Genomic DNA, 288,358 nt, shown 5'->3' on the forward strand with positions numbered 1-288,358 from the left:
GCTCCGGCAGGAGGGAACTTGTTCAAGGGCAAGCAGTGTGGGCTCTTGGACTGGAGCCCGGGCCCTCTATCTGGGGTCCACACTATCAACCTTCAGTCTGTGGCCTTAGGTCCCGCCCCTTCCTGAGCATTCAACCCCCATGGGACCCCCTTCAGGGCCTGGTTTTCACACCAGCCCCTGTCCTCTTAGTACTGGCAGCCAGGTCCCTCCCCTTCCTCAGGCAGTGTCCCCGCCTGGCTCCCTGTTGTGCCTCTGGGCTGGCTCAGGCCAAGAGACCAGACCCCAGACCCCTTTCTATCCCCCCACTCTGAGGGGTAGGGCAGGAGTGGGCCCAGGTTCCGGAGGTGGGCAAGAGGCCCCGCTGCGGAGTGGTGGGACTGGTGTGTACCTTGGCAGGGGAACAGCAAAGTGGGAGGCCCTCCGAGGGCAAGGGAGGCAGGCTCAGACCCAGAGACAACAGCCTTGGGCCTTCCCTGCTCCTTTTCTGGACGTGTGGTGTGTGCACACCCCCCACCCCCACCCCCCTTCTCCTGGCCTCAGTTCCTCTAGACTCCCCCCCTGCACTCACTGCCTCACGTCCATCCCTGTGGCTGGTCCCCTGGCTCCTGCCCCTGCCTCCCTCCAGTCCCTCATGGCCGGTCCCAAAGGACCTCTTCTGTGACCCCTGACCCTGGGGGCCGCCCTGGCCCTAGCAACACCTGCCTCTGTCAACTTCTGGTTCCTTCCCAGCAGCACCTTCTCGGTCTGCTCTGCTGACCTTCTTCCTTTGGATGTTGGTGGTGCCCACCTCCTGGCCTGGGCTTCCTCTTCTCCCTGCGCTCCTTCCCTGGCACTGCCCTCAGGGCATCCGTCGCCATCTTACAGCACGAATTCCTACCTCTAGCCCAGAAGCCTCACTTCCCTCATAGCTACATGCAAGTCCCACAGGGACCTTCAGCTCAACGCATCCTAGCACCCTCCTCCTGGTCCGCCCTTCCCCACTGCCAAGCAGGAGCCTGGGCACTGTCCTCCTGCCTCCCTTTTACTAGGTCCCTCACCCCACACTCCAATCCTGCCCCTTCCCCCTCCTTAACTCCTCTCACACTGGACCCCTCCCTCCGGCCCCGCCTCCCTGGACCCGTCAGGATTATTCCAGCAGCCCCATCTTCTCCCACTCCGAAGTCAGGGGGCTCTTTCTTTTCTTTAAAAAACATATATTTAATAAAATAAAATTAAAAAAAATATTTTCATTGACTTCAGAGAGGGAGAGGGAGATGAAGAGGGAGATAGGAACATCAATGATGAAAGAGAATCATGGATTGGCTGCCTCCTTCCTTCCTTCCTTCCTTCCTTCCTTCCTTCCTTCCTTCCTTCCTTCCTTCCTTCCTTCCTTCCTTTCTTTCTTTCTTTCTTTCTTTCTTTCTTTCTTTCTTTCTAAAAAATATATTTCATTGCGTTTTTACAGAGAAGAAGAGAGAGGGATAGAGAGTTAGAAACATCGATGAGAGAGAATCATCGATCAGCTGCCTCCTGCACACCCCCCATCGGGGATGTGCCCACAACCAAGGTACATGTCCTTGACCGGAATCGAACCCGGGACCCTTCAGTCCGCAGGCCACTAGCCAAACCGGTTTCGGCGGTCCCGGTTCTTGAGGGCACGGGGCCGTGGGCACGGGGTGGGTGATGGGGGGACCAGCTGCCTGGGGTGCGGCTGGGGGTGTCCCAGATGGGTCTCGGGAGGGAGGCTGACGTCGAGGCCGCCGGTGCCGGGCCAGGCGGGCGCGGGCCTTGGCCGCGGCTGTGGAAAGAGGAGGGCGGAGGCCCCGCCCGCCGCCCCTCCCGCCGCCGGCCTCCCCCACCCCGCCGCCCGCCCGCCCACTCCGAGCCGCGGGGCGGCCGCAGAGCGACGCGGAGCCCCGCCGGCGCGGACCCCGACGACGCCCTCCCCGGAGCCGCCCGGCTGCCCTCCGTGCGGAGCGGCGGGCGGCGCTGCAGGTAACGCTGCCGGGCCTGGGGGCCCCCGGGGGAGACCAGCCCGTGCCTCCCCGGGCTGTCCGGCGGCCGGGCTGGCGCCTCCGGGGGCGCTGGTGGGGATGGGTCTGGATGGGGACAGGACCGGAGCCACCCAGGTCCCTGCGCCCCTTCCCCCCGGAGCTGCCCGGCAGGACCCTGATACGGCCCCTCCGCCCCCCTCTCCCAGAAGCGGGGTCACCGCCAGACGCGCCGGTGGGGTCCCCGACTCTGAGCCTGTCACCTCTTCCCACCTGAGACCGGGTGACAAAGCCTCCCTGGCCAGGTGGAGGAGAGGGTGGCGAGGGGCCTTAGCGCGCCCCCCAGTGGGCAGGGAGCCCCTGGCCCTCCCTCCCCTCGCTCTGCCGTGGCCGCCCTGCGGACCACCTCTCCGTTTCCCCATCTTTCAGCTCCTGTCCCCGCGTCCCTCCTGTTCTAGGTGTCCTGGCAGCACCTCCCCCAACAGGAGGCAGCTCCCGCGGGATGTCCCTGCCCCAGGCTCAGCGCCCCCCCAGCCCCAGGCGGACTGCAGGGGTGAGGGGGCCGCTGCCAGCCCAGAGGCGGGGGCCCAGGGCCCCAGAACAGCCCCCCAATGTGTCTGTCTTGGGGCTGGAGACACAGTGGCCCTAGGAGTCCTTGGACGGAGAAATGCTGTTCAGTCCTAGGAGCCCAGGAGTTGTGAGCTGGGGACAGGCAGGCGCCCCGAGTCTGCTTGGTGTGTGTGTGTGTGTGTGTGTGTGTGTGTGTGTGTGTGTTTCCGCCTGTGGGCCTGTCATTGTGTGCACTGAGGGGTGGCGGGACAGTGAGTGTCTGCCAGGATGTTCTCAATGAGGGTGTCGGTAAGTGTGTGAGACCCTCGGTGTGTGTGAGAGCATGCTAGTCTCCTGACACGGAAGTGCTGCTGACCTCCCTCAGGGGGACCCTGGCAATCCTCACCTCCTTCCTGCCGCCTGGCCTGCCGGGGTGCCTGGGGCTCGGCCTGCGCCGTGTTTGGTGGCCACTCGGAGAGCCCCAGCCTCCGGGGAGCTGTGGGCACATGGAAGGTCTGGGGCCGAGGGGCTGAGGCGGCTGGAGGGCAGGAGCCTGGGGTCCCTCTCTGGGAACGGACCCCTCTGTCCTGAGCCCAGGGGAGGAGGTGGGGCTGAGGAGGCACCCTGGGGAGTCGGTGGTCTCTGTTAGGGGGGAGATGTCCCCACTGGCCTCCTACCGGACCCTTGGACACACCATCACCCCTCAACGACAGTGCGGATGCACCAGGCGTACAGACACGCACAGCTACACTCCCTCCCGCTGACAGTCACACACCATCACACACGTGAACATGCTCTACTGAAACACTCCACCAGAGGTGATGAAACAACAACAGGGCACGAGCACATACACGCACACACCCAGACTCCTGCAGACTCACAGCAGCTCGCACAGCCCCGCCAGACACACGCAGACAGGACAACACACGCACACACCCTCGCTCACACTCACACTCAGACACGCTCGCCGGGGGCTCTCTCCAGTTTCACATTGTCCACCACAGAGAAAATAAGTGCTTCCGCTCTTTGGCTCAGAGGAAGGGGAGAGAAAAAACGGAAGCGAATGTATCTGCGAGCAAGAGAGAAGGGAAAGATATCAAGCAGGGCTGTCAGCCTGAGCACCCCCACTCCCGCCCCTGCCCTGGGCCTGAGCCAGACCAGACATGGGCGGAACCCCAGCTGCCTGCCCTGCTGCTCCCCCACCTCAGCCCCCTACCCTCCGGGCAGGCCTAGGGCTTCCCTTGTAGGAAGTGGGGCCTCAGATGAACTGGTCCCGTCTGTGGCCAGAGGCACTTGCTAGTTAGGATGGAAGAACCCGGGGCACAGCGACCGCTCATGTGGGGTGCAGCCGTGTCTCAGGGTGTCCGTCCAGGTGCACCATGCGGGACCGAGAGTGGGAGGGAGGGGTGGTCAGGGAGGCAGCGGCTGGCTAGAGCTTTCGAGAAGGAGAGCTCTGACAGGTGCAGGGGGTGGACGGGGTGAGGGGGCGGGCGTTCCGGTCAGAGGGAACAGCGTGTGCAAAGGCGCGGAGTGGAAGCTGCGGAGTCCTCTCAGGGGCAGTGAGCTGCCGTTGGCTCAGACATGGGGGCGTGAGTGAGAGGGACTGACCACTACTTCGAGGTCAGGTTTCCAGAGGGCGTGTCCAGAGAAAGGATGTGAACCGTAGAGTGGTTCAATCTGGCTATCACCCTGGTTTCTTTGGGAGTCAACGACAAAGGGGGATCTTTTTTTTTTTTAAATATATTTTTATTGATTTTTTACAGAGAGGAAAGGAGAGAGATAGAGAGCTAGAAACGTCGATGAGAGAGAAACATCGACCAGCTGCTTCTTGCACACCCCCTACCAGGGATGTGCCCGTACCCAAGGTACATGCCCCTGACCGGAATTGAACCCGGGACTCTTCAGTCCGCAGATTGACGCTCTACCACTGAGCCAAACCGGTTTCGGCCAAAGGGGGATCTTATAGTCAAGGAGACTGTTGTCCTGGGAGGAAGAGGTGGTTGCCATGGGAATGAGAGGAAGGAAGAGATGGAGAGTAAGAAGAGAGACTAGACAGGCCTCAGTGTCTGGTTGGCGGGGTGAACGGAGGACAGGCCAGGAGCTTTGCCTGGGGTGACTGTGGGCTGTCCCCAGAGGAGGGGGGTGAAGGGGAGACATGGAGGCAGGGGTCTGAGTGTTGAGTGTGGCCATGAGTTGGGGCGGGGAGTAGGGTCTGGGGGGCCTGGGGTGTGTACAGAAGCCCAAGTGGGAGTGAGTGGGAGGTCCCGGGCGTACACATGATTGCCTGGACATCAGCTGGGGAGGTCACACGCCAATAGGGAATCCCAGACTCTGTTCCGGGGGCCTTTGCAGGGTGTGGTGTGTGGACAGTGGGCCTTGAGTGAAGGCGGTACATACTGTGAGGGGAAGAGACGCCGTGGGAGCCAGACAGGCCGGGGTTACTTTTCCTGTGACCCTGGGTAAGAGACTTTTCAGCCCCGTGCCTCAGTTTCCCCACCCACCGAATGGGAATGCTATTACTTGTATGTAGGGTCATTTTGCCTGCCTTGGGGTGAGGAGGGTCCCAGCTCACGCAGTGATGGGGGTGCAGCCCTTTCACCCAGACTTCTGATCGGTGTGTTACACACTCCGGTGCGATCCTGGGGAGGGACTGGGAAAGAGTTTAAGTGGGAGGTGGCTCTCCCCATGTACCCTGGACGGGCGAAGGGTCCTGGCTCTCGGAGGGCAGGAGAAGGGGTGGCAGCGGGCTGGTGCCTCCCGGGAGAGCGGGGCTCATAGAGACTCAGAGAGGAACCTGCCTGAGATCACTCGGCAGCCAGTGGGAGGGCTGAGACCAGAGACCAGGACCCTGGGTTCAGGGCTCCCTTCCTCCCAGAGCCTGCCCCCCCCCACCCCCTCAACACTTGGGGTGGAGGGAACCTTGTCGCCTGAAGTTCCCTAATTTCAGTTCTTCTCCATCCCATTGCGGGAGGGGACCAACAAGAGTTAGTTGGGCCGAAACCGGTTTGGCTCAGTGGATAGAGCGTTGGCCTGCGGACTGAAAGGCCCCAGGTTTGATTCCGGTCAGGGGCATGTACATTGGTTGCGGGCACATCCCCAGTAGGGGGTGTGCAAGAGGCAGCTGGTCAATGTTTCTCTCTCATCGACGTTTCTAGCTCTCAATCCCCCTCCCTTCCTCTCTATAAAAAAATCAATAAAATATATTTTAAAAAAAGTTTGCTGGGCACCGATGGTGTGCCAGGTCCCTGTCTCATGTGGTCCTGGTGACCATGCTGCGGTGACCATGTAGCAGAGAGGGAAGTGGAGGCTTCAGAGGCTGGTCACTGGCCAAGTGGCACCGTGCTGAGGTCTGTGAGCACGCACAGCTCTCGTTCCTCCCCCTGAGCCCCTGCCCCTGCGCCCCGCCCGGTGCGGAAGGCGAGGAAGCCCAGCTGGGGGCGTGCACAGAGCACCGCGCCTTTTCCTCGTGCAGGGGCTGCTCTGGGGAGGAGGACCTGGGGGAACAGCAGGCAAGAGAAGGCCGGGCCCAGAGAGAGCCCGGAACAGTGCGGGTGAGGCCCTGTCCTGCGGGCCCTGGTCTCCTCCGTGTGACCTCAGGTGACTCTGGGTCTCCGTAGCCTGTGCGCTGGGCCAGTGAGGCCATCCTGGCTCTCCATAGAGCCTGGGGTGAGGAGCGGCGGGGACGGTGGGGTGGAGGGGCCATTTCTCCTCCCCTGAAAGGTCTCATGGGGTCTCTCCACCTCTAACATCACCGTCCTCAATACCCAGGGGTTTTCTGTCCTCCCTCCCGGCCGCCCAGCAGCTCTGCGGGAGCCCTTCAGGCCATGTGCCCTCTGACAGGCGACCGCGGCTCAGCTCAGCTCAGCTCAGCTCGTGGCAAACATTCTTCTCATAGTTCCGGGAGCACAGCAAATCCCCCGCTCAGCCAGGAATGCACAGCGCCCTCCTGCAGCGGCAGCAGGGGCGAGGGTGGGGGACCCCCTGAGGGGGAGGCCAGAGGGGCTGAGGGCATGCAGAGGACCCTCACCCTCACCCTCAGCCCCAACCCCAGGCACACTATGTCTCCGCTCTGGGGAGCTGGGGGGCGGTCCCCACTATCCGTGGGTCGTCTGTGGACTCACAGCTGGGGTCCAAACCCTGGGACCGCCCACCACTGGCTAGCTGGGCGAACTTGGGGGTGACTTCTCTCTGAGCCTCGGTTTCTTCGGCGGTACAACAGGGGTTATCATCCGACCGTACAGGGCTGGGGGAGGTGTCACGGGGATACAGTAATGTAATACGAGTGAACGGCTCGTATTTATTTATTAACGGCTCCTTTATGTCAAGCACTGCTTGAAGTTCACCATAGGGAGTCAGCTCCTTTAATCCTCACAAAGGCTCTGAGAAGCTGAGGCCTGGATGAGTGAGGCCACGTGCTGGTTAGAGGTGGGGCTGGAGCAGATGGCTCTTCACCCATCCTGCGATTTGTAAGGCCGGACAGCCCAGGGCCCGCCCCAGGTGGAGGCTCAGAAGGTGGGGACCTCTCCCAGGAGCCCGTCGGCACCTCAGCTTGGAGAGTTGGGAGCAGGAAGTGGGACTGGGGCACTGGCCCTCCGCCCTGGGAGCCCTGCAGCTCTTAGAAGCTGGTGGGGCTGGGGGTGCATGCTGTCCCCCCCGCCTCCATCTGGCCTGGGATTTAGCTGGTGGCAGGCTCTGTGCAAGGAGGAGATATCGCCAGGGGAGAGGCTCACGGAGGAGATTAGGGAAGGCAGCTGGGGGTGGAGGTTAGGAACAGAGTCCCATTGACGCTGGCTCAGGCACGGCCCTGGCCCACTAACCCGCGCCAGCTTCCTGCTGAGTAGGACCGAGGAGGGAACCTTGGTCCCTGGAGCGGCCCCTGAAGCCCTCGATGGAGCTGTGCCCGGCCTGGAGGGCCGTGTGGCCGTCTTCTGAGGCAGTGCCGGTGGGAGTGGAGAACCCTGAGAGGTCTCCGGGAAGCCCGAGGCCATGTTGGGAGCTGGGCAAGCCCCAGTGCCTCCGAGTCCTGTCATCTGCTCCTCGGAAAAGAGGACAGCGACTCCTGCCTCACCCGGGCATGGGAGCGTGCAGTGAGAGGACACCGGAGCGTGCCGAGTGCTGTGTCTGGGACATAGCATGTACTTGGGGTTCAAAGGGCTAACATGGGTGAAGGGTGTGGGCAGCCAGCTATAAGCTGGGCCTTGGCTCTCTCATCTTTAAAAAAAAAAAAATATATATATATATATATATATATATATATATATATATATATATATATATAATTTAAAAATATATATTTTATTGATTTTTTACAGAGAGGAAGGGAGAGAGATAGAGAGTTAGAAACGTCTATGAGAGAGAAACATTGACCAGCTGCCTCTTGCACACCGGGGATGTGCCCACAACCAATATACATGCCCTTGCCCAGAATCGAACCTGGGACCTTTCAGTCCGCAGACCGATGCCCTACCACTGAGCCAAACCGGCTTCGGCTAAAAAATATATATATTTTATTGTTTTTTTTTTATAGAGAGGAAGAGAGAGGGATAGAGAGTTAGAAACATCAATGAGAGAGAATCATCGATCAGCTGCCTCTTACACACACACCCCTGGGGATGTGCCCTCAACCAAGGTACATGCCCTTGACCGGAATCGAACCCAGGATCCTTGAGTCCGCAGGCCGATGCTCTATCCACTGAGCCAAACTGGTTTCCGCTCGGCTCTCTCATCTTGATGTTCAAGGCATTTCTCAGGCCGACCCCAGCCCGCCCTTCTCGTCTCAGATCACCCCTCTAGTGGAGAAGTGAACAACCCAAGCTTTGGGGTCAACAGCCTAAGTTCAGAGCCAGACTCTACCCCTCGTGAGCAGTGTGCCCCTGGGCCAGTGACTTAGCCTCTCTGTGCCGATGCCCGCCTCTGCGGGAAGGGAGAGCAAAGCAGCCGCTGCACCGGACTGTTGCTGAGCTCATCCCTGAGAGATCCCGGGACAGCGCTTGGCATGTAGCAGACGCACAGTCCATGTTAGCTGTGTTTGGTTAGTTCATTTATTTATGTTTTATTTCCAGCCTAAGCTTTCACACCTCCAAACCCTCACGCATGCTGTCTCCACAGCCTGGACTGATTGCCTCTCCTTATCGTCACGCAGTTAAATCCATGTTTATTCCTAAAAAAAAATCCAGACCCAATTTGCCACTTTCCCTCCCCAAGCTTCATGGTGGGGTGGGGGCGGGGGCCAGAGCAGCTGGGGTTCAGTTGGGCGGATGGGGAGGGACCTCCCACCCAGCTCCATCAGCCAGACCGGGCCCTCAGACCTACCTGTGCAGCCACGGTCACGGTGTTCAGGGTGGCAGGGATGGGGGCAGGCTCAGCTGGGCAGGAGGGAAGGCCTTAGCGTCTGGCTGCCTGTGCGGTGAGAGGCGGGGCCAGGATGTCAGAGTTTCCATGGGAGCAGGCAGAGGCGAGCGAGCGGGCAGCTGAGGGAGAGAGTGACGCGGCCGGTAGGTCTTCTGCCAGGTGGGCTGGCTGGGAGTTCCCTCCCCATCCGCCCGAGAGCTACACCTGGCCCTGGCCTGTGGCCTCCGCTCCCCCGTGGACAGCTGAGTGACCTGGACGAGGGCTGGCATCCACCGTGCATCATGGCAGATCGAGGCAGAAATGGGGGCCTGGCTATTCAGGGTCCTGACTGCATCACCTCCCTGCTCAACAGCCCTCCGTGGCTCCCCATCGCCTGCCACAGGACGCAAGCACGGCATTCGAGGCTCCTCACGAGGCTGCCTCACCTTTCTGGGCTCCTGCTTGTCCTTTCAACCCCTCAGCACTTCCGGATCTTCCCCGGAGCAGCCGGGCAGCTTCCTACTGCCAGAAACTCCTTTTCTGAGTTGTCTGCCTTTCAGGCCCCTCCTCACCCCTCAGGCCCCAGCTCCGGTGTCCCTTCCACACGGATCCCGTTGGGGGGACTCAGAGGGGAGGCCACGTTCCCCGCTCTGTGTCCCACAGCCCAGAGACCTTCGCCAGCTGTGTGGTGGCCACTTGTCTGACGCTTCCAGCTAAATCAGGGCAGGACAGGGCCTGGGGCCGGGCCATTTCTGTGTCCCAAAGCCCAGCCGAGGGTCCCACACACAGTAGGAGCTCCTCTAGGCAGGAAACCTAGCTTGTGGAGGGGCACCCCAGCCCAGGGCCCGGTACCTACCGTGTTTCCCCGAAAATAAGACATCCTCCAAAAATAAGACCTAGCGCATGGAAAGATAAGACATCCCCTGAAAATAAGACTTAGCGCAACTTTGGGAGAAAAAAATTAATATAAGACACTGTCTTATTTTCGGGGAAACAGGATAGTAGGGATTTCTCTAGCATGAACGCTGGCACACAGAAGGGGCTTGTTTTTATTTTTATTTTAAAATATATTTTATTGATTTCTTTTTTTACAGAGAGGAAGGGATAGGGATAGAGAGTTAGAAACATCGATGAGAGAGAAGCATCGATCAGCTGCCTCCTGCACACCCCCTACTGGGGATGTGCCTGCAACCAAGGTACATACATGCCCTTGACCGGAATCAAACCTGGGACCCTTCAGTCCCCAGGCCGACGCTCTACCCAGTGAGCCAAACTGGCCGGGGCCAGAAGGGGCTCCTTCAGCCTGGGCCTGGGCCAGGAGGAACTCCGTCAAGTCAAGGCCGGGCTCCCCGTGGACACGGATAAGCATGCCTGACATCAATGAAGGGAGCACTCCTGGCGTCCTGCGGAGAGAGACTGTGGCCGGGGCCTGTGTTCTGGCAGGGGCTGCTGGTGCCAGCCCAGGGCGGGCACCGCGGTGGCTGTGAGTTAGGGCAGGAGGCTTCTGGGCCCTGGCACCTTCCTCACTGTCTCTTTCCTCCGCAGGCCTCGCCTCTGCTGGGACCTCAGAGGCCCGTCCACCTGAAAGGTAAGCCAGAGGGGGCCTCCGGCAGGAACACCCCCGGGGGTGGGGGGAGGCCCCGGCTGGCCCCGCCCAGGCCTGCTCCCCCTGCTGCGCGGGGGCCCCGCCCGGCCCGGCTGTCCGGCAGGCGGCCCCTCGCAGGTGACCTCAGCTCCCTGCGGCCGGGGCTTTAGAACCTCGGCCCAACTCGGAAGCAGCTTTTTCTCATTTGTGAGCTATTTCTCCCGGCTCCTTGGCGGGGGCCTGTGTTTGCTTGGCCTGCCCGGGTGCAGTGGCCTGGCGGTGCTCCCGCGGGCCCCTTCCCTGCCCGGCCTCCGCCGCCGCTGCCGCTGCCGCCGCCGCGCGGGGAAGCCACGGAGGCCCAGGAATCTTGGCAGGCGCGGGAGGCAGCGGGCGGCGGGTGGCGCTCCGGAAAAGGCTGCAAATGTGAACCAGAAGGCGAGGGGTTGGCAGCGAAGAGGCCCGGCCTGGCCTGGCCTGGCCTGGCCTGGGGCCCGGGGGTGGCTGGGCCTGGGGGACCCTTCGATGTCCAGGCCTGGTCAGAGACTCGGGGTCTCTGCGGGGAAGTGAGTGATGGCACCGGCTGAGGCCTGAGCCCGGGCAGGGGAGGGCCAGTCCCCTGGCAGCCTCCTGCGGATACATCGTTGCCCTGGTCCTGCCCACTGCGGTGCCTCTTCTGGGTCATCTGCCTTCGCCCAGGTATTCCCCCCTCCTGGTCACTTATTGCCCTAAGACGCTCCTCCCCAGGGGGTTCGTTGGGTGGCAGTCTCAGGGATTGGTAGAGGCCGGGGACCCACGTGGTGCACCTCGTTGCTTCTGGGGAGGGAGGTCCAGCCCTGCCCCCTCCGGCCCGGAGCTGAGAACTCTGGAAGAGCCACAAAGAACAAGGGGCCCTGTGAGCGCCCACCCTGCAGGCTTGGTTGGATGTGTGTGGGAGGTGGGTGGTTAGAGTCTAAAGCCAGAGCACCTACTGTGTGCACCTACTGTGTTGAGCACCTACTGTGTGCCAAGTCCAGTCAGGGATGAGGCGGGGGGGGGGGGCACGGGGGGGAGAGATGCCTAGGAGGAGAAGGTTTTACCTGAGGGAGGCAGGGAAAGCTGCTTGGAGGAGGAGGCATTCAAACTGGGATCTTAAGTGAAGAATAACATGTTTGCTTGGAGGAGAGGGACAGAAAGGGCAATCAGGGGAGAACATGCAGGCGAAGGCAGGCGGGCGGGCACAGGAAACAGCGACGTTTGGAGTGACTGGCTATCGGGACGCTGGGGCTCGGGTGCAGTGTGTCCCTCTCACCCCCTACACGTGGCTGTTTCCCCCAGGGCAAGTCCACGGCCCTCCTCCAGGCTGCAGGAGCCCTGTCAGCGAAGCCCTCTTTTATCTCCAGCCAAAGTCTCTCTGGAGTCCCTGACCCACAGGTTCTCTGCCTCCTGCACACCCACCCAGACATGCCCCGGCCCCGGGCTCCTTGCCCTGCTGTTTGCTCTGCTCTCAGTTTCAAAGGTTCCACCGTCATCCCTCGGGGCCGGCTGAACTCTGACCTGTCCTTCCTGCCTCCTTCCAATGCTGCTTCCCAAAGCGAGGTCCCCTGGGGTCTGGGAGGCGAGGGCGTCGGGACTCTCGGTGGAACTGAAGCCTGGTGGGGAGGCCCTCCCGTCCCTGCACCTGCCCAGAGCCGAGAACTCTGGGCGATGAGGGCCCGGGCAGCCTGGCCCAGCCTGCCGCCCCCTCCCCGCCCGGCTCCCGGATTCCGGCGGCTCTTTGGCTTGGGAGCAGCCCTCACACCTGCCCACTGAGATCGGAGGGGGTCAGAGCCTCCTATTGATCCTGTGGGGCGGCCCAGGGGTCGTCTGGCGGGTCAGACACAGACCTGAAGAGGCATGAGTGTCGGGGCTGTGAGTGCTGTCTTTCCGAGGCCCCACCAGTGACCAACAGCTCAGGATTCACAGGGCCCGGAACTCAGACAGGGATCTAGGGACAGCATATAGGGGAGGACAGAAGGACAGGCAGGGCCACAGAGGGATGGCACACAGAGGGAGGAGGCAGGACACACCAAGCGATGCCTGATCGCAGGCCGGTGGACCTGGACGTAGGGGCAGAGGCGGGAGGAAGGGACGCAGATGGGCGTGACACACATGGCTTCCTTACCCATTACTCTGAGTGTGTTTCCTCCCCCCACCCCGAGGTGATCTTGCATTAGTCTCTCTCCACCCGTTTCACCCGCCTCCCGTCTTAACTGGTTCACATCCTACAGAGTTTACAGTCTGCCTCCTCCTCCAGGGAGCCACTGGAGAACAACATGGGATTTAAATATATATATATGTTTTATTTATTTATTACAGAGAGGAAGGGAGAGGGATAGAGAGTTAGAAACATCGATGAGAGAGAAACATGGATCAGCTGACCTCCGCACACCCGCTACTGGGGATGTGCCCGCGACCAAGGTACCTGCCCTTGACTGGAATCAAACCTGGGACCCTTCAGTCCACAGGCCCACGCTCTATCCACTGAGCCAAATCAGTCAGAGCACAACATGGGATTCACTGTGTTGGTATCAGGCAGCCACTGGAGGATCCAGAGCAGGCGAGGCCCTGTCAGAGCGGTGCCAGAGTGAGGCCCACAGACAGGCGGCCAGAGCTGTGAGAGATGCAGACCCTGCCCCACACCCACTGAACAGGACCCCTGAGGCTGGTGGCGCTTAAGAACCTGTGTTTCAAAAAACTGTCTGATGCGCCCGGGCCACTGTGCCTCAGTGGGTAGAGCACTGGCCTGCACACTGAAGGGTCACGGGGTTCAATTCCTGGTCAAGGGCATGTGCCTGGGTTGCAGGTTTGATCCCTGGCCCCGGACTGGGCGCATGTGGGAAGCAACCGATGGATGTGTCTCTCTCACATCGATGTTTCTCTCTCTCCCCCTTCCTCCCTCTCTTCCACTCCCTCTAAAAATCGGTGGAAAAAATATCCTGGGGTGAGGATTAACAAAACCAGAAACAGCCAACGGTCTGGTGCACGCTAGAGTTTGAGCAGGGAGGCTGCAGTACCTGCAGGGTGTGTCAGGGAGAACAGCGGCGCTGAGGGCGAGGGGTGGGAGACAGTGCGGGTGAGGACCGAGCCATTTCACTGAACAAAGCTTCATGGCGTGGCGGGGCGTGCCTGGCTCCGGCTGCGTGTTGGGACAGTGTCGGTCTGTATGAAGGCAGACTGCGGGGACGAGGAGAAGGAACGGAAGTGAGAGACGTGGGGGAGACAGGTTGGGTTGGGGGGGAGGGTGAAGGAGCGGGGCTGTCACGTACAAGGACACGCGGGAAAGGCCGCGAGTGGGGCTGAGCTGGCAGGAGGCAGAGCGGCCTTTTCTGAGTGTGCTAAGGGGGTGTGTAGGCAGAGGGACTCCTTACTGCCGGGTAAGGTCAGAAGTGACCCCGTTTCTGGCCTGGGCACCTGTGGTGGCAGCCCAGCCAGAGGGGGTGGGGGTCCCTGGTGGTGGGATGGGCGTGAGCTGCAAGTGCAGGAGGAACGCGGAGATGGGAGAGAGGAGGCCCGAGCCCGGGTCCGCACAGAGGCAGGCAGGCGGGAGTTCCAGAGGAACCTTCCCAGGAAGGAGGCGCAGGGTCCCCGTGAATTCAGTGTTGGAGAGAAGGAAGCACCAGGGTCAGAGGGTGGGGTGAGCCCGAGTGAGACTGAGGCGTAAAGACAGGCCTTTCAAGAAGCTTGGCTGAGAAGGGCTGGGGTAGGAGTTAGGGACAGTGTCGGTCTGTATGAAGGCAGACTGCGGGGACGAGGAGAAGGAACGTGTGTTGAGGCTGGGGTAGGAGTTAGGCCTGTGAGGACATGGGCTGGAGGGGCTGGAGACGGGACGGGAGGTGGGGGGGGGGGCACCCTGGACAGCGAGTGGCCCCTGAGAAAGAGGTTTGGAGGGGCCTGGGCCTTGAGTGGGAGACAGGACCTCCTTCCGCTGAGACTCGGTAAAGGATGGCGGGAAAAGGTCTCCAATTTCCCAAGCTGGGAGGCTCAGGAACCCTGGAGAAGTCTGGAGCGGCCCAGTTAGGCATTTGTGGGCGGGCATCATGCCCAGCGGGCAAGGCGGGCAGTGTCTCTGTTTCTCTCCAAGATCCATAATTCCATCCTGGTCCTGAGCAGGCCATGTGACCCCACTCAGCTTCACCTCAGAAGTAGTCTGAGAAAAGCCTAGAAGGCCTGAAAGCTGGTTTTAGGGAACTTTCACAAGGTCCTGGCCTTGGGCAGCAAGTCCACCGGAGTTTTGTAAGGGCTGGGGAGATGCTGCTTTACAGCAGGAGGGACTGAGGTTAGACTGAAGGTAGAACTTCCCGGCCACCAGGGGAGCAGGACAGGGCAGCCCCTGGGGGTGCTGTCGGCTCAGAGCGCCTGTTAATCCTTTCACAGAGGAGGACACCGAGGTTCGGAGAGCTTAATTCACCTGCCCAGGATCACCCAGCTGCTAAGGAGCTGTGCTTGAGGGGGCGTCCGGGGGCTGCCAGGATCGAGGAGGGCCTCAGGGACTCCCAGGACGGACCCCTGAGAGGAAGAGAGGGAGCAAGAAACGCTGCTCACCTGTGAGGTGGCAGAGACCGGGTCGGAGAGAGACAGGCAGAGACAGAGACGCAGAGAGAAGTTAGTCAGGGCAGAGACCCAGGGGGAGAGCAGAGAACGGGGAGCAGGGAGGCAGGAGGCTCGGGGGAGCAAGTGGGGCCGCCGATCCCGATCCCGCAGAAATGTCTCCACAACAGGAAGCGTCTCATAACATACCTGTGGTTTGGCCGGGCCGGCTGCCTGAGCGCTCCCCGCGGCTCCCTCGGCTGCAGCGCCGGCCCGTCTGGGGTCCCGGGCCTGGAGCCGGAGGACCCGCAAGGGACCAGGTCCCTCCGCCCGCCCGGGAGGGGGCTCCCGGGGCCACCAGCCATGCCTCGGACCGTCCTGGGGGGGCCCCTCCCTCGGGCCCCTTTACCATCCGGACCGCTGAGGGCTCCTCTGAGAAATGGGGTGGGGGGTGTGCGGCCCGAAATTCCATGGGGTCAGCTGGGCCGCTCCGTGAGGGCACAGGACCCTCTGAGGAGACGGGAGGAGAGGGGGCACATGAGCTGGTGCCCGGCCCACTCCTGTGTGTGTGTGTGTGAGTGTACCTGTGCGTGTGTGCGTGTGTGCGTGTGTGTGTGTGTGTGTGTGTACGTGTGCGTGTGTGTGTACGTGTGTGTGTGTGTACGTGTGTGTGTACCTGTGCGTGTGTGTGTGTGTGTACGTGTGCGTGTGTGTGTGTGTACCTGTGTGTGTGTGTGTGTGTGTGTACGTGTGTGTGTGTGTGTACGTGTGCGTGTGTGTAGTTGGGGGGGGGTTGCCTTCATGCCCCCTCTTCCTGCCGGGGCCTGTGCCTCCCCACCTCGGTCTGAAAGACCCCAGAGCCCCGCCCGCGCCCAGCCAGCCTCCTTGGCCGGCCCGAGGAGGCCCAGGCTGCCACAAAACGCTGACTTGGACAAAACGCTGCTTTACGGGGATTTGTTGAAAAGGGGGGAAATCCCCGCTAAGGACTTGCAGCTGTCCAAACAGCGCGTCCACCCTGCCGCCGCCACCGCTCAATCCCCTGAATCAGCGTCTCCTGGTGCACCCCACCTCGTGCCCCTGCCGGCCCGGCCCCTTCCCAGCCGCCCGGCCCCTGCCTTTCCTCCGAAGAGGCGACCAGAGGGGGTGGTGGCTTGCCCAAGGTCACACAGCACAGCCAGGCCTGAGCCTCCAGGCCCCCCCAGCATTCCTCTCGGAGAGAACCAGGGTCTCGGGAGGGAATCCTTCTTCCCTCGCACCTCTGCTCCCTGGGCAGGCTGCTCGCTGCGGAGGCACGGCCTGGCCCCTTCCCCTCTGGCCTGGGGCGAGGGAAGGTGTGTGTGACAGGTGTCTGTGAGGCCGAAGAAAGGACTAAGAGCTGTCGGCGTGATCTTTAAAGTTGATGGCGAATTGAGCTCATCAAACATTTATTGAGCACCACTGTTTGCCAGCCCAGTCCTGTGTCGGGCACAGAGTCGGGGGTATGCGGAGGGTAGAGACAGTAGAGGAGTCAAAAGAGAAATAAGCACTGAGATGGGAGCCCTGATCAGTTTGGCCCAGTGGATAGAGTGTCAGCCTGTGGACTCAAAGGGTCCCAGGTTCGACTCCAGTCAAGGGCATGTACCTTGGTTGCGGGCACATCCCCAGTAGGGGGTGTGCAAGAGGCAGCTGATCGATGTTTCTCTCTCATTGATGTTTTTAACTTTCTATCCCTCTCTCTTCCTCTCTGTAAAAAAAATCAATAATAATAATAATAATAAAAGACTGAGGCCGGGACCCGCAGGCATCAGCGGAGGCCAGGAGGGATCCAGTAGGTTTCCCGATACCCAGGAGTCAGTAAGAGGGAGGCGTGGAGCCACAGGGGCCAGAACCACACAGGAGAGCCTCGGGGAGCCTGGGTGTGTGTGGGGAGGGGTGGCCGTGAGAAGGCGGGGAGGGGGGGGCACTCAGAGGTGCCCAGGCACCCTGGCTCTGATGGTGGCTGGGTGGGGTGGGGGCAGTCTGTCCCCCCTGGCTGCTGTGGTGTGCCATCCCAGGGCATCGTTTCTCTGTGCAGCCCCTGAAACAGGCCCGGCACCCCTTCTTCCGCCATGCACCCGCTCCCGGACTGGCCATGCCAGCCTTGCCTCTGAGAGCCGGAGGGAGCATTCTCCCCCTCTTTCTCTCCTTTGCTTCTCTCTCAGCCTGCTGTGGCTCCCGCAGGCTCCCTCGCACTGTGATGAAGAGCTCAGGTTCCCGCGTCCTCTGTTCAAACCTGGCTCCCACTCTAGACATCACTTCTTCTCCGCGCCTGGGCTCCTCGTGCGCAGAGAGAGGAACAGCCCCCTTGCCCCGGACCTGGTGGAGAGAAACCTTCTCGGGAACACGAGGTGCCTGGGCCGAGCCATGCGGCAGGAGGTCTCCGAGCTCAGTGGGAGCTGCCATTTCCCCAGACACTTGCCCACTTGCCGCTGCTCCAGTGGAAGGAGGGGCCGGGGTCCTGCAGCGACCTGCCCCCTGGAGCAGGTGCAGGAGGTGCTGCTGAGTGTGTGTGTGAGGGCGTGCGGGCCGGGATGCTGCCTGGAGAGCCCTACTGCCCAGGAGGAATGAGAGGCAGGGAACTCGTAGGGGGCCCTGTGCCGACTCAACTGGATTTGGCTCTTCCTTTGGCAAACGTCTGCCTGTGTCCCCCACGGTCCTCCCCGCTGAGCCTGAGGCGGCCTGTCCTCTCCATCACTCCCCACTCCCAGCGAGGCCTTGGCTCCCGTCCCTAGAGCCAGGGCTGTCCTGAGTCCTCCTATGGTGGTGCCAACGACCTGGCCTCTGGCCCACTCAGGCCAGCTGGCTCCCTCCCCTCCCCCTGCCTCCTGCCGCCTGCTCCTCCACCCCGGCCATGCACCAGCAGAACAGTCTGGTCCTGTGAGTGTGAGCACTGCTCCCCCTTCGCCCCTGTGGGCCCCGGCTCAGTGCCCCTGCACGAGGGCCCTTTCCTGGTCAGGAGAGGTGGGATGGTCAGGTGGTCAGGGGCTGGGGCTCAAGGCTCAGACTGCCTGGTTTAGCTCCTGATTGCATCCGTCTTCCTCGCCTCTAAAACGCAGGGATGTAGAATGTTAGGCCGCGCCTGGCCTGGCCAGCCCCTCCATCAGCAGGACCCGAAGGCCAGGCCTGCACCGTCAGCCTCATAGTGCTGGCGACCATCACGTGGCCCTGGACGAGGCCTCAGCTCTCACACCTTCCCAGTCATGGGCCCTGGGCAAGACTCGTGCAGCCTAAGCTTCTGCCTCAGGGTCTGTGAAATGAGGACATGAATGCCTGAGCCCGGGGGTGGGGGTCCCTGAGCGGATCCCATTGCATGAAGCCTGCTTGGTCTGGCTTGTGGGAGCCCTGCCAGGGGTAGGTATGCCTGTCGGGCTGAGGCTCGGGGTGGTGTGCCATGCCCAAGGTTACAGAAAAGGTTGATGGCAGAGCTGGCATTTGAACCCAGAGCTGGGTTGGCAGCTCCCCCAGCCGTCTCCAGAGCCCCGCACTCATGCCTGCAGAGCTCTGTATGAGGCTGGGTTTGAGGAACATGGGATGCAGGCCCAGACACACCCCAGTTACGAGGGAGGTTCTGCTCCCGAAAGGCACCCCAGTGTGCACACCCTTCCCCTGAGCCCCTGAGGCCAGACATTGGTGCCCAGAGACCCCTGGGTGCGGGGAGAGGAGCCCAGAATGCTACACAGTGCCCCATTCAAATATTGGTGAGTGTGTGCTGTGCGGCAGACAGTATCTTTATTAGCACAGCAGCCTAGAAGCAGGTTGCTAGCCTGTTTAAATAAATCTTTATTGGGATATGATTCATGTATTATATAACTGACCCATTTAATGTGTATGATTCAATGGCTTTTACAAATATTCATGCCCTAGCCGGTTTGGCTCAGTGGATAGATCATCGGCCTGCGGACTGAAGGGTCCCAGGTTTGACTCCAATCAAGGGCACATGCCTGGGTTGCAAGCTCAATCCCCAGGGTGGGGCATTCGGGAGGAAGTCAATGAATGATTCTCCTTCATCACTGATGTTTCTATCTCTCTCTCCCTCTTCCTTCCTCTCTGAACTCAATATATACATTCAGAGCTGTACAACCATAACTACAATCCATCCTAGAAGGTTGTTATCATCCCTAATAGAAGCCCTGTATCCATTAGTAGTCTCTCCCCATAACTCTCTACCCCTGCCTTAGGCAACCACTAGTCTACGTTGCAGGTGGAGAAACAGCAGGTGCAAAGGCCTAGAGGTGTCGGCTGCCTGGTGTCTGGGAGCCGAAAGGAGTTCTGTGCTGTGAGAGCAGAGGGCTGGGGGGGTGGGGGAGAGGCAGAGAAAGGCACAGGAGGTGGCAGGGCTGGACACAGGCACAGGTCAGGTTTGTATTCTACTTTCTTGAGGAAACTAAGCCATAAATATACATTTTTAATTAAATATATATTAGTGTAAGTAGATTTATTTCAAAACTATTTCTAGCCGAAGAGTTATATTTTCATCTGCTTCATCTATAAAGACAGTACCACATTACATGGTTCCATAAATATGGTCATTTTCATTTCAGTGATTGTAACACAGGAAAGCTAGATGGTTTCTGAGTTTCTCCCTTAAAGGACTTGTGCATTGGTTTGTGTGTGTCTCTGTAGTAGGAATGATATTGATACACTAGGAGCTCAGTGCACAAATGTGTGCACCTTGAAAGGAACTATGGGCTGCAAGGCTGCAGTGGGCACATCCTCCACGCCCCCACCTGGCCCCTCCCGCCGGGGCCCCCCATCCTGCCTAGTCTGTTCCCTGTCTGCCAGCAGCCCTGCTCCTGCCACCATTGCTCCCACACGCTGACAGCACTGGCCCCCGCTCGCACCCGCCAATGGCACGAAGTGATTGGGGCCGGTGCCGGCAGCAGGTGCAAGTGCCTGGTGGGACCATGGCACAGCACGGGAGCAAAGAATTTCAGTAACCACCAGAGGCTCGCCCCATGACAATGACTGGCGACCAGCCTTGATCTGGTGCCCCTGCTCACCTGCTCCACCATCCCGCTGTGGCTGACACCCACCATGTTCTGTGCATGCCCCCTGGTGGTCAGCACATGTCATAGCAAATGGGTTTTCAGTTGTTTTGCTATTTGCATATTAGGGTTTTATATATAGAGATGCGTTGCTACCTATTTAAGAATAAATCTGCCTGGCCAGTGTGGCTCAGTGGTTGAGCATCAACCTATGAACCAGGAGGTCACACAGTGGTTCAGGTCCCAGTCAGGGCACATGTCTGGGATTCTGGACTCCATCCTCAGTTTGGGGTATGCAGGAGGTAGCTGATCTGTGATTCTCTCTCATCATTGAGGTTTCTAGCTACCTGTCCCACTCTTTTTCTGTCTTAAATTATATATATATATATATATATATATATATATATATATATATATATGCCTAAGTGACCATTATGACAGAATGACAAGAAGGACCAGTCACTATGATGCACACTCAACACAGGAGCTGCCCCCAGCCCACAGGCTCGATTGCCAATGTGGCCTGCCAGCCAATCTCCTTGTCCCTCCCCCCAGCCAGCACGTCCTGATCACCCAATCAGGGCTGGGCCCCCAGGCTGGGATGGGGAACTGGGGGTAGGTGGTGGTGAAAGCAGGCGGCAAGGGAAGGAGGGCGGGAGGTGGGGAACCTGATCAGCCTTGATCACTGGCCAGGCCTACGGGCCCCACCCATGCATGGATTTCATGCACTAGGCCTCTAGTATATATATGTATATATATCCATTTCATGTTGACACTAGGCCACCAATTACCATTCTGCCCAGTGCATTGAGTTAGTGGTAGGGGGTCATGTTCCCTGTAGCTCTTCGGGAGCTTCAGTAGGATGTGGCTCTACCAGGTCCTTTAAGGTTTGGATTTTCAGTAGGTGCAGCTGATGTGGAGGTCCATTTCTTTACACACAGGAAGCTTTATGAAATGTTAGTCACAAATGCCCTATTTTGAGAAACTGTTTTGCATATGAGAAGAATACTGTTGAAATAAAAACATTATTTTCCCAGAAACTTAAGCTTTGTATATTGATCAGGGTGATTCTGAAAGTTAAAAGTATAAATGTTAGAATGTTATGTTATTGTTTTTTTTTTAATTTTTAAAAATATATTTTATTGATTTTTTTTTTTTTTTTTTTTTACAGAGAGGAAGGGAGAGGGATAGAAAGTTAGAAACATCAATCCATCAATCAGCTGCCTCCTGCACACTCCTCTACTGGGAATGTGTCCATGACCAAGGCACATGCCCTTGACCGGAATCGAACCTGGGACCCTTGTGTCCACAGGCCGATGCTCTATCCACTGAGCCAAACCGGCTAGGACTGTTATTGTTAATTGTACTACTACATTGTGTATTCAATAGTAAATCATGGCCTAGACTGGTTTGGCTGCAGGAGGCAGCAGATCGATGTCTCCCTTTCATCAGTGTTTCTAACTCTCTATCCCTCTACTTTCCTCTCTGTAAAAAATCAATAAAATATATTTTAAAAAATAGTAAATCATGGCTTAGCAATAAAAATTCCCCCCTTGGGGAGGGCAAAGGCCTTGAATGCCTTCGGAGCACATGGACTTGATCCTCAGGGCAGGGGAGCCCCAGATGTAAGGGGCTCCTGTGAGGTCAGACAGATCTAAGGCAAATCCCAGTTCTGCTTGCAAGAGGCCTTAGTTTTGCTGTCTGGAAAATGCAGATGACAAGGGTAATGCCTGTGTAAAGTGTTGGGGGATTGCGCTCCCATCTCTGGAGAGCTCATCCCAGTGCCTGGCAGAGCCCAGCAAATGGCAGTGGGTGCTCTCATCATCAAAGGGGCCTGAGCCAGGGGAGCTGCCGCGGTCCGAGCTGGGCTGTAAGGGGTCTGCTGCAGACTGACCGGTCGGGGCAGGCTGTTAGTTGTCCAGGGGATGGAGAACCAGGGCTGGCTTAGGAGGGTTAGGAGATAACCGTGCAGACTCGGAGACTTTGGGCATTGCTTGTGAATAATATCTAACTTCTGAGCGTTTGGTGAGTCCCTGGGTTGGCTCCGGGGCTGGCTTGACGGTCCCTCTCGTCCTCCCTGCAGCCCGCTCGCGGACGCCATGCGGGGGGCTCCTTCGCCCTGGTCGGTGCGGCCGCCGCTGCTGCTGCTGCTGGTGCTGGGCTGCGGGCCGCGGGCGGCCGCCGGCGGCGGGGCCGGAGCGGCGGCGGGATACGCGCCGGTGAAGTACGTGCAGCCCATGCACAAGGGACCCGTGGGGCCGCCCTTCCGCGAGGGCAAGGGCCAGTACCTGGGTGAGTACTCCCCACCCTGCACTGGCCCCCGACGGCTGCGACCCCCCGCTGCCTGCCTGCCACCTCCACCTCAGGTCACAGCCGTTCATCACCGCCAAAGAGCCCACACCCACGTTCTTTCTGCTGCGGCCCCGGGCCTCCCACCCTCCAGGGCCTGGAGCCTGGCGGGCAGCGGGGTCTGTGGTGGAGGGGAGGAGGGCGGGGGTTGTGGGGTGAGGATGGAGTGGGGGGGTCTGCTCCACCGGCTCTGCGGCGGGGCTGCTGGCGCCACCTGGCGGCCGTTCCTCTCTAGCGCATGCAAGAATGAGAGGCTCCCAACCGGGATAGGTAGGATGCTAGGAGAGCTCTGGGTGAAGAAACCCTGACACCCCAAGATTGCCACTGGCCCCCCCGAAACTCCACCTTCTGTCAGAGCAGGCCGTGGTCTTCACGAACAGAGACAGAGCCTTGTCTTCTCCCAGTGCTCTCCATGCTGGTGGGGGAGTGGGTCGGAGAGTCCTCGGTCCCCACTGACCAGGCCCCTGACTGCGCCTTCTCCCTCTCTCTTTCTCTCAGAAATGCCTCTGCCGCTGCTGCCGATGGATCTGAAAGGAGAGCCTGGCCCCCCTGGGAAGCCCGGGCCTCGGGGGCCCCCCGGCCCTCCCGGCTTCCCAGGCAAACCAGGCACTGGGAAGCCCGGGCTCCACGGGCAGCCTGGCCCCGCCGGCCCCCCTGGCTTCTCCCGGATGGGCAAGGCCGGGCCCCCGGGGCTCCCGGGCAAGGCTGGGCCGCCAGGGCAGCCAGGGCTCCGGGGGGAGCCAGGCATCCGCGGGGACCAGGGCCTCCGAGGCCCCCCAGGGCCCCCTGGCCTCCCTGGGCCCACAGGCATTGCTGTTCCTGGGAAGCCAGGCCCTCAGGGGGTGCCAGGGCCCCCGGGATTTGGGGGGGAGCCAGGGCCCCAGGGGGAGCCTGGGCCCCCAGGTGATCGGGGCCTGAAAGGGGATAATGGGGTGGGCCAACCAGGGTCGCCTGGGGCCCCGGGGCAGGGGGGTGCCCCTGGACCCCCCGGCCTCCCCGGTCCAGCTGGCTTGGGCAAACCAGGTTTGGACGGGCTCCCTGGGGCCCCTGGAGATAAGGGCGCGTCTGGCCCTCCCGGGGTGCCAGGGCCCAGGGGGGAGCCAGGGGCATTGGGCCCCAAAGGGCCCCCCGGGGTGGATGGGGTGGGGATTCCAGGGTCAGCGGGAGTGCCAGGCCTACAGGGCCCAGCGGGGGCCAAAGGGGAACCGGGGACCCGGGGCCCCCCTGGCCTGATCGGCCCCACTGGCTACGGGATGCCAGGACTGCCAGGCCTCAAGGGGGACAAGGGCCAGGCTGGGGCCCCGGGGCTCTTGGGGGACAGGGGTGAGCCGGGCGAGGATGGGGAACCAGGGGAGCAGGGCCCACAAGGCCTTGGGGGCCCCCCCGGCCTTCCGGGGTCTGCAGGGCTCCCTGGAAGACGTGGGCTCCCTGGGCCTAAGGGGGAGGCAGGGCCCGGAGGCCCCCCGGGGTTGCCTGGCATTCGGGGTGACCAGGGGCCCAATGGCCTGGCTGGGAGACCCGGGCTCCCAGGGGAGAGGGGGCTTCCAGGGGGCCATGGACCCCCTGGGCCGACTGGGCCCAAGGGCGCGCAGGGCCTCCCGGGCCGCCCCGGGGGGCCGGGGGTGGCAGGAGCCCCGGGGCAGAAGGGTGACTTGGGGCTCCCCGGGCAGCCCGGCCTGAGAGGCCCCTCAGGAATCCCAGGACTGCAGGGCCCCGCCGGCCCCGTCGGGCCCCAGGGCCTGCCAGGCCTCAAGGGCGAGCCGGGCCTGCCAGGGGCCCCGGGAGAGGGCAGCGTCGGGGAGCCTGGCGTGGCCGGGCCCACGGGGCCCCCCGGGGTGCCGGGGTCCCCAGGACTCACAGGCCCCCCAGGGCCTCCGGGGCCTCCGGGCCCCCCGGGCCCTCCGGGCGCCTTCGACGAGACGGGCATCGCGGGCCTGCACCTGCCCGGCGGCGGCGTGGAGGGCGCCGTGCTGGGCAAGGGCGGCCGGCCGCAGCTCGGGCTGGGCGAGCTGGCGGCCCCGGCCACGCCGGCCTTCACCGCGGTGCTCACCTCGCCCTTCCCGGCCTCCGGCATGCCCGTGAGGTTCGACCGGACCCTGTACAACGGCCACCGCGGCTACAACCCGGCCACCGGCATCTTCACCTGCCCCGTGGGCGGCGTCTACTACTTCGCCTACCACGTGCACGTCAAGGGCACCGGCGTGTGGGTGGCGCTCTACAAGAACAACGTGCCCGCCACCTACACCTACGACGAGTACAAGAAGGGCTCCCTGGACCAGGCGTCCGGCGGCGCCGTGCTGCAGCTGCGGCCCAACGACCAGGTGTGGGTGCAGATGCCCTCGGACCAGGCCAACGGCCTCTACTCCACCGAGTACATCCACTCCTCCTTTTCAGGGTTCCTGCTCTGCCCCACATAACCCACGGGCCCCGCCGCCCTGGCCGCCGCCTCCTCCTCCGTAGTGGTAGAGAGACCTTCTCACGTACAAGGAACCTGCATGTAAAGAAAGAAAACCAAAGGCCGAACAGAGGTGGGGACGGAGGCGGCCAGGCCTCGGCCGTGGCCTTGGCCTCGGCCCCGGGGGGCGGACCTGGTTTCTCCCTCCACGCAGGCGGAGGTGCTTCTGGAAGAGGCCGGCCTGAGTGCTCCCCTCCCCGCGGTGTCTGTGCAGTGTGTGTGTGGGGGGCCCATATCCGCCCTGCCTGGCCTGCAGGCAAGGCCCCGGGGCACTTGGTCCAGCTGTGGGAGACCCTGCCCCCCCCCCCCCCCCCCGCATCCGGGGCTGCCCTGGGGGTGAAACGCTGCTTCTCTGTGCGTCAGAGCTGAGGGGACGGAGCTCCCTGTCCATCCCCTTGGGGCAGGGGTCTTCAAACTACGGCCCGCGGGCCACATGCGGCCCGCAGAGGAGTCTGATCCGGCCCGCCAGGTTTTTTGGGCAGTGAGTGCAGCCGAGGTGTTACAGTAGGAATTAGTAGTTCATATAGCCCGGCCCTCCAGCTCTCTGAGGGACCATGATCTGGCCCCCACTTTAAAAAGTTTGAGGACCCCTGCCTTGGGGGCACATGTGCCCAAGCCCTGCCCTTCCTACTGGCCCCCAGGTGGCATCTGCTCAAGGCACGGGGCACGGCCTCGCTGTTATTGGCCGGGGCTCTCTCAGCTCCCTGGGACCGCCAGCATAAGCAGTGGGCCCCCTGAAGGGTTTATTTCCTTCCAGGGGGAAGGGAAGGAGGGGGCCATGTGGACCGCCTGCCAGGCCTGCAGTCCCAGGGGTGAGGCGGTGGCATCAGGCATGTGGAGGGGTGTGGCCCCTGCTGCAGGCTCCTGGGAAGGGCCACCCCCTCTCCTGGTGCCAGCCGCAGCCCCGGGGAATGGTGGTTTGTGAGGGGTGGGGCGTGGGCTGGGGCAGGATGGCCAGCCTTCGCATGCCTTTCCATCTCCTCGGCTGCCCCCACCAGCTCTGGCTCTGCTCAGCAAGAGGGCCGCTGCCCAGGCCCGGCGGGAGGGGCACAGGCAGTCCTTTCACCCCCTGGGGGGAGGGCTGATTTTCTCACAGAATGTTAAGGGATCCTTGCCACCCCCCAACCTAAGTGACCCCAAAACACAGCCTCTCGTGGAGCCCTCAGAACAAGGTGCACACAAGCTCAGGCATGAGACTCCGCCTGCTTTTTCCTAATGAAAACCACATGTGTGTGTGTGTGTGTGTCTACTAAAGGGGTTAGCCTGGGGGGCCTCCTCTCCTCCCACCTCTGGTTCCAATTTCCTGTTCTGAGCAGGATTAGGGCCCAGGAGGCTGAGGCTCTGGGAGCGGAGGTGCCAGCAGGCCCCTTTGGAATGAGCTGGCTCTGGATGTTCTGCCCTTTCCCAGCCGGAGCTCCCCTGCAGGAAACAGGCCGGTCTCCCTTCCCTTCTCCCCTCCCTCAGCGCCTAGTCTGAGCTGAGTGGATGAAGCTGGGATTCGGGCTGGGGCAGGGAAGGTGGACACTTGCCCATGAAGGACAGCCACTCTCCCGGTGGCTTGGGGCCGCCCCGTCAGCCCTCCGAAGCCAGCCCCCCTCTCTGGACCAAGTGTGAGCCTGGTTGGTCATCGGTGCCTGGTTGCACTGCTCGGCCTGGCGGGGCCAGAACGTCCAGTTGAGAACGGAGGGTGGAGGGTGACTGCCGATTCTGACTCGCTGAGCTGTGGCTCCCCCAGGCCCCTCGCCCGTCCTCTTCCCACCAACTTCTCCCAACAAAGCAGACCGTTTGACTGCTCATGCTGATGTTCAAGAGGAAAAATGAAAACCAATCTGCCCGAGTGACACACTAAGAGCAGGCTTTGGTAGGGGTGCACAGTGGGGTTCTCACTCCCCAACACCCAGGAGAGCTGTCTCACACCGCACCTGCAGGCCTGTGCTCAGCCCCCTCCCGGGCCACGGCCCCGCCACCTGACCCGCTGGGGAGGGCTTCCCATGGGCAGAAACTCACCAGCTCCCAGCGAGAACCGGGGCTCGGAGGAGGATGGGGGGAGCCACAGAGGCTGTTTCACAGTTTCTGCTGAGTCACTCCGGCAGCCTTTGGAAGGGGGGGCCGGTGCTTCGAAATCTCACATCCCAGGTGCTAGCTTTGGTAAACGATGTCCGGTTTTAACCATGAAAACTACATTGTGCATTTTTATATTCTGATTCCTCACTTTTTTTTTTTTTTTTTTTTTAAGGTTAAGGTTTTAATATTTCCCATTTAGTGATTTCATTTCTAACCTGGTAGAAGCAGCTTAGTTCTCTGCATACCTATGAAGTGCCCTGTGTCACAGAAGATTCAGGACAATTGCACTGGGGAAGCAGAGAAAATGGGGCTTCTTTTTGAAAAGAAAAACAACAGCATGGACTGTTGACACGGCCTCAATAAAACCTGTTGTGTAAAACCGCGCGTGCGGAGACTGGCATTGACGCAGAGGGCGCTCAGGCGGGCTCTCCTCGGGCACCCAGGGAGCTCGCTGTGCCCTCAGGGAGCTGCCAGCCTGGTTTCTGTCGCCACATCAGAAACACTCCACACCCTGAGGCTGCCAAGCAGCATTTTCAGAAACCAAAGCAAGCAGGGGCTGGGGCTGGGGGAGGGGAGCCAGCTGCCCTGGAACGTTCCTGCAAGCGCTCAGGGGTAGTGGAGCATGACAGCTGGCTCAGGACCCCAAGGGCCAAGTTTCAGCATCTGATACAAATTATGAATGAAATCTTGACTCTTCGCTCTTGGGGGCGGGGCTAGTGCCAGGCCCAGTGCTCTAGCAGGGCCCACAGAGCTGTGCCCAGCTGTGGGGATTGGGATGGCGTATCTGAGAAGCCCTGTGGTTTGCCCAGCCTGGCAGGACACTCTTGGCTGAGCAGACCCGCCCAGCTGTGCTGAGACCTCGGGCTAGCTGCAGAGGGCATGCTCCTCTCCCCGGGCTGGAAGGAAGCCCCCGATGTTGGATGGAGGTGTCTCCTCCCTCTCAACTTTCCTTTCTTTGAAAAGAAGAGGCGCAGAACTTCCTAACCCGCCAGGCCTGTGCCTGGGGCCCAGGAGGCAGGGGAGCACCTGGGACGACGCCCCTCCCCCACCACAGGCTGGCAGTCCAGCGGGAGGAGGTACCCTCCGCCCGCCCCCTCAGGGCTCGTTCTCGGCCTGGCTGGGGCTGGGCCTATCTGGGAGTGAAGTCAGGCTGTGAGAGCAAGAACATCTGCCTGTTTCTGCCCTGGCCTGGGTCACTCTGCGATCTCCAACAGGAAACGGCCCCAAACCATGACTTCTGCCCTTCCCGGGCGAACGACCCTGCGGGGATTTGCCCTGACAGCCCAGCGGCTCGTCGCCCTGGGGTCCCAGCGCTGAGGAGAGCACAGCCCACGGAGGCACTGGACAGGAAAGGTCAAGGGGGAGCGTGCACTCGGGGCAGAGGAGAAACGGGAAACTGGTGGGATTTCCAGAAAACGGTTTATTGCTGTGGCTTCCGCTGGAAGCGGGAACAAGCCCGAGACGGCCCCGGCCAGGTGTGTGAGATCGGATAGAGTCAGGCGCCCGTCCCCTGGACCATGGAAACCTGCTGCTCTCAGTCCTGCCCAACTAAGGACAGGTGCTCGGGCACACGGACTAAATCCCAACAGGGAGAAAGGATGCCATGCAGGCCATTTTCTCCCCACCCCATGTCCTAGGTCAGTAGTCGGCAAACTGTGGCTGGCGAGCCACATGTGGCTCTTGGGTCCCTTGAGTTTTTAGCAAAGGCCAGCTTAGGAGTACCCTAATTAATAACAATGTACCCACCTATATAGTTTAAGTTTAAAAAATTTGGCTCTCAAAAGAAATTTCAATCGTTGTACTGTTGATATCTGGCTCTGTTGACTAATGAGTTTGCCGACCGCTGGGCTAGATAAAAGGAAAATGCCACACGTACCCACCAATAAACCTGCCCGGCTTCCTCGTGTCTGAGGAGCCGGGGTGCCAGAAACCCAGCACGAGGGAGCCCCCAGCCCTCACTCCCTGCTCCGGGGACCTCCCGGACCCCAGCCCCGGAGGCAAGGAAGACTGAGGCCAGGGGCAAAGCCCAAAGCAACGCAGGGTGTCCACCCGAGCTGCCGCTGGCCCCACTGGACACGGCGGAGCCCCGGCAGCTGGGCCCTCACAGGCTCTTCTGGAAGACCCGGTGCAGGCTCTGGGCCAGGGTGTCGGTCTCCTCGTAGCCCTCACAGCTTTGCTGCCAGCTCTCTGGCACCTGTTCCATCCCATAGTAGGCGCCGGCAATGGCCCCAGCCATGGTGGCAATGGTGTCTGTGTCCCCACCAAGTGAGATGGAATAGATGAGAGTCCTTTGGAGGCTGTTGAAGGTGGAGGGGATCTCGGGGTCCGGCTCCATGCAGCGCAGGAAGCAGTAGATGGCGGTGGGCACAGATTCAAAGGCGGCAATGCCATTCCCTGTGGGGACACCAGATTATGGGGACTCCACACCCCCACATGTCCCTGGGGTTCCTGCCACTTGCCACAAGTCTAAGGTGACCAGATGTCCCGATTTTTAACAATTTGTCCCGTGTCCCAAGGCGTTTCAAAAAAGTCCAAGAGATTTAAAAGAATCTTTCCAAAATTCGGGACTTTTTAAAAACGCCGTGGGACACGGGACAAATTGTTAAAAATCGGACTGTCCTGCCAAAAATGGGACTTCTGGTCTCCTTACCCAAGTCAACACTCTGAGCTACAAGTTGAGCTGTGACTCAGGTCACAGGCTCTATAGGTGCACTACCTGGGTTCAAATCCTGCTCCCCGCCCCCGGCTGCGTGGCTGGGAAAGTTCCCTAATGACCTCGGTTCCTGCACCTTGGGTGTGACGCCTACAGAGGGAATCAGGAATTCCCGGGATTCGCGTGAGGGTGGAGGAGACCAAACAGATACAGCGCTCCGCAGAGTGCCCAGAGCACAGGGGACATGCCATTAACCCACCAATGCTGTGAGAACGGTGGCCGGCGGCCACTGCTGGGAATCGTTATCTGTGAGGCCGAAGGAGCTGCAGCCCCAGAGCAAGAAGACGCTACACTCCCTCAAAACCTGCCAAGGACCCTGCAGAGCTGGCTCTGCTGTCACAGCAGCCCCGGCAAACAGGTGATGGCAGGTCTGCCTCCTCGCTCCCCTCCCGTCCTGAGCCCAAGCCTGCCCTAGAGGATGACGGTGTGGGTGTGGGTGTGGGGACCACTCACCCAGCTCAGACACCACCTCCTCTCTGGTCACTGCGTCCTGCTCTAGAAGCTCTCCGATCTTCTTCAGTCGGCTGGAGTACGGATGCTCCTCCATGCCCAACCTGTGAGGTGGGGGGGAGAGTGGTAAGATTGCAGGAAGAAGGTTGTGTGAGAGGTGAGAGGGTCGTGAGGGAGGGGGAGGAGGGATGCAGTCAGGCTGACACCCAGGCCCAGGTGTCCTCACTAGAAGGAGGGGACTGGGTGTGAGCCTGAGCCTTGCGTGAAGCCCAGCCCCGGCCAAGGGCCTCTCCCCCTCCCAGGTGGGCAGTCACAGAAGGAGGGCTCCGGTGTGGGAACGCCAGAGGCGCCCACGCCACAGGCAGGCACACTCACACGCACGCCCCCAGCCGTCTCCGCGCCACATACTCACTCCCTGGCATCCGAGACGGACTGGACGTCGCTCTCCAGCTCTTCCATGTGGCCCAGGAGTTGCTTGAGAAAGCGCTCACTGGACGACTCCCCCTGCAGAGCCAGGTGCACGGCCAGGGCCTGCAGGATGGCGCCGTTGTAGCCCAGGGAGCTGGCGTGTGTCAGCTGGGCCGAGAGCCGGGCGAACTAGGGCAAAGGCAGAGGAGGCTGAGACCTGCCGTCGCAGAGCCCGGGGTGGGGCTGGAGGAGGGGACAGCCCAGAAGCCCGGCTGCCCAGGCTACCTTCTGCACGTCCTGGATGCTGCTGTAGGCCAGGGAGATGCCAGCCACCCGCATGGCACCCCCGTTGCCATAGGAGCCTTTCCCGTTGAACTGGGCCCGGGCAGGCTCGTAGACGTCTCGGCACTTGGGGCTCAGGAGCTTCTTGAAGACGGTGATCACTCCGGCACCGTAGCCCCGGTCAGGGTCTTTCTTGTACTCCTGAGCGAACCTAGGGATGGAAGGGACACGGGCTGAGGCTTCGCGGACGCCTGTCAGGGCTGGAGAGAAACCCGCTGGTGTGGGAGCTGAGGAAGTCCCGGGACCCGGGGAGCCCGCGGCGGCAGGGAGGACCATTCTAGCTCCCGAAGCTCAGAGGCCCTACAAAGTTTCCTGCTGAGGGTGGGGGTCCCAGCATGCGTGACATCGCTGCTCTGGTCAAGGGGTGCAGGAACGCGGCCCCCCTGGTCTGCCTCGCCCCAGGACCCTTCCCCGCACCTGTGAGCCATGTCCACCTCGTCGAAAGCCTCCTTGGACAGCAGGGACTGCACGAGGGCCCTGGACATGGCGGTGTCATCTGTGTAGTACAGAGCTTCTGCGGGGACAGGCGGGGAGGGAGGGAGCTCAGAGTGGCAGCTCTGGCCTCGCTCGCGCACCACTTCCAGAATGCCACGTCCGCCTCGCCCTCCCACCGTCTCCTGGGCTCTGGGTCTCGGGATTTTCAGCAATTCTTTGTTCTGAGACAGTGACCATGTCCTGCTCATTTCTGAAAGAAATCCTTCCGCCCCCTTCTGGCTGCCATCCCTGCAGCCTACTCTTAAAAGAAAAAAATTGTATTTTTATTGATTTCAGAGAAGAAGGGAGAGGGAGAGAGAGATATAGAAACATCAATGATGAGAGAGAATCATTGACTGGCTGCCTCCCGCACACCCCTCACTGGGGATTAAGCCCGCAACCCGAGCACGTGCCCTTGACCAGAATCAAACCTGGACCTTTCAGTCTGCAGGCTGATGCTCTAGCCCACATGTGTCAAACACAAGGCCCGCGGGCCAAATCCAGCCCGCCAGGCCTTGCAATGTGGCCCGCACCGCGCTGTCATCACTGCACTCCGCTGTCAGTTTATGATATTGTCAGTTTATGACTGTTCAGTAAACCATTCGGCCCGCGATTTAGGCTGGATTTTAGATTTTGGCCCCTTCTCTGATTGAGTTCAACACCCCTACTCTAGCCACTGAGCCAAACTGGCTAGGGCAGTGCTTCTCTTTTCCCCCTATTAATTTATTTCAATTTTATTTTTTATTGATTTGAGAGAGGGGGAGAGCAATTTGTTGTTCCACTTATTTATGCATCCATTAGTTGATTCTTGTATGTGCCCTGACGGGGGATCGAACTGCAACCTTCGTGTATCAGGATGACACTGGGCTGCCCAGCCAGGGCCTGCAGCTCTAGTCTCAAATTTCCTGCACATTTCCTACCCTGCAGCCCATCCTCCACGTACAGCCAGATAATTTTTCTTTAGACTAGACCAGAGGTTCCCAAACTTGTTTGTGCCGTAGACCCCTTGCCATGTTTTTCGGTTTTGGGTAGACCCCCTACTTGCCTGATATTGATTTTTTTGTAAATTTCTAACTGTAGTGAAGTTTAGTGTTAAAAACTTGAAATAAAAACACATGTTAAGTTTTATACATTTATTTATTGAATTTAAATTAAAACTACTCAAAATAAAATTTTGTATCTGTTATATAAAATATATGTAACATAAAATAAACAAATGTTTTTAGTGGGAAGGATGAACCTGATGCTTTAATACTAAATTATCAACATTTGGTGTCAATTTTGTAAGGTTTAATCTTAAATCTCCTCGGCTAATGATGTCCAGTCTGTTTCTTTTTTTCGTTAGGAGATTGGTAACAGCGCTAAACCCCCTTTCCACAAGGTATGACGATGGAAAGGAAATAAAAAATTTCCTCACTATATTCCATAATACGGGATAAGTAACGGGTATGTTTTTTTGCAGCCAGAATTGCTGATATCCGTTTTTAAACTGAACCTTAAGTTCTTCGTTTGTACTTATTTCAGTCAGTTCCTCTTGTATTATGACATTCGTTTCTTCTATTTCACCATATGGGTTAATTATCCACGGTGGTATTACCATAGTCAAAACATCATCAAACCTAGTTTCAAAATAATGTACCTACTTTTCTCCGCATTCTCAAACAAAATAACACTGATTCACTATAATTTGTATGATAAACTACCAGTTTATATTTTTAAAAATATTTTCTCAGCACTTTCCTATTCAAGATTCAGGAAACGAATGAACGTATTTTTCTCACATTCATATTTATAGAGTGACAAATTGAACAAGTCGGTGCAAGTTCGAAAAGCTTTGAGACAAAAATTGGCAAGAATGTTTACTGCGCGTATGCTTGTAACAAGATGATACTGGTATATCATTATGTGCAGGTTTTTATCCTACAACTTACACAATTTTATAAACATATATAATAAATTTTTTACTTCATAGGTACTTTTATAAATAATGTATATGTTTTTATATTATAAGATAATATGATGTAAGTAAATAGATACTATCAGTGTATGTTGAGATCTACTATCGTGGACCCCCATTTTCATTTCATGGACCCCCAAATTTTTTTTTCGCTGACGTAGACCCCTTGAAGGTTGTCATAGACCCCTGGGGGTCGATATAGACCACTTTGGGAATCACTGGACTAGACCATCACTTTCCTTATCTCACTCTCCTGCTCAAAATGGCTACTGGTTTGCCTTCAGGATGAGGCCCAAATTCACTGCTGTGGTATCCAGAGCCCTCCCTCCTCACTCATCTCAGGTTCCACCATTCCTCTACATGTTCCCAGGATCAGCCTTGGAGCCTGGGTCAAGTCCTTTCCAGCTGGGACTGCTCCCCTCCCTCCTCCACCCTCACTCCCTCCTCTGGGTGCCCAGGAGTACTGCTCTGGCATTTTCAACGCAGCACCATTGTGTAGGTGGTGACTTAGCCAATAGGCCAAAAGTGGGCTAAGGCCAGGGACTGGGTTTTATTTGAGGAATCGGTTACAGCCCGGCAGTGTGGCTCAGTGGTTGAGCATCAATCTAAGAACCAGGAGGTCGAGGTTCAATTCCCAGTCAGGGCAAATGCCCAGGTTTCGGGCTCAATCCTCAGTATGGGGCGTGCAGGAGGCAGCCGATCAATGATTCTCTCTCATCACTGATGTTTCTCTCTCTCCCTTCCTCTCTGAAATCAATAAAAAACAAAAAACAAACAAACGAAAAACAACAACAACAAAAAAAACCGGTCCTTACATCTGGTCTTCACCTCATCTCTTCCCTCTTTGTACCAAATCATACTCGATTTTCTCATTTCCCATTTCCTCCTAAACCCACTGGAATCTAGCTTCCAGGCTTCAACCTTCTCCGAAAATGCTTTTCTAGATCCAGACTTCTCTCTTCTTCCCGGCTCTGTAGCATCCCAGTGACCAGAATCTTCACCTTGAAATGTTCTCAGGTTCTGTTGATACCCATGCCGCCTACTTCTGCTATCAAACTGCTTCTCTAGCCCCTCTTCCTTACTGTACCACATCTTCTCCAGGAAGCAGCACCCACTGCCCGACCTCAGACGGGATCCTGAGCTAGGATCTGGGTGAGGAGTTGGTTGCACAGGGGGGTCGGGGGGTGCCTTCACCAGCATAAGCAAGGGCCGCCGCCGCAGGGCCTGGTCTAAGGGAGGCGGGATGTGCGCGGGGCCGGCGGCGGAGAGGAAGCCGGAGAGGAGCGGGCCTGGCAGAGAACTTAGCTCTCCCTCCGGGAACGGAAAACCACTGCGGAGCCTCCTGCGAGGGGCGCCGCCGGCAGGTCTCCGTGTTGGAAGAGCACTCGCTGCCGTGTGGAGAGGACTGGGGCCACTGATTTGAGACAACTGGGCGGAGACGGGCAAACCCAGAGGGTGTGATGCCGGACCGGCGCGACTTCGGGTTCCGCCGGTGCGTCCCGGAGGACGGGGTCGCCACGCCCGAGGCGGGAAAGGTTCGGGCGAGACGCGCGAGGACGGAGCTCGGATGTGGACACGCTGAGCCCGAGGTGCCCGCGCGGGCCGTGCAGGCCCCGGAGCCGCCCCTCCCCACACCCCCGTCCCGACCGCGCCCCGGCCGCCCGGTCCCCCCGGGAGCCCCGCCGCCCCGGCCCCGGGCGCGGCCCCGCCCACCTGTCCGCGCGCTGCCCGCCGCGCCGGGCTCGGGCTCCAGGCTCTGGACGTGACGCAGCACTGACGTCAGGCTGACGGTGTCGTGCGCCTCGTAGATGGCGCCCACGCAGTCCCCGAGCAGCGCGCCCGCCAGGCAGCCGCGGAAGCGGGAGAGGGAGCGGGCCGCCCCAGCCCCTCCGCAGCTCGCCGCCGCCATCGCCGCCGCCGCCGCCATCCGCGCGGGCCCGCCACTACTTCCGGTGCGACCTGCACGCGCCTCCCCGCGCCTCCCCCACCCCGGCGGCCTCGCGCCCCAGCCCCACAGCGCCCCCTCGTGGCTCTGAGTCGCGGCGCCGCTTGCGACCCACAGCGCCACCCAGCGGCCCGGAGGCGCAGCTCCGCGTGCGTGGGACCGGGGTAGGTCCCGCACCGCTGGTTGGCTTCCACCAGGCCTTTGCTTGTAGGCCTCCTTCTCCCCACCTGTAACCGGTGTCACGCCGGACAAACGGCCACTGGAGAGTCCAGGAGGGGCTATCGGAGCGCGGTAGCTCTGCCCTTCAGGTCACTGCCACCCGGGTCCTGCCTTTATGAAAGTCTCTTTCTTTGTCCCCTCACCCCAGCCCCAGTTCTTGGTCCCCGACTCCCACTGGGATCATAGCCTTCTTTGGGCCTGCCTTAGGCATCAAGAGGGCAGGTAAGGGTCCTGCTGAGGCTTGGCTGGTTCGAAATCATGCCACTGGAGCCCAGGGGGTGCTGGCCTACACCTGAGAGGTCCCTCAAGAGGGAGAAGGAGTCAGATTTGGAACCTGGCGCTTGGGGGATGATGGTCCCTGTTTATGCCTCTCCATTCACAGGAGGGCCAACAGCCTTCTCACGCTCCGCTGGCTGCATGCAGGGGTAGCAGAAAACCTTCTAGACTGAGAAAGCCGACATTTATTAGATTCATTCTATCTCCTTCCTCTTCCATTTCCCTCCTAACCTCTATCTCCTTCATTCTCTCCTCCCTCCCCCCTCCCCCCCACCTCCTCAGCCTCCAAGGCTAGGCTAGCTGCAGCTGGCAGCTTTTGAGTGGACTCAGGGTACGGTTTGTGGTGCGGTTGAAGGTGTCCACCTCAGGCACAAACTTCTCGGCTGGCACCGTCAGCTTCCGGCGAGTGTCCATGCACTTGGTGTCCAACAGCATGGAGCTGGCCTTGCAGGCGATGTCAGCCTGCAGCCGGGCCAGGTGCTTGAACAGGGCATCCAGAGCATCCCTGAGGGGGGAGGCAGCAACACCACACCACCCCGCGTGAGGCTGGAAGGTGAAGGAAGCCAGCGGGGAAGCCAGCAGGCAGCAAGAGGCCCCATGGGTGAGGGTGTCTCCCTGCCCCTCCGGCCCACTCCCCACACCTACTGTGCTTGTGCCAACTTCTGCCTCAGGGCAGCGATGGTTGCCTCTAACTGGTGAACCTCGTCGGTGAGGCCATACTGTGCCTGCAGAGGTGAGGGTTGGGGGTCAGCCATGCTAGCCATTAGCCCACAGGCCCGGGCACCCCCGCTCCACCAGGAATGTGTGCTGGGGAGTGAGTGGTCCTGAGGAGACGTTAGCGGGGCGGGGCAGTGCCCACTGGGGTCCCCTCGCACCTGGTCCCGGCAGAGTTCCACGTTGGGCCGGTAGGTTCTGTACTCGAGCCGCGTATGGCACAGCTTCAGGTTCAGGAACTTCCTGCGCAGATCTTCCTCCAGGTGCCGGATGTCCTCCTGCAGGTCCGCGATCTCCTGCAAGGTCTGCAGGGGGCGGAGGGGGTGGTCTCTCCAGTGGCCACACCCACCACGGCGCACCCAGGGCTTGCTGGACGGACACTGGCCATCTCCTCCCACCGCGGGAAGTCCCAGCCCCAGGAGACGAGTGGAGAAGGCTCACATTCTTCTCTTGCCACTTGAGCTCACTGTAAAGTTTCTCCATCTCCCGCAGCCGCTTTCTGAAGGCAAATTCCGTGGCAACCCTCTGGGCTTCAAGTTCATTGTTGGTCTGAAGGACGAGATGTAGGCCGGGCAAGACAGGGTCTAAGTTCATGACCATCTTGAGGATGTTGCTCAAGTGAAGGGTTGGGGTGTCCCACGGCCAACAGGGGACAGAAGCTAAAGGCCTGAGGGCATCCTCGGGCCACCCATGAGCCATGGGAGGGCAGGGTCAGGGGAGTGGCCAGTTACCTCAGCAATAGTGAGGGCGATGTCCTCCCTCAGGTCTGCGGCCTCTTTCATCTCAGCCTCTGCCCGGTTCTTGTTGAACCGACTAAATTCGTCCCACTCCTGAAGCGCGGTGGAGCTGCGGGCGGCGAGAGATGGGGGGGTCATAAGAGTATGGCCACTGTGGGGGTGCGGGGAGGAGAGACTGAAACACTTCTTACCCGTCAGGGACACGTGTGGGGTTAATCTTCAGAGAGATGTTTGGGGACTTGAGATTGAGAGAGAGGCAACCTCTGTCAATGTCCAGTGTCTCCATTTTGCCCCGATGGTCAGAATTGAGCTGCTGTCGGACGTCCTGCAGGACGCTGGGGCAGGAACAGCCTAGCTCAAGACCCATCCCGAGAGGCCCCAAGGACTTAGCCCCCATTGTGCTCGAGGGCCTGGGGGGGGGGGGGGTTGGGGAGGCTGGAGTGACAATGGAGCTGCTGCCACTGCAGCCGAGACAAAGACCAGCATAGTTGGATAAGCTCCTCACAGACAAAATTATGACACTCACGTGCTTACAACCACAGGCGTTGGTTGCACTCACCAAGGCTCACACACACAATGGGGTGCTCGGTCAGGTTGGTGGCAGATGGGCTTCATCTCCCACGCTTCCTGTCAATCGACAGTGGCTCCCTAGAGCCGTATTCTGAGACCGTGTCCAGGCAGGGGAGGAAGTGGCATCATCGGCTAGTGGTGTTTGCCCCGGGCACCGCAGGGACCGAAGGCCCCCCACAGTGCGAACGCTCTGCTCCCGGACACAGCCCGGCGTGCAGGGAGCTCGAGGAGGACGCCGCCCCCTTACCACAGCTTCTCGAACGTCTGGCCGATCTTCTGCTGCAAGGCCCTCCTGGCGGCCTCGATGGTCTCCACCTCCTTGTGCAGCTCCTCCTCCACAGGGTCCTTCACCACGTCGATGTCCCGCCGGCTGTCCCGCAGGGTCAGGCACTGGATCGCCACATCCAGGGGCAGGTTCTTGGCCTGCAGGTTCTGCTCTGCCAACTCTTTCATCTAGAACAGAAAGGCACTGGAGGCTGCTGGGCCCTTCCCCGAGGAGCAACTCTCATTCCCACTTCATTTATTTTATTTTTTTAAAATATATTTTTATTGGTTTTTCACAGAGAGGAAGAGAGAGGGATAGAGAGTTAGGAACATCGATGAGAGAGAATCATCGATCAGCTGCCTCTTGCACACACACCCCTGGGGATGTGCCCCCGCAACCAAGGTACATGCCCTTGACTGGAATCGAACCTGGGACCTTTCAGTCCACAGGCCAACGCTCTATCCAATGAGCCAAACCGGTCCTGGCTATTTTTTTTTTATTTAAAAAAAATATGTTTTATTGACTTTTTACAGAGAGGAAGAGAGAGAGAGAGTTAGAAACATCAATGAGAGAGAATCCTCTATCAGCTGCCTCTTGCACACACACCCCTGGGGATGTGCCTGCAACCAAGGTACATGCCCTGGACCGGAATCGAACCTCGGACCTTTCAGTCCATAGGCCAACCCTCTATCCACTGAGCCAAACCGGTTTCGGTTCCCACTTTAACAGAGGGGCCAGGGAGTGGCTCAGGTGCCCGTGTCACTCACTGCCCCAGGAAGGGTTCCCTGACCTCCAGGTGGGGAGGGAGGGGAGGTCCTGGCCGCCCGCGGGGTCTCCTGGCACCCCGCCCTAGCTCCCTGCCTGTGTCAGGGCGTCGATCTCCGCATCTAAATCCGTCAGACACTTGTCCAGCATCTCCTTCCACCGGTTGACTGTATCAACCCTCTCCGCCAGCCGAGTCCTGTTGTCACGTTCATCCCAGATGGTCTGGAAGAGACGGAGCCGGGTGAAGAGGGAGTGCGGGGGCGGGGCCGGCCCTTCGCCCACCCGAGCTCCTGTTCTCCACCTGGTTGTTGGTCTCATTGCGGAGGACGCGGGCCTCCTGGCGGATCTGGTGAGACGCATCTCGCTGCCGCTCCGCGTTGGTGGACAGCAGGTAGCTGTTGGTGTGCCATTCCTGCAACTGGAAGCGCTGGCTGGGCTTGACGCTCAGCGTGGCCATGGCGCTGAGGCCCGAGGCCTGTTCCAAGACACCCACCGCCTCTGCGGGAGAGGAGAAGCAAGGTCTAGTCCGTCCTCTCCTAGATCCAAAGCTCCCTCCAGGGACCAGGCCACGTGGGAGTCTGTACTTGTTCTTTAATAAATTTCCGCCTTCGCTATAAAATAAAAATAAAACAACTCCCCCCCAAAGGACCTGCTCCTGTCCCTTTTGCTCCCAAACCCTCGCTGCAGGAAGCCTGCTTGGGAACAGCTCTCCCATTTGCTCACCTGTGAGGCTTTCACTGTTTCCTCCCACCCATCCATCCACAGACACACACGCCTGGACCCTGCAGGTCCCCGACTCCGAGCAGGGTGTGTGTGCTGCCGAGTGCTGAGTGGGGCTGGTGGTGGGTGGGGGTTAGCAGGAATAATAGCCCTTAATCCAGTTTCCAACCCCTACTTCCAGCAGTCAGGTCCTGGGGAGCTCTCTTTTCTTTCTCCGCCCCAGCTCTGCTCAGGACCTGCGCGGGTTCTAAGAAAACCGGCCCTGTTCTCCATCCAGAGAGGGGGCTCGTTTTGCAGGGAGTCTGGGCTGGCACAGGGGAGTGTTGTTTTTTTGGAGGGGGGATGCGCTTGTCCCCTCCCCACCTGTCACCATACTCCCTCAGCCCCTGTTGGAGGAGGAGCAGCCGGGCTCTGTCCGGTTCCCAGGCGCACCCCACCACTCCCTCCCCCAGGGTAATCCTTTTTGGTTTAAATTAATACCCCGGTGGCGGCGCAGAGAACGAAGGAGGAGGGAGAAAGGGAGGGAGCGCGGGCCTGGGTGTGAGTCCTCACAGCGTCCCAGATCCCCTAGCCTCTCGCCTCCTTCCCAGCTCAGACTGCCGCCAGCTCCTCTGTTGCGCACCCGGTTGCTAGGCACCCGCCTATCAGCGCGCTGGTAACCAGCACCCCCGTGTTTACCTTGGCAACCGCGGGGCTGGGGCGACGCCGGCAGCTGCGGCTGCAGGAGGGCCGCGAGGAGGAGGAGCAGGAGGGGGAGGAGGGGGAGGGGGAAGAAGAGAGCAGTAGGATATGGCATTCATTTCATTTACAAGATAAACGTTTTAATTTTGATCAAAGTTATGTATGCATCAACATGATAAAACATATGTACACAGAAAAAGCAATCCCCCGCTCAGGCGCATTCCCCAGTAGGCATCCTTCCAGAATGTAAATGTATTTACACGCATTCCTTTGGTCCTGTCTTGTCCAACATTTTCATTCACCTGCTTGATGGCACAGAGGGAGAGATTATCGTATTTGGAAAGGCACACGCCTGGACTATTAGAAGGAATGATCAAAATCCAACCATTCAAAAGAGAGAAGGAAAAATAATTCAACCGTGCCAGTGTTGCTCTCTAGGCCTTGGGAAATGTTAACGTTTAATGTTCATAACTATTACATAAGCGTTATCTCCGTTGCCACAGGTATCTGAGGACTGGCCCTGCTAGAAGGCAGGAGTGTCCTCGCCGGTGTGTCTGGTCCCCAGGTCCACGTCCTCTGCGTCACGACTCCACACTGCCTCTAGTGGCGGCGCGGGAAATCGAGAGGAAGGCCGGGATGAGATTTCCAGCACATCCTTGGTTCTCCTCTGGGGGCAGTGCGGAGCAACCTTAGGAATGGCGTGCTGTTACCTTGTCCGTCTTACAGGCAGGAAAGTTGAGGCATAGAGAAATGAGGAACGCTCCCAACGTCACATAACCAAGTGGAGAGTCTGTCTCAGAGGCCAAGTTCAGGTTTGATGGATGAGGGAAAGAGAGGCGTCCAAGAAGAGTCCTCAGTTTTGAAACCTCAGTGATTGATGGGATTATGTTATTCTTCCACAAAAGGAGGCGGGCTTGGTAGGCCAGGGGAGGATAAAGTTGGCTTCTGGGAAGTGTGAGATGCTTGTGGTAAATCCAGGCGCTGTCCAGAAATGCGAGTCTGCAGAAAGACTGAGGCTAGAACACTTTCCAAACCTCTTTGACCACAGAATTTTCCCCCCATAGGATATTCTCTAAATTCTAATATATGACTCATCAACCAGACACACATGAAATTTGTGATATAGCTCGTTTATTAGGATTATTATTATTTATTTTATTTTATTTTTTAATATTTTATTGATTTTGTACAGAGAGGAAGGGAGAGAGAGAGAGTTAGAAACATCGATGAGAGTCATCGATCAGCTGCCTCTTGCACACCCCCTACTGGGAATATGCCCGCGACCAAGGTACATGCCCTTGACCGGAATCGAATCCAGGACCCTTCAGTCCCCAAGCCGGTGCTCTTTCCATTGAGCCAGACCGGTTTTGGCTCGTTTAGGATTAAAGAAGACAGGGGGGGAAAAACCCTACCATCTTGGAGATTATTTGCTGGGAGAATGATCAAATTTTGGCTTATATGGTTTGAAACAACAGAAAGAAGGAAACAAATATGGCAGAATGGCGATGGCTTTGGTGTATGTCTCTGACTGTGGTGTCGCCCTTGGTATTCAGCCTCACGAGGTTCCACACATCCTGGCCAAGGGAAGAAGATATTAGCAGAAAAGGTCAGGCGGCTGATGAATTGGAGCAAGAGAAACAGTGATAAAAACAAGTAAATGGGGGTGGGGGTGGGGGATTGGAATGGGGGGTTGAGGACAAATATGTGATACCTTAATCAATAAATAAAAAAAACGAGTAAAGCTGTGCTCTATTATTTTGCAAGAAGCTATTTTTGTGATGTTTGCTGCTGTCCAGAGGTTAGATCATGTGTAATATGCAAGCACGCTGCTGAAGAAGTTTAGATCTTAGCTATAACTGGCCACACGCACTCCAGTGCGTTCACTAGGAAGGTATATTTTGCTATGGGGATTATGATAGAAACCCCGAAGCCCTTCAAACACTCCAGTTGTTATCAGTTTCAAGTTCCCACTATTTTTCTGCTAAAAGGAAATTTATTTATTTTTATTTTTTAAAAAAAATATATTTTATTGATTTTGTACAGAGAGGAAGAGAAAGGGATAGAGAGTTAGAAACATCGATGAGAGAGAGTCATCGATCAGCTGCCTCTTGCACACCCCCTACTGGGGATATGCCCACAACCAAGGTACATGCCCTTGACCGGAATCGAACTCGGGTCACTTCAGTCCCCAAGCCGACGCTCTATCCATTGAGCCAAACCGGTCCCGGCTAAAAGGAAATTTAGATGACATTTACCATTTGGAAGAAAGGGGGCCCTAGCTGAGCAAATGGCCAAATTGGTAGCTGAGAGCAGAGGGGAGGAAGGTCAACATCAGAATTAGACGACCTACAAATTACCCCAATCCCTTCCCGCTGGGGATTTGTTTTGGTTCTTATTGGTGGACATGTGTATTTATTGAACTGGAATGGGAAATTTATTTTTAACAATTTGTGGGCAGTTTTAGCTCCGTGTTTTGTGATCATGATGACATCTGGTCAAATGTGTCTCAGTGGTTGAGCATCAACCCAGGAACCAAGAGATCATGGTTTGATTCCCAGTCAGGCCACATGCCTGGGCTGTAGGTTCAATCCCCAGTAAAGGGAGTGGGGGGGGGGGGTGTGTGTGTGCAGGAGGCAGCCGATCAATGATTCTCTCTCATCTTTGATGTTACATATACCCAAAGGAGGAATCCTCACACAGGAGAGGAGTGAGTTACCCTCAGTTTGTAGCAGAAATAGACATAATTTCTCTGTTTAATATATGCAGTACCCTAGGAGAGGTGCTCTTAGATAAAAAAGTCATATCTCATATGACTATTAAGGAGTTGTGCTGAAACCGGTTTGGCTCAGTGGATAGAGCATCGGCTTGCGGACTGAAAGGTCCCAAGTTTGATTCTTGTCAAGGGCATGTACCTTGGTTGCGGGCACATGCCCAGTAGTGGGTGTGCAAGAGGCAGCTGATGGATGATTCTCTCTCATCGATGTTTCTAACTCTCTATCTCTCTCTCTTTTTCCCTGTAAAAAAATCAATAAAATATATTTAAAAAAAAAGAGTTGCAATATCCTGCAGTTGGCTGTTCCCCCTCTTCATATTTGAAGTACCTGAGTATTCATTCAGAATCCTCATGGACTAAAAAGGATCCTAGAGATATAGACCAAGAAGCAAGAAAAAAAAATTAAAATGCAAAAAAAAGTGAAACAGAAAAATGTGAACTTATAATTTTTTTATGATTGAGATTCAAAGAATTCATGAAATGCCTTTGTAGAAAGTCATTTTCTCTCAAAGTCTGTGCAGTCTTATGGTATATATCTTCTCTGTTCTTCTCAATTTTCTCCTCCCAGTAAATGTCATACATTACCTAATATAGTGAATGCCACTGATTAAAATAATCAGAATGCAACTTTTATTGAATTAGAACAATGTTTTAAAGTACTTTAGCTCTGGCTAATGTGGCTCAGTTGGTTGGGCATTATCCTGTGTACCAAAAAGTTTGATTCCCAGTCAGAGCACATGCCTGGGTTTTGGGCTCGATCTCTGGTAGTAGGCATGCAGAAGGCAGCCAATTGATGTTATGCTCTCACATCCATGTTTTTTCCTCTCTCTCCCTTTCTCCCTCTCTCTTCCTCTCTCTCTCTATATATAAAAATCAATAAACTAGCCCTAGCCAGTTTGGCTCGGTGGATAGAGTATTGCCAGTGGACTGAAAGGTCCCAGGTTCGATTCAGGTCAAGGGTACATGCCAGGGTTGCAGGCTTGGTACTCAGTAGGGGGCATGCAGGAGGCAGCCAACCCATGATTCTCTCTCATCATCGATATTTCTCTCTCTCTCTCTGAAATCAGTAAAAATATATTAAAAAATTAAAATAAAAAGAGATCATCCTATATAACAAAGAGGTAACATGCAAATTGACCATCATTCTAACACACAAGATGGCCACCCCCATGTGGTCAAAGATGGCTGCCCCCATGTAGACACAAGATGGTCACCATAAGATGGCCTGTAGGGGATGGCAGTTAGGGGTGACCAGTCATGCAAGGGAGGGAAGTTGGGAGCAACCAGGCCTTCAGGGGAGGGCAGTTAGGGGTGACCAAGCCTACAGGGGAGGGCAGTTGGGAGCAACCAGCCCAGCAGGGGAGAACACATTTAGGGGTGACTGGGCCAGCAGGGAAGGGTAGTTAGGGGCAATCAGGCCTACAGGAAAGGGCAGTTAGGGGTGCCTGGGCTGGCAGGGGAGGGCAGTTGGAGGTGACCAGGACTGCAAGGGAGGGCAGTTAGGGGTGACTGGGCTGGCAGGGGAGGGCCATTTGGGGCAATCAGACTGACAGGGAAGGGCAGTTAGGGGTGACTGGGGTCAGCAGGAGAGGGCAGTTGAGGGTGACCAGGCCTGCAGGGGAGGGCAGTTAGGGATGACCAGGCCAGCAGGGGAGGGCAGTTAGGGGCAATTGGGCCAGCAGGGGAGCAGTTAGGTGTTGATCAGGTTGGCAGAGAATGGTTAGGGGGTGATCAGACTGGCAGGCAGAAGCAGTTAGGGCAATCAGGCAGTCCTGGATTGTGAGAGGGATCCCAGATTAGAGAGGGTGCTGGATGGGCTGAAGGACACCCCCCCTCCTGTGCACGAATTTATGCACTGGGCCTCTAGTTAAAAAAAAACAAACCCAAAACCTATTTTTAAAAGCACTTTACTTAAAACTTGGTCAGCTGATTTTATTCTAATATGAAAAATAATATCTTGTTAAGGTATCTCCACATCTAGCTACTGAAGATAACCTTTCCTGGAGGTGTATATTTGCACAGCCTACTTTGCGTGTTTTCCTCTGAAATTTATGTATCTTTCTTTGGGTTGCACTTCCAATGCCTAGCGGCAAATACAGTACTTAGTACTCCATCTCCCAAGTCTTTCCTACTGAAATGTGCTACTATGCTTCTTAATCATTACAGATATTATAAACTAAGTAGTGAATTGTGATTTCTACATGATTGTTAACTACCTTTTATCTGGATTCATTTCAGATAAGTTATCTTTTTGTCTTTCAAGTGGCCAATCTCTAACAAATAGTTCCTATTTTGATGTTGATTTGAGGTCATTTTTATTTTATTTATTTTTACTTTTATTTATTATTATTTTATTAAATGTATTGGGGTGACATTGGTCAACACAAATAATTTTCTATTTAATTTAAACTAAGAGAAAAATAGACATAAAGACAATTCAGAAGATGAGTAATCATTTTATTCATCCTTTTCTGTTTAGAAGCTTGTTAAAATATCAAGTTATTTCCAATATGTAGAAATGCAACACTGAATATCTTTTAAAAAAATATATTTTATTGATTTTTTACAGAGAGGAAGAGAGGAGGATAGAGAGCTAGAAATATCGATGAGAGAATCATCCATCAGCCGCCCCCTGCACACCCCCCACCAGGGATGTGCCCGCAACCAAGGCTCATGCCCTTGGCCAGAATTGAACCTGGGACCCCCCAGTCCGCAGACCTACGCTCTATCCACTGAGCTAAACCGGTTTTGGCAACACTGAACATCTTAAAAGCTGTTCTTTTCAGCCCTTCTTCCCTCTTAAGTGGAAAAATAATGTATAAAATTGAAGATTTTTTTCTCCTTTATCTTCCTTCTGGCATATGTAGATCATTGCAGTTAAGTCCTAAACAGCTTACTAACGTGCTTGGCAAATGACAGCAAAGATTTAAGTTGTGGTTTACTATTAAAGCACATTTTGGGCTTTCCTCTGGAAATTGCTATTTTACAAATGTGCAAACTGTGACTGTGAAAACGGTTTTCAAGCAACAATAGTGTCACATTAGAAGATTTCTGGTTTAAATTGGGACTGGCTTGAGCTATTTACAGTCAAGTAACCCCCTGCCCCGCAAGGTAGAGTGGAAGATCTTGAGGTTTTGTTTTTAAAATATATTTGATTGATTTTTTTTTTTTTTTCCACAGAGAGTAAGGGAAAGGGATATAGAGTCAGAAACATTGATCAGCTGCCTCCGGCACACACCCCACTGGGGATGTGCCCGCAACCAAGGTACATGCCCTTGACCAGAATCGAACCTGGGAACCCCGGGAACCCCCCCACCCCCACCCCCCCTCCAGTCTGCAGGCTGACGCTCTATCCACAGAGCCAAACCAGTCAGGGCATCTTGAGGTTTTATATGAGTTGTTTGCCAAAGGAGGTTGGGCGTCATTTCCATCGAGTAAATTACATTTTTTAAAACATGGAGTGGGAGAAGAGTTGGCCTCTCCTACTTTTAGACATTTTTGTTTGTTTGTACATCATTCCAGAGGAAATTACTTGACTCTGGCCTTGTTTCCAGCTTAGTACTTTTCTGCTGATCCTGCACTTGCCTCAGGCCAAATAAATGCAGGTTGTGATCCTCAAGGTTGAGGCTTAGGCGAGGCTAAGTGCTTAGTCTTGCATAGCACATTTATTAAAAATACTATAGTAGCAGAAGCCGGTTTGGCTCAGTGTAGAGCGTCGGTCTGTGGACTGAAAGGTCCCAGGTTCGATTCCGGTCAAGGGCATGTACATTGGTTGCGGGCACATCCCCGGTAGGGGTTGTGCAAGAGGCAGCTGGTCGATGTTTCTCTCTCATCGATGTTTCTAGCTCTCTATCTCTCTCCCTTCCACTCTGTAAAAAATCAATAAAATATATTAAAAAAAATACTATAGTAACTGCTGCTTTAGCTACACAGTCCACTTGGTTTGCTTATGTTATCTTCAAAACCCACTCCTGCCCAAGAATGGTCTCTCAGTTAAAACGAATGAAAAGTAGCTTTATTAAATTCAAAGTTATAATTTTGTGATTTTCAAATTAATATCTAAAGGGCTTTAATGTAAATAATAGTACTATTTTTTCATTAAAGGTTTAGATAGCACTTCTGAATATTTTAAAAAAATACTTTCAGCCGAAACTGGTTTGGCTCAATGGACAGAGCGTTGGCTTGGGGACTGAAAGGTCCCGGGTTCGATTCCGGTCAAGGGCCTGTACCTTGGTTGCAGGCATATCCCCAGTAGGGGGTGTGCAAGAGGCAGCTGATCGATGACTCTCTCTCATGGATGTTTCTAACTCTCTATCTCTCTCCCTTCCTCTCTGTACAAAATCAATAAAATATATTAAAAAAAAAAAACTTTCGAAAGGATACCACAGATGGCAAATGTTTATAATCTAAAATCTTAATAGAAGTAATACAAAAATAAATTGGAAAAAATAAACACATATTAATTAAAATTAAACTTTCAGTGCAAGGGACAATGGCCAACCAATTGAACTACATCAGCCAGAGTAGGTAAATATATATATTTTTACATATTTAAAATACATTTTTATTGATTTCAGAGAGGAATGGAGAGGGAGAGCGAGATAGAAACATCAGCGATGAGAGAATCATTGATTGGCTGCTTCCTGCAGGCCCCACACTGGGGATCAAGCCTGCAAGCCAGGCATATGCCCTTGACCAGAATTGAACCCAGGACCATTCAGTCCCCAGGCTGATGAACCAAACCAGTTAGGGACAGGAAATTATTTTAATAGAGCTAAGTGCTGCTCTATAAAAACTGCAAAAATCTTTATAGACGGGAAATTGTAGAAGTAAACAGAATGGAAAACAATCATGTTTCTTCTAAGATAAAACTAAGTATTTCAGGCCCCTTTTTAATAAAAACATTGTATTAAACATTACAAGAATGATCACATCCTTTCCTGCCATTGGTGGATTAACCTAATTAACTTTCCTGAAAACATCTGAAAGGTATGCAAGCCTCAGCAACCAAGAGAAATTTGTCAAATAATAAAGCAACTGACACATGAAGATTATGGCAACATGTATAGCCACTCTTCTAACCTCCACCCCCCAAACCCACTTTAGAACTTCACCTTCATCTGTCATCCCATTTCTGTATGTTTACGCGCAGTGCTCTGAGCACCCTTTTCTGAAGATGTTTCAACACCCTGGTTGGGTAGCTCAGTTGGTTAGAACATCGTCCTGATACACCAAGGGTATGGGTTCAGTCTCTGGTCAGGGCACATACAAGAGTCAACCAATGAATGCATACATAAGTGAAACAATAAATCGATGTGTCTCTCTCTCAAATCAACCAATAATTTTTTTTTTTTAAAAGAAGAGTTTCAAGCAGTTCAGCTCTAATATAATTGGTGATTTATCCTGGCCAGTCCAGCACATCTTAATCAAATCAATTAGAGGAATGGGTTGAATACGGTCTGCCCAGATAATTGTAGTAATTTCTGGTACTACTCTCTTCTGGCACTACATTTTTCAGAGCATAGTCTTAGGTTAACACCACACATATTTCTCCCACGTAGCTGTATGAATTTGGGCATAATTATTGACTTGTTTGAATTTTTCTATATAGTGTAGTTTATCTGGGCAGTCTGGCAGTAGAGTGATCCTCTTCAATTTGTCACTTATCAACTCAACACATATAGTTTAAAACACACACATTAGCATTTGTTAGTAAGCTAACTAGTGCTTCTTTAGCATTAGTCAGAAGAACACAACTATGTTGTTAACTTTATACAGAGTCTGGGGACGTTGGGAGAAGCCTGGGATGGGGAATACATAACAGCAAGAAGGGATGAGACTGAATTCTCTGATGTTCTGGAGAACATGAATAGGGTAAATAGAAATTATGAAAGAATTAAAAAAAAAATTTTTTTAACCTCACCCATTATGTTTACTGATGTTAGAGAGAGAGGAAGAGAGAACATTGATGTGAAAAACATGGATCAGTTGCCTCCTGTATGGGTCCCAACCGGGGAACGAACCTGCAACCTATGTATGTACCCTCACTGGAAATTGAACTCTCAACCTTTTGGTGTAAGGGACGACACTCCAACAACTGAGCCACCTGGCCAGGGCGGGAACAAGTTTTTAACATTTAGGCTGGACTCCTTCAAAGTAGTTAGTTACCCCTGGGCAAGGGGCACATCCTCAGAGGTATTCTTGCATTGGTTGGAGGCCATAACTCACACTTTGAGTCCAGTTATGGCAAAGGAAAAATGGCAGTGCAGGCTGTGCAAAGAGTCATGGGGGCTGTGGACAGTCTGCCCCATCCAGAGGGGGCAACTATCACTGAGCAACTTCCCGACGGCAGCCACGAAGGAAGGAAGAACGTGAAGTTGCCGAGTCTCCTCACTTTTCGAGGAAAGACATCTGGACTTTTATGAGGTCTCCTGATTTTTAAAATGTTAGCAACTAGTAAAAATATTTTAAACACCAAACATTTTTCACAGGCCAAAATTGGCCTGCTAACTTGACACCTCTGATTTTAGTCCAGTAACTTCAATTGTACAATGAAATGATACAATTTCACCTAAAATTATACAGTTATGAAAGTTGAGAGCTGGTTCCCAAAATTTTAGTCCGGTGTTTTCTTGCTTGTTATACCTGAACTATCCACTTCTGAGCCTGTGAAGAGTCCCCCAGGTCATATCATTTTTTCCCTAACTGTTCTTAAATTTTTACTGCCTGACTTCTTGCCTTCCCTTCTTTTCACTCCACCAAGTGTTTTTTAAGGACAAATGGAGTGGGGAAGAACCTCTTTTTAAAAAAACATATTTTATTGATTTTTTATAGAGAGGGATAGAGAATCAGAAACATCAATGAGAGAGAAACACCTATCAGCTGCCTCCTGCACACCTCCCGCTGGGATGTGCCCGCAACCAAGGTACATGCCCTTGACTGGGACCTTTTAGTCTGCAGGCCGATGCTCTATCCACTGAGCCAAACCGGTTAGGGTGGGGGTGGGGAACCTCTTTAAAACCTGCACTCGGTCCACATGCCAGTGCCCTGTATATGATCTCATTTAAAGTCCCAACAGCCCTACTGTTATCTTCTTACAGATAGCTTCCGGGAACCTGCCCTGAGTGTCATAGAATCCAGGTTGGAACCCAGGACTTCATGACCCGTAAAGCCTGAATCCTTCCCATTGTGCCACGCAGTTCCCTTTACCTCAGAGCTGTAATGATGACCACACAACGGAAAGCTTGGAGCAAAGCTTTTCTTTTTATTGCAGGTATTAGTGAAAGTTACACTTCAAACGGAAGCTAAGCAACATTAAAACCAGTATTTCTTTTTAAAATCAAGGATTAGAAACAAATACAACATAGAAATTTTCCAATAGCAGAATGGCAGAAAAAGAGGGGTGGGGCTGTCACAGGACATTTTAGTGACAGTTTGGCTCGGAAAGAATTATGATAATTTAACACAATGTTGTAAGTGACTGCACCACTTAAAAAGTGGCCTTTTTAAGCTTCTCAATCTCAACTCTAAGTTTCTTGTTGTAATTTTTTTGGAGGAAGATATATTAAATGAAAGTAGAAAATTTACTACCAAACTTTAAATAGCAAAAAAGCACTTTTGTTTAAAAACTTTATTTGCCTTCTGCTCATCATAATTACATATAGTCTTCAAGGAATTAAAATAACAATCAAATCCAAAGCCTGGCCCCCAAGTGCACAGTGATAGGATTCAGCATTTGGTGTTTCTAATTATACAGTGATTACATATATATGTCATAGCTTGCTCCCACCCCCACCATAGTCCCTTTTAATAAATGTGCTAGTCAAGTTTAGTATAATTCAACATCTTATCTGGTCCTATAGCAAAATACAAACTCAGATTCACTCCATTGCTTTAACTGATGCTTCTGCGTAACCAAACACGAACAAAGGAATTATAAACATTTTGAAATTCTGAAGTCTTTATGTTACTACAGTAAATTGTTCTCGTGAAAAGCCAACAAAATATATAAGGCCAGGCCGGGTGTAAGACAGGGTATGAAAGATGAAGAAGGAGGTTGGAGAATCCCATCATTTAACCACGCTGAAACTTAGTATCAATAGAAATATTTGGCAAGAACACTTAGTGTGGAAAAGGAGGATGGAAAAAGAAGTTACTCTGATTTTATATAATAATTCAGTTTCAAAACATACTCATATCGACCCCCAAAAATAGTTCACATCTGCACTACAAATAGGCACACACGGTCAAGATGGTTAAAAAGGAAAATTTGAAAAGGCTATTTGTCCATCTGCAGGAGGCCCCACCCTTCCCACATGTCCTATATATTTACATTTCATTTTCAGAAGAGCCCCTTTAAAAAGTGTACTATTTCCTCCTCCATTACCTGGGTTTTAAAAAAGCAGCAGTATCTACAGTGGGAGCAGTGAGCAATGCTTTAGGGGTGTGCATTTGTGTGCAACATAAATGTTCTCTAGAGCAGCGTTTTTCAACCGCTGTTCCGTGGCACACTAGATGTTGCCTGGTGTGCCGTAGGTGCAGACAAGACAAGAATTTTATAATTTTTCACTATTTTGTTTACTTAATATTTCATAATAAAGTAATTATAAAATACTTTCTTTGTGTTTATTTGATTCCTATTCAAGAGAATTACTTTATATATAGTCAATATAGGCAGAGTTAAATTTTTTAACATTTTCTAATGGTGGTGTGCCTCGTGATTTTTTTCATGAAACAAGTGTGCCTTTGCCCAAAAAAGGTTGAAAAACACTGCTCTAGAGTGAGTGGTCAGATTACACTGGAATGGTTATATTACAATGTTAGTCCCCCAAACACTAAAGAAACGTTATTTTTTCTATATAAACTTATACAATACATAGTGTTATAAACATAGAATATTTACACACACACACACACACACACACACACACACACACACACCACTGCTTCCCACAGACTAGCAAAATACCCATATACTAGTCCATAAGAATGATCTTTATTCACAAGGTACAGTAATACTTTTATGGGTCTCTCTGGAACTGAAGAGAGACATTAAAGTTACAAATTACAGCAAAAATCATTTAAAAGTATTCCTGATATGTCAATGTTTTTAGCTGTCTCACTCAACAAGATGGATTTATTATTTTCCAAGCATGAATCTCTCCAACTGTTTACTTCTAGTACTTGCAGTTCCCATTATTCTATAAAACTAAGACAGATACCACCAACTGCCTACAACAAGGGGATTCCAGCATAGAGATAAAAAAATAAATGTTGACTGTTTCCATACCCTGTGTACCTAAAATGCATACTTTTTTCTTTTTTTTTTTTTTTTTTTTTTTTTTTTTTTAAATAAGTTTTTATTTTTCATATTATTACAAATGTTCCTCCTCCCCCCCCCCACCATTGCTCTCCTCCACCAGGTTCCCACCCCACCCTCTGCCCTTTCCCCTCTCCCTATTGTCCTCATCCATAGGTGCACAGTTTATGTTCAGTCTCTTCCCACGCCCCCCTCTCCCCTTTTCCCCAAGAATCATCAGTTCACTCCCCTTCCATATCTCTGATTCTATTATATTCAACAGTTAATATTGTTCATCAGATTTTTTTAATTTCCTTGGTTTTTAGATTCACTTGTTGATAATTACGTATTTGTTGTTCATAATTTTTATCTTTGTTTACTTTCTCTTCGGAAAGAACCCCCTTCAGCAATTCATATAATTCTGGTTTGGTGGTGATGAACTCCTTTAGCTTTTTTTTATTAGTGAAGCTCTTTATCTGGCCTTCGATTCTGAGTGATAGCTTCGCCGGGTAGCTTATTTTTGGCTGTAGGTTCTTGCTATTCATCACCTTGTATATTTCTTGCCATTCCCTTCTGGCCTGCATGGTTTCTGTTGAGAAGTCAGCTGACAATCGTATAGGTGCTCCTTTATAAGTTACTACCTTCTTTGCTCTTGCTTCTTTTAATATTCTCTCTTTATCTTTTGCTCTTGGAATTTTAATAATGATGTGTCTCGGTGTGGTCCTCTTTGGATTCCTTTTGTTTGGAGTTCTGTGCACTTCCTGGACTTGTAAGTCAAATTCTTTCACCAGGTGGGGGAAGTTTTCTGTCACTATTTCTTTCAGTATGTTTTCGATATCTTGCTCTCTCTCATCTTCTGGAACCCCCATAATTCTGATGTTGGTTCGCTTGAAGTTGTCCCAGAGGTTTCTTACATTATCTTCAATTTTCTGGATTCTCTTGCCTTCTAGCTTCTGTGGAGGAGTGTCTTCTGGCTCTTTATGTTCCAAATCTTTGACTTGATTCTTGCGATCTTCCCTTCTGTTTTTAGGACTCTGTAGAATATTTTTTATTTCAGACAATGTATTTTTTATTTCTTGTTGTTCCCTTATCATTTCTTGATGGTCTCTTTTCATATCCTCATAGGCCTTATCCATCTTTTCTAGGAAATTCTTGAAAAACCTTATAAGCGTAGATTTGAACTCTATATCCAGACGCTTTTTGTCCTCCATTTCTTTCGTTTGTGATCTATTTTGTTGTCGCATTTCGCAGTTACAGGTGGGACGGGGTTTCAGGGTGGAGCCTGCAGCTTTGGCTTCCGTCAGCCCCGCCCTATGCGGGTCCTTCAGTGCTCGCTGCCGGCGCCTCTGAGAGAAAGGTGCCCTCGATTTTCGCCTGCTGCCAAACAGTCTATGCTCTCCCACAATGAGCCCGGTATTGGGGTTCAGTTCAGTTGGAAGTGGAGTTGGAGGTGGCGTTCACAGCAGTCTGGAGCCCCAGTCTCCTTCCCGTCAGGGCAATCCCGCGGCACAGCCGACCGTCCCTTCTCTGGGGGCAGTGTGCGCGCCTCCGGGACCTCCTTTCTCCGCTACCCCAGGGTTCCGACTTACAGCCCAGCTCCCTATGGCTGAGCCTGAGTCCCCGGGGTCTGGCCCAGAACGGGGGTTCAGAGCAGTCAGGGGCCCAGCACAGTCGGAGTTTTATCTCCTTTCCGCTAGGGAACGCCCGCCAGGCACTCGGCCTCCCTCCTCTCCAGCTCCGTCCTCTTCTCGCGCGCCGCGTGTCTCCGTACCTTGGGCTTTTACAGCTCCTCCGTGCTTCCTTCTGGTTTTCTCCTTGCTTCTTGTTGTAGGATTTCCAGTCAGTCGACTTTCCTGTAGTTCTGGGTAATGTCCATTTTATATTTTAGTTGTATTTTATTAAAATTGTTGTGTGCGGCTGCGGCTAGTTGCCTACCCGAGCAGCCATCTTGGATTCTCCTCTGCATACTTTTTTCTTAAAAAAACAAAAACAAAAGCAAAAACTTGTTTGTTGCAACAAGGAATTGCTTACACAGCCTGTGGTGATGTGCCCTTTGTTAGTTCCTAGAAACAAGACATTGTCCTGGAAATGGGTAAGATTATCAAAATGTAAGGTTCTGCTCTCAATCCATAAAGATCACTGGGTCAGACACAACAGGTTGCCTGGTATCACCTGCAGAAGTTTAGAATTGAACTAAAATGAAGAAAAAAAACCTTTCACTCTTTTTCAACTTTTACAGATACATTGAGATTGGAAAGCAAGGTTCAATTCTGCAAACTGATGAGTGAAATAAGCAGACTTTCCTTCTTAGAACTAACGCCCTACTCAAAATCAAGGTACCAAAAACTTGCCCAGAAACAAAGGGATAAATAACTATGTGGTTGTACAGCAGCCTCTGATGGCAATATGCAGCAAACATGCCTAAGGGAAAAGGCAAAGTTAATTTCTGACTATCTAATGGTTTCACCACATTAACCTACCTCACAATGTAATTGCAGTTGCCATAGCACCGCTACAAGGAGTTTGGTTTCTGAAGCTCTACTTTTGCCAAGGATTATTGTAAGGAAAATTCAGCCTGTGTGCCGAGTATCTGGCAGGGGAGAAAACAGGATAAGCATACCATGATAAGGCCCAAGTTTTACCTGTTTGATGACCTACTCTCATAGAGGCAAACTATAGGATTATATTATCTTGAAACTTCTGACTAGCTTTTCTTTTGGAGAATTCAAGCGCTGTCACAAACATCCTAGTCTTACAGCAACTGTGTGAGGTAGGTGAGGGCGGTTACTATCACTACCATTTTACAAGGAGAAACTAGACAGGGAGATTACGGAAATTGCCTAATGACACAGAGCAAATCAGTGACAGAGCTTTGACTAAACTCCAAGTCTCTGGCTCCAGGTTTAGAGCTCTTTCTAAATTCTCAAAGCAACAAGTTCTCAACAGTCTTTTTCCACTTGTGATCTTTTAGAAGTTCCTGCAATTTGAAAATACTTTAAAATGCCTTCTCCTTTACAGCTCAGGTTTGACTAGAAAATGAGTTGAAATGTTTTAATATGGAATTTTGCACACACCAAGAGGGATATGTGAAAGACATATCTATTTAACTGAAGTCTAAATAAAACAATATGTAAATTAAGAGGAAAGACTAGTCTAATTGTTGTCCTGGCCAGTTGGCTCAGTCAGTTGGAGTGCCGTCCCATACACCAAACAGTTGGAGGTTCAATTCCTAATTAGGGCACATACCTGGGTTGTGGGTTTGATCCCCAGTTGGGGTGTATACGTGGTGGGGGGGGAGCAACTGATCAATGTTTCTCTCTCATATCAATGTTTCTCTCCCTCTTCTCGCTCTAAAAAATTAATAAAAACATATCCTTGGGTGAGGAGCAAAAAAAAAAAAAAAAAAAAAAAAAGTCTAAGTTTAAAGTTTAATTCATTAAAACCAGAGGCTATATTAAATTTTCCTTAATCTCTGCTGCAGGTTGAAGTATTACTTCCAAGAATAATTATCACTTTCCTATCACATCATATTTCATATATATATTCGGTCCACACTATCACTTGAAAAAAACTCTATGGCTAGAGATCATACCTGCAGCATTAACACTTCAATCTTTATTCCTACTTAACCAAGTTTGTTTTTTTGCCATCTATATTAACCACAGTTACATTATAATGATTCTCATGATACCTTTTTGTTTTATCCTTCCCCTTATTAACAGTGTGTGTGGTGGGGGGTGGGAACTGCACAATTCAGAAATGGCATAAAACACTGATTACCTTACAAAACAGAATGGCCCTCAAGTAAATAAAAGAATGATGTGTCAAAGAAAAAACTTTAGAACCCAAACGTAGAAAAGTGCTGTGTTACAATCACGCTGTAACTTGTGGCATATAATCCTCCGTCCCCAGTTAAAAGATCATTTTCTCATAGTAGAATCCTATATAAACTGCCTTTAAATCACTTTTCTTTTCTTTATTTTTTTTAAAAAGGAGAAAGGAGTTGTACCCTAGGCTAAGAAATGAGAAAGCTCATTTAAAACTTTTAAAGAATCTAATAGAGACAAACTATGAAACGTGTCAGTTAGTGCTTGCTAGTCCTGGCTTTTGATTTAGAAAGAGCATACACGTCCTCGTTGGTGCGGCTCCATTGGGTGGGTGTGGTCCTGTGCACAGAAAGGCTGTCTGTTCTATTCCTGTCAGGTCACATGCCAGGGTTGCAGGCTCGAGCCCCAGTGGGGGATATGTGGGAGGCAGCAGATCGCTCTCTCTCTTCCTTCCTCTATCTCTAAAAATCAATAAAAATATATTTTAAAAAAAAGAAAAAGAAAAAGAGCAGATGCACATTTGTAGGGTCATCATCAATACTCCGAGATCAATCACTTTCTGTGAAACAGGGAGATATTTGCAATGAATTACCATTGGAGAGCCATGTCTATTGCTCCTAAAACCAAAGCTTCCTCTTGTTATGCTCCCTGGCCTGGAACTGAGTCCATTAACCTGGTCGGACTGTGTACGTGAGGCAAAACTCCTCCTCCTACAGCCTACCAGTGTTTTTCCTAAACCTTCCACCCAAAGCATTTGTTACAGGAAAGACTACCTTGTCTGGAAGGGCCATGTTGATAGCAATGTCATGGCTCTAGTTAAGGATAAATACTTCATTTAATTTTTAATTATAATTCAGAAGCAACTGTGAGACATCTCAAATTTAACGAGGGTAGATGCAGTTTTACATCTGAGGCAACATGAAATAAACAGGTTACAGAGGCACTCACTCTTCTTAGGTCTCTTCTGTAGGTTCAAATAACAACTTTTACAATGTGATTTGAGAATACACAAATATTAAGTAACTGTAAGGTGTCTATTCAAGGATCCTAGCAAAGAAATCTTTCCCTCACTCCCCCTCCCCGACTACATACTCTCACAATCCCATTAGTTCATTTCTTTACAAAGGCCTCCTGCTTCCATAGGTTCTTATAATAAAGATTAGAGGCCCGGAGCATGAAATTCATGCACAGGTAGGATCGCTAGGCCTAGCCAATGATCAGGGCTGATTAGGGTCCCCACCTCCTCCTTCCCTTGCTCCCTCAGCGCCTGGCTACCACTGCTGGTCGCCCATCATGTTTCGTGACACCCCCTGGTGGTCAGCACATGACATAGTGAGCGAATGAACTCCTGGTTCCTGGCTGAACTCCCAGGGCACACTTTGCTTATTAGCCTTTTATATATAGAGAAGATAGTCACACCTGCAACATCTTTATATATAGAGAGTCTTTCCTTTGGTTCTAAAAATGTTATCAAAGGGCCAAATTAATGGATTTCTCTGTCTATCCTTCCAATTTAAGCCATCCTATGTAATAAAAGGGTAATAGGCAAATTAACCATCACCAAGATGGTGGAGCCCAGTCCTCTCAATCCCGCTGGAGTCCCCCAGGGGGCGCGGCCGCAGAGAGCGGCAGCGTGAGCAGCCTGGCAGAATGCTTGCCTCATTGCCACAGCGACGAGGCAAGCATTCCATGCCTGGCACAGATGGGCCTCAGGGCTGCAGAGAGCCTCTGGGCAGCGGGAGCGGAATGGCCCGGCCCCGCAGACAGCTACTGGTGCACGGATTTGTGCAAAGGACTACTAGTAAAATATAAAGATGGAAAGATTTAGGCATTAAAGACTAGAGTAATCTCCCTCTCTGGCACAGCCTCTGAAACTGAAAACATAAAATAATAGACAGTCAATTTTTGGAAATAATGGAAAAAACAAAACAAAACAACCCCATAAAGTTCTAATGACCAACACTCCATCTGTTTTCTATTCATATAAGACTGTCCATGACAGTTCTTTTTGGGATGAACTATTACTTAATGCACAAATATTTCTTTCTGAGGAAGCAGACTGTAAACACGAACAAGTCACCTAGTACTTCACCGTGGTAACTCAGTACTGATGCCAGGTACCTTCAGTTATGGAGCCAAACAGTTAAAAGAGCAAAATAAGCTCTATGTGTGAGGTTCCCATAAGCTTTTAGGAGGAAGGAAAAAAGAAAAAGAAAAAAAGAAAGAACTGTTCTACTCCAGGCTGCCTTAAAAATGTTGATCTACAATTATATGCCTGCCAACCTCAGGCAATGCTGAAACATAATGAATACAACTACTAAAGTTACAAGCACAGTAAATATTCTTAAGAGGGGGGCATAATGAAGTCTTTTAATAATAAAGTATTTTCTAACTGCTTGAAACATATTTAACTTTTATTTAATAGCAACAAACTGCTAATATAATCAGAGTGCCAATCTTCAACTGTGGGAGTGGGGGGTGAAGGAAGTAGCTCAGATTAATATAGAAAATGCAAAAAGAAACATGGCAAATGTGTATATGAAATCTCATGCTGACTCACTTTAAATTATAAAATTTTAGGTAATATAAAAATAACATTTTCCAAATTATAATTACTTGAAACTTTCTCATTTACCCCCCCTCAATAGAAGAATAGGCTATAGTTTATCAAAATGCCATACACTGAGCCCTGAGGATGGGGTAATATTTACCTTCTAATCTCTTATAAAATAAAATAAAAAAAGGCTCCCAAGCAAAATCACAGTGTAAAAATACTATGGAGCCTGGCTGAGTGTCAACCTTTAAACAGTTTGATTTCTGGTCAGGGTACATGCCAGGGTTGTGGGCTGTATCCTCAGAGGGATCGTAGGAGGCAGCCAATCCACGATTCTCTCTCATTATTGATGTTTCTCTCTCTCCCTCTCTCTCCTTCTCTGATATAAATAAAAATATATTTAAAAAAATACAGTGGAGCCCTAGCTGGTTTGGCTCAGTGGATAGAGCGTCAGCCTGAGGACTCAAGGGTCCCAGGTTTGATTCCGGTCAAGGGCATGTACCGTTGTTGCGTGCACATCTCCAGGAGGGAGTATGCAGGAGGCAGCTGATAGATGTTTCTCTCTCATTGATGTTTCAAACTATCTATCCCTCTCCCTTCTTCTCTGTAAGACAATCAATAAAAATATATTTTAAAAAGTACAGTGGAAATATTTTACCTGCTTTTCAACTGATTCATCCATAAATTATTTTAAAAATTTTAATTAACTGAAATACTACATTAATTAGTGTTTATCCCTACCTCTACCTAGCCACTTAAACTATTTCTTCATTGATGCTTAGTGTTGAATATACCTTAAAACATGCTAGAGAAAATATCAGGGTAGCAAATTTTCCATAAAATATAACTGGGGGGGGGGGGGGAGAGGAAGAATAGGGGATAATCTTATTTCCAAAGTCACTTATCAATGACTTCTGGCCTATAAAAATGGTATCATAATCCTAATGCTGGATGATATGACCATTTTAAGCAGTTTCAATGCAGCTGAAGTTAAAAAAGGAAATACAACACTTGTTTTTTTGACAAGTTGCTCCAAAACTGCAGATCAGATCAAGTAAGTCCCATCTGTTAGTGTTAGTTTGCTACTTAAGGTAAAGACATCTAACTTATAGAAAAGTCCCACCTTCCCTCCACATTTAGAAATCTGTCTAAAGACTGTCTTCAATGCCCATTATATAAACAACATTGAATAATTCTAAGTTAGAAAACAGTGTTAATGGTTTATTGGAAGAAGTCCAAATTCTAGACTTTATAGAATTAGTAGTTTGGTTAGTATATTAACATTCCATCTTAATCTTTGCTAATAATATTACAAAGAAAGAGGAAAAGCTAGACATATCTATAAAAATAAAATACTTTAACATCTAAGCAAAATATAAAAGTTGCACACAAATTGCCAATAAATATAAACATTAGAATAATTAATATTAAAAAAATAAACTCATAATTGCTATTAAGACATTATAAAAATGAAAAAGTTTAATGTGCATGCATATTTGCAAACAGACAGAACACTCCAAACAAACAATATAATTTTACTATAATTATTACATAATGCAGCATTGAAGTTTACTGAGTTGTGGGGTTTTTTGTTTTTAGCCTACTCCTTTTTGGAGAAATGCTCACCAAATTCACAAGCAAGAACTGGTTAGGGATCATTTACTGCTGCTTACTGTTTCCTAGTCTGGGGGAAAATTGCTTTCTGGTAGATTACCAAATTTCTAATAAGTGTGAATGGCCAGGTTATTATCCTTCCTTTTACTTATTTTCCCGAAAACCCAATTTTGCATGTTCTATATCTAATAAACTGATCATATGCTTTTAGATGCACTATCATCATTTTTCTTAGTTCCCTCATGCTAGAAAAAAGAGAGCAATTTAAAATATTTCTTGATTCCTAAAACAGAAAACTTCCCTAAATATAGAGACATAATCATTTTACTTTTTTTCTTATATTGATTTCCATGACCTGGCTGTCCCTTTATAAGCAGTCTTTAATGAAAACTATTTAGAAATGGTAGCCAATAGATATTTACAAAAGGGTCAGGCTCTGCTGGGGGGAAAAAAGGAAAGGTAGCCTATGACATATAATTCCTTTCCCTTTGGGCACTTGCTACTTCACCCATACTCTTGTTAAAAAAGTTAAGCAGGCCGAAACCGGTTTGGCTCAATGGATAGAGCGTCGGCTTGGGGACTGAAAGGTCCCGGGTTCGATTCCGGTCAAGGGCATGTACCTTGGTTGCGGGCATATCCCCATTAGGGGGTGTGCAAAGAGACAGCTGATCGATGACTCTCTCTCATCGATGTTTCTAACTCTCTATCTCTCTTCCTTCCTCTCTGTACAAAATCAATAAAATATATTAAAAAAAAAAAAGTTAAGCAGATTTCTGTTTTATGTGCCTTACGGATTACCTTCAACACAGCTGAGAACTGAAAGCATTTAAAGTTTGTTTTCAAACTTACAAAATATATTTGGTGAGCATTTACCTAGATACTTTACTGAATACACGTTTTACTTCATTCCCTTGGACCAGATTCAGGACAACAAATAACATTATTTATATGAAACTGTCTATGCTCTTGTAGTTCTAAAATAACTTATTTTTAAAAGTTTTAGCCTCATGCTAGTTGGAAAACAAAAATCTATAGCACCATCTTCTGAAAAGGCACTTTCTAAGAACCGCCTTGCTTTAAGAAAATGATTAAAAAATTTAATACAGTGTTCACCCCAAAGAATAACTTTGTCTTACCCTAGATAAAATATTAGATTTTGGTTACTTCAGACATTGATTACAGAAAGAAAAAAAGACCAATGGCTGGATATATGATAAGATAGGATTTTAATTTTGTCACCCTGTTTGTGATCTAATATTTCAACAGGTTTCTCATTGTTAAATCTCAATTATCCATATTATATGTATTATCTATCCTTAATTCAATTAGAACCTTTAACTTATATACTTTAAGAGCAAAAGATTCTTGAGGCTTAATCAACAATGTAAAAATCTAGAGTATTATCTTTGATGGTTAAATAAAAATAAAATTCAACCAGTAGTAGACAGTATTAGTACAAGCCTTGACCATAATATCTTAGCTAAAAAGAAATTATTTTGACTGACATGGTAACTTGTAAACTGAAATGTACCGTTTTTAAAAGCAGGAAAATGTAAAAGTATTTTTTCTTTGTGGTATTTATAGATATATGAAAAAGAGGAGGAGGAGAGCAGATATTATTCTTCCTGGAAGTCAGCTTAGGTTTTACTAATCACAGTATAATTTCTATCAGTGCCACTGATCAAGAATTTTCTTAGTATAAGCAACAAGATTTTTCTGGAGAAAATTCTGACTTTCACATTTCCTAATACTGACTTTACCCATTTTTCTTGGCTTATTTTTTTTTGACTCCTATAGAATCACAAAAGTGTTTTATATGATTAAATGGGAGGGAAACAGGAAAATAAAGACAAGAGTCTAGAGTCAAGGTTAGACTGCCTCATTTGATATAGTCTCCCACTATTATGATTGTAGCTTTAAAACATCCATGAATTCTCAAAAAGAATGGAAGGATTAAAACTTCATAGTAATAAAAATCCAAAATAAAGATGCTAGGCCAATGAATCTCGACTGATAACTCATAAAAGGTAATTTAAGTAGCAAGTTATTGTTCAGGCAACCTGTCTTTAAAAAGTATTTGATAGGAAAACATCTACGATACTGAATAAAAATTATGCAGAGCTGTGTTAAACTTCTTGGCAAAACATTACTATCAAGTTTGACATAGCAAGCAAGACTACAAAATATTCTAGCTAAATCCAAGTGGCTGGCTTCATTGCTTTCATAAAAATCACCACCCCTGGTAAATTCATGTCAGCATGTGAAACTCACCACATTCCTTGAATGACAGTCTCTGATTCCTAATTTATAATCTATTAAATTACTTCAGATATATTACTGGCACTCTTGAGTGTTCACCTTTTCTTAAAACAACAAGATTCTCTGTCAGCCACTTCTACTAAATGACAACTCAGCTTTTATTTCCCTAGACATACCTTAGGTCTGTCATGAAGTCTAGCATACTAAAATCCATTTTAGGATAAACATAAAAGTAAATATTAGGCAGTGGTGGGTCATCAGAGAACCTAGTTTGGAAAACTAGTACAGGACTTTACTAGTAGAAGGCCAGGAGTCCCTATGCTAGAAGGAAGAGATGAATCTTTATCATGTGCCTTCCAGAATACCCAGTACATTCCTACTAGAATTCCTTCTAGACGCTCTTAAATAAATAGGTTACAAACAGGAAGATTTCCATAGAAGAAAATGTGTTTGTTTGTTTTTCTTTCTGAGAACCATGTTAAAAGGTAAAATATTAAGAAAAAATAAAGGGCATCTTTACTTCTGTGAAAATATGCCAAAACCAGTACCCAGGAGGTTGAGGTATCCTTTTTCCAAACTGCTAAAGTAAAAATCCATGTTTCGGTTAGATGGGATTAGTGGGGGAAAAAGGAGACATCTGTAATACTTTCAACAAATAAAGATAAGTTAAAAAAGAAGTAGTGCCCTGATATTAAATTGAAATTAAAATGGCAGCACCCTTTGTTACCATGATATTTCATGTTCTTAATCTTATTTAGGAAAAAAGAAAAAAGAGTGGGGAGGGGGTCTAATGCTACCCTTGAAACTTGCTCATCTCCTTATTGTTTAGTGCAGTAACTGTCAGACTCTACTTAAATAAATATAGCAGCTACAGTATTATAAATGTATGGTCATCAATGTCAGTAACTTGCTACTGTAATGTAATAACATGTATCAGCAATTTACAGACTCATTTGCTATCCAGAGTATAATTAAACTCCCAACTTTTTTTCACATGAAAATCAAATATACCAGTTGCTGGCACTGACATTTTGAAGTCATTCCTACATCACAGAAAACAGCATTCATCATACAGTTAGTGAGCAAAGGCAGGAACAGAAGGTCACTGTTCAGTTTCATGGCCATTGAATTCGAACAACCTTCTTTAAAAAATGAAAACGATCAGGAATTCTACACCACAAGTGCCATAATTAAAACAAAATTCAAAAAGGTATTTGTCTCTTAGTTTTTTTTTTATCTTAAAACTCTTAAATACAAGGTTTCTTATAATTAAGTTTGACATACTAATTTATTAGTAAGCAAAGTAAAAATATACTATACATACTCTTTCAAGTTAACCAACCTTAAACTACTAATGTTGAAAGTGCAAGAAACCCTAAAAAAGAACTCACTTCAAAGTAAAGGTTTATATTTAAAAAAAAAATTTCCCTTTGTAAAAGTCCTTCCAAATAGATATAAATTATGGGCTTCACTCTAGAGCAAGTAAAATTAAGTAACTGAAAATTAGGTAAAGCAGGAAATAGAATAGAGTGTCTACAGTTCTTCCCTGGGCCCTAAAGTTTCCCATATGAATCTGTGTAACTCCCACTGGTAAATGAAGATGTTTTCTCATACTGAGCAAGCATACAACAATCAAGTTTTTACCATCTAGAAAACACTATTTTCTTCTCTTGCCCATGTTTCTGACTAGTATATTTAGTAAAATTTCAACGTAAAACCCCCAAATACCTTGCTTTATAAGAATTTTTTGGAAGAGAGCAGGGAGGATTGGGAGAAAAAATGTATAAACTATACAAATATTACCTCGTGTAAAGAACTTTGAAACAGTGTTGTAAATTGCATTTCAGACACTTCAATATAATAAACATACAAAATACAGTACTTTCTTAGTTTTCTGGTAGAGGGTCAAAAGATTTCATAACTGCTGGAGGACATGGGCTCAGATTTTAGGCTCACAATACAGTAAATTGGCAATAAGAGTTTACAGGTAAGAGAGAAACTATAGAGCTAATCCATTTGTTTTCATAAACAGATGGAATTTTTGAAAGGTTAACAACAATGCCCATTGGAAAGAATCTGCAATATTTATACTCTAAACCAGTGCAAAAAAAAAAAATTAAAATGCAGATTTCATGTGTTATAAAGTGCAAAGTTCCCCTGAAACCAAAGTTACTGGTGAACTTGGTTTTGACAGCTTAATGGTACTTTTTAATATCTTAAAGTAAAATCAATAAAACAAAAGTTTTGCAAGACTTTCCCCCACATTTCAGTGATTTAACTCATTTAAAATAATCCAAGCCCTAACTTCCTTTGTCACCATAACCCTAATTTTAAAAGGAAAGTTACATGTAATAAAATAGCAAATTTAAGAAAAGTATCATTTTCCTAATTCATTTTAATAAATGAAAATGGACACCTAACCAGTATGATTCTTCAATAAACATGATTTATTTCCAAAGAATTTAAATACCTTCTAAATCCTAATCTATTGATGATCATTTCTTAAAGTTCAATTTTATTTTTGATATTTAAGGTCAGGCTCAATTAGGATGTTAATTTCCTTCATTTTCATTATGATTTTTAAAGACATGCTTTAGATTTAAAATTATAAAACTTTCCTTCTGAAATTAAGGCTGTATTACTTTGCTCTTTTAAAATCATGTATGTGCCTGCTTCTCCCACTGTCTGTGGTAAAGATGTCAAACAGACACAGCTTTTCTTTAAAACTGCTTATTGCACTATAAGATAGCAAAAACAAGTTATCAGTTCTTAAAATAAACATGATTATATTTCTATAAAAGATGTTAATACAGTTCTATAATTATTAAAGCACTATTCTAATAAATATAAAAGAAAAGGAAGCTATGCTTCAAAATACATACATATATGTTTATATATATATATATACAGACATATATATAAAAATATATATATGGAAATCACATTAATGTATGAGAGGCAAGTAAAATAGCAAAAAAAATTATTTTTTAAAAAAACCTCAACCCCTTCTTTTATCCATCCAGTTTCAAATGCCTCATCCTACAGAGTTCCAATCATTTAAAATATTTACTCTTTATATTTATAAAAGCTTCAAAGGATTTCTATGTATAACCCATATAAACAGAAGGCTTTAGAATACATATCACTATAGAGAGAAAGAGTTGTAACTTCTGACAAGGTTTTTTTTATATTTATAGCAGCTTGAACAAACTCACTAGAGAAGAAAGAATAGTCAGGTTGCTACTGCTTATTGTATACATTGCACAATGGCAAATATAAGTTCAGAGCAGGAGGGGGACAGACACAGACTCTCATAAACACACACACACACACACACACACACTAATTTTGCTTAAGAAAGCAATATCAAGAGTTGAGGACTCAGAATTGTGTGTGAGACAAGAGACAGGAGAAGGTGTGCAAAATAAAAATAAAAGTCTAGTTTTCCATGCTTCATATTCAAATGAACCAGATACATGAACATTTGAATATCACTGGTAGCATTAAGGAAAAAATGTGTAAGTGATGAGGCAAGGGAGGTGGAGCAGGAATAAAAGTGGTGGTGAGAGGATAATAAAAGGGAAAGAAATTTCCCAATGGAATGAACTATAAAATATATACAAAGAACATATATATCATTTATCAATGCAGATCCAGATATATATGCATATGAAGTATACACTTAAAGTATACACAGATACTTAACAAGAATACACGAATGCACATTAATTTTGTTGCACACATAATTGTGAACAATCACTGATTATTCATGTAGGTGTGTTTTTTAAAAAATCATTATTTACCTTTTCTTTCTTTCTTTCTTTCTTTCTTTCTTTTTTTTTTTGCAAAGATAGTTGTGCTGCCAAGCAACTTGAGGTAAAGACATTAAAAGGGTTAGACTACAAGAAAGTGAAAACAAAACAATGGCGATACTTCCTACAGGAGACCGCACAAAAAAGCAGTTGGCTGGTTTCATATTGCATAATGGTGCTGTGTCCCTTGATAAAGTAAACAATCTTCCTGTATCAACATAAAAATCAGACCCTGGTCCCCACAGTGTTGGTTTCTGTATGGCTGGAGGCATCCCCACTCAACGGACTCCACTGGAAACGTACGTTGTATGTCAATTCATCTTTCAATTGTTCCTCTCAGCGAATATTCTCAGACTTTTTAAGCAAAGTACATTGTGCGTAAGGTATCTTGGTGAATCTGTACAGCCTTGGCAAGAGCTTGTGGGTCTCGCCCATTGCTCTGTCCTGAAACGTGACTTCCTTCAGCACTGTAAGAGAATTGGCAATGAACACACAAACAAACCTTATCCTGATGTAATAATTTTGAATATTATTTGTTGTAGAAAATTTCACAAATATTTTTAGAAATAAAGGCTTGTATAATCTTACATCTATCACCCAGCTTCAATAATTAACTCATGGCAAATTTTACTTCTCTCACTTGCTCAGGATTATTTAGAAGCAAATCCAAGACACACTATGATTTTGTTGGTATATATTATTTTTATCATCAACAATCTTTCTCTTGAGTTAATTTGATAAAGCAAGTAAGTCACTATATCATTCTATTACTAATAAGCCTAGACTGCTCATTTTAATGGGAACCCTTATCTCGGGCAGGCAGTTCTGACTATCACTGCTTTTTATATGGATCACTGACTCCTCTAGTAGGTCATGGAACTTTAATTCTAAATGGCAGTTCTTTGTGGCACATAGAGAGCCACATACTTATATGGAGCCACATACTTACATGGAAATAAAGAAATGTCCCAAGAAAATCCTAATATGCAGGCCTTGTGTGAATTTGGGTGAAAATCTGTATTTGTTACACTTTTATATTACCTGTCATGTTCTTTGTCTACGAGGTGATATCTGGCTCTGAATGCCACCAGGTGAGCATAATACGCTGGTGCAGGTATAGAAACAGATCGTGTACAGCGCACATAAGTGTGGCAGAGCTGGTAAGTTAGCAGCTGAAGTTCATCTGCAGTAAAGCAGTTATCATCCCATAAAACATGATAGTGTGAAGGACGGCTGGTACCCTAGAGAGAAGGCAATGACATATTCTGTTGATTTCTAAACTTTTAAATAAATATTTAGTATAGAAGAAGTTATACAAAAAGTCAGCTTTCTACAATAGTAAAAAATACGGTATTCTAATTTAATAATGGATTTAAAAAAATATTCAGTTGGTTCTGGGTATACATCCAAAAAAAGTGAAAGCAGGACCTGAATAGTTATTATACACGTATGTTCAAAAGCAGCATTAGCCCAAAGATGGAAGCAACCCAGTGTCCATTGATAGATGAATGGATAAACAATATATGGTATATATTTAATGGAATATAATTATTCAGCCTTAAAAAGGAAGAAAAGTCTGACCCAGCCGAAACCGGTTTGGCTTGGTGGATAGAGCGTCAGTCTGCGGACTGAAAGGTCCCAAGTTCGATTCCGGTCAAAAGCATGTACATTGGTTGCAGGCACATCCCCGGTAGGGGGTGTGCAAGAGGCAGCTGGTCGACGTTTCTCTCTCATCAACGTTTCTAGCTCTCTATCCCTTTTCCTTCCTCTCTGTGGAAAATCAATAAAATATATTAAAAAAAAAAAAGTCTGACACATACTACATGGATGAACATTAATTACATTTTGCTAAATGAAATACACCAGTTACAAAAAGATAAATATTATATGATTCATTTATATAAAGTACCTGGAGTACCTTATATCATGGAGATAGAAAGTAGAATGGTGAGGCTAGGGGAAGGGGGATGAGAAGTTAGTGTTTAATAGGGACACAGTGTCAGGAAAGATGAAAAAATTCTTCAGATAGATGGTGATAGGGCTGCATAACAATGTGAATATACTTAGAATTGTATACTTAAATATGATTAAAATGCTAAGTTGTATGTTATGTATATTTTACCACAGTAAAAACACCAGAACATTTTACTTGAGTTACTATGTTAGGTAATACGGACTCAAAGAAAAACAAAGTAAAATATTTCCTGTCTTTTGGAAAACATAATTTGTAAAGGACTAGAGGAGACAGAGCATCTACAATTATAAAACAACTGATAAGTGGCTATAAGACGTGGCAATTAATCCTGTAAGAGAATCCCAAGGCAAACAGTTGTGGAAGTAAGCCTTGGTTCTTCATCATGTGGGGAATGAGTGAGATTTTGCCTTTTTGTTGAGGTTAGTGAGGAGACACTAGAATGAACCACTTAACATGTGGTCGGCAAACTGTGGCTTGTGAGTCATATGCGGCTCTTTGGCCCCTTGAGTGTGGCTCTTCCACAAAATACCACGGCCTGGGCGAGTCTATTTTGAAGAAGTAGCATTAGAAGAAGTTTATGTTTAAAAAATTTGGGTCTCAAAAGAAATTTCAATCGTTGTACTGTTGATATTTGGCTCTGATGACTAATGGGTTTGCCAACCACTGGATTAGTGTATGTGAGATGTATATATATAAAGCTTTAAGATACAGCTATATAGTAAGGTACATCTTCCTGAAATTTCTACTTCATTCAATGGCAAGCAGCCTAAAACAGTTTTGTGCTAAGAATACAGAATCACTCTCTGCTGCAGGGATGTTTAAAAGTACTGAATTAAATAGACATGAAGCTTACCTGTATTCCAGCATGACTACAGAGGTAAAAATCAAACTCATATGGGTGTGTAATGTCTGTATCAACAGTTGTTCCAGCTGGGATATTGCCACTTCTTCCAACCTGGGTTTGGTCAAAGTTTAAACAAAAAAAGACAAATGTAAACAATGTGTCTGAAGGCACTTTTAAAAATGTATAAATATGCCGGGACTGGTTTGGCTCAGTGGATAGAGCGTCGGCCTGCGGACTGAAAGGTCCCGGGTTCGATTCCGGGCAAGGGCATGTACCTTGGTTGCGGGCATGTCCCCAGTGGGGGCTGTGCAGGAGGCAGCTGATCGATGATTCTCTCTCACCGATGTTTCTAACTCTCTATCCCTCTCTCTTCCTCTCTGTGAAAAATCAATTAAAAAAAAAAAAAAGTATAAACATATATAGGGTGATTCCATGATTCACTACTTTCAGCTTGATATATTACTTAAGCAGGCATTAAGAGCAGACCTTATTCTAGTCCTGGTTCCTATTCTTAAATGTTGCTGAAAGTGAGAGATGATAAACAAGAAAGAGTCTCTACTATATGTTTAGCTGGTAGTGGATCCCAGTATGGGTGAAAAACCTAAAAAAATTTTTTTTCAAGTTACATTAAGTGCTCTAATTTATGATACCTATGATTAGCTGGTACTCTTTAATGTGTAATTTATGAAAATTAGCCCTTTCCTTGTTAAACTCTATATTTTTAGAGAGAAAGAATGCTAAAAACAACATATCAAATCACCATTAGTTAACCATTTTTATGTCGGGTACTTTACATACATTATTTCTAAGCCTGGTACCTGCCGGTTAGGCATTATTCCCCTTTGGGGACACTAAGGCTCGGGAATATGAAATAATTTGCCCACTAGCATACAATAAAGGGTAGATTTGGGAGTCAAATACAGAAATGAGTGCAAAGGCCCTACTCCTTTTATACTAGCAGTTTCAATATTTTGTAAGGAAACATGATTCTCCCTAAGTAGATATGTGAATGAAATGGTTCAAAATAATAAAAGGCTCCTAAGAAAACCCTTTCAAATACACACACACACACACAGACACACACACTCATCTCCACCTCCTTATACCTAACACATTTGAGATCATTAACATTATTTCTGCCATGTGAGGTAGTGGCTTGAGCCACAGCCAAGCAGACCAGCACAAAACAAACAGTTCATAATCTACTAAATTATGCTGATTCATTAAACATAAATCTAGTACCTATAATTTTTTTTTTTTTTTTTTTTTTTTTTTAGTACCTATAAAATTTTTTACTCTATTTAGAGAGGTAGCAGAATGCTGTGTTCACATCACTGCTCTACCAGTATCTAGTTGTGCGATCATGGTATTTTACTTAATTGTGGTTCTGTTTCCTCATTTATATCTAGAGGTCTAGTACACGAAATTCGTGCATAGGCAGGGTCCCTAGGCCTGGCAGGTGATCAGAACCAATTAGGTTCCCCGCCTTCCTGCTCCTCCTTCCCTCATCACCCATGCGCTGCCGCCTTGTGGTTCCTTCCACCTCCCAATCTCCTCCTTCCCTCACTACCCACTTGCCGCAGCATGGGTTCCCCTGCCTCCTCCTTTCCTCGCTCCCTCAGCACCCCACCACGCTGGTAGCCTGCCATGCTCTGCACTGCCCCCTGGTTGTCAACGCATGTCAGAGTGAGCAATTGAACTCCCGGTCTCCCAAACTCCCGAGGGGACACTTAGCATACTAGCCTTTTATATATATAGATGTTCTCTAATCTTCAAGGTGTCCCAAAAAATGTATACATGTTTTAACAGCTGATCTTTATTAAATGAAAATAAAATGTATCTAAATAAACACTGCTTTTATTATTATTCGAAGTGTGTGTATGTGTGTGTGTGTGGGTGTGTGTGTATATATTGTGTGTGTGTGTGTGTGTATATATATATATATATATATATATATATATATATATATAATTTTTTTTTTTTTTGTCACCCTACATTATCAGTAGTATTTAGAGCAAAACTAAAAGAGAAGCAAACAAATGGAAGACTGGCATAAACTAAACATCAGGTACCAATAATCATTAAATTTAACTTAGTTTTCCCCTATTCCTACTTTTAAAGAAACATTTGATTTTTCTTTCTTTTTTAAAAAAAATATATTTTATTGATTTTTTACAGAGAGGAAGGGAAAGAGATAGAGAGCTAGAAACGTCGATGAGAGAGAAACATTGACCAGCTGCCTCTTGTACACTCCCTACTGGGGATGTGCCCGCAACCAATGTACATGCCCTTGACCAGAATCGAACCTGGGATCTTTCAGTCCGCAGACCAACGCTCTATCCACTGAGTCAAACCAGTTTTGGCAACATTTGATTTTCTTTTTTTTTTTTAAATATATATTTTATTGATTTTTGTACAGAGAGGAAGGGAGAGAGATAGAGAGTTAGAAACATCAATGAGAGAGAGTCATTGATCAGCTGCCTCTTGCACACCCCCTACTGGGGATTTGCCCGCAACCAAGGTACATGCCCTTGACCGGAATCGAACCCGGGGCCCTTCAGTCCCCAAGCCGACGCTCTATCCCACATGTGTCAAACACAAGGCCCGCGGGCCAAATCCAGCCCGCCAGGCCTTGCAATGTGGCCTGCACCACGCTGTCAAAACTGCACTCCGCTGTCAGTTTATGACATTGTCAGTTTATGACTGTTCAATAAACCATTCGGCCCGCGATTTAGGCTGGATTTTAGATTTTGGCCCCTTCTCTGATTGAGTTCGACACCCCTATTTGAGCCAAACCGGTCCCGGCAACATTTGATTTTCTAAGGTGCAGAAATATATTAGTAATTTGGGGTCAAAGGTCTTTAACAATCTGGCCATAATAAAACTATCACTACTGCTATTAGAAAGGTGGTATTCCACTGTGAAAGGAGTATATCACTCTGGAGACAGATTGCCTGATTTGAATCCTAGCTCTACTAATTACCAGCTTTATAACCATGGGAAGTTATTTAACCACCATGTGACAGTTCCTCCTGTAGAAAATGGGGATAATAGTAAGTATTTCATAGTGTTGTTTATGAAGATCAAATGAGTACAATTTATTTAAAAAACCTCAAATAATACCGACTATTCTGCTTTTTCTCTATTATTACCAGCATTACCACCACATATAACTAGCTAACCTTTATTGAGTGCTAATTATGTGTCACGCACCGTTCTTAGTGCATCACATATTTAAAGTTATTTAATCCTCTCAACAACCTAAATAAGGTAAATATTAATATGACCCAAACCTTGTTGAAAAAGATACAGGCACAGCAGTGTTGAAGCTACTTGCCCAAACCTACATAGTGAGAGTAACCAAAGAACAAATATACACCGAAGATAAGATACACTCCTCTCTCTTTCAGTCTTTTCTACTGAACCTTTTCCCAAGGCAACACAGACACTAGCAATCTTAGATTTCTCTGTTCCAAGGTTACCAGGATAGGGGGCGGAGCACTGGAAATGACAGTAAGACTGCTACTTCCCTAAACTACACACAGACAAGAAGACCTATTTCTCCCCAGGTATTTATACCTCCCCTTACTAATTATAAAAATAAATCTACATAATGGAATTCTACACTGCTGTAAAAGGAAGGAATTCTTACTATTACAATAGCATGGATGGAACTAGAGAGCATTATGCTAAGCGAAATAAGCCAATCAGATAAAGATAAGTATCACATGATTTCACTCATTTGTGGAATACAAGGAACAACATAAAATGATGAACAAAAATAGAACCAGAGACATAGAAGCATCAAACAGACTGTACAATCTATGAGGGAAGGCAGGGACTCAGGGGGTAAGAGATCAACCAAAGGACTTGTATGCATGCATATGAGCAAAACCAATGGACACAAACAGTGGTGGTGGTGGTGGGGCGGTGAGGGCTTGTGCTTGGGAGAGGGGAGAGGTCAATTGGGGAAAAAAAGGAGACTCAATACCTTAAACAAAAAGGATTAAAAAAATTAAAAAGAAAGAAATCACCTTACCATTCCTTACATAGCTATTTTGAAAAATTAGGAATGAGTATTGAATATGATCAAATTCTTTTATAATGCCTATGAAATAATAGTGCTTTTTAATACTTTACCTTTGCTGTGATACATTTCACTCATTTTCAGAAATAAAGGTAATTTGTTCATCAAAAAAATACATATTCACATTATAAAATACAGAAAATAATTCTGTGAATTTTAAAGGAAGCACTGTTTAAAAGTTAGTTGCAAGAATTTCCGCTAATCACTCTAGACAGTCCCTCGCTTTCAAAAAAGTTAATTTTTACAAGGTATTTTAAAAGAGAATATACCTTTTTTTTTTTTTTTTTTTTTTAACATTTAAGGGACATGCAAATAGGAAGGAAAAAATTTGAAATTGAGTTTCTTCACAACAACAAAAAAAGTATTAATGGAATTTTGAACATTTGGAATGTTACTAGAATTTCTAAGTTAAAAATTTTAAACAATTAACCTAATTTTGATGCTTCTATACTCATAATCTGCTTTGCTGAAATCTGCTACTATATATTAGAATCTTTGCTGTTGGCAGAGAGTCTTTGTTAAGTGCTCTATGAACTATGTTAGGTAAGCCTGGCTTATGTTAGTATTACAAAAGATGTGATTACCCTTTCTGTCCGATCAGCACAAAATAACCGAGTGTGATGTCTCTTCTGAACTACAATATAGGTTATGCCAGGTTGATAGTCTTTCTCCAAACTGATGCAGGCTTCTCGAATTGCTAGTAGTTCAAAATATAATACCTAGAAATGATGAAATGACATAGCCATTCTCTTATATAGACTTCAAAGTAAGATAATTATTTAGTCTCAGTATTTCTCAATGTCATCAGTTACAGCTAAATATACCTCTCTATTTCATCTTACTTATAATCAGAGCACGGTCTTAACAATCAAGGCTTCTACATCCATAGTAAATATTTTAAAAGGGAAATCTAAGGAAGCATCAACTTTTGACTTTGAGAGCTCTCAACTTAATTAAGGTTTCTAACTTCAGAACTAGACACCATATTATAAACACAGTATCTGATTTAACCATAGTATGATGAGATCCCAGGCAACCAACCTGCCTAAACTGTCCCTCTGAAACACCATCCCGATAAAAGATGATACGAGTAGGTTTGAACCGAGTTGACTTATAAAATTGAATGAGAAGTTCTCGGACCATGGAGGCCAAGTCCTGGATGATCTCCTGTCGGGGTCTCTGAACTCGTACTGTAGCACAATATCTGCTTGGATGGGCATCCATACTACCTACAACCTAAGTTGGAAAAGTAAAGAAAAATGAAAATTAAGATAATTAAGACTACATGAGTATGAATTTACTGCAATTAAAAAAATGAAAGTACATAGGTTTCATTTAAATTTGTATTTTACTATTTAACCTTACTATTTACTACTGTTCATTTGGAGAGTAACAAAAAAAAGATCGCCCTAGCCAGTTTGGCTCGGTGGATAGAACGCCCGCCTGCGGACTCAGGTTCGATTCCGGTCAAGGGCATGTATCTTGGTTGCAGACGCATCCCCAGTGGGGGATGTGCGGGAGGCAGCTGATCGATGTTTCTCTCATATCGATGTTTCAAACTATCCTTCTTCGCTTCCTCTCTGTAAAAAATAAATTAATTATATTTAACAACAAGCAAGCAAACAAACAAACAAAACCCCAGATCATTCCCAGTGAAAAACAGAATAAAAGACCCAGTATAGGGTCAAAAATTATTTTCCTATAAGAAGACTGTACTTTGCATTTAACAATTAGATTCCAATTTTTAGATGTCACTGGGAAATGACATCTAATGATTAGCAAGGGGAAAAAGACAAAAAGACATACCTAACGAGAATAAGAGAAAGAAGATAAGTAAAAAAGAGGGCCTATGAAAACCCTTAATTTCTCTTTATATCTTTTACACTTTAGCAAACCACCCCAGAAGCCATAGAGAAGACTCTGGTATCATCTTAGAACTGCTATGCTTTATAAGTTTTAGAAGAACTTTACTTCTATTACTGCAATGTCCTAGGACCAGAAGGCTTGAATCCATGGTCAAGTATTCCTGCATTGCATTTGTTTTCTCTATCTGGTCTTGAGAGAAGCTAATCTTGGTTTTGAGAGCAGCAATCTGAATTTTCTCTTTTGTGTTTTGTTTAATACTATTATGTGTTTGGAGCAGAGGGAATTTTGAAGCATGAACTTATAAGTGCACCATGACTATAGTCACTTACAGACTTACTGAAGCATGACCTCTGGAACCTGAATATTTAAAAAAAAAGTCTAAACATCATTCTAAGTTGAGAACCAGCTTATGGTAACTGTGCCTCCAGCTTCTCTCTCTTCCAGGGTAGAATTTATACCAAAGTCATGCTTCAAAGCATAACTCTGTAGTGCACTCAATGTTCAATGCAGTATTTACAGTAGCCAGACATGGAAATATGTCCGTCAATGGATTAATTTTTCATTTTCAAAGACAAGGTTTATCAGATTGTTAAAACTTAAAATTTATGTAAGATTATACTAGATAATAAAAAATATAAAATCTTACAGCTTAATTTCTAAAATTCATTAAATACACCTAAATATGTTGACATTTTCAAAACATTTTTTTTCTTTCTTTCAATGTTCTAATGTAAGAATTTTCATTCACTCAAAATGTTGGTAGTTGTTAAAATCAAGTAATGTGCCCTAATCAAGTAATGTGCCTGCGGACTGAAGGGTCCCAGTTTGATTCCCATCAAGGGCATGTACTTTGGTTGTGGGCACATCCCCAGCAGGTGGGGTGCAAGAGGCAGCTTATCGATGTTTCTCTCTCATCAATGTTTCTAACTCTCTATCCCTCTCTCTTCCTCTCTGTAAAAAAATCAATAAAAAATATTTTAAAAAAAATCAAGTAATGTTCAAGCTGGGTAAAATATCATATGGCTTTCTATAGTTTAAGAAATACACTTAAAAGAATGGACACAGAAGGTTATAAGTACAGAAGTGGGCAAACCTATGGTAGGCAGAAGTTAAAAGTAGGAGTAAAACAAAGAATTTAGGTCAAAATATTACAATGGACAAAGGTAGGAGATATTTTATATTGAAGAAAGTGCAACCCACCAATCTTATATGTAATGTATCTTTCTATATCAAAGATAGTACTGAAATATGTAAACAAACTTTTTGAAGTACAAACGAACTGAAATATATACTCATGGAGAGGTCAAATAGACAAATTAGAAAACAAATTAAAGATCTGAGCAATACCATTAATAAACTTGATTTAATAGCTATATATGGAACTTGTAGCCCTCAAATCAGAGCAAAATTATTCTTCTCCAAAAATCCAAAGAACATATGAAAGTTGACTTTTTCTCTATCCTATATAATCCTATATAATAAAAGAATAATATGCAAATCAACTGAACGGTGGAACGACTGGTTGCTATGATGCACACTGATCACCAGGGGCAAACACTCAATGCAGGAGCTGCCCCCTGGTGGTCAGTGCACTTTCACAGGGGGAGCACCAATCAGCAGAAGCTGCTCACAGCTGGCCAGCACAGTGGCGGTAGCGGGAGCCTCTCCCACCTCTGCGGCAGCACTAAGAATGTCCACCTTCAGGGAGCAGGCCTAAGTCCTCAGTCAGAGATCCCCCTTGGGCTCCTGGGCTAACAGAGGGATGTCTGACTGCCACCTTAAGGGAGTAGGCCTAAGCCAACAGTTGGACATCCTCTGAAGGGTCCCAGACTGCGAGAGGGCATAGGCCAGGCTGACGAATGCCCCCTGAGTGCACAACTTTTCGTGCACTGGGCCTCTAGTGTGTGTGTGTGTGTGTGTGTGTGTGTGTGTGTGTATGTAAATAAGTAAGTAAGTAAGTAAATAAATAAATAAAAGTGATTTCAAAGAAAATATCATTAAAATTAAAAAAACTTGAAATCAAAATGGTGATCTTTTAAGCTTTAGATAAATCTGCCTAATGACACTCACAGCAGCAATAGAAGGTTTCTTCCCATCACCAGCTGGTGGATGAGTGACATCTGCTCCCAAAAAGATCACTGGTTGCTGGAACACAGAGGGTCTTAAACACATTTTTAAAAAGAGTTAGATAATTCATTTTTTAAATTATCCATTTATCTGTTTCACACTACTGTAACAAAACTGCACAGAGAAGGTCCTATACAGACAGCTCCATAGGCCTGTAATACTGACAGCTTTATTCTCTTAATTCATGAATCCCTGGCCAATGAAGTAAAAGCTGTCCCAGGGTCTATCCAATGTCTTATTCAGAGCAGTTTTCTGCCTTAAGTAGTGGTGATGGTGGTTGCAAAGGGAAACTGCTGCCAGCATTTTTCATAATAGGCATTACATGCTAGACTTCCTCATATTAATCCACCATTTTGTATCAATGTTTCTTTAATGTACTTATATTGTAAGCTTATGTAATCTCTCAAGGCAAAAAAAAGATAAAGTATACACTGACAGGGATTATGGGAGTCTACTACTCTCTCGCCGATGGCCAAAAATATGAATTTGAGTAACGTATAGTTAACAGTTATAAAGTAGCTAGTTCATTTTTTCTCCGCAACTATATCCTTCAAGTGATTATTTCTTAGTTCTTGGGCTTGCTGATAACATTCTATATTCATCTCACTATAAATCTCTTATATTTAATAGGAACAGGAAGTAGAGGCAGCAAGGAAAAATAGGGAAAAAAGTGCTTTATGTCAAACACACATCCTTATTGTAATGCTTATCTGTGTGCATACTGGTCAAGATATTTAAAAAAGCCTTAGCCACTTCAACTATTAAAAGAAATCTGCTGTTCAATTCTCCAAATAACAGCCTCTTCCCCAGCACCTGTTTCTACGTCATTAGTCTTATACTTTCTAAGAGTTTAGAAATGATGGTGATCCAACAGTAACATTCATTGTTGCACTGACTGCAGCAGTGGTTGATAGGCTTTCTTAACTGATAAAATGAATTGACATCCTCTTTCCCATCCCCCACCATCCATTCTTCCCTTGCTTCCTCAGTAAGTAGGCTTATAACTTAAGTTGTAGATGACTAGCAAATAATGAGAAAATTCTGGGCTCTCCAGTAAGAAATAAAGCTCTCTATACTTTCCAGCTAGGCAAGAAGTATTTTGCATACTAAATGAAAATGGAAGTGGGGGTGGGGGAATTTTCAAAAGGGAATTTTTAAATCTTGCCAATTCAAACTCTTTTAATTTTTTATTTTATTTTTTTTGCCAAAATGTCTCCTTATCTCCCATGGCAGGATTCATCAAAGCTGTTTCTAAACAGATTTTAGATATGACAATATATAAAAAAATTAAGCTAAAAAATAATATTTTATCAAGCAATTGGCTTTACTTACCTTTGATGGGGTACAAGAATATTATTGATCCCTCCGAGTTTAACATTTATCTTTAGGCACAGATTTGAGAGAGTTTGAGGGGATGTTTTTATGACATTCTTGACTTGAACACACTGGGTAGCCATACCCAAAAGTGTATCTCCTACACGTTTCACCTCCGCTATGGAACAAATGCAGATACCTCTAGTTACAAAAAAGGTTGAAATTCACTGAAAATATAGCTACTGTGTGCTTCTCCCCTTTAAATACATTACTGTATTACAGGGCACCACAAATTCCACCAATACTAAAACAATGCTATTAAAACTTAATGTATATTGCTTTGAAGATCAGCTTAACCATTTAGTGATAATTTTTCAACTGTTTATTTTTATTTGTGCAAAAAATGTTTATTTTTATAATCCTGAAAACACTATAAACACAATAACTGAAATACCATACAGAGAAAATATATAATCCCTTGTTAGCATTTTACTGTATTTTCTTCCAGTAATTTTCTCATTTATATGATTTTAATGCAGTTATAATCCTGATATATTTACAGTTTTTAATCCTATTCTCCAAGCTTTAATTTAAAAAATACAGAGGGACTACAGTGTAAAGAATAAAAGGGCTATTCATTTCCCTCTCTCTGCCATTACAACTACCACAAAGAGTTCAGTGTACTTAACTTCTTACACAAAACACATGGGAAGCATTTTGAAATAAAAATTGAGAACACACTATATATTCTATTTTACAACTTGTTATTTTCACTTAATAATATAGTATGTTCTGAATCTCAATATATAGATTGCAGTTATCCTTTTTTAAATGCCACAAGGTACCTGACCAGTCACACACTGATATATTTTTAACTTATTTTGGTTCTCATTATTTCAAATGATGCTGTGAATAGTATTCTTGTATATTTATTTTTGTTTGGTTGTGTAACTATAGCCTCAGAATAAATTTCTACAAGTAGAGTTGAGAGTTAAAGATATACATATTTAACATTTTAAAACATGCTAACAAATTGCCCTCCTTAAACACTTATTAATTCATTCAACAAATATTTAATGTGCACCTAATCCAGGCTAGTACTATGCAAGACTCTGGATATATATAATAGTGAGTTAACAGAGACTCTGTTCCTGTCTTCACAAAACTTATAGCACAGTCAAGAGAAATTGGGATTAATTAATTGAAACCCATAAACCTGTACAATACAAACAATGAACCTTAACAAACTGTGGACGATCTATACTAATAAAAGCCTAGGTGGCCCTCACACCCTCATGTGACTGCCTCATGTCATCACAAGATGGCTGCCACAAGATGGCTTGCAGGGGAGGACAGTTGGGGGCGAACAGGTCAGCAGGGGAGGGCAGTTGGGGGTGACAGGGTCAGCAGGGGAGGGCAGTTGGGGACCATCCAGCCAGCAGGCAGAAGTGGTTAGGGGCAATCAGGCAGGCGATTAATTAGGAGTCAACAGTCCCGGATTGTGAGAGGGATCCCAGATTGGAGAGGGTACAGGCTGGGCTGAGGGACACCCGCCCTCCATTCGAATTTCATGCACCGGGCCTCTAGTATTTTAATAATAATTTATCAATATTGGTTCATTAAAAGTACCACACCAAGATAGTATTAATTATAGGGAAAACTATGTGCAGGGGTGGGGAGGTATATAGGAACTTTATATTATCTACTCAATTTTTCTCTAAATCTAAAACTGTTCTAGAAAATAAAATCTACCCTGTTTCCCCGAAAATAAGACAGTGTCTTATATTAATTTTTGCTCCCAAAGATGCGCTAGGTCTTATTTTCAGGGATGTCTTATTTTTCCATGAAGAATATGGTACACATTTATTGTTAAATGAAAATAAAGGAAATTTATTATCTGTATATGGTACAGTAGTACGGTAGATGTCAACACAAACCAGACAAACTGTGAATCCTACAGTATCAAGAATTTACTCATTTATTCAATGACAATCATGTCATCATCTTCTGGAACATCATCATAACAATCCAATTTCTGAATTTCCTGGTGAATTTCTTGTGACTCTATTTCTTTCAGAATCAGTGGACCAAATCTCTCATGTTTAGCCTAGGGGGGGCTTATTTTCGGGGGGATGCCTTATATTTCACTCAGAAGGAAACCTGTAAGTAGGTCTTATTTTTGGAGGATGTCTTATTTTCGGGGAAATACGGTAGTTCTTTTCCTCCCTGGCTCCTTGAAGATCAGCCACCATCATATATGATACAGTTAACTATTTGGACTAGGAAGTTCACGACAAACAAACTATTTCAGCGGAAACAAATGGTCATTGACATCCTTCAACCTGGGAAGGCAACAGCATCTAAGACAGATATTCAGGAAAAACTAGACAAAATGTATAAGACTACACCAGATGCCATTTTTATGTTTGGATTCAGAGTTGATTTTGGAGGTGGCAAGACAACTGGCATTGGCATGATTTATGATTCAATAGATTTACAGGACATGACCTATATGAGGAGAAGAGCTCAAGAAAACAGACAAAGGAACATAAGAATAGAATGAAGAAAGTCAGCGGGACGGCAAAGGACAATGGTGGTGCTGGGAAAAGTGAGCTGAGAATTGGACAGTAGAAGGAGTAAGGATTCTTCAATAGCATCCCAATTTACAGATTGTGCAGATATTTCATGACAAGATTAATAAACTAATAACTTAAAAAAAAAGGTGGCTCTCTCTGCAACTTCCCCTATTCCCTTCCCCCAGGCATTTTCCTTGCCTCTCTCTTTTTTCCCCTAAGCTCCAATAGCCCTTCTGTAACTGCTTTCCTGAACCTCTTTCTTTTAGGCTCACTTATTCTACCTCTGTGACTTTCTAAATAAAATTTATCCTAAAAATTTAAATTAAATAAAATCTATTAATTAAAAAAAATCACTCTGGAAGCAGTGTAGAGAATGGACTAAAAGGGAACTAGAGGGAAAGCAGCGAACAGTTTGGAGGCTGGTAATACCAACTTTCCTTAAAATCAAGAGTGTATGAGAGGGTTAAAATTCAAACAGCAGGAGAATCCAAGATGGCTGCCCAGTAAACACCTAGCCGCAGCCGCACACAACAATTTCAATAAAATATAACTAAAATATAAAATGGACATTACCCAGAACTATAGGAAAGTTGACTGACTGGAAATTCTACAACGAGAAGCAAGGAGAAAACCAGAAGGAAGAGCAGAGGAGCTGTAAAAGCCTAAGGTACGGAGACACGCGGTGCGCGCAGAGAGGACGGAGCCGGAGAGGAGAAGGCTGGATGCCTGCCTGGTGTTCCCTAGCAGGAAGGAAATAAAAGCCCCGGACTGGGCTGAACCCCAGAACCGGCAGCGCTGAGCCCCAGTTCTGGGCCAGATCCTCGGGACCCAGGCTCAGGCAGGGGGAGACAGGGCTGTGAGGCAGAATCCCAGGGGAGCGGCGAAAAGCGGAGCCCCCGGAGTCGTGCACATTGCGCGCAGAGGACGGAATGTTGACTCTGATGCTGGATTGCCCTGGCAGGAAGGAAACCAAACCTCCGGCTGTGCTGAGCCCCAGTTCCGACTGCTCTGAACCCCAGTTCTAGGCCAATCCCTGGGGACCCAGGCTCAAGCAGAGGGAGACGGGGCTGTGAGGCAGAATCCCAGGGAAGCAGAGAGGGGCAGAGCCCCCAGAGTCATGCACATTGCGCGCAGAGGACAGTCTGTTGACTCTGATGCTAGACTCCCTGAGCGGGAAGGAGAAAAAAGCTCCAGACTGGGAGGAACGCTATGAGGAGCAGGAGCTGCTGCCGGACACCAGCCAGCCGGGCGCCGGCAAGAAGCCAGGCGACAAGGTCCGCCTGGGGGGGGGGGGGGGGGGGGTGTGCCGCTGGGCCCTCGACCGCTGATCGCGGGCCACGGAGCCGAGGTTGGGGGCTTCTTCCTGGGTGGTGCCGGAGCCAAGGCCGGGGGCTGCTTCCTGGGCAGCGCTGACCCCGGCAACAGGCTGAAGCCGCGCAGGAGGCTGCGGAGAACAAAGGGGTGCCGCAGGCCAGCCTGCTGAGCTTCCAGGATGAGGAGGAAGAAACCGAAGAAGTTTTCAATGTGAAGAAATCAAGTTATAGCAAAAGATAGTAAAATTACTTAAGAAAGAATACAAAGAAGATCTTAAAAAATCGAAGACTAAGACAGAACTCAACTCAGCAGCCAACATTGCAACATAAATGCGTTAAAAAAAAAAAAAAAAAAAAGGACAGAATGTTGGACTGGCGGCAGCCAGGCCCAGAGTGGCCAGGCCCAAGGCAGTGGCAGCCAGGCCCGGAGCAGCAGCAGCCAGGCCCCAGAGCAGCAGCAGCCAGGCCCGGAGCAGCCAGACCTGGGGCAGTGGCAGCCAGGCCTGGGACGGAGGCGGCCAAGCCCAGGGCAGCTGGGTTGGGAGTAGCCAGGCAGAGAATAGCAGCAGCCAAGCCTGAAGCAGCCAGGTCGGGAGCGGCCGGGCCCGGAGCAGCCGGGCCCAGAGCAGCCGGGTCGGGAACAGCCAGGCCCGGAGCAGCAGCATCCAGGCTGGGAGCGGCTGGGCCCAGAGCAGCAGCAGCCAGGCCTGGAGCAGCCGGGCCCAGAGCAGACGAGCCTGGAGCAGCAGCAACCAAGGCCGGAGCAGCCAGGTCGGGAGCAACCAGGCCCGGAGCAGCAGCAGCCAGGCGGGGAGCGGCGGGGCCCATAGCAGCAGGGCCTAGAGCAGCCGGGTCGGGAGCAACCAGGCCCAGAGCAGCAGCAGCCAAGCCTGGAGCAGCCAGGTCGGAAGCTGCCAGGCCTGGAGCAGCCGGGTCGGGAACAGCCAGGTCCAGAGCAGCAGCAGCAGCCAGGCTGGGAGGGGGCCAGGCCCGGAGCGGCTGGGCCTGGAGCAGCAGCAGCCAGGCCAGGAGTGGCAGTGGCCAGACCTGGAGCAGCAGGTTGTGGAGCGGACCAGAGCAACAGAGGCCAGGCCTGGAGCAGCCAGGCCCGGAACAGCTCCCTCCTTGCCTGCCCATGCCCCAGGGCTGCCTCTCAGACAGGGCTGGAAACTTTTGGGGGAACTTGAGGGTCTACTGAATCAAATGATGAAGGCTTAGATCTGGATGTGTTGAGTTATTATAGCGCTGGGGTGTTGATCTGTGAGTGCCTTGTGTGGGGTCTGGATGAGGTTGGTTGATCTATTTGGAAATGTCTTTTGTGTGAAGTGTATCCTTGGGCATGTGGAGGTATTATTGATTTGAGAAAATGCTAAGTAACTGATTTACTATCTGAAAAATTTAAAGTTCTGAAAGTTTAAGGTCTCTTGCCAAAAAGAGGTTTTAAAGCTAACACCTTAATTTTAATGGAGAAAGGGGAGGACAAGCCCTTCCCACCCAGAACAGATAATCCAATTCTAACCAGCAGCTATCTTTAAACAATGTGTTCATTTACATTTGAATGGCTACACCTTTTGATAGCCTAAGGGCAAGTTTACATGTAAACAAGTTTGCTTCTCAATTCCCAGGGCAGAAAAAACAAGGTTTAAAATTATTAGATTTTAAAATTTATTCTTAGAAGTGTAAAAGTTTATTAATTAAAAACAACAACAACAACAACAAAAAAAGGAGATTGAAAAACCTGATGAACAATATTAGCTGTTGATTGTAGTAGAGTCAGAGATACGGGAGGGGAGTGGACTGACAGTTATTGGGGAAAGGGGGAGTGGTGGATGCGGGAAGAGACTGAACATAAACTGTGCACATATGGATGAGGACAATGGGAGATGGGGAGGGGGTGGAGGGTGGGGTGGGAACCTGGTGGAGGGGGGAAGAAATGAGGAACCTTTGTAATAATATGAACAATAAAGATTGATTTAAATAAAAAACAAAACACACACACAAAAAACAAAAAAATAAAAAAAAAGTCTGATGAACAATATTAACTGGTGAATATAACAGAATCAGAGGTATGGAAGGGTAGTGAACTGAGGATTCTTGGGGGAAAGGGGAGAGGGGGATGTGGAAAGAGACTGAACATAAACTGTGCACCTATGGATGAGGACAATGGGGAGTGGGGAAAGGACAGAGGGTGGGGTGGGAACCTGGTGGAGGAGAGCAATGGGGGGGGGGGGGAAGGAACATTTGTAATAATATGAACAATAAAAATTTATTTAAAATAAATAAATAAGAGTGTATGAGAGTGTACATTTCTTCTATCTTTGCTAAAAAAACTTATTCTAGTTCATATTTATTTTTTATTTATATTTTTATTGATTTCAGAAAGGGATATATATATATATATATATATATATATATATATATATATACACATACATATATATGATGGAAGAGGTATGTGCCCTTGACTAGAATCAAGCCTCAGACCTTTCAGTCCGCAGGCCAGTGCTCTATCCACTGAACCAAACTGGCGAGGGCTCATATTTCTTTAATGACTAATGAAAACCATTTGTTTTTTCTGTTTTATGTCTCGGGTCTTTTTTTTAGTTTATTAAGTTTTTTCCTTACTGATTTTATAAATTATTTTAGTTTAAAGCCTTCTGTATTTTGTCACAAAATATCTTTTTAATTTTATAACCATCATTTTAAATCATTGTATAATATTTCATCAACATACTATAACTTACTCATTTAAAACCAATCCTTAATAGTTTTTATTTTTTATTTTTATTTTAAAAAATATATATTTTATTGATTTTCCACAGAGAGGAAGGGAGAGGGACAGAGAGCCAGAAACGTTGATGAGAGAGAAACATCGACCAGCTGCCTCCTGCACATCCCCTACTCGGGATGTGCCCACAACCAATGCACATGCCCTCGACTGGAATCGAACCCGGGACCCCTCAGTCCGCAGGCCGACGCTCTATCCACTAAGCCAAACCGGTTTTCGGCCCTTAATAGTTTTTAAATATCATTACAAAAGTTTTGTGCATGGAGATTTTTCTTTCCTTTGAACACATTTTGGAATTAGAGATACTGAACTATAGACTAAAAACACGTTTTATACTTTTTTGATGGGAATGATGCTATCAATTTCTATATTCCCTGCATATTCACAAGCACTATTATAATATTTAAATACTAGAGGCCTGGTGCATAACATCTGTGCCTGAGGGGGGAGTCTCTCAGCCTGTCCTAAGCCCTCTTGTAGTCTGGGACTTCTTAGGGAGTGTCTGCCTGCCAGCTTAAGCCCAACCCCTCCTTACTCCTGGCAGCTGTGAGCCTGGCTTCTGGCTAAGCGAAGCTCCCCTAGTGGGAGTGCACTGACCATCAGAGGGCGGTTCCTGCATTGAGCGCCTGCCCCCTGGTGGTCAGTGCATGTCATAGGTAACTGGTTGTTCCACCGTTTGGTTGATTTGCACATTATGCTTTTATGATAAAGGATATTTGCTAATTTAGTAGCATACAATTTTTCTTTAACTTTTACGTACTGATTTTAGTGGGAGGAGAAAGAAATGTCAATTTATTGTTCCACTTATTTATGCATTCATTGCTTCTTTTTTTTTAAATTAATATATTTTATTGAATTTTTACAGAGAGGAAGAGAGAGAAGTAGAGAGTTAGAAATATCGATGAGAGAGAATGATCAATCAGCTGCCTTTTGCACACCCCCTACTGGGGAAGTGCCAGCAACCAAGGTACATGCCCTTGACTGGAATCGGACCTGGGACCTTTCAGTCCGCAGACCAACGCTCTATTCACTGAGCCAAACCGGTTTCGGCCATTGCTTGATTCTTGCATGTGCCCTGACCAGGGATCAAATCTGCAACCTTAACATATCAGGACAATGTTCTAACTCAGTGGTCAGCAAACTCATTAGTCAAGAGAGTCAAATATCAACAGTACAACGATTGAAATTTCTTTTGAGACCCAAATTTTTAAATTTAAACTTCTTCTAACACCACTTTTTCAAAATAGACTCGTCCAGGCCGTGGTATTTTGTGGAAGAGCCATACTCATGGGACCAAAGAGCAGCATGTGGTTCGAGAGCCAGTTTGCCAACCATGGTCTAGGTCATTTATCTAATGAACATTTATCTAATCCTTACAACTACCTTGTAGGGATTAGTTATAGTATCCCAATTTACAGATAAGAAAACTAAGGCTTAAGTAATTTACCCAGATCATACATAGGTACTATATTATCTGGCAGTACCTGGTACTAAACAGCACAGTCTAACTCCAGAACCATACTTTGACTCCATAACCACTATATTATACTGATAATCAAGTTATCAATAGCATTTAAAATTCTTTTTTTGCTGAAACAGGTTTGGCTCAGTGGATAGAGCACTGGTCTGTGGACTGAAAGGTCCCAGATTCGATTCTGGTCAAGGGCATGTACGTTGGTTGCAGGCACATCCCCAGTGCGGGGTGTGCAGAAGGCAGCTGGTCGATTCCTCTCTCTCATCGATGTTTCTCCTCTCTGTAAAAAAATCAATAAAATATATAAATAAATAAAAATAAAATTCTGGTTTTTGTTTGTTTGTTTTTTAGAAAGAGAAAGGAAGGGAGAGGGAAATCAATAGCATTTTTTTAATAATAATTCTTTCCTTAACCATTGTTTTTGTTTTTGTTTTTGTTGAACTGAACATAGCCTCAAGATTTTACTGTCATACTAGAAGCCTGGTGCACAAAATTCGAGTCCCTCAGCCTGGCCTGCACTGTCCTAATCCAGGACCCCTGGGGGGATGCCCTGGATATCCGACTGGCAATCCAGTACCGCTGTCTCCTAACAGCTCACCTGCCTGCCTGCCTAAACACCCCAAACTGCCTTTGCCTGCCTGATTGCCCCTAACCGCCCTCCCCTGTCGGCCTAATCACCCTTAGCCGCCTTGCCCTGTTGGCCTGATCACCCCTACCTGCCTCTGCCGTGGCCCCTGCCACTGTGGCTTTGTCCTGAAGGAGGACAGGATGACTGGAAGATATCCGGTCTGTCTGGTATAATTAGCATATTACCTTTTATTAGTATAGATAATAAAACAAAATATGAAGTTTAGAATTGGATCACTTAACCCTTTCTCTTGCTATCTCCTTCCAGTTCAAAATGCTTGCATCTTCTGATAGCCAGCATTCTCTTAGATCTGCAGTTGGGCTCAATGCATTAAAGCCTCAGCATAATCTTCTTGCATTTTAGCCTTTTTTTGCAGAAAATTGGTTTAGTCTGCTCACCATAGCCACTCTGCTTCCCATCATAATGCCGCTTTCCCTGCATATACTAACAAAGAACCCTTGCCCTTCTTGTACTGTGTGGTAACCTTGTGGGGTTAATGCTTGCCACACTTCTTATAGAATTCCTGGTGGTTTTAGGAATGTTCACCCTGTCTGTTAAAGCATTATTGGCTGGAAAAGCTTAACCATTGTTTTATAATGGCTACTTTAAGTACCAAAATTCTTTTTACCATGTCTCTTCATAGACCATTTAGTTTGCTCTACTGATTTGTCTTTTAAAAATAACAATAGCTGAGACCGGTTTGGCTCAGTGGATGGAGCGTTGGTCTGTGGACTGAAGGATCCCAGGTTTGATTCCGGTCAAGGGCATGTACATTGGTTGAGGGCACATCCCCGGTGGGGGGTGTGCTGGAGGCAGCTGGTCAATGTTTCTCTCTCATCGATTTTTCTGGCTCTCTATCCTTCTCCCTTCCTCTCTGTGAAAAATCAATTAAAAAAAAAAAAAAAATATATATATATATATATAAGAAAAGTTAAAAATTAACAATATATGGTTTTGAACACTTGTAAGCTATAACATTTTTGCAAGTTTTAGGATATGTTTTTAGCATCATTCTAAAAGGAACATCACATACTTGAGGAAAAATGCAATCTTAAGGTATTCTTACCATACACCGGCGTCTTCCCTGGCAGGATGACAATAATGAGCTGTAGTCCAGAGTATGTGTTCTTGAGATGCCGGAACATGGGCTCCACGCTGTCTGCCCCCTGCGCATATTTGCAGAAGCAAGGCTGGCCCTGGATGGGCATTCCTGCATCTTTAGAAATCTTACGCAACTGGTCCGTGAAACCCCTAGAAGGAGTAATCACTAAATATAAAACATTTGTCTAATCATCAGTACCTACAAAGTAGTAATAGAAAGTTTGGGAAGGGAATGGAGAATGAAGCAAACAATGTGCTCCATAAATGAAGAGGTCACCAGACTACCGAGGTTTAGCACAATGTAGGTCAGTCATCTATTTTGCAAACTAACACTAATATACAGTTGTGTAGCATTTTGTAGTTTACAAAAGGCATTAGTAATAAAGTGTGCTGATTAAGAAAGAGCTCAGCTCTAGAGTTACCAGTTCTGTTACTTACTAGCTTTGAAATTTTAGGCAATTTTCTTCAGTTTCTTTCATTTGTAAAATGATTACTTGCAGGATAGAGTTCGTGTGCAAATAAAATGAGATAATACATGCAAAGCACTTAGCACACTGTCCAAGACATGGTAAGACCTTGATAAATTTAAGTTACTGTATATTTTCTAAATTGATCAAAATTCATAAGAAAGTGGTAGGTCAAAAAAAAAAAGTGGCAGGCCAGGTATTATTCCCATTTTATAGGTCAGGAAAGAGTTTCAGAAACATTAAGTATTTGGCCAACGTCAAATGGTTAGATAAATGGCAGAGTCAAGTGAATTAGTTAATTTATGATGACTAACAAATTTAGGAATCTTCATCAAAATATAGAGAAGAAACATTTTTAAAGGCTCAGTGATTAAGTACACGTCATACTGAGACAGCATTGGTTAGAACATTAGCTGAATAATTTAAAATTGAAATATAAAATTTAAAAACAAAACGGTTCCAAAGCCAAACTAATGACAAGACTTACTTCAGTATTTCTTCTCTGCACTGCCTCTGTGTGGCAAAACAAGCTATAGCCCACATTTTGATTTCAACGCCTGTGTGGAACTGTTTTCCTCGCATGTCCCATACTCCATGGCTTGGTGTTGCTACTGTCCGATTCTACAGAAAAAGGAGAAATAGAAATACAGCAAAAAAGAACAAACAGTTAATATAGTTTATTTCAATAGCTGATATATATATCTATCTAATATTCTACATAGAATAGGTTATTCTAAATCAATATTACGTTTTTAACATAGAAAAACAAAAATTCTGCTAAACCCATGCAAAGACACCTTGAAACAAAAAAAAAGCTGAATAAAACATTTTCAAATTCCAGACTTAGACATCTCCATACATAGAAAATATTATATTTATAATTAAAAACTACCAAGAGGTTTACCCGTCCTCCATACTGGAGCATAGGTGCTGGAAGTACGCGTCCAGTTACATGGGCCATTTCATCCCGAACTTTAAATTGAAACTCTTGAACAAACGGATCTGTTTCATAATTTGCACTTCTTACCTAAGAACAGAAAGTTAGTAGTTACTTAAAAAAAAAAAGCCTCCAAATCTCCTGCTTTACATATTAGAATTCTCTATTTTTAAAAAATATATATTTTATTGATTTTTTACAGAGAGGAAGGTAGAGAGACAGACAGCTAGAAACGTCGATGAGAGAGAAACAACCACCAGCTGCCTCTTGCACACCCCCCACCAGGGATGTGCCCACAACCAACGTACATGCCCTTGACCAGAATCGAACCTGGGACTTTTCAGTCTGCAGACCGATGCTCTACTGCTGAGCCAAAACTGTTTCGGCTAGAATTCTCCAATTTTTTTTTTTTTTGCTTTCACTGTGTCAATATGTTTTACAATAGGTCTCATTAATGGTACCCTAAGCTATAGAGCAGAGAATCATAACCTGGGGTTCACAGATCATAAATGACTGCAGGAAGTCTGTGAACCTAATGTATTAAATGTATTAGGTTGAATAGTAAGAAATTTCAACTATTTATGGCACACAAAAATGGTAATTTTATATAATTAAACATAATATATTTTAGAGAGGGTGGTGTAGAAATTGCAAGAGAAGTAATACCTAGCCTAAAATATACTATTAAAATTATGTAGAATAGTAAATATTGATAATTATTTTTCCTCTAATTACTATGGCTTTCTCCCAATTATTTGATTTATAATTTATATAAAATTTACTTTAATCCCAGCTGATATGACTCCGTAGTTGACTGTGGGCCCATGAACCAGGATGTCACAGTTTGATTCCCGGTCAGGGCACATGCCTGGGTTTCTGGCCCAATCCCTAGTAGGGTTGTGCAGAAGGCAGCCAATCAATGTTTTGCTCTCATCAATGTTTCTATCTCTCTACCCCTTTCTCTTTTCTCTCTAAAATCAATAAAAAATGTATTCGAAAATTTTACTTCAATTTTTTCAGATAAAAAGTACCATGTTGCAAAATTTACTTAATGGGATACACTTGAGACAGATAAGAAAGCCAGCACGAAATACAGATTATAATTTTTATTTATTTATTTTTACTTTTTTTTGTAATTAAATTATCTGTGTACATATTTTAACATTGCCCCCCCCAGATTATAATTTTTATGTATATTCATGAATACAAAGAATCTCATAATTCAGTATAGACTGGGATCTCAAAGTGCAATTCATGTTTATAGCATCACACACACACACACACACACACACACACACACACTCACACGAGGTCTGGTGCATGAAATTGGTACATGGTGAGGGGGCGGGGGGAGAAAGAAAGGGTCCTCAGCCTGGCCTGCACCCTTTCCCAATCCGGAATCCCTAGGGGGATGTCTGACTGCTGCTTTAGGCCCGATCCCACAGGGATCTCTGTAGGATTGGGCCTAAAACAACAGTCAGACATCCCTCTCACAATTTGGGACTGCTGGCTCCTAATGCTCACCTGCCTGCCTGATTACCCCTAAACGCTTGCCTGCCTGCCTCATTGACCCTAACCACCTCTGCCTGCCTGCCTGCCTGCCTGCCTCATCACCCCTAAACACTTGCCTTCCTGCCTGATTGTCCCTAACTGTTCGCCTGCCTGATTGATCACCTCTAACCACCTCTGTCTGCCTGCCTGATCACCCCTAACCACTCTACCTGCCTGCCTCATTGCCCCTAACTGCTCACTTGCCTGTCTGATCACCCCTAATCACTTCTGCCTTTGCTCCTGCTGCTGTGGTTTTGTCAGAAAGAAAGTCTGGAATGATACCAGGAATGATGTCCAGAAGGTCGTTGGGCTGTCCCGCCTAATTAGCATATTATGCTTTTACTATTGTTAATATGTACATAACTATATATATATATATAACTATATATATAACTATATATATATATATATATAAAAACTATATATAGTATACACACACACACACACACACACACACAGTTTTTCAAAACATTTAGTCTCGGTAAAGATCAAACAAGGCCAATTTTTAAGTCTTTAAGTAATAATCCATTCAAATAACCTATATAATCTAAATATGTAAAAAGAATCTCCTCAATGATTCTCTCATCAATGATGTTTCTATTTCTCTCCCTCTTCCTTTCTCTTGGTAACCACTAAAAATGTATTTTTTTAAAAATTGCGTTTGAAAGTGCTTTTAAGTTATTTTAGGTAATATTCATATTGCCAGACTTTTTCTCTTCACTTGGACAATTTAAATGATGCTAAAGAAGAACATAAGATAGCCTTGGCTAGGTAGCTCAGTTGGTTAGAGCATCGTCCCAATACAACAAGGTTGTGGGTTTGATCCCTGTCAGAACACATATAAGAATCAATCAATTGCTGAACACATAAATGAATGGAACACAAATCTCTCTAATAAAAAACAAGAAGAAGAAGAAATCTTATGTTCTTTTTTCTTATTTCAAGAAAAAAGAACATAAGATCCAGGTGCCTTTTATTTTTCATTTTGCCTTATTACGTCAGTCTTATAAAGTGGCATTGATAGCTCTTCTTTCCTCCGTATTTAGAACAATGGGAGAGCTTAGAAACCCTACGTGGTGAGAGCTATCTGATAATCCTTGAAAAAAATTATTTATTTATTCAATTGGTCAACATGAATGTGTAAGTTTCAGATGTGGGTTTCTATTGTATAAGACCTGTACATCGTACTGTGTGACCACCACCCAAAGTCAAATCTTCTGTCACTTTATATTAGGACCTTCTTCTCTTCCTACCCATCTTCCCTGTCAATCACCACACTGCTATTTGTGTACATGAGTTTGTTTTATATTGCACATATGAGTGAAATCAAATCGTTCTTAGCTTTTTCTGACTTATTTCACTTAGCATAATGTTCTCAAAGTCTATCTACGTTGTTGCAAATGGTGCCATTTCATCCTTTCTTATGACTGAGTAGTATTCCACTGTGTAGATGTACATTTTTATCCAGTCTTTTATTATAGGAAACTTTAGTATTTGTTCATCTTGTAGTTGTCAGTCTGATACTGGGGGATAAGCGATCCTACGCTGAGTGTTAAACTTCTCACTCTCGCTAATCTTCACTTTTCTTCCTGTTCCCCTCCTCTTTTAGGTGGGAGGCGATAAAGTTCCAGTTCACTAAATTGAAACATTAGTTCTGAATCTGTTCAGTATCTAATTAAAGAGTTTGGGATTAAATTAGAAGGGTCTAACCTTTCTCATAGATCCCACTAAGGTTTACCCCCAGAACACCACTATATTACTACCATAATCCCTTGTAATTCTGATAGTTCATAAAATGGTAAGTTGGTATAAACTGATAAGGACGTGGTTCTTTAGTAGCTTACCCTAATATATTTTTAATTCCCATTTCTAAGGTTAAGTACTAACCAATCTGCTAATTTCATCTTGTCTATCTGGTGCAGATCTTGCTGTTGCTTTGATCATAGTGGAAGTCTGATTGTCCGTTAGCTTCTTGATACATCGTTGCCCTGCCACAATATTACAGACCTATAAATAAAAAAAAGCTTTGTACTAGATGTATATGTCTTTTTAAAAAAAATCTGTGTCAATTACATAGAAAATTATATTTTTAATATACTTCATTGAAGTATTCTTTTTAATATAATATTAAGTAAAATAGTAAACAATACCGCTTTACCATATGATAAGAGGTAAAATTCATAAACTTGAAGTGTACCAAAATGCTAACAGTGTTGACATTTAGATTATGGATAAATTTTTTCCATATTATTTTATTATAAAAAATTTAGAATAAAATAAATGTGAGCATATAAAGTATAGGCCATAAAAGACCACAAAAGAATGGTAAATAAGAAGAAATTAATAAGCAGCCTAAACACATTACTTCTAGTGGCAGATATGTATGCTTTTGCTCTTGCCCCACTTGCAGACAGGGAAGGTGTGGGTACTTCAGCTGAAGAGTATACTTTTCTCTGAAATACTGTGCTACTGTTCTCTCCACAGTTTGGCCATTTTCTAACTGCAAAGGAAAGCTGGGGGGAAAAAAGTACACATTAACAACTCTTATCTCATTATGAGCCAGCAAAATTCCCAATCCTTTAACTAGAGCAAGCCGCCTCACATCACCAGCTTTTCTTACGTTTGATGACTGGCAGGCCTTCTTGTTACATTACAAACACGGTATTTCCGTCTCATTGTTCCACAATGAGTCACTTCAACCTTCAGACCTGTTCCCAACAAGAAAAACAAGATTACAGAACTGTCAAATGTGGAATATTTATAGTTATCAAATCTGTTCACTACTATAAAAACTCAAAATTCTAAACAGAAAATTTGTGATATAAGCAATGTGATATTAACAAAGGATTTTATATAAAACATTGCAAATAATGGTTATAATCAAAATACTTAACTCCAAACACCTTCTCTATCATGTCAAGCTCTACACATTAAAAAATAATATCATATAATCTGCAAAGCTTTTGGATCATGGGACAAAGTTCTCCATTCATGAAAACCTTGTTCACTAAGTGAAGATCAGAATTTCGTAAAGCTCAAGAAGGAAGTCCTTCAGAGCTTTTTAAAGAAGGAAGGAAAAAAAAAAAAATCCTGGCCCTTTTAACCTAAGTGGAGTGACAATTTTGTTGAAGTATAATATATAGTGACACAGCTTTTACTACTATTAGAATTCAAATACAACCAAAAGAATTCCTAGATCAGGTGATCCCTACTTTCTTATGTAATCACTGACTCCTTTGAGAATCTGATGAAAGCAATAAATTCAAGAAAAGGCACATAATTTAACATGCAATTTTATATGTTCTTAGATTCTTGTAGCCCATTTGTGGACTCTAGGGGAAAGAAGGACTTTTAAATCATTGGCTGAAATTCTGTGGGATAGATTTTCTTAAGCAGAGCTGTCCAACAGTTTTCTGAAATGATGGAATATTTGATATCTGTGCTAATATGGTAATCACTAGCAATGTGCTACTGAGTACATGAAGTGTAGCTACTTTGAATGAGAAACTGAAAATTTAATTTTAACAAGTTTAAATTCAAATAGCTATGTTTGTTAATGGTTAAGATATTGGCCAATGGTTTTAGAGCTACCTAAAGGAGTTAAATACATACAACGGTTACTGCTCACAGGTAAGCAACTCCACTTCTATGGCTTACACTCCAAAGGTGGGAATCTAAAAATGGGTAGATTGAGGGCAACTTTTAGTTCCCTGGTAGTACTCATAGCTACTTTTGTATTATTTCCCTTTTATATCTGTGATTCCTATAGTGCAGTGCTTCTTAACCAGAGGTAATTTTGCCCTCCAGGAAACATTTGGAATGTTTGGAGACTTAAAAAAAATTATTTTTAAATTACAGTTTATGTTCAGTATTACATTTAGTTTCAGGTATAGTGTTTAAACAATTATATATATTTCAAGTACCCACCTGGCATCATACATAGTTATTACAATATTATTAATTATATTCCCTATGCTGTACTTTACAGACATTTTTATTGTCACAACTGCGGGTGCTATGGCAACGAGTGGATGCTAGATTTAGGGACACTTAGATGCAGGGATGCTTCTAAATATCCTACAAGGCACAAGGCAGCACTAACTCCCACCCTCTTAAGACAATAAAAAATCATCCTATCCAAACATCAACAGTGCCAAAGTTGAGAAACCCTACTATAATATAACTTATTTTCCTAGCTATTATAATTACTAATTATAGAACCAAACATAAAGTTCACTCATAGTATTATTTTCTTCTGATATATCACCAAAAATTAAGATGTTAAACGAGCCCAGTGTCACTGTACCAGGTTGGTATGGGTTTTGAGTAAATTATTAAATCAGTGATAGATAGTTTTTTTAAATAATTACCTTTATAAAACTAAAATTTCAGATCAATTAGAGCATTTACTATGCCTCTATATTATTAATGAGTAGAAAATAAAATATTATCAAGTAATGCCTTAAAAGAAGGAAATATCAATAATTTAAAGTGTGTAAGATGTAAAAAATTATGTTCAGGGGAAAAACACAATAGAAAATTTAAAACCAATTTCTGTTATCTCACATCACTTAGCAATTTATTTATAATTCTTTCCCTTGAATTAAAAAATCCTATATGGGGGGGGCAATGTTAAAATATGTACACAGATAATAATTTAATTTAAAAATTAATTTAAAAATCCTATATAATAAAGAGGTAATATGCAAATTAACCCTCACAAGATGGCTGCCTATGACCAGGTCGGCAAGGGGGTTTAGTGAGGGACGACCAAACAACTGAACAAGCAGGCTGCGTGGGGCGACCAGGCCGGTGGAGGGGGGGGGAGAGAGAGGGATTAGGGGTGACCAAGCCAGCGAGGGGGGGGGGCGCAGTAAGAGGCAACCAGGCTGGCAGGGGGGACAGTTAGGGGTGACCAGGCCAGTGGGGAAGGGTGTAGTTGGGAGTTGGGAGCGATTAGGCTGGCAGAGGGAGCAGTTAGGGGTGACCAGGCTGGGGGTGGTGGTGCAGTTGGGGGCGGCCAGGCTGGCAGGGGGAGCCGTTAGGAGCAATTAGGCTGGCAGGAAGGGCAGTGAGGAGTGACTGGGCCAGTGGGATAACCAGGCCGGCGCGGGTAGGGGTGCAGCTGGGGGTGACCAGGCTGGCAGCGGGGGGCAGTAAGGGATGACCAGGCTGGTGAGGGGGACAGTTAGGAGTAACCAGGCAAACAAAGAGGAGGTAGCTGGGAGTGACCTGGCTGGCAGCTAGGGGCGACCGGGCTGACGGGGGAAGGGGCAGTTAGGAGCAATCAGGCCAGCAGTGGAGGACAATTAGGGGCGAACAGGCAGGCAGGCAAGCAATTAGGAGCCAGCGGTCCACGATTGTGAGAGGGATGTCTGACACATCCCCCAAGGGGTCCAGATTGGAGAGGCTGCAAGCTGGGCTGAGGGGACTCCCCTCTCTCACTCCCCTTGCATGAATTTGTACACTGGGCCTCTAGTTTATTAATAAGGTTCTATAAACCTACTATTTAAGTTTGGACAAAAAATAAACTGGTACTCGTACGTATACATGGTACTTTTACCAAACACTTTCCCCAATATTTTGCTGTTTAACTATGAATTATTGCACAAAGAAACCACCTTAATATTTAGGAAAAAGTTCAAATGGAACCAAAGGAATATACTAAGGAAATTTATTCATTATATCATACTTTGTATCACTGTTTAGGTTTTCATCAAATTCCTCTTGCCAACTAAAAATTAAATCCAAATATATAGCACAAAACACCTAACTTTGATTTTTAAAAATATTTTTTTTAAATATATATTTTTTTAATTTCAGACGAGATCGGGCGCGTTCAGGGTGGTATGGCCGTAGACTATTTTTTTGATTTCAGAGAGGAAGGGAAAGGGAGAGCGAGATAGAAACATTAATAATGAGAGAGAATCACTGATTGGCTGCCTCCTGCACATCCCTACTGGGGATTGGGCCCACAACCCAGGCATGTGCCCTTGAGCAGAATCGAATCTAGGACCCTTCAGTCCTCAGGCTGAAGCTCTATTCACTAAGCCAAACCAGCCAGGGCATAACTTTGATTTTTTTGAGTTACTGTGGTAGTAATACTTGATGTACTTTGAAGAGCCATCTTAAAAAAAAAAAAAAAAAAAAAAGACTTCTTGACTTTGGAGGGAAAAAAAAATCATTAGTTAATTAGATTTAATTCAGATTTTTCTACCTCAAATCTAGGGATACAGGTTCTTATGGATTAGACCAAAACCCAGGATTAGGAGAAAATCAAAATTTAAAAAATGGATTACATAATTCTCTGCCCAGGTCCCCCCACCCCAAACCCTCCATCCAACAATAAAAAATTGGCTTTAATAAGTCAAATATTTAACCTATAAACTTGGCTTTACCTTCACTATAACATCAACTTTATAATGCTTTCTAGTCATTTTTTCAGTCATTTCTTTAGGCCCCTGAGCAGTTGAAGTTAAGATCGAATCCATGCTCTTCGGGCAGCAGTTGAATCCTTGTTCTGTACATCTTGTATTTTCTGTGATAAAGTGGTGATATGAGTTGATAGCATAGTTACCGTAAAATAATCTAAGTGACTTCATTATATCAGAGGTGGTAACTAAGCAGCAACTCCATTGGAAACCATGGCATTTAGATGATCACATATTAATGGCGGGTAATGCACTATCTCCCAACAATGCTAACTGTGCAGTTAATACAAATTATGAAAGGATAATGGTATGATTGCAGTAGAGTACATTTTCTTATTTTGGTACTTCAATTACTTGAGGTAAATGGATGCTTATTTTCAAAGCAGGAAAGATTTCCCTCGTAATGCTTTATTACAATGATTACCTCTTTCCTGGTTACTAAATGGCAAACAATGATTGACTACTGGAACAAGCAGATGCACTCAGCTACTACTTTTAATCAAAACTGCTCTTGAAAATTCCCTTAAATTGCTGGAAAAATTAATGTATGTAGGTCTGCATATAAAATTATATATGTATTTTTAAATGTATACAGGGATGTACATACATATGAAAAGTTAAATATATATAAAACATATACTTTAGAGCAATATTAAAATGATTTTTTATATTTTTGGGGAAGACCATGTAGAGATGAATTAAATTAGTAAACCATATATATGATGCAAGATCACTCTACCAATTTTAGCTAATTAAAAGAGGCAAGATCAATGATCCACTGTATAATGCACATAAAATAACTAAATTCCAACTCTAGAACACATGAAATAGACTAGCCCCTTATCCATAAATTTTCAAAGGAATATAATATTCTGCTACCATTTCATAAAAATAAGGAAGTCATTGTATTAGAATTCATTCAATTCTGTTACTTCCAATTCTGAAGTAACGTTTTTGAAATAACCTTTATATTTTTAACAGTATTATAGAAGCATTTCCCTATGAGACTCATACCTTCAGCTAATAAAGGAAAGTATTAACCAAAAATTAGCTGATATTGGTATTAATCCCATTTCTTGGTACTTCTGTCACTGAAACACTATCTAAGCTGTTATTATAATGAATATTTTATAACTGATCTTTATTTTACTGGTAATGTTACATGAATAAACTATAATTTAAAAAAAAACTTTCAATAAGTTTGTCATACTCATGAATTTTATAGTTAAGTTGTTCCAAATGCTAATTAATTCACCTTTTATCTCTTTGGTGAATTTTACCCGATGAGAATCAGTCAGAGGTCTTGGTTGCTCATCAATATTATGAATGTCAAGAACTTCACACATGAACTGAATTACAGGTTGTGCTTTGTAGAAGGCAGTGGCAGAAACTAGGAAGAAAAACAAAATAGTACAAATTAATGCTTCCTTCAAAAAATTCAGATTCAATCTCAGCTCCATGATAATGAACTAATTATAGAATTAAAATCATCCTTTATGTATACTTATAAAAATATTTCCAAAATTAAGCAGTTTCAATTTAACCTCTGTTTGACTAAAAGACAAGCACAAGAACAGAAAAGCTAAAAATTAGAGTTTTTATAATCTCTTTCTTTCACCATGGTAACTGAATCATTCCATTCTCTACTACATGTACAGAGAAGTGTTCAGGGTATGAAACAAGGCCTGGAAAGGGACAAAGAAGGCCTGAGACCCTTAGCAAATGAGAAAGTTATGATTTATTTCTTAAAGCTTTCTGTGCCACTCAGACTGTTTTATCTATTCTAGTGAGAGCTTTCTATTTTGTACAGATTTGAGTAGACAGCGGTGTTAAATGTTATTAGTGCTAATGAAAGCTATAGGTAGTTAACAATTGTAAGGAGTATCTGCCTAATGTTATCTAGCTACAGTTGCAGTTTTCTAACAGTCAACCAGCATGATTTCTTAATCTTTGCTTTTGGTACTGGAAGAGCTTCACTAATGGCTAGTAGATCATCTTCACACATTTCTTTTCTTTTTTTTTTCTTCCTTTTTCTTTTTTTAGTCTGTTCTCGTTTCTCTGGGAGAGAATGACTTTTTAAAATAATATACATTTTATTGATATTTTACAGAGAGGAAGGTAGAGGGATAGAGACCTAGAAACATCGAGAGAGAAACATCAGCTGCCCCACTGGGTGCCTGCAACCAAGGTACATGCCCCTAACCGGAATCGAACCTGGGATCTTTCAGTCCACAGGCAGACACTCTATCCACTGAGCCAAACTGGTTTAGGCTTCACACGTTTCTTAAACACATATTTACTGACTGCTATTATGTGCTACACTAGGAGTTAAAAAACATGCTCACTGTGTACTGGTGAGAGTGGAAGGAGTAAAAGAGGGGGACATATGTATTAGGTCTAGTAATAATTAATGACGTTTTCTAATACTTTTTTAAATCGAATTTATTTAAACAATACAACAAAATTTAATCAACAATATAGTTGCCGTTGTTTTCTACTACTTGTGCCCAATGCTCAGGAAGTATTTTAATCCCTCTGTTGTAAAATTCTTGTGATTTTGATGCAAAAAATTCGGTCAATGCATTTTTGAGGCATTCTTCATTATTAAATTTTTTTCCAAGAAGAAAGTTTTGCAAAGAACGAAACAAATGGTAATCGGAAGGGGCAATATCAGGAGAATATGCAGGTTGAGGGAGAACTTCCCATTCCAACTGGCGCAGTTTTTCAGCAGTGATTCTTGCAGTATGCGGTCGTGCGTTATCGTGGTGAAGAATTACGCCCTTCCGATTAATCAGTGCGGGTTCTTTTTCTCTTAAAGCTTGGGCTAACCTTTCCAATTGGGCACTATACACTGCACTTGTAATGGTTTGGTTAGATGGTAAAAGTTCATAATGAAGAATTCCTTTAAAATTCCACCAAACACACATCACTTTTTTCGCATGCAAGTCAGGTTTTGGCGTGGGCTGCAGAGCCTCATTTTTGTCCAACCATTGAGGCCGCCTTTTCAAATTAACATACAGCACCCATTTTTCATTTCTGGTAACAATTTGCTCTAAAAACGGCAAACGGTTTTGATGAGAGAGGAGCGAACTGCAAATTGTGACTCTTTGATTACGGTTGTTGTCGGTCAACTCATGAGGAACCCATTTTCCAAACTTTTGGACTTTGCCAAGTGCACGCAATTGATTGGAAATTGTTTTTTGTGAACAATTTAAAGTTGTCGCAAGCTCTTGTTGGGTAATTTGAGGATTTTGCACCAAAAGAGCTTGAAGAGCTTCTTGATCAAAATTGGACACACGGCCTCGACCACTCTTGTCATCTAACAAAAAATTTCCCTCGCGAAATTTCTCAAACCAACGCTGGCATTTTCTGGCGCTAACTGCATCTTGACCAAGAGCACTACAGATGTTTTTTGCAGCCTCACTTGCTTTTCTTCCTAATTGGAACTCGTAAAGCATGCAGTGCCGAATATGCTCTTCATCCGCCATCTTCTTAGCCCTAGTTCTGCAACAAAAACCAAACCAAACAAACTTTTTCAAGCAAAACTTGTTAATTGCACTTCACACGTTCTGTAGATACCACGTGTTTGAAGGTTATGTCAATACAAGTCAACGCCAAGCAAGATTTTAAACGAATGTTTAAAAACGACATTAATTATTACTAGACCTGATAATACCTTGAACAATAAAGATAAATTTTAAAAAAAGAAAGATATGCACTCCTATGTTCATAGTAGCATTATTTACAATAACTAAGATCTGGAAACAGCCCAAATACCCAGCAGTAGATAAGCAGATAAAAAAGATGTGGTACATTACACAATGGAATACTATGAGGATATAATAAAGAAGGATCTCTTACCCTTTGTGACAGCATAGATGGAACTGGAGATTATTATGCTAAGTGTAATAAGCCAGTCAGAGAAAGACAAATATCACATTATCTCACTTAAATGTTGAATCTAATGAACAAAATAGGTTCAGAGACATGGGTGCATGGAACAGCCTGACAGATCTCAGAGAGAAGCGGGAGAGGGATGTGGGAGGGCAGGAAGAGGTTAATCAAATAATTTATATGCATAGCCCATGGACAGAGACAATAGTGCAGTGAAGGCCTGGGGTGGGGTAGGGGCAGGATGGAGGGGAGGCAAAGGACGGGAAATAGAGGACATCTGTAATATGTTAATAGTAAAAATACATTTTTAAAAAGTTCTACCAAAAATTGATGGCAAATTTCAAATTCAACTTCAGTTAATAGAAAGTCCTAACTAGCACAGTAATTTAAGTTAAAAAAAGAAAGAAGGAAGGAAGGAAGGAAGGAAGGAAGGAAAGAAAGAAAGAAAGAAAAAGTAGCCCTAGAAAGAAAGAAAGAAAGAAAGAAAGAAAGAAAGAAAGAAAGAAAGAAAGAAAGAAAGAAGGAAAGAAAGAAAGAAAGAAAAAATAGCCCTAACTGGTTTGGCTCAGTGGATAGAGTGCTGGACTGTGGATTCAAGGGTCCCAGGTTTGATTCTGGTCAAGGGCATGTACCTTGATTGTGGGCACATACCCAGTAGGGAGTGTGCAGGAGGCAGCTGATTGATGTTTCTCTCTCATCGATGTTTCTAACTCTCTCTATAAAAAAACCAATAAAATATATATTTTTAAAAAGTAAAGAGAATGAAAAGGAAGAAACAAAATTATTCTCTACAATATGACTATCTACACAGAAAACCCAATATTCTATAAATTACAGAATTAATAAGAGAGTTCAGCAAGGTTGCTAGATTTAAAATCAACATCCTATATAATAAAAGGGTAATACGCAAATCGACTGAACTGCAGAACAACCGGTCACTATGACACGCACTGACCACCAGAGGGCAGATGCTCAACGCAGGAGCTGCCCCCTGGTGGTTAGTGCACTCCCACAGGGGAAGCACCACTCAGCCAGAAGCCAGGCTCACAGCTCACGGCTGGTGAACGCAGCAGCATGGAGGAAGCCTCTCCTGCCTCCACAGCAGCCCTAAGGATGTTCGACTGACATGCCCAGAGGGTTCCTGGACTGCTAGAGGGCACAGGCCAGGCTGAGTCACCAGAATGTCGTGTACAGGGTCTCTAGTATGAAAATAAATTATATTCTTATATATTACACTAACCAACTTAAAATTTAATAAAAAAACACTTAAAACCACAACATAAAATATAAGGTACTTGAAATGAAATCCGAACAAAAGATGTATAAGACCTATAGAGGGAATAGATATCTTTACTATTGAAAGATATTACAGAAGATGTAAATATATGCAGTAATATATCCAATTCATGTAAATTATCCCCAAATTAATCTGTAAATTCAAAGCAATTTCAATCAAAATACCAACAGGATACAACCCCCACAACTTTAAGAAGCTGAGATGAAAATTAATACGAAAAAGCAATAAAACATGAATAGCCAAAACAATTTTTAAGAATAAGGTCAGTGCCTGGCCAGCATGGCTCAGTGGTTGAATGTTAACTTATGTACCAGGAGGTCATGGTTTGATTCCAATCAGGGCAGATGCCTAGGTTGTGGGCTAGATCCCCAGTGTGAGATGTGCATGAGGCAGCTGATCAATGATTCTCTCTCATCCATTGATGTTTCCATCTCTCTCACTCTCTCCCTTCCTCTCTGAAATCAATACAAATATATTAAAAAAATAAAAGAATAAGGTCAGTCTTGTCATTCATCATGATTTTAATAATCCTATTCAAGTCAAGAGACTGTGGAGACAGATACATTGACCAGCAGAATGGACTTGAAAACCTACCTCATACTCTACACAAAAACAAATTCCTACTCAGAGAACTTAATATGAAAAAATTAAGTTTAGAGTAAAATATAGAATATGTTGATCTTGGAGGTAAGAATTCCCAGAACAATATATAAAACTATAAACCATAAAAAAAGTTTGAAGATGTGCATAATTACCAACTCAGCAACTCCACTATATTGGAATGTATACAAGAGAAAATCCCTTATCTGCAAAAGGAGATGAATAAGAATGCTTATTATAGCATTGTTTTTACTTTTAAAAATATTTTTTTATTGATTTCAGGGAGGGAGAGGGAAACATCAATGATGAATGAGAATCATTGATCGCCTGCCTCCTGCATGCCCCATTCTGGGATCAAGCCCAAAACTGGGAATGCGCCTTGACCAGGAATCGAACCTGCTGGTTCATAGGTTAATGTAGCACTGGCCAAACTGTAGCATTGTTTTTAATAGTAGAAAGAATGGAAACAACTTAAATATCCATCAATTGAATAGATAACTGTGTAGTATATTCATTCAGTTAAAATTTATAGGCAGGTGCTAGATTTCAGATAAAAAATTGAGAAGTAAAATACAGATATTACTTGAGAGGAATTTGGTGGAAATGAATTATCAACAATTTGATTGCAAGAATCTATACATGTATAAATACAACTAAGGAAATTTTTTATTATTGCTTAGCAAAATATTCACATCATAACACTCCAGAGATATTTAAAAATTACGAACTTAATCAAAAATTTTAAAATATAAAAGATCACATATTTACTACTGTCTAAAACATGAATGTGCTACATAAATAATGTCAATACCACATAACAAGCATCCAGATCACGATTCAAATAATGCCAATATCCTAGAATTTCTTCCCTAGCCCCTTCCCAACCCTGACTTCCTTTCTCTCCTTTAAAAGTAACCAAAATCCCTCAGATAATTAGCGACTTTGAGTATGTTTTCATGTGCCTCTTGGCCTTCCTTCTGTCTTCTTTTGAAAAGATTTTATTTAGGTCCTTTACTAATTATCCAAGAGATGCAAATCAAAATGACAATGCGGTACCATCTCACACCTGTCAGAATGGCTATCGTCAATAAATCAGCAAACAACAAATGCTGGCAAGGATGCAGAGAAAAAGGAACCCTCATGCACTGCTGGTGGGAATGCAGACGGGTGCAACCACTGTGGAGAACAGTATGGAGTTTCCTCAAAAACTGAAAATGGAACTCCCATTTGACCAGTAATCCCACTCCTAGGAATATATCCTAAGAAACTAGAAACACCAGTTAGAAAAGATTGTTCATAGCAGCACAATCTACAATAGCTAGGATTTGGAATCAGCCTAGGTGCCCATCAGCAGATGATTGGATCAAAAACTATGGTACATCTACACAATGGAATACTATGCTGCCATAAAAAAGAAGGAATTCTCATCATTTGCAGTAACCTGGATGGAATTGGAGAACATTATGCTGAGTGAAATAAGCCAGTCAATGAAAGAAAAACACCACATGATCTCACTCATTTATGGATAATAAGGAACATTATAAACTGATGAACAAAAAAATACAGAGACAGTAAAGAAACAAACAGATTGTCAAATCACAGCAGGTAGGGTAGGGAGAGATAAGAGATCAACCGAAAGACTTGTATTGCCGAAACTGGTTTGTCTCAGTGGATAGAGTGTCGGCCTGTGGACTGAAGGGTTCCAGGTTCGATTCCGATCAGGGCATGTACCTTGGTTGCGGGCACATCCCCAGTAGGGGGTGTACAAGAGGCAGCTAATCAATGATTCTCTCTCATCGATGTTTCTAGCTCTCTGTCCCTCTCTCTTCCTCTCTGTGAAAAATAAATAAAATATATTAAAAAAAAGAAAGAAAGACTTGTATGCATGCATATAAGCATAACCAATGGAGGAAAAACTATGGGGAGGGAGGGCATGTTTGGGAGTATGTGTGTGGGGGGTGGGGATTGGTAAGGTATGTACACATATAATATCTTAATAATAAAAATTAAAAATAAAATAAAATAAAAGTAACCAAAATCCTGGCTTTAATGGCATCACTTCATCCCTAAATAACAGTTTAATTTTCCTAGTTCCTGAACTTTATATAACTGGAAACAAAGCATGTATTTATTTTGAGACTTGTTAAAAGTCTAAATCATCTATATTTTAATTAAATGTAATTACTTTATTTTCACTGCTCTACATTCTTATTGAAGAAATATACAATTTACCATTCTAATATTGGTAGGTATTTGTCTTGGTATTTTGGTTATTAGAATAATGTCATGAACATTCTCACTGATGGTCTTTTTGTGGCATATAAATTACATACAAATTTCCCTAGTAGAAAAGGCTGTATCTAGGAGAATTGTTGAGTCATACTGGATGTGTGTCTCTAACTTTTCTAGATGACGCTAAACACTTGCAAAGTAGTTTTAACAACTGACCCACAGCAGTTTGTAATAATCACTCTTGTGCCAAATTCTCAATAACTGTCAATATTGTCAGACTTTTAGCATTTCTGGTGGGTGTGTAGTGATATCTCATTTTTAAAAAGCAATTTTAAAGTCTAGTTTACATACAATAAAATACATCTTAAGTGTAAAGTTCAATTATTTTGAAAAATGTATAATTTATACATTTATACCACCCCGATTAAGACAGAACATTTACACCACCCCAGAAAGTGCTTTCCTGCCCCAATGTAATCATTTCTTCCTCCATCTGCCCCAGATAACTTTTCTGATTCTTTTTAGAATAGATTAACTGGTTCCAAAATTTCATATAAATGCATTTTTTATATAAATGCAATTTATACTGTATGTACTACTACTATGTGTCTGACTTCTTTTGAACATTTTAGCGGAGATTCATCCATACCACTATATAAATTATTGAGTGGATCTATTTCTATAGCTATTCTAATTGCTTCTCAGCCTTCTGGCCAAGTATTGTATCTGTAGCTATTCTATAACTTAATTTATATGTCCTTCTTTTACCCCCCTTTTCATACTTAAAAAAAATTAATTGCTGTAGCTTTAAAACATGTCTTGAAATCAGGTCGTATAAATCTTCTGTTTTTCAAGATGGTTTTGGCTATTCTAGGTTCTCTGCCATTTGCATGCAAATTTTAATCAGCCTGCCGATTAATATTTTTTAAAAGCCTTATGAGATTTGAGATTGTGTTAAATCTATAGATCAACTTGGGGAGAATGGACATCTTAACTATTTGAGTCTTCTGGTCTAAAAACATGATATTTATCTTTTCTAGGAATACCTTAGAGTAGTGTTTCCCAAACTTTTGACATATGTGTACCCCTTCTACAATTTTCGTATCACCGAGTACCCCTCGTACTCATGAGAATGAAGAATTAGGTGCAGCTAAGCACGATGCAGTGCATATCCCAACCAAACTCTTCCCGTACCCCTGGGGGTATGCGTACCACACTTTGGGAAACACTGCCTTAGAGCTTTTGGTGTAGAGGCTTTCCACACATCTCTTTAAACCTATTTCTAAACATATTTTTTTCATATTCTTATAAATGGTACATACATTTTTTTCATTTTTCCCAATTGTTGAATACTGACATTATTTCTTGTTATATTGCTAGTGTTAATTTTTGTTTATGCAAACTGTATCTTATGACTTTGCTAATAAGTTCATAATAGTTTTTTTTGGAGGGTAGATTCCTTAAGATTTTATATATAGACAATTATGACTTCTGTAAAAAGAAATATTTCTGCCCTGACGGGTTTGGCTCAGTGGCTAGAGCATCAGCCTGCGGACTGAAGGGTCCTGGGTTCGAACTTGGTTTCGGGCACATCCCCAGTAGGGGGTGTGCAGGAGGCAGCTGATTGATGTTTCTCTCATCAATGTTTTTAACTCTCTATACCTTAATTCAAGACAAACATATTGCCAAAAACGGTTTGGCTCAGTGGAGAGAGCGTCAGCCTGTGGACTGAAAGGTCCCAGGTTTGATTCCGGTTAAGGGCATGTACCTTGGTTGTAGGCACGTCCCCAGTAGGGGGTGTGCAAGAGGCAGCTGATTGATGTTTCTAACCCTCTATCCCTCTCTCTTCCTCTCTGTAAAAAAATCAATAAAATATAATAAATAAATAAATAAATAAATAAATAAATAAACAAACACATGAAGCAAGCAACACTAATATTATGATTAATAAATTATTAAAAATTTGTTTTCCTTACAAAAAACTTTTGACTCTTAAGCAGAATAAATTACAATTTAATAATTTATTATCCAATTATATTTTACAATAATTTTACAACCACTTATATCTTCTGATTACTTTCTTCTAGGAGCAAAATACAGTGAATGTGTTATAGAAAGCTACTTTTTACTGAAAAGCACAGAAAAAAGTAAATAAAGATAAAATAACACTCTTCAGTTTAGCTGTCCTGGGTCTGACATTTGTCTGCCAGAAAATTGCTTCTTAAAGGAATACAGCAGAGAACTGTGAATATTGAGAGCATAAGCTTTGGAGTCAGAACAGTGGACCTCAATCTTTTAAATGTCAACTACATGACCATGAGCCTTAAATGTAAACTTTACTTATATTCAAGTATAGGTTTAATAGGTTATATCATATGTAAACTATTTAAATATAAAATACAAACTATGTGACCTTAGAGAAAGCCATTTTAGAGAAAGTTTAGAGATTTTTAACTCTCTAAACTTTAACGGGAGTATCACTTAACTCCTACAACTGTGGTGGAGTTTGTATGAGATAATTCATGTAAAACCCTTAGCATTCTACCTGTTATATAATAAGAGGTAAATAAAAATAACTTAAGGGAGAAAGCACTAATAAACACCAGATTTATTGTGATGCTCTTAAAATGTGTGAATTACAATAATAACATGAAAGTTGAAAATGAATTTGGCCTAAAACAGGCTAACTTAAAAATAAATTCCACATTTCATTGAATCTAAGATGCTAATGAAGGTAGGGCATATAGTGATTCTATGTAACCTGATAAAGAAACTTGACAATTATTAGTAAACTGACAAACCATCAACTGTAAGACATCTCTCAATTACAGAGGTAAAAAAAAAACTTTTTTGAGTCTTAGATAAAATTAAGTAAGCTTAATTTTAATTATGCAGTTGAGAGAATATTAAGTACCATGAGAACAATCATTGTGAAGATTAAGTTACACAATTAGAATTAAATTGCTCTATTTCTCAGAGTACTCTTCCATGCTTATCTTCATCACCAATTTCACCTAGCTCTCATCTGACATTCCCTCAAAGAAATGTTCCTGAGACTAGAATGGATTAATGTGTTATATTCTCCCACTGCACTCAGTACTTCTTCATAGCACTCATTATATTGCTAAATACCAGACTTCTCCAGCAGATTTCATGTTCAATAAAAACTGTTTTAGCCGAAACCGGTTTGGCTCAGTGGTAGAGCATCGGTCTGCGGACTGAAAGGTCCCTGGTTCGATTCCGGTCGAGGGCATGTACCTTGGTTGCGGGCACATCCCTGATAGGGGATGTGCAAGAGGCAACTGGTCGATGTTTCTCTCTCATCGACGTTTCTAGCTCTCTATATCTCTCCCTTCCTCTCTGTAAAAAATCAATAAAATATATTTAAAAAAAAAAACTGTTTTAAACTCAGTGCAATATACCAAATGTAAGGGTTCCAAAATCAGTATTACACAGAAACAAAAAAGGAAATATAAGCAAGCAAGGTGGTCAGTGCAGTATTTCCACTAATTTTTCATAGCATTACATATTACTACAATTAAAAAATAAACTCATTTACAATTTTAGGCTTCATTTTCATTTCATTAAAATTTCATATAGGTCTTAAAAAAAATACTTTTTCCTTGAAATATGCAGCCTTTCAGGTCTATCTCTTCTCCCTACCCCAAACCAACCTATTCCATTCCTCTTTGTACTTTCTATTTAAAGGGAACTAACCACTATCCAAAAATCGGGATGTATCTGTCTCATCTAGGTATTGATCATTTCACTGCATTTGCATGTACCCAGTATATACTTTTTTTTTCTGATTTGAATTTACATAAGTAATATATCCTTTTGCTATTTGCTCTGCCCCAACTTTTTTTTTTTTTTAAATTTATTTTTTTACAGAGAGGAAGTGAAGGAAAGAGGGACAGAGAGCTAGAAACATCGATGAGAGAGAAACATTGACTAGCTGCCTCCTGCACACCCCCAACTGGGGATGTACCTGCAACCAATGTACATGCCCTTGACTGGAATCGAACCTGGGACCTTTCAGTCCGCAGACCGACACTATCCACTGAGCCAAACCGGTTTCAGCCCAACTTTGTTTTTAACATTGATGGATTAATGTAGCCAAGTTTATCTGTATTTTCTATTATGATTTATAAATTTATATTTTAATGTTAGGGATAGACTTTACAAAGTTTCCATATAAACACATGTGGTTTATTTTTAGGCTCTATATTCTTCTTTATTAATTTATCTGTCCCTACACTTAAAAGCAATATGCTGGAATTGTTATAGTTTTAAAATAAGGAGGGCAATTCCTTCCTCTTTATTCTTTTTAGAAATTATACTGGCTTTTAATTCAATGTTTTTTAAAAATATATATTTTATTGATTTTGTACAGAGAGGAAGGGAGAGAGAGAGTTAGAAACATCGATGAGAGAGAGTCATCGATCAGCTGCCTCTTGCACACCCCCTACTGGGGATATGCCAGCAATCAAGGTACAAGCCCTTGACCGGAATCGAATCCAGGACCCTTCAGTCCCCAAGCCAACGCTCTATCCATTGAGTCAAACCGGTCTCAGCTTAATTCAATCTTGATCGTATTTTTCGTAAGTATAATATAAAGATTCTCACAAATGCTTTAAATATCATTAAGGAAAGATAAATGGGGTAATGTGATTATCACATTGGTTTCCTTATATTAAACTGGTCACAAAAGTAAAATAAAATTATACTGGCTTTTCCTGGTCATTAATTTTTTCATATATATCCTCCCCTCTCTCCCCTACCACAAATTATGCAGTTGAGTTTCCCACTTTTGGGGAAATCGCAGGGGGTCAACACATCCGGAGTACAATGGATAAGCCTCGCCCTGGGAAAACTACCTTCATGATCATGGTATCTCCCCTGCCAGGTAAGTATCCTATAAATCTTAACATAAACTTTTCAAGAAATCCCTATTGGGATTTTAATTAAAATTGTATTTATAGATTAATTGTGGGAGAACTAACATATCAAATTGAGTCTTCTCAATAAGCTACTACATTCCATTCATTTAGTATTTCTCTTATGTCTTTGAATAAAATTTTTTATTTCTGTGTACCTCCTTTTCAATCCAAATTCTTGATCTCATCATATTTGTTAGAGCTCAGTTAAGACATCATTTACTTCTACAAACTTTTTTTTCCCTAATTTTCCAGGTTTATTTGGATGCTCCTCCTCTATGCTCTTGGTTTTATTTACTCTTTGCTTAATATGACCAAAAGCTGTGCTAGGCCTGGAGGGTATATACATTGCTGAAAAACGCTTTAATTCTCATAGGAGACACAGAACAATAAAACTCGTCATTCAGGGTGACACATGCTATTATTACAGGGCAAGCACACTGTGCTTATGGGAATACATAAGAGAAATACCTAACTCAGACTTGGGGGGTGAAGGGTGTCAAATACTGCTTCTCAAGGAAGTAACATGTAGACTGAAACCTGTAAGAAGAACAGAAGTTAGCAAACAATAGTTACTAAATATCATAGTACTGACATCCTTGTCTTACTCTTGATTTTGTTGGAAAAGCTCCCACTGCTTAACTGTGAATTCATCTACTCCGAATGTTTCTTCTCTTGAAACCACTTTTTTGGCTCTCATACTGCCTGTGGGAAATGTTAATTGGTCACTGGTCCTTCTTCCTTCCTTAAATGCTAGTATTCTCCATAGCATTATCCTTCTCATATGTTTTTAATCTAAATACTATCCTTAAGAAGTTTTTCCATTTCTATAATTCAAGTATGTATTTATATACTGAGGAGTCCCAAAATTTTATAATATTTTTAACTCCTACCACTACAGATTTTCATATCTGCATTTCCAACTACATACTAAATTTCTTTAAACATATGTCTCAAAGAATCCTCAAGCTTTAGATATATAAACAATTTATCTATCTTTATACATGGTGTACAGTGCCAACTAACCAGCAATAGCAGATTTATTTCCCATATTCAGTTGACAGAATAACTGATACCTGGTATGAATGAGTCACTATTCTGAATGTATGTTGGCGAGTATGCCCTTCTTAGAAGCTAGTTTATAACATAGCACAGACACTGAGCCTGAGATTTGGGAAGATAGAACCTGTTTAAAAGATTGAATAATCACGGGATTTTGCAGGCAAAGCATGTTTCCCCCCAATGTGTCATTTTGGCTAAACTAGTTGCCAGTTACTCAAACACTAACCTAGCTGTTGCTATGAAGATATATTACAGATGTAATTAAAGTCCATAAACAGCTGACATTAAGGAGATTATTCTGGATAATATAGGTGGGCCTTATTCAGTCAGTTGAAAGGCCTGAGAAGCAGGTTTGAGGTTTCTCCCAGAGAGAAAAGAAATTCTACCTATGAACAGCAGCTTCAGCCCATGCCCATGAGATGCTGCCTGCTCTTTCTGACAGCTTACCCTAGGGATTTCAGACTTAACTAGTGTAAGCCAAATCTCTCTCCATCTATATCTCCTACTGGTTCTGCTTCTCTAGTTGAACCTAACTAATAAACCAGGCTTGAGGTTTATTTCCAAAAACAATTCCTTAAAGAAGCTAGTAAACCCTCTGGTCTTTTCATTTCCAATCAGTTCCATGTGCCAGTAACTATACCCAAGTTTTTTTTTTCTGGACATGGTTCTTAAATCTCTCTCTCTTTTTTTAAACTTAATTCTTATAATATGTTCCTTCCTCTCCATCCCACATTAGACCATCACCATCTCTTACCTGAACTAGTGATTGAAAAAGCCTCCTAACTGGCTTCTCAGATTAGTTTTTTCTCCTCTATCTATTCTCCACACTGCTGCCAGAGGTCTCTTTCTGGAAAACAAATATGATCATGTCACTATCCTTCTTAAATACCTTTGAAGTCTTCCTACCTACAGGATAGAGGTAATTTGTTTACTAATTCATTAATTCTATGTTTAACTCTTATTTCCTTATATTTTTCTTTGCATTTATTTTTCTGTTATTTTTCTAACTTGTTGAGATGAATGCGTATGCCACTGATACTTTTCATCTTTTCTAATAACATTTAAGGTTTTAAATTCTCTCTAAGCATTGCTTTAGCTAATCATACCAGTATGTACATTTTCATTACTCTTCAGCTCCAAATATTTAAATATTTCATTGTGATTTCTTTGACAATGGGTTATCTGAAGATTATTAATAATATCCAAAGTTGGACTTTAAGTTTCAGTAGGAAAATAACATAAATTTATTTCCAGAATTCAACACAGAGCTAAAAAGAGAATGTTAAAAAAAAAAAAAAAAAAAGAAAGAAAAGAAAAAAATTCTATCGATACATCTTCAGTGAACTTTAAAGACAATAAAAACCACGCCGAAACCGGTTTGGCTCAGTGGTAGAGCATTGGTCTGCGGACTGAAAAGTCCCAGGTTCGATTCCGGCCAAGGGCATGTACATTGGTTGCGGGCACATCCCCGGCAGGGGGTGTGCAAGAGGTAGCTGGTCGATGTTTCTCTCTCATCGACATTTCTAGCTCTCTAGCTCTCTCCCTTCCTCTCTGTAAAAAATCAATAAAATATATTAAAAATAAATAAATAAATAAATACAATAAAAACCTGAAAATGCCAAATTACAAGTAAATATGGCCCCAAGTGCTTGCAAATATGGCTCCAAGAACCTATGCAAGAAAGGACAGAAATTATAAAAGGAGTCTAGAGGGCAACCTGTAAGTTTTCATTCCCAGAGAGTCCCATCCTAAGTGGGAATTGTAATGTTTAGAACTGAAATTGAATGGGGGAAATCTCAGAAGGAAGTAGAGAAAGGAGGTGTAGAAAATGTCATGAAACTAAGTGACAGATCTCACACAGGATTACCCTTCTAATTGTTAACATTTGGGCAGGTACTTTAAAAAGCAGAAGTTATATTAGTAGAAGCTAGTAAGGACCTAATGGAACTCATGGCTGGTAAGTCCCATCTTTTAAATGTCTAAATTACTGAGAGGCAAAGAAAATGTGGTTATATTTTGAAGAAAGAATCCATCACAGCAACAGGACAGAGGTCTTGAGCAGAGAAACCTGGAAAATTACCCTGCTCCTGCACATGCCTGGGTTGCGGGCTTGCTCCCCAGTGGGGTGCATGCAGGAGACAGCCAATCAATGATTCTCTCTCATCATTGATGTTTCTATCTCTCCCTCCCTCTCCCTTCCCGTCTAAAATCAATGAAATATATATGTTTTTTAAATCAAGCTGACATCATACTTCTCTACTGAACATTCACTGTCAGAAGACAGTAGAAAAATACCTATAAGGTAACTCAAGAAAGAGTCAATAATTTTATGGCTAGCCATGCAGTCCTTTAGGAATAGGCTATAGACAAAACGCAAAAACTCAGCTTTTATTCGTATTAGCCCTTCTTGAAGAAACAACTTGAGGACACACTGCAACTAAGAGATGACAGGAAAAATGTCAGGAAAAGACCAGTAGTGACCAATATATTTAATTGTAGATTTAAGATTAAAACAAATGGAAATACTTATGACAGAATAGAATGTAATGGTTATACAATATAACAATAAAGAAATCATAATACATACAAAAAAAATGAATGACAGGAGTAGAAAACATAAAAGTAGATAAACTCACTGACTGTACCTTATAGTAATAAATAGTCAAAGTTGAGAATCAAGCAGTAAAAATGTAAAAAAAATTAATAGGTCCAGGGGCATGGATGCTTGGAACAGACTGACAGATCTCAGAAGGGTGGGTATGGGTGTGGGTGACAGAAAGAGATTAATCAAAGAATTGATATGCATATATTCATAGTCCATGGACTTATACAATAGTGTGATGAAGGCCTGGGGTAGGGAGGGGATGGTTGAAGGGAGACAAAGAGGGAGAGGGATATTGGGGACACCTGCAATACTGTCAACAATAAAAAAAAAATTAAGCAAAATTATAATGAATAAAACAATGCTATAATGGCTAAAATTAGTTTGTAAAGGAGAGGGAGGAAAGAAAGAGAAGAGAATAAAGCTAATATAATTGTTACTCAATAAGGAAAACAAAAGACACTGCTTTAAAAAAGGAAGTTGAAGACGAGTTGGTGTGGCACCAAGGTTGAGTGTTGACCTATGAACCAGGTCACGGTTTGATTCCCCGCCAGCGCACATGCCCGGGTTGTGGGCTCAATTCCCAGAAGGGAGGTGTGCAGGAGGCAGCTGATAGATGATTCTCTTTCATCATTGTTGTTTCTAACTCTTCCTCTCTCTCCCTTTCTTTCTGAGATAAATAAAAAACATATTAAAACAAAGGAAGTTGAATATTATATGAAGTTGTAAGTATAAAGATAACCACTTGTGGGGGGAAAAACCTTCTTAATTAAAAACTATAATTAAAAAAGCACAAAAGAGACCACTTAGTTTAGAAAACATATATAATCAGGAAATATAAAATAATTTGATACAACTAATAAGAAATATGTATGTTATTCCTATCTATCTGGCTCAACTGATCCATTAACAGAAAAAAAGCAAAAAACCCCTGCACGCTATTGTCAAGATGTATTTGTGATTCAAAAAAATATTTAAAAATTTAAAAGAAATGAAAATTTAGGGCCCTGACTAGTAGCTCAATTGATTAGACTCTAAAGTGTGGTACGTGTACCCCCAGGGGTATGGGAAGAGTTTGGTGGGGGTACGCATTGCACCGGAGTTTGGTGGGGATATGCACTGCACCGTGCTTAGCTGTGCCTAATTCTACGTTCTCATGAGTATGAGGGGTACTCAGCGTTACGAAAATTATAGAAGGGGTACACATATGTCAAAAGTTTGGGAAACACTGGATTAGAGCATCATCCTGATAGGCTAAGTTTTTGGGTTCAATCTCTGGTCAGGGCACATACAAGAAGCAACCAATGAATGCATAAATAAGTGAAACAACAAATCTCTCTTTTTCTCTCTCTCCCCTCACTTCTTTCCCCCTACCTAATCAATAAATAAAATAAATGAATAGAATATGGTTCACAAAAACACAGATTATAATTCTTTATTTAGATAATGAAGACAGACTTTGACCAAAAAGTACTAAAACAAGTCATTTTACCATTGTAAAAAACACAATTCACAATGAAGAAAACAGGTATTTAAAAAATATATATTTTATTGATTTTTTACAGAGAGGAGGGAGAGAGATAGAGAGCTAGAAATGTCGATGAGAGAGAAACATCGACCAGCTGCCTCTTGCACACCCCCTACCCGGGATGTGCCCGCAACCAACATACATGCCCTGACCAGAATTGAACCCGGGACCCTTCAGTCCGCAGACCGACGCAAATTTGATGTGAGAAAAACTTTAATACAATCCTAAAGAAAACAAAAGTAATCTTGAACAAATGCAATGACATACTATTTTCTTTGACAGAAAGATTCAATATTTTAAAGACACCAATTTATCCTAACTTAATTTATAAATATAAGATCTCAATAAAAATAATAGCCATCCTTCATTCTATTGGATATAGACATGGTGTTTCTAAAGCTTATATGGTAGTAAATAAAAATGGCCTAGAAAAACCTGAAAAAAAATGAGACTAGTGCTATTAGATATTAAAACTCATAAAAGAAATTAATGATCACCACTTTTAAGTGTTTGTGTACACACACACATGCACAAGAGGGATAAATTTCTATGTGGCAAATAGCAAACAAAAACCAAGACTGTAGCAAAGGCCAAAAGACAAGTAACAACAAAGGATATCATTTGTAATTCACATCTCAATGGAGAAAGCTCAGTAAATGAGGAGACCAAACATCTAACAGAATGGGCGAAGGATACGAAGAGTTAACAGAAAAAGAAAGGTACCCTTACATATGTGAAAATGTTCAAATGGAAAACAAAAGCACACAGTGAAACTATGTCTTGTAAATCTGATTGACAAAAATCTAGTTTGACACTTGTAGAGGCAAAGGCATAAGGAAATAGTCTCAATCACTGGTGCAAAATAAGTATTTACAATCTTGGTAGAGGGCAATCTGTCAATAACAATGAAAATTACAAATACATTTGCCCTTGACTCATCAATCTCACTCCTGGAATCTATCTTAACAAATAAACAAATATATATATATATGAAATGATGTTCTGAAATGGCATATAATTAAAAGGAACTATATCCTCTCAATGACATATCTCCACAATGGTAAATGCAGCTGAAAATAATGAGGAAACTATGTACTGATCTAGAAAGAACCACGATTCCTTGAAGGAATGGCTGATTCAGGTACAAGGTAAGAAATATAAGATGAGCCTCGAACATCCTGCTGTGCCGGAAAGCTATCAAAGACTAATGAATTAGCAATAGGACGTTATGATTTTCCACATAAGAATTCCACCTAATACAAAATTAGAAAAAATATCAGTTGGCAGTGCCTAGTGAAATAAATAGTTCAGGTAACAATGATCAATAAGTGGAATATTAGATAATGAAAGGCTGATTGGGAAATTTTAATGGAGAGATCAGGCCCATTATATCATTTTAAAAAATGGGACCATTAAATACTGATACAACATAAAGCACTTATAAATTTATAAAGTATTTTGAACCAGAATTTAATCAAGCCTCAAGGGCCAACTTTCATTTTAAGGAAATATAAAGGACAGAGGAACAAAGTAATCACACCACAAGAAAACAAAAGACAAATCCAGGTTTTTGGATATTCTATAGGACACCTGACAACAAGCCAATAGGAAAAAACACACCAAAAAAACCAACAGATAAAACAAAAGGGAAGAAATGGGACTATTACATTTTTAAAAGGCATAGAAGAACATCGATGGAAGAGAATCATTGATCGGCTGCCTCCTGCACGCCCCTTACTGGGCATCCGGCCCGAAACTCAGGCATATGCCCTTGACTGGAATTGAACTATGACCTCCTGGTTCATAGGTCCAAGCTCAACCACTAAGCCATGCTGGCCAGGCTAGAAATTGTATATTTAATAATGAAAAATTAAAACATTGAGAAGATAGATAAAAAAATTAGCTCAGTCACCGTAGCTGGTTTGGCTCAGTTGACAGAGCATCAGCCTGTGGACTGAAGGGTCCCGGGTTCAATTCAGCCCAGATTGTGGGCGGGATCCCCAGTGTGGGGCATGCAGGCGGCAGCTGATCAGTGATTCCTTTTCATCATTGATGTTTCTATCTCTTTCTCCCTCTCCCTTCCTCTCTGAAATCAATAAAAATATGCTTTTAAATAAATAAACAAATAAATAAAATAGATAAAAAAGTCATGTGTGAATCTTATTTGAATCCTGATTAGAATCAACTAACTATAAAAATATATTTGAAACAATCAGGGAAATCTGAGTATAGACAGTGTATTAGAGGCTACAAATAAATTATTATTTTCAATTTTCTTTTTTTTCCTAAATATATTTTATTGATTTTTTTTTCAGAGAGGAAGAGAGAGGGACAGAGAGTCAGAAACATTGATGAGAGAGAATCATTGATCAGCTGCCTCCTGCATACCCCCCACTGGGGATGTGCCCGCAAGCAAGGTACATGCCCTTGACCGGAATCGAACCTGGGACCTTTTAGTCCACAGGCCGACACTCTATCCACTGAGCCAAACTGGTTTCAGCTTCAATTTTCTTATATATGATAACGGCATTGTGACTGTATAAGAAAACATCCATGTTTTTAGAGATACATACTGAATTAGTAGGGACAAAATAAGAGTCTGTCTGGGATTTTACTTAAAAATACTACAGTAGCCGAAACCGGTTTGGCTCAATGGATAGAGCTTCGGCTTGGGGACTGAAGGGTCCCGGGTTCGATTCCGGTCAAGGGCATGTACCTTGGTTGCGGGCATATCCCCAGTAGGGGGTGTGCAAGAGGCAGCTGATCGATGACTCTCTCTCATCGATGTTTCTAACTCTCTATCTCTCTCCCTTCCTCTCTGTACAAAATCAATAAAATATATTTTACAAAAAAAAAAAAAAAATACTACAGTAGAGGAAGAAATGGAGATAGTTTAAGCAAAGGTAGAAAAATACCGACAATTTGGATAATGACTATATAGGTGTCAGTTTCTCATACTATTCTTTTTTTTATATAAGTTCAAATATAGATTAAAAAAACTAAAATTAATGCAATTAGCACCACATTAAGCATCAGTAGTAGGCATAATGCCAGGGGTCACCATGACCAATATATTTCTCTTCCTGTAAAATATGTATTTCATAATGAAATATTGATTTAGATTTAAAAGGACAAGTGATTTATAATGGAAGATTGCTCAGATGATCATGTCAAAGCTTTTAAACTTGCTTTAGTAGCAAACCAGGACAAGTTATGTGTAAAGGATTTCTGAATGAAATGTAATATAAATATAAAGGTTTTCTATTTTGTCTTACTGCAAGTCCAGATATTATTAGTACATATACATATGTACTAGTAATACATAAAATGCACATAGACACATTAAACACACAAACAGGCCATACAGAAATCAATTATCCAATACAGAATATTGTTTTATTCTCTTACCATCAATATTAAGCATCATTTTCCACATGGCAGGACGAACAGATTGATGGAATCCAAACCATACCTCCCTGCCCCCTCCCAGAGGGTGGTCATATCCTTCTGGAGCCGAGAAAAATGAACGCCCCACAGGTGTATATCTACAAAAATTAAAATGGCATTTTCAATCCTTTCCTTTCTATATAAGTATTTAAATATGCAGAACAGTTGAGTCTAGAGCACATAACTTAAATGATCATGCTTATCTTTATGGATATATGAAACTAAACACTTTCCAAATTTGTAAAAGCAAAAAGCAGCTATTCTAATGGAAAAAAAAAAAAATCTGTATCCTTCACTGCAATCCTATATTCTTACAACTAATTTTAGTATGAATAAGAATGAATTTTATTTATAGTACTTTCTTAAAAATAAATTTTAAAAGTTAACAGCTCCAATATTAGAAAATGCTAAATTACTGATCAAAAAGCTATTTCTATAAACGTGTTTGTAAGACATAATATTTTTCTTTAAAAAAGACACAAGCCTGCCCTAGCTGGTGGGGCTCAATGGATAGAGTATCAGTCTACGAACCAAAGGGCCCAGGGTTTGATTCTCATCAAGGGCACATTCCTGGGTTGTGGGCTCGATCCACAGTAGGGGGCATGCAAGAGACAACCAATCAATGATTCTCTCATTGATGTTTCTCTCTCTCTCTTCCTCCTCTTTGAAATCAATAAAAATTAAAAAAACACTAAAAAAAAAAAAAAGACACAGCCTATCTGAACCTATATAAGCACAGACACACACATACCTATGTGAGATGCTAGTGTGATTAAAATAGCAATTTCAACACAATTGATACTATTGTATAAACAATGAAATTACCTTTAAAATAAGATGATTTAACTATAGTATTATATCTGAAAATACATCAGTTGCTCAAGATTTATAGCTCTTAGGAGAAAGGGTTAGACACTTTTCTTAAAAAAAAAAAAATCCATTAGAATAGCTAAATGAATAAGGTGCATTTACTATCAAATGTCGGAAAATTTTTTGTAACTTACATCTATCAATGAACTTGTATGCATGCTATTTAAAAAAATATATATTCTTATTAATTTTAGAGAGGAAGGAAGAGGAAGAGAGAGAAATATCAATAATGAGAATCATTGATCAGCTGCCTTCTGCACGCCCCCTACTGGGGATCGAGACCACAACCCAGGCATGTGCCCTTGACCAGAATCGAACTCAGTACCCTTCCTGCCTGCAGACCAACATTCTATCCACTGAGCCAAACCAGGTAGGGCTGCATGCTATTTTTCAACTGAAATATTCAAAATATACAACATCTGAACATTAACCAAAGGAGGCCTGCACAACTTTGGGAGGAAAGCCTTCATACTTTAAATTTAAAGATGAAAAAAGCCAGAAGCACCCACTTCATGGAGGGCAGATGTCGTAGCACCACATCAACGGCATGGACAGGATTAGTGCTGATTGGCTTGTCTAATTCCAGTGGCTCAGGCAAGGTCCGTCCTGTCAGTACTTCATGTAGAAGGTGCCAACTCACCCGAGAGATAAACTTGATTGACACCTTGAAAGGTCGATCTTTTCCACCTTCCCCAGGAAGAGTAACATCTAAATCTACCTGTTAATGAGAAAAGAAAGTCATCTGGTAAAAGTTGAGAAAGATAAATACAATTATTTTAAAGTTTAACTTGTATAAATATTTAAGATAAAACAAGACAACTATAAAAAACACACCAATCTCAATGTTAAATAGTTTAACATTTAAATGATTGTTATTTCTGCCAGCATTATTTGTCATTAAAAAATACTGAAAATTGCCTTAAATGCTATTAAAAAAAGATGAAGAATATCTCTTGGAATTGTTATGAAATAATTTCCAAGCTACTATACTGTTAAGTGTTGGGGGGGAAAGGCAAAGTACAGAAGATAACAAATAGTATGCCGACTTTTATGTGAGAAAAAGGGGGAAAATGGAAAAATCTTTTTGTATTTGCTTACTTATGCAAAAAGAAACACAGTAAGCATTAACCAGAAACAAAGAAAATTGGTTACTTCATAAGGATGGAAAGAAAGAAATTGGAAAAATAAAAGGGATTAACAATTCAGAGTGTATTTTTCAGTATGTTTTACCTTTTGGAAGCATGTTAAATAAAGTTCTATATATTAAAATTTAAATTAAATCAAATCAATTAAATTTTAACTAAAAATTAAATCAATAAGGCTGGAGGGAAAAAACTAAACTAAATATAAATAAAACCAAATGCACTTCAAATGAATAATATTGCCATACCAAAAGAAGAAAAAAACAAGAATGAAAACACTAATGCAAATAATTCTTGAATACAGTATACTGACTATACTCTCAGTTGGGAGTGGGAAGGAGGGGTGAGTAGGAAAGAAATACATACAAAATAAAACCATAAACTCTTATTAGTAGGCTTGTTTTCTGTAGTGGTATGGTATAGTAATTCTGAAACTATTTTACATGTACTGTAGAACGGAACAGATAAGTAAAAGTTGTGTTTTGGGGAGCCAGGAGTTTAAAAACGAAGGAAGATTCAAATATGCGGTGTGGGGATTAAAGGAAGATTTCTGTAAGGGTAAAGTGGAATTGGAAAAATCAGTTTGATCATATGAGTTCCTATATACAGAATGTATGTATAAAAGAAGTGGGACTTGCAGGGTACCTAAGTTAGGTTTACTGTATGACATAGTATTGTCATTTTATTTATATACTAGAGGCCCGGTGCATGACATTTGTGCATGGTTAGGGTGGGGGAGGTGTGTATCTCTCAGTCTAGCCTCACCCTCTCCAATCTGGGACCCCTGGAAGCATGTCTGACTGCACATTTAGGCCCTATCACCCCCTAACCACTCCCCTGTCACCCTGATTGATGCCTAACTGCCCTCCCCTGCTGGCCTGGTCACCCTTAATTGCCCTCCCTTGCCAGCTTGGTCCCCCCAACTACCCTCCCCTGCAGGCCTGGTCCCCCGCAATTTTCCTCCCCTGTAGGCCTGGTTGCCCCCAACTGCCCTGCTCTGCCAGCCCGGTCATCCCTAACTGCCCTTGGGCTGCCCGCAGGCACCTGGGACCCAGACTGGCTTTCCTTACCCTGGCTTTGTCAGGAAGGACATCTGGTCTAATTAGCATATTACCCTTTTATTACTATAGAAATCTAACGAGAAACAAGATCCTTAAAAGTATCACCCAAATCAATATTAAAAACTGTGCATCAAAGGAAGAAAGCAATAAAGTCAAAAGGTAACCTATAGAATATTAAGAAATATTTGCAAATCATCTATCTGTTAAGAACATATAAAGAATAGCTATGCCGAAACCGGTTTGGCTCAGTGGATAGAGCGTCGGCCTGCAGAATGAAGGGTCCCGGGTTCGATTCCGGTCAAGGGCATGTACCTTGGTTGCAGGCACATCCCCAGTAGGGGGTGTGCAAGAGGCAGCTGATCGATGATTCTTTCTCATCGATGTTTCTAACTCTCTATCCCTCTCTCTTCTTCTCTGTAAAAAATCAATTATATATATATATATATATATATATATATATATATATATATATATATATATATATATATATATATATTTTTAAATAGCTAAAGCCTGGTCAGTGTGGCTCAGTGGTTGAGTGTCAACCTATGCACCAGAAACTTACAGCTCAATTCCCAGTCAGGGCACATACCAGGGTTGCAGGTTTGATCCCCAGTGGGGGGCATGCAGGAGGCAGCCAGTCACTGATTCTTTCTCAATCTCTCTATCCCTTCCTCTCTGAAACAAAAAAAAAATATATATAAATGAAAAAAATAGCTAAAATTCAACAACAAACAACCCACTTTAAAAATGGGCAAAGAACTTTCTCCAAAGATATAAAAAAAGATCCATAAGCACATGAAAAGATGCTCAATTTCACTAATAATTAGGGATATACAAATCAAAACCACAATCAGATATGACTTCATACACATAAGGATGGCTATTATCAACACAATAGAAAGTAAGTGTTGAGAAGGGTGTAGATGATTTAGAACCCTTGTAAGTTCTGTTGGTGGGAATGTAAAATGGTACCGTTGCTATGGAAAACAGTATGGTGGTTTCTCAAAACATTAAAAATATAATTACCATTTATATGATCCAGCAACTCCACTTTTGGGTATATGCACAATAGAACTGAAAGCAGGGATTAGAATAGATATTTGTACCCATATTTATAGCAGCATTATTTGCAATAGCCCAAAGGTGTCCATCAGTAGATGGACAAACAATAAAATGTATACATACATACAAACACATGGAAATATTATTCAGCTTTAAAAAGAAAGGAAAATCCCTATACACGTGACAACGAAGATGAACCTTAGTGACATTATGATAAATGAAATAAGCCAGTAACAAAAAAAACAATGTACAATATAAGGTGCTGGGAATAGTCTAATTCATAGAGACACAAAGTAGAATGGTTGTTGCCAAGGGTTCAGGAGAGGAGGGTTTGGGGAATTAATGTTTAATGAGCACAGAGTTTCAGTTTTATAAGATGAAAAAAGTTATGTAAATGGATGGTGGTAACAGTTGTTGAATGTATTTAATTCCGTAGAATAATCCTTAAAAAATAGCTCAGATGGTAAATTTTATGCTATGTGTATTTTACTAGAATTAAAAAAAAAAAACTATTTCGCCCTGGCTGGATAGAATGGCTTAGTTGTTCCATGCACCAAAAGGTCATCAGTTCCATTCCTGGTGAGGGAACACATCTAAGTTGTGGGTTTGATCCCAAGTCAGGGTGCATATGGGAGCCAACTGATCGATGTTTTCTCTCACATCGATGTTTCTCTCTCTAAAATAAAAAAAAAACACACTTAAAACAAAGTTATCTCCCAAGAGCAAAGAGAAAAAGAATAACTTGACAAGAGAAGCATGGAAGATAACAACATAACCAAGTAGTCAAAATTAGCATCACCATTAATGGAACAAATACTATGTGCTTCATGATATGATACACTGATAAGGAAAAAGCAGATATTAATTCCTGCCAAGAATGCTTAATCAGAATTGAATAAAAAGGAGGTATCAGACAAACTCAGACTGAGGGACAGTCTAAAAAATAACTTGCCTGCAACCTTCAACCATGTTAATGCCATTAAAGAAAGAAGGCAAGGATGAGGAATTGTTCCAAAATAAAGAGAACTAGAGAGACATGATATCTAATCTAAATATAAACATGAACCTGGACTGGATTCTATATGAAAGGGAAAAAAAATACTAAAGGACATTATTGGAACAAATGAAAAATCTGAAATATGGGTTGTTGATTAGACAAAATTATCACATATCAATGTAGAGCTTAGTGAATTTGGTAACTGTACTATTTTAAAAAAAATTTTTTAAGTCCTCACTTCAGAATATTTTTTCATTGGTTTTTAGAGAGAGTGGAAGGAAGAGAGAGAGAGAGAGAGAGAGACAGAGAGAAAAACATCGGGGAAGAGAGAGAGAGAGAGAGAAACAGAGAGAAAACAGGGATTAGAATAGATATTTGTACCCATATTTATAGCAGCATTATTTGCAATAGCCCATGGTGTCCATCAGTAGATGGACAAACAATAAAATGTATACACACATACAATCGATGAGAGAGACACATCGATTGATTGCCTTTGCACACTGCCCAACCAGGGCAAGGGGATCAAGCCTGCAAACTAGGTATGCCCTTGACAGAAATCAAACCTGGGACCCTTCAGTCCCCAGGCTGATGCTCTTTCTGCTAAGCCAAACTGGTTAGGGCCATTATGCTTTTTAGTAGTACAGTTATCACCCTAGCTGGTTTGGCTCAGTGGATAGAATGGCAGCCTGGGGACTTGAAGGATCCTGGGTTCTATTCCAATCAAGGGCACATACCCAGGTTTCAGGCTCGATCCCCAGTAGGTAGCGTGTAGGAGGCAGCCACTTGATGATTCTCTCTCATTATTGATGTTTCTATCACTCTCTCCCTCTCCTTTCCTCTCTGAAATAAATAAAAATATAATAAAAAGAAAAAAGCATAATATATGCAACCTACTCTTAGATGGTTCAGAAAAAAATAAGATAGATGATAGATAGATAGATAGATAGATAGATAGATATAGCAGTATCTGTAGATAGAGACAGCAAAGGAGAAAAAGAAAGAATGCTAAAACAAATGTGGCAAATGTTAAAGAACACTGGTGAGTCTTGGTAAAGGGTACATGAGTTCTTTACATGATTCTTACAACTTTTCTGTAAGTTTGAAATTATTTCAAAAAAGTTAAAAAAGATAAATGATACACATACATATATAGACTGAAATAAAATAAAAAGGTAACAAATGCATTTAAAATGAGAAATTTGCAAAAAGTATAGCTTCCCAAAAAAGGAACACATATCTTACCCCAGTAGTTGCCACAGGAAGTGGATTGGCTGTGTAAAGGCTTCTTTTTCCATCATAAACTGGCCTACGGTCCCCAAATATAGTTACTTTAAAATGCTGAACCATTGAGTCAACCACCTCCCTACAAAAGGGAAAAAATACATTCACATAACCCTCTACATGATACTTTAATAACTTAACTAATTTCTTAACATTATTTAAAGCTGTCAAAATTCTATCTACCCTGCCATCCTTTATTTTTGAGAGAAAGGAAGGGAGAGAAAGAAACATCAATGTATGAAATATTGATCAGCTGCCTCTCATACGTGCCCACCAGGGATCAAACATGCAACCTATGCATGTGCCCTGACTGGGAATCAAACCAGCAACCTTTCGATGCACAGGAAGACGTTTCGACCAAACTGAGTCACACCCAACCAGTAAAGCTGCCAACATTCTAAAAGACAATCACATGTGATAAAAGTTTTACTTTCAGGCCGAGACCGGTTTGGCTCAATGGATAGAGCGTCGGCTTGGGGACTGAAGGGTCCCGGGTTCGATTCCGGTCAAGGGCATGTACCTTGGTTGCGGGCATATCCCCAGTAGGGGGTGTGCAAGAGGCAGCTGATTGATGACTCTCTCTCATCGATGTTTCTAACTCTCTATCTCTCTCCATTCCTCTCTGTAAAAATTCAATAAAATATATTAAAAAAAAAAAAAAAAAGTTTTACTTTCAGGACCTGGCTTAGGATACCAGAAAGGGATGATAGGAATTTCACACAAAAATAAAGAATGAATTCAGTGTATTACTTAATCATTCTGGGCCACAGATGACCTGCAAAATATTAATCCTAGAACCTTATCTAAAAATCCCTTTTACCGTCTCTAAGCACCATCTGACACATTCACCTTTCTTTGTCTAAGAGTTTGACATTCATTCCTCTGTGCTCAAATAGCACCTAATAAATATATCCATTAGAACACTTATTCCATTGTATTATCCTATATAATAAAAGGCTAATATGAAAATAGATCAAATGGTGGAACAACCAGTTGCTATGATGTGTGCTGACCACCAGGGAGAGCACATGGAACATGGTGAGCTTTGGCAGCACGAACATGGTGGAACAGGTGAGCGAGGGTGACGATTATTGTCATCTGGGCAAGCTTTTGGTAGTTACTGAAATTCTTTGCTTGGTGCCGGCCCAGATCATCCCCGTGGGCTTCTCCACCTCCTCCTGCTCCTAAGGGGTGATCAGGGCAGCAGCTGCCATTGGCACCCATTGACCGTGCTGGCCCTGCTCGCACACACTGTTGGTGCCAGCCCCAATTGCTCCGTGCCACCAGTGTGTGTGAGCGGTGGTGGCTGTGGGCTGTTGGCAGACAGGAGACTGGGGGCTGCGGCAGAAGGGGCTAGGCAGGGGTGTGGAGGATGGGCCGAGACCCACCCTATGCCACTGCAGCTTCGCAGCCCATAGTTCCTTTCAATGGTGGTGCACAAATTCTTGCACTCGAACCCTAGTAGTCACTGTATGCTTCACTTCTACTAGACTGAGATTCTTGATGGCAATAAACACCTTGTACCACCCCTATCCTTTGACATACACCCCCCATCTTTACTAAAGTACTCAGGCAATAAGAATATTTTAAATATATATTTAAATATATATTTATAAATATATATAATAAAGATATTTTATCCAGCAAACATTTTAAAAGTGGCTATTTCATGCCATTTTAAGTTTACATCTGTGGCTATTTTTATCCCATTTACTTATATGGAAAGATATTCAAGACATTTTTTTTAAGTACAGACTACAGAGAGAACAATACCAAATATAAAAAAAAAATCAATATTTATTTTTGGACACACATCCTTAGTAAAAGCAGGGGAAAGATAGCTAGAAGGATGGTACCAAAATACATTTAGTGGTTACCCCTGGGGAGAGAAGCAGAGAGAAAAATGATTTTTAAATTTTGTTTATATAAATCTAAATATATTATGATAAGACTATGCTCACATAATTCTGGTATAATATATAATAGATATGAAAGAATTAAAAAAATTCAATTCTAGCACAGTCAAGTGAGTAGGTGATAGGAAAAAGGGAAAAAAGCATTTTCTGGAACAAAGTAATTAAGCTGACTTGATACACAGAGTAATTTTCTACGTACTCAAAGTTTCTACTTCTCCCCTTTTCAATTTTATTTTGCTGAAATTATTTAAGTTAATTTCATCTATTCTAGTGTAAATTTTACAACAAAGATTTGAATCACTGCTCAGTGTTTAGGTATAAAACAAATTTCAAAGATTTCATGCCATTTTAAGTTTACATCTGTGGCTATTATCATTAATTCCAGTTTCTCAGGTGAAATTTTCACAGATCTAATTCATCAGGATGTTTTGATTATTTTTTTCACTTTTTACTTAACAGTAAATTGGTGTTGTTTTAATCTAACCAAATCTTGGCAAACCAGCCTAAAGGATCAAAATGGCGGAGGAGATTTAAAATAGCAGGGCCAAAACATTTTAGGGCTAAAAAATATTTTGTTTTGATGCCTAGCAGTCAGTATATACCTGGCTCATCTCTTTGTCCAATTAGTTGCTGACTCTACCTTTCTGCAGTATTTCTTCTTCTTTCCTTTTCCTTTTTTTTTTTTTTTAAATTGAATTCAGAGAGGGAGGAAGAGGGAGAGACAGACAGAAACATCACTGATGAGAGAGAATCATTGACTGGCTGCCTCCTGCACATCCCACACTGGGGATTGAGCCTGAAACCTGGGCATGTGCCCTGACCAGGAATTGAACTGTGACCTCCTGGTTCATAGGTCAACTCTCATCTACTAAACAACAATGTCCAGGCTTTTTTTATTCCTTCCTCATCATATATTATACAGGTCATTTCACATTCTGGAGTATTCTGTTCAATTTGTAAAAATTTAAGATTCTAAAATATGAAACATAATCAGAAGGTGATCCTGATAGAAACTTATGTAATATGAGTAAAACTAAATAAAACTAAAGCTTTTGGTTTGGAATAGAAAACACTCAAAGGAAATTATAGAAGGTTTGGCTATTTTGATGGATTGTCATGAAAAACTGAGCAGAAAACCTACCTTCTATGGGTCAATAGAACTAGAACAAATACTTGGAAAAATATAAGCAGCTTGATATTTGGAACAAAAATTTCTAACACTTTTAAACACCAGAATTACTCACAAGTGGGTTATATTAACTTTTAAGTTACTTAAGTTTGTCCTTGTTAGAACTGTTTAAAGAGCAAACTAGAAAGATACAAACTAGAAAACTAAAATAATATATACAATCCCCTCTAATAGCAAAATTTTATGAGAATATCAAATAATAAAGCACTGAACATTTTATCATGGTATCAGATATAGAAACTTCTTTATCATATAATTGCACTAAATTGAACTTAAGGCTTTAGAGCAAGCATGTCAAACTTGGGGTCACCAGGCCGCATGCCTGGAGTTTGAGATGCTTGCCTAGAGCCTTAACGGAATCAAACTGGTGACCTCTTGGTTCATTGGTTAACACTCAAAAACTGAGACACTCTGGGCGGGCATGATATTATTTTTATATAAAAATTTAAGCATAATTATCTCAAAAATTATACCTCAAAAATTACATGGAAGTACAGTACTAAATTTTCCCAATCGATACACTGCAATACATTAGCATTAAATGTTGTAAATTAATACAAAAAATGAATTCTGATAATTAACAGACACTATGACTGAATTTTTTCTATATTTTAGTTGTGGAGCACTAGTCTTTTATTATAACAGTGGGTGAGGATGGGGGCTCTTTGATCTTTTGCTCAAATGTAGAAATTATAGTATAATATGTGTGTACTAGAGGCTGGGTGCACAGATTCGTGCACCGGTAGAGTCCTTTGGCCTGGCCCACACCCTCTCACAATCTGGGACCCTTTGGGGGATGTTGGATTGATGGTTTCGACACAATTCCTGCGAACAGGCCGAGGGACCCCACTGGTGCACGAATCTATGTACCAGGCCTTTACTATGCATAAGATCTTTGGTTAATCTCTTCCCACCCTCCCGTTCCCTCTGAGATTCATCAGTCTGTTCCATGTTTCCATGCTTGTGCGCTGAACATCTGCCCCCTGGTGGTCAGTGCACATCATAGCTACCAGTCAAATGGTCACTTAGGCGTGTGTGTGTGTGTGTGTGTGTGTGTGTGTGTGTATAGATATATATATATATAGTTAAGCCAGCTTCCTAGCTTATAATAAAAAGTAAAACCACAATAACCAAAATACATAAAATTACAACTTCTAAAGCAATAGTTAGGAAAGTAATTCAGAAAAAATATGTGAATACATAAGGATAAGAACTTCTAAACAGGAGAAGAACCAAGATGGCGGCATAGGGCAGATACCCGAATGCAGCCTACCACAAGTTTGAATTTAGAACTGAAAAACAGGGGAAACATCACCCTGAAGCGCCGGACGGCTGGCTGAGGGGAGGCTCTAATATCTGGGAAGGAGAGAGAAGGCGCACTGAACCTCAGGAACTGTGAAGGTACGGAAAACTGTGCGTGTGAAAAAGCGGCCACAGAGTTTGCTGCCGGCTTGCTCGCAGAGCGGAGAGGGCGGGCCGAGATTGCTACCAGCTTACTCCCTGTGTGCGGAGAAAGCGGACAGCTGGCTTTCTTGTTCGGGAGGAAAACAGAACCACCCTACTGCGCTGATAGACGGCCCCAGACAGGGAGAGGCCAGACTGTGGGCGGGGATCTCTCTGAGGTGTGTGAAGCCAGCGGCCATTACTGCGGGACTCAGAAACCAGACCCTGGTAGGGAGAGGCTGAATAAAGCTTCTCTGCACCACCCCGAGACTACGCCCCATCCAAGCAGAGCACAGAGGCCCTTCCAGTGGCTAGCTTCCTCGTTCGCTGCCAATAGGACTCTCCTAGGAGGAGCAGACAGGAATCTAAAGCTTGTCTGCGCCTACGCGAGCCTGCAACCAATTGTGCTGGATTCAACAAAGCTTGTCTGTGCCACCCCGAGACTTCGCCCATCCAAGCGGAAAACAGAAACCCTCCTAGCTGAGACACTTCTGATCCTCATAGCCAATTGGCTTGGAGATCAATGCTTCCTAGTGATACCAACAAGCAAGGCTTAACAACAAAACTGCACACACATTCCACAAAGGGCTATACCAAGACTGTCCACCTCAGGTGACTGGGAGGCTGACTCACTGAACTATATAGGACACCTTAGCACACAAAGCCACCTTACCAACTCAGGGAAGCTGTGAAAATGCCAAGACAAGGAAATATATAACAAACAAAAGAAATGGAGGAAAAGAAGAGACAGGATATAGAGTTCAAAACCATACTTATAAGGTTTTTCAAGAATTTCCTAAAAAAAAGGTTGATAAGACCTATGAGGAGATGAAAAGGGATCAACAGCCGAAACCGGTTTGGCTCAATGGATAGAGCATTGGCTTGGGGACTGAAGGGTCCCGGGTTCGATTCCGGTCAAAGGCATGTACCTTGGTTGCAGGCACATCTCCAGTAGGGGGTGTGCAAGAGGCAGCTGATCGATGACTCTCTCTCGTCGATGTTTCTAACTCGCTATCTCTCTCCCTTCCTCTCTGTACAAAATCAATAAAATATATTTTTTTTTAAAAAGAAAAGGGATCAACAAGAACTAATAAGGGATCAACAAGAAATAAAGAATACATTGTCTGAAATAAAAAATATTATACAGAGTCCTAAAAACAAAATGGAAGATCACAAGAATCAAGTCAAAGATTTGGAACATACAGAGCCAGAAGACACTCCTCCGCAGAAGCAAGAAGACAAGAGAATCCAGAAAGTTGAAGATAATGTAAGAAACCTCTGGGACAACTTCAAGCGAACCAACATCAGAATTATGGAGGTCCCAGAAGATGAGAGAGAGCAAGATATCAAAAACATACTGAAAGAAATAGTGACAGAAAACTTCCCCCACCTGGTGAAAGAATTAGACTTACAAGTCCAGGAAGTGCACAGAACTCCAAACAAAAGGAATCCAAAGAGGACCACACCAAGACACATCATAATTAAAATTCCAAGAGCAAAAGACAAAGAGAGAATACTAAAAGCAGCAAGAGAAAAGCAGGTAGTTACCTATAGAGGAGCACCCATATGATTGTCAGCTGATTTCTCAACAGAAACCATGCAGGCCAGACAGGAATGGCAAGAAATATTCAAGGTGATGAATAGCAAGAACCTACAGCCAAAAATACTCTACCCAGCAAAGCTATCACTCAGAATCGAAGGCCAGATAAAGAGCTTCACTAATAAAAAAAAGCTAAAGGAGTTCATCACCGCCAAACCAGAATTATATGAATTGCTGAAGGAAGAGAAAGTAAATAAAGATAAAAACTATGAACAACAAATACCTAACTATCAACAAGTGAATCTAAAAACCAAGGGAATTAAAAAAAAATCTGATGAACAATATTAACAGGTGAATATAATAGAATCAGAGGTATGGAAGGGGAGTGGACTGATGATTCTCGGGGAAAAGGGGAGAGGGGGGTGTGGGAAGAGACTGAACATAAACTGTGCACCTATGGATGAGGACAATGGGGGGGTGGGGAAATGGCAGGGAATGGGGTGGGAACCTGGTGGAGGGGAGCAATTGAGGGGAAAAAATGAGGAAAATTTGTAATAATATGAACAATAAAGATTTATTTAAAAAAAAAAAAAGAACTTCTAAACAATCTTTAGTGGTTTCCTTTTACTAATAATCTTAGTCTGAGGCGGAATGAATTTTTGCAGAGTGTTATATGATGCATTTTTAGAACATGAGGTATAATTTAAAAATCCATATGAACAGCCCTCACTGGTTTGGCTGAATGGATAGAGCGTCAGCCTGTGGATTGAAGGGTCCCAGGTTCAATTCTAGTCAAGGGCACATGCCCAGGTTATGGGCTTGATCCCCAGTAGGGGGCGTGCAGGAGGCAGCCAATCAATGATCCTTTCTCATCATTGATGTTTCTATCTCTCCCCCTCTCTGAAATCAATAAAAATATATTTTTTTAAAAAAGAAAGAAAAATCCATAAGAACATTTGGTGATTACTACACAAATGGAACCTGCCTGAGTATGTTAGGTTTTACAAAGGGCTACAGCCTATCTCATCTACTTCCTACATTCTGGTGCCATTTATTTTTATTTTTTACTATGTCATTCTCTGTGCACAGACTGTAGCACAAAATTGATTCTGTTTTTGTATGCCTTGATTCTGTTTTTGTTGTTCCTCCATTATTGCCTTCTTTCGTGATTTTTTTTCTAGTGTACTCCCTTAGGTTCTCTTCCCATTTTATTTTCTTTATATTTTGTTTATGGATTTTATTGGGGTGACATTGATTAAAACCATGCAGGTTTCAAGTGTACAACTCCATAACACATCATCTGCACACTGCATTGCACAATGATCACCCAAAGTCAAGTCTCTTTCTGCCACCATTTATCCCCCATTTCACCTCTCCTTATCCCCCTTTCCCTCTGGCCATCACCATACTGTTGTTTTGTGTCTCTTTTTTCTTCTTAATCCCTTTACCTTTTTCAGCCAGCCTTACAACCTCCCTCCTCTGACAAATGTCACTGACTGTACAATAAAATTTAATATTGGTTTCAGTAATTTCTACTTTACCACTTGACTCTGAGCAGAAAAATGGTAGAAGAGGGTAACTTTATTGTAAAAAAAGAAATTATTTTTCTGTTAATTGTTATTATCCTAATACTTAAAAAACCAGGGGCCATCACAACTGAAACAACTGGCCGGATGACCGAACAGCAGGTTGTGTGGGGCAACAAGGCTGGCAAGGGGGTTAGTGAAGGAGGACCAAGAGACTTGAACAGCAGCTGTGTGGGGCAACCAGATCACCAGGGGGGTTAGTGAGGGACGACCAAATGACTGAACAGTAGGCTGTGTGGAGTGACCAGGCCAATAGGGGGAGCAGTTGGGGATGATCAGGCCAGCAGGGGGCAGTTGGGGGCGACCAGGTCAGCAGGGGAGGCTGTAAGGGGCAACCAGGCTGGTGTGGTGGAGGAGTTTGGGGAGGCCAGGCCTGCAGAGGGGGGCAGTTAGGACTGACCAGGCCAATCGGGGGTAGAAAGGGGTAACCAGGTAGTGGTGGGGGACAGTTAGGGGCGATCAGGCCGGCAGAGGAGGGGCAGTTGGGGGCAACCAGGCAGGCAGTGGGGGCAGTAAGGGGCGATCGGGCCACCAGGCAAACAGTTAGGAGTCAGCGGTTCCAGATTGTGAGAGGGATGTCTGACTGTCGGTGTAGGCCTAATCCAGCCAGTCAGACATGCCCTGAGAGGTCCCGGATTGGAGAGGGTGCAGGCTGGGCTGAAGGGACCCCTCCTCACATGCACAAATTTCGTGCGCCGGACCTTTAGAAAGGTCATAAAGAACCATCTTCATCTCATTTTAATTTCTCTGCTCCCATAGGCAGAATGGGAATTATTCTAGTCTATAAGAGAAGACATGAAATAATATTTTCCCCTCAAAGTGACTATACAAATTTGTTTAATATTCACAGCTACAACAAATTAATTTGTCATTATACATACAGAAAAAAGGAAGATTGCTAAGGTATAGATGCTAAATTAACCCAGAGGTTTATAAAACACAACTAAAACAGCTGGCTGGCTGTCCTTGTATCATTCCAACCTCTAATTCAGCGTTTTTCAACCGCTGTTCCGCGGCACACTAGTGTGCCGCGAGATGTTGCCTGGTGTGCCGTAGGTGCAGACAAGACAAGAATTTTATAATTTTTCACTATTTTGTTTACTTAATATTTCATAATAAAGTAATTATAAAATACTTTCTTTGTGTTTATTTGATTCCTATTCAAGAGAATTACTTTATATATAGTCAATGTAGGCACAGAGTTAAATTTTTTAACATTTTCTAATGGTGGTGTGCCTCGTGATTTTTTTCATGAAACAAGTGTGCCTTTGCCCAAAAAAGGTTGAAAAACACTGCTCTAATTTATCTTCATAATTCTATAGTAAGTAGCAGGGAAGGTAGCCAATGAATATTTTGCATCATAACTTTTTTTTTTCTAAATATATATTTTATTGATTTTTCACAGAGAGGAAGAGAGAGGGATAGAGAGAAACGTCGGTGAGAGAGAATCATCGACCAGCTGCCTCCTGCACACCCCCCACTGGAGATGTGCCCACAACCAAGGTACATGCCCTTGACCGGAATCGAACCCGGGACCTTTCAGTCCACAGGCCAACGCTCTATCCACTGAGCCAAACTGGTGCCGGCTGCATCATAACTTTTAAAAGATAGATTATATTTTAGATAAAATTTTTATTTATTATTATTATTATTAATTATTATTATTATTTTAATCTTGGAGCTCTCCAAATCTTTTTTTTTTAAAATATATTTTATTGATTTTTTTTACAGAGAGGAAGGGAGAGAGATAGAGAGCTAGAAATGTCGCTGAGAGAAACATCAGCTGCCTCCTGCACACCCCCTACCAGGGATGTGCCCACAACCAATGTACATACCCTTGACCGGAATCGAACCTGGGACCTTTCAGTCTGCAGACCATCGCTCTACCACTGAGCCAAACCGGCTTTGGCTAGATAAAATTTTTAATATAACACCTGCAGTATAGCAAAGCATTTCATTATTATGTATCTTCATAGTCATTTCATATGGGTGAATGAATTCTTTCACAATCTTATATAACTACAATAGCTAACCCAGTAAACATTTTTAGTATTCACAAATAACTGACAGATTAGACTACAAAATATATTTTTAACTCAATCTGGTTTACACTAACAACTCTTCTCTAAAACACTTCTCCCTCTGACCACTACTGACTCTTAATAGATATGGTTTCTTTCAGCCTTTTCATTTGGCTCTTTAGCATTTGCCACTGTGATCAATCCTTGAATATAAAATCAAGATCCTTCTTTTACCTTCTCTGAAACACCTTCTACTTTGTCCTGGTCCTCCTACCTTTTCAGTCTCTTAAATGTCTTCACTGGCAAACCCCGAAACAATAGTATCCCCAGAGATCTATTTTCAGTCCTTTTTATCTCGACTCTACTCATTTTCCCTATTAACTATCACTACCTATATACTGACGTCTCAAATCTCAATCTCCATCTTGACTTATCTCCTGAGCTTTAGGCCTTTATTTCCGATAATCTACTGAACTCCATTTTGATGCTTCTGACACATCAACACCCAAATATCCAAAACAGAAAATAAAATACTTGGTCCTTTCACAACTTGTATTTCTGTCAAAACCAACACTATTATCATCACCATTATACAATTTAGGGACTATGAAGCCATTCTTATCTCTGCCCTTTCCTTACACACCTAAATTATTCATTCTTCTAAATCAACTAAGCCTTGTCTTTATCACTGCTGTTACTTAAGTCTTAGAACACACAACCTCTCATCTAAAAAAGTAGATTCCAAAGCGCCAGGTATGCTGAAGTATGAGAAAAGAAAGTTTTTATATTTTAATTTTCATCTAATAATCTGAATATAGATTGAAAATGGTGCCCTCACTTAGCCCAGGTTAAATGGTCAGGTGTAACACATGATACACCAGGAATCCTAACAGAACAATGGGAGATCTGCAACATATAAGAGTTAGCATTGAACTCTTATTTATTCATTTTCAGCATGTTGCAACTTATTTCAGTTCAAGTGTGTGGCACATATTCAGTCAGGTTTTTGGTACATTAATCTGAAAATTTTAAATTAATAAATATATTCTTAAAGAGTTTATTTCAAAACAATGTTAGAACATTGTTAGTACAAGTCTATAAATTAAAAAATTTTAAACATGTATGTATATATACTTATCTATTAAGTGCATGGTCAAACATTTTAACTAATGGGCATGTGTGATCAAAATTTTGAAGACCACTGATCTAGACTACTGCAACAGCCTTCCAAATATTCTCCAGGACTGGTCTTTCTCTTCTCTCATTCATTCTACACTATGCCATTGGTTATGCTTTTAAATATAGATGTTCCTCATTTGCTCAAAAGCCTCCAATGGCTCTCTACTATTTCTGAATTCACAGGCCCTAGCTAACTTTTCAAACTCTAGCTACTCTATACTGGCCTACTTTTGTTACATAACATGTCTTCCCTTTGTCCATGCTCTCTCTATATGGATTATTCTTTCACCTGGCCCATTGGGCAACTATCCAGCTCAGTTACCATCTTCTTCCCTAACCAAAGGCAGAGAGAAAGGGAGAGGGAAAGAGGGATAGAATCATAAATGATGAAAGAGAATCATTTATCAGCTACCTTCTGCACGCCCCCTATTGGGGATGGAGCAGGAAACCTGGGCATACGCCCTTGATCAAAATTAAACCTGGGACCCTTCAGTCTGCAGGCCAATGCTCTATCCACTGAGCAAAGGCGGCTAGGGCAGTAATCATTACTTTAAAAAATAATTTATTGAATTTATTGGGGTGACATTGGTCAATAAAATTATCATTACTCTTTTTTTTTTTTTTTTCCTTATTGATTTTTTACAGAGAGGAAGGGAGAGAGATAGAGAGCTAGAAATGTCGATGAGAGAGCAACATCAACCAGCTGCCTCCTGCACACCCCCCACCGGGGATGTACCTGCAACCAATGTACATGCCCTTGACTGGAATCGAACCTGGGACCTTTCAGTCCGCAGACCGATGCTCTACCACTGAGCCAAACCAGTTTCGGCTCATTACTTTTTTATCAAAGCACATAATACTCATCTCACAAAACTTGTCACTCCATATAGACTATGAAATCCTTATCAGGGATCAGTTCTTTATTTAACTTATTATTTCCAGAACATAGCACAATTTGTGCCTGACATAAAACAGTGGCACAATAAATTAAATAGTTAAATGAAAACATAGAAAATACCCAAAAAGTAATCTTTAAGTTTTAAAAGTTACTGCAGGATTTAGAATTATAATTCCAGTTAGGGTCCATATATTTTTATTGATTTTAGAGAGAGGTATGAAAAGGGCTAGAGAGAGAGAAAAACATCGATGAGAAAGAAACATCAATCGGCTGCCTCCTGTACACGCCCCCTCTCCCCGGATGTCCTGGAATCAAGGCACATGCCACTGACCAGAATCAAATTGGGACCCTTGAGTCTGCAGGCCGATGCTCTAGCCACTGAGCCAAACCAGCCAAGGCCACAGAAGGGACTTTTAACTAGAAGGTATAAGGAACTCCAACAACTCAATGAAAAGATAAAAGATCTTGCTGAAGCCGGTTTGGCTCAGTGGTAGAGCGTCGGTCTGCGGACTGAAAGGTCCCAGGTTCGATTCCGGTCAAGGGCATGTACATTGGTTGTGGGCACATCCCCGGTGGGGGGTGTGCAAGAAGCAGCTGGTCGATGTTTCTCTCTCATTGACGTTTCTAGCTCTCTATCTCTCTCCCTTCCTCTCTGTAAAAAAATCAATAAAATATATTTAAAAAGAAAAAAGAAAAGATAAAAGATCCAACTTAAAAATGGGCAAAGGATCTAAACAGACATTTATCTGAAAATATAAATGACTAAAGATGTTCAGCATCAGCCATCAGGGAAATGAAAATCAAAATGATAATGAGATACTACTAAACAGACACTAAGATGGCTATAAAAAATAAGAGGATGTGGAGAAATTGGAATCACTGCACCCTGCTAGTAGGAATATAAAATAATGTAGCCACTTTGGAAAAGAGACTGGCAGTTCCTCAAAAGAGTAAACATAGTTACCATATGATTTGACTCTTAGGTATACACCCAAGAGAAATTAAAACATATGTCCACACAAATCCTGTTCATGAATGTTCATTAATTATTCATAGGAGCCAAGAAATACAAACAACTCCCATGTGCATTAACTGATAAATCAATAAAATACCCATGCAATGAAATATTATTGATATACTAGAGGCACAGTGCACAAATTCGTATACAGGTGTGATCTGGCTGGCCTAGCCCCAATGGGGTGGATCGGGGCCAGGCCTGTCGGGAGGAGACAGCTGGCGGTTGGCCAGCCGGCCCACCCCCGATCAGAGCCTGATCAGGGCCAGGCTGGCTTGGGGGAGGAGCTGAGGGCGATTGGCTGGTGGGCCCTGCCTCCGATTGGAGTGGGGCCAGCTGTGGGGAGGGGCTGTGGGCTGGTCAGCCCCCACTCCAAATGGGGCCGAGGGGCCAATCGGGGGTTGGCGGCCAGGGGAAAGGCTGCGGGAGGTTGGCTGGCCAGCCCTGCCCCCTACTGGGATGGGGGGCAATCAGGGGCGGGGCCGGCAAAGGGGGAAGGGGCTATGTGCCCATCGAGGTGGTGGGCTGGCCAAGGGGAGGATGCTGCAGGAGGGTGGCTGCCAGCCCTGGCCCTTATTGGGTTGTTGTTGGGGGGGGGGTGATCAGAGGTGGGGCCGGCTGGGGCAAGGGGTCATGGGAACTTGGCTGGCAGGCTCCACCCCCCCACTTGGGCTGGTTTACTTAGATATAAAAGCCTAAGTGACCGTCCGACTGGTAGCTATGATGAACACTGACCACCAGGGGGCAGACACTCAATGCAAAAGATGCTGAGCTGCGGTGAGTTGGCAGCAACGGTTCTCAGGTGATGCACCCCGGAACTAGAGAGGAGGGAGCCTGATTCTGGACCCCTCGGGGATGTCAGAGAGCTGGTTTTGGCCTGATCCCTGCAGGGCAGGCCGAGGAGCTCCACCTGCCGGAAGGACCCCAGTCACTCAGGTGACCAGGGGTGGGGCCAGCCTTGGATGAGAAACTTACTGAGAGCAGATTGAAAATCATTTACATACTATATGTATTTGTTCCTATCTAAGATTAAGAAACAGAAGTTGAGGATCAGAACAGAAAGCAGGAAGCCATGACAACTACCATCTCTACCACTATCATCATCTTAAAGGACACAACAGAAAAGGGTAAATAAGGTGGGATGGGGAGATGAGAGAACATATGAGTTCATGTTATAATGGAAAAATTACAAGGCTATTTGAAGTTTTTACCTACTTACACATCTCTGAAGTGCAATCAATTTGAAAACAAATTACCATGTGTTCTTAGTCAAACTGCTAGACATTATCATTGCTATTTGGATATACAAGATAAACAATTATTATGGCAAAGACAAATACCAACAGCAAAAAAAATCTCCATGCTTCATGATTCTTACCTGTTCACTCTCCTAGGACACTTGTCTGGTTTAATGTCTACCTCATAGAGGTAGACGTCAATCTTTGGGATTTCAACTTGAAAACAGTTAGCCAGCAATTTAATGGGTTTTCCCATGGTGCCATAGCCAGGTCTTCTGGGCACCAAGAGTAGGGGCTGGGCCCCAACGGGTCCTGCAATAGATGAGGGAAATAACACTATTACAGACTGCATTGGATAATCTTGTCAATCAGACTATGCTAGACTTTAAGTAAATCAGGTAATTGGGTTGAAACCTATTGCTAAAACATGACAATTTCTAACATCTCTACTTCTTTCCTCCCAATTTATTCTCCTTATTAAAACAAACATATAAACAAACAAAACCCTGGGTTTTCCTGGAAAATTGTTTTGGAAGGGATAGAAAGAAGGGAGAACAATCACACAAACTCAGGAGAGCATGTGCAAACCCAAATCAGACCCAAAGAGTGTAATACCTAGAGCAAAACACAGAAAGTAGGATAATAAATGAACAAAATAAAAAAATATATATACAATAAAAGGTATCAGCAAAGCACAATTATTTGAAAAGATAAATCTATAAATCCCAGGCAACACTGATTTTTAAAATAGGAGAATTGCCATAAATAATCAATGTAAGTGTGTTGGGATCATGTAACTACAGATATTGAAGACGTTATAAACACTGTGTCAATAAATTTAAAGGTTTACTGAAAAAGATAAATACCTTACTTACACACAAAAATATGTAAAATATGAAAAGTCCTCTGTTGGCAGAAATGTAAAATGGTATAGTTGCTTTGGAAAACCATATGGTGGTTCCTCAAAATATTAAAAATAGAATAACCATAAGATCAAACAATTCTATTTCTGGGTATCTACCCAAAAACAATGAAAGAAGGGTGTTGAAGAGATCATTATACACTTACTAGAGGCAGTGCACAAAATTTGTGCACTGGGGGCGGGGGGGGGCCCTCAGCCTACCCTGCACCCTCTCCAATCTGGGACTGCTGGTTCCTAACCACTTGCCTGCCTGCCTGCCAGCCTGATCACCCTCTAACAGCTCCCCTGCTGGCATGACTGGCTCCTAACTGCTCTTTTGCCAGCCTGATCGCTCCCAAGTACCCTCCCCTGCCAGCCATCTTATGACAATATGAGGGCAGCCATCTTGTGACAGCATGGGGATGGCCATCTTGTGATGCTAGGCCGTGAGGGTCAATTTGCATATTACCTTTTTATTATATAGGATTATTATATAGGATGCTCACAGCAGCATTAGTCACAATAGCCAAAAGATGGAATTCACCTCAATGTCCACTGATGGATAAGTAGATAAACAAAATGTGGTATATATATACAATGGAATATTATTGTAGTTAGCCTTAAAAAGAAATGAAATTCTGACACATGCTAAACATAGATAAACCTTGTAGATGCTATACTAAGTGAAATAAGTCACAGAAACACACTGTATTATTCCTATTATTGATACTACAAAGTGGAAGGATGGTTGCCAGAGACTGGGAAAAAGAAGAATGGGGAATTGATGCTTAATGGGTATAGTTTCAGTTTTGCAAACTGAAAACAGAACCGGAGACTGGTTATTATACAATGTGAATGCAGTACTTATATACTATGAACTGTATACTTAAAAACTGCTAAGATGGGTCCTGGCTGGTGTGCTCAGTTGTTAGAGCTTTGGCCTACATATTGAAGAGAGAAGGATTCGATTCCCAGTTAGGGACACATACTTGGGTTGCAAATTCAAGCCCCAGTTGGGATGTGTGCAGGTTGCAACCAATCAATTGATGTGATCTTTTACATAAATCTCCCTCTTACACATAAATCTCTATCTCTCCTTCCCTCCCTCTCTTCCATTCTAAGAATCAATGGAAAAAAATATCCTTGGATGAGGATTAACAACAAAAAAACCCCTGCTAAAATGGTAAATTTAATGTTTTGTATATTTTATCAGTTAAAAAACAAACACTAAGTGATACCTAACATTAAATTTTTGATTTTTAAAAAATATTTTTTATTGACTTTTTATAGAGAGGAAGGGAGAGGGAGAGAGAGTTAAAAACGTCGATGAGAGAGAAACATCAATCAGCTGCCTCCTGCACACCCCCTACCAGGGGGGTGCCTGCAACCAAGGTACATGCCCTTGACCAGAATCGAACCTGGGACCCTCAGTCCGCAGGCCAACACTATCCACGGAGCCAAACTGGTTAGGGCTAACATTGAGTTTTTGAAGCTCAAAATGTTGTAGCTTTGTTAAACGATAAATTCAGTTAATAAATTAATAACTATTATCTCTTTTTTTTTTTTAAATATATTTTATTGATTTTGTACAGAGAGGAAGGGAGAGGGATAGAGAGTTAGAAACATCGATGAGAGAGAGTCATCGATCAGCTGCCTCTTGCACACCCCCTACTGGGGATATGCCCGCAACCAAGGTACATGCCTTTGACCAGAATCGAACCCGGGACCCTTCAGTCCCCAAGCCGACGCTCTATCCATTGAGCCAAACCGGTCCCGGCAATAACTATTATCTCTTAATGAACTTACATTTAAATATCTGAGAAGGCCTATAACTATTTGAAAAAAAATTAAACCCACAATTTAAAATATCTAGCAATTCCACTTCTGGGTATTTAGCTGAAGAAACTAAAAACACTAACTTGATGCCCAGCCAGCATGGCTCAGTGGTTATCAATTAATGAACCAGGAGGTCATGGTTCGATTCCTGGTCAGGGCACATGCCTGAGTTTCGGGCTTAATCCCCAGTATGGGACTGTGCGAAAGGCAGCTGATTTTCTATCTCATCATTGATGTTTTTGTCCTTCCCTCCGTCTCCTTTCCTCTCTGAGATCAACAAAAACATTAACAACAACAAAAATAAGAGAAAGCATTGGTTGTGTGACATAGTTTTGCTAAATCTCAAGTATTTATTTTAAGCAATGGGTAGCCAAAGAAAGTCATTAATATTAACAGACAATGGCCGAAACCGGTTTGGCTCAGTGGTGGAGTGTCGGTCTTCGGACTGAAGGGTCCCAGTTTTGATTCTTGTCAAGGGCATATACCTTGGTTGCAGGTACATCCCCAGTGTGGGGGTGTGTGCAAGAGGCAACTGATCGATGTTTCTCTATCATCCATGTTTCTAACTCTCTATCCCTCTCTCTTCCTCTCTGTAAAAAATCAATAAAATATTTTTAAAATCACTTAACAGGTTTCATGCAAAGGTAAGAACAAATATTAACTTTTTGGTGAGAAACGATTCACCAAGAAACAATTACATAGTTTTTGTATTCAAAGGCTCTAATGTGAAAATAAATTTAAGTTTTCTATGTATCCACTTAACAATTAGAAATTAAAACATCTTGTCATAAGAGGTCTGAGAATATTCACACATAATAAATATTTAGAAAAGAATGGGAGAGCCAAGATTCAACATTGATTTCATAGATAATTAAAGAACATTTACATTTAAAATTATTATAAAGATTTTAGATGCAAAATCCACTGGGGTACAAAATACACAATACAATATATAGATGATGTATCATAGAATTGTAATACAACCTACAGATAATGTACTGTAGAATTGTATACTTATTAACCAACTAGAGGCCTGGTGCGCGAATTCGTGCACAGGCAGGGTCCCTCAGCCTGGCTGGCAATAGAGGCCTATAAGGAGCCCTCACCGCGGGCCAGGCAGGGGAGGGGCAGGGGAGGTTGGCTGTAGGAGTGCACTGACCACCAGGGGGCAGATCCTGTGTTGAGCGTCTATCACAGTTGCTTAGGCTTTTATATATATGTAGAAGATAGGTGTCACCCAATAAAGTCAATAAAAAGTAAGTGCTAAGTTAAAATAAAAAATGTTTAAATCAAACAATATATCTGTCAAATTCTTGATTTAAAACTTAGTTGCACAATTCCCCCCAATATATAGTTTTAATTTCATGTGCAGCAAAAACAATTGTATGTAAATTTTGGGAAGAATGAAAATTTTGTTTTTGATTATGACAACCTTAAGACAATGATACCTTATCTTCATTTGAGATTATAGTCAATCATGTATAAACTACACTTAAAATAAAGTTTGCATTTCAAGATGTCTAATTCTTAGCTCAAGAATTCACAGGAGCATTTACTGAATCATACTTGGCTAGTTGGACCAGTTGAATAGGTGGTTTGACTTTAGAAGGATTTTCTAAGATGTTGTCCGTATATTGGGCATAATTTCATATAAAAAAAAAACCCCAAGGAGAAAAAAAAATCTTTGAAAATTTTTTTGAAATATTTTAAAAATTTTAGGATGATTAACAAAGTTTTTTTTAAGTTTTATGTTTTGTTTTCCAGGCTTGACAACAGGATAGTTATGTAAAAATCACCTATATCCACAAATCATCACATTCTCTAAAAAGTATAGTAGAAAGTTAAAAATGGCAGGAAAAAGTATAGCAGAAAGTTAAAAATGGCAGGAAAGTTAAAAATAGAAAGTTAAAAATGGAAAAACACAAACCAATGATAAACAAATGAGAGTCTAAAACTTTTCACAATCTAGACAAACTTTCCCTTTTTAAGAAGATATCGCCGGAACCAGTTTGGCTCAGTGGATAGAGCGTCGGCCTGCGGACTGAAGGGTCCCGGGTTCCATTCCGGGCAAGGGCATGTACCTTGGTTGCGGGCACATCCCCAGTATGGGGTGTGCAGGAAGCAGCTGATCGATGATTCTCTCTCATCGATGTTTCTAACTCTCTAACCCTCTCTCTTCCACTCTGTGATATTTAAAAAAAAAAAAAAAAAAAGAAGATATGAAGCCCAGTTAGTGTGGCTCAATAGTTGAGTGAAGATCCATGAACTAGGAGGTATGGATTCCCAGTCAGAGCACATGCTGGGTTTCCAGCTCCATCCCCATTGTGGGGCATGCAGGAGACAGCTGATCAATGATTCTCTCTCCTCATAGATGTTTCTGTTTCTTTCTCCCTCCCCCTTTCTCTCTGAAATCAATAATATATATATATTAAAAAGAGTAGACACTTAAAAAAGGAATATATAAAGATAAAAAAATATATTTTTAATGGAGTATGCAAAAGAGAAATGGCACAAATTGATTAGAGAAAACTCCATATAATAAAATTGTAATAAAGTCTTCCCCATCCACCTTTACCATTGGAATGTTTTTGCACCTACTTTAAAATTATACTTTTTAACCTAATCAATAAATTATTTAACATTAAACCAACAGTTTCTTTTATATAAGCTTTTCTTTTAAAAATATATATATTTTATTGATTTTTTATTTTTTTGAGGGAGAGATATAGAGAGTTAGAAACATCAATTAGAGAGAAACATTGATCAGCTCTCTCCGGCACACCCCCTGCTGGGGATGTGCCCGCAACCAAGGTACAGTACATGCCCCTGACCGGAATTGAACCTGGAACCTTTCAGTCCGCAGGCTGACGCTCTATCCTCTGAACCAAACCGGTTTCGGCTATATAAAGCTTTTCTTATCTCATATTCAGGTACCTCCCAAATTGACAAAGTGAGATTTGAAATTCAGGGGCTTATGATACCTTTAGTAACAAGATACCCTCTGCCCACCAATATTTTGAAAATTAATTTATAAGTCTGTGACAATCTGGATGAAGCAAACTTTCAAATTTAGCATGTCAAGTATGAATGATCCTTTGGAAAGCAAACTGTTATGTAATGTCTACTTTATGTTCCTCAATTACTTAAGAACCATAAAGATTGCTTTTTTCTTTTAAGATAAGTACTGCCCAAATTGCATTTTTTCCTCAAGACTATCGTTTTTCCCAAGGAGAGAAAGCGGTTTTCTTAAGTGCCAAATTTCCAGGAATATGACAACTCTCCTCTAGGGAACAGAGAATGAAAAATAAAATACTGTCAGCAATTTTAAGAATCACCTCCTCACGCCAGCAATGATCCAGCCTGATATGACATTCCCAAGAGCCTCAAGAACTACAAGGTAGGGCAAAAGTAGGCGTACAGTTGTGAGAACTCGAAAAACAGTTTATTCATGTATTATTGCTTAAACAGCTGTAAAACCTACTTTTGCCCCACCCTGTATATACCTGGCTGCCACAAATATCAGAAGGAAATTCGGGGATGATAGAAATGCCATCTTGCATTTGACGCTGCCCTAAAACCAAACTTAATTACCATCTGTTACCTACTCTATCTACATAACTACCTCAAGAAGTCCAAGTAGTAAGTGCCCAGCGCCCCTACGGGAACACACACCGTTACATCCCAAACCCGAACACGAAAGCGATGGCAAGTCCATCTAGACTCCGGGAGGCACACCGCCCGGAGAGCCCCAAACTTCAATCCTGTGAGCGGTGTCCCCTCCCCGCGGATTCGCCCACTCGGCTCCGGAGAACTGCGGCGGGGCTGCGCGGAGGCGGAGGAGGGGCCGACGGGGAGGAGGAGACGCCCGGACCTCGCACCTCGCACACCGAGGCCGGGGCTGAGGGAGCGGCGATGCTCTAGGGACACCCCCGCTGACCCGGCCAGCAGCTGACACTCACCTGCGGTGCCGATTTCCATTCATGGAGCTGGGGGGAGTGCTTCGAGCGAGAAGGGCGCCCGCCACTGGGGGCAAGGAGGCGGCGCAGGGGGCGACGCGGTGCGACAGGCACTCTCACTTGGCCACGGGGCGGGGTGGCGACAGTCCCTCCTCAGCAACCGCGGCGAAAGCTCTCCTCGGAGGAGCCGCCGGCGGGAGGCAGCACGCGACTAGGAGAGAAGCGCGAGACGAGGTGAGCTCGGTGAGGAACTTGCGTCGCCCGTGGCCGCTCACGCTCCCACTGCCTCTCCACGACTGCGGCGCCGCCGCCGACCTCCCCGGGGGCCGGCCCCGGAAGTCCGCTTACGTCAGTTCCGCTGCTCCGACTAGCCCGACGCCCAGGCCTCGCGGAACCTAGCCGCGCGGGCTCGACGTCCGTGCGAGCTACGTAGCGGCATCGGGGAGCTGGCGCCGAATCTGGGCGGGGCCTGGGGCTCAAGCGGCGGGGCGCGGGCGGAGCCGGCCCTCCTACGGTCTACCGCTGGTTTGTGCCAGCCGGGGACCATCCGCAAGGACTGCACTCCTAGCTCCACCCGGTGCGGAGCCCGGTCTGCCTGAGGCGACGTAGCTTCTCTGGGGAGGAGCCTGCCTGGGGCGGTTCTGGTCCGGGGTGCAGGGCCCGAACCGAAGCTGAGGGCCCCAGCAGAGCTAGGCTTGGGCTGGGCCGCTCTCATCGTCGAGTCCCTCCTCCACGCCTTTTGGGGCGCCTCCTCCTCAGCAGGCGATCAAGTAACCGCCACTGCTGATCACCCTTCTAAATTCTATAGAGTAGATTTGTGGACCATTTTTTGGGGGGGAGGCGAGGATGTACAATTTAGGTTGGGAAAAGATGATTAAGAAACAGGACATTACACAAGGATGAGATCGAATAATTTCCACGTTTAAAACTCTTTTAATGGCGCTTCGTCACACTGAGAAGACCCAAACTCCTTTCCAGGATCCAAACGCTCCGATTAACGGGACCCCTGCCTTTCTCAAGCAAAACTTCACTATCTCTGCTTCTATTTCCCCCAAAGGCAAAGCGCTTATTTCCTGCTTGGGGTCCTCTGCTTCGGGTTCCCTTGGCCAGGAATCCTCTTTCCACTCTTTCCTTTTTATACCTCAACTTAAGATTTACCCGTCAGCAACAGGCAGACTGTCAAATTACAGTGGGGAGGGGAGGAAGATCTGGGGGAGATAATAGATCAACCGAAGGACTTGTGTACATGCATATAAGTACAACCAATGGACATAAAACTCTGGGGAGGGAGGGTATGTATTGGAGGGAGGGAGGGGGGAAAAATCAATAAAATATATTTAAAAAAAGAAATACATTAATGTACTGACTACAAAAAAAAAAAAAAAGATTTACCTGTCAGAGGGCTTTTCTGGTAGGGTGGGACACCTGTTTTTCTATTACAGTAATCCTGTCCTAATCTGTAATTTCTTTTTACTACTCCCTCTCCCACTAGAATGTAAACGTAAATGGTGATACTATTTTATTCAGGCTGATGAATCATTCATGACTTTTCCCTATGTCTTTAAGCATCAGTAATGATTAGACTTTTTAAAATCAAAGTTCATTTTTTAATTAAATCTTGGGACAAAGAAGAAGAAAAAGTACCCTATCTTAAGTATCCTCCCACACCCCAATCACTGTAGGACTTTGGATCAGACACTTGAGTCTCTGGGCACCAGTTTCCTAATCTAAAAAATGGAGAGAATAACATGTACCTTTGAGTTGTGAAGTTAGGAAATGTACCTAAAGCACAAAGAAAACTCTCCCTAAATGTTAGTGAAATTTAAAATTAGTTATTGTTTTGGTTACTCTTTTAGCATTTACTAAAATAGTTACTATTAACTATTTTAAAGCATTTATTAGATGCACCTACCTGTAAACACTTTATATAAGTGGGATTCAAATCCACATCACATCTGATTCCAATTTCTTCCTTTCCATCTTTACACCTTTTAGTGAAAATGCCCTCCCAAATTAAAAAATGTCAAATTAAGTGTCACCAGATGAAACACTGTATCGTCAAAATTATTTTCAATACTTGACCATACACAATCCAAGTCTATGGGAGCATCAAACAGAGTAAATACCAACTGTTGTGCAAGAGTTTCTCACACCATCAACCTTAATTCTGGAACTGTTTTCCTAATGATGCAGGCTTCTTCAGTGTCTCCCAGAGTAGGCATGGTGATGGTGATGAACTCTGGAAGTGGGCCACTGTCGTCTTTGTTGACACTGACAGGATTTGGACCTTCCAATTGGATCCAATTTAGTAAATGTCAATGATGCCTTACCCTCTACTTCTGCAATCCAGGGACCCCACCTCTTTATAGTGAGCCCATATGAAGGTCCCATGAACTGTAATATCAGGAAATGAGAAAGCAAAAAAGTTTGAATGATTCTGCCAAAAGCAAAGTTGTGTGAGGCTTACTCCTGACCGCACACACACACTATTTTTTGATAACCTCATTCCCAAATGAGTCTGTTCTTAAGGGCATACAGGAGTCTTTGTGCATCTTGGTAACTTACAGCCCCAATGCCTAGAACAGTGCCAGAGCCTGGCACATAACAGCATTCTGTAAATAGCCGTGGGAGGGATGGATGAGTGAGTGGGCTCAGGAAGTACCGTATTTTTCCGGCGTATAAGACGACCCCCTAATTTTTACAGTTAAAACATAGGTTTAGGCCTATATTTGCTGTATAAGACTACCCCCCACTTCCGAGGCAACACCAGTTCTTTTTTTAATAGACCGCCTCTCTGACTCTGGCCAATCTGAGCAGGCTTTTTACTAGAACACAGTGTAGCTTTGGGTACAGAGTTAGAGAGGCAGTCCAAGCAGCCTTGCAGTGATTGCTGTGGGATCGAGTTGGAAAATTCGTTTAGTGGCATATTGAGACGTTTTTTCGGGATATACTCGGCGTATAAGACGACCCCTGATTTTCGGTTGACTTTTTTTTTTTAAATATATTTTATTGATTTTTGTACAGAGAGGAAGGGAGAGAGATAGAGAGCTAGAAACATCGATGAGAGAGAGTCATCGATCAGCTACCTCCTGCACACCCCCTACTGGGGATATGCCCGCAACCAAGGTACATGCCCTTGACCGGAATCGAACCCGGGACCGAGCGTCCCCAAGCCGACGCTCTATCCATTGAGCCAAACCGGACTCGGCGACTTTTTTTTTTTTTCATTTCAAAAGTCGTCTTATACGCCGGAAAATACGTTAGGCAAAAACTCTGCTCTTATCTCTTGTGTCACTGGCTGCTCTCAGAAAGGGGTATGAAATAGTAATAGAAATCTCAGAGGCAGCAAAATCACTGCCTGCTGAATGTTGCATTCCTAGGCTTCCCTTGCTAGATAAACACCGTCACTGGATAAGGGGAACAACTGGATGGAATCCTCTCCTCTCTCATAAGCTCAAGTTAGATGATGTGGCACTTAAGCTTAAAATCTCTTGTAGACCAGAAGTTTTTAAACAGCAGAAATCAAGCTACAGGTGACTCCTGAATAACACAGGTGTTAGGAGTGCCAATCCCCACACAGTTGAAAACCAGCATATAACTTTAGACTCTCCCAAGACTTAACTATGATCCTCCTTCGAGGATTAGTTCCAGCACCCCCTGCATATACCAAAATCCAAGAATGCTCAAATCCCTTATATAAAATGATGTAGCCTTAATTAAAAAAAAAAAAAAAAGAAAGAAAATGATGTAGAACAATGCATACAGTCAGCTCTCAACATCTATTCAATTCCAATAGGGGATTGAAAATACAGTTTTCAACCCCCAACTGGTTGCCTCTACATATGGGAAACCTGAAAAACACAGAAGGCTGACTAAATATTTATTGGGGAAAAATCCGCATATATATAAAAAACAAAACAAAAAACACCTGTGCAGTTTAAGCTTGTGTTGTTCAAGGGTCAGATGTACTTGACTGCAGCAGGTACTGTAGCAGGACACAATATAAAACATACTGGCTTTCACCCAGCAAGTGTGTTCAGGGGTTGAGCACCGACATATGAACCAGGAGGTCATGGATTCAGGCTTGATTGCACACAGGAAGCAGGCAATTGATGATTCTCTCATTGATATTTCTATCTCACTCCTTCACCCTTCCTCTCTTGGAAATCAATAAAAACATATTTTTCAAAGAATATATTAAAAATAAAAACATACTGGCTTTAGGGACAGTCAGAGCTGAAATTGAAGGCTCTCACCTACTATCTGTTGTCCTAGAAAAGTCACTCTCTCTTAGCCTCACATTCCTGATCCTTAAAAACCTAAAGACACTGCTGGCTAGATACCTACTCAAACTCTTATCCCCTTCTTTCTCACCTAACAGACATGACTTGTCTTTCTAATCCACATGATTTAGACCGGATAACCCCTAATTAACCTCAGCAACTCACAATGATCTCATTTGCTCTGCCAATGACAGGAGTGGGAGACGACCCATTTCTAGTAAATGAGACATGAGGCCAGATCTGCTGGGCTTCCAAGGATTTTCTCACTTTAAATGAAACACTGGAAAAAATTAGTCCCTCTTCTGTAAGATATTGTTCTGTCAGCATTTCCTTCTAGGATTATGGCAGTCATCTTGGGACTCCGAGGTGAACTAGCATGAGCGTAAACCAAACACAGAGGTCAGCAGAGTAAAAAGATTTTAAGAACCTGGTTTGTTGGTATTATCAAGCCAATGAATTAACCAAACTCGGTGCCATAGTAAATGACCTCTTGTCATGTGAGTTTCCTTATTTAAGCCAACTTAATTGGGGTTTTGTTATACACAATAGAAGTTAACCGAAAAGCTCCTTCACATGAAGGCTGTGAAGATGCAATTAAAAAAGATAGATACTGTACAAGACACCTAGACAAGCACTTCAAAGTACCCAAGCCCCTCCTTTTTCCCCCAGTGTACTTCCATTAACAATCCACAGGCCTTTTTCAAAAAACTGGCTGGGAGCTCTCACTGATCTCTTAAGAGGAAAGTTTCTTGCCTTCAGAAGGTAGGGAAGAGTGATGGAGTGCTCCCTACCAAGTCCCTCAAGATTTCTTTGTCCCCAAAAGACACTGTCAAGAGGGATAGTAGTGAAACTGTTTCAGCCCAGAGCAAGAGGGCAGTGTGTAAGCCACGCTGGCCTAAAAAACTAAACATGCTCTGCTAAGAAGGCAGTATTGGTGCTTAGGTGGAGAACTTCTAAAATGTACCTCACCCCAGCAAGTCCACTTTTCCAGATCCTTCTCCTTGACACAGCTGGTGGACAGGAGTGCTTCTGTCATGCTCTCTGCACCTTCTAAGCTTGCCAGGTTTCCTCGGCCTATAGCTAGAGGAATAAATGTCTTCAAAGCTAGAAACAAATAGGGAGAGCTATTTGCTATAATTCAATGTTATTTGCCATTCAACAGTACAGACAACAGTCTGAGGATGGCCCAGACTCAGCACACAGATAGTCTTCTCTTTGCACTATAACTAAACCCTATTGCCATGAGATTCCGCTGTCTGCTAAGCCAAGAGATTCCCAACAAATACCCAGCCTCACTCTGCCTCAAGCCACTTGTAGACAAGAATGCCCTACAAAAATACAAGGCCAAGTAATAGGGCAGAGCAAAGGCTCAACCAATACTAAAAAAGGGGTTCTATGGGTGTAAGAAGCCTTAACTGAAACCCTTGAGCTCCAAAACTAGACAAATCAGTCCTTGGAATCACACTATATTTTTCACTTTAGTAACAACCAAGAGTCATTCCGAAACCTTTTTGAAAACATCAATCATTTTTTTAATGTTTTAAATTTTATTTTATTGAGTTTAGAGAGACAGAGGGAGGGAAGAGAGAGATATTGATGTAAGAGAGCAACATTGATCGGTTGCCTCCTGCATATGCCCCAATAGGAAATCGTACCTGTAATCTGGGTATGTGCCCTGACTGGAAATTGAACCATTGACTTTGACCTTTCAGTGCAGGGGACAATGCTCCAATCAACTAAGTCACGAGGGCCAGGGCTAACATCAGTAATTTTTAAAACTGAAATTTATGGCAAAGTGCCATAATGATCATCCTCCCACTTGCTCTAATAAATATTTCACTTCTGTTTTATGAAGGGTCATAAATAGCCTTATTTCATTTGGGAAATATCTCCTCCATCTTTCAATCTGCTCTTTAAGTTCAACCAACCTAACCCTTGCTGCTGAAAAACAACATGTGTCAGGCTGGCTTGCACTCAACAAACTCTGGTAGGTGGTGGCCACAGGTTAGTTCTGCAATTTGAAAAGTCACACTTGGCATCCAGTGAAATACTGGGTCCACTTACACACACTAGGTGCCACTGAACATTTCTCAATGGCTCTGTGCCAGAATCTTCTGTGAGCAATCTTCAGTCAGAGTAACAATGTTTTAGCAGTACCCAGGAGCTTAATACTTGACAATCGTGCCATCAGCTGAAGGTACGAAACCATAGAATCTCCACGTTGAGAGAAAAGATTACGATAATTTGGTTAAGTTTCTGCTTACCTGAAGATTCAGAAATGCTGACTCCATCCTGTACACTCAACTCAGTATCATCTTGATTCCCCACTGTCCCCACCCCCCTGTATTCATAAACCACATTATTTCTAGCTCATTTTAATTCTATTCATAGATGTTATGGCTCTAAGATGACTAAAATGAATAGAATGTAATTTCTGCTCCTAGTTCACAGGCTCTGGGGAAAACAAGTCATGAAAATAAATAGAACAAGCTGCTAAGTGCTATAGAGGGCACTGGAACATCATCTATGACACTGGTTAAGAACAAATTTAAGTTTGTTTATTTTATTCTCTTACAAGTATCTCCCAAGAACAGGAGGAAGCTGGAAGTGGTGGTGATGGTTTTGGTGAATAACTTGGAAGACCTAATCTTAGCCTTATTCAAAATAGTTTTCTCCAATGCTCATTTTCAAGAAATACTGGAGAATGACCATAAAGTTCTATAATCCCAGAGAAGATGGGGTAGAGGATGGTAAATTAAGTTGAAAAAAATATCCCCTTCTCACTGCAGCAGTCATGTTGTTAATCATAACTTTGTTGGATTCTATTCCACTGTCTTGATTTTTTCCCCAACTCATTAAATAAGCCAAAAAATACAATAGTAGTAATATGACAATCATCTTAGATTCTGCTTCCTCTCTTCATCATTTAAATTGTGTTTCCTAGAGTTGTATACAATGTTTTTCTCACTCTATTCTTGTTCTAAACCATCTTGTTCATTCCTATGGCTTTAACTATCAACTATATAAGTATGAATCCCATATCTGTAATTGCAATTTTGTAGTTTTCCCTGAGTAACAAAACATAAATGTTTACTGGAAAGCTTAACCTCATTTCCCCATGGAAATCTCAAAACTCAGTCTCTACAAGGCTAATGATCTTTCTTCACAAAATTCATTAGCTTCCTTCTATAGTCTCCGCTCTTCCCATCTTGGCTAGAAGAATGCCCCAATACACTCGCTCACTCAGAAACTATTCCTCTCTTTCCCTTCCTTCATCCATTCAGTCCTATTAATTCTATCTCCTGAGTGTTTCTCAAATCTGCCCTTTCCTATCTTCATGGCCAACACCTGACAGCATTGTTCCAGTTCCTCATCGTCTCTCTTATGTACCAGGGTCACCATTTGACTACTCATATCCTCAGCCAAACTCTAAGCTCCTTGTTTTTTATTGTGCCTACCCTTCCCTCAAAAGTACTGCTTGGTCACAGTTCTTGTTGAAGAATAAATGGAGGCCCTGTGAAGTATGATTACATACAATATGCAGTTTCAACACTGTAATTTGTTCTATCCACTTTCCTCCTTTAGAAGTAATGGTTCTGCTCTTATAAAAATCTATTTTTCTAACCTAAAATCTATCAGAGATGTAATTAATTCCAACAATTTGCTTTGCTAATAGGAAAAAAGAGAGAGAGACCGCATTTTAGAAACAGAAGCCATTGTTGTTTTTATAAAACACAGAATTGTGCTGCTGCTGTTGCTTGGTTTAGAAGGAACTGTACATTACAGCTGCTGGGATAATTTTACAATAGACTGGACAAGGTACAGCTCAAAGCAGGACACAACACAAGTCTCAAAGGGAAACAAATGCAAACAAGTACACAGCTGTGGGGCTCCAGGGATATTTCCCTATCCATGCTGGACTTGAGAAGAATAAAAGTTCAGAAACTAAAATGGAACCCAGAGTAGTCACACATGCCCACCAGATGGCTGCTAAGTGCCAACATCACATACCATTCAGGTTGGACTTTGTGCATAGGAAAGTCAATTCATTTTTCCTTATTGCTACTACACCAGGGGACATGGTGCATTCGATATATTGTCTTTACTTGCACAATCCTTGGAGAGTTTATTTTCCTTTTTAAAGTAGGAAATTTGCCTTCCCCACCTTATTCTAATTTTTGTTTGTTTGAGCCATTCCCTCCGCTCCCTTTCTTGGGCCCCCAAATAGCAGCCAGAGGTTCTTAGTCAGTAGGAGTAGAGTAAGAAGAGAGCACCAATCTAGCCTCTCCCTGCTCAGGGAGAAGGCAAGTCCTAATAAATGGGGGAAAGAGAAAACCAGAGCATCCCTTCTCCCCAATCTGCTTAGAAGGCCAAATAGAAAAGAGTGCCCTGCACATCCCTGCCATGAACAGACTTTAAAAAGGAAGGCATCCCAGCTACCATCCTGGATTGGCCTAGGCCCAATAAATATAAATAAAAACAGCTTCCTCCAATGTAGTCTCCAAAATTGCATTTTGGCTAGTTTGAGATGACTTTCTGCCCTGAAGGAGAAAGAACTTCCATCTTTCGTTACACATGATGCAAGGTCTACAACACTACCCTACCTGCCTTGCAGATATTCCAGGGGGCAGCTAAGAAGTATTTCCTTGGCTACCCATCTTGAGTACTTACTGAGTCTCATTTACAGAATTCTGGATAAGAAAACTCCAAGAACACTGTTGCTTAGCCAAAGAGGAACTAACTACTAAGTGGGAACCAGGAGTTTTTTAGGGGAGGTTTTACGACTTTACGTACCTTCTTCTTCAGCATTATTCTAAGCCTAAATACCCAGCAACAAGAGCCCAGGCTTATCTCCAAACACCAGTAATGGCACCCCAATTCTCAATCAGTCAGGCTGGACTGGAAAAACGATAAATGAGCAGTGCTCTTCTTTCCCACCTTTTAACAAAATTTCTCCATTCTTTTCCCATCACTCTCTTCTTCCTCTATGTCCATCCCCTGACCCTCAACCCTAGATACCCAAGTAGCTCAATCCTAACAAGTCCTTAGAATAGGGAAGCCCCAGTTAGAGAAAAATGAAATATTAGGATAAGCAATGAGAGAAACCAACTCCAAAGAGTGGACAGCTGTGGAAGTTGCCAGAAGCCTCTGATTTCATATTTGGGCAGGTCTGCTGCTCAGACCTAGTGTAAGCTTGAGGGCAGTCCAGCCCAAAGAAGACATCACTGGGCTTGAGGAATAGATTCTTGGTCTTCTGTAGCCAAGGAGCGAATAAGCCTGACCTTGTCAGCTAACAGAGGGGTCACTATAGCCATGCAGAGAATTCATCATCAGGCAAGCAGATCAGCAAGCAAGCTGACTAAATAGAAGAAAAAAGAAGGGGGGGAAAAAAAAAAAGAAAAAAAAAAAGGAAGCCAGGGAAAGAGAGAATAGGAAAAGCAAAGCAAAAGATTGGAATAAAGGGAGCAAGAGACTTGTCTAAAAAGATGAGGCTGGGGTCATCCCACGCTTCCTCAGAGCTTAAGTGAGTCACACTACCTAAACGAAATCCAAGAAAGCCAAAGCTTGTTGCCAACACCAGTTCCCAATCTGCATGCACTATCTTTCAAACAGGAATAACCCTCAAGGTCAATGGTATTTGTCAAGTCTCAAAGATTTTTTAAAAAGTCAAAGCAAGAAGTCATTATCTTGCCATTGCCCAAGCTGCTGCTCTTGTTTTTATTTCTTGAGTGGTATGTGCAATGCCAAAGGGCTAAAAAATGCATTTCAAGCCCCATCTTCAAACCCAACTGGAAAGAGTGAGGCAAAAAGAAAAAGGAAAGAACACAAACTTGTGGCCGAGAGTAGGTGGCTATCACCAGCTCCCTATGGATATTTGCAAATGCTGGTGAATGACTGGAACCTCCAGGAATAGTGCCCTGATCCTAGCCCCAAATGCACCCAAGAAGAGAACATGCAGAGCCCAATGTTCAAAGAGAGCTCCCCTCCTCTAAGGGTGACTGAACATGAAGTAGACAGTATATGAAGGTGATGGACAGGGCAGATGGAGTGTTGGCATCACTCTCTTTAGGCACTTGTGTAAGGAATGTAGGCTGTCTAGTGAGCTAACTCCTCCCAGAGCCCTCCATTCTGTTCTTCAGTTGGGTTGTGCCCATGGGGCACCCAATGCCATAGCCAGTAGGAAAGTAAAGGAGGAGTTACTCAACAGTCCTGATGCCTTCCTCTATAATCAATGTTTGTGCTACGTTTTGTGAAGTCATTGAACAAAGTAGCCAACTAGAACAGAACCTTCGAGAGACTGTTTTGCATAGGAAAACTGGGTCTGTATTAGTGTTGTTGGGGAGGGTAAGTGGTAGCTCTCACTGCACAGGCCCGGATTCAGACTGGCCTTCCTCCGGCTGGCCTCCAAGCCTGAGCTAAAGTGTCATGACTTTATCACCAGATTGGGGCAAACCCAAGCCCAAGCCCAAGCTCCTTAAAGGAATTTCCACACTAAAGCTGTAAGATCTCATCCCAAGCAGTGGGAAATGAGAAAATGAACAGTCAAGGAAAGAGGGGGCCTTACCTCAAGGCCAGCAAGCACCAAGCTACAACCCCCCACTTTTCTAGTTTTACAAGCCAGCCAAACCCCATCTCTATGCAGAGAGAAAGAAAGAAAAAAAGTCCATGCCACCCACTCACATGCCCTAGTGGGAAACCAGGAAAAATTCATTTGTGTAAACAGAAGCAAAAGGGAGCAGCAAAATCCCCCAGCCTATTCACAGGACACACTAGAATGTGGGATGAGCCAAAGTGTCAGAGGACAGACCAGAGGGAGAGGAAGATGCATTGCAGGAGAGTGCAGGGCAGAGGGCAGTGCAGAGGAGGAAGCCTGTAGCAAAGGTATTTTCTGCACAGAGGAAAGATGGAGCCTGAGCCCCACATTGGGGAGATAACCATCCATACTTAGCCAGGCCAAAGAACAAGTCAGGTACACTGTTCTTTTTAATGGCTCGATGTTTCTGGGATGTAAACTCACCGGGCACTGGAAGGATATCAAGATTTTGGCAATAAACTCAAGTTATGGTATAAAAATAGCATTTAGTTTTTGCTTTTTTTCCTTATTTTAGACCTAAGGATCGTTTGTTATAAGACACCCCAATTTAAAAATATTGAAACATAAGAGACTTGACCATTGGGGAAAAAGAAGCCAAGAGTGAGAAAAACTATGAAAGTAACTCCAGACCCAGGCAGGTGGGAGGGTAAGGGTAGGACAGGAAGAAAGGAGGCATAGCCAGTCATCTCAGCAGCTCCACAGACTTGTCAGGTCTGAAAGTGCAAATGTCAATGGACTTGAACCATCTTGAGGTTATAATATTTTTAAAAGCTCAATGAATATGGAAGTCAATTGCTTTAAATGCAAAATAGTTGGCGTTCTGGCTGGAGGCTTATTGGGTTAGGAGTATTTCTTCCCCATTCACCTCCTCTGCCACCCCTACCCCATCTCCCCAAAGAAAGGTACAAAAGGTTGCAGTTCTGCAGCATTACCGTTACAGGGAAGGCACTGGTTACCCACCAGCAGGCGGAAGGAAGACAGGGTCGTGTCATTTCAGAGCTAAGTGCCATAGTGCCTTAAGTCTTATTAGGGGCTGGATGTCTGTCAGGGAGGTGTAAGGTAGGGTAGGAAAAGGTGGAAAGAAAGGAATAAGGGAAAGGGGGGTGGCAGCAGGGGGAGGAGCAACCAAAATCATTAGCATTAAAATATCTTCCTACAAACTGGATTCTTAACCCATTAAAACATCTTGTATCCTAAAATATTGATCTGGGTCTGGTTTCGTTTTTCTTCTTAAACAAATCTAGACCTTTTCTGATTAAGGCTCCTAAAAAATCCTTCCCTCCTCCACCCACTTTTTCAAGCCCCTCACTTTCCCATTTGAAGTATCAAACCCAAACCTACCAGCTCTTGTCCACAGGAATGTAGAGCCAAGCCAACCTTATCAAGCTGTCAGGCATGAGTCTTTAGCACTGTGAGTCACATGAGACACCTGTGTGTATGGTGGGCACTGGTGCTGCCCGTCTTGGTCCAGTGGGGTCAGGGTCAGATGTGACAAGATGGGGTGAAGGGTATGAGGTGAATATCAGAAATTTCTGGCTGGTGGTCTGGCTTCCTGGCCCTGTTCCCCACCCTTTATGTCCCATCTGTAGAAGGAAACAAGGTCTTCTGCACTCCTCCCTACCCTACCTCCCTCCTCCCTGATTCCTCTGGATTTGGGTGGCATAGCTCTTGGGGCTTGGAAAACTTTCTTCTATCCAGTGAGGTAACAGCGTTCTGCCTTCAAGCGAAGTACATGGTGCGCAGAGTATCCTGGTGAACCTGCACGGCTTTGGCCAGGGCCTGGGGGTCCCGCCCATTGCTCTGCCCTGATATGTGGCTCCCCTCTCCACTGAAAAGGAAAAATGAAAGAAGTCCTTCCTGGTAAACTGAGCTGCTATTAATCCCTTCCCCATCCCTAGAATGCCAATTCCCATACCAGCTTAAGAAAAAAAAAAAAAAGAAATCCAACCCAGTTTTGGCAAATGAATCCAGAGACACCAAATTTAACAATATCCATTTTGTTCTACCCAAGGAAAGTTGGGAAGGTCTGGTACCCAAAGGATGAGGTAAAAAGGAAGCCAGCCTGATCCCAGGCCTTACCTGTCATGCTCCTTGTCCACTAGGTGATATCGTGCCCGGAAAGCCACCAGGCGGGCATAGTAGGCAGGTGCTGGGATAGAGACGGAGCGTGTGCATCGTACATAAGTGTGGCATAGCTGGTATGTCAAGATCTGGAGCTCATCTGCTGTGAAACGGTTGTCATCCCAAAGGACGTAGTAATGGGATGGTCGGCTGGTGCCCTGGGAAGATAGGAAAGTAAAGGGTGCCAGACTGGGCGAAGGGAATGGCTGATGATAAGGAACAGGATCACTGTTAAGATTATGGCTAGGTTGGAAGACCCACCCATGAATAGACAAACACAAAGTCATCTATAATTTGCCTAAGATATTCAAAGTGTACTTCTGGTCAAGTACATGGAGGGCTTATTAAGAGAACAATCATGATTTGAATGTCACTTAGTGATGACATATATTATAGAGGCAGTAATCAACTAATTTTTTGACTCATTGGAAACCCCAGCACATAGCCCAGCTACCTGGATGCCTGCGTGGCTGCACAGATAGAAGTCAAACTCAAATGGGTGCGTGATGTTGGTATCCACAGTGGTTCCAGCTGGGATGTTACCACTCTTTCCAATCTGCATAGAGACAAAGACAACCAAGATCCCAAGACCTGCCTAGCCTTAACTAGGGCCCCAATTCAATTCTACTCTGACTCCACCAGAATCCCAAGAGTAAAGCAGAAGTTGTGGTTCCCAGAGGGTTTTGGGTCTTGAAATAATGGGTTCTAAAATCACACAGAAATGTGTTTAACAACTAGTTTCATCATTTATTACTGTGTGATCTTATCAAGTCATTTAACCTTTCTGAGGTTAAATTGGAGATAATAATAGTACCTACCTCACAGGGCTGCTGTGAGGAAGACGCCTTGTACAGTGTCTGGCACATAGGAGAAGTTCAATAAATGGTAGTTCCCTTCCCCTTCTCTGGGAGCTGGTCTATATATGGGGTCTATAGGCCAGGGAGCTAGGAGGAGGGAGAGGAAGTATAAGGGAAGGAGGGGGAAAAGGGGAAACAAAGGGAAGGAGGTGGTAGAGGAAGGACCACAAGAGCTCGATGGAGGAAAAGGGCCAAAGAGGATGAAAAGGCCAAGGGTTAAATCCCCAGATTTTATCTCAAGGGCTTCTTCCATATTAAGAGAAGGCAGACAGGATGGATGAGGGTAAGGGTGGCTTCCTCAATCCCTCACTCACTCGCTCATTCTTGTCAGCACAAAAAAGTCGGGTGTGATGGCGTTTCTGCACCACAATATAAGTGATCCCAGGCTGGTAGTCCTTTTCCAGTTTTATGCAGGCATCACGAATGGCCAGCAGCTCATAGTGGAGGATCTAGACATAGGGTGTGGAGATAAAGAACATACATTCCTCTTGAGTTTACACATCTTTGTGAACTAAGGGTTGACACTTATAATATGGCTTTTGCTCAGTCTCCCTTTATAAGCTGATACCCAACCATTAGAGCTGATGGGTCCTTCCTGCCAAAATCAGCCTTATATGGAATTCCACATATTTGTCACCATAAAACCTTGGCTGGGAAGCTTGGCATTAGTAGAGAGCACATATCTGATTCCTATGTAAAAAGAGACCTAAAATCAAGACACAGAATCAAGGTTCACAGAGAAATCACTAAAATTATAATGCCCAAAGTAAGGTCAATTTCAGGATCAGAAGAATAATGAGAGTACCCGTGTACCACCAGAGATGAGCAGACACAGAGTTCAGACACCAGTGCAGAGGGAGGGGATGAATTCTGGCCTACAAAGAAGCTGGATCCTAATACATAAAAACCCTGAGTCATAACGATCAATAAGTACTGAGGCTCGACCAACTGGAAGTCAGTTTTGCAATTAATGCTACATTTTGTGAAGTCATGGTAGCTCTCACTGCACAGGCCCCAGCACTGACTGCTGAGGGGGCTGCGAATCAGGGCCAGAGAGAAGCAGGGACTGATCCATTGCCGCTGAGGCAGCTTTTGATCAGCACTTGCCTCTCTCTCTCTCCCAGTTTGGCCAGCAGCCTCGCCTTCATTTTTCTCCAGGCATTCACTGGGGCTACTGATCAGCTCCGCCTTTCTGATCAGGCCCCATTGATAGGCCCAGAGATGCTGACTGGCATAGGAACCAACCAATCAAAACCAAATGTGGGTGCTGTGAAGAACCAATGGTTGCCTAGAAGGCAGAGCATTTGACATTGATTGATATAAGAATTGACCAATCAGAACCAAATGTGGGTGCTGTGAAAACCAATGGCTGTCTAGGAGGCAGAGCTTCTGACACTGACTGGCATAGAAACTGACCAATCAGAACCAAACTGGCCAACAGAGGAGGGCAGTTGGGGGCAAGATCAGGCCTGCAGGGGAGGGCAGATGGGGGTGATCAGGCAGGCAAGCAGTTATAAACCGGGCCTATAGTTATAAAATAATGAACTAGCTAAAGAAGTAGCCACAGGTAAATAACCATAGATAATAGTTGCCTTATGGTCTTGGATATCAGGTATAGGGAGTCAAAACTGTATGGTAGAAGTACATAGAATTTACAAATAATTAGAATTAGATTTAAAACCAAGTTTTAGCCCTAGCTGGTTTGGCTCTGTGGACAGAGCATTGGACCTCGGACCAAAGGGTCCCGGGTTCAATTTCAGCCAAGGGCACATGCCCGGGTTGTGGGCACAATCCCCTGTTGGGGGCACACAGGAGGCAGCTGATCAATGATTCTCATCATTGATGTTTCTATCTCTCCCTCTCCCTTCCTCTCTGAAATCAATAAAAAAATATATTAAAAAAAATTTTTTTAAAGGGCAGTTTAAAAATAAATAAAAACAAGTTTTATCTTGTTATATTTCCTTGAGCAAGTTACTTAATCCCTCTTAGACTCATTTTCTCCACACCTACTACTAAAATTACTAATAAGACCAGCCTTACAGAGCTGTTGTGAAGACTAAAACAGATAATTACGTAATTGCCTAGAAAACCTAATTGGAGCTTAATAACTGCTGATTGCTTTGCTAAGAAGTTTGAGTTTTAACCCAAGGCTATATGAACTAGACATTTCTGAACAGAAGTGACATGATAAATATATCTGGTATTTTAGGAAACACTAGATGCCTTGGAAGAAATTGAGCACAATGGTTAATAACATGGACTTTGGAATCAGATCAATTTGTCTAAGTCCCAGTTCCACCACTTAGTAGCTTGGGTGACAATGAAGAAATCATTTAACATTTCCAAGCCCCAGTTTTCTCATCTGTCAAATGGAATAATTATTATTTTATAGGACTACTGTAATTATAGCATTAAACAGAACACATATGAAGTGCTTGGTATAGTTTAGGGCACATAGAAAGTACCAGGTAAATGGCAGTTATATATTACTATTAAATTGTAGTCAAGGAGACTAGTTCAGTATACAAGTTTAAACAACAGAATATGAAAGCTTGGCAGGCAGAAAGAATAAGAGGAACATTATGAAGAAAGGTCAACATGTAGCACCATCTACAGACTTACCAGTATCACAAATTTTATGGCTCCATCTTAGACTCAACTGGAAATTCTTTTTTTTGTTAATCCTCACCTGAGGATATTTTTCCCATTGATTTTTTTTTTTTTTTTTTTTTTTTTAAGAGAGAGTGAAAGGAAGGGGGAGAGACAGAGAAAAACATCGATTGGTTGCCTCCCCTATGTGCCCCAGCAAGGATCATTGATCAAGCCTCCAATTGAGGAACTAAGGTACATGCCCTTGCTGGAATTGAACCCGAGACCCTTCAGTCTGGGGGCTGACATTCTAACCATTAAGCGAAACCAGTTAGGGCTCTAGATCAGAAATTCTAAGGGTAAGTCCTGTTAAATGTTTTAACAAGTCCTCCCAATGATCTTGACTCATGTTTGAGAACCACTGGTCTAAAGCATCAGTCTTCCACATGAACCAACTACTAATTGGTTCTTCTGTTACAAGAAAACAGGTCAACAGAGGCTTGTACTTGCCACTTCTCAGTTGTGATATCTGCTCTGAAGCTTTTCCATTTAGCAACCTTCCAAGTGCCAATGCTTAGAAAAGCTAGCAGTACTCTCTGCCACCATTAGGCCCTCTGGCCTCAATATGAAGTTTTTCTAACTACTGTGGGCCTTACCTGAGGGAGCTGGCCTTCAGGAACCCCATCTCGGTAGAAGATGATACGGGTAGGCTTGAAGCGGGTGGACTTGTAGAACTGGATCAGCAGCTCACGCACCATGTAAGATAAGTCTTCAATGATCTCCTGCCGAGGTCGCTGCACCCGCACAGTGGCACAATAACGGCTGGGGTGGGCATCCATACTGCCTACCACCTGTTAATCAAAGAGACAAGATAAGCCCCTAGAACCTCCACCCACGCAATACTGTCAAGCTGTGGGTTAGGGCAAAGGCTTCTCAGCAAAAAAATCATGCTATCAAAACAAGTAGGGTTTTAGAGTCAATGAGCCCTGGTTTCAATCTCTGTTCTATCACACATGAAGAAGTTACTTAATCCACCTGATCTTTTCTTTCCTCCTCTCAAATAAAGATAAGTATAGAACTCCAGCTGTTTGCAGTGCTGTTATTGTACATATAAAGCACCTTGGACAGGGCCTAGCTCTCAGAAAGTGCTTGGTAAGTTTGATTTCCCTACCCCTTGAAGAGGGGAGTGTGAAGGTTTGGCATTACTAACTTAAAGAATAACCTCATCTAGCCACAAGTTTATCCTTTTTCCATTCAAGTGCAAATCTATCCCAGAACAATTGTGAAAAGTATTATTGCAGATGGTGAGAGTAACATAATTTTCAAAGGGGACAGTGGCCAAAGCCTAGGATAGATGTCTACAAGGAAAATAGGGAAAAATATAGCATAGGGTTTCCCTGCATTTATTGAGATAAGCCTAGTCTGCCTAGAGAAATATAAGGGTTGAGGAAAGAGAAGTGGGAAAAAAGAGCTGATCTCTCTAACAATTCAGAAACCCCTAGGGAACAGGGAGCAGAGAAGTCAGGAGAGGGATTAGAGACAACTAATCTACTTATGTGGATCAGGGGGTAGGGATGGGAAGAGGAAGTGACAGTCTCAGCAAGTAAATAACTCCCTTAAAAGGGATTTCTGAGAAGAGATATGGCCACCACCATATCCCAAAAGTAGGCATGGAGAGAGAAGAACTCGAACATAGGGCAGGATTGATGGACACTGGGCCAAGTCTCTGACCACAACCTACATTCTCATTATTCTCACTGGAAAACACACACACATTATACAATCAATTTTATGAAGACACCAAGGGAATGGTTAATGGGGATGATGAGCTGGAAGGAAAAAAAATTTATGAAGGTCTAAAGCCCGAGCTAAGGAAAGGAAATCACAGGTAGCCTTGGAAACTCAAAGCTAAGAGGAAAACCTTATGAGGAAGCTGGAGTGTCACTCACTGCTGTGATAGATGGTTTTTTCCCATCCCCTGCTGGGGGGTGTGTAACATCTGCTCCCAGGAATATCACTGGCTGTTGAAAGACTGCAGAGCTGAACAAGGAAGAGAAAACAAATGGTGAGGAGACAGATCATTTCTTCCTGGCACCACCTTGCACCCACTTTGGGTCCTTTCTTCCTTATGCTTGACTCACTCTGCCTGGTGAGGACCCTATATTTTCATCAATTTCCAGAATGGTACCTTGCATGACCAGGGCAGATGGACAACAGAGTTCATACCGCTGGTGTGGGACTAGGATGTTGTTTATGCCACCAAGTTTGACATTGATCTTCAGGCAGAGGTTGGACAGAGTTTGAGGTGAGGTCTTCACCACGTTCTTCACTTGCACACACTGTGTAGCCATTCCCAAAAGTGTATCTCCAACACGTTTCACCTCAGCTATGAGCCGGGAGAGAGAATTGATTAGTGCATTCACAAATACTTAATGAATGCCTACTAAATCCAGGCAGGAACCACAATGGTGACCAGAAACAAACAGGATCCCTACTCTAATAGTGCTTACTACCTAGTGATCACTTTTAAAAATCATGAAAAGTACAACAGTAATAAATGCTACAACAAAAAACTTCATGGAGCTACGACAGTATACAATAGGGGGTAATAACCTAGCCACGAAACGCCTAAATATTGATTGAACTGAAAGGTACAAAAGGGGAGTGGTGGAGAGAGCAACCCAGGCAGAGGAAACGGGATCCCAAAATGCACTCTGATAGGAGATAGCATTATATGTCTGTGAAACGAAAAGGTCAAAGTAACTATAAAGGAGAATAAAGAGACTGACATAGGGAAGAAATGAGAGTAGCTTATATTAAGAAGACAATTCTTAAGACTGAGAGAAGCAAATAAATTCAAGAGAGACTATATATGTGAATAAGAAAAAAGAATATTTATGGATAACTTCTGTGTTTCTAGCTTTTGTATTAGAATAGATATATCATAAGCTCTTTTTTAAACATTTTGAGTTTGAAGTGCTTTTTGGTCATCCCAGTAAGGATACAAACTAGGCAACTGGGTATAGTAGTTAAAAGCTGAAGAGTAGTCAAACGGAGATGAAAATCTATGAGATACTTAGATAAAGACAATAAGCAAAGGCATGATCTTGATGGGATTGTCAAAGAAAAGAATAAAAAGAGAGCTTAGACCTAAATCTTCAGGAACACCCAATATTTGCAGAAGATGAGTCTGCAAAAGACTTTTTTTCTATAAAGGAGGAAAATCCAAGAACAAGGAGGACGATCAAGATAATTGTATAATGAATGCCAAGAGAAGTGATAGCATTTCAAGCAGAAGCAAGTGTTCAATGAAGCCAAATACTGCTAAGAGATCAGGTAAAATGAGGACCAGAAATGTCCTTTGGATTTAGTGTAATAAAGACAAAAAATTAATGTACAGAGAAAGAAAACTATTTTAGTGATCTGAAGTACTAAGAAGGAGATATAGGATCAATGAAGGGTCTGGTGTATTTTCAATGGAAGAGACTTGAGCATATTTAAAAGCTAATGGGATTATTTCCACTTACAAGAGAGATGGAGTTAGTGGTAAACCGGTGCTTCAACAGCAAACATTCAGAAAAGCCAAATAAAATATAGAAATCATCTTTTTAAAGGCAGCAGAAAAGTACCAATAAAAACTGGAGGGACTAAAACTCCAGAGAGAAAATGTTACAGAGGTGAGCTATCTTCTTATATCCTGGGTATATTTGCTGATTCTAGGTATGAGCAGGAAGCTGAGATTCCAGGCTTTGTACCAGTAGAGGAACAACTGACAGGGACAGAGAAAGCAATAGAGATAGACCAGTTCTAAATATGAAAGGTTAAAAAAAATTAAAGAAAACATCAAATTAGTATCTTCATGACCTTGGGATTTCTTAAATATGTCACAGAGAGGACTAGACATAAAGGAAAAATATTGGTAAATTAGATTACATTAAAAATTAAAATTTCTATTCAATAAAAAGACACCTTAAAAAAGTAAAAAGGAGCCCTGGACGTGTGGCTCAGTTTCTTGGAGTGTCATTCTGTGCATCGAAGGGTGATGAGTTCCATTCCCAGTGAGGGCACATACCCAGACTGCAGGTTCCATCATGATTATGGTGGGTATCTGAGGCAACTGATCAATGTTTCTCTCTCCCTCCCCCTTTCTTTTCCCCTCTCTCTAAAGGGAAAAAAAAAAGAATAAGTAAAAAGGCAAGCAATGTAGCAGAGAAGATGTGCATATTCAAGAAAAGAATTATAACACTTAAAATCAGTAAGAAAAAGGTAGTTAAGTCAATTTAAAAAAGGAAAAATCTTGAGCAGGCTTTATAAAAGATGCTAGTGAAAATAGCCAATAGACATCTAAAAAGATACTCAACCTTACCACCCACTCATCAGATAAACCAAATTAAAAGCACAACACATTATCATCAAATACCCACAAGAATGGCTAAAATGAAAAAGCCAATACCAAAACCCTACTAGTCAGTTTGGCTCAGTGAATAGAGCATCAGTCTGCGGACTGAAGGGTCCCAGGTTCAATTTCGGTCAAGGGCACATGCCCAGGTTGCAGGCTTGATCCCCAGTGGGGGCGTGCAGGAGGCAGCCAATCAATGATTCTCATCATTGATGTTTCAATCTCTCTCTCTCCGTCTCCCTTCCTCTCTCTGAAATCAATAAAAATGTATTTTTTTAAAAAAGCCAATACCAAGTTTGGAAAAGAAGTATCTAGAACTCTCATACACTCCTGGTGGAAAAGTGTAAATTTATATACTTAAAATCCCTCCTAAACAGATCCAATAGAAATGGGTATATATCTCCAAAGGAAATGTACAAGAATGTTCACTGAAACATTATTTATAATAGTAAAAACTGGAAACCCAAATATGTTCATTAACAGTATATTAGATAAATATATGTAAACTAGAGGCCCAGTGCAAGGATTCGTGCACTGGTGGGGGGCATGGTCTACAGGGATCAGCCCACTGCAGGAGCAGCCACTCATCCCAGTCAGCCAAGCAGCGCTCCCATTGTGTGAGTGCACTGACCACCAGGGAGCAGCTCCTGCATTGAGTGTCTGCCTCCTGGTGATCAGTGCGCATCATAGCGACTAGTCAACCAGTTGTCCCGCTGTTTGGTCACTGGACTTTTATATAGATAGATTGTGTTATATTCATATGATGGAAAATTTTAATAAACATTTATGAATCTCACAAACATGTTGATTGAAAAAACCTGACACAAATAAATGTGATTCCATTTATATAAAGCTCAAAGACAGGCAAAACTAATCCATAGTGTTAGAAACCAAAACAATAGTGGTTACCATTGATGAGGAGTTGTAGTAACTGGATGCCTGGGATTGTGACAATGCTCTGCTGCTAGACCAAATTAGCTACTATTTACATTGTTATAACACTTTGTGAAAATAAAATTTCTATAAATATATATATTTCAATAAAAAGCTTACATTAAAAAATTACAATAGTATTAATTTAGTGAGGAGAAAAGAGTTAAAAATATTAAGGGTAGGACAAAGTATGGTAGATCAAAATTGAACAAATATCACACAGTCCTTCTATACTCTCAGGGCAACTACAATGCAAATGGGCTTCCACTGACCATCACAAAAAGAATTCTATTCACTTGGCCTCCAGGAAGGAAGGTGAAGGGTCTTTAGAGCAATCTCTCTGCTTCTCTTATCTGCTGGCTGAATTCCTAGGCAGATAGCACCACTGACTAAGGAACAGCATTTAAGTGGAAGAAACCCAAAGCCCTAATAAAGGTATGAGACTGTAGAGAGGTATAACATTACTGACCCCAGAGATGGAAAATTATCTGAGTAAGCATTGCTTTCTTCAATCATGCTGACTATATAATCAGACAAGCCATTGGATTCTCCTTTTATGGAGTGAACCAGAAACAAGGATAAACTACTCAAGGCAGTTCTCTTAAAAGGTATCTTTATTTTCCACCCAAGGACCACCAATTTAAGGCCCAAAAGGGACATGGTCAATCAATTTCCCTCCACAAATAATTACTGAGTATTTTATCACTGGAAAGCTCTACCTTAGGTATACATATTCAGAAGGAAGGTTTCAGAACAGAATCAAACTTAATCCATGCTCAAAATAATAGTAGTAATTGATCAACAACCTGATCATCTGCCAGGTGGGATGACAAGAGAAGGCTTCAAGAAATAAGTACATTTAAACTGGGACTTGAAGGATGGAAGAATTTTAAGGGTAAGGTGGAGGATAAAAAAGTAGATATTTTAGGCAGAGGCAAATGATGTGAGCAAAACCAGATATTGGAAGTGCAGAAAAGGAATGAGAATTTAGAGTATCTACTACAAGCATGTCAAAATTAAAGGCTAACACGGGCCAAATAAACAAGGTTTGAGTTTATCTAGGCCACAAAAAAAACAAAAGCTTCAATTTTCATAGAAATGTATGTTTATTTCGATAGAGACATGCTGAATACAAAAGGCTGAAGTAAATGATTAATCGTTGACGTAGTATAAATAGAACTTTTTAATAAAAACTAATGTTTTTTGAACATTAATATACCAGACACTGAATAACTGCACAAATTAATAAGTGTAACGCAAATAAACCTATTTTTCTTGTTCGCCGAAAGCAAAATATTTCCTATTTCGCACACCAAACAAGTCAGTCCAAGACTAATGACATGGCAATCAGCTGATAAAATATTCGCTGGTAGTATTAGTAGAGAGAAATGGTGTCCCTGTGTGTAAGGCAAGTAAGGGAAATGAATGCAGCACAATTATAGTAATCAGTCATTAGTGAACGTTGTAGTTTATTATTATTTATAAGAGGATATTGTGAAAATTAAGCTACGAAATTTTTATTAAAACATTTCTATATTGGCGGGGGCTGCAAAAATATTTGTTGTGGGCTGCAAATTTGACATGTTTGATCTACTATGTGCAAGGCGTTGTGTTAGAGGCTGCTTTTTATATAATTAATTCATGAGACTTAGAAAAGTTAATTAATTTGCTTAAGCCAGTAAAGTGGCATAGCCAGGATTAAAATCCAGTTCTATCTAACTCCAGGATATGTGGTCTTTCTGTATGTGTGGCAATGAGAAAAGTACAAGATAAAGCTGAAAAGGTTAAACTAAGATCAGGGCTTTGAAAATCTTTTACTTTGTGAATAGGGAACAATTAAGGTTTTCTTGGAAGTAGGGCTACAAAATGTCTCATCTGATAACATAATCTGGAAAGATTTAAGAAGAAATGTTAGAACTAAGTTGAAAAGTATGGGTAGAGAGCAGGAAATTTATCTTAAAACTGTGAAAAAAAGAACAAGTGGAGCTGAAGCAAGAAGACAGGCTGCCTCCAAAGTCTGGAGAAAGATTCAGAGCAATTGTGATGCCAAACACAGAAGAGAAAGGTAAAGAAAAGGCTTACTTGTAGACAGAGAAGACAGGCTACTAAAAAGATGGTCCACCAAAACACTTTGTACAGGCAGAGACTGCATTTGCTTTCATCGCCAAAGTGTTCAGGATCTAGGAGTGTTTCATACAGGAAGTCATAAATAAAATCTTGATAAAATAACGGAGAGAGGTCAAAGGGACAGATGGGAGAGGCAGAGAGATCCAGATTTCAATAGTACATTATCTCTCTATATAAAACCCTAATATGCTAATAGACCTTAGAGTGAAACAACTAAACAACCGGTTGCTAGGCTATGCACTGGCCAACAGGGGGCACACATGAAACATGGCAGGCATTGGCAGCAGGCGGCAGAGCGAGGAACATGGAGGGCATCCACCATGGCAGGATGATGGAGTAGGTGAGCAGGAGTGCCAAAGGCGGGGTGCTGTTCACTGTCATTGGGCCAAGCCTCTGGTGGTTACTGAAAATTCTTTGCTCCCACACACCAAAGTCCCAAACAGTGCTTGCACCCGCTGCTGTGCTGAAGCCACTGCTCGCACTTGCTGCCAGCACCCGACACCAGCACCAATCATTCCGCGCCTTCAGCAGGTGAGAGTGGCGGCTGCCAGCCCTGATTACTCCTCACCTCCCCCTGCTCCTGATGGGGGATCTGGGCCAGCAACGCAAATCCCACCCACTGCCAACAAAGGCCCCACTCACACCTGCAGTCACCGCTCGCACCTGCTGCCATCCCCATCACTCCTGAGGGCTTCTCTACTTCCCCCTGTTCCCAAGGGGCAGTTGGGGCAGCAGCCACCACTCGCACCAGCTGATGGCGCTGGCCCTGCTCACACCCATTGCTGGTGCCAGCCCTAATCTACACATGGTCAGAAGGTGAGAGCAGGGTCAGTGCTGTCAGCACATGGGAGCGATGGCAGTAGGAGCAGGACTGCCGACAGACAGGGGACCAGGGGTCACAGTGGGAGGGGCCAGGCAGGGGCACAGAGGATGGGCTGAGACCTGCCCCTGTGCCCACTGCAGCCTCTCAGCCCACAGTTCCTTTCAAAGTGCACAAATTTGTGCACTGGGCCCCTAGTAACATAATAAGCGATGACTAAAGCAATTGAATGCATGAGAATTTCACTAGAACGTAAACAGAAAGGGAAGGTAGAGTACAAAAATCTGGAAAATAACCAGGCACTCCTGGTAATGACAAAAATAAATAAGAAGAGACAGGAGAAATTATCAAGGAAAAAAAAAAAAAAAAGAACTGAGAAAGATTACAGGCGATCCTCTGCAGAGGTTTAAGAGAAAGATAGAAGTAAAACAGATGAAAGAGGCAAAGGATAAATGGCTGATGAAGAATTAGATGTACTCATTCAATAGTATGATTAAGACAGTATGGAGTTTCCTCAAAAAACTAAAAATGGAACTCCCATTTGACCCAGTAATCCCACTGCAAGGAATATATCCTAAGAATCTGGAAACACCAATAAGAAAGGAAATATGCACCCCTATGTTCCTAGCAACACAATTTACAATTTGTGTTACAAGCTAATATTTGGAAACAACTTAGGTGCCCGTCAGCAGAAGACTGGATCAGAAAACTATGGTATATATACATAATGAAATACTACGTTGCCATAAAAAAGAAGGAATTCTTACCATTTGCAGCCCTAATTCTTACCATTTGCAGCAACCTGGATGGAATTGCAGAACATTATGCTAAGTTAAATAAGCCAGTCAATGAAAGAAAAATACCACATGAACTCACTCATTTATGGATAATAAAGAACATTATAAACTGTTGAACAGAAAGATAGATACGGATACAGTAAAGCATCAAACAGAATGCCAAATTATAGCAAGAAGTTTAGGGAGAGGTGGGGGAGATAAGAGATCAACCGAAGGACTTGTATGCATGTATATAAGCATAACCAATGGATGCAAAACTCGGGTGTGAGGGCATTTATGGAAGTTGTGTGTGTGTGTGTCAGGGGGGGAGGGCCCAAAATGGTAAGATATGTACACATATAATACCTTAATAAAAAAAAAAAAAGTAAAAATAAAATAAAATAAAAAAGACTAATACTGACTTAAAAAAATTGTTTTTAAAGTATGATTAAGCCCTTGCCAGTGTGGCTCATGATATAGTGTCCACCCATGCTCCAAAAAGCCACAGGTGCAATTCCCAGTCAAGGGCATGAACCTGGGTTGCAGGTTCAATCCCCAGTCCTAGTTGGGTTTTGTATGAGAGGCAACCAACCGATGCATCTCTTTCACATTGATATTTCTCTCTCTCTCTCTCTCTCTCTCTCTCTCTCTCTCTCTCTCTCTCTCTCTCTCTCTCTCTCCCCCTCCCTCCCTCCCTCCCTCCCTCCCTCCTTCCCTCTTTCCTCCCTTCCTACCACTCTCTCTCTCTCAAAAAAAAAAAAAAAAAAAAAAAAAGCCTCAGGAGAGGATTAACACAAGTTTGATTATGAAAATAGGATGACAGCCCTAACTGGTTTGGCTCAGTGGATAGAGCGTCGGCCTGTGGACTCAAGGGTGCCAGGTTGGATTCCAGTCAAAGGCATATACTTTGATTGCAGGCACATACCCAGTAGGGAGTGTGCAGAAGGCAGCTGATAGATGTTTCTCTCTTATCAACGTTTCTAGTTCTCTATCCCTCTCCCTTCCTTCCTGTAAAAAAATCAATAAAATATATTTTGAAAAATAGGAAGACAAAAGTTATACAAAATAGTGGATTGTGGTAAAGTGCTCTAGGATGGGAAATCTGAAGATGTTAGAGGCTTAAAGGGTATGAGGTCCCAGAGGTAGCAGAATGGCATAGGAACAAAAGCACACACAAGTTAAGCCAGGCAAGAAAAGACACCTCTTCCTTTGAAGCAGAAGAAGTACAAAGAGAAAAATGGTGTAAGAGAAAAGTACTGAGCCAAAGATGTATATAATCATTCCTATTCTTAAAAGAGAAGAAAAGGAAGAAAGAAAAAATTTTCCAAAAGTTCAAGTCATTCCCAAGCAATAACAGAACCACCACACATTCTGCTTGGGTGTGCTGCACTATATCCTAACAGACAACACTCTTCTAAGGACAGGAATCTGGACCCACCCAACTCTGTATCTGGCCCAGCTAGCCTGGCATAAAAACCAACACACAGAGGACTCCAATAAATGTTATTGGAAAGGAGTGTGAGCAGGTAAAAGCTGATATTTCTCCTATAAGGGGAGCAGTGACATTAAGGAACCGATCAGCTCTGGCTAGAGCCAAGAATCCACACTGAATCCTGCCTTGGAGCTTCCAGGGAACTACCATGAGAAGAGGTCTATCATCGTTATCACAATTCCAAGAGAACTCTACCATACACCGGCGTCTTCCCTGGCAGGATGACAATAATGAGCTGTAGTCCAGAGTACGTGTTCTTGAGATGCCGGAACATGGGCTCCACGCTGTCTGCCCCCTGAGCATATTTGCAGAAGCAAGGCTGGCCCTGGATGGGCATCCCTGCATCCTTGGAAATTTTCCGTAGCTGGTCTGTGAAGTTTCTGCAGGACAAATAGGAGGCAGTAAGTCCCATTTTAAAATCTTAGACCAAATGTTTCCATCTTAGGTTACTATTACTATGACAGGCACTGAGAGATTCTGAGATAAATGAGACATGATCACAGTTAGTATCTAAAACATTTATATTTAAATAGGACAAGATAGAGCCTGTTATGTGTTCAATGGTACAAGCAGAAAGTTGACAGAGCCCAAAGAAAGAACTTGTGGGAATTCTCAGTATCCTCACCAAATCCCACTAAAGCAGTTATTCCTGTGCTATTATAAGTGCATAGTAATAGCCAGGTGTTTTCTTTGCTCAAATTAAAATAAGGTTCCAACAGCTCTGGCCTGTGTGGCTCAGTTGGTTGGGTGTCATCCCATACACCAAAAGGCTGTCAGTTTGATTCCCAGTCAGAGTACATGCCCAAGTTGCAGTTGATCCCTGGTAGGGGGCGTGCAGGAGGCAGCCAATTGATGTTTCACTCACACATCAATGTTTATCTCCCCTCTCCTTTCTTCTCTCTGTAAAGATCAATATACACACACACATACATACATACATATATATATATACATACACACACACACACACACACACACACACACACATATATATATATATATATATATATATGTATGTATAAAAGGCTAATATGCTAAGTGTCCAACGAGCTGACCAGTCACTATGATGTACACCGACACCGGGGGGCAGACACTCAACGCAGGAGCTGCTGAGCTGCAGTGACTTGGCAGCAGCAGTTCTCAGGTGATGCACCCTGAAAACAGAGAGGAGGGAGCCCGATTCCTCGCAGGGCCGTGTGATTCCACCTGCGGTAGTGGGTTATGTTGTTTCTAGGGCACTGTTGGCTCCGAATCTGGTTTACTACACACTTGCATTTGCGTTCCACGCTCTATATCACAGCAACTTTGCAGAGTGCCCTCTTGCACACTGGAGGAAGTTGGAGAGCTGGTTTTGACCCAATCCCTGCAGGCCAGGCTGAGGGACCCCACCTGCTGGAAGAACCCCGCCCACTACACAGATGCTAGGGAGGGACCATGGGAGGTTGGCTCCAGGTTTTGTCTGGCCCAGCTTGCCCAGTCCCGCCCCACCAGCCACCTTCTAATTAATTTTCTTTCACTAGTTAAAATACATTTTAAAAAATACATAATAAGGTTTTAATAGTGATTGGAATATAGGAGGATGCTCAGTACAAACGAGCTATCTCTTTTCCTCCTGTTCTTTGTGGTTGAGAAAGATTAAACAAACCTCTTTCCTTTGGTTTTAGGGCTTTACTCTGGGAAAGGAAGACAAAGCTGGAAGAAAGGTTACATGTGCAATATAGATTTAAAAAATTAAGCTACGAACAAGGCAGCAAAGCAGCCTCCGCAGCAGATGCAGAGATGCAGCTCTTTGTGAAGACCCTGACTGGCAAGTCCGTCACCCCAGAGGTTGAGCCCAGTGACACCATTGAGAATGTCAAAGCGAAAATGCAAGACAAAGATGGCATCCCGTCTAATTTTTGTGGGCAAACAGCTAGAGAATGGCAGCACTCTCTCAGACTGCAATATTCAGAAAGAGTCCACCCTGCACTTGGTGCTTCGTCTGAGGGGTGGCATCATCAAACCCGCCCTCTGCCAGCTCGTACAAAAGTAAAACTGCAACAAGATGATCTGCCGAAAGTGTTACGCCCAACTGCACCCACGTGCTGTCAACTGCCCCAAGAAGAAGTACAGTCACACCAACAACCTGTGCTCCAAGAAGAAAGTTAAACAAGGCGCCTCTACCAACTTCTTGGGTCCACAGGGCAGCCTTCTTCCTGAGCCCTGTGATGCTGGGGCCTCAACAAAGTTTCTTTGTTGACTTGAGCAATGAAAAAAAAAATTAAGCTACATAAATATAATTACAGACTGAAATGAATGGCAGGAAATTTAATTTGTAAGATTCCTGCATTTAGATAAAAAGTAATAATATACAAATAGAGCAAAAAGCAAATTGTTTAGAGCAGGGGTGGGCCATATAAGGCCTGTGAAATAATTTGGTGTGGCTCTATCAAGGCATTAGGGATGAGGTGTTTGACCAAACATAGCAGGCTAATTTTTTTAAGTTGCTAATTTTAAGTAGCTACCTTTCGGTGTACAGGACAATGCCCAATCAACTGAGCCACACTGGCGAGGGCTGTTGGAACCTTATTGTAATTTGAACAAAGAGGGCTAATTTTTAAGTTGCTAAACGTCAATTGGCTGGACCGTGATTATAAATTTCCAAATGGCTCTTCGCAGAAAAAGATTCTCCACCCCTCGTTTAGAGAATGCTATTATATAATGTATAAATATCAATATGATTAAAAAAACCTATATAGTAAGAAAATAAGTATTTTTCACATATTTAGTTAAAAGGAAAAAAATAAATACTGTATAATACTGCTATGCAAAACTTAAAATCATTTATATCATATAGGTATTTAAAATGCATAAATTGGATAGAAAGATTACAGTAATTCATGAGAGTAGTTGCATCAGAAGGGAAGAATGGAACCAGGTTGGAGGATATAAAGGAAATCTAAAATTTACTTATATTTTATCTACTTAAAAAAAAAAAAAAAAAAAAAGATAGCTGTAACTGGTTTGGCTCAGTGGATAGAGCATTGGCCTGCGGACTGAAAGGTCCCAGGTTTGATTCTGGTCAAGGGCATGTACCTTGGTTGCAGGCACATCCCCAGTAGGAGGTATGCAGGAGGCAACTGATTAATGTTTCTCTCTCATCTATGTTTCTAACTCTCTATCCCTCTTCCTTCCTCTCTGTAAAAAAATCAATAAAATATATATATATATTTTTTAAAAAGATAAAACTTGGGATGATGAATACATGGGTGTATGCCATATAATGAGTGACTTTTGTGATATTTGAAATATATCCCAATAAAGTTGCCTTTAAAAAGAGATGGCAGGGGAAGTTATTTATTTCTTCCACTTTACTCATTCACTACTCAAGACTGTTACTCCCCTAACTTGTTCCTTTAAACCATTTCGCTGTATCATTTTTGTCATTGCTGTCTATTCATGCAGAGATCTTTACAGCTCATGTTCACCTAATTCAGGTTACTTGGACCTGACTAGTACATTTTGTACAAAGGTGAGGATCAGATGATTAAGCTACTCTTTTTTGTTTCCAATTAGGAGTGTAAGCTTTGAAGCCTCAGATCTGATTTGATGTGAATTCTGACACTTTTCTTGATATGCAAACTTTGTACAAGTTACTTAATGATGGAAATACCATCATTTCACCATGAAGATGAAATTAAAAACGTAAAATGTTGGCATAAACATTATAGTCATTACTATTATTTATTATCATGTTAATAATTACAACAATAAATTAATTCAGATCTGTCTTAGGAGGATCATGCCTTGAAATCATCTCTGAGCAGATCGGGCTCCTTACCAAAACTTCTGACCACAGATTGGTAGAAAAGGAACAGGCAGAAGTTTGAGCCAGACAGCACAAAGAAGCAGAGTCAAGAACCAGCAAGAGCATACTATAGATCAAATCTTGGCCTCATAAGGATAAGGGAAAGTAGGCAATTGAAGGGTCCTTTCCCCACCCTTCTATCCATACACCAGCCCTCCTTACTTGAGCACCTCTTCTCGACACTGCTTTTGGGGTGCGAAGCAGGCGATGGCCCAGACTTTGATCTCAATCCCATTGTAGAACTGTTTCCCTCGCATGTCCCAGACACCCTGATTGGGTGTGGCAATGGCTCGGTTCTGGAGATAGGCAAAGGGGGCGCCCAGGTGAGCCTCAGTAAAGCCAGGTGGGCAGGGGAACAAAAGCCCCTGGCTATACAACCCAACCTCCTCCCAAAATGCCCCAGAGATGTTGTCTGGCCCTGACCCTGCTCACCCGGCCGCCATACTGCAAGATGGGCGCCGGCAGCACTCGTCCTGTGACCTCCGTCATGTCATCCTTCACTTTGATCCCAAATTCCTGGATGTAGGGATCTAGGTTGTAGCTGGCATTCTTCATCTATAAAACAAAAGAAGGGGATCTCAGGAGACTAGCAGCTTGACAATAATGCTCACCCTCTGGGTCCCAAGTATTGTAGAATGCCCTGGGGAGCTGAGACTGGCGAGAAATAGCCCTAAAAGGGGAGGGAAAGTGGAAGGTGATGAAAGTGGGAGGGGTAACAGGGAAGTAAGATAAAAGGGAAAGAGAAATAGGAAACAAAGTAGCTACAGGGTCAAGAAGCAAGAGCAGAGTCCCTATGAAGTCCCAGGCAACAAATCTAGACGTGTGTCCTCCCGAGAGTCCTTCCAAGGCAGAAAAGCATCTATGCTACCAGGGGTCCCACTGATTGAGCAATTAAGCACATGTTTCTCTGCAGCCCACTGACCAGGCGGCTGATCTCCTCCTGTCTGTCTGGGGCCGACCTAGCTGTAGCCTTTATCATGGTCGAAGTCTGATTGTCAGTCAGCTTCTTAATGCAGCGCTGCCCAGCCACAATGTTACAGACCTGAGGAAACAAGGAAGACAGTTAGTTCTGGCTTGAGTTCAGCTCATCCTAAACTGAGTCCCACAGTAAGAGAAGAGAGCTTGGCTGTCAGCCTTGGGAAGAGGAATGCAAAATTCTTTGGGCAAACAGGTAAGTTGGAAAATATCCATGTGCAATACCAAAGACAAAATAGCCATTTTGTGATTAAGAGCGAAGGATACAACCTGGTATTGCTCAGTGAATGAGTGTTGACCTATGAAGCTGGACATTATGGTTCAATTCCCAGTCAGGGCATATGCCCAGATTGTGGACTCCATCCCCAGTAGGAGGCCCCGGAGGCAGCCAATCAATAAGTCTCTCTCATCACTGGTGGGTTTTTTTTAACTCTCTCCTTTCTTCTCTGAAATCAATAAAAGTATATTTAAAAGAACAAACAAACAAACAAACAAAAACAAGAGCTGAAACCGGTTTGGCTCAGTGGATTGTGGAGGGAAGGGTCCAGGTTCGATTCCGGCCAAGGGCATGTACCTTGGTTGTGGGCACATCCCCAGTAGGGGGTGTGAATGAGGCAGCTGATCGATATTTCTCTCTCATCGATGTTTCTAACTCTCTATCCCTTTCTCTTCCTCTCTGTAAAAAATCAATAAAATATATTTTTTTTTAAAAAGAAGAAGAAGAGCTAAGGATCCAGCACCAAATCTGGGCTCGGTCTCGTATGTTAAATGGGGAGAACAGTAACAACCTCATAGGGTTGTTTGGAAATTAAGTAAAATAAAGCACTTAAAGGACTGAGTATCATTCCAGAACACTATAAACTCAATAAATTGCAGGATAACTTATTATTTACCAACGGTCCCAGTATAGAGCTCTACTAAACACTAAAAAACTCAATATGCACAAACTGGATTTGTAAGGTACAGTAGTAAATAAAGCGGCTCTCCAATGGTGGCAAGCAGGCCAGGAGTGCGAGTGGTGCTGTGCACCTGGCCCTGGCTTAGGCTCCTGCTGATTGACGCACTGCTACATCCCTTGGGGGATGTCTGACTGCCAACCCGATCCCCACAGGTCAGGCAGGGGTCCCAGATTGCGAGAGAGTGCTGGCCAGGCTAAGGGACTTCCCTTCTCCCACTCTGCACAAATCCATGCACCAGGCCTCTAGTATTATAATTTAATTTATATGAAAGATCCAAAATAGACAAATTCAGAGACAGAACAGATTAGTGATTACTAGGGGTGGAAGGGAAAGTGTGAAGGCGAAGGAATAGTGACTATAATTGTTATGGGCTTTCTTCTGGGGGGTGATGAAAATGTTTTAGTATCAGTTAGTGGTGATAGTTGCATAACTGAAAATACTAAAAAACCACTGACTTGTACATTTTAAGAGAGTAAATTTTATGGTATGTGAATTATATCTTGATAAAACTATTCTTAAAAAAAAAAAAATTCCACCATGCTATATAGCCTACATAATTTGACCCTGAAACTCTCCCCAAAATCATCTCCTACTACTTTTTCCCTCATATATTGCATGCCAACCACTATGGCCTCTGTCTACCTCTTAAAAAGATCCAAGCTTTCTGCTGTTTTAGATAGAGCCTTTGTACTTGCTATTTACCTAATGTATGGAAGGCTCTTTCCTCACGTTGTTACAAGGTTGACTCTATCTCATCACTTGGGACTCAAATCAAATATCTCCTAAAAGAGGCCTTCCCTGACCACAATAACTAAAGTGGCTCTCCAAACTCCTCCACCTGTACTTCTATTCCCTTAATCTGTTTTATAATTCTTATAGCACTTACCACTATCTGAAACTGTCTTATTTATCAATTATTATCTATCTCCTGCTTCTAGAATGTAAGCTCCATGACAGCAGGGACCTTGTCTTATTAACCTCTACATTCTGGCACCTAAAAGAGTTATGACACATAGTAGAGGCCCAAAAAATATTTGTTAAATAAACAATAATAAAAATCAAAATATAAGCCATTATATAAATTATTCACCTTGGAAAGTATTGTTTAAACAGAAGTAATATTGCCCAGCTGGGTGGCTCAGTAAGTTGCAGCATCGTTCTCATACACCAAAAAGGTTGTGGGTGTGATTCCAGGTCAAGGCACATACCTAGGCTGCAGGTTTGATCCCTGGTTTGGGGTGTATGGGAGACAACTGAGAAATGTTTCTCTCTTTACTTCCTCTCTCTCATCAATAAACATATCCTCAGGTGAGGATTTACAAACAAAACAAAACAAAACAGAAGTAATGTCAATTTGCTAACAAATCTCAACTGGTAGTAGATATTATCTAAAGCCCATATACTTTGCTGAGATCATCCCTAAAGACTTCTGTTTATATCTCAGAGAAAATAGTGCCTTCATCCCACTTTCTGTGCACCACTACCTATTAACTAAGTCAAAGTTCTTGGGTTTTGGGATCTCTTCTTTTTTCAGCCCAATTCCCTCTAGTTAGCTCTGAAATCCCAGAAGCTCACAGAAGGCTTGAGCTTTGGTCCTATTTGGCTCCTGCTGCTGGAACAAACTAAAACAATAGCCTACATTAGTACTTTTCCAACTTTAATGTTCATATGAATCCTCTTTGGATTCTGTTAAAAGACAGATTCCGATTCAATAGGTCTGGCGGTACCTGGGAATCTGTATTTCAAATAAGCTCCTGTATAGTACCCATGTTGTTGGTCTACTGACCACACTTTGAGTAGCAATGGACCAGTGTTTCCCAAAGTGTGGTACGTGTACCCCCCAGGGGTACGGGAAGAGTTTGGTGGGGGTACACGTTGCACCGGAGTTTGGTGGGGATATGCACTGCACCGTGCTTAGCTGCGCCTAATTCTATGTTCTCATGAATACGAGGGGTACTCAGCGTTACAAAAATTATAGAAGGGGTACACATATGTCAAAAGTTTGGGAAACACTGGTAGACAATGAAGCAGTCAGCAGTAGTTTCTCATGATTAGACATTTTGTCTGGTGTCTGTCTAACCAAATGCAACCTGATAGTTCTATATTTATATTCTATAACTTAAGAAATATTACTACTGTCTTTAATTGCAGAATTTTAAACACCTGTTGAAACGTAAAAATATAACAAATCTTGGTCTAAAACTTTTTTAAAAAGAACACATTGATCATTAGGAAAATAGGATTCATGTTATACTAGTGGGTAACATTCATCTTCATTTTCTTTAAAATAAGGTACACTTGTATCTCTAGATTTTTTCACATCCTGAACTTCAGAAGACAGGGAAAGAGAAATTAAGAGAACATGAATGTGGATATTTGAAATCTCTGCCCTGAACAAACTAATCACTTATTAGACAGTAAATACAGCTTTCACCTCTGCCTGGCAGCCCTAAAAACACATGAAAGCAGGACTGGAAATAAGAAAACAATTTAGCAGGTAAGAATGAGGCCTATATTTCACATAATAACCTCATATCTCTCAGAATGTCAATTTCCCAAACTTCAAAATGAAGATGAGAGATTACAAATGGAAAGCAGATCTCTGATGATCAATGTACAGATACAATGCTTGTTTCCCTGCCCAACCATTACTTGGCAGCCTCACCTCTAGGGGCAGGTAGGTATGCTTTTGTTCCTGGCCAACTTGCAAGCAGGGCAGGTGGGGATACTTGAGCTGAAGGTTATATTTCTGCTTGAAATACTGTGCCACTGTACACTCCACAGTTTGTCCACTCTCCAACTGCAAGGGAAACCTGTTTGGAGGAAAGAAAGGAGGTGTCAAGCAGAAACCGGTTTGGCTCAGTGGTAGAGCGTCAGTCTGCAGACTGAAAGGTCCTGGGTTCGATTCCAGTCAAGGGCATGTACATTGGTTGCGGGCACATCCCCGGTAGGGGGTGTGCAGGAGGCAGCTGGTCGATGTTTCTCTCTCATTGATGTTTCTGACTCTCTATCTCTCTCTCCTCCTCTCTGTAAAAAATCAATAAAATATATTTTTTTTAAAAAATAAGGAGGTGTCAAGAGCTCAGGACTGATTCCCACTTCTCTAGACCTACAACCATGAAAGCCCGACTTGGCTTTATCCCTATCCAGTCTCTTTAGAGTACTCCTACTCTTGGGAAAGCAGGCAATACAGGGCTCCAAAACAGAAGCCAAAGATTTGAGTGGCAAGTTCCACAACCAACAGGACCTGACCTTATTCTTCTGTATTTCTAATGTTGGGCATAAAGCCTGACACACAGTAGGTGCTCATAGTCCAGTACAGTATAAGGTCAAGAAGGTAGATGAAATCAGTGAGAGCTTTCCCAAGGACTAGCCCAGGAGCTTCTTTTTCAGGAGGAAATATAAGTTGAAAGAGATGCTAACATTTACAAACTGATAGAGTCAGAGGAAGATGCTTGATCTATGTAAAGGCCGATGGAGGAAAGGTAGAAACCAAGAAGGCACAAATGGTAGGGAGAGTATCAATGAATCTGGGAAGGTTGGCAGAGGGTGACAAATACCCACAGCTTATTCAAAAACAGGGCTAGTCCAAGACTTATTCACAAGGTCAGTGGTGGAACAGGAGGGAGTGAAGAGTGTTGAAATATCTGCCCTCTTCCACTAATGGTATGGCTTAGCAGCCCTGTCAACTTACGTCTGATGGCTGGCAGGACGGCGTGTAACATTACACACACGGTATTTCCTCTTCATCTGTCCACAGTGGGTCACTTCTACCTTCAGGCCTAGAATATACACACTGCTTGTCAGGATTGAAATGGGTTGCTCATGTTCCCAGGCTTGGCCTCTCCCCTTAACATATCCCCAGGGGATTTTCTTTTAGGGCTAAAGAGAAAGTAAGGGTGTTTCTCTTCCCTTCCTGCTTCGGTCCTCACCCTTGATCTCCTTGGTAAAGCGCACACGCTGAGAGTCCGTGAGCGGCTTGGGCTGCTCATCTATGTTCCTGATGTCCAGCACCTCACACATGAACTCAATCACCGGCTGTGCCTTGTAGAAGGCAGTGGCTGAGACTGTGGGGACAGAGTAGGTATAGCTCAGCTCAGGTTCTGTCTTCCGTAATAAATGGAAGTACTGCTCTTTACACCCTCTTCCTTACAGGGTTATGGGATGGGGGAGGGGTACCAGGGCCATAGGAGTGTGGTTGCAGAGCTGGGAGGGATAAGGCTGGGAGTGTGGTCAATGGACTCAGGGTGCCCCTGGCTCCATAGCTCTCCCCACTCACCATCAATGTTGAGCATCATCTTCCACATGGCAGGGCGCACAGACTGGTGAAAGCCGAACCAGACCTCGCGCCCACCCCCCAGCGGGTGGTAGTAGCCCTCAGGCGGTGAGAAGAAGGAGCGGCCCACAGGGGTGTACCTGGCAGGGACAGGCAGAGAACTGGTCCCTCGGGCACAGGTCCCCACCCTGTGAGGCATCCTGGGCACGGAGGAGCCCTGGCCTGGAAGGCAGGACACCAGGGCTTTAATTCCAGCTCTGATCCTTTACTAGTTGTGTAACTGACCTTGTGAAGTCTCTACCCTTTCTCTGCCCCACAGGGACAGATGGGGTGCAGCTCAAAGGTATCTAAAAGGGATACGACCAATGATTTAACCCATCTAAATGTATATACACACTTGCTTGGTATATGATACGGTTTCAAAGAATATTTTGTTTGAAAAGAACACTATAGGACATTAATATGTGCTCATTCCCCTCCGCCCCCCATAGCAGTTTTGACACCACTAGTCGTCCGGATACTAACTACACCCAGTACCTCATGGATGCCAGATGTCTCATGGCTACATCAAGGGCCTGCACAGACTCCAGGGGAACAGGGATCTGGCCACTGACCAGCGCCTCATGCAGCATACGCCAGCTCACAATGGCTAGCCACTTGATGGAGACCTTGAATATTCGATCCTTCCCTTCCCCGGGGATTGTCACCTCAAAGTCAACCTTCAATAGAGAGAAAGGAGAGAAGGATTATCAATGCTTTCTCACAGTCAACATTCCCTGCCCTGCCCAATTGTTTCCTACCCCATGGATTTGCTAAGAATCTGTCTCTTGAGCTGATAGGAGCTCACAATGAAAACTTCACAGTAAATGCAGCTACTTAGTCTCCAGCCACCTTGGCTCATTCTCCTGGGTTCAGTGCTTCTGTCTCTCTCAACCACACCTAGTAGAAAGTCCTTAAGGTATAGATCTATTTTAAGTCTACTCTCAATCTGCCTAGAACAGGAATCGACATATAGTAGGCAAAACAAACATCAGCACCTATCCATCCCTCACCCTAGAACACACTTTCTCAGAACAAAAGAATGAAAGGGATCTCTAGACTGCCAGACTGGAAACAGGCTTACATGAGCTCTGCCCCACCCCAGACCCCATGACTCAGGTCTAGCCTGACTCCCACCTTACCCGTTCATTGCCAATGGGCAGTGCTGTGACAGTGTAAATGTTCTTCTTTCCATCATACACGGGCTTGCGATCACCAAAGATCTGAGGCTTGAAATGCTGGACCATGTATTCCACCACTTCCCTGTGGGTGATAGGAACAGCCTGTGGAAGCTGAGAGACTACCACTTCAAGCTTTTAGAAGCAATTAAAAGTTCAGGGAATGTCCCATCTACTACATTCTCTCCTAGCAGCTCCTCTTTTCTTTTTCCATTCTCACACAAGAACATGTTTTTATTGGGGGTGGGAGATAAGAGAGAGAGAGAGAGAGAGAGAAACATCTATGTCAGAGAGATAAACATCAATCGACCACCTTTCACATGCTCCGCGACCAGGGATCAAACCCACAACCTAGGTATGTGCCCTGACCAGGTATCAAACGCCAACATTTTGGTGTATGTGACGATGCTCCAACCAACTGAGCCACCCAGCCAGGGCCTAGCAGCTTTAATCTCATCTGCTCTGTCACTGTGCTTCTCAAACTTCAATATACACACGAATCATCTGGAGATCTTATTAAAATGCAGATTCTGATTAAAATGTGGATTCTAACTCAATAGGTCTAAAGCAAAGCCTAAAGTTCTACATTTCTAACATGCTCCCAGGTGATGCTTCTGGTCTTCACTTCACTAAGGTCCTAAAGGACCTAAAAGAGTGAATGCCTTCTTAACAGAGAGGAAGGCTAAGGGGAGAAAGGCTTTATCTTAGGGTCTATCCAGAATCAGGAATAGAATTGAGGCTCCTCCAATTCTGAAACTGATAATAAAAATATATGGGTGGGAAAGATATCTAAATTGGGAAAAGAATAAAAATTGGGAGAAGAACCTCATCTCCTCTATCTCTGAAGCCCCTCGGTCCCACCACCTATTGTCATCTCTTTCTAGATTTCACTTTCTACACTCAGCCACTTAGATACCAGAGTATCCATCGATCCTTCAAAATCCAACCAATCCAACCATTTGATATCTTCACTTTCTAAACCAAACCTTTTGAATAGTACTGGATAAAAACATTCAAAATGTATATTGGAAGCAACTGTAACCAGTTAGACTTCAGTGCTACCCAACAATCGTTTTCATGTCCTAATCACTTCCATTCCTCACAGACTATGTCAAAACTTCTCAACTACCTCCTAACACCAGAACCTATTTCTATCTCCTAACAAAAAGCAACCCTAGAAGATGGTGGTAAACAAGGTACTCGCATCCTCCCACAACATCAAGATTACAACTAAAATACAGAACAACCATCATTCAGAACCACCTGAAATCTGGCCTAATGGAAGCCCTACCACTAAAGAATTAAAGAAGAAACCATATTGAGACTGAAAATGATAAAAAGCAAGGACCTACAACTAAAGTTACTCTATCCAGCAAAGCTATCAAGAATTGAAGGTCATGCATGCCCTAGCTGGTTTGGCTCAGTGGATAGAGCATCAACCTGTATAGACTGAAGGGTCCTGGGTTCGATTCAGATAAAGGGAAAATACCCAGGTTGCAGGCTCAATCCCCAGTAGGGGGTGTGCAGGAGGCAGCCAATCAATGATTCTCTCTCATCACTGATGTTTCTCTCTCCCCTACCCACTCCCTACCTCTCTGAAATTAATAAAATGTATTTTTTTTAAAAATTAAAAAAAACTGAAGGTCAGATAAAGAATTTCACCAACAAGAAAAAGCTAAAGGAGTATATCACCACCAAACCAGTATTATGAAATATTGAAGGATCTTCTTTAAGAAAAAAAGATAAAAAAATATGAATAACAAAATGGCAATAAATACACATTTATAAAAAATTGAATCTAAAAAAATCAAAATAAACTGATGAATAAAATAGAACCAGAGGAATGGAAACATGGAACAGAATGATAAATCTCAGAGGGAAGTGGGGAGAGGCGGGGTGGGAAGATATTAACCAAAGAATTTATATGTATATATGCATTAACCATGGACACATACAATAGGGTAGTGAAGGCCTAGGAGCAGCTCGCAGGATCTGGGTGGAGGAGGGCAATGGAGGGAGTAAGGGAGAGACATCTGTAATATTCCCAACAATAAAGACTAAAAAAAAAGAGGCAACTTTATAAGTCTGAACAATTATAGTAAACCATATTATGCAAAGTCCTCTCCACCAAGTTCCCAGGCATACAATCATATTTATATATGCAAGGCTCTTCATTTTCTTTCCTCAGATTTTAAACATCCTTCCATATATGATTTTTAAACATCTGAAAAATATGTTAAACTTTACTCATTAGACCAAAATACAGAAAAACAGACACACATCAATGGAACAGAATTGAGAGCCCAGAAATAAACTCCCACATACAATGAACAACTAATTTACAACAAAGAAGCCAAGATTATACAATGGAAAAAGTCTCTTCAATAAATGGTGTTGAGAAAACTGGATATTATTATGCAAAAGAATGAAACTGGACAATTATCTTACACCATACACCAAAATTAACTAAAAACGGATCAAAGACTTGAATTTACAACCTGAAACAATAAAATACATCAAGAAAATATAGGCAGTAAGCTTCTGAAAATTGGTCTTAGTGGTCTTTTTCACTTCAAAGGCAAGAGAAACAAAAATAAACAAATTGGACTATATCAAACTAAAAAGCTTCAGCACAGCAAAGGAAACCATCAATGAAACAAAAAAGAAACCGCCAAAACCGGTTTGGCTCAATGGATAGATCGTGGGCCTGCGGACTGAAAGGTCCCGGGTTCGATTCGGGTCAGGGGCATGTACCTGGGTTGCGGGCACATCCCCAGTAGGGGGTGTGCAAGAGGCAGCTGATCGATGATTCTCTCTCATCAATGTTTCTAACTCTCTATCCCTCTCTCTTCCTCTCTGTAAAAAATCAATAAAATATATTAAAAAAAAAGAAACAAAAAAGAAACCAACTAAATGGGATCAGATATTTACAAATGATGTTGCCAATAAGGGTTAACATCCAAAATATATAAAAAATTTATAAAACTCAACAACAAAAAAACAAACTGAATTTAAAAATGGACAGAGGATCTGAATCGTCATGTTTCAAAGGAAAACATACAAATGACCAATAGGCACATGAAAAAATGTTCAACATCAATAATTATTAGGGGGCATATGAGCCTAATCAGTGGTCACGGACAACATGGGGGTGGAGACATATGTGGGGAGAGGTTTGGGATAGAAATGAGTGGATGAGGACAAATATGTGATAATTTAATCAATAAAGAAATTAAAAGTAAATAAATAAATAACCCCCCAAAAATTATTAGGGGAATGCAAATCAAAATCATGGGACATCAATTAGCACATACCTAAATGTGCTATTTTCATTTTTTTTTTTAATATATATTTTATTGATTTTGTACAGAGAAGGGAGAGAGATAGAGAGTTAGAAACATCGATGAGAGAGAGTCATCAATCAGCTGCCTCTTGCACACCCCCTACTGGGGATATGCCCACATCAAGGTACATGCCCTTGACCGGAATCGAACCCGGGACCCTTCAGTCCCCAAGCCGATGCTCTATCCATTGAGCCAAACCAGTCTCGGCAGAATGGCTATTTTCAAAAAGGAAATAATTGCAAGTGTTGGCAAGATGTATAGAAAAGGGAATTATAAATCAATACAGCCACTAAATTATGGAGGTTTCTCAAAAAATTAAGAACTACCATCTGATCCAGCAATTCCTCTTATGGATACTTATCCAAAAATATGAAAACTAATTTTAAAAATCTATGTACCTTATGTATACTGCAGCATTATTTACAGCAGCCAAGATTTAAAAAAAAAAACAGTTAGTGTCTATCAATGAATGAATATATAAAGGAGGTGTGATGTATATAGATATAGACATGTAATGGGATACTACTCAAGCATAAAAAGATGAAATATTGCCCTTTGCGAGAATATGGAGGGATCCTGAGAGTATTATGCTAAGTGAAATAAGTCAGAAGAAAAAAGATAAAAACCTTATGATTTCACTCATACATAGAATATAAATCAAAAAGTAACAAATGAACAAACAAAACCAAATTCATAGATTCAGACAACATATTGGTAGTTACCAGAGAGAAGGGGTTGGGAGAAGAGTGAAATGGATAAAGAGATCAAACATATGGTGATGGATGGAAACAAGGCTTTTGGTGGTGAGCACCCAGTAGCATATACAAACACCAAATTACAAAGTTGTAAACCTGAAATTTATGTTATTGTTAATTGATGTTACCTCATTAAAAAAAAAAAAGAAGCCATCTCAGCTGGTGTTGCTCAGTACTTGAGCATCAACCTATGAACCAGGGGATCACAGTTCAATTCCAGGTCAGGCCCTGGCTGGTTTGGTTCAGTGGATAGAATGAAGCCTTCAGACTGAAGGATCCCAGGTTTGATTCCGGTCAAGGGCACAAGCCTGGGTTGCTGGCTCAATCCCTAGTAGGGGGCAGCCAATCAATGAGTCTCATCATTAATGTTTCTATCTCTCTCTCGTCCCTTCCTCCCTGAAATCAATAAAAATATATTTTAGAAAGAAAAAAATTAAAAAAAAAAAAAAAAAAAAAGCCAAACCCTGGTGGTTAGAAAATAGGCCTGAAGACCGAAGGGTTGCAGGTTCTTCAATTCCTTGTCAGGGGCACATACCTCAGTTGCAGGTTCAATCCTCAGCCCTGGTTGATGGTGTAAGCAGGAGGCAGCCAATCGATGTTTGTCTCTCTCTATCCCTTTCTCTTTTTCCTCCCTTCCCCTTCTCTTTCACTCTCTCTAAAATTCAATGGAAAAATATCCTAACTCCTTGGGTGAGAATTAAAAAAAAACAAGGAAGCCAAACCCTGAATGAACTTATGAGATAAATATTTTTAATATGAATTAAAATTCTATAGTAACCCTAACTGGTCTGGCTCAGTGGATAGAGTGTTGGCCTGTGGACTGAAGGGTCCCAGGTTTGATTTCATTCAAGGGCATGTATCTTGGTTGCAGGCACATCGCCAGTAGGGGGTGTGCAGGAGGCAGCTGATCGATGTTTCTCTCTCATTAATATTTCTAATTTTATCACACTCTCTTTCTCTCTGTAAAAAAATCAGTAAAATAAAAAATTATATAAAAAATAGAAAAGTAATAAAAAATTAAATTTAAGTATAATTTCTACTAATCAAAATGTCAAAGATAAAAAATACAATATTAATATTGATTGGTGCAGATATGGGGAAGAGGCACTTTAAAAAAAAAATTATTTCAGAGAGGAAGGGAGAGAAAGAGAAACATCAATGATGAGAGAGAATAATTGATTGGCTGCCTCCTACATGCCCCCCACTAGGGATTGAACCTGCAACTTGGGCATGTGCCCTAAATGGAATCAAACCTGGGACTCTTCAGTCCACTGGCCAACACTCCATCCACTGAGCCAAGTCAGCTAGGGCAAGAGGCACTCTTAATACCTTGTAAAAGGAAGTAAATGTTGTTACAGTTTACTTTAAAAAAAACTAGCATTGTCTCAGAATTTTTAAATGGTCTATGCCAGCAAATCCACTCCTAGAAATTTATCCTATACACATGCTCATCCTTGAGTGGAAAATGTATATATATTTAATAATATTCGATACAGTTTCATTTTTGTAGCAAAAGTTTACTCAGCCTAAATGTTCAATAAAGTTACTAAGTTATAATAACATCACATTCAATGAAATACCTATTGAGCAAAAGAATGAGGCAGATATGCATGTACTGGTATGTATTATTTTCCAAAATATATTATTTAGTAGGAAAAAAACAAGGTGTAGAACAAGGTATATAGGATTCTATATTATATACATATGTGTATGTTCTATATACATATATGCTTGTATATACAAACAAAAATATCTGGAAGCATATTCAAGAATGGTAATAATCATACTCAAAAAATGGTAACAATAAATGCCTCTAGGGGAAAGGACTAGGACACTGGAGATGAGGGCAATAAGAAAAATCTTTCACTGCTACTCTTTTTGTAATATTTTAAATTTATTTACATTGTAAGTATATAATTTTCAAATATTAATAAAATGTAATTTAAAAAGAAATATTGCTTCTTCTCTCTAAGGATAATCCCTCCAACTATGTATCCTATAATGTCCTCCTGCCTCAGCAAGGACATCCCACTCATTCCTCCCCTCTCTGTCATGTACCTTTAACCTCTCCTCCACTAGCTCCTTCCCTTCAGTTTATAAACATATCCATGTCTCATTCTTAAAAACTTTTCTTTCATTCATTTCAACAAACATTGAAATGTACTAGGCTAGGCACTGTACTTGACCCCTATAATCCACTCTAGCCAACATATTCCTTCTCTCCCTAAGTTTCACTGCTAAACTATCTGGGGAAAGTTTTCTGGTCATCATCCCTACCATATTACCTTTCATATATTCCTTAATTCACTATAGATTACTAGCCCAACTACTTTAATAAAACTGCTCTGACAAAAGGTATTAATTAAATCCTAATTGCCAAATCAAATGATATTTTCCTTACTTGAAATCTTCCCCTCAAAGCTTTCATGTTAGATTTGGTAATATCACCCTTTAGTAGTTTGTTTACATCTCTGGATCCTCTTTCGAGGTTCTGAGACTCAGAAAAGTAAAAACTCCTGTATTTGGCCGAAACCGGTTTGGCTCAGTGGTAGAGCGTCGGTCTGCGAACTGAAAGGTCCCAGGTTCGATTCCGGTCAAGGGCATGTACCAGGGTTGCGGGCACATTCCCAGTAGGGGGTGTGCAAGAGGCAGCTGGTGGATGTTTCTCTCTCATCGACGTTTCTAGCTCTCTATATCTCTCCCTTCCTCTCTGTAAAAAAATCAATATATTTAAAAACAAACAAACAACAACAAAAAAAAACCTCCTGTATTTGGTGTCAAAGATGTGCATCACTTACCGGTTGACTCTGCGAGGACACTTATCTGGTTTAATATCCACCTCGTAGTGGTAGACATCAATCTTAGGGATGTCCACCTCAAAGTAATTGGCCAGGAGCTTGATTGGTTTCCCCACTGTGCCAATGCCAGGCCTTCGGGGTGCCTGGAACACCTGCTGCAGAGGGGGCAGGTATGCGCCTGCAGCTACAAGACAAAAAGGTTGGTAAGGGTTAAGTCTGGTCATCTCCTTACACTCCTATCAAGAGAAGGCACAAGGTCCCCTAAAACAGGAGCTGGAGAGTGCAAGGGGCTCCTTTCCTGCCTACCCAAGTCAACTGAGGGTTTCCATGAGCTCAGAATCACAGGCTAATTTTTTTTTTAAAGTTCTCTCCAATTAGGAAAACTACCCTTAAGTTCCTACTGCATGTTAAGTAGAGGGGATAAATCTGGCTCCTGGTAACAAAATCCTTCCTTCAATAAGATTGAAGAATGCCCTATTCTCTGGAGCAGGTGCTCACTTCATTCATCACCACCCCAAAGACAAAACAGCATCATCTTTTTTATTTATTTATTTTTATTTTATTGATTTTTCACAGAGGGGAAGAGAGAGAGAGAGAGAGTCAGAAACATCGATGAGAGAGAATCATCGATCAGCTGCCCCCTGCACACCTTCCACTGGGGATGTGCCAGCAACCATGGTACATGCCCTTGACCGGAATCGAACCCGGGACCTTTCAGTCCGCAGACCGATGCTCTATCCACTGAGCCAAACCGGTTTCGGCAACAGCATCATCTTAATGCTCCTCTGTAGGCAGGAGGAACATTTTTAAAAAGGCCAGGTTGGGGGTTGGGGCAGTGTTTGTTTGTGAAATGATTAAGGCAACTAAATGGCTAAGGCTGGAGGCAGAAAAGGCGAAAGGGCTAAAAGGATAGAGTTTGGAAACTAAGGAAAGGAGAGAGGCTGAAGTTGGGAGCTGGCCAAGAAACCAGACTAAACCAGAGGTTAGCAGAAAAAGGCCTGAATTGGGAGCCAAGGAAGAAGGAAGGAAGGCTAGAGTTAGGAGCTTGGGTAAGAAGCAAGGCTGCAACTGGGGAAATAATGAAGAAAAAAGTTCAAAAAAAGAAAAGGCTAGGGAATGAAGACAGGCTGCATATATGAGACTGAAGCTAGAGTAGAGGCCTTGGGAAAGAGAAGCAGCCATTAGAATGCTGAAGAAGGGAGAGATACTGGCTCTGGGAAGGAGAATACAAGATTGTCTCCACGGTTCACAGCTCCTTCCATATAGAGAGCCCAGAGAGTAGCAGGAGGGATCAATTTCAAGACAGATAGGGCCCTGGGGAAAGGGCTAGGGCAAGGCCACTACTTTCTCCTCTCTGGCCACAAGCATGATTGCTGCCTCTAGTTTTATTTTCTAACTTGAGGGGGAAGGGAGGGAAAAACAGCCTGAGAGAAGCCTTTGTCTAGAGTTACTATTGTCCTAGCTGGTAAAGGACCAGCTCAGGTGGGAGATGAGATGAATAAGCCAGTCCAGTGCCTCCCATCACTAGAGCTCTGCTTTCAGTCTGTCTATAGGTGTGTGTGTGTGTGGGGGGAATAAAAAGGGGGAGGGGCATATCCTCATCTGGGGGGTCAGGAAGAGGTCAGAACCATTCAAGGGAGGGGCATGCTTCCCAGAGTTAAACTGCAGTCTCCTTCTAACCACTAGTCAAGCCCAGTCCCACAATGCAGACTGGAAATGCAGGCCCAGCCTGGGGGCAAAAGGCCTTTAGGGCTCAGCTATAATACATGGGGAAGTGAAAGCTAACTACTAGCACCTGGCCACTTACCCCCAAAAAGAGGTGAACAGAAATTACACACAAGGCATAGACAGACACACAAACATAATGTGACACATTCTAGTCATACACATCCAAACACTCAGACCTAGACAAAATCTTTACACACATACCCCTCACTACCCTAGATTGAAAGTTCTTCAAAGGCAGGGACCATCTGCCGTGGTCACTGCTGAATCTCCTTCGTGAAAGCCTGGCACACGGGAGGTGTTCAATATACAGATAGTAAATGAATGAACAAACTGATCTGCAGACTCACCACAAAGAACACACGCAACACACAAACACCTGCAAATTGCTCAGAAACAATTATAAATCCTGCACACGACAAACGTGTACCCTGGTAGATGCATCTGGTATAAAACACCCTTCCCCTCCCCAAGTTCTTACTTTCCATTCACCTCCTAAGTCGCCCCCAGGCGGAATAACCGTTTGGAGCCCTGAAAAGAGACATCCCTAGAGCTGGGCTAGGTAGAACTGATGGGGGATGAGATAAACACTCTAGCCTCAAAGCCTTCTTTCCCCCAGAAACAGGACTACAGACTAGACAGCCTTAGGCACCAGGCACACTCCACTCCAAGGAGGCTTTGGGAAAACAGGAAAGCCCCCAAGCTCTCCCTCATCCCCAAACTAGGGAAGGCAGAAGGAGTAAGCTCTCTCCTATCCCATCCCCCTGCAAGCCTCACAGCTGTAGAAAGTTCACTCCTCGACCCCCCCCCCCCCCTTGCCTCACCCTGCTCCCAGCTTTTAGTCTGAGAAAGGGAGACACTTCGCTTCAGACCCAGACAGGGACAGACGGCCACTTTGTGATGCAGATGAGGGCCCCAGCAGAGAGGACAAAGCTTGGGCCTTGGGGGAAAGGGGTGGGGTCCTTCCTTGCAGACAAAAGCAAGGAGGGAGGGGCTGTGAAAAGGACACTCCCCCTCCCCCATCACCAACCAGCCCTGAGAAGAAAAAGTAACAGAGCTGAAAGGCTTGGCTCAGGGATTGCTTCCCTGCAGTTCAGAGGCCCACAACCTCCCAAGAAGCAGACTGCCTATTCAAAAGACAAATTCAAGGCTAGGTTAGCTACCAGGAAGCAAATACTAAGAGGCCAATCTCTCCAAAAAGAATTTGTCCACACATGAATATATACAGAGTACCTGTATTAAGTAACCAACTATGTGCTTAACAATTTATGTCACACTGGAATGTGATTCAAGTTAATTAATAAACATATACTTTGTGTCAGGGCCTAAACACTTGCTGGTTCCACAGATAAATCAGTCCAGTTTGTGTGCTTGGAACACACCTGAGCACAGAAGGCACTCTTGAACATAAATAAGCCCAGTGAAGCCAACAACAATACTTCAGTTTTGAGTATTGTATCCTCCAACTTCCATGAGAGTTGACAGGGCTTAGCAAGGGGGAGTAATGAGGTACCTCCATTCACAGCTTCCAGAATGAATTTCAATTACACCCTCTAATGAGGCAAAGCCTGTCCCACTAGGCTACAGCCAACTCCAGATACCAAGCTCTGGTCCCTTCCCTAAAAGCTTATTTCTCATATCAAACAAGTCCGTTTTTTCATCACTCTAGCGCCCATTCGGAATTCATCAGAATAAAATCATTAGCAGTCTGGTATGGGTGTCAGCTCCTGGCAATCTATCTAAACCTTTGTGACCTACTCTTACTCTAGTCCACAGGTTGTTGCAAATAGTCTCCAAGAGAGTTCCTGGAATGGAGAGATGAGCTTGAGAGAAGGAGGAAGTAATTTTTTGAAGTCTGTTGCTCGCTGCACTTCACCTTAAGACCTATACAGACTTTATAAGGTTATTTTTGCTTGGGGGAAAGTACTTACAGATCACTGAATGAGTGACTTGAATGAGTTGGTAAAAGCTATTCCCTTGAGATTAGATCTAGTATAAAAGAAAAAGATTCTTCCACCAGAAATAAAATTCATGTCCCAAATGAAAATCCTATTACCATTCCAGATCAAATGGAAGAAAGACGTGAGATATAACCTAAAGGATTCCCAGGTCTAGACTGCTCCTTCCACCAAAGTGCCACTAACCCACAACCTGTCCTGGGGACTCCAGTCTTCTTGGGGATGCCCAGCTTCAGTTTCTCTTCTATTCTTTTATCTCCTTTATTCCTGATTGCTCATGAACAAGGAGATATTAAGACTAACACCCGGGACTCACCAGGTCCATCCCCCAAACAACTTATTTGTGACAAAAGGCTAGCTTGGCAACATCGGGTCTACAGTATTTTGGACCAGGTGCAAACCAGGCAGACAACCTCTTCCAGGTAAACCTGGCCCTGGCCTTCATCTTTCAGTAACAAACACCTTTACTAAGACCTATCTTTAGTGAAAACCCGCCATTGAATCGGTCCAAGTCTTTCCACATTCAAGTGGCAAAATAAGGCAAGGCACTTTAGAAGTTTCCTTCAACCCATTCTTGGCAAATTGTGACTTTTTCTGAGCCAAGTTTAAGAACCCTCAAGATGGGGAAGGGGACCACTTCTATTTGCGCCCAGCCTGCATAACCTTAGAGAGAATACACCCCACCAGCGCGCTCCTTTTCCCAAGCCAAACCGCGCGGGATGGAGAGTGGGGGTAATTTGGGCAGCCACGCCCCCACTACCTAGGGCAGCCCCTTCTAGCGGCCACCTCTGCGCATGCTCGAGTGCTTCTGCTCAGGCTCCCGGGACTCGCGGGGGGCGAGAGGGGGGGGAGGTGAGGGGGAATCCTGGGGCAGGATCCCCACCCACAGCCCCCTGACCCTCGCCCCCGCGTCAAGCCCGGCTGGGCGGAGCTCACAGTCCAGATCTGGCGCCTTCTCCCATGGGACACTAGCCCAGCCCAGACTGGCTGAACCCCCTCCCGGCATGCTACAGCTAGGGCCCATCTGTATGGACCTCCTCCTCTCCAGGACACCTGGAGTCCGCCTCCTGCCACCTGCCGGGACTCTCCTTAGGCCTCCAGGCATCTCCGGGAGTCCTTACGTGTGCAGGCCCTTCTCCAGATTACTTCCCACCTCCAGGGGTGCATAGAGCCTCCTTTGATAAACGGCCCCCGTCTCAGAACCCCCTTCACAAGGTTTTCCCCGGAACTACACACAGCCCCCTTCAAACTGGGCCCCCATCCCATAAGAGCCCCTCTCCTCACTCAGGAAACCCTTCCTCACTCGAAAATTCAGCTCCTTAGGCGGGAGTCCCCTGGTCCTTTGGAGCACGCACCGTTCCCCCCTCCCGCGGACCCTTACCTGCTCCCGAGGGTCCCGCTTCCATCCCATATACCCGTGCGGAGGTCAGGCGGCCCGGAGACTGTGGAATCCAGTGTGAGGGGCCTAGGTACCCTGCACTCTAGCTGCTAGGATTCGGGCCGGGCTCGGCTCCCCCCCAAGCCCGGCCGCTCGCACCGCCACCCCCGCAGCCTCCGTTGCCGCCGCCGCCGCCGCGGAGCCTGCAGCAGCTCCCCCAGTGAGCGCCCGGCCAGCTGCCAGTGCGCAGGCGCAACCGCCAGGCCCAGGGGGCGGACGGGAACGAGTCAAGCGGGGCGCTCCGAAGGCAACAAAGGCCAATGGAGAGAGGCGGGGGCACCGGGGACCCGAGGCAGCGGCCCCTGGCGGTCAGCCGTCGCCCTGCAGCCCGGAGGAAGGGCTTCGGTAGAGGCGCAGCGTTACCGCGCAGTGGCGTAAGTGGGGCGGGGCGGGGTTGGGGTGGGGACACACCCCCATCCCCTGAAGCAGCCACAGGCCCCGTCTTTTTACCCAAATAGGTCCCTCCAATCCTACACATAGCCTCCCCTCTTCTCACAGAGCCACGCGCACATTACAGGAACCCCACCTCATTCCCTGGTCCCCCTCAACACTCCGAGCACCCCATCACCGAGGGGCCCTGCCTCCCACCTTTCCTCCTAATCTCTCTCATCCTTCACGTGTTGGCTGCGAAGGGACTACCTTCCCGAAGCCTTTCTCTGTCCCTGACTCACTGAACTCCCTAACGCCACCCTCTTTTCCAAGCTGAGTGCTGGGCGTTGAGACCACAGATATGAGAGACCCTACCTACCCTGAAAGGTGTCACAGTTTCAATCTAAGTGTGGCTACAGACCTCTGTGGATGGGACATGGAAGCACCTGTCTCCACTTTCTCACTGCTGCTGGCTCACTCAAATCTGTTTCTGTCCTCACCACTTCTCTTAGGACTTTTTGTGTAGAAAGTAAAAGAATAATTTCTGCAACATGTGACACTCTGCCTCTCCTTCCTTTTTTAGCCTTCTCCTTGACTTCAGCATTTTCTGGGATCTAGTGCTAAGTTCTTGTCAGTAGTGTTCACCATGGTTTCAAACCCAGCTCTCTTCTAACTCTACTCTTCGTTTTCCATTTGAAGGCTTCATCCATTCTTATGGCTCAACTATCTTTCCAAATCTCCATTTCCATACAAGTCTCACACTCATATTTCCAAGTGTCTGCTGGACAGCTCCACCTGGATATCCTACCATCACTTCAAATTTAAAGAGTCCAAAATCAAACTCTTTATATTTACCCCACAAACGTGTGCTTGTCCTATGCATCCTGTCTCTGCAAATGGCATCTTCATCCCAGAAATGAAGTTTCTCTCTCTCCCTTCCTTCTTTCCCCACCCCCACTCCCAATGCAGCTGTTCACCAAATCCTGACATGTTTACTTCCTTAACTACTCTCACATGATCCTCCTGCCATTCTGATGTTTTCCAATATTCTTAGACCAGTGTTTCCCAACCTTCTCTCATGATGAGAATCACCTGGTGGAGTTGTTAAAACACAGATTCCTGAATCCCAACTAAGAAGTGCTAAACTAGAATTTTTGAGAACATATAGGTAAAATTGCATACCTAACTTAGTGCTCTGTATATAACATCTGTGTTAGAGCACTAGTTAAGTATACAATTTTACCTATATGTTCCCAAAAATTCTAGTTTAGCACTTCTTAGTTGGGATTCAGGAATCTGTGTTTTAACAACTCCACCAGGTGATTCTCATCAGGAGAGAAGGTTGGGAAACACTGTCTTAGACGACCCTGCTAGTGGTTCTCAATTTGTGGGTCGCTGCTATAGGGCCTAAGACTATCAGAAAACACAGATATTTTCATTACGATTCATTAACGGTAACAAAATTACAGTTATGAAGTAGCAATGAAAATAATGTTATGGTTGGGGGTCACCACAATATGAGGAACTGTATTAAAGGGTCACAGCATTAGAAAGGTTGAGAACCACTGATATGAAGTATACAATATAATCAATTCTAACGTATGTATCGACCTGTGAAACATCACAAGACAATGAACAAATCTATCACTCCCAAATTTTAAAATTCATCACAGAAATTTAATAAACATTAGGGAATTTTTATATAACTATAATGAATTTGGAACGCTGTGTAAAATTATTTTTTTTAAATATGTTTTATTGATATTTCACGGAGAGGAGGAAGAAAGAGAGATAGTGAGATAGAAACGTCGATGAGAGAGAAACATCGACCAGCTGCCTCTTGCACACCCCCTATAGGGGATGAGCCCGCAACCGACGTACATGCCCTTGACCAGAATCGAACCTGGGACCTTTCAGTCCTCAGACCGAAGCTCTACCACTGAGCCAAACCGGCTTCGGCTAAAATTACTTTTTTATTTAAAAAATTCAAAAGAAAAAAATGCAAAACAAAGATTAAGCAACAATTAAGGACATTGAGAAAGTTATCAAAAATGACCAAAGAACACCGACCCAGAATATTTACTGTTTAATATTTCCAACCATTCCTGAAAGAGATAATTCTGTTCCATGTTATATGAATGGTTTTAGAATATAAGAAAGATGCTGGCATGATAACTCAGTTGCTTAGAGCATCATCTCATTTCACCAAGGTTATGGGTTTGATCCTTAGTCAGGACACATATAAGAATCAACCAATGAATGCATAAGTAGAACAACAAAAATTGGTGTCTCTCTCTTTCTTCTTTCTTTCTCTCTAAAGTCAATCAATAAAAAGTTTTTAAAAAGAGATCAATTTGTTATTCCATTTATTTATGCATTCATTGGTTGAGTCTTATACGTGCCCTGACTGGGGATTAAACCTGCAACTTTGGCATATAGGGACAATGCTCTAACCAACTAGTTACCCAGCCAGGGCTCTCTCTAAAAAAAAAATAATAATAAAATAAATCAATAAATATAGAAAAAAAGGGGAATTTTTATAATCTGTTCATAATAGCAGCTAAAGAGCCTCATCTCTTATTAAATTATGGTATTACAAAAAGAAATCTCAGAAATACGGATGCAAAATTCACAAGTCCAACACTAGCATATAGAATTCTATTACAGATTAAGATTAATTAAAATTATTATAATAGCTAACATTAGCCAAAACTGGTCTGGCTCAATGGATAGAGCGTCGGCTGGGGACTGAAAGGTCCCGGGTTCGATTCCGGTCAAGGGCATGTACCTTGGTTGCGGGCACATCCCCAGTAGGAGGGGTGCAAGAGGCAATTGATCGATGACTTTCTCTCATCGATGTTTCTAACTCTCTATCTCTCTCCCTTCCTCTCTGTACAAAATCAATAAAATATATTTTTTAAAAAAAATAGCTAACATTATTAAGTGTTTACTTAATATTAAGTGCCAGACACTGTTCTAAACTTTACATATGTTAACTCAAACCTCACAAAATTCTTCGAGGATCATAGAATAGATAGGTAGGCCTCAGCTGAGAGCAATAGATAAGTAACCAGAACAGGCAGGGACTGTTATTTTAAAACCTGTAGCATTTAATCAGTAATAACCAATTATACACTATAATAATAAAATACCCAATTCAAAATACTTAGAAATAAATTTTATGAGATATTTGTGATCTATGAGAAAATCTATAAGAATTAATAAGACATATTTAAAAAGCCTGAGTTAAGACTGCACTCATATGTGGAATCTAAGTAACAAAATAAACGGAAGAACAGAGTGAATCCAAAGACATAGATGCATGGAACAGAGTGGGAAATCTCAGAGGGAAGGCAGGGGAGGGTGGATGGGTGAGAGGTAATCAACCAAAGACCTTGTATGCATGCATACATGCATAATCTGGACACAGACAATAAAGTGCTGAAGGCCTGGGGGCGGGCAGGGGCAGTATAAAGGGGGTAAATGAGGGGGGGAGGGGAACATAGGTAATAATTTCAACAATAAATATATTTTTTTAAAGCCTGAGTTAAGTAAAGAGAGAGGCCAAGTTCCTAGATGAAAAAACCAATTAATGTAATATTGTCTGTTGGACCTTTGAAACTCTAGCCCCAAGTTCTGAGAACTAGCATCAGCTATTCCCACCCATCACAAGTATTATGCTCAAGAAATACAAAGAGACAAGAATGGATGAGAGCCAAACTCTACCAACTAAGAAGAGACAAATATATATATATATATATATCAGTGCTATCCAATAGAAATATCATGCAGGATAGATAGATAATTTTATTTTTATTTATTTATTTTTTAAATTTAATGTTTCTTTCCTTTACTTTAAATATATATATATATATATATTATTGATTTTTTACAGGGGAAGAGAGAGGGATAGAGAGAAACATCGATGTGAGAGAAACATCGATCAGCTGCCTCTTGCACACCCCTCACCGGGGATGTGCCCGCAACTAAGATACATGCCCTTGACCAGAATCGAACCCAGGACCTTTCAGTCCACAGGCTGACGCTCTATCCACTGAGCCAAACCGGTTTCGGCTAGATATGTAATTTTAGATATTTTAGTAGCCACATTATAAAAAGGAAAAAGGGAAACAGGAAATTAAATAATTTATTACTAAACCTCAAAACATTATCATTTCAACATGTCATCAATATAAAAATTATGAATATTTTACATTCTTTGTATATAGTCTTTGAAATATGGTGTATAGACAAGGCCGGTTTGGCTCAGTGGATGGAGCGTCGGCCTGCGGACTGAAAGGTCCGGGGTTCGACTCCGGTCAAGGGCATGTACCTTGGTTGCGGGCGCATCCCCAGTAGGGGGTGTGCAAGAGGCAGCTGATCGATGATTCTCTCTCATCAATGTTTCTAACTCTCTATCCCTCTCTCTTCCTCTCTGTAAAAATTCAATAAAATATATTAAAAAAAGAAAAGAAAAGAAATATGGTTTATATTTTACATTCATGGTACATCTCAATTCACACTAGCAACATTTCAAGTGCCTATTGTACTGGAGAGCACAGATGCTCATTTCAGTGTAATTTTGAATATAATAATAGAGGCAAGCCCAGCCCGTGTGCTCAGTGGTTGGGCAACAACCTATGAACCTGTAGGTCACGGTTCAATTCTCAGTCAGGATTGTGGGCTCAATCCAGGATTATGTATACCTTGTCAGAATTGTGGGCTCAATCCCCAAGTAGGGGGCATGCAGGAGGATGTCAGTCAATGATTTATCTCTCATCATTGATGTTTCTATCTCTCTCTCTCCTGCTTCCTTCCTCTTTGAAATCAATTAAAAAATATTTAAAAAAAAATAACAGAGGCAAGCATGGGAACTAAAAGGAGGTATGTCTAACCAGTCTGGAGTAATCAGGGTAGTTTCCTAGAAGAGATACCAACTAAAAAAGGCCTGAGAGGATGAACAGGAATCGGCCAGGCAAAAGATGGGAACAAGGCATACCAAGCAGCGTTAGCAGAGATTATGAAGGTGAATAACCCCACATATGCCAGGAACTATAAATTGTTATATTCTAGCATAAAGAAGGAAGCAAGAAACAGTGAGAAGATGCTAGAAGAAGTACACCATGCCCAAATCTGCCCACTCTCACCCCGGGCCCAAACTAGCCAAGGGTCAGCAGGGGGAGGGACAGGAGGAGCTGTCCCTGGTTCTGACACCCAAAGCTAGTTCACAAGTGTTGTTCCACCCAGGCTAGAACTGAACTGACCCAAATCAAGCCTATTTCCCGGGTCTTCTGCAACATACATGGAGGACCCAAAACCCTAAACTTGGCCAGGCTCCATTATTTTTAAAAAATTGTATTACATGCTCAATGATCAAGATACTATAATGGAACTATACACTGGCAATTTATATCAGTATATTCCTTTGGAAAGCAATTTGGCAATATTTTTTTTCTTTCATTTTTTATTAAGGTATTATATGTGTACATATCTTACCAATCCCCCCCACTCCCATAAATGCCCTTCCTCCCCAGAGTTTTGCATCCATTGGTTATGCTTATATGCATGCATACAAGACCTTCAGTTGATCTCTTAACTCCCCCATATCTCCCTACCCTCCCCGCAGTAATTTGACAATCTGTTTGTTGCTTTACTGTTTCTGTATCCATCTTTTTGTTCATCAGTTTATAATATTCCTTATTATCCATAAATGAGTGAGATCATGTGGTGTTTCTCTTTCATTGACTGGCTTATTTCACTCAGTATAATGTTCTCCAATTCCATCCAGGTTACTGCAAATTATGAGAATTCCTTCTTTTTTATGGCAGCATAGTATTCCATTGTATAGATCAGGGGTCTTCAAACTACGGCCCGTGGGCCACATGCAGCCCGCAGAGGAGTCTGATCCGGCCCGCCAGGTTTTTTGGGCAGTGAGCGCAGCTGAGGTGTTACAGTAGGAATTAGTAGTTCATATAGTCCGGCCCTCCAGCTCTCTAAGGGACCATGATCTGGCCCCCACTTTAAAAAGTTTGAGGACCCCTGGGTAGATGTACCATAGTTTTTGATCCAATCATCTGCTGACAGGCATCTAGGCTGTTTCCAAATCCTAGCTATTATAAATTGTGCTGCTATGAACATAGGGGTGCATATATCCTTTTTGATTGGTGTTTCTAGTTTCTTAGGATATATTCCTAAGAGTAGGATTTACTGGGTCAAATGGGAGTTCCATTTTCAGTTTTTTGAGGAAACTCCATACTATTCTCCACAGTGGTTGCACCCGTCTGCATTCCCACCAGCAGTGCACGAGGGTTCCTTTTTCTCCACATCCTCGCCAGAACTTGTCTTTTGTTGATTTGTTGATGATAGCCATTCTGACAGGTGTGAGATGGTACCGCATTGTTGTTTTGATTTGCATGTCTCGGATAATTAGTGACTTTGAGCATGTTTTCATGTGCCTCTTGGCCTTCCTTCTGTCTTCTTTTGAAAAGATTCTATTTAGGTCCATTGCTTATTTTTTAATTGGATCATTTATCTTCATTTTATTAAGTAGTATAAGCTGTCTATAGATGTTGGTGATTAAACCTTTACCAGTGATAACATCTGCAAATATGTTCTCCCATACAGTGGGCTTTCTTGTTGTTTTGTTGATGGTTTCTTTTGCTGTAAAAAAAAAGCTTTTTATTTTTATGTAGTCCCATTTGTTTATTTTCTCTTTAGCTTCCATTGCCCTAGGGGCAGTATCAGTGAAAAAGTTTTTTTGGCATATGTCTGAGATTTTGCTGCCTGTGGATGCCTCTAGTATTTTTATGGTTACCCATCTTATGTTTAAGTCCTGAATCCATTTTGAGTTTATTTTTGTGTATGGGGTAAGTTGGTGGTCTAGTTTCATTCTTTTGCATATATCTGTCCAATTTTCCCAACACCATTTATTGAAGAGACTGTCTTGACTCCATTGTATGTTCGCGCCTCCTTTGTCAAATATTAATTGAGCATAATGATTTGTGTTGATATCTGGATTCTCTATTCTATTCCATTGATCTGTATGCCTGTTCTTGTGCCAGTACCATGCTATTTTGAGAACAGTGGCTTTGTAATAGAGCTTGAAATCTGGTATTGAGATCCCTCCTACTTTACTCTTCTTTCTCAGGATTGCTGTGGCTATTTGGGATCTTTTTTTGTTCCAGATGGATTTTTGGAGAGTTCTTTCTAGGTCTGTGAAATATGCTGTTGGTCAATTTGGCAATATTTAACAATAGCCATATTGTGTTCCTGTGCTTTGATTTATAATTCTACCTAGTTTCATACTGAAATAAATAAATATTTTAAAAAAAACAAAAAACAAAAAAAAACAAAATATATTCCAAGATAAGTGCTTTGGGGGGAAAAAGAACGGGACACTGTACGACAGAATAAGAGGATAATTGGAAATGGTGACTATATTAGTGGTGAAAAAAAATGAAGGTCAAGTCCAGGCAGATCAAGTGTGGCAGGTAACAGACTTCAGCACATTAATCATTTCCACAAGAATCATTTGTTGATGAGAAGGGACAGCCCTCACCTGCTATGATGGTGGTTAGCAACAGAAACAAAGAGATGCAGATGAGAGCAGCAATTAATCAAGAGTTAATAGACAATGCAGGAAGAGAATGCCTCAAAGAGTTGCTAAGAGCTAAATTAATTCAATGTGGCTGAAAGGATCAACTGAAGGCACACTGTAAAGAGGTAATTAAAGAGAAAGAACTAGGAAACATTACTGTTGATGACTTGGTGGCTAAAATCACACCATAAGGAAGAGTCTTGATACCTGATAGTGTAAAGAAGGAACTTCTGCCCAGCCAGCATGGCTCAGTGGTTGAGCATCGACTTGTGGACTTGTGAAGCAGGAGGTCACGGTTTGATTCCCAGTCAGGGCATATGTTTGGGTTGTAGGCTTGATCCAAGGTGCAGGAGGCAGCTGATTGATAACACTCTTTCCTCATGGATGTTTCTCTTTCTGTGTCCCTCTCTGAAATAAGTAAGTAAGTAAGTAAGTAAGTAAATAAATAAGAAGGCGCCTCTACAAAAAACAAGAACATCCCTAGCCAGAGCTCAGTGGTTAGAGTGCTAGCCCATGGACTGAAAGGTCACATATTTGATTCTGGTCAAGGGCACATTGATATCTCTCTCTCTCTCACTTTCTCCCCACTCCTTTCCATTTTCTCTAAAAATCAATGGAAAAAATACCCTCGGGTAAGGATTAACAACAACAAAAATAAAAACATTCCTTGCTCAGCATTCCAGCCTTTAAGATTGAATTAGATTGTATTGTTTTGTGGTTTTATTTCTGAAAGTATAATCTGCCATAAATTAGAAATCGATTTCCCAATAAAATCCACCCCCCCCCCTTTCTTTTTTGAGAAAAGTGGTGGTTAATAGTCACCTGAGGATATTTTTTCCATTGCTTTTTAAGAAAGAGTGGGAGGGAGGGAGAGAGAGAGTAAAGGAGAGAGAGAAACATCAATGGGAGAGAGTCAATGATGGCCTCCCCCATGAGCCCCAATCAGGGGTGTGGAGTGAACCAAAACCCAGATATATGCCCTTGACCAGGAATGAAATCCAGATAAACTTCAGTGTGCAAATGGATGCTCTAACCACTTGGCAACACTGGCCAGGGCCAAAATGAATTCCTTTTTTGCATGATGGTACACAGTTTTCAGTAATGATGTTCATTGTATTGTTGTCCCCCCCCCCAACATTTTTTAAAAAGCTAAAATACTGATTATCATCATGTAAGTTAGGAGGTGAGGTGATAAGACTTAAAGTGTTCTAAAGGTTCTTGTACTGTTTAGGACAAGGATAAAGGTATTGATTCACATAGACTTTGGTAAGCAAAAATAATAAAACTTAAAAAAAAAAAAAAAAGCTATTAAATGAATAGAAAAGGTCTCTGGCCATCATGGCTCATTGGTTGAGTGTCAACCCATGAACCAGGAAGTCAGGGTTCAATTCCTAGCCAGGGCACATGCCCAGGTTGCAGGCTCAATCCCCAGTAGAGGGCATGCAGGAAGCAGCTGATCAATGATTCTCTCCCATCGCTGAAGTTTCTCCCTGTCCCTTCCTCTCTCTGAAATCAATTTTAAAAAAAAACACACAAGGTAAGGAATTTGTCCTATTGAGTTTTATTATAAAAATGTGGTGATTAAGACAGTGAGGTAAGTGGCCTAGAGTTAAATCAATTGGCTAGTAAAACAGAACATAGAGTCTGGAAATAATATAGAGTCTGGGAACAATGACAAACATGGTGTTGCAGACCACTAGGCAAAGGACAAACTAATTAATAATGGAACTGGGAAAACAGATGATCTATGTGGAAAATATAAAAGCGGAGTCCGTCTTTTTCCGCCGGCCGTTCTCTTTCGGAGAAGGTGGGCCCGTAGGCAGCAGCCATGGCGCCCAGCCGAAATGGCATGATCCTAAAGCCCCACTTCCACAAGGACTGGCAGCGGCGCGTTGCCACGTGGTATAACCAGCCGGCGCGGAAAATCCGCAGGCGCAAGGCCCGGCAAGCCAAGGCGCGCCACATCGCCCCTCGCCCCCGCGTCCGGACCCATCAGACCCATAGTGAGATGCCCCACCATGAGGTACCACACCAAAGTGCGAGCCGGCAGGGGCTTCAGCTTGGAAGAGTTACGGGTGGCTGGCATCCACAAAAAGGTGGCCCGGACCATTGGGATCTCGGTGGATCCGAGGCGGCGGAACAAGTCCACCAAGTCCCTGCAGGCCAACGTGCAGCGGCTGAAGGAGTACCGCTCCAAGCTCATCCTCTTCCCCAGGAAGCCTTCGGCCCCCAAGAAGGGAGACAGTTCTGCTGAAGAACTCAAATTGGCAACACAGCTGACCGGACCAGTCATGCCCATACGGAATGTCTACAAGAAGGAGAAGGCCAGGGCCATCACAGAGGAGAAGAACTTCAAGGCTTTTGCCAGTCTTCGAATGGCCAGTGCCAACGCCCGGCTCTTTGGCATCCGGGCAAAAAGAGCCAAAGAAGCTGCAGAACAGGATGTTGAAAAGAAAAAATAGAGTGCTGTTGGCAACTTGTGATAAAGAAAATAAAAATAAAATAAAATAAAATAAAAGCGGAGTCCTATCTCACCTCATACACAAAAATCAATTCTGGTGCAATGCAAGTCTTGAAAAACATTAAAAAATAAATAAATAAAATAAAATAAAATTATATATATATATATATATATATATATATATATATATGCAACTTGAGATGGGAAAGAACCATGATCATAACATACTAACAAAAAACATACTAAGCATTAAAAAATTTTTTAAAATCATTTCAACTAGGTTAAAATTAAGGATTTAAATTTGCCCTAGCTGGTTTGGCTCATGGGTAGAACGTTGGCCTGTGGATTGAAAGGTCTTGGGTTCCATTCCATATACCCGGGTTGTGGGCTTGATCCCAGTGGGAATCATCTCTCTCATTATTGATATTTTTATCTCTCCCTCTCCCTTCCTCTCTGAAATCAATTTAAAAAATACATATTTTTAAAAAAGAATTTAAATTCATCAAAAGATATTACAAAGAAAGTGAAGACAAAGCAAAAATCGGTATTTACAATACAAATAACCATCAAATAATAAGTATTTATTAAGTATACTTAAAAATTTAAGAAAAACAGATAATTACATATTTTTTTAAACTAGAGGCCTGGTGCATGAAATTCGTGCACTGTGTGTGTGTGTGTGTGTGTGTGTGTGTGTGTGTCCGTCCCTCAGCCCAGTCTGCACCCTCTCCAATCTGGAACCCCTCGAGGGTCCTGCAGGGGAGGGTAGTTGGGGGGGACTAAGCCTGCAGGGGAGGGCAATTGTGGGGGGACCAGGCCTGCAGAGGAGGAAAGTTCAGAGGGACCAGACCTGCAAGGGAGGCAGTTGTGGGCGATCAGGCCAGCAGGGGAGGGCAGTTGGGAGGGACTGGCCAGTGTTGCAGTTGGGGGGGACTGGGCCGATATCAGTGAGATCAGGCCTAAATGGGCAGTCGGACATCCCTCTTATAATCCAGGACTGCTGGCTCCTAACCACTCCCCTGCCAGCCTGATCACCCCCTAATCACTCCCCTGCCAGCCTATTTGTCCCTCAACTGCCCTCCCCTGCAGGCCCGGTCCCCCCCAACTGCCCTCCCCTGCTGGCCTGATCGCCTACAACCGCCCTCCCCTGCAGGTCTGGTCCCTCTCAACTGCCTTCCCCTGCAGGCTTGGTTCCCCCGCAACTGCCTTCCCTTGCAGGCCTGGTCCCTCCCTACCTCCTTCCCTGCTGGCCTGATAGACCACAACTGCCCTCCCAAGCCGACCATCTTGTGGTGGCCATCTTGTGTGCTGAAGTGATGATCAATTTCCATAGTACCTCTTTATTATAAAGGATAGGATAGCTTTTTAGAAACCAGAAAAAAAGTGCTCAGCACAGTGAGAAAGAAAAAGAAACAAAGGGGAAAAAAAACCCACCAACTCATATAAGAGCACATTCTGATAAAACTCCAAATTTTGAGGGGGAGAGGGGGAGCTCTTAGAAGCTTCCTATCAGAGCACTTAGCAAACATTTTTGTTTTTGATTCTTTTGTTTTATGTGAGGGCAGGGAAAATGTCCACCTTCCTCACGAATATCACCCAGCGCCAAAGTGCCTGGAAAAGAGAAGGTGCATAGTATTTGTTGAACCAATGTCATGTAATTTTTGAAACTATACCCCCATCTATACCCTCGGAAATCCCTCCTTATTGATGGCGGGCATTTTAGGGCTGACAAAGTCACTGCATCGATTAAAGGGATGAATCTGAAAATGAATACCAATATTTTTGTTGTTAACCCTCACCTGAGGATATTTTTTCCATAATTTTTAGAGAATGAAAGGGGGGAGGGGAGAAAGGAGGGACGGAGGGAAGGAAGGAGAGAAAGAGAAAGAGAAAGAGGAAGAGAAAGAGGAAGAGAAAGAGGAAGAGGAAGAGAAAGAGGAAGAGAAAGAGGAAGAGAAAGAGAGAGAAAGATTGATGTGAGAGACACATCGATCGATGGGTTGCCGCCTCTATGTGCGCGTCAGGGGCCGGGATGGAACCTGAAACCCAGGAATCGAACCCGCGACGCTTCACTGCGCGGGCTGAGGAGGCTCTAGCAACCGAAGCACACCGGCTAGGGCCTACCAAATGTCTTTAGATTTCTATTACGCTTTCCAAGCAAGTCCTCAGGATTTGAAGTCGAAAAGGCGCGAATCTGAACCCCGGTCTGACTTACAAGAGGCGTGACAGATTTCTCAACCCCCTCAACCAAAGTTCACCGACCAGAGGCCAGTCTTGAGGCAAGGGTGCTTGCAGGGAAGGGACACTTGGGCATTAAGTACGAAATAGTCCTTTCCCTCCTGAGCTCGTGACTGAACGGACAAGGGAACAAAAATTACCACAGCTTCCCCACGGGTGGTTCCCTACCCTTTTGCGCCATTTTTTCCACAGCTTCAAAATATTGTTTCAAAGAGAACACCGCTGCAACTTACTTGCTTCGTTCCAGAGTCGTTCGGTGCTTCCCTGTGCCCTCGGGAGAAATGGCAGTGGAGTTCTGTGAGAGTCTCTCGGAGGGAGCGATGAGCGAGCGCGCCTCGCGCCCTCCCTCTCACTATGGCGGTGACCCGGCTACACCTGCCTCAGCCACGCCTCCCACCAGCGATCTGATTGGGCAGCGTGGAGGACGGACTGAGCATGCGCGACTTAGCTCCTCCCCCACCCCTGATTCCACAGCCTCAGGCCCACAGGGAGCTTTGCATTCGTGCTTCGCCTCAACCCTCCAATTCAACTGAGGTTTAAATGACATTCAAAAAATTTCACATATTTAAAGTGAGCAATCTGATAAGTTTTGACATAGATATACACGTGTGAACCCATCACTACAATCAAGATAAGCCCTGGCAGGGAGGGGGCCAATGGGGGGAACGGGACCTGGGGGGGAGGGGGGTGCTCAGTGGTTGGAACGCTGTCCAGGTAAGCCAAAAGGTTCATACCCCATCTGGGCACTATCTAGGCTGCGGGTTTGATCCCCAGTTGGGTACATAGGGGAGGCAACTGATGGATATTTCTCTATCATATGGATGTTTCTCTCCCTTCTCCTCTCTCTGAAAATCAATAAAAACATATCTTCAGGTGATGATTAATATATGTGTGTGTGTGTGCATGTGATAATGAACATATCCATCACCCTCAAAGTTTCCTCCTGTTCCTTTGTAGTTCTGCCTCTTTTCTGTCACCATAGACCAGTTTTTATTTTCTAGTATTTTATATATCCGGAATAATTTCATTTTTTGGCTGCTTCTCTCACCAAAATTATTTTGAGATTCGCCCATGTTGTGTGTATCAATAGTTCATTAAATTATGGTAAGTTATACACTTACCATATGTGTGTGTGTGTGTGTGTGTGTGTGTGTGTGTGGTTTTGTTTTTAGGAAGGAAAGGAGAAAGAGAGAGAGATAGACACATTAATGATGAGAGATTCAATGATCAGTTACCTTCTACACCTTCCCTACTGGGGATAGAGGTCACACATACTCTGACCGGTAATCCAACCATGACCTCCTGGTTCATGGGTTGACACTCAATCACTGAGCCACACCAGAGGGGCAGTTCATTGATTTTTAATGTTGAATGTCTTTACATTAAATGAATATGTAACTATTTTATTCATTCATTCACATGTCAATAAGCATTTGAGTTTTCAGTTTGAGGCCACTGCAAATAAAACTACTAGTGTGAACATTTGGACATTTTCTTAGGTAAACATCTAGGAGTGGAATGAGTGGGTTTTATGGTAAGTGTATAACTTTTATTTATTTATCCATATTATTGATTGAATTTTGAGAGAGGAGAGAGAGACATCCTCAATTTGATGTTCCACTTTTTTATACATTCATTGGTTGCTTCTTGTATGTGGCCTGGCCGGAAATTGAATCTGTAACCTTCCCATATTGGGAGAATGCTCTAACCAATGGAGCTACCCAGTCAGGGCCAACTGCCTTCCTGATAGGTTTACACTCTCACAGAAGAGTATGAGAATTATAGCTGCTCCACATCCTTCCAAATACTTGGTATGCTCGGTCTTTTTTTTTTTTTTTTTAATATATATATTTTATTGATTTTTTACAGAGAGGAAGAGAGAGGGATAGAGAGTTAGAAACATCGATGAGAGAGAATCATCGATCAGCTGCCTCTTGCACACCCCCTTCTGGGGATGTGCCCTTGACCGGAATCAAACCTGGAACCTTTCAGTCCGCAGGTCGACGCTCTATCCACTGAGCCAAACCAGTTTCGGCAGTATGCTCGGTCTTTTTAATTTTAGTCTTCCAATGGAAGTATGATGGTATCTCATTTTAGTTTCAATTTACAGTTCCTAAATGACAAATTATGTTTTGCTTGTGTTCAAATGCTTATTTTGCCTTTTGTATATTTTCTTAGATGAAGTGTCTGTTCAAATATTTAACCATTTTTTACATTGGATTGTCTTATTAAATTGTATGAATTCTTTATATATTCTAGATATGAGTTGTTGTTTTTTATTAGATATATGTTTTGTAAATATTTTCTTTCAGGTATGGCTTGCCTCTTCATTTTCATAGCAGTATCTTTTGAGAAGTAAAACATTTTATTTTAATGAAATCCAATTTATTAACATTTTTAATTTATAGTCAATGCTTTTTGTATTATATTTTTAAAATATTTTTTTAAATATACTTATTGGTTTTTAGAGAGAAAGGAAGGAATAGGGAGAAATAGAAACATCAATGATGAGAGAGAATCATTGATTGGCTGCCTCCTGCACACCCGTTACTGGGAATCGAGCCCACAACCAGAAATGTGCCCTTGACCAGAAATGAATCCAGGACATTTCAGTCCGTAGACCGATGCTCTATCCACTGAACTAAACCAGATAGGGCACTATTTTTATTTTTATTTTTTAAAATATATTTTATTGATTTTTTTTTTACAGAGAAGAAGGGAGAGGGATAGAGAGTTAGAAACGTTGATCAGCTGCCTCCTGCAAACTCCCCACTGGGGATGTGCCTACAACCAAGGTACGTGCCCTTGACAGGAATCAAACCTGGGACCCTTGAGTCAGCAGGCTGTTGCTCTATCCACTGAGCCAAACTGGTTTCGGCTATTTTTAAAATCTTTATCAAACTCAAATCATTAAGATTTTCTTCTATGTTTTCATATAGAAGTGTTATAAATTTTGCTTGTACGTTTAGGTTTATGATCCATTTTGAGCTATTTTTTTTATTGATTATGGTAACTTGAGCTATTAATATATATTTTTTAATTTTAATTAATTTCAGAGGGGAAGGGAATGGGAGAGAGAGAGAGAGACAGAAAAATCAATGATGAGAGAGAATCATTGACCGGCTCCCTCACTGGGAATCAAGCCCACAACCCAGGCACGTGCCCTGACCTGAAATTGAACCATGTCCTCCTGGTTCATAGGTCAACCTTCAACCACTGAGTCTCTCTGACTGGGCACATTTTGAGCTATTTTTGTACAGTAAAGGTCTAGGTTGTTGTTGTGGTGGTGGTTGTGTATTGTTGTTGTTTTTTGTTTGTTTGTTTACAAAGCTGTCCATTGTCCCCATTAAATTGCCTTGGCACTTGTGTTGAAAATTACTAGCCGTATTTGTATGGGTATATTTCTGGACTCTCTTCTGTTCCATATACCTTATCTGTCTCTAGCTTTATGCCCATATCACACATTCTTGATTATGGTAGCTTTATAATAAGTCATGAAATCAGGTACTGGAGTTGTTATCTATTTATTGCTAAATAACAAATGACCACAAATTTGAAGGTTTAAAACAATGCACATTTATTGTCTCACAGTATCTGCAGGTCAAGAGTTCAGACATAGTCCTGGCCCGTGTTACTCAGTCGTTAAAGTGTTGGCCCATGCACTGAAGGGTCATGGGTTTGATTCCCAGTCAAGGACACGTACCTGAGTTGCAAGTTTGGTCCCCAGACACAATAGGATACGTGTGGGAGGCAACCATAATAGATGTGTCTCTCTTATGATATTCTCTTTCTCCCTTCCTCCCTCCCACACTCTAAAAGTTAAAGGAAAAATATCCTCAGGTGAAGATTAACACACATACAAACACACACACATACATACACACACACACACACACACACACACACACACACACACACACACCAAAGAGTCTGGGCATAGCTTAGATAGAGCCTCTGCTTATCATCTCACTGGCTATAATCAGTGTAGGCCAGAGCTGGCTTCTTATCTGGAGGCTTGACTAGGAAAAAAATCCCTTTTTGTTAGTACCGTTCAGATCACTGCAGCTATGCAGCTATATAACTGAGAGCTTCTGTTTTTTGTTGGCTGGCAACTAGAAACTGCTCTCAACTCCTAGTTCTGAACCTGTAGGCCCACATGTAGGCACCGAGCTACTGGGGTGGTGTAGGAACAGCCCTGGGACCCAAGTGCTCTGAGCCGGCAATTGGTGGGCGATGCTGCAGGAATGTCCCTTGCAGAGAGCAAGCAGTCAGCAGGGCCCTCCTTGCCCCTGGCCATGGCAGAGAAGGGCAAGCAGTCCCCTGTAGGGCCTACACAGAGAGCAGAGAACCACGGGGAATAGGCCTAAACTGTTCATATGACATTCCCTGTGAGCTCCCAAATTGGAGAAGATGCAGGTTGGGCTGAGGGCCACATCCCCCCTCCCATGCACAAATTTCATGCACTGGGCCCCAAGTGTTAAATAAGGAGGGATGTTAGCACTACCATTTGTCTTCTAATCAAGTCCTCTTATCCAAATCTTATCAGCAATAAAGTTGACATCATGCTTTTCATCTAACTATTACTCTCTGTCAATTTTTCAGTTGGTTCTGAACTGGTGTAGGGAAGAGGGTATGATTTATTACCCCCTAAAACCTCAACATCTTCAACTAACTGGTGAAACCTACTCGTATTTCAAAACTCAGCTCAAAGCTTCCTGCCTTATGACAACTTCCTGACATTCCCTCCCATGTGTCTTTGCTTGCACTTCCTGTGGTACATGTAGCAACACTTAGCTATTCTCCTTTGTCAATATAGATTTCCCCTTCCCCCTTCTCCTCTCTCTAAATATGTAAAAGTCTTAAAGCATAAAATAAAACCAAATATTTTTGACTTACCAAAATCAGAACATACTATAAGGCCACTGAAATCAATAGGTAAAGGGGGGAAAATTCATCAGTAGAATAAAACAGAAATTCAAACACAAAACAAACAAAAAAAGAAAAAAAACATCATATTTTCATTTTATCTTTGTAGCTCTGATGCCTAACACAATGCCAGCCAGGTATTCAGTAAATGCTTGTCAAATTAATTATTATGATGACAAAATGATAAGACTTCAGTCTTTAAAAAAAATAAATTTTCATTATGTAATAGTTAATAAAATAACACAGCATATTAAGATTATAACTATATAAAAATTTGCGTACAGCCCTGGTCAGGTGCCTCAACTGGTTGGAGTGTTGTCCCATACAAGGTTGTAGATTCAATTCCCAGTCAGGTCACATATGTAGGTTGCAGTTTCCATACTCAGGGTGTGTAAGGGAGTCAACAGATTGATGTTTCTCTCTCACTCACTCTTCCTCTCTAAATATATCCTACGGTGAGGATTTTTAAAAATTGTGTGTATGTTGAAAGGTAATATGTAAAATAAATAAATTTCCATTGTGTTTGGTATCTTTTTTAACAAAAATTGTAAAACTCTTTTTCATTATTTCTAATGTCTGAATTGCCCTCCCTCCCCCCCCCCCCACCTCCACACACACACACAAACACTGGGTTGGGAATAGGGGATTAATGTCACATGGGACACTGAGATTCAGAGGGCAGCCAAATAAAGGAAAGGCAGTTGGAGAAAGAAGGACTAACTAAACATATGAAAAACCACGTCTAAATGCAACTAAGTCCAGGGGCCAGGAAGAGGGTCAAAGGAAAAAAAAAAATCACAGAGACTGGAATTCAGAATAGGATCATTGGACGAACAAAGTGTAGGGTGGAAGGGAATGCAAGGGTTGCTTCCTTAAATATCCGTGGGAAGCTATGGATTTCTGTTTAGCACAGATTAAAGAACACCTACTACATGTCAGATGTGCGCTGGTTTTACAAAGATTAATAAGACACAAAGTCCTAAGGAGGACAAATACAAAGATACTTAGGCCTATTACAGTAAAAGTGTTGGAAATAAAAAACAAAGAGAAGATCCTAAAAGCAGCCAGAGAGAAAAGGGAAATTACCTTCTATTTTAGTAAAATGTTCTCTGGAGAAACAGAATCAATGGGATATAGAGAGAAGGAGAAAAAGAGAAAAGAAGATTTATTATAGGATTGGGCTCATGAAATTATGGAGGCCAAAAAGTAGTACACTATGTTATCTGTAAGCTAGAGAACCAGACTGAGTCCAAAGTCCTAAGAATAGGAAGCTGCTAATGTTAAGTACTGGCATCTGAAGGCCTGAGAGTCAAAACTTCTAATGTCTGAAGAATGTCCTAGCTCCATAGTCGGCAAACTGCGGCTCACGAGCTATATGCGGCTCTTTGGCCTCTTGAGTGTGGCTCTTCCACAAAATACCACGTCCTGGACGAGTCTATTTTGAAGAAGTGGCGTTAGAAAAAGTTTGTTTTAAAATTTGGCTCTCAAAAGAAATTTCAATCGATGTACTGTTGATATTTGGCTCTGTTGACTAATGAGTTTGCCAACTACTGTCGTAGCTCATGAAGAGAGGAAATTAGCTCTTCCTTTGTCTTTTTGTTCCTTTTGGGCCTTCTATGGATTGATTGGGTGATGCCTGCTCACCCAATGATCTCTTTATTTAGCCTACTGATTCAAATAAAAATGCTAATCTCTTTCAGAAACACCTCCAAGACACATTTAGAAGTAATGTTTTATCAGCAATCTACCCAGTAAAAGAACTGATAGGTGAATTCCCAATAGAATAATGCAAGCTGAGCCGAGACCGGTTTGGCTCAATGGATAGAGCGTCGGCTTGGGGACTGAAGGGTCCCAGGTTCGATTCCGGTCAAGGGCATGTACCTTGGTTGCGGGCATATCCCCGGTAGGGGGTGTGCAAGAGGCAGCTGATCGATGACTCTCTCTCATCGATGTTTCTAACTCTCTATCTCTCTCCCTTCTTCTCTGTACAAAATCAATAAAATATATTAAAAAAAGAATAATGCAAGCTGAAAGGCAATCTGCACAGCTGAAAGAAAAAAGAAATCTAACTACATTACCTATCAAAATTGTCCTTCAAAAATTAAAGGACCCAACTGAAAAAAATGGGCAAACTAGAATAGATATTTCTTCAGAGAAAATATATAAATGACCAATGAGTACATGAAAAAATGCTCTACATCACTAATCATCACTAATGCAAGTCAAAATCACAATGAGATACTACTTCATATCCATTAGGATGGCTATTATTAAAAAAAATGGAAAATAACAAGTGTCTCCAGTGAGGATATTGAGAAATTAGAACACTTGTGCACTGTTGGTGGAAATGTAAAATGGTGCAGCCACTATGGAAAACAGTATAGTGGTTCCTCAAAAAATTAAACACAGAATTAACATATTTTCCAGCAATTCTATCTCTGGGTATATAGCCAGAAGAATTGAAAGCAGACTCTTAAAAAAGATATTTTTATGTTCATTTCACAGCAACATTATTCACAATAGTTATCCATACATTGGAATGATTTTTAAAAATATATTTTATTGATTTTTTACAGAGAGGAAGGGAGAAGGATGGAGAGTTAGAAGCACCGATGAGAGAGAAACATCGATCAGCTGCCTTCTGCACACCTCCTACTGGGGATGTGCCCGCAACCAAGGTACATACCCTTGACCAGAATCAAACCTGGGACCTTTCAGTCTGCAGACCCTCTATCCACTGAGCCAAACCGTTTAGGGCCATTGGAATGATTTTAATCACTACCAGCATATTGATGTCTTCCAATCTCTCACCAGTCCACACGTAGCACCCTCAAATTCAGTTTGTTCAAAACTAAACTTATGTTCTTTCCATTCTTCCTCCTTCCCACAAATCACTAATCTTCCTTCCTTCCTTCTTTCTTCCTTTCTTTTTTCTCCTTCTCCTCCTCCTCCCTCTCCCTCCCCTCCCTCTCCCTCTTCCTCTCCCTCTCCTCCCTCCCCCTCTCCCTTTCCTACTTCTCCTCTCCCGCTCCCTCTTTTCCCTCTCCCTCTCCCTCTCCCTCTCCTTCTCTGTGGTTTCCTACTGCTGGTCTTGAGGTGAGACTTGGTGTCCCTGATCTGGTTTTCCTGCTTTTCTGGGCTGGCCCATCACCATTTCTCTGCTCATGTCTGTCTAACTGCTGACCACATCCCTGCTATGTTGTATACCTTTAGCAGAACCTGGCCTCTGCGGATTTATTTTTCTCTGGAAGAAATGTTAATTTTTTTAAACTTCCCAGTGCTATGGATTATTGTTTATTCCCAGAGCTGTGGGTGTTCTCCTTCAGCCAACTGTTTACAGAAAATCTGTATCTGAGACCATAGGAGAACTGGGAATCCCATGGGCATAAAGCCCACTCTGGAGGACACGCTGACCCAGGAACTCGATGCTCCGATTGTGGCTTATCTACACTGAATAAATAACTAGGCTATTTTAATAAAACTCTTTTCAGCAGAATTTCAGCTTCAACCCACCCATCACTACTGCCAGCATAACTAACATGAATCAGATGGCGATTCCCCTGCATCTACAGAATAAACTCTAAACTCCTTGGAATGCCATTCAAGTCCTATCCTGTCAGGAACTAGTGCTTGCCTCTGTAGTCCAACCTTATCACCTTCAAAGCCTTTCTCATTCCTCAAAATCTAATAGTACTGAAATTACTTGTAATTCGTCCAAACAAGTCATGTTTTTTGTTTTTTTCCTTTCATGCCTTTGCCCATGATGGGAATTCATGGAATACCTTCTTTTACCTTGTTCATTTATGAAACTCTTATTTATTCTTTATGAGACAGCTCTTCATCACTTCCCCTAAGTAGTCCTCCTTGATCCTAGGCTGGGTGAGGAAACTCTCTAAGTGGCCCCCATGTTTCTGTGTATACATCCTCATAGAACTTAAACTTCAAAGCTACATTGCTACATGTGTGGTCCCCAATTTTAAAAGTGAACTTCTCAATGGGCAGAACTTGGGTCTTTCATTTTATATTTCCTAGCACAAAATAGTAAATGAAATGTCTGTTAAACTTGTACAAACAATTGGTAATACATTTGTTAGCTTTTCTGATTTTGTCCCTCTCCTCCTTAATGATTTACCACTAGCTTCTGGAGAATAGAGTCAACATAGAGGAAATCAGAGTCAAGAGATGGAGAAAAATAGAGGAGGCACATGCCTTGTAATGGTATTGATCAGTCTCACTTTCCATCTTGCTGGTCATACTCCCCACCCTCCAGGAGTGGGCACATGAACCATTTTTGGCTGGTGTAACACATCCCCAGTGACTGATTCAAGGAGGGACATGAACATGACAGAAATGGTGAGGAATAAAGGAGGAAGGTCATATGTACTCACCTGAAACACACAAAATAATGGAGTTTCCATAAGAAAGGAATTCCATCACTCAAAGGAATAATGGAAAACATTTGGGTAAACAAAAATTATAGCTAACATAATCTACTGCAAGGAAAGTGTGTCTAGTATCCTGTTGTCCATCTGGCAAACTCCTCTTCATGATCTTTCCTAAAATTCAACATCAGTCTTTCTGAGTCCCCATGGCAAAAGTTATTTCCCTTTCCTAAGTTTCTGTAATTTCATGTTCAACAGCAGGCATAATGAAGCTAGATAGGTGTGGATTCGAATTCTAGCTTTGCCACTCAGTAACCGTGTGTTACTTAACTTCTTTGAAGCTGACTCCTCTTTAAAATGGGGATATCTCACCTTAACCGGTTTGGCTCAGTGGATAGAGCATCGGCCTGCAGCCTGAAGGGTCTCAGGTTTGATTCTGGTCAAGGGCATGTACCTTGGCTGCTGGCACATCTCCAGTAGGGGGTGTGCAGCAGGCAGCTGATCCATGTTTTTCTCTCATCAATGTTTCTAGCTCTCTATCCCTTCCCTTCCTCTCTGTAAAAAATCAATATATTTAAAAAAAGATAATAAATAAAATAAAATGGGAATATCTCTATCAACCTCAAAGGAATGTTACTGGGATTACATATGTCAGAATAAAGTGACTGTGTATCATAGGCACTCAAATAATGTTAGTGTGAATGCCTACCTCCCCACCCCATGGCATATTAGAATGAACTCTTTGAAGAATTGCTTTTACTCTTCTCTGTTCCTAGCACAGAGGAAGAACTTGGCATATATTGGGTTCATGAAAAATATTTAATAATAGATAAAGAAAAGGGGGGTATTGTGCTGATGGAAAAGACAATTACCTGTAATAAAGTTAGTGTCCACAGGACTTGCTCCTCTGGTAAACTACAAATATGTGTAAATCTCTGTGTTATCCCTGCCATGACTTAGCAAGAGGGCTTTGCTGGTGAGATTTTTTTTTAAAAGACACTAGTCCTAGCTGGTTTGGCTCAGTGGATAGAGCATTGGCCTGTTGGCTGAAGGGTTCTGGGTGCAATTCCAGTTGGGGCACATGCCTGGGTTGTGGGCTCGATTCCCAGTGGGGGTGTGTGTGCAGGAGGCAGCCAATCAATGGTTCTCTCTCATCATTGATGTTTCTATTACTCTCTCCTTCTCTGTTCCTCTCTGAAATCAATGAAAGTATATTTTAAAAATATTATAAAATAAAAGACATTAGACTGGAGAACCTCAGGATGGGTGAATTTGGGAAGCTTCTCCTCTGGAGAAGTCAGTCTTACAAAGTGTGTGACCATATTGCCCTCCGGAGACCGCAGATTTTTCTAAAAATAAAAATTTTTAAATTTTTTTTAAAATAAAAATTTTTAATTTTTTAAAATTTAAAAAAAAAAATAAAAATAAGAAAATTTTAAAAATCACATAAATAGATCTTTCCATTTAGAGTTGTACCCAGCCCTAGTTTGGTTCAGTGGATAGAGTGTCAGCCTGCGGGTTGAGGGGTCCCGGGTTTGATTCCAGCCAAGGGCACATGCCTGGGTTGCAGGCTTCATCCCCAGTAGGGGGTGTGCAGGAGGCAACCAATCAATAACTCTCATCATTGATGTTTCTATCTCTCTCTTCCTCTCTGAATAAAGAGATGCATTTTTTAAAAAAGACTTGTACCCAGTAACCTGATGAATCTTATAAAAGTTTTCATATGTGAAATGTTGTGAGAAGTCCTTCTAAAATTCCCAAATAACAATTTCTAAGCAGGAGACCCAGAAGTTAAAAACACAAAGTTTTCCCTCTTTTGTTGTTCTTCTTTTTAAAAAAATATATTTTATTGATTTTTTACAGAGAAGAAGGGAGAGGGATAGTTAGAAACATCGATGAGAGAGAAACATTGATCAGCTGCCTCCTGCATACCCCCTACCAGTGACGTGCCCAAAACCAATATCCATGCCCTTGACCTGAATTGAACCTGGGACCCTTGAGTCTGCAGGCTGGCACTCTAACCACTGAGCAAAACCAGCTAGTTCCTCTCTGTTCTTCTTTCTCAAATTTCTTAAATTGAGGAAATTGTTTTAAAAAAGCAACCATGTGTATTGTCGTAACAGTACACACCATATTTATTAGGCAATTAAGAAAAACAACGTTTGGCACAAGAATGCCAATTTATTCTTTTTTGGACACATACACACAAAATATTCCTGCAAGCCAAAAAAAAATTTTTTTTTTAAATAACCATCATCCTATCCCAACATGGGGCTATTATCCCTCCCTTAATAGTTTAGAAAGTACCTCGTATTGCTAGAGACTTACATCCAGTCCAAATTTAATAAAATACATTTTAAAACATTACAGATTCAACAGTATAAAAACAAAAATTACACCATTAGTCAAATGAACAAATGCAAACATTTTCATCCACTAGACATAGAAGGAGCATGTGTATGTCAATAGCAAGGGATAAGGAAATGGTTGATCAATAATAAGATCTTCCCTTTAATTTTACCAGGAAAAATTCTTGGAGTTGAAGTCATATTGATACAATGCCCTCAGCCTCCACTTTCTTAAAATGAAAGCAGAGTTACCACCTTGCTATTGAGCAAGGAAATCTTACAGCATATCCACAAAGGGTCGCTAGGGCAGGGATGGGAGGGCGAACCTTGTTAAACAGTGAATTACCGTTCCCACAGGAAGGGTAGGTAGCTGAGCCAGGAAGCTAAGCTTTGATATAGGCTGGGCACCAGATCCTAAAATACAGACCATATAGTATATGTCTGCTTGTAAATCATCACCTTTGGAAGCAGCAAATAGAATTTACAGTAAAAAAATGAGTATGTTCTACCTGCCTAGTACTAGCTGCATTAAGCCAGCTAGTTCTCGTTATAAGTCGCTCAGGGTTCAACAACGAACAACAACGAAACGTAACTGGTTCAGCATTGGGATCTTCCCCACTCTTAATGTACCCCACACCTTGTCCCCAAATTGTTACTCTTTAGCATTGTTACATTTAAATCTTTCACACTACAGGACAGTGCCTAAACAGGCTGCATTTGAATAAAAACAACTAAGCACCCTACTTCTAGAGAATGCACACCTCCCATTGATTGACACATGCATAACAACAATTCAGTCAGTCCAGAGGGTTACAAATTCAAGCCTAATTAAAACTATGCATCCAGACTTGCTTGCAATAGTATTGCTGCAACTCTGATTCTGCAGTGATTGCTTCTTAAAGATTCACCCCTTAGCAAGTCCTCCCTCCCCCACCCCAAATAATCCCAGTTCTTCCATATTTCTTTCCTTTCATCCAAAATGACAGACAGCCTTGCACCATTAAAGGTACTGGTTTCCTATAAAAATAGGCCTCCCGGCTTTTCCCCCACCACCACACTCATTTGCCCCAGTGTGCTAGGACTGATTGAGGTCGTACAAACTGCAGAGTTCAAGGTTGAGCATATAGGCCAACTGCAGGCAAGTGAATCAGGGCTTCCAGGCCCTTTGCCTTGCTCCCTGTTCCGTTCATGCCAGGAGATGGTGACAAGTGGCGGTTCTTCTGTGCGTTAACAAGCATGCCCGAGGCACTGAAGTGCAGGTGTGGTGCCTGCTGGCCAGCCAGCCAGCCACCAAGAGTTCTTCACGTCCTGGATTCCAGTGAGTCCTTTTCCAAATAAGTTTGGTTTTCCTCCTCTTGGGTCCAGGGTGGCCATGCTGAAGGGTATATTCTGTGCTCTCCCTGATCACGCGTGAATAAAAGCAGAAGCCAGTCCCTCACCAACATGTCCTGATTTGTAGAATCCAAGTGAGGTATTTGCAAAAAAGAAAAATCTTAAGAAATTAACATCTCCCATCTCGTCACTACGTTGTGCCTCGATTACAGAGCTTGCCTTCATCTCACTATATGCAGAGAATTAAGATGTCTGCACCCATCTTAAAGAGCTACAGGACTTAATATACATTACCAAAGTCTCAGAGACCAGTCCCAGCAAACAGTGCCGCTGATCGACGGCACACAGAAATGTAAACTTCAAAGTATGTACAAGCTTGTTAAAAGACTGAAGAAAAACAGGGCTTTATATTGCTGGGATTTTGAGAAGGCTAGTTTAAAAGATTTGGACCGGCTAATGAGTTCAAGCAAACACCCTTCACTATCAAATCCAGTGTTTCCAGACTGAAGTGGCAAATTCAGTTTACCACATTGTATCTACCGCTTTTCGCCAGCACCTTCCTCATCCATGGGGAGTGTGGCTCTGGGCCTTTTATCCCCTTTTCCAGCTCTCACTCCTGAGGTTCCAGGATAGAGAATTACAAGTCAGTGAAATCTGGGCTGGGCAACACTGGCTGGAACTACCAAGACTCTATGTAACTGTTGTCCATTCACAAAATATTATCTACACTAAATACAAAATACATTTCCCCCTACTTTGTAACTGATACTTGCTTTAGATCAACTCCCTTTGAACAAGAAAAGAATCCTGCCTCCCTGTGAATGGAATCCAGAATCTATTAAGAAAAATCTTTGTATGCAGTTTTACTTGACTCAAAGGAGGGAAACTTCACCAAGAACATTTCAGGTCGAAAGATCAGCACAAGTAACCTTGATTCCCAGGGGAAAAAATGTAATGTTAGTACATTTTTGCAAGTTGCAGCATCACTCAATGTACCTTAAAGACTGGCAAAGCCTATCCAGTAAGGAAGCATCCTGGTTCTAGCTTATTTTAAAACAAAGTGACAGGACACCAACTATGATATAAAAGAGATAAAAAATAATTCCTTAAAAAGGCATGGAAATATCTATTTTCTGACTGATTTCAGGAATTGCCAGATTATGATCTATAAGAAATAGCAGATAAAAATCATACCAAAATTTCATCTAGAAAAACTCATTGTCAGTGCGGGTGGGGGAAGTGAAGGACCTTAAAAAAAAGGTTTATTGCCAAAGTTAACTTTTTGTGAGAAGAGTTTAAAAGTCATTTAGATCTGACACACCAGACAGCAGCATAAAATGGGCACTTTTGCAAAGTTTGAAAAATTCTAAAACCTAATTTTTTTCCCAAAGGGGGCGGGGGAGAAACATGGGTACTTTTTATTATGGCAGTGTTATCTGTTACTGTGACATGTACTACATCTGTCTGTATTACACATTCACAAGAGTCACCCAGATAAGAGAACTGCCTATTTGAAACTGGGGCCAAATATAGTGCAATTGCCCGGCAGCAGCCTGTACTTGCACCAGCACAAGTCTGTACAGATCAGTAAGATAAAGTAGTAAAACTAATAAAACTTGGGGAAAAAAATCACTGCTCGTTAAAGGCATTTACAGTGGCGAAATCGGAAATCTCCATTAAAAAGTCTATGGACCCACACAATTAAGTAGTTATGCTAAACTGAAGTAGACTGGATTTCCTCTCCCACTGATACATACAGCCCACTCGATGAATACAGAAAAAAGGAACAATCTTCTCTCACAAGACAAGAGGGATGCGGTGATCTGACAAAATATTCCGTAGAAACCCTTCTTGTAAAGTCCTTTAGAAAGTTCAGGCTGAGCAGCCTTTGCATGTTGAGGTAAAAAATTCGGTCCAGTGCATCGGAAAAAGACAATCTATGAATATCTATTACTTTTTAAAAAATGGCTCAATTTTGTTGACGCATCAGACAGTGCTGCGAAGTATTTATTCAGTGCAACTATTCTGAGCTGCTGGTAGAAGACAAACTGAAGTCAGCTTGGCTCTCTCTAGTATGCTGGTAGGCGTGTGAAACATTTTGAGGCTGCACAGGGTGCCAAATTGGTTGAGTTCTTCTGAGACTCTCAGGCAAAATACATTGTGTGCTGGGTATCGTGGTGGATTTGCACAGCTTTAGCCAAGGCTTGAGGATCTCGGCCGTTGCTCTGTCCTGACACGTGACTGCCTTCTGCACTGTAAAGAGAATAAAGCAAACAAACAAAAAAACAGGTGTAACAAAGGACCATGTCAAACCTCACATGTTTCAAACTTCACATGTTCACACTATTAGATTTGAGATCTTAGGCCCAAGCAATGTTTCTCTACACATCCAGTTTGCTTAACTGAAAAATGCAACACAACTCATTTATTGTAACAATTAAATAATGTCTGCAAAACCCAAATCCTTAATGGTGTCTCCATAAGGACTTCTATGGGCCATTATGTCTGGTCAATGCCTACTTGCCTTTAGGCTTTAGTCAAATGTCCTTTTCCCAAAAGACATTGACCTTGACTCCAAAGTTCAGCTCAGAGCCACCTAGAACATAGTTCCACAGAACCTTCTACATTCTTTCATTTGAAAGAAACACAATTAACATTAAGTTAGTAATTGGATAATTATTTCTTTTCCCTCTGGGACATAAACTCCAAGAAAGCAGCAACTTTGTCTATCTTCCTCACCACCGAATCTATACTGCCTGGCACATGGTAGAAATTCAGCAAATGTGATCATGACACCAGTTTCTTCTTGCCTTCCCCCCCACTAGCTATATGACCTTGCACAGGTAGCAGCCCCTTGTACTTTGGTCTTTTAGGATAACAATAAGAACGTCTGAACAAACCTCTTAGAGTACCATGTGCCATAAATGGCTTGGTCAACTGTAAACCACCACCCCTCCTCTGACTTCTCTCACCCACTCACACCCAATGAACTGTTAAGTCCTGTCTAGTTATCCCAGGAATAGCTTTTTACATTTAACAAAGACAGTCTTGTTCTAACGTACTTTTCCAGCTTCATGCCTGCTGGTCCCCTTTCATATGTTCCAGCCAAAGAAAACTTGCTATTGTCCAAACATGTCACTTGCTTTCTCTCCTTTGTACCCATTGATCCCTCTGCCTGGAAAATCCTTTCCTCTTCTTTATTGAGCCAAATCCTACCCATCAGCTATGAAATCTTCTCAAACAGCTTTTCCTCTGATGCCCCACTGCGCATTTGCCTATACAGCTTTTGGGTGAATTGTCAGTTCTGTGTTTACCCGTATTATCTCCCATAATGAAACATAAAATCCCAGGAAGCATGCCTTCCTCATCTTAGCATTTTTAGCACTTCGCACAGTGCTGGGCACACATGAACGTGTTGAATGAATGAATGTATATCACAGAATGGAAGGTACAAAGTCATAGCTTGGCATTTTCCATAATAGTGTATTTTCAACCCTCACAGAAATAGATTTGCAGTGGAATGCGTACTATTTAGCAGCTGAATTCAGACTTGGGGAAGAGCCCAGAAACTGCTACACTTCACAGATGGTCATTTGGAAAAAGAAAATTACTGCAGGGAGCTTGTTTAGCTATTTAATAGTAGCTCAGTAATGGGTCAAAATGTCTGATTCTCTTGAGATCCCTATCTGGGGGCAAGAATGATATGATACACCTCCCCTCCCATGTAAAACCCCAGGTTCACTCCAATGCATTCTTCCAGTGAACTATGAAAGCAAAGTGGACTGTTAAGTCTTCCCCTTGTATAAAGTGGAATCCACAGGCCTGTGACTCTTCTGATTGGAGCCAGGGTACTGTGCTGGCCACCATCTGAGGCTGCCCAGGACCTGAGCAGAACTGAAATGCATTTGGCTCTATAGGAAAACCACAGGGAACTTCAAATTAGATTCTTTTCCTTGGGCAGACTTTAGACACACCATACAAGTAAGTATAAACAGCCTGAGAACTTCTTGGACCAAAATCACATTATAAACCCTCAAAGGCATATGCAATTTTATTCACTGCTTGCTATTTAAACCTTAAAAGGAAGACTGATTCCTCTAAAATTTTTTCTGCATAGCTCACTTGAAAAGTTTTCTTTTTGTTAATCCTCACCTGAGGACATTTTTCCATTGATTTTTTTTTAAAGAGAGTGGAAGGGAAGGGGAGAGACAAAGTGAGAGAGATACATTGATTGGTTGCTTCCAGAAGGTGCAAGCGAGGTTCTTGCCGTTGATCAGAATTGGTCCCATGACCCTTCAGTCCACGGGCTGACGCTCTATCCATTGAACCAAACCAGCTAGGGCACCGCTCATTTTTTTTTAAAACATGCTGCTAACACAGACAGAAAGAGATTTTCTTATGCCTGATAAACTTGCCTGTCATGATCTTTATCCACCAGATGATACCTTGCTCGGAATGCTACGAGCCGGGCATAGTACGCAGGGGCTGGAATAGAGACTGAGCGTGTGCACCGCACATAGGTGTGGCATAGCTGGTAAGTCAGTAGCTGGAGCTCGTCTGCAGTGAAGCAGTTGTCATCCCACAAGACCTGGTAATGTGAAGGACGACTGGTTCCCTGGAGAGAGAGTTTTCTGATGAATACATTGCTGATATTGGTTGACTACTTGGGAGAAGAACTGAAATCTAGTCCTTAAACTCAGAAGTTTTCCTGCCTAGCATACCTATAAGCAGATACCTAGACCAAAAGATAACAGTTCTAGGATACAAGCATTAACAAAGTTATACACATTGTATAGTAACAAGTCTACTCAGGCTAGTTGCTGCGTTTGCAAACATCTCCCTATCAAGTGAAAGATCTGGACCAGTTTCCAAATTACCTGAATTCCTGCATGACTACAGAGGTAAAAGTCAAACTCGGATGGATGTGTGATGGTGCTATCCACGGTAGTGCCTGCTGGTACATTGCCACTTTTACCCACCTATAAAAAAAAAGTGTAATTAGTCACCAATAGGCCAACCTGAGCTCAGGTCATTTTTTTCTTTTATGTTAATTGGCAACAAGTTGTAAGTTGCTCTTGCAAACAGGTTTAATTCAAGATGTTGAACTTTCTCTTAGCCCAACCATTTCATCCATAAGTATTTTCTCAAATATACTCCATGGTTTCTCTAAGAGGATCCAGACAAGTAATTATTTTAGTAGTGGCTTTGGGCTAAATGATTGTCCTCTATTAACAGATAACACATTGGTGTGTTCATGGATGAAAAGAAAAAAAGATGGGTAAGATTCCTGAGAAAAATCACTTTTATTCCTTATTTGGAATTTTAAAAAATCCACAACTTGTAGTAAAAGTTAAGATGAAGCAATTTGTTGTTGTTGTTAATCCTCACCCAAGAATATTTTTCCATTGATTTTTAGAGAGAGTGAAAGGGAGAGGGAGAGACAGAGAGAAACATCAATGTGAGAGAGAGACATCAATTGGTTGCCTCCCATTCACGCCCTAACCAGGGTGGGGGATTAAGCCTGCCACAGAGATACATGCCCTTGACCAGAATCGAACCCAGTACCTTCAGTCCACAGGCCTATGTTCTATCCACTGAGTCAAACTGACTATGGTAAGATGAAGAAATCTTTGAACTTGTTTAATAAAACTAACACTTTTAGGGGATCAATAAAAGAAGACACTGGCAGATGCCTTATTAGGAAGTCCACTGAAATGGGATCAGGAAACCAGAGTTTCAGATCTAGGCCTAGTGTTGCAACTCCATACCTTGAACAAAGCATATTGCTGGGCCTCAATCTAATCAGCTATAAAATCCAGTAATAATATCTTATACTTTAAAAATTCCAAAGTTCTTCTATGGTCAAAACTCTAGGATCAAACTTCTAGAAAAGAGGGAGAACTTTAGAAATGGATTTACAAGGAAAGAAATTAAATCTTGCTATTTGGACAATTTTCGTCCTCTTCTGCTATATAGCAGTGTTCCATGTGAGAAACTTGATTTGTCACCTATGCACAAATTTAATGGGAGTTTATCTGGCTCCATTCTACCTGTGGTTATTTTCAGCTGAGGATCATACACCAATGCATACAAGTACATCTGTGAGTATAGAAAAGTCTCATTCCATCAAATTCAGATGTGTACTCAGGTCCTAACTGAACAAGAGGAAATGTAACTTAGTTAAAATAGTTCTAGCACTGCTTACCAAAGTACAATCTTTAGGAACATTAGTTCTGCAGAATGCATTTGGGTGTGTTGTGGTCAAACAAATTTGTAAAATACTGAATTAATCAAAATTTAAATGGTTTTTCCACTGCAGGACTTCTCATAACCTTTACTTAAGAAGGTAAAATCTTAAAGAGGGAGATGCAGTATATGGCATTTCCCAAACTTATTGGACCATAGAATCTATTTCTTTAAAAATCTCTTGGACTCCAGAGATGAGAGCCTAAGGAGGTGATGCCCTGGGGAAAGGGGGATCCAGGCATGTTCAATTCAACAATTACTGCTTGAGCACCCATGTGCAAGGCTCTGCAGCAAATATTTGGGAGGAGCCGAAACCGGTTTGGCTCAATGGATAGAGCATCGGCTTGGGGACTGAAGGGTCCCAGGTTTGATTCCGGTCAAGGGCATGTACCTTTGGTTGCGGGCATATCCCCAGTAGGGGGTGTGCAAGAAGCAGCTGATTGATGACTCTCTCTCATCGATGTTTCTAACTCTCTATCTCTCTCCCTTCCTCTCTGTACAAAATCAATAAAATATATTTATAAAAAAAAATGTTTGGGAGGAAAGACAGAGGCACAGAGAGAACTAATGAACATGGCTTCCTGCCCTTCATGGAAACGATATACAATGCACTGCAAAGCAATGTGAAAAGGGCACTATGGAAGGCCCTGGGAAAAACTGGTGGGAGGAAATAGGAGAGTCATGCTACAGGATAAGCAGCAGCTGAAAGGGGGCCTTGGGATGAAAACAGGAAATTCTCCAAATATCCCTTCAATACAGAAATGGATAAACAAACTGTGGCTCATCCATATCATGAAATACTACTCAGCAATAGAAAGAAACAAACTATTGATACACACGAAAACTTGGGTGAATCTCAAGTGCATTAGGCTAAGTAAAAGAAGCCCAACTCAAAAGCTATGGGAATCCATTTATATGACATTGGGGGAGGGGGTGGGTAGAAAAACAACTATAGGGACATAACAGTGGTTGCCAGGGACTGTAGGCAAAGGAAAGGGTTGACTATGAAAGGACGTGAGAGACTTTTGTGTGTGTGACTGTTCGATATCTTTACTGAGGTGATGGTTATACAACTACATGCATTTGTTAAAACTTGCAAAACAGTATATTAAAAAGGGAAAATTTACTGTTTCTATATCATACCTTAATATATATATATGCTAAGTGTCCGACCATCCAAATGGTTGCTATGATGTGCACTCACCACCAGGGGGCAGACGCTCAACACAAGAGCTGCCAAGCTGTACTGACTTGGCAGTAGCAGTTCTTAGGTGACTCACCCCAAAACCAGAGGGGAGGGAGCCAAATTCCTTGCAGGGCCATGCGATTCTACCTTCGTCTGTGGGTTATGTTGTTGCTGGGCCACTGTTGGCCCCAAATCTGGTTTACTACACCCTTGCATTCCACACCCTATAGGACAGCAACTTTGCAGAATGCTCTCTCGCACTCTGGGACCCCTTGGGGGGTGTTGGAGAGCAGTTTTGGCCCAATCCCTGCTCACTCCACAGATACAGGAGAGGGACTGCAGGAGGTTGGCTCCAGGGTGTGACTGGCCCATCTCACCCAGTCCTGCCCTGCCGGCCACCATCTAATTAACTTCCTTTCAATGTGCATGAATCCGTGCACTGGATCATTAGTTTTTTAATAGAAAAAAAAAGGGGGGGGGCTGTTGGATGGATGTGGTCATGTCAGGGATAAAAATGTATAATGTATATGGGAAATGGAAGGTATATAAGGGTATGATGAACGATGAGACTAAAATGTTATGTTTTGGCTAACTGAACAGCACAGGAGAACATTCGGTAGGCAGTGGATCGGAAGAGTTTTGAGCAGTGGATAAGATTTGTATCTTAAAACCTAGCCTTGAGAGCAGCTAGAGGATACATTTGTGGAGAAATGGAGACAGAAACCACTAGGAGTCTCCTGCAATACAGAAGAAGTCTGCCTAGAGTAGAAGGAACACACAAGAGAAAGAACTGGGAGGAGAGATTTCAGGGCAGAGCAGAGGACTATTTGACTAACTGGATATAGGGGGACAGGAAAGGAGGAGAAGAGCTTAAAGACAATTCTGAAATTTCTAGCTTGGCTGACTTAATATACAGTTATGCCAAGTAACACAAGAGAAAAAAATTGGGGGAAGCACAAGTTTTGGATGAGGATAAAACAGTAAGTAAAAGGTTTAGACGTGTTTTGCTAGAAATGCCTGTGGCAGATTGTATCACTGGTGCCAAATCTTCCAGTGCCCCTAGGGAAGGATTATACCTCCCCACCCGATTAACTCAGGAGTGGCCAAGTAACTGGCTTTGGCAGAATAAAATGTGGCCTGAAATGTGTTACTTCTGTGCAGACTCTTTAAGAGCCAGCACATGGCTTGTCATGTATCTCCTTGAGCCCCCCTCTCAGCTCCCCTCACCCCCTCTCCTGACCCACTACAATGTCTGGCAATGTTCCAGACAGATGTTTGTCTGTCAGCCTAGGTTCTGAAGGGAGGACAATGGGGTCACAGCTGCTTGCTCCAGAATCACAGTGAATGTGTAACATGAGCAAGAAATAAATCTTTGTAAGCCACCATGACTTTGGAGTTTTTTGCAGGCCTAGCTTATCTTGACTGACACTATGCCTATAGGGCATCTAAGTAAATCTACCTGATAGATAACTGGAAGTGTCAGTTGGGAGCTCCATAGAAAAGTTTGGGGCTGGAAACACAGCTTCAGGAAACGATAAGCAAATGAGTGAACCCAGAGAAGTGAGTGAGACTAAAGAGAGTTGAAATTGAGAAGGGGAAGTGTGAAATGCCAGGAAACATCAGCATTTGATGGACGGAGGAGGTAGAAGAGTCAAAGAAAGCCTACTGAGAGATGGGTAGTGAACCTGGCCAAAGAAGGCAATAACTGTCAATGCTGCAAAGAGGTCAGTGTGGGAACCTGACAGGATATCACTGCATTTAAAATGAGCAATTCATGAAGAGAGCAATCTCAGTGGAGTCACTGAAGTCGAAGCCAAGCTACAGGGAACTGAAGTATGACGTGAGGAGGTACAGATAGAAAGGCAAATCTTTTTGTTGGAAAAGTTGGAAACGAAGGAAAGATAAGGTGGCAGGTAGACTGAGGGAGAAGCAGAGAGAAGTTTCTTTGGGTGACTAAGGAAAAGTTGAGAAAGTTTAGAGGGTGAGGAGAAGGAAGTAAACTAATGGGAAAGATTAAACTTTTGAAAAATAAAGGGTGATTAATAAAGTGAGGCTGGAGAGAGCAGAGGATTAGGAACAAAAGCATAAGCAGAATAAAAAAACTTAGGTGGAGAGATTACCTCTTAAATGTGAGGAAGGAGGTAAGATATGAGGAAGGATTATAATCCATAATAGAAAATTTAACTAAATTTGAAAGTAGAGGAAGGAATGCCAAGAAAATGCCTTCTAGATTTTTATTTTCTGAGAGAAATACGAGATTGTTCTATCGTGGGCAATATAAATTTTTGGCAATAAAGGGTAGGAGAGCTGAGAAGAGCCCAAAAGTTTTGGAACAGATACAATGGGGAATAAAATAATTGAAAAAATTGCAGCCTCAAAGGCCTGGCTGAGATGTGCTACTATGAATTTGCATAATACACATCATTATTAAACAATTGACTCTTTTCTTCGGCAATCTCCATCAGCCTAAGAGTAGAAGCAAAGAAAATGGGCAAGTGGACTGGTTCAGAGACGGAGATTAGCGAGAGGCATGTTCAGAGGAGTGAAGATGTTGATAAGGTGAGGGATGCCAAGTAGACCTAGCACTGGAATTGTAAATCTCGAAAGGTTATGAGTGACACTGGATAGTAAAGAGCAAACCTGTCACATCGCTTGGGGTTTCAGAAAGATAATCCAAGTCCAAAAGCTACATGGATAGCAAGTTGACAGAGGGTGAAAAGGTGATAATTCAGTTAAGGAGTTGGCAGGATGTGCCCAGAACTTGGGCAAGCGTTCAGGGAATCTGTATTAGCAGAATCTAAGAAGTACTACCGAGTCAGGGTTTGGGCAATGGAGCCCCAAGGAGAAAACCTTAGTTCTCTAATGATTTAGAAAGCACAAACAGCCTAGGATTAAAGGCAAAAACTGCCGAAACTGATTTGGCTCAGTGGATAGAGTGTTGGCCTGTGGACTCAAGGGTTCCGGGTTCGATTCCGGTCATGGCATGTACTTTGGTTGCAGGCACATCCCCAGTAGGGGGCATGCAAGAGGCAGCTGATCGATGACTCTCTCATCGATGTTTCTAACTCTCTCTCTCCCTTCCTCTCTATAAAAAATCAATAAAATATATTTAAAAAAATAAAGGCAAAAACTACGGCCATACTAGAAAATAGTGCGAGTGACCCACAAGATTACATAATTAGGCAGCAGAGAGAACAGGTCTCCCTGGGGTTGGATCAGGGAGGACCTGGAAAAGATGAAGTAGTGTCATAAAAATATTGCAGAAGCAAAGTCTCCAAAATCATGTGCTTACCTGGCTTACACATAAAGATAAGATCATAAATAGATACATTACACAAAATGCCTTTAGTCAAGTGTTGGAAACTGTACCACAAATCAACATCATTTATTAATTTAATCATTACAACAACCCTGTGATATAGGTATTGTTCTTCTCCTTAAATACATTTTTATTGATTTTAGAGAGGAAGGGAGAGGGAGAGGGAGAGGGAGAGAGAGAGATAGAAACCTTCATTATTGATCGGCTGCCTCCTGAATGTCCCACACTGGGGATCAAACTCACAATCCGGGCATATGCCCTGACCAGGAATCGAACCGTGACCTCCAGGTTCATAGATCCATGGTCAACCACTGAGTTATGTCGGCTGGGCCAGGCATTGTTCTTAATAAATTTTACAGTTGAGAGCATTCTGGCTTAGAGAAGTTAAGTAACCTGCCCATTGTTAGTAAGTGTGACATCATAAATATTCAAAGTTTGTACCCTAAGAATCCCCTACAATGATATAAAATCATTTAGAAGAGAAATTCTTCTTTGTACCCTGGAACCATGCCTCAGGCACTGGCAGCAATAGGTAGCAAATGGAAATCAAGTCCAGATGGATCAACCTGCCCTTTGAAGGTTTGCCTTTATCACCCTAATGGACCCTGCATGTTTCTGACCTCCCTTCTAAAAACTCTACAAACAAGAAATATATTCAGTCTTGAAACCTGTAACATTCAGAATTGGTCATCTAAGATGAGCTATAATTAGTACATTTATTAAGTTATTATGAGGCACTTCTCCTTTTAGAAAAAAAATGGTCTGGATGTCCACTCAAAAAACACATTTACTTGTATCAGATAGTAAAGTTTATCCTATGTTTTCTTACCCTTTCTGCTTTCTCCGCACAGAAGAGTCGTGTGTGATGTCTTTTCTGTACCACAATGTAAGTTATTCCTGGCCGGTAATCTTCTTCCAAGCTAATACATGCCTTTCGAATTGCTATTAGTTCTGGCCAAGCTACCTGGGAGTTACAAATGGAATGACACTGAATTGAGAACTCACCTAGTATCTCTCAGGTCTGATTTACTCAGAGTGGCAGATGAAAGGGGGCCCGGTCCTACACCTACAAGCCCCAAAGGCAAGTATGGGATAATGAGAGTACCTGCTTCATTTGTCCCTCGGATACCCCTCCACGGTAATAGATGATCCGTGTAGGTTTGAAGCGTGTGGACTTGTAGAACTGGATCAGCAGCTCTCGAACCATGGTAGTGAGGTCCTGGATCACCTCCTGACTATAGAGGAGCTCCTGGGAAACCTCTTGGCGGGAGGTCTGCACCCGAACAGTGGCACAGTACCGGCTGGGGTGGCCATCCATACTGCCAACGACAGCAGCGATGGAAGGCTTCTTCCCATCCCCTGCAGGGGGGTGGGTGACGTCTGCTCCCAGGAAGATGACAGGCTGCTGGAACACTGATGGCCTGCTCAGATTTAAAGACACATTGCCACTCAGATATACAGGTGAAAATGTTTGGGTTTAGCAAGCTCACCAATATAATCACAGATATCCTATATAATAAAGGATAATATGCAAATCGACCAAACAGTGGAACCACAGGTCACTATGATACTCACTGACCTCCAGGGGGCAGATGCTCAATGCAGGAGCTGCCCCTTGGTGATCAGTGCGCTCCCACAAGGGGAGCGCTGCTTAACCAGAAGCACTGAGCTGGGCTCACAACTGGTGAGTGCAGTGGTGGCGGCGGGAGCATCTCCTGCTTCCAATGCAGCACTAAGGATGTCTGGCTGATGGCTTAGGCCCGCTCCCTAAGAGGGTGCAGGCCAGGACACCTGTCCCCTGAGTGCACGAATTTTGTGCACTGGGCCTCTAGAATTCTAATAAGAGAGAATAAAGACTTATGCCCATTGGAAGAGAACTCTAAGGCCCACTGAGTACCAGTACCACCCAGTACAGTGAATCTGAATTGACTGCAGAAATCAACATGGTTCTTCTGTCACAGTAGGAAGGAAAGAATTAAAAGAGGACCCATGCCCTGGCTGATGTGGCTCAGTGGTAGAGTGTTGGCCTGAGGATGGAAGGCTCACAGGTTGTATTCTCCAGCAAAGGCACATACCTGGGTTGCAGGTTCAATCCCTGCAGAAGGCAACCAATCAATGTGTCTTTCTCACATCGATGCTTCTCTTTCTCTCCTCTCTTCCCCTCCCTCACACTTTCCCCTTCTCTTTAGTAATCAATGGGAAAAATATTCTCAGGTGAGGATTAACAAAACAAAAAGAAAAAGAAAAGAATTAACCAAATGAGTGCATAAATAAGTAGAGCAACAAATCAATGTCTCCTCTTTCTCTTTTCCCCCTTCTTCTCTCTCTAAAATAAATACATACATAAGTTTAAAAAATAATTATAAAAAGAAAAAGCAATCGAGATGCATATTTGAGATTTGTATGCTTTGCTGTAAACTAAATGCTAGATCTTAATTTTAAAAAGTGGGAAAAAGTAGGGTTCAGAATCTTACCTTTGATGAGGTACAAGCACGTTGTTAATTCCTCCCAGCTTTGCATTTATCTTCAGGCAAAGGTTGGAAAGGGTCTGAGGTGAGGTCTTCACTACATTCTTTACCTGGACACACTGTGTGGCCATACCCAGGAGGGTATCTCCAACACGTTTCACCTCCGCTACAAAAATAAGTTAATTAATTGATTTTTAAAAAATGTTTAAGTATTCTGTCAATTACTAAGAGTAAAGGGGGAAAATCCACACCCTGACATTTAGAGGGTGCCTGCTACATACCGTACATTGTGCTAGATACTTTTCATGTGTGGTGTTTTCATTTGCTAACCCCCCAGGGCAATATTTCTTTTCAGTTTGTGTAGGCCATTCCCCACCCCTTTTCTTCACTCCCAAAGGCTTTTAAACTAGCCTACTTTCTTTATTCTATGATGCTGCCTGCCACCACTCACTCAGTCCTGTGAGGTTCCTTTTCCCACAGGACTAAGCTGACAAAGGAATCAATCTCCCTAGCTCCTCCCTCTCACTATACACATATCAGCCCTTTGAATTTTTTTCTCCTCTATCCCAATATCTCCCCTATTCCCCCTCCCCCGCAACATTAGAAAAAAAAAAAAACCTGAAGGTAACAAAAGAAACTAATTTGAAGACATTTTATAAAGTTCAAACAGCTGGTCTATAGTTCCTAAATCCTTTACTTAGATAATAGTCAAAAAGACTTTATATCATTTTTCTTCTTTTCTTTTTTTTTTTTTAAATATTGATATATTTTTATTTATTTTTACAGAGAGGAAAGGAGAGGGATAGAAAGTCAGAAACACAGATGAGAGAGAATCATCAATCAGCTGCTTCTTGCACACCTTCCACTGGGGATGTGCCTGCAACCCAGGTACATGCCCTTGACCGGAATCAAACCCGGGACCTTCCAGTCCGCAGGCTGATGCTCTAAAAACCGAGCCAAACCGGTTTCGGCTATATCATTCTTCTTATAACAAATACAAACTAAACACCTCCTCTTTCCCACTCTGATATTCCTGTTTTTAACCAACATTCCAGTTCTTCCTGCTTTGGGGCTAGGATAGAATTTCACTGCAGGCCCCAGCCCACTGCATTTCCTGGCCCCATTCCCATTTGCCTCACACAGGTTGGGTGGGCCAAACACAGCTGGTTGTGGCCAAGAAGTTACAGATGTTAAGAACCCTCTAGAGCTCTCTTTTCTCTCTGCCATGGAGCCAGCAACATTACACACAGTGTCTGCTCTGCCAACCTGGGTTCCAGAGTGAAAATGATATGATGGTATGGAGCCACAGCTGCAGTCTACCCTCAATGATCACACAGCAGCAGCAGAAAGCAAACCTTTGCTGCTTGGAGACCCTGCGAGTCCGGGGTTGTTTGTGCCTGAAGCATAACCTAGCTTATCCTGAGTGTTACATCTCCTATTGAAATCATCCTTCATTCAGCATTAAAGGAATCCATACCATATACTGGCGTCTTCCCAGGCAAGATCACCACTATTAGCTGTAGGCCCACATATGTCATTTTTAGATGTTTAAACATGGGCTCCACGCTGTCTGCACCTTGTGCATACTTGCAGAAACATGGCTGACCCTGGATGGGCATTCCTGCATCCTTAGAGATTTTACGGAGCTGGTCAGTGAAACTCCTGTTAAAACAGAACCAGTGGCACAGCGCTTTCATTTCAGAGTACATTTTTAACATCTATTTCCCTCTATGATACTTCTTTCAGTTCTGCAAATTCTTAGCCAAAATGAGATATAAACAAATAAACAACAACAAAAATCTTTAGCTTGTTGCAAAAAAATAGACTGGCAGTTGTATTGTTAAGCTATCAGATTATCATTTTGCAATGCAGAAGAATCTGTATTATTAAACTATCAGATTATCATTTTGAATTTGTAAATAATTATGCCTCTGTTAGGCTTCAGGGACTAGAATAACATTCCTGCCCAAAGATTTTTTTTATTTTTTTAAACATTCCAGTCAGTAATTTTGGACTGAAGAAAAGCAAAGCCAAAATTTCAGGTAATGTGTATTTTGGTAAGCCTGCTAAGAGAATAGTTGAGTAAGCTTTTGTAAGCTTGTATTCCATTCAGATCACAGATACACGCTGTTACACAATCAGTGCATTTAGGACTACATTCAAACTAGTAACAGACTGAATCAAGACAATATCAAAAGAAATCATCACTTCAGAAAAGAAAAACTCATGAAATTTTAAACTTTAGATTTAAGAAATTACTTCAATCTATGTATAAAGTTTTCAGAATAATTTCTTTTGTGCAGTATTTGCCAATATTCTGTAGGATTCCTTTCTTTCATCCCAGTTCCCTTTTCCTGCCTTGATTTTTCCACTCTTCTCTCTAACTTCCTTTATATCAATACCTGAATGTGTATGACATGAACCAGAGATCTGAGTCAGTGACCCTTCAGTAAAACATGCTTGCTAGTAAATCAGAATGATTCAAAATGAACTCATTTTTATCTTAGCTGAAAAGATACAATTAATACCAAAGGAAGCTTCACTAAGAACCCAAGAATTTGCCAACCGGCACTACTTCAACCTTGTTAGTCACAAATTTCTGCTCTAAATGTAAGGAAGCTGAGTCAGATTCTTAATGCAATTCCCAAATTGGCCATTTACTATAATATAAGGTGTTTTTCCTATAGCCAGATGGTGCCACTATAGGAGGCAGGGATTTAGTGCCAGTGCACACAGCACATTCACAGAAAGATGGTGTTTTCATTATCTGGAAGGGATATTACTAAGCTGAAAATATGAAGATACTCACTTTAGTAAATCTTCCCTACATTGTTTCTGAGGCGCAAAACAAGCAACTGCCCAAACTTTAATTTCAATGCCAGCATAAAACTGCTTTCCTCGCATGTCCCAGACACCCTGGTTGGGTGTGGCTACTGTTTTATTCTTTAAAAACAAAACAAAACAAAAAAAGAAACAAAAGAAAAGAGAAAAGACATTACAATCTAAGGCCATTTGAATATTGATGAGGGGACAAACAGAACTCTATTTGGTATTAGCCAAAAGACAAAGAGCAATCATAAGCAAAACTATGGGTAAATTCACTGTGGCTTGTAGAAAAAGTCCTCAATTATTCTCTTTTTGACTGGTTATTGGAAGAAGCTTGCTGAATAAAATAAAAAGCTTACCCGGCCTCCATACTGTAGCATTGGTGCTGGAAGTACCCTGCCTGTGAGCTCTGTCATTTCATTGTGGACAACAATACCAAATTCTTTAAGGTATGGATCAGGTCCACCCACCATGCTGTTACTCTTCACCTAAAGGACAGGAAAGCCTGCATGTATAAAAACCAAAGAGTAACTGTGTCCCATCAGGAGTTTTTCTACTTTTCCATGTTAAAACTAGCTTATCTTAAAGACCATGCCTTACTGACCAGTCTACTGATTTCTTCCTGTCGGTCAGGAGCAGATCTTGCTGTGGCTTTGATCATCGTGGAAGTCTGATTGTCTGTAAGTTTCTTTATACATCGCTGTCCAGCCACTATATTACAGACCTGCCAAGAGGCAAAGAGAAATTTCGTTTGTGTAATGGGCTTCTATATCTTAAGCCCTTGCCAAACTCTGTTACATCTTTCGTTTTCCCCCAAGATGAAAATTCTGTTAGTCAGCCCTAAATATCTCAGAAATTAATTCTAAATTCTACTGCTCGTTTAGACATGACTTTTATTTATTTATTTATTTTTAATTCATTCAAGAAATTGGCAGGTTGGCAAAAGAAAATTTACCTCAAGTGGCAAGTATGTATGCTTTTGTTCTTGTCCCACTTGGAGACAGGGAAGATGAGGATATTTCAGCTGCAGGCTATACTTTTGCTTAAAATATTGAGCTACAGTACATTCCATGGCTTGACCATTTTCTAGCTGTAAAGGAAAACTACAAGAGACAACGTCTTTTTAGAAATTTCAAGTTCTTTTTTCTGAAACAAGCAAACAAACAAAAATCTACTAACATTTTCTACCTTGATCAGTCACTTAAAAACAAAGGTCAATCTTTATTTGAATATTTTCACCAAAGTCATTTTAGTATTAAACACATCTGTGATTATGCTGGAATTTTCCATGTTTTCTTAAAGCTAAAATGAGAAAATAATTTAATTGAAGTTTTAAAAGAACTTAAAACAAGAAGAAGCTGCAGAATCAGAAATTACATAGACTTCTCAGAGGTCAGATAACACCTACAGACACAATCTGGTGGTGGATTCTCGTAGATAGGAATTTTGTTTGCTTAGGAGAATGTTTTTATAAAAGGAGTGTAGCATAGTTATTGGGCCCACATTTTCAGATCCCCAAACCAGGACAAATATATGTAGATTTGGAGGCAAAAAGAACCAATACATGAAATTGAAACTAAACTAGGATATTTGATAAACTAGGGAGAATGGCCCAGCCAGTGTGGCTCAGTGGTTGAGCATCAACCTATGAACCAGGAGGTCATGGTTCCATTCACAGTCAGGGCACATGCCAGGTTGCAGGCTCTTTCCTCATTGGGGGATGTACAGAAGGCAGCTGATCAATGGTTCTCTCTCATCATTTATGTTTCTATCATTCTCCCTTCCTCTCTGAAATCAATAAAATCCTCCTATATAATAAAAGGCTAATATGCAAATCGACCAAATGGCAGAACGACTGGTCATTATGATGCACACTGACCACCAGGGGGCAGATGCTCAATGCAGGAGCTGCCCCCTGGTGGTCAGTGCACTCCCACAGGGGAGCACCACTCAGCCAGAAACTGGGCTCAGGCTGGCAAGTGCAGCAGCAGTGGTGGGAGCCTCTCCCACCTCGGCAAGCAGTGCTAAGGATGTCTGACTTCCGGCTTAGGCCCGCTCCACATGACATCCCCCAAGCACTCCCAGATTGCAACAGGGCGCAGGCCAGGCTGAGAGACCCCTCCTCCCCTGAGTGCATGAATTTCATGCACCAAACCTCTAGTAAATAAAAAGACAAACAAACTGGGGAGCATGGTTTAATAGGCTCTGAATTTGGCTCTTCTAGTGAGAAAATTATCTCAAATACTTGGCACAATATTTAAAAAAAATATATTTTATTGATTTAGAGAGAAAGGCAGAGGGAGAGCATGAGAGAGAAAGAAACACTGAACTCCCAACCTGGGTATGTGCCCTGATTGGGAATTGAACAAGTGATCTTTTGGTGCACAAATGACACTCAAGCAACAGAGTCACATTGGCAAGGGCACTTGGCACAATAACTTTAATCTTGCTTTCTTAATTGTTACAGCCCCACAAAATAACAATGTAGTAAGGATCATATATCAGGGGTGGGGAACCTTTTTTAGCCAAGGGCCATTTGGATATTTATAACATCTTTCACAGACCATACAAAATTATCAACAAAAATTAGCTGCTATACTTGGTCAAACATTTAATTCACCCTTAGTGCCTTGGCAGGGTCAGACCAAATTATTTCTCAGGCCTTTTATGGCTCGCAGGCTGGATGTTCCCCACCCCTAATCTATGTAAAACTCATATAACTCTCCTGGTCCAAATTCAGAACTTCAGTTTATATTATCTCACCGATCACTTCAGGGCAATTAGGCATCTATGTCAAAGGAGGACATTACTTGTTAAGCCCCAGGTAGATCCAAGGATGCTTATATTTCTAGATTAAAATCAGTGCACTAATGGAAAATAAATCCATGTTTGAAACAGTTTAGAGGTAAATCTTATTTGATATTGCAAAATGGAGAAGGAAAACATTACTTGTAACAATGACATTTTAATTATTGCTAGAGGTTCACAGTCTATTCTGTAAGAATATGTTGTACTAAAAACTGGTAGCCTTTTGCAGATTCTAAAGTCTAAGTAATAATATAAACAAAATTAAAAGTTAATTCCCTTGAAAAAAGTTTTAAAAACAAATCTACATGCTTTTAATTTCAGTGTAAAAATTATATAGGTCTGAAAGTATAATTATTCTTACAGGGTTATGTAAAATAATCAAACAATGAAAAAGACAGTTCCTCTTGAAACACATGCTAAAATTCTCAATAGTAATTTCATAAGATTTTGATAACTTTTTTGAGAATGAGGTCAATGATATACTATTAAGAATATAGTAAATATCACTTTACAACTCTTAAGAAATACATGTCACATGTACATTAGTTCATACTGAAGAAGTTATTCAAATCAGACTGAATTAACATACCCCCTTTATCAGAGGTCACCCAAAAACTTTATCTAGACCAAAGGCCTCCAGGTTGTTTTGATGTGCACTAAAGTTTACAAATCGAGAACCATGGATCTAAAACAAAGTCAGAGTAGAATATAAGCAAAAACATTTAAAAATTTCAAAAGGCTTCTGAGTAACCAAAATAATGTAAAGTTTATCTATTTATTTTTAAGTTTATACATTTAGGTTCATGTTGTTTACTTAAAAGAGACGACATTTATGTTTATGTCAGATATGAGTGTAGTGATATAGATTATAAGAATAAAACTTACATATATAAAAAACACTTTGATATATGTTTTCTGATAAGGCATAGTTTGCAATGAGTTAGAAATTGAATGATTAGAAAAATAAGATTAGGAAAGTGAAAATGAGTGTGCTGCTGCAGGCATGCCACATACACTGACAGCTGGAGGAAGTGACAGCTAGGCACAAAAGGAGGGAGAAAAACTCACACAACTTTGTAAACTGAAAAGAAGTTTCAACTATGACTTATGGCCTTAATAGAACCTTTGGGCCATTCATTGAGAATTATAACAGTATAATAAATGATGCTTATAATGATAATATACTGCATCATTATGTAAAAGTTGATCTATGCTTAGCATAATCTGTTTAAAGGTGAAATGAATTAAAGGCAAGAAATATATATAAAAATTTTTTAAAAATATTTTTTAAACCTTTGGTATTTAAACATGAAAATCTTAGCGATTTTGAAAAAATCACAATATGAGATACCAATTCCTCAAATGATGATAGTAGCTTTCTCTGTTACCAAAAATGTAATGTTATCATCTATACTAATAAAAGGGTAATATGCTAATTAGGCTGGGTGACCAGACATCTTCTGGACTTCCAACTTCCTTTTGGACAGTTAGGGGGTGATGAGGTCAGCAGGCAGGCAGGCAAGTGGTTAGGAGCCCCAGGTTGCAAGAGGGATCCCTGATTGGAGAGAGTGCAGGCTAGGCTGAGGGACCCCCCCCTCCAAATTTCGTGCACCAGGCCTCTAGTTGTATATATTAACATACGTTTGATGACTGGCTGGCCGTCTGGTCACATTACAAACTCGGTATTTTCGCTTCATCTGTCCACAGTGAGTCACCTCAACTTTAAGACCTGAAGTTGAAAAAAAAGTTAAAACATCAGTATTAATAAAATCACAGTGATAAAAACAGATTCAAATGTCTTCAGAAAGGCATGCCATGGTACAGGACATACATTGCAAGGTTGCAAGAACACTTTCATCAAGTATAGGCAAAAAGTCTCAGCTAAGCAGAAAATATTAGAATCCAGATGACTTAAGTTTTATAACCATTGTAATTTATTACTTCAATACATAATTACTAAGCATCAATTATGTTCTGGTGTTAATGAAGCTTATATTCTAGTGAGAGAAGATAGCTAATAACAAACAAGAAAATAAATTCCAAAAGGAAAATAAATAAACTTGTGTTAGTTTATTAAAGTGGAGGTTTTTAAATGAGTAAGGATAACAGTTAGTAAATGTCTGATACGTGCCAGGTATTGTGCCAGAAGCTTATACATCTATTATATTTGCATTTAATACTCACAATAATCTTACAAGTTATATTACCTTAGAAATGATTAATCTAAGGCTCACAGTGGTTAAGTAACTTGCCCAAGGTCCCAGTGATAGAACTTTCTGGGATGGGATGGAAGCCCAGGTGAATCTGATTCCAAGACCATGCTCTTTGCACCAGGCTGAATGGCCTTTCCAAGACTATTCTAATGCAAATACCTACCTCTGATTTCTTTGGTAAACTTGACACGCTGGGAGTCTGTTAGAGGTTTGGTCTGTTCGTTGATATTCTGAATGTCTAAAACCTCACACATGAACTCAATGATAGGCTGAGCCCGGTAGAAAGCAGTTGCAGATACTAACAAACAGAGAGGGAGGATACTTAGCTTCAGGGAAAGGGACAGGATTAAGAAAACCAGCCAAAAGACCAAATGGTAAAGACAGTTCCAACCTACCATCAATATTGAGCATCATATTCCACATGGCAGGTCTCACAGACTGATGAAAGCCAAACCAAACCTCCCTGCCCCCTCCCAGGGGGTGGTAGTAACCTTCCGGAGGTGAGAAAAAGGAACGGCCCACTGGAGTGTACCTGAAGCAATAAGAATTTGCATGTTTCACAATAAGAACTTGTCTTTGTACATTGAAACCAAGTTTAAACTATGGCTTATACAGAAAACGTTCAATAGCTCTAATGCAAACCATCAGAAAAAGGTCTGATATCTGTGGCAAAGAATTCAAACTAAGGTACTAACCTCATGGAGGGGAGGTGTCTTGTAATAACATCAAGTGCTTGTACTGAGTCATCTGGGACTTCATTCAAGTGCCCAGCTAAAGCTTCTAAAAGCATCTGAAGGCTCACAACGGACACCCACTGAACAGACACTTTAAAGGTTTGGTCTTTACCCTCACCCGGAAGGGTCACTTCCATATCAACCTAAGGAAAAATACAGGTACGTGCATATTTACAAAGGCTGAGAGAAAGGTCCCAGAAGTATTCAGCATAGTATACGCATAAAGACATTTTACACTTCTGTAATTGCAAAGCATTGGAAACAACCTACATGTCCATCAGCAGGGGAATATTTTAATACTAAATATGATGCAATAGTTTAAAAATAAGGTAGATGCTAACAAAATGTATGATCCTCAAAAAACATTATGCTAAATGAAATAAGCCAGACACAAAATGACAAATATTGTGTGATTCCACTTAAATGAAATGTACCTAGAATAGTCAAATTCATAGAAACAGGAAGTAAAATAGTGGTTACCAGAGACTGGAGGAGGAGGAAATGGGGAGTTATTATTTAATGGGTACAGAATTTCAGTTTGGGATGATGAAACATTTTTAGAGATGGATAGTGGTCATGATTGCACAAAATGTGAATATACTTACTAGTAATGCCATAGAATTGTACATGTAAAAATGGTTAAAATAGTAAATTTTATATTATATACACTTCATCACAATAAAAATTTTTAATAAAAAAAATAGTAAGGTAGATTTAAATGTACAGAAATGGAAAGATTTCCTAGGCCTATTATTAAATGGAAAAATATATCAGATCAATATGCAAATAAATAATAATGTACATAAATAAATGCATAAATAGCTAATGCTCATAAAAACATCTGAAAGGATACACACCAAGCTATTAGTTTCTTCTGAAAAGGAAAATGGGATTGAGGACAGGTGGAGAGTCAGGAAACCACAGCATTTCTAGGTTGACTAAATAAGTTTATAATGAGTATACAGTTGCATATTGCTTTTCTAATTTTAAAAATAAGTATTTTAAAAAGTTACTGTGAATTATATGAATTGCTGAAGGGGGTTCTTTTGGAAGAGAAAGAAAATAAAGATAAAAATTATGAACAACAAATACATAACTATCAACAAGTGAATCTAAAAACCAAGGAATTTAAAAAAATCTGATGAACTATATTAACTGTTGAATATAATAGAATCAGAGGTATGGAAGGGGAGTGGACTGATGATTCTCAGGGAAAGGAGGAATGGGGTGTGTGGGAAGAGACTGAACATAAACTGTGCACCTATGGATGAGGACAATGGGGGGTGGGGAAAGGGCAGAGGGTGGGGTAGGAACCTGGTAGAGGGGGAAAAAAATGAGGAACTTCTGTAATAATATGAACAATAAAGGTTTATTAAAATAAATAAATAAATAAATAAATAAATAAATAAATAAATAAAAAGTTACTGTGGTATTATGAATACTTTCATAAGTGGGTGCTATACAACATGCTACAATTTATAAAAACTCCATTGTTCAGATTCAGGTAGAACTTTAACAATGTGAGAAATCTGGAATACATATATAGTGCAGTTAACTTAAATTCTAATGCTCATCTCATTCAATTATTGATTAACTAAGGGACAAGGCAATATGGACCTATCATCACTATGAGAAACAACTAAGAATTGAATTATTAGAAAAGGAAACATTTTTGTCCTATGCAATTACTACTACATGTTAAGTTTAGTAAACATTTCTTGCTGTTAACACTTACCCTATCCCGTCCAATTGGCAGTGGATGTGCTGTGTACATGTTTCTTTTGCCATCATAGCCAGGCTGCCGATCACCAAATATCTGCATCTTGAAGTGCCGCACCATTGTATCTACTACCTCCCTTAACGGTAATGGAGATAGTGGAGGTTAGCTTTGAAAAATGGTGAATGGTAAGGAAACTATCATCATACCTTAATCATCTACATTCAGTGCAAAAGCCCTTAGAAAATATAAGCGTTAGAATGACCACTGATTCAACTAATTAAAAAAATTGCTAATAGGCCCAGCCGGCGTGGCTCAGTTGTTGAGTGTTGACCTAAGAACCAGGAGTCACGGCTAGATTCCAGGTTGGGGCACATGCCTGGGTTGCAGGCTCAATACCCAGGGGTGAGCAGGAGGCAGACAACTGATGATTCTCTCTCGTCATTGATGTTTCTATCTCTCTCTCCTTCTTCTTTCCTCTCTGAAGTCAATAATATGTGTATATTTAACAGCAATAAGGAAACACAAGCAACTCCAAGATAACAAAAGGGAGGAATAGAAGGAAAGAGATAAAACTGATGACATCCTCTCACACTCCTGCTTTCCAAATTCTTCCCCTATGATAAACATAGCCTTATAAGAAAGAATAACCTCTCTTAGGTATCTAAGCATAGCAAGTTCATAATTGAACTAGAGGCCCAGTGCATGAGTTCATGCACGGGCGGTGTCCGGCTGGCCCGCCCCACCCTGCCCGCCCCAATTGGGCCAACTGGCAGGTTAGCTGGGAGGAGGGGCTGTGGGCGGTTGGATCAGGTTGGATTGGGGGTGGAGCCGGCTGGGTGGGCCTAGGGCAGTTGGCTGGCCCCACTCCTTGGTTGAACTCCCAGTCAAGGGACAATTTGCATATTAGCCTTTTATTATATAGGATGATAAGTTTGTTTCAAATATATGTCCTTATTCAAGTATACTAGTTTTGGAAAAGAAAGTGGGCAGAAATTCAGAAACCTAAGGATCAATAAATCTAAGATGCATCATTCTCAAAGGAGTAAGTTGACCCTTTTGACTAATGCTGGCTATTTATAATTCTTCAGACTGTCTTGTTTTATTCCAAAGTGCTCTCAAGCAGTGTAGAGAAGGGAATGTTGTGAAATATCCTCATTCCTAAAGGTTACCAATGTATTTTCTTCCCTTTTAGCATGAAAGCCTTTCTCTCAATCAAGCATGCATAACTTTCCTTAAGTGTTCATGCATATATGCCAGATCACACTGAATCCAGGCCCTGAAATAAATGCAGTATACAGTTTAAGAAGGAGCCTGTGAGAGAGTTTTACCAAACATTCAAGGAAGAACTAAAACCTATCCTCCTCAGACTATTCCAGAAAATCCAAGAGGAAGGAACACTTCCAAACTCCTTCTATGAAGCCAGCATCACCCTAATACCAAAACCAGATAAAGACAACTCAATGAAAGAGAATTACAGGACAATATCCCTCATGTACATAGATGCCAAAATCCTCAACAAAATTCTAGCAAATCGGCTCCAGCAGAGCATCACAAAGATCATACACCAAGTAGGATTTATTCCAGGAATGCAAGGTTGGTACAATATCCGCAAATCAATAAACGTGATACATCACATAAATAAGTTGAAAGATAAAAATCATATAGTCATATCAATTGATGCAGAAAAAGCATTTGATAAAATCCAACACCCTTTCCTGATAAAAACTCTTAACAAGGTGGGAGTACAAGGATCATACCTCAACATAATAAAAGCTATATATGATAAACCCATAGCCAACATAATACTCAATGGGCAAAACCTAAAACCATTCCCTCTAAGAACAGGAACAAGACAGGGATGCCCACTCTCGCCACTCCTGTTTGACATAGTACTGGAAGTACTAGCCATAGCAATTAGACAAGAGGAGGAAATAAAAGGCATCCAAATTGGAAAAGAAGAAGTAAAGTTATCCTTATTTGCAGATGACATGATATTGTACATAAAAAAACCAAAAGACTCCATTAAAAAACTAATTGACTTAATAAATGAATTTGGCAATGTAGCAGGATACAAAATTAATGCCAAGAAATCCATGGGATTTCTATACACCAACAGTGAAACTACAGAAACAGAGACTAAAAAAGCAATTCCATTTACCATCGCACCAAAAAAATTAAGATACCTAGGAATAAATTTAACTAAGGAAGTAAAGGACCTATTTGCGGAAAACTACATGACACTGAAAAAAGAGATAGAGGAAGATGTAAGGAGATGGAAGAACATATCATGTTCATGGATTGGTAGAATCAACATCATCAAAATGTCCATACTTCCTAAAGCAATCTTTAGGTTCAATGCACTCCCCATTAAAATACCAACGACATATTTCACTGACCTAGAAAGAACTCTCCAAAAGTTCATTTGGAACAATAAAAGACCCCGAATAGCCACGGCAATCCTGAGAAAGAAGAGTAAAGTAGGAGGGATCTCAATACCAGACTTCAAACTGTATTACAAAGCCACTGTTCTCAAAACAGCCTGGTACTGGCACAAGAACAGACATATAGATCAATGGAATAGAATCGAGAACCCAGATATCAACCTAAATCAATATACTCAATTAATATTTGACAAAGGAGGCACGAATATACAATGGAGTCAAGATAGTTTCTTCAATAAATGGTGTTGGGAAAATTGGACAGACACATGCAAAAGAATGAAACTACAATAGATCACCAACTTACACCATTCACAAAAATAAACTCAAAATGGATACAAGACTTTTTTTTTTTTTTTAAATAAGCTTTGTATTTCTTTTTTTTTTTTTTTTTAATATATTTTATTGATTTTGTACAGAGAGGAAGGGAGAGAGATGGAAAGCTAGAAACATCGATGAGAGAGAGTCATCGATCAGCTGCCTCTTGCACACCCCCTACTGGGGATATGCCCGCAACCAAGGTACGTGCCCTTGACCGGAATCGAACCCGGGTCCCTTCAGTCCCCAAGCCGACGCTCTATCCATTGAGCCAAACCGGTCTCGGCTGGATACAAGACTTAAACATCAGACGGGAAACCATAAAAATACTAGAAGCATCCACAGGCAGCAAAATCTCAGATGTATGCCAAAAGAACTTCTTCACTGATACTGCCCTTAGGGCAATGGAAGCTAATGAGAAAACCAACAAATGGGACAACATCAAAATAAAAAGCTTTTTTACAGCAAAAGAAACCATCAACAAAACAACAAGAAAGCCACGGTGTGGGAGAACATATTTGCAAATAATACCCCTGATAAAGGTTTAATCTCCAACATTTACAGACAGCTTATACAACTAAATAAAAGGAAGATGAATGATCCAATTAAGAAATGGGCAATGGGCCGAGACCGGTTTGGCTCAATGGATAGAGCGTCGGCTTGGGGACTGAGGGGACCCGGGTTCGATTCCGGTCGAGGGCATGTGCCTTGGTTGCGGGCATATCCCCGGAAGGGGGTGTGCAAGAGGCAGCTGGTCGATGATTCTCTCTCATCGATGTTTCTAGCTTTCTATCTCTCTCCCTTCCTCTCTGTACAAAATCAATAAAATATATTTAAAAAAAAAAAAAAAAAAAAAAAAAAAAGAAATGGGCAATGGACCTAAATAGAATATTTTCAAAAGAAGACAGAAGGAAGGCCAAAAGGCACATGAAAACATGCTCAAAGTCACTAATTGTCCAAGAGGTGCAAATCAAAACAACAATGCGGTACCATCTCACACCTGTCAGAATGGCCAACATCAACAAATCAACAAACGACAAGTGTTGGCGAGGTTAGGGAGAAAAAGGAACCCTCGTGCACTGCTGGTGGGAATGCAGACTGGTGCAACCACTGTGGAGAACAGTGTGGAGTTTCCTCAAAAAACTGAAAATGGAACTCCCATTTGACCCAGTAATCCCACTTCTAGGAATATATCCCAAGAAACTAGAAACACCAATCAGAAAGGATATATGCACCCCTATGTTCATAGCAGCACAATCTACAATAGCCAGAATTTGAAAACAGCCTAAGTGCCCGACAGCAGATGATTGGATCCAAAAACTTTGGTACATCTACACAATGGAATACTATGCTGCCATAAAAAAGAAGGAATTCTCATCATTTGCAGCAACCTGGATGGAATTGGAGAACATCATGCTGAGTGAAATAAGCCAATCAATGAAAGAGAAACACCACATGACCTCACTCATTTGTGGATGATAAAGAACATTATAAACTGATGAACCAAGAGACAGATATAGAGACAGTAAAGCAACAGGCAGACTGTCAAATTACAGTGGGGAGGGGAGGAAGATCTGGGGAGATAATAGATCAACCGAAGGACTTGTGTACATGCATATAAGTACAACCAATGGACATAAAACTCTGGGGAGGGAGGGTATGTATGGAAGGGAAGGAGGGGGGCAAAAAAAAAATCAATAAAATATATTAAAAAAAAAAAAAAAAAAAAAGGAGCCTGTGAGATTTTGGAATGCTAGAACCAATGAAAAGTTGGGTGCTGCGAGTTACCAATGTTAGTGATAGCAAGAGCATCCTTAGAAAAGCCAAGAATCTTAATATTAAAGAGTGTTTGAATATCAAAGTATGGAAACAGAGAAAAGGAAAGTGGGTATTCTCAGCACCCTGTAAGAATACCTACTACAGGACTATGACTTCATGCTTGGTAAATACTTAAATCCACAATACTTAAATCACCTTATCCAGACCCCTCTTGGGTAATGCTGGAATTAAACAGAACTTCTCGCCGAAGCCGGTTTGGCTCAGTGGTAGAGCGTCGGTCTGTGGACTGAAGGGTCCCAGGTTCGATTCCGGTCAAGGGCATGTACCTGGGTTGTGGGCACATCCCCAGTAAAGGGTGTGCAAGAGGCAGCTGGTCGATGTTTCTCTCTCATCGACGTTTCTAGCTCTCTATCTCTCTCCTTTCCTCTCTGTAAAAAAATCAATAAAATATATTAAAAAAAAACCCACAAAACAAACAGAACTTCTCTCTCAGCTTACTTTGTTCAATACTCCAAGATGATCCATATTTTTATCATGTCCATTACCAACACTTAATAATAAAATTTGAACTTCCAGGTAGTTCTATTTCCCATCGACACTAATGTCTTCACCTACTTTTATAAATTTCTGCTACCCTTGGACAATGAAATAGTGACCTCTCTTCTTCCTTCAATAAGTATTTACTGACTGAACAATGATGCATCCAGCACTCTGCTAGATTCTGTGGAGGATAACAAAATATGAGACAGCAAAGGAACTTACCTTAGAGAAAAACAAAGCCTGCGTGCTGAAAGAATTAGAGAACGGTACAATACACAATAAATAAGTTATATGCATTGGTATGGAAGTCTAGTCTTTCTGATCCTTACCTGTTGACTCTACGAGGCCGTTTTTCTGGTTTAATATCCACATCATAGTGATACACATCTATTTTAGGAATCTGAACCTGAAAATGATTGGCTAACAGTCGAATTGGTTTTCCAACAGTTCCAAGGCCAGGACGACGAGGTGGCTGGAACAGGCTGGTTGGAGGTCCTGAAGAGATGGAAAGACATTCAATGTGCTACTTGGTCCTGAAGGATACTATTCCCTTCATGACAATGATGTTGATTATAGATACGATGAACAAGGTAATATTATTTACTAAACTTAATATGATGTAAAGAGTTTGGGGTGTCTTTTGACCTAAGGTTCTCAAGATTTCTAATATTTTACCATGCTGTCATTATTCTGAATATGAGGAACATCAACATGAGATAGTATGATGAACTCCTCTCAGATGTCAGCCACCGTAGAAAAACCTTTTATGAACATTAGTAGATCTATATATAAATAGGCTCATACAATTATATGCATTTTTATGGGTACCATCATCATGTTTGGGCTGGAGATGATCCACTAAACTTCCACAAATTAGCGTACATTATGGTAAATTGTATGGACAAGTGGAGGTTAAACAGCAGCTATATTTATCAATTTACTTACTAATTTAGATAGTGAAACAATACCAATAATGCTAAATCTCCCTGTTTATAACCTGATATTTTTAGAATCTGTACAATCTGATATTTCTTGATCATAAGGTCTAGTTTATTTATTTATTTACCAAACATTGATTCATGATTACATGTCTAATCTGCACAGTGGAATCAGGAAAAAGACAGCCTCTGCTTTCAAGAACTCACAGTCTAAACCAGTAGTTTTCTACCCAGGGGAGATTTTGTCCCACAGGAAACATGTGGCAAATGTCTGGAGATATTTTTAATTGTCACCCTTGGGGGGAGGAGGGAGTGCTACTGACATGTAGGTTTGGGGAAACACAGTCTGGGAAATATTTGTCTAGAAAAAAACCTTATTTCTTTTTTATGATAATGTCAAGTGGACACTGGCCTACAAAATATACATCTTTCCTGCTATAGGTGTTCAGTAAAGTGAGCTATGATTACAACGGAAAGTTACAACAGGTTCTTTTATTGCAATGGCATTTCGCCAAGAACAAAGACAATTCACTCAGGAAAGAAAACATTGATGCAAGAAGCTGTGTGGTCCAAGATCACTTAGGAACACTTTAATGAAATCTGTGTTGACAGATCACCATATACTAATTCTTCAAGTACTGAAATATTTTCACATATTAAATTCATTATTCATTCATTCCCTAAATTCTACTCATCTTTCAAAACCCAAGCCAGGTGTAACCTCCTTGGAAAACCTTCAGAATCTCCCAGGCTGGAGGATGCATCCTCTTTGTTCCCAAGACGCTCTGTATAAGGGAGCACTTGGAACAAGCACCTAGAAATAACCTGCTAAATGACTCGGTCTCCTCCACTAGACTGTAAACTTAGAAGACGTGGACCTCCAGTTCATTGTTATCTCCTCAAGACCTAATTCAATGACCAGAACATTGTAGAAATACAACAAATGTTGAACTGATCACTTGTAGCAGTTCCAAATAGAAACTAAAGAGAGACCCGGTCATTCCTAAAACCCAAGAACTGACAATTATTTTTCATTAAAACATAATTTATCCTAAAAATATTATTATTGCTTAGAATAGAGTTCCACCTCTGGTGTACAAGGGGATCTACTCTGGGTATGATAAGATATTTACAAACAAAGTAAGCGATAATGAATAAATAAAATCAGAGGTGATAGGCACACGGAATCAAATCATACCGATAAGTCAGCCATGGATATCCCAACATACACTTAAGCAATCATTATATCATAAAGTAGAATTAAATCCAGTTTGATGATAGAAATTCGGGTCAAATGACATATGACTTTGATTTTAAAATATATTTTATTGATTTTTTACAGAGATAAAGGGAGAGGGATAGAGTCAGAAACAACGATGAGATAGAAACATTGATCAGCTGCCTCCCGCTCACTCTGTACTGGGTATGTGCTTTGTCTGATTAAAGCATCTCTTCCTGGCTTGCAAAGGGCTTCTTCTTGCTGTTTTTACACATGTCATCTCTGTGCACTTGGCAAGAGATATCTATAGTATCTGTTTCTCTTCTTGTAAAGACACCAGTCATATTAGGTCAAAACCCCATTCCTATGACCTCATTTAACCTTAATTTTCTCTTGAAGGTCCCGTCTTCAAATGCAGACTCACGGGGGTGACGGATAAGGCCTTTTTTAATTTAAGAGGAACACAATTCAGTCCACAACAGATGGAAATAAAAAAAAAGTATCAACTTTTATTTTGTTACATTGATTTAGTATAAAACATGCCTCGCCCAGCGGGTGTGGGTCAGTGGTTGAGCATCACTTATGAACAGGGAGGTCACTGTTCAGTTCAATTCTTTGTTAGGGCACATGCCTGGGTTACAGGCTTGATCCTCATTGTGGGATGTGCAGGAGGCAGTCAATCAGTGATTCTCTCTTATCATTGATGTTTCTATCTCTCTCTTCATCTCCCTTCCTCTCTGGAATCAATAAAAGTATTTTAAAAAAATGCCTATCTTATGTAATGCCTAGTATCCTCAAAAAATTCCCATATTATGTACATGTCAAACAAGTTAAAATGAAGATCATTATAATTTAAAACATAAATCATCTCTTTCATAAACATTAAGAATTTTTTGGCATTCACTCATATGATATTTCAAAACCTGATAAAATATGAAACTCAGCAGAGCTTACTAAGATCAACCATCTTTATTATATGACCTTTTCATTTCTCAATGTAGATACACATAATAAATAAGTTTTCCAGTGTGTGACTGCACAGAGGTTTCCACAGCCTCTGATAGAAGCCAAGCTAATTAGACATGAAATACAAACTGGTGAGCAATTACATCATGATCAAAATATGCCCCAGTGACTCTATATACTATAAATGTATGATTTAGGCAACTCAAGGTTATGTCTATGGCATAAATTCAGAAACACCAGTCATTATTCTGCCATCTACTTTCACTTGGTGGGCAGTAAATACAAATGAATATAGATTTGTTAGATTTCCTTGTGTAGTTCTGTCTTATTTTTCCATTACCTTCTCTCCCAGGTTCAATGGTAAAAACATAATTTCTCCTGTATGATCATTGGAAAGAGTTCTACTTCAAAAACCAGAAGCTCTAAATTCTGGAAGGTAGTAAATCCACAAGTCAAAATTACATGTTGGCTGTTTTGCTCTTTATGTATAAACTAGAGGCCTGGTGCATGAAAATTCATGCACTGGAGGGAGCATCCCTCATCCCAGCCTGCCCCCTTTCACAGTCCAGGAGTCCTCAGGGGTGGGAGGTAACCTGGCAACCAGGGGGAGTTGATGCCCCATCACACCTCTGCTGCTGCCACTGCTGGCAGTGAAAGCCTCAGCTTTCCCTGACTACCTAAGCCTCAGGCAGCCCTGGGCAACTGGGCAGCCACCATCCAAGGCTTACCTGCACCTCAAACCAGCCCTGGGTGGCTGGGGGCTTAGGGGACTGGAGGACTCTGGAGGCAGGACTGAGGAGACTGGGTACCATCATCTTGTGGCTGTGGGTGGCACTGTCTTTGAGGGCGTGACAGTCAATTAGCATATTCCCTTCTTATGGGCTGTGGGTATCACCATCTTTGCGATGGCACATGGGTCAATTAGCAAATTCCCTCTTTATTAGATATTTTGGCAATTCTTACCCACTTATGAACAGTTGGGGATTTTGACTATGTTCTTTTTTGGCTTTATCCTAAAGCAGAACCTGAGGCTACGGCTTGAGCAGAAAGTTGAGGGGAGAGTAGAGAGAAAGAGACACTGAAGGACAAGAACAAATGATCAGTGTGCTCTTGAGCTTTCTCCTTGCACAAACTGAGCTCACCATGCTGGGGACCCTCTAAGGACCATGCAAATGTACCTCAAAATTGCCCCTCTGGAGAATGGACATGATAGCAATTATTCACTGATGCTTGCTCCAGGCTGGTGAAAAGTTTCTACAGAGGAATTTTCTACCCACATTCCCAGGCTGTTTTGTTCTCCAGCTGAAAAATTTGCATAGGTTTTCCAGAAAGACAAGCAAGAAGGCAAACAAAAGCCAACAATACCAAATAAAACATAAACAAATGCACATATAAAACTGAGGCAAAGAGGTGAGGCTCTACAAGCCCATATAAGAACTGTCCATCAGTTGTCCCTAAAATCTGTGCAGGGACATGATATGGCATAAGGCACACAAAACTACAATGCCCCCGGCACCACTCAGACCCTCTGGTAATCACCTTAAACCCACTCTGCCTTCCTCTTGAAGGAGGTGGCTGGCCATAGACTATTAATATGATCCAGCTATTCCACCTCTGGGTACATACCCCAAATAATTGAAGGTAGGGCCTCTAAAAGATATTTGTACACCTATGTTTGTGAAAGCATTATTCACAATAGCTAAAAGATAAAGCTACCCAAATGTCCATCAGGTGATGAATGGCTAAGCAAAATGTGGCCTACCATGCAATAGAATATTATTCAGTCTTAAAAGAAAGGAAACTGACAGAATATATAATACAACATGGGTAAACCTTGAAGACATTAGTCAAAATAAAATAATCCAGTCACCAAAATAATAAATATTGTATGATTCCACTTTTGTGCCAGCAAGGCTGTTTTATATTGTCTGGGATTTATAGTATTTTTTTTAATCATTATGATAATAGAGAAAATTTCATTCTTGAAATTACTAACTCCAACAGGATTCTTCCTGAAATAGCCTTTAGGATTTTCTTCTCTTGCATAATTACTAGTTATCATTGATAGCGAGTGCAAATGTATCCAGAGTAAATGTCAAAACACTATTTCACATTTTCAAGTTGAAAAGATTTTAGTAAAATGATAAGCATTAAAAATTTGCCTAATTACCAAGAAATCGAGTATGTGCGTATGAACACTTTATTCATCACGTGTATGCACAGAGACCAAGTTTCCATACCCAAATACTTCACAGGATGAAGAAATAGCTAAATGTGGCTTAGCCTGGATTATCAGACATGTTCCTGAAAATTTTAATAACATTATTTGGACCTGATTCAAGATGTGATGACTCTGAAACTTTTCCATATTCAATAATGACTTTCTCTTGACCACAGCACTTTCTCTTGACCTTCCTGCCTAAGGTCTCTGACAACTTGCCCTCAAACTCATTCATGTTTTCTCTCAATCATATTTCTCGAAATATGATCCTTGAATCTCATGCTTCAAACACTAAGGATGTCAAAAAGGACATCCGAAGCTTTTTATGTCATCATCTCTAAGGGTAAAATCTTGCAATTTTAAAATTCCTTCCAGGTAACTTGAATGTGCACCAAAATTGGGGGGTCTTAGCATTATTTAAAACCAACGGCCCGGTGCATGAAATTCATGCATTGGGGAGGATTCCTCAGCCCGATCTGTACTCTCTCTAATCCAGGAGCCCTCAGGGGATGCCCAACTGGATCAGGCCTAAACTGGCAGTTGGACATCCCTCACGCAATCTGGGACCTCTGACTCCAAACCACTCACCTGCCTGCCTGCCCTAACCACTCTGTCTACTGGCCTGATCCCCCTAACTGCCCTTCTCTGCAGGCCTGCTCACCCCTATTAACTTTTTAAAAACAATCTTATCGCCTTTCACATACAATTGTATTTGACTTCCTATTGGCTTCTCCCTTTCAAGCATTTTTTCTCTATTTTATATAACACTTTTTCCTACTGACTCATCATTTATAAACTTTTCTTTTCTCTTTATTTCCTACTTCTATTCCATCATTCTTCTTCCCATCTTTCTCCTATCCTCCCACCCTGGCCACATTCCTTCTTTCCTTTTTCTTTACCCCAGCCCCGCCCCTCCCCTTTTCCTTCCTTCCCACCTTAATTTTTTTCTTCACTTCCTCCTTCAGATCTGCTTTGGTCCTTCCCCCATTTCTTCCTCCTTCCCATTCTTCTTTTAAGCTCTACCAGCTTCCCTTTAAAACTTTTCTTCCCTCCCTCTTTCCCTCTCATCCTCTCTTTCCCATACATTCTCCTCTACTTACTTCCACTGTTTTTATATCTATCTACCTACCTGCCTAATTATTCACTATCATTTACCTTTTTCTTTTCTTTTCTGACTCCTACTTTTAAAATCTGACCCCAGTACACCATTATACTTGATTTTCATTATGGCTCCACAGTTCACTCATACATCCTCTTTCCTTCTTTAATTCTGCTATCTACTGACTCCTTTATAAAGTTCTTCCCTCCCTCCTTTCCATCTTCCCCTTCCTCCCCTCTCCTCCCTCATTCTTTTACTCTTTTTACAGGCTTTTCGTCCTTAGTACTGACTTCTTTCCTTTCTGGGACCTGTAGCCGCCTCAGTTTGGGCACTGGGGCTCCTCTCACATTGGCTTTGAGGGGCTGAGCATGATGCATTTGTGTCTTGCCTACCATGGCCAATGCCTCCCCCCTCCAAGTTGGGGGAGGGTCCAGCTGGCCTGGGCCTGCGACCATGGCGGGGACTGCTGCATTACATGCATGCACATGTGCATTTGTGTGCGTATGAGGCGGGGGCGGGGGGAGGGGAGAGAAGGATGTGGAGACACCGGAGGCCTTTCCTGTTCCCGGCATGTCCACTCCCATGCCTCTAGCGGCTCTCTGTCTGCTCCTGTCTGAAATTTGCTGGCACAGTCAGGGCCCAGCTTGTCCTCAGGGGGCATTCTGCCCAGGATGCGAGCCCCCGTTGGAGTTGGACTGGGCAGATGAATAGATGGCTGGTTCTGCGCTTGGGAGGATCGACCAGGATCCTGGGCATCGCAGGGTCGCCCTGTGTGTCTATGGCGGTGAGATCCCTGCGTTGTTTACCCGGTGGCCCGTCCAGGTCCAGTGTCTTTCCTCCACGTCCACCCTCTGTCAGTGCACCCAGGGCCCTTCCTTCGTATTGGGTCCACACCCTCTCAGTTTGCAGGCACGACCCCTCCCAGGGGTGGGGGCCACCACTGATGCGCGTACCTCCTGTTGGTATCTGCCAACCAAGTCCCAAGAACTGGCCTTATGCCATGTGGGTGTGCCCCTCAGCATCCCCACACACACACCTTAGGGAGGGGGGTTGGTGGCATCCCCTGGCAGAGTGCTCTCAGATGGGGTGGGGTGCTGTGTCACAGGGGTGTTTGTCAGGCACATGCATCTGGGAGAAGACTCCAGCACCTCAGCAGGGAAGGGAGCCTCATGCAAGTCCCCCTGCTGCGGGCACAGCCTCCTGCTGGTCTGTCAATTTGCAAATTGATTGTTACTGTGACACCATTAGGATCAATTTGCATATCACCTCTTTATTATATAGATAGTGCAAATGGAGTGTGGATAGCTTTAGCCAAGGCCAGACCCAGATTGAAATTGAAATTTCTGTCTAACTTTTTATGAAAGACTTCCTCTACCCCGATCATTTGGGCCTCATCTTAGCCCCAGAGCCCTAGAGCCTCTTTATTTTCCACTCACACAATGCTCAGAGAAACATTCTGAGCTGTCCTAAATTAAATTACAGAGGGCTTGAGAGTGAGAGAAAGAGACAAGAGTAATTACCCAGTTCATAGCTTTGGGCCAACTAACAATAGACTGCTCCCATTTTTAATTGTTAGCTGACCACTAGACACCACTGCAACCTGCGTAAGCACGAACTTTCAGGACTGTTGTCCACAACCAATCAAAGTAGTAAATATTTGTCCCTTGGGCTGTGTACCTATCTTAGAACTGTCCCTACTTCCCCTTTTCCCACCCTCATTAATTGTACAGAGTAAATTATGTCCAAACAACTTACATCTTTACCTCCCAAAACATAAAGTATAAAACAGCCAGTCAACTCCAGAGCAATATACATGTTTGCCTTTTCCATCTATTCTGCTGCTGGTTGTGCATACTGTATGTCCCACAACCCAGTCCTTTCTGACTAACATGTGGTTCAATACAACCTTTATTTTACTTATGTGTTTAATTATTATTTTTAAATTTATCTTTATTGTTGAAATTTTTCCCATTGATCCCTTCTACCCAGAACTCCTCTCCCCCCACCTTCCCCACACTATTGTCTGTGTCCATGGGTTATGCATATATGCATACAACAAGTTCTTTGGTTAATCTCTCCTTATCCATCCCTCACCCCCACCTTCCCTCTCTTTTAGAAAAGCTTTTGATAATGGAATATTTTGTTGAACATTGAACACCCTCAAAGTTTCCTTCCCATCTATCTCTTCTCTGAAGATCATACTTTTATGTGTCCACTTGCAGGAACTGCTGGCAGATGTTAATGACTGACAACTCCATGTGGCTACTGCTTCACCTGAGGATGGCTGCTTTTAATGGAAAGCAAGAGCATAGATCTTGTTTGAAGCTGAGCCGATTTCTAACATGAGTAACTTTTCAGAACTTTGAATAGCATGCTATTAGAAACAAGTTATTTGCCTAAAGCCTGCATCAACTTTCTTTGAGGTAAGTTCACAATACACAATGCCTTCCCCTCCCCTCACTCACAGGTGGCTATTTCACATAGAAAGATCAGATTGCAGTGGCTCTGCTATTTGCTGAGATCTGTCTGAGCCTCCCATAATTCCAGTGAATTTCTCCCTGGTCCATGCCTGCCATTTATGGTGAACTTCACTGCTGAGCATCATCTATGGGAATACATAAGTGAAAGTGACCAACTGCTGAGTGGAGCTTCCTCACACTGCCCTAGGAGTTTTCACTCAACAGCGACATGCATCTAGGTCTCTCAGAAGAAGCTCTTTTCAAATTTTCCCTCATAGCCTGTGTGCCTCTCCATTTCATCTCCCTATAGGAAGTACAGAGGGAAAAATGCAAGCACCAGATTGAGGAGAGTGGCTGCTTTGTTTAGCAGGGAATAACTTGATGGATATGTGGGGAGCTCATCACTATTTAAAAAGACTCTCTTCTGATGTGTTCTCCAGGAGCCATGGATGGATTTTAGGGAGTGTGACTGTTCTGATATTCATTATCAAAAAGCCAGTGAGTTTGTCTGGCACAGGGAGACATCAGAATTTGTGATGGGGTGAACTTTACAAAGGAAGAATTCTTTTGCATGTCTACATTGCTTATGACTGACAAATATCATTTTTTTTTTTGGTCTGTACCAATGCCTTAGAGAGTGTCCCTAATGGGCTATTTTCCATTTCTCCATCTTCTGCTTTTTTTTTTTTTTTTTGCCAGTTTCTCCTTCTCACAGTCTACACAACTGTGGGTGTTTTCCTCCTGACAAGAAGAGTGATTGCTCTCATTGTACATTGATGTCTGTGTGTTTAACTAACACCATCTCCTGTGGGGAGCAGAGATAATGGGCAGCCCTTTGGTGCAGCCTTTGGATTACCCACAGCTGATGGGTTGTCACACTTCCCCCGTGAAATAGAACCCATTTCAATCTGTTCTCAAGCATATGAACACCTCCCTACAGCTGGGCCTGGAAACTTTCTAGAAATGTGTTCATTCTAATAATAATGCAGGTGTGATAGCCAGCCTCCAAGGTGGTCTTCAGTGAGTCTTATCTCCTTGCATGTACAAGTTTCTCCCATGTTGCACTTAACTAGGCTAGGCTTAGCTAGGCTTGATTTAGCTAGGCTAGGCTTAACTAGCCTTAGGCTTAACTAGGCTTAGGCTTAGGCTTAACTAGGCTAGGCTTAGCTAGGCTTGACTTAGATGGGCTAGGCTTAACTAGGCTAGGCTTGACTAGGCTAGGCTAACTAGGCTTGGCTTAGCTAGGCTAGGCTTAGCTCGGCAAGGCTTATCTAGGTTTGGCTTAGCTAGGCTAGGCTTAACTAGGCTTGGCTAAGCTAGGCTAGGCTTAGTTAGGCTAGGCTTATCTAGGCTTGGCTTAGCTAGGCTAGGCTTAGCTCGGCTAGGCTTAACTAGGCTTGGCTTAGCTAGGCTAGGCTTAGCTAGGCTTGACTTAGCTAGGCTAGGCTTAGCTAGGCTAGGCTTAACTAGGCTAGGCTTAACTAGGCTAGCTTAACTAGGCTGGGCTTAGGCTTAACTAAGCTAGGCTTAACTAGGCTAGGCTTAGCTAGGCCAGGCTTAGGCTTAACTAGGCTAGGCTTAACTAGGCTTGGCTTAGCTAGGATAGGCTTAGCTAGGCTAGGCTTAGGCTTAGGCTTAGCTAGGCTTGACTTAGCTAGGCTAGGCTTAACTAGGCTTGGCTTAGCTAGGCTAGGCTTAGCTAGGCTTAGGCTTAGCTAGGCTTGACTTAACTAGGCTAGGCTTAACTAGGCTAGGCTTATCTAGGCTTGGCTTATCTAGGCTTGGCTTAGCTAGGCTTAGGCTTAGCTAGGCTTGGCTTAACTAGGCTAGGCTTAACTAGGCTAGGCTTATCTAGGGTAGGCTTATCTAGGCTTCCCTTATCTAGGCTTGGCTTAACTAGGCTTGGATTAACTAGGCTAGGCTTAGGCTTACCTAGGCTGGGCTTAGGCTTAACTAGGCTAGGCTTAACTAGGCTAGGCTTAGCTAGGCTTAGCTAGGATAAGCTTAGCTAGGCTTGACTTAGCTAGGCTAGGCTTAGCTAGGCTAGGCTTAGCTAGGCTAGGCTTAACTAGGCTAGGCTTAGCTAGCCTTGGCTTAGCTAGGCTAGGCTTAGCTAGGCTAGGCTTAACTAGGCTTAGGCTTAACCATGCTTAGGCTTAACTAGGCTTAGGATTAACTAGCCTTAGGCTTAAATAGGCTTAGGCTTAGCTAGACTAGGCTTAGCTAGGCTAGGTTTAACTAGGCTTGGCTTAACTAGGCTAGGCTTAGCTAGGCTAGGCTTAGCTAGGCTTGGCTTAGCTAGGCTAGGCTTAGCTAGGCTAGGCTTAGCTAGGCTTGACTTAGCTAGGCTAAGCTTTACTAGGCTTGGCTTAACTAGGCTAGGCTTAGCTAGGCTAGGCTTAACTAGGCTTGGCTTAGCTAGGCTAGGCTTAACTAGGCTTAGGCTTAACTAGCCTTAGGCTTAAATAGGCTAGGCTTAGCTAGGCTTGGCTTAGCTAGGCTAGGATTATCTAGGCTAGGCTTAACTAGGCTAGCCTTAGCTAGGCTAGGCTTAGCTAGGCTAGGCTTAACTAGACTTAGGTTTAACCATGCTTAGGCTTAACTAGGCTTAGGCTTAATTAGCTTTATGCTTAACTAGGCTTAGGCTTAGGCTTAGCTAGGCTAGGCTTAACTAGGCTAGGCTTAGCTAGCCTTGGCTTAGCTAGGCTAGGCTTAGCTAGGCTAGGCTTAACTAGGCTTAGGCTTAACCATGCTTAGGCTTAACTAGGCTTAGGATTAACTAGCCTTAGGCTTAAATAGGCTTAGGCTTAGCTAGGCTAGGCTTAGCTAGGCTAGGCTTAACTAGGCTTGGCTTAGCTAGGCTAGGCTTAGCTAGGCTAGGCTTAGCTAGGCTTGGCTTAGCTAGGCTAGGCTTAGCTAGGCTAGGCTTAGCTAGGCTTGACTTAGCTAGGCTTGACTTAGCTAGGCTAGGCTTAGCTAGGCTAGGCTTAGCTAGGCTTGACTTAGCTAGGCTTGACTTAGCTAGGCTAAGCTTAACTAGGCTAGGCTTAACTAGGCTGGGCTTAACTAGGCTGGGCTTAGGCTTAACTAGGCTAGGCTTAACTAGGCTAGGCTTAATTAGGATAGGCTTAGCTAGGCTAGGCTTAGCTAGGCTTGGCTTAGCTATTCTAGGCTTAACTAGGCTAGGCTTAGCTATGCTAGGCTTAGGCTTAACTAGGCTAGGCTTAACTAGGCTGGGCTTAGGCTTAACTAGGCTTGGCTTAGCTAGGCTAGGCTTAAGTAGGATTGGCTTAACTAAGCTTGGCTTAACTAGGCTAGGCTTAGCTAGTAGGCTTGGCTTAACTAGGCTAGGCTTAGCTAGGCTTGGCTTAAGTAGGCTTGGCTTAACTAGGCTAGGCTTAGCTAGGCTTGGCTTAACTAGGCTAGGCTTAGCTAGGCTTGGCTTAACTAGGCTTGGCTTAGATAGGCTAGGCTTAACTAGGCTTGGCTTAGCTAGGCTTGGCTTAGCTAGGCTTGGCTTAGCTAGGCTTGGCTTAACTAGGCTAGGCTTGGCTAGGCTTAGCTAGGCTTGGCTTAGCTAGGCTTGGCTTAGCTAGGCTTGGCTTAACTAGGCTAGGCTTAGCTAGGCTTGGCTTAGCTAGGCTAGGCTTAACTAGGCTTGGCTTAGCTAGGCTAGGCTTAACTAGGCTTGGCTTAGCTAGGCTAGGCTTAACTAGGCTTGGCTTAGCTAGGCTAGGCTTAGCTAGGCTTGGCTTAGCTAGGCTAGGCTTAGCTAGGCTTGGCTTAACTAGGCTTGGCTTAGCTAGGCTAGGCTTAACAAGGCTTGGTTTAACTAGGCTTGGCTTAGCTAGGCTAGGCTTAACAAGGCTTGGCTTAGATAGGCTAGGCTTAGCTAGGCTAGGCTTAACTAGGCTTGGCTTAGCTAGGCTAGGCTTAGCTAGGCTTGACTTAGCTAGGCTAGGCTTAACTAGGCTAGGCTTAACTAGGCTAGCTTAACTAGGCTGGGCTTAGGCTTAACTAAGCTAGGCTTAACTAGGCTAGGCTTAGCTAGGCCAGGCTTAGGCTTAACTAGGCTAGGCTTAACTAGGCTTGGCTTAGCTAGGCTTAGCTAGGCTTAGGCTTAGCTAGGCTTGACTTAACTAGGCTAGGCTTAACTAGGCTAGGCTTATCTAGGCTTGGCTTATCTAGGCTTGGCTTAGCTAGGCTTAGGCTTAGCTAGACTAGGCTTAACTAGGCTAGGCTTATCTAGGGTAGGCTTATCTAGGCTTCGCTTATCTAGGCTTGGCTTAACTAGGCTTGGCTTAACTAGGCTAGGCTTAGGCTTAACTAGGCTAGGCTTAACTAGGCTGGGCTTAGGCTTAACTAGGCTAGGCTTAACTAGGCTATGCTTAGCTAGGCTTAGCTAGGATAGGCTTAGCTAGGCTTGACTTAGCTAGGCTAGGCTTAGCTAGGCTAGGCTTAGCTAGGCTAGGCTTAACTAGGCTAGGCTTAGCTAGCCTTGGCTTAGCTAGGCTAGGCTTAGCTAGGCTAGGCTTAACTAGGCTTAGGCTTAACCATGCTTAGGCTTAACTAGGCTTAGGATTAACTAGCCTTAGGCTTAAATAGGCTTAGGCTTAGCTAGGCTAGGCTTAGCTAGGCTTGGCTTAGCTAGGCTAGGCTTAGCTAGGCTAGGCTTAGCTAGGCTTGGCTTAGCTAGGCTAGGCTTAGCTAGGCTAGGCTTAGCTAGGCTTGACTTAGCTAGGCTAAGCTTTACTAGGCTTGGCTTAACTAGGCTAGGCTTAGCTAGGCTAGGCTTAACTAGGCTTGGCTTAGCTAGGCTAGGCTTAGCTAGGCTTGGCTTAGCTAGGCTAGGATTATCTAGGCTAGGCTTAGCTAGGCTAGCCTTAGCTAGGCTAGGCTTAGCTAGGCTAGGCTTAACTAGACTTAGGTTTAACCATGCTTAGGCTTAACTAGGCTTAGGCTTAACTAGCCTTAGGCTTAACTAGGCTTAGGCTTAGGCTTAACTAGGCTAGGCTTAGCTAGGCTAGGCTTAGCTAGGCTAGGCTTAACTAGGCTAGGCTTAGCTAGCCTTGGCTTAGCTAGGCTAGGCTTAGCTAGGCTAGGCTTAACTAGGCTTAGGCTTAACCATGCTTAGGCTTAACTAGGCTTAGAATTAACTAGCCTTAGGCTTAAATAGGCTTAGGCTTAGCTAGGCTAGGCTTAGCTAGGCTAGGCTTAACTAGGCTTGGCTTAGCTAGGCTAGGCTTAGCTAGGCTAGGCTTAGCTAGGCTTGACTTAGCTAGGCTAGGCTTAACTAGGCTTGGCTTAACTAGGCTAGGCTTAGCTAGGCTAGGCTTAGCTAGGCTAGGCTTAGCTAGGCTAGGCTTAACTAGGCTAGGCTTAGCTAGGCTTAACTAGGCTAGGCTTAACTAGGCTAGGCTTAGCTAGGCTAGGCTTAGCTAGGCTAGGCTTAACTAGGCTTGGCTTAGCTAGGCTAGGCTTAACTAGGCTTGGCTTAACTAGGCTAGGCTTAACTAGGCTTGGCTTAACTATGCTAGGCTTAGCTATGCTAGGCTTAGCTAGGCTAGGCTTAACTAGGCTTGGCTTAGCTAGGTTTAGGCTTAACTAGGCTAGGCATAAGTAGGCTTGGCTTAGCTAGCCTTGGCTTAGCTAAGCTTGGCTTAGCTAGGCTTGACTTAGCTAGGCTAGGCTTAACTAGGCTTGGCTTAACTATGCTTGGCTTAACTAGGCTAGGCTTAGCTAGGCTAGGCTTAACTAGGCTTGGCTTAGCTAGGCTAGGCTTAGCTAGGCTTAGGCTTAACTAGCCTTAGGCTTAAATAGGCTAGGCTTAGCTAGGCTTGGCTTAGCTAGGCTAGGATTATCTAGGCTAGCCTTAGCTAGGCTAGGCTTAGCTAGGCTAGGCTTAACTAGACTTAGATTTAACCATGCTTAGGCTTAACTAGGCTTAGGCTTAACTAGCCTTAGGCTTAACTAGGCTTAGGCTTAGGCTTAACTAGGCTAGGCTTAGCTAGGCTAGGCTTAGCTAGGCTAGGCTTAACTAGGCTTAGGCTTAACCATGCTTAGGCTTAACTAGGCTTAGGCTTAACTAGCCTTAGGCTTAAATAGGCTTAGGCTTAGCTAGGCTAGGCTTAGCTAGGCTAGGCTTAACTAGGCTTGGCTTAGCTAGGCTAGGCTTAGCTAGGCTAGGCTTAGCTAGGCTTGACTTAGCTAGGCTAGGCTTAACTAGGCTTGGCTTAGCTAGGCTAGGCTTAGCTAGGCTTGGCTTAACTAGGCTAGGCTTAGCTAGGCTAGGCTTAGCTAGGCTAGGCTTAGCTAGGCTTGGCTTAGCTAGGCTAGGCTTAACTAGGCTAGGCTTAGCTAGGCTTAACTAGGCTAGGCTTAACTAGGCTAGGTTTAGCTAGGCTAGGCTTAGCTAGGCTAGGCTTAGCTAGGCTTGGCTTAGCTAGGCTAGGCTTAACTAGGCTTGGCTTAACTAGGCTAGGCTTAACTAGGCTTGGCTTAACTAGGCTAGGCTTAACTAGGCTTGGCTTAACTATGCTAGGCTTAGCTAGGCTAGGCTTAACTAGGCTTGGCTTAGCTAGGCTTAGGCTTAACTAGGCTTGGCTTAGCTAGGCTAGGCTTAGCTAGGCTAGGCTTAGCTAGGCTTGGCTTAGCTAGGCTAGGCTTAACTAGGCTAGGCTTAACTAGGCTTGGCTTAGCTAGGCTAGGCTTAGCTAGGCTTGGCTTAACTAGGCTAGGCTTAGCTAGGCTAGGCTTAGCTAGGCTAGACTTAGCTAGGCTTGACATAGCTAGGCTTGACATAGCTAGGCTAGGCTTAGCGAGGCTAGGCTTAGCTAGGCTAAGCTTAACTAGGCTAGGCTTAGCTAGGCTAAGCTTAACTAGGCTTCGCTTAGCTAGGCTAGGCTTAGCTAGGCTAGACTTAGCTAGGCTTCACTTAGCTATGCTAGGCTTAGCAAGTCTTGGCTTAGCTAGGCTAAGCTTAACTAGGCTAGGCTTAGCTAGGCTTGGTTTAGCTAGGCTAGGCTTAGCTAGGCTAGGATTAACTAGGCTAGGCTTAGCTAGGCTTAGCTTAGCTAGGCTTGGCTTAGCTAGGCTAGGCTTAGCTAGGCTAGGCTTAACTAGACTTAGGTTTAACCATGCTTAGGCTTAACTAGGCTTAGGCTTAACTAGCCTTAGGCTTAACTAGGCTTAGGCTTAGGCTTATCTAGGCTAGGCTTAGGTAGGCTAGGCTTAGCTAGGCTTGACTTAGCTAGGCTAGGCTGAGATAGAAACATTGATCAGCTGCCTCCCGCTCACTCTGTACTGGGTATGTGCCCGCAACCAAGGTACATGCCCTTGACCGGGATCGAACCTGGGACCCTTGGGTCTGCAGGCCGACGCTTTATCCACTGAGTCAAACTGGCCAGGGCATGACTTTGATTTTATTTATTTATTTATTTAAAATATATTTTATTGATTTTTTATAGGGAGGAAGAGAGATGGATAGAGAGTTAGAAACATCGATGAGAGAGAATCATCAATCAGCTGCCTCTTGCACACCCCCTACTGGGGATGTGCCCGCAACCAAGGTACTTTCCCTTGACCAGAATCAAACCTGGGACCTTTCAGTCCGCAGCCCGATGTTCTATCCACTGAGCCAAACCGGTTTTGGCATGACTTTGATTTTAAATTGTGACTAGAATCCAGGTCCAGCGCCTTTTCTTCCCCAATGGTATTTTTGCCTCTCTAAACTACTTGATGCCAAAGGGACAGAGGCAGAGGAAATGAAAGAAAAGGGATTAAGAAGTGGAGAAAACCAAATAGCATGTTTCTTTTCTTTGGCAAGAAAGAAAAGTCAGAAGGTGACTGATCATTTCTTTTAATGAGTTTAGAAGACTTATTTAGAAAACTATATTCTAAAATTTTCCACTCCAAAAGCTGGTTTCTCTGAGGTTAGCAAACTACTTATAAAGAAAAAACAGTGGCTATAACTCTGGCACTAAACTGCCTGGGTTTCAATTCTGTTTATCACTCCCTACCTGCATGACCTTGGGCCTCTGTGCCTTAGATTTTTATCCATAAAATGGAGACTATGTGGTAACTATAGCATCTTTTTTAAGGTTATTGTGAGAATCCCGTGAGATAACATACATCAGAGGCTTAACACAGTGTCTCATAATAATAGTAAGTGCTCAATAAATGTAGGTTAGTAGATTGTACCTAGTTAGTAGATTGTATCTGCATAAATATTACAGTGCTCAAAGGTGCCTGGGCTTTATATTGGGGGCATCCCAAACATTTGGTGACAAGTCTGATAATTACACCTTCCAAAAAGGAAACAAATATAACAACATAGATTGAATAAAGTTAGCCTTAAATGACCCAGACTCATCATCATTTCACCACTTTGCACCTCTTTTCTCATCTGTCAAATGGGGATAATGCCTGCCTTGCCCACCTCACAGAGGATCAAATGAGCTAATAGCTATGAAAGCGCTTTCCAAACTGTGAAGCACTGTAAAAATAAAAGTTATCACTCCTATAATCAAAACAAATGGTATTCTAATTAAATATATTTCTAAGTTATTATTGCCAGAAACCAAAAAGGGGTGAGGGCAGAGCAGAGCAAAACTAAGAAGGCGCCAATGATTACTGAAGTGAGGAGGGCACGGAGCTCTAGATCGGCTTGCTTTAACAAAGAAGCAGGAAAGCTTCTCTAGGTTCTAAAGCAACCTGGGCGAAATATCCCACAAGACTACCAACTCCCTTTGCTCTGATTCTATGCTTGGCATGCAGCTTCTTGTTATTTTTTTGGTTTCCAAGATACTGTGCCACCAAAAAAGGAGCTTGCTAGAGGACCGACAAGAAAATATTCCAGTCAACAGAAAAGATCTATGTGACATTTTGGCTTATTCTTTTTTTTTTTTTTTTTTTTTTAATAAGTTTTTATTTTTCATATTATTACAAATGTTCCTTCCCCCCCACCCCACCATTGCTCTCCTCCACCAGGTTCCCACCCCACCCTCTGCCCTTTCCCCTCTCCCCATTGTCCTCATCCATAGGTGCACAGTTTATGTTCAGTCTCTTCCCACGCCCCCCTCTCCCCTTTTCCCCAAGAATCGTCGGTTCACTCCCCTTCCATACCTCTGATTCTATTATATTCAACAATTAATATTGTTCATCAGATTTTTTTAATTTCCTTGGTTTTTAGATTCACTTGTTGATAATTACGTATTTGTTGTTCATAATTTTTATCTTTGTTTACTTTCTCTTCTGAAAGAACCCCCTTCAGCAATTCATATAATTCTGGTTTGGTGGTGATGAACTCCTTTAGCTTTTTTTTATTAGTGAAGCTCTTTATCTGGCCTTCGATTCTGAGTGATAGCTTTGCTGGGTAGCTTATTTTTGGCTGTAGGTTCTTGCTATTCATCACCTTGAATATTTCTTGCCATTCCCTTCTGGCCTGCATGGTTTCTGTTGAGAAGTCAGCTGACAATCGTATAGGTGCTCCTTTATAAGTTACTACCTTCTTTGCTTTTGCTTCTTTTAATATTCTCTCTTTATCTTTTGCTCTTGGAATTTTAATAATGATGTGTCTCGGTGTGGTCCTCTTTGGATTCCTTTTGTTTGGAGTTCTGTGCGCTTCCTGGACTTGTAAGTCAAATTCTTTCACCAGGTGGGGGAAGTTTTCTGTCACTATTTCTTTCAGTATGTTTTCGATATCTTGCTCTCTCTCATCTTCTGGAACCCCCATAATTCTGATGTTGGTTCGCTTTAAGTTGTCCCAGAGGTTTCTTACATTATCTTCAATTTTCTGGATTCTCTTGCCTTCTAGCTTCTGTGGAGGAGTGTCTTCTGGCTCTTTATGTTCCAAATCTTTGACTTGATTCTTGCGATCTTCCCTTCTGTTTTTAGGACTCTGTAGAATATTTTTTATTTCAGACAATGTATTCTTTATTTCTTGTTGGTCCCTTATCATTTCTTGTTGACTCCTTATTAATTCTAGTTGATCTCTTTTCATATCCTCATAGGCCTTATCCATCTTTTCTAGGAAATTCTTGAAAAACCTTATAAGCGTAGATTTGAACTCTATATCCAGACGCTTTTTGTCCTCCATTTCTTTCGTTTGTGATCTATTTTGTTGTCGCATTTCGCAGTTACAGATGGGACGGGGTTTCAGGGTGGAGCCTGCAGCTTTGGCTTCCGTCAGCCCCGCCCTATGCGGGTCCTTCAGTGCTCGCTGCCGGCGCCTCTGAGAGAAAGGTGCCCTCGATTTCCGCCTGCTGCCAAACAGTCTATGCTCTCCCCCAATGAGCCCGGTATTGGGGTTCAGTTCAGTTGGAAGGGGAGTTGGAGGTGGCGTTCACAGCAGTCTGGAGCCCCAGTCTCCTTCCCGTCAGGGCAATCCCGCGGCACAGCCGACCGTCCCTTCTCTGGGGGCAGTGTGTGCGCCTCCGGGACCTCCTTTCTCCGCTACCCCGGGGTTCCGCTTTACAGCCCAGCTCCCTATGGCTGAGCCTGAGTCCCCGGGGTCTGGCCCAGAACTGGGGTTCAGAGCAGTCGGGGGCCCAGAACAGTCGGAGTTTTCTCTCCTTCCCGCTTGGGAACGCCCGCCAGGCACTCGGCCTCCCTCCTCTCCGGCTCCGTCCTCTCCGCGCGCGCCGCGTGTCTCCGTACCTTAGGCTTTTACAGCTCCTCCGTGCTTCCTTCTGGTTTTCTCCTTGCTTCTTGTTGTAGGATTTCCAGTCAGTCGACTTTCCTGTAGTTCTGGGTAATGTCCATTTTATATTTTAGTTGTATTTTATTAAAATTGTTGTGTGTGGCTGCGGCTAGTTGCCTACCCGAGCAGCCATCTTGGATTCTCCCATTTTGGCTTATTCTTGAGCATCTTCTAAATGTGGTCAGTGAGAATTAATTTTCCATAATCCTGGGTGAACTTACTGATAGGTCCTTAAAGCTTTGAAAGCTAAATTCAAACAAACAAACAAACAAAAAATCCCTGGGACGTTCCTACCACCAACAGGTTGATCTTTTCCATGAAATTCAGTTTGTACACACAATTACATAGTCTCTTTCAATACCAGCTCATATATGCAATAGTTGCTTCAATTATGAGTTACTAGCAGGGGAGGGAGGGCAGAACATTTGTAAGTATCTCAAATGCCTTGGTCTCTTCTACAATAAGACTTCTCACATACATTATCTCATTTCAGTCTCACAACAATCTGGCAGCACATTATTATTATTACTTCATTTTATTGACGAGGAAATAAAAGTTCAAAGGAATTAAGTAACTTGCCCAAGGTTATACAACTATTAAATTACTAGATTGGATTCGAACAGAAGTCTGTTGCTGTTGCATTCCTGAAGGCTTGGTCATGCCTTCAGCCAGAGGCGATAGCTGAAGTAACCCTGCATAACACTCACTCTGAGGTTTACCAAATAATATTAATGTTACAAAAGCAATTTATTTTTAAAAGGCATGTGAAATTTTATTATAAAGGCTTTAAAAAAATAGTTTAAGCAGCTAATTAAGGTAAAATTAAGTCATTCAGTGATGTGAACAAGTTCTAAGGGGGAAAAAACAAAAGCCTACGAAGTTTCCAAACTCAAACGGTAAAGTGAATATTCTATGCACCAAAGAAAAAATGAAAAGCTCTACAACTAAGTCCGCTATGTAGACAAAGTTGGATATTAAAGTTAATTCCATCACAGCCCCTACACCCTGCCCTTCTTAGCCGAAGTTATTAGAAACCTGTTGGGGGTGGAGGTGGGAGCACCAGGCTGCAGTCTGTAGGCCACTTGTTACATCCTGGAACGCTTCCTCAGGTTAGGGCAGAGTGGGAGAGAAAGCCAGAAGCCATTCACAGTGATAGGAAATGACAGTTTCCAAAGCACTTTCTCCTTCATTTGATCCTCGCTACCACTCAGAACCCAGTTAGAAGAGAATTCAGCATCAAAGCCTGTGCTGGAGCGGCTGGCTGCTAACTCGCCTGTCAGTCACTCTGGGACTGTCACACAGGCTGACAGGTAGAGGCATAGGACCTTATTCCCTGAGACTTCAGGGACTTCCAGAAAGGGTGAGCACTTTGCCCCTTGGCCTTCGGGGCATGGGGTATTCCTTATCTAAGGATCTGGACCTCTGCCAGTGCAAAACAAAATAGGACTGCAGCCCTAAATCAAGAATACCCCTAGAAGGTGAGAGACCTTCGCGGTCCAGTCCAGGCCAAGTCTTCGCCGAGTTCAGGCACAAATCGTCCCTTCGGAGGCCCAAACTGGCCTCATCTCAACCACCTCCCTGAGGTTGGGTCAGGTCTCCCCTCTACCTAGGGCACGGGTCACCTTTCTGGGCCTCCCGCCCTCAGACATCAGAGATCGGGGCTCCTCTCTCCCAGCTGGGGCGCGTCCCGCCCCCGGAGGCCCGGGTCAGCTTCCTCCGCCTTGTGCAATGGGGCACCGGTCCGTTCCCCAGGGCCTGACGACCCGATCCCGGGGAGGGTGCACGCGAGCCGACGGGGGCGACTGAGAGCAACGGTCCCGCCCGCCCACTCGTCCGTCCTGAGCCCTAAGCCGCCCGGCCCGGGCGCGCTCACCTGGTCCCAGCGCCTCCATGGCGGCGGTGGGGGCCGCCTCGCCCCGGTCCCCGGCGCCTCCCGCTCCGGGCCCCGCCGCCGCCGCGGAGCGGTTGATCTCTGGAATCTTGGCGCTGAGGAGGGGCGCCGCGGGGACGCGGGCGCTGGGCGGGGGGCTGCGGCAGTGGCGCCCGGCCCGGAGACAGGGACCCGGCTCCCGCGGCTCTTCCGGCCTCAGCGACAACAAAAACAATCCCCGCCGCCGCCGCCGCCGCCGCCGCCGCCAGCCAGAGCGGGCGCGGGAGCCTGCGCGCGCCCGGCGGGTGGGGAAGGGGCGCGGGGCGCGGGGCGCGCGCCGTCCGTCCGTCCGTCCGGGGTCCGGGGTCCCGGCTCGCAGAGGGGGCGTGCGCGGCCCGGGGGGCCGGGTCCACCGAGCCCTGCGCGGGGGCAGGAGGCGTGGCTGGGACCGGGCGTGCGCGCTGGAGGGGGCAGTGCCCCGAGGACGTGCCGTGTTCCTGTGTGCGCGCTCCCGCCCGAACTGCCCTGCCAGCCCAGGACGGCCATCCCGGGCACACGGCTTGGAGGGGCTGCGTGCCATCCTCCCAGAGCCGCTGCTGCCACAGTGTCCTCGAAAGATCAGGATTCCAGACCCCGCTGGTCCACAGACACAGCCTCCGCTCTGCCCGTGAAAGTGTCCTGAGATTCACACACCGGGCACCTCTCCCTCCTCCCACCTCAGACCACTTCTTTTTCCTCTGTCAGTGTCCCCCTTCTCCACTGTCCCGGGACAGAGAACACCAGTCACCACAGATGCAGCACTTTCCCGCCGTTTCTTCATCCAATACCGCGTGCCCAGTTGCCCATCCCTCCAAGTGTAGCCAGGAAGCACCACGGAATGGACCATGATGAATGATGAATGATGCATTCATTCTCTCATTGGTCCCATGACAAGCGCCTGGTCAGCAAGTCACTCAAAACAGAAAAGTCTTGCTTTCGCTGATGACTTCACCTTAGCAGCCAAGAGCTAAAGGAGCAGGGTCCTTGGGAGTCATGGTCAGCTCAGCAGGCCCAGCCTCTTTGGGGCTTTTAATTGGAACTTTGAGTTGGAGAACACAGGACTACAGGTCAACAAGCAGTTCCTAGTCAGCAAAATGGGGGAGCTCTCTGACCACTAGTTTAAAAAAGGCAGTGTGCCCAGCAGGTGTAGCTCAGTGATTGAACATCCACCTATGAACAAAGAGTTCAGGGTTCTATTCCTGGGAGGGGTTGAGGCTGGATCCTCAGTGGGGGGGCATGCAGAAGGCAGCTGACCAAAGATTCTTTCTAATCATTGATATTTGTATCTCCCTCTCCCATAATGGATTAGGGTCTACCTTCACTTAATTGCCTCTTTGTTTTAACAGAATTGCCTCTTTAAAGACCTTATCTCCAAATACAGTCACATTCTGAGGTACTGAGGATTAAGATTTCAACCTGTGGGTTTTGGGGGTTGGAGGGAGGCCCAATTCAGCCCATAACATGTGTAGTGAGCTATTCATTTGAGCATCCACAATGTGTAGCCATACGGGCAAATAATATTTGTATGTAATGATAAAAAACGTTAGGGGCACACCATGGTCAGGTACTGTATTATGGGCTTCACAGGCCATTGAATCTTTGTAGCCACCTATAAGGCAGATAGTATTAAGGAAAGTGAGGAAACGGAAGCTCAGGGGAGTTAAGGATGTCAGGCTCTGCATTATATGATAGGGCAGTGAAGCATGAAAAAATTGGGGGTCCTATAACCTGCATTCTAATCCTGCTGATTCCATCCCTGCCTGGGTATAGCATTGGGACTTCTAACCCAGTGACTGGATTCTACTCCCAAGTTCTTTCTATAGCATCATGCCACTTCTCTGTGAAACCAGCTATTAACTGGAAAAAATAACAGGGGACAGAAAATTTGAAGGGGAGGAACTATGCACTAAATAGCAAACCAGTTTAGAGCTAAGAGGGTAAAAAAATAAAAAACAAGTAGAGGTCAAGTTCTGAGGGGAACCTAGCAGCCATCTCCCTTCTTCTACACGTCTACACAGTGGAAACAGTGCCGGTGGCTTCCAGCCTGGTTTGAGGCTGCCTTTCCAGCTCCCATTTCCTAACAGAGTTTCTCCATATTCTGTCTGGTACCATAAGCAGAGACGGTAGCTTGTTTCTTGTACTGAAAATAGCCTCAGGCCGGGTATGAACTGTACTTAGTCCAGTTTCAGTTGGTCTGCAATGCCTCAGTCTCTCACCCTGTCATTCTGAAACACTCTGATCACTCACATTCTCACTCCAAAATTCACTCCCACTCAGGCACCCACTGGCCCCTTCCTGAAGACCCTTCTGACTGAGCCCTCCCAAACCAAAGTTTTAGTAAACACCATTAACCTCAGCCTATTCAGCGAGCCCTCCCTCCACTTCCTGCTGTGGCTGAGAAGAAGCAATGCCCCAGAATACCACTTCCCCCTCAGCTCCCTCTGATGGTGGCTGCTCACACCGTACACATCTACAGGACAGGGTGGGGGTGGATGGATAGAGAACTGGCAACATATTTGGCCCATTACATCAAACCTTGAGTTCTCAGTCTCCTATAAAAAACTACTTGTTACCCTAACCGGTTTGGCTCAGTAGGTAGAGCATCGGTCTGTGGACTCAAGGGTCCCAGGTTCTATTCTGGTCAAGGGCATGTACCTTGGTGTGGGCATATCCCCAGTAGGGGGTGTGCAAGAGGCAGCTGATGGATGTTTCTCTCTCATTGATGTTTCTAATTCTCTCTCCCTTACCTTTCCTCTCTGTAAAAAAAATCAATAAAATATATTTTTAAAAATTAAAAAGAACACTTGGCTGTCTCTGGATCTGTTTTTATTCATGAGTTTATGTTGTTCATTATATTCCACAAAGGAGTGAGATTATGTGATATTTATCTTTCTCTGACTGGCTTATTTCGCTTAGCATAATGCTCTCCAGTTCCATCCATGCTGTTGCAAATGGAAAGAATTGATCAGTCCTTCAAATCTCAGAGGGAAGGTAGAGGAGGGTGGAGGTAAGGGGGAGAGATCAACCAAAGGACTTGTATGCATGCATATAAGCCTAACCAATGGACACAGACACCAGGGGTGTGAGGGCATGAGTGGGAGAGTGGGGGAGGGCAAAAAAGGGGGTAAGGACACATATGTAATACATTAATCAAAAATAAAGAAAAAATCCAGATTAAAAAATAAAAACTACTTGTCATCTGGCTGAACCACCACAGGACCTCACTTGGTGGAGTAATTAACTCAGCTCCTGGTCTTATGTCTTAGTCCAGGCCTGGCTCCTATTACATTGTAAATTCTTTAGAGCAGGGCTTATGCCTTGTTCAGGTATTCAGGCTTGTGTCTCTGTTGCCTACCATATTTCCTGGCACCAAATGCCTACTCAGGGAAACTAATGGAATGAATAATGAATGAATGAGCAAGTTGTATAAACAGTGGGAACTAGAACTGGTCCAGTAGACGTAAACTTCCAGCTTCTCCAGAGCACAGATTTTATTATTATTTTTAAATATATTTTTATTGATTTTAGAGAGGAAGGGAGAGGGAAAGAGAGCTGGAAACATCAATGACAAGAAAGAATCATCAATTGGCTACCCCCTACATGCTCCAAACTAGGGATTGAGCCTGCAACCCGGGCATGTGCCCTGATGGGAAATCAAATCGTGGCCTCCTGGTTCATAGGTCAACGTTCAACCAGTGAGCCATGATTTTAGAACCAAATGGTCCGGAGTTCAAATCCCAGTTTCACAATATACTAACTTCAAGTACCTGGGACAAGTCTCTTCACCTACGGCTTAAGGATGTCTTGAGGAAGTTAAATCATATATGTGCATATCCCTTTGTCTCTGACACAGAGTAAGTGCCCAGTAGTTACTAATCCTCTTCCCTACTCTCCTTTCCCATAGCTAAAAGCTGCCCACTCTGCTTTTGCTGTTCCTTGAGAGACAGTGAGCTCAAGATCTCAGCTCAGTACAAGAGAGAGGAGTAGACCCCAATCCCAACCCTGGTCAGGGTGCGAGCAGGAGGCAATCAATTGATGTGTTTCTCTTACATTGATGTTTCTCACTATCTTTCCCTCTCTTCTACTTTTCCTGAAAGTCAATGGAAAAATATCCTTGGGTGAGGATTAACGGGGGAAAAAAAGGGGCGGGGAGGGGGGGGACACTAGAGCTGTCAAGGACAGAGCATGTTTACACATCCTGTGCGGAAGCCACCTGGGAACAAGGACTTGGCTCACCCATTGGGGAGTGAGAGCCAGGACCTGCTCCGTGAAGTTTATGAATGGAACTGAACTTTTCGAATGCTCCCCAGATGAAGCCAAAAGGAGCCTCGCTAGTGGACACTGTGCCAGAAGGCAGGGCTCCGGCCACCCACACTGCTTGTGACACTCCAATGCTTGTCTGGACTGCTGATTTACCCATGTTCTGATTCAACAGTCTCTCCTTATACTAACTTTCCACAAATCTGGCGCCTGGAAGTTAAGGATAAACTTCTTTGCAGCTGATCTATCAGGCCAGGGTTTTCTTCTTTAGCTGGGGACCCCGTAATTGAAAAGAAGTCTTAAGTGGAAGCTGAAGAGGAGCCACTCTGGCTGAGGAGGACAGGGACTTGCATTAAACACGAATAAACTAGACCAACTTGCCAAGAGATACCGCCTGGCATCCAAATGAAATTTCTGTCCACCTGCTCCTACGCAATCACCAGCCTTGCTCTTGTGGTTGAGGATATACCATATTTTGCTTATCCACTCATCAGTTCATGGACATTTGGTTGTTACCACTTTTTGGCTATAGTACTAATGTTATGAACATTCATGTTCAAGTTTTTGTGTGCGTATGTTTTAAATTCTTTTGGGTGTGCCGTGCCAGCATAGCCAAGGGTTTGGCGAGCCTGGGCGGGGGCGGGAGGGGGGGCGGGGGGGGGGAAATGAAGGATGGAGAAATGATAGACAAAGAGAAAAAGCTGGGTCTAAGTGGGTCTTCTGTGCTTGGCTGAGGCCACAGAACAGATCCAGACTGCAAAGAGCTGAGGCTTTATTTATAATCAGGGACAAACAAGGTTATTTACAATGTTCTTGTTTCACTTGTTTTGGCAGCACTTGCTGCCCCTCCCACAGCCCAGGAGCAACCCAGGAAAGATGTAGGGAGCAGTTACAAGATCAAGCTTAATGATGCTTAGAGGACTGTGCCCTCCAAGCTAGGACTTGTTTGCGGCTTTGCCAGCAGGTCAATACGAGGCTTAACCCTATAACTGCTTCCTACATTTGGGTTTATACCTAGGAGTAGATTTGCTGGGTTATATGGTAAGTCTGTTTAACTTTTTAGGAACTTTTTTTTTCATAGTAGTTATACTATTTTATATTCCCATCAGCAATGTATGAGGGTTCTAATGTTTCCACACTCTTGTCAACACTTGTTATTTTTAGATTTATTATTGCTATCTTCATGGGCATGAAGTGTTATCTCACTGTGAATTTGGTTTGCATTTCCCTAAGGACAAATGATGTTGAGCATCTATTTATGTGCCTATTGGCCATCTGTATATCTTTGAAGAAATGTCAATTCAAATCCTCTTTTAAAATTGAATAATCTATATTTTTTATTATTGAGTTGTAGGAGTTTGAGTCCTTTATACCTTTTAGATATTAAGTCCTTTATCAAATATATAATTTGCAAAACTTCTCTCCCATATTGTGGGTTGTCATTTTACTTTTTTATGGTGTTCTTTGAAGCACCAAAAAATTTAATTTAGAAGTCCAACTTTTGATTATTTGTGCTTTTTTTGTTTATTAAGAAACCTAATTCAAAGTCATAAAGATTTATTTCTATGCTGTTTTTTTAAGAGTTTTATAGTTTTAGCTCTTACATTTAGGTTTTTTATCTACTTTGTGTTAGCTTTTGTAGAAAATGTGAGGTAGAGGCTCAAATTCAGTTTTTTGTATACAGATACCCAATTGTCCAAGCACTATTTGTTGAAGACTATTCTTTCCCCCAACAAATGGTCTAGCACCCTTGTCAAAAATCAATCAGCTGTAAATGTAAGGGTTTATTTCTGGATACTCAATTCTATTCTGTCAATCTTATATCTACTGTTATGTTAATTCACACTTTTTAAAAAATATATTTTTATTGATTTCAGGGAGGAAGAATGAGGGTGAGAGAGACAGAAACATCTATGAAGAGAGTCATCGATCGGCTGTCTCTTGCACGCCCCCTACTGGGAATTGAGCCCACAACCCGGTTATGTGCCCTTGACCAGAATGGAACCTGGGATTCTTCAGTCCGCAGGCCAATGCTCTATCCACTGAGCAAAACAGGCCAGGGCAGTATCACACTATCTTGATTGCTATAGCTTTGTATTAAGCATGAAATCAGGAAGTATATTGCCTAGTCAGTGTCTTTCAATGGTTATGAACCAGAAGGTCATGGTTTGATTCCCCGTTAGGGCACAAGCCCAGACCGTGGGCTCTATCCCCAGTGGGGCGGTTGTAGGAGGCAGCCCATCAGCGATTCTCTCTCATCATTGATGTTTCTCTCTCTCTCCTCCCTTCATCTCTGAATTCAATAAAAATATATATATATTTTTAAAAGAAAGTGGGAACACTTTCCTTCTTAAAAAAAGAAATCAGGAAGTATAAGTCCTCCAACTTTGTTCTTCTTTTTCAATATTGTTTTGGTTATTCTGGGTCTCTTGTATTTGCATATGAATGTTAGGATCAGCTTGTCTATTGCTGCCCCCAAAAGGCAGTTGGAATTTTGATAGGAATTGTATTGAATCTATTGATCAGTTTGGGAAATAGTGCCATCTTAACAATATTAATAAGTATTCCAATCCATCAACACGGGATATATTCCATTTAGTTAGGTTATCTTTAATTTCTTTCAACAATGTTTTGTAGTTTTCAGAGAACAAATCTTACACTTTTTTTGTTAAATTTACTCCTAAGTATTTTATTCTTCATGGTGCTATGTAATTGCAATTGTTTTCTTTTAAAAAAAAAAATATTTTTTATTCATTTCAGAGAAGAAGGGAGAGGGCGAGAGAGATAGAAACATTGATGATGAACAAGAATCATTGATTAGCTGCCTCCTGCATGCCCCCTATTGGGGATTCAGCCCACAACCTGGGCATGTGCCCTTGACTGGAATTGAAGCTGGGACCCTTCAGTCTGCAGGCGACACTCTATTCTCTGAGCCAAACTGGCTAGGGTGGAATTGTTTTCTTAATTTCATTTTGGATTATTCAAAACAACTGACTTGTTTTTAAAACATGTTTTTAAAAAATATATATATTTTATTGATTTTTTACAGAGAGGAAGGGAAAGAAATAGTCAGAAACATTGATGAGAGAGAAACATCAACCAGCTGCCTCTTGCATACCCCCTACTGGGGATGTGCCCGCAACCAAGGTACATGCCCTTGACCGGGATCAAATCTGGGACCCTTGAGTCTGAAGGCTGACATGCTATCCACTAAGCCAAACTGGTTAGGACTAAAATATGTTTTTATTGCTTCTTTTTTTTTTTTTTTTAGATAGAGAGGAAGGGAGAGGGATAGAGAGATAGAAACATTGATGAGAAAGAAACATTCAGCAGCATGTCCCCCATGGAGGATTGAGCTACAACCTGGGCATGTGCCTTGATCGGGAATTGAACTGGGGACCTGTTGGTTCATGGATTGACAGTCAACCACTGAGCCACACGGGCCAGGCAAAACATGGTTTTTTAATATTAATCTTGTTTCTACAGTCTCACTGAATTAATTACCTCTAGCAGTTTAGTTGTGTGTGGGTATTTTTTAGTGTTTTCTATATGTAAAATCCTGTTGTCTGTAAATATAGTTTTACTTCTTCTTTTCCAATATGAATGCTTTTTCTTTTATATCCTCATTTAATAGCCCTTGCAAAACCTAAAGTACAATGTTGACTACAAGTGGCCTCTCTTGTATTTTGCTGGCAGCTTTTTACATGTTCATGCTCTAGGAGCCAGGGATAGAGAAATTTGGCAGCTATATCTGAATTTGCCATTTCTGTCAATGAGATGGCAGAGCTAGTAAGGAGGGCAAAAGTATGAGGCTTTGACTAGCAAATCAATTGGTATGTTTGCTTCTACTTTCAGCCTTCATTTATACTACACTTTTAAGCTAGGACAAGTGATTTCTCTCTCTCCTCTTCAAGACAAGAGAAAAAAAAAGACACGAATTAGGGAATAAGATAAACCTGGACTAGAATTCCAACTATATATTGTTATTTTAAAATTTCAATTCTATAAGCCATGTGACATTAAGTCACCTCACCTCTCTGAACTTCAGTTTCCTCGTCTATAAAATGGAGATGACAGTAATTGCTTCATAGGATTATTATTATTTTTAAATATATATATATTTTATTGGTTTTTTACAGAGAGGAAGGTAGAGGGATAGAGTTAGAAACATCCATGAGAGAATCATCAATCAGCTGCCTCCTGAACGCCCCCTACTGGGGATGTGCTTGCAACCAAGGTACAAACCCTTGACAGGAATTGAACCTGGGACCTTTCAATCCGTAGGCTGACGCTCTATCCACTGAGCCAAACGGGTCTCGGCTGCTTCATAGGATTATTGAGAGGATCAAAGAAAATAATGAATAGAAAGTACCTAACAGAGTAGCTGTAACTTCTAAAAGGTTAAAATAATGCCCAATCCTTTTGACTTCCTCTCCAGTTCTGAACAAGCCTTCTTTATCTGTAGGTTGTGGGAAATAGCTAATTTTATTATTTTTTACTTATTTTTATTTTTTAAAATTGATTTTTAGATAGAGAGGGAGAGGGAGAGATAGAAACATCGACCTCCTGCATGCCCTCTATGGGATTGAGCTGGAAACATGTGCCTGGATTGGGAATCCAACCAGTGACCTCTTGATGCATGAGACAATGCTCAATCCACTGAGCCACACTAGCTGGGTGAAAGCAACTAATTTTAAAAAGACTTGGGACAGTGGGGTTCTCAGGAAGTAGTGAGCTCCGGCTCTGGAGGTGTTCAAGAATGTTTGAGATGATGAAAATGTAAGGTCAGAAGACTTTTGTAGTTCCTTAGAATCTATCAAGTTATGTGAAGGTATTTATTGATTTGTGTGTTACTTGATTTAGTCAGCAATTATTTATTGAATACCTACCTATAGTGATGCAGACCCTGTGCTAGGTGATAGGACTGCAAGAGTGAGCCAGAGAAGCAGGTGGAGATGGGAAAGATGGAGAAAGAGGTTGAGGAAAAGCATGAGGAAGAGAAGGAATAGGAGAATGAGAAGTCTCCCTGATACCAAAGCAATATGTTTTTTGGGGAGAAGACAATTAAATTTTTATCTTGAAGTCGTATATAGCAGGAAATCTTGAAGGCAGGGACCTTGCCTCATTTATTTCTGCATTCTTAATATTTAGTCCGTAGCACAGGACCTTTGTACTTGTAGGCTGGGGCAGTTAACTGGAGCATCTACACGTGGCCTCCCTAGCATGGCAACCTCAGAGTAATCAGACTTCACACATAGCTGATCAGAATTTCCAGAAAATGTTGCAGTGAGCAAAGTGGCTTTTATGACCTAGCCTCAGAAGTCATACTGTATCACGTCCACCATTTTTTTTTAAATAAATTTTTATTGTTCATATTATTACAATTGTTCCTTTCCCCCTCTCCCCCCTTGTCCACCATTTTATACCAGCCACTGCCAGTAAAAGCAGTCATAACCCCACTCATAGTCAAGGGAAGAGGATGTAGACCCTACCTTTATTTTTTAAATCCTCACCCAAGGATATTTTCCCATTGATTTTCAGAGAGAATAGAAGAGAGAGGGAAAGACAGGAATATGGATGTGAAAGAAACACATCGATTGATTGCATAAAAGCATGGAACAGACCATTGAGCCTCAGAAGGAAGGCAGGGGAGGGTGGGAGGAAGCGGTAAGAGATCAACCAAAGGACTTGTATGCATTCATATAAGCATAACCCATGGACACAGACAGTAGGGAGGCGGGGACATGTGCTGGGGTTGGGAGAGAATGGCCAGGGAGAGGTCAGTGGGGGAAAAGGAGACATATGTAATACTTTCAATGATAAAGAATTTAAATTAAATTTAAAAAAAAGAAAATATTTCCAGAAGGAAGTTGTTAACTACGTTGAAAACTTCCTAGAGGTCAAATAAGGTGAGTATAGAGAAGTGGCAAGCTAGAGATCAATGATAGCTTTGACAAGAGCAGTTTCAGTGGAATGAAGTTAAAAGGCTGATTGGAGCATGCTGAGAGGATGGAAGGTTAAGAAGCAGCAAAAGCAAATACAGAAAAACTTTCCAGACGTTTTTCTATGAGTAGGAGTAAGTGGAATGGCAGTCGAAGAGAAATGTGGTGTCAAGGAAAGGTTGTGCTTGCGTGTATGTGTGTTTTAAGATGAGAGATACTGCCGAAACCGGTTTGGCTCAGTGGTAGAGCGTCAGTCTGTGGACTGAAAGGTCCCAGGTTCGATTCCGGTCAAGGGCATATACCTGAGTTGCGTGCACATCCCCAGTAGGGGGTGTGCAAGAGGCAGCTGGTCGATGTTTCTCTTTCATCGATGTTTCTAGCTCTCTATATCTCTCCCTTAATCTCTGTAAAAAATCAATAAAACATATTAAAAAAAAAAAAAGATGAGAGATACTAAGGCATGGTGGAAATGATCCAGTAGAGGAGAAATTAGTGACGCAGCAGAGATAAGATAGATAATTCTATCTATCTATTAGAATTTAGTTAATGAAAACGATGGCATTTTAAATTAGAGAGGAAAATATTATGCTAATACCTCATAATACATTGAGGGTATTATGCTAAGTGAAATAAGTCAGCCAGAGAAAGACAAATATGTGGGGTTGGAATATTATTTTTCTCAAATGGATAGCCAATTATCCCAACAACATTTCTTATAGCCATTATTTTTAAATACCCAGGACAGTAGGGTGAGGGGCAGATATCAGCAACCTCCAACAGTGAGAGATGGGTCATATATTCCTTCCCTAAACCTTACTACCAAGGAGTGTGCTACAATGAAAGCAAATCCCACATTTAAATGTCACATGCTCAAATATTTATGAACAAGCAGGCAAAACCAGTCATACAACTTGCATGCTCAACAAAGTCCCAGCTCTTGATCTTTTTAGACACTTTGCCAAACACTTTGCATGAAAGGTGTACTTTAGGTGAGTAAGATAATATTCTAGCAAGCAGGATTCTAGTCAGAATATTTGTAATTCACCTACTAGTTGGAATCAGGTAACAGGATCTTTCACTAAATGGGGAGAAAAAGACTGAATAAATCCTAAGCCCATAACATCACTCACGATTCTCATCTCTTGGTCAGGCATGGAGATGCCTGTACAATACATACAATACTCTAGCCAAATCACATATCTTGACACCACTCATTTCAAACATGAAAAACCATATCTAACATCTAGCCATATTTAACAGTCTTCAAGTATTGATTGGAGATAGAGATAGCTGAAGTTCTTGTAGCTGCTACTGGAATATGAACTATTGATTACAATTTCTCAGACACTAACAAACCACCCTTGAGTATATAATTCTTATTAGAGTAACTAAAACATTAACTAATAGCCGCCAAGGTTTACACTAAAATTAAATAACACACATATACAAAACTTTCTAATCTGAAATATTTTAATATATATTTAACATATATGTTATATATTATAATATTTAATATAAGTAAATTACAGATAACATAACACATTCTCTGAGGTTCAGTTTATTTTATGAGATAGGATGAGCTGACTTCTAAAGTTTCTTACATGATCTTATAAATGGATTTTAATGCCATTGTAAAGATATGGGTTAGAATCATGAAAAAATGTACTGATAGTTTCTAGAGGGTCATCAAGCATAAAAACCACCTCTATAAAAAAACCCACAAACTAATATTTTCTTCAAAGGATTTACTTTTCTAAAATAGCAGTTCTTCTCCTTAGCTTCTAGTCATTAACTGTCATCTTCTAATCCCTCTTTATAAATAAATGTTTTAAAAATTATTGAGGTATAATTGGCATATACCATTATATTAGTTCCAGGTATACAACAAAATGACTCAATATTTGTAAATATCATGAAATGATCACCACAAGTCTATGTATCATCTTTTACCATACATAGTTAGAGATTTTTTTTTCTTGTGATGAGAATTTTTTAAAATTTATTTTTGTTGATTTCAGAAAGGAAGGGAGAGGGAAAGAGAGATAGAAACATTGATGATGAGAATCATTGACAGGCAGCCTCCTGTATGCCCCACACTGGGGATTGAGCCCTCAATCCAGGCATGTGTCCTGACTGGGAATCGAATTGTGACCTCCTGGTTCATAGGTAGACAATCAACCCCTGAGCCATGCCAGCTGGACATTGTGATGAGAACTTTTAAGATCTACTCTCTTAGCAACTTTGAAATATGCAACACTGTTTTATTAACTACAATCATCACATTGTACAGTGATTTCTAATGACTTATTTTATAATTGTAAGTTTATAAAATAAACTTTTTGACCCCCTTCACTCATTTAGCCCACCCTCCTCCAGCCTCTGGCAACTACCAATTTGTTCTCTGTGTCTGTGAGCTGTTTGTTTTTTAGATTTCACATATAAATAAAATCAAGTGGCATTTTTCTTTATCTGTCTGACTTATTTCACTTAACATAGTGCCCTTAAGGTCCATCCCTGTTGTTGCAAATTGCAAGATTTTATTCTTTTTCTATAGCTGAAAAAAACTGAAATTATATTTTCTTCACATCTTTTTATTTATTTATCAATTGATGGGTAATTAGGTTGTTTTGGTATCTTGGCTATTGTAAATAGTGCTGCAGTTATCATGGGTTGCCTATATCTTTTCAAGTTAGTGTTTTCATTTCCTTTTGATAAATACACAGAATTTAAATTGCTGAATCATATGGTAGTTCTAGTTTTAATTAAAAAAATATTTTTATTGATTTGAGAGAGGAAGGGAGAGGGAGACAGAAACATCAATGATGAGAGTCATTGATAGGCTGCCTCCTGCACACCCCACACTGGAAGATCTAGCATATCAGGCATATGCCCTTGACTAGAATTGAACTCGGGACCCTTCTGTCCTCAGGCCAATGCTCTATCCACTTAGCCAAACCAGCTAGGGCTAGTTTTAATTTTTTTTTTTCTTTTTTAGAAAACTCCATACTGTTTTCCATAGTGGCTGCACCAATTTACAATCCCACCAATGGTTAACTTTTCTCCACATCCTCACCAGCACTTGTTATTTATTATCATTTGATGATAGTCATTCTAACAGATATGAGGTGATATATCATTGTAGTTTTGATTTGTATTTTCCTGATGATTAGTGAATTTGAGCATCTTTCCAGGTACCTATTGGCCATCCGTATGTTTTCTTTGGAAAGATCTCTATTCAATTCTTCTACCCATTTTTCAATTGGTTTTTCTTTTATTGAGTTGTCTGAGTTCTTTATATTTTTTGGATATTAATCCCTTATCAGATATGTTATTTGAAAATATTTTTCCCATTAAGTAGCTTGGGTTTTCATTTTGTTGATGGTTTCCTTTGCTATGTAGAAGCTTTTCAGTTTGATATAAACCCACTTATTTATTTTTTCTTTTGTTTCCTTTGCTTTAAGTGTCAGATCCAAAAAAGCATCACCAAGACTGATGTCAAGGAACTTACTGCCTGTTTTCTTCTAGGAATTTTATGGTTTCAGGTCTTATGTTCAAGTCTTCAATCCATTTCTAGTTAAATATTTTTGTTAATCCTCACTCCAGCATATATGTTCCATTGATTTTTAGAGAGTGGAAAGAAGGAAAGGGAGGGGAGAGAAAGAGAGAGAGAGAAAAAAAAAATGTGATAGAGAGAAACATCAACGTGAGAAAGACACATGGAGTGGTTGCCTTCTGCACATGCCTTACATGGGTCAGGATAGAATCTGCAACCCAGGGTCAGGATAGAATCTACATAACCTTGACTGGAAATCGAACCCGTGACCATTTGGTATGCAGGCTGATGCTCTAACTACTGGGAAACACAGGTTGGGGCTATTTGGTATAGTGTATAGTGCACTGTTCCATTCTTATGCATATAGCTGTCCAGTTTTCCCAACACCGTTTATTGAAGACGCTGTTCTTTCCCCATTGCATATTCCTAGCTTTTTTGTTGTAAGTTAAAGGACCCTGCGTATATGAGTTTATTTCTTGGCTTTCCATTCTATTCCACTTATCTATGTGTCTGTTTTTATGCTAATATCATACTGGTTTGATTACTATAGCTTTGTAATATAGCTCAAAATCAGGGAGCACGATGCTTCTAGCTTTGTTCTTTCTAAGATTGCTTTGGCTATTTGGGATGTACCCTCTAACCTCTTAGCATTCTTTATTTTTCTTCAAAACACTATCAATACCTGACATTACTTATTTATTTTCTTGCTGATTGTCTATCTTCTGCTACAAGAATATAAGAGTAGAAACTTTTTTAAAGCCGTATCCTCATAGACAATAGGATGGTGAGGCCTTGGGTGGGGTGGGGTTCGGGTAAAGGGAGCAATGGGGGAATAAAGGGGAACATCTGTAATTCAACAATAAAGATTAAAAAATATAAAATAAAACTATATCCTCTATGCCTGATCCATGGTAAGAGCTTGTTTCAGTGGTCTATTGCTGCATAACAAACATACTAAAATGCAGTGGCTCATGCATTGGCCCACAATTCTGCAGTGTAGCTAGGCTTAGTTGGACAGTTCTCTGGGTTTCACCTTTGGTCACTCACATGGCTGCATTCACCTAGAGGCTCAATGTGGCTGAATAATCCAAGATGGCAGTTAGCTGTTGGTTAAAGTGCCTTGAATCTCCTCTATATGACCCATCCAACAAGATACCTTGGGTTTCTTAAATAGTGGTGCCAGTGTTCTCAAATAATGAAGGTAAAAGTTGCAAAACTCCTTAAGGCTTAGCTTCAGAAGCTATATATACGCAATGCTACTTTCACTATATTCTGTTGACCAGTGCAAGTAACAAGGACAGCCCAGATTTAAGAGACTGAGAATTAGATTGCAAGTGTAGAAAAATCACATTGAAAAACCAAGAGGAGCCCTAGTCGGTTTGGCTCAGTAGATAGAATGTCGATCTGCGGACCTAAGGGTCCCAGGTTCAATTCTGGTCAAGGGCAAATACCTGGTTGCAGGCTCCTCCCTAGCCCGGGCCCTGGTTGGGGCTCCTGAAGGAGGCAACTAATTGCTGTGCTTCTCTCACATCAATATTTCTCACTGTCTTGCCCTCTCTCTTCTACTCTCTCTAAAGCATCAATGAAAAAGAATCCTCGGGTGAGGATTTAAAAAAAAAAAGGGCGAGGACACTGAGTGCTATGATAATTCTAACAGTCTAACAGAGTGCTCAATAAAGGTTTGTAGAGTGAATGAATAATATTACATCATCTCTAAAGGTCTGCTATAGTCTTGCTTCCAGAGAATAGATCTCTTATCTTTTCTCTAGCACTCATCAAAATCAGCTTTGTAATTTATTTGTGCCATGTTTTATCCTCAAAGGAGGGTGTCTTGCTTTTTCTCTCTCTACCCCATTATCTAGCAGTTATTCAGGCTCCAAAAAGACACTCTGTAGATCCTTACTGAGTTCAATTTAATTGAATAACTTTGACACTTTACCCCACCTCCCATTACATCATCATAAAGCCACGAGTTGAGCAAGTCTCTGAAAATCTTACCTCTCTCATGTCCCCAGGCCTTTACCCATTCCATTTTCCCTGTCTAAAATACTCTCCCTCTTCCTCTTTGCTTATTTCAGGTTTCTCAGATGTTTACCAACCTTGGCCCTACCCACTAAATTCCA

The 288,358-nt window shown here is 43.1% G+C and overlaps 6 protein-coding genes and 2 pseudogenes across 9 annotated transcripts; 3 read left to right on the forward strand and 5 right to left on the reverse strand.

The window, feature by feature from the left end:
- Positions 1–1,908: 1,908 nt before the first annotated feature.
- On the forward strand, positions 1,909–24,842 carry COL8A2 (collagen type VIII alpha 2 chain). Its single transcript, XM_084871950.1, has 4 exons — positions 1,909–1,974; positions 10,395–10,437; positions 22,066–22,274; positions 22,830–24,842. Exons 3-4 carry the CDS (start codon positions 22,082–22,084, stop codon positions 24,746–24,748), a joined length of 2,112 nt encoding a protein of 703 aa, XP_084728076.1. The 5' UTR covers positions 1,909–1,974; positions 10,395–10,437; positions 22,066–22,081; the 3' UTR covers positions 24,749–24,842.
- A 3,408-nt stretch (positions 24,843–28,250) lies between these two features.
- On the reverse strand, positions 28,251–35,161 carry ADPRS (ADP-ribosylserine hydrolase). Its single transcript, XM_084871958.1, has 6 exons — positions 34,908–35,161; positions 31,181–31,277; positions 30,707–30,914; positions 30,426–30,610; positions 30,017–30,117; positions 28,251–29,244 (listed from the first exon to the last, which is right to left on the reverse strand). The coding sequence occupies exons 1-6, from the start codon at positions 35,119–35,121 to the stop codon at positions 28,952–28,954; spliced, it is 1,098 nt and encodes a 365-aa protein (XP_084728084.1). The 5' UTR covers positions 35,122–35,161; the 3' UTR covers positions 28,251–28,951.
- Positions 35,162–35,800: 639 nt separating this feature from the next.
- Positions 35,801–39,997, reverse strand: TEKT2 (tektin 2). The gene is made up of 10 exons (XM_084871956.1): positions 39,886–39,997; positions 38,987–39,183; positions 38,782–38,907; positions 37,903–38,108; positions 37,277–37,420; positions 37,080–37,194; positions 36,790–36,897; positions 36,510–36,653; positions 36,280–36,359; positions 35,801–36,139 (listed from the first exon to the last, which is right to left on the reverse strand). Exons 2-10 carry the CDS (start codon positions 39,140–39,142, stop codon positions 35,926–35,928), a joined length of 1,293 nt encoding a protein of 430 aa, XP_084728082.1. The 5' UTR covers positions 39,143–39,183; positions 39,886–39,997; the 3' UTR covers positions 35,801–35,925.
- A 10,106-nt stretch (positions 39,998–50,103) lies between these two features.
- On the reverse strand, positions 50,104–146,775 carry AGO3 (argonaute RISC catalytic component 3). The gene is made up of 21 exons (XM_084871937.1): positions 146,442–146,775; positions 139,886–140,057; positions 125,682–125,802; positions 120,681–120,889; positions 119,263–119,399; positions 98,958–99,092; positions 93,892–93,979; positions 93,637–93,784; positions 93,159–93,278; positions 89,688–89,810; positions 89,271–89,404; positions 88,282–88,466; positions 78,455–78,614; positions 77,066–77,156; positions 74,171–74,365; positions 73,714–73,848; positions 69,052–69,153; positions 67,265–67,464; positions 54,126–66,690; positions 51,630–52,169; positions 50,104–51,332 (listed from the first exon to the last, which is right to left on the reverse strand). Exons 1-19 carry the CDS (start codon positions 146,458–146,460, stop codon positions 66,582–66,584), a joined length of 2,583 nt encoding a protein of 860 aa, XP_084728063.1. The 5' UTR covers positions 146,461–146,775; the 3' UTR covers positions 50,104–51,332; positions 51,630–52,169; positions 54,126–66,581.
- LOC311617464 (ubiquitin-ribosomal protein eL40 fusion protein-like) lies at positions 146,574–175,669 on the forward strand (annotated as a pseudogene). Its single transcript, XR_014797039.1, has 2 exons — positions 146,574–146,672; positions 175,095–175,669. The product of XR_014797039.1 is annotated as a ubiquitin-ribosomal protein eL40 fusion protein-like (transcript).
- Positions 153,258–196,940, reverse strand: AGO1 (argonaute RISC component 1). 2 transcript variants are annotated; one of them, XM_084871939.1, is made up of 19 exons: positions 196,666–196,940; positions 191,602–191,785; positions 184,669–184,789; positions 184,025–184,206; positions 183,491–183,627; positions 183,144–183,278; positions 182,906–182,993; positions 181,877–182,024; positions 178,200–178,319; positions 177,710–177,832; positions 177,440–177,573; positions 173,626–173,810; positions 165,110–165,269; positions 164,833–164,923; positions 163,540–163,734; positions 160,609–160,743; positions 159,892–159,993; positions 159,396–159,595; positions 153,258–159,144 (listed from the first exon to the last, which is right to left on the reverse strand). In XM_084871939.1, the coding sequence occupies exons 1-19, from the start codon at positions 196,688–196,690 to the stop codon at positions 159,036–159,038; spliced, it is 2,574 nt and encodes an 857-aa protein (XP_084728065.1). In that variant the 5' UTR covers positions 196,691–196,940; the 3' UTR covers positions 153,258–159,035. The 2 variants fall into 2 exon arrangements, with proteins under 2 accessions (XP_084728065.1, XP_084728064.1); XM_084871938.1 differs by having other exon boundaries at positions 177,701–177,832.
- A 9,518-nt stretch (positions 196,941–206,458) lies between these two features.
- LOC311617869 (large ribosomal subunit protein eL13-like) lies at positions 206,459–207,183 on the forward strand (annotated as a pseudogene). Its single transcript has one exon. The product of its transcript is annotated as a large ribosomal subunit protein eL13-like (transcript).
- Positions 207,184–223,279: 16,096 nt separating this feature from the next.
- On the reverse strand, positions 223,280–272,628 carry LOC311616523 (protein argonaute-4). Its single transcript, XM_084871949.1, has 18 exons — positions 272,445–272,628; positions 251,300–251,465; positions 245,911–246,031; positions 244,137–244,318; positions 243,837–243,973; positions 243,605–243,739; positions 242,870–242,957; positions 239,376–239,523; positions 239,025–239,144; positions 238,780–238,908; positions 238,404–238,537; positions 237,072–237,256; positions 235,601–235,760; positions 234,232–234,547; positions 233,956–234,090; positions 227,253–227,354; positions 226,791–226,990; positions 223,280–224,628 (listed from the first exon to the last, which is right to left on the reverse strand). The coding sequence occupies exons 1-18, from the start codon at positions 272,461–272,463 to the stop codon at positions 224,520–224,522; spliced, it is 2,586 nt and encodes an 861-aa protein (XP_084728075.1). The 5' UTR covers positions 272,464–272,628; the 3' UTR covers positions 223,280–224,519.
- Between the last annotated feature and the right edge of the window lie 15,730 nt (positions 272,629–288,358).

The sequence above is a fragment of the Pipistrellus hanaki genome, assembly GCF_964339955.1.
Source record: "Pipistrellus hanaki genome assembly, chromosome: 2".
In the NCBI taxonomy this organism is placed as follows: Eukaryota; Metazoa; Chordata; class Mammalia; order Chiroptera; family Vespertilionidae; genus Pipistrellus; species Pipistrellus hanaki.

Excerpts from the sequence above, each read along its gene's own strand:
- AGO3 (XM_084871937.1), bottom strand. Across the intron at positions 125,803-139,885 it reads TGTCCTAGGAGAGTGAACAG|GGAGGTGGTTGACTCAATGG; the intron begins GTAAGAATCATG and ends TCCCTTTTGTAG. Across the intron at positions 93,980-98,957 it reads ATTCACCAAAGAGATAAAAG|GTCTGAAGGTTGAAGTGACT; the intron begins GTGAATTAATTA and ends TGTTGGGAACAG.
- ADPRS (XM_084871958.1), bottom strand. The coding sequence starts at position 35,121 with ATGGCGGCGGCGGCGGCGATGGCGGCGGCGAGCTGCGGAGGGGCTGGG. Across the intron at positions 30,118-30,425 it reads TCCGTCTCGGATGCCAGGGA|GTTGGGCATGGAGGAGCATC; the intron begins GTGAGTATGTGG and ends CCCACCTCACAG. Across the intron at positions 29,245-30,016 it reads GGAGGTGGTGTCTGAGCTGG|GGAATGGCATTGCCGCCTTT; the intron begins GTGAGTGGTCCC and ends GTGTCCCCACAG.
- LOC311616523 (XM_084871949.1), bottom strand. Across the intron at positions 243,974-244,136 it reads AGACACCTCCCCTCCATGAG|GTACACTCCAGTGGGCCGTT; the intron begins GTTAGTACCTTA and ends TTATTGCTTCAG. Across the intron at positions 237,257-238,403 it reads TGTAGGGAAGATTTACTAAA|GAGTTTCACTGACCAGCTCC; the intron begins GTGAGTATCTTC and ends CTGTTTTAACAG.
- AGO1 (XM_084871938.1), bottom strand. The coding sequence starts at position 196,690 with ATGGAAGCGGGACCCTCGGGAGCAG. Across the intron at positions 191,786-196,665 it reads AGCGGGACCCTCGGGAGCAG|CTGCAGGCGCATACCTGCCC; the intron begins GTAAGGGTCCGC and ends TTTGTCTTGTAG. Across the intron at positions 184,207-184,668 it reads TGCCCATTGGCAATGAACGG|GTTGACTTTGAGGTGACAAT; the intron begins GTAAGGTGGGAG and ends TCTCTATTGAAG.
- COL8A2 (XM_084871950.1), top strand. The coding sequence starts at position 22,082 with ATGCGGGGGGCTCCTTCGCCCTGGTCGGTGCGGCCGCCGCTGCTGCTG. Across the intron at positions 22,275-22,829 it reads GGGCAAGGGCCAGTACCTGG|AAATGCCTCTGCCGCTGCTG; the intron begins GTGAGTACTCCC and ends TCTTTCTCTCAG.
- TEKT2 (XM_084871956.1), bottom strand. The coding sequence starts at position 39,142 with ATGGCCACGCTGAGCGTCAAGCCCAGCCAGCGCTTCCAGTTGCAGGAA. Across the intron at positions 38,908-38,986 it reads GCAATGAGACCAACAACCAG|ACCATCTGGGATGAACGTGA; the intron begins GTGGAGAACAGG and ends CGTCTCTTCCAG. Across the intron at positions 37,421-37,902 it reads CAGACGTTCGAGAAGCTGTG|CGTCCTGCAGGACGTCCGAC; the intron begins GTAAGGGGGCGG and ends TTCCTGCCCCAG.